The sequence below is a fragment of the Pinus tabuliformis genome, chromosome Q (genome assembly GCF_031772625.1).
Source record: "Pinus tabuliformis cultivar Carrire ecotype Pingquan chromosome Q, CPIR1, whole genome shotgun sequence".
Lineage (NCBI taxonomy): Eukaryota > Viridiplantae > Streptophyta > Pinopsida > Pinales > Pinaceae > Pinus > Pinus tabuliformis.
In genome coordinates this window covers 436,907,841-437,196,198 of record NC_142296.1, presented here as the reverse complement: position 1 = coordinate 437,196,198, position 288,358 = coordinate 436,907,841, and the positions used below count along the sequence as shown (strand labels likewise).

Sequence of the window (288,358 nt, the reverse complement as noted above, 5' to 3'; positions counted from 1 at the left end):
TTCAATTACTTTTAGGAAACTTAAACATAAGTTACAAGAGATACTAAAAGGTATGAAATCTATGTAAAGTAATTAATAAAGCACTTAGTAAATCTTAATTATGAAATATGAAGTATATGTAGGAATAGATGATTATCTTGGGCTAGCACAGGAATGAGAGGGTTAAATAGAGATAAAACAGAGGTTAAGGCTTATGGGAATATAGTAAAAATAGAGAAATTTGGGACACCAACACCTGTCTCTTGGAGGTATATTGAGCTCAGGGGGAGCTATTGATGGTATGATGTTTGCCTAGATTATTTGGCATATTATTTATTGTTTTCACTTAGTTATTTTCAACAGACTTATGTGTGTTTTCATGAGTGAAAAGGAGCACATTTTTCAGCCACATATATTTTTTTGCTTTCCACTAACAGTTGGTTGAAAAGATGGTACAACAATGCATAGAAGGAGTTCATTGGTACAGGATGTATTGAGGTGACTTGAGACATGGACCAACCATGTATGAGCTGTCTTATGATGATTATTACAACCATGTAATTGTTATTGTATCATCATTTATGTTGGTTGAGATTCTAGTCAATATCTAATTGAGTCATCATGTTGATAGGCTTGTTTTGGAGTCTTATAGAGTCATTTTGTAGCCATATATATGGGCTAATGATGATGTAATAATAATGATGTATCATGTATTTGAGTCATTGGTCCATAGAACATGATCATAACATCTATGTATTTATTGACATATTCATGTAAAATTCTCATGAATCCATGTACTTATATTGTACTCTTTTGGGTCTTATAGTCATGAGTCATGAGGTCATGTTATGGTCATATGAGAGAATGTATGAGGTCTTATGACGCTACTAAAACCATGTATTTATCATTGTATACGTCACATGGTCATGGTCATATGGGGTCTTGGTCCATATGATGCTTCTATTTGTCAAAGGAATCATTGTTCACAGTTGAAGCGGTCACTACAGCTTGGAGAAGGCCTGTGTTCAGGGGGAGCATTTATTTTCTCTTGTTTACTTCAACCATCATTGTTGGAATTATGATCTGCTCGAAGGTGTTCATGGTATGTCTCATACTATTCTATGATAGTCGGGGTTCTTGGCTTCATGTTGTGATCAGATATATTTGATGGTTGTTGCTATGGAGATTTTGGATGATGTCTTCATATGGATATTGTTGTATAATGTTGTTCATTATGATGTTGCTCATTGATTCTTGTATGGTTTCATTATGTTGGCATGTTGTTGCTTGTTGCTTAAGTCGCTTGATGGTTGGTATCTTTATCTGGATGTTGATGGATATATATATATTGCTTGCTTCTTGTATGGAGGCATGGATGATCATTAATATGTATTATGTTTCATTCATGTAAAGATCAGATGCTCCAGTGTTTGTGTTTCAATTCTTGCTGCCTATTCAGATGGAGTGCCATTTATGTCAAAGGGGGAGTGAAGGAGGAGATTGGTCTAGAGTTTGTGTATGGTTGCAATATTGTTGGCATTCTAGTGTTCATGGATCCATCTAGTTTATGTTGGCATTGGTTCATGATGGCAGCTACCTCATGTTGGCATTGATGTCAACCGTTGTAGCCTCACTACTGTTTCGATGCCATTCATTATAGCACGGTTGCAGCTCGTTTTGTTGAAATTGGGAGGATTGTGTTGGCATTGATGTCACACTCATGATGGTCAGATGATGGTGGTTTGGTTGATGATGTTGCTACAGGTGGATGATGCAGATCCACATGTGATGGAGATGTGGTTCATGTTGTTAACTTGGTATGATTCTTGTGACTTGTTGTAGTAGTGTTCTATTTAATGGTGATGTTTCATAGGTCCTACAAAGTGTGTTCAGTTGTGTTGTATCTTTTGCAGGTGACAAGGAGAGTGGAGGACTTGTTGGCACTCTTGCCAACCTTGTTTCTTGGCCATTTTTAGGTCAACTTGGAAGTGACACTTGGGAGACCTGTTTGATCCACTTGTATATGTGTTACTAGACTTGAAAAATGTTTGGAGGCATGTACAGGAGCTTAATAAGAGCATCCAATAGGTAGAATAGGTTTTAAGATGAAGGCTTGGTGTTTTTATTCATCCTTAGCCCCAGTGGCATGGATCCAAGCCTGTGGGAGAGACTGAAAGGATCCATTCACTAGAAAACAGACCTATGGGAGTGACTAAAGGTTTCAGTCGAGTTCAGACAGTGTTATGCATATGACTGAGGATTTTCACGAGCTTTTCTCTGCCCTCATAAAAATCGGAAGAAAATTAGAAAGGAAAATCCCAAAGGCTTCCTGAAAAAATTGTAAAGGTCAAAAATGGTTTGAAAAGGTTCTCCAGTGATGTGAACACATTTAGATCACAAGTAGTGGCCTTTGTGGATTTATTTGGTCGAATTTATGCACCCTTTATCCTAGCCCCAAGCTCAATTTCACCCTACATGTTTTATATTCATCACTTGGGAGATATGTGATGGGTGGATGGTGAGTGATAGTGAGTAAGAGAAGGCTGCAAAGAGTGATTATGCTTCAGACCTATTGGAAAGCATATATGCTTCAGTGAGTGATTGTTAATGGCATAGAATGGAACAAAATTGAAGCATGTTGTAGAATAGATCATATTTGACGCTGCTGGAATAGAGATTGTTTGGAGAGATTTTGTATGATGTTGGACAGTGTTTTTGATTGGTGAATCTCACATTTATTTTTACGGGAGTTGCTGATGCATTTGGCACATAACCATAGTGTCTTATGATGTTAATTGTATTATGCAACATTATATTAATGTGAGGGTTTGATAATATTCAGATTTGATGTGGCCACTATTTTACTAGAGTTGAGAGCACATATTGGTGGAATTATTTTGATTGAGATGATGATGTCTTGTTGCTATAGGTCATATTGCAGAGCTTAAATGGAGTTGAGCATAGTTTCTTGGAATCCAGTTTGAAAATATATGAAAGGAGGTCCGCATAGAGTAAAGGAGAAACGACTTCATGGATGTGGAGCAGTGATTGCGAAGGTTCATCGAAAGGAACAATTTCTCAATCCAATGGTAGTTCGTTAGTCTAATTGGAGTTGGGAAAGGAATGATTGATCATGGTGGATTTCAATGGATGGTAGTCCGTAGATCCATGGAGAACATAGTCTTCTGAGCTTATCAGTAGAATCGAGTCTCCAGGTTGATCAGAGTTATATGATTGTGTATGAATTTGAGTCTCCATGATGATGGGACTCAATAAATCTATGTAAAATACATATTTTTCTTAATAGAATATTCAGAGCAGCGCAGTAGCAACAAGGGTGGTTTTTTGCTCGATGAAGGGTTTTCCACTAGATATCTTATGTTTCTTGTGTGATGGTTTTTGTGGTTATGTTTGGTAGTTTTGTTGATGTCATGGTTGTTTGATTGAGCTGCTTACATTATTATATTCATGTGATGATATAATATGTTGTTAGTTATATGCATGATTCACTAAGTGAAGTAATAATTGTTAAAATTGTTAAATAAGTCACACTACTGATTCACCCCCCCCCCCTCCTCAGTAGTGCTCAAAGGTTTCCAATAGAGACTCCCAAAGGCATAGCCACCAATGGGACATATCTAGCTCCAAGAGCATAACTCTCAAGAGAAAACTTCCTTCTGATGTAGGAACACTTCCATAGTAAATGGTATTGATAGGGACATTCCCCCCCAAATGTATGGGGAATTATAAAGGCATTAAAGCCTCCATAAAATGGTGTTCCTCCTAATGACTAATTTCCCCATGGATTATTAAATCCTTCGAAAAAATTATTACCCCCAACATTGATAGGAACATGCATAGACCCACCCTATATATGTTTTTCCAGCACTTGATAAAGGTACATTAGTTATTGGTATAATAGAGCTAGGTTTGAACCAATGAAATCTAGGTTGTGAGGTTTGGTTATGATCCACACTAATGAAAAATATCATAGGTGGTAGGGACACGAAAATACTAAGGAGACTAATAAAGGTTATTGGTGCAAATAGTGGTATGCCCCACTAAGAGAATGTGAAAGATGTAGATGTGGATGAAGTTGGTCCTATCACACTGATTGGCTATAATGAATATATTACAAAGGAAATCCTTGAAGCATTTAGTGAGGATGATCCCAACTCTGCTATCTTAGAGACTCCAATCTCACCAAAAATTTGATGAGAATGATTTAAAAGTGAAAAAAGTACATGAAAGATGAATCAACTTCCCTAACGAGTATAGGGTCAAAAGGCTTCATAAAATCAATATGGGAATTAACTAATGGAATTTCATCTACCACTTCAAGAAGAACTTATTCCTCCCTCTTTGAACCAAAAATAATCCTCCTTGTCCCTTATATGGCTAAGTCCTCTAATGAAGTATTTATCCTTCATCTTTATAATGGCGAACTCTTTTATTTTAGAGGAAGGTTTCAAATTTTACAATATCGATGGATATTTTGTTCATTCATGGTGAATAAATATGTTTAACAATGAAATAAAACACCTTGTGGAAAACTAGATTTGGACCAAAGAACACACCCCTAGTAAAACTAAGTTACGCACAATAGGAAAACCAATGGATATTGGGGCCTTTTGGAGATAATCCTATAATGAATAGGTACTAGGTCCAACCAATGAAGGTAATAGAAACAATTGTGCTAGCATCCCTATAGTAGCCTTAACCGACACAAGTGACCCTGCAAGTAGCATAAAGACTCACCCCTGAGGAGTGCTAATATGGTGATCTATCATTTTTCTCATGTAGTATAGGCTCTTCCCACCCAGAATCACCTAGGTAGATAATCCTAAAGAGTGGATACTAGTACCACCTTACAATTGAATGACCATGGGGGACAATTATGGGTCAAGACCACATGCATGGGTAGGGAAACTAAGCCCAATACCTCTAAGAGGGATTGCTCATAGAGAATTGTGTCCCAAGGAGATACCCATATGTTTGTTAGTCCATCAAACACCAGAAACAAATGGATCATGGATATCACTACATGTGCTTCCAATGCAAGTTCATGCTTAATTACTATGTTAGAAGAGATTCCTGACAAGTGATATATGGGAAAATGGGTTTTAGTCACTATGTAATGATAAATAATTCCAATATTCATGGCCTTGGAGAGCTTATCCTCCAAGCCTAATCTAAGGCCCTACATCCTATCTACTATTGGTTTGCTACAAACGAAAAATTTGTAAATGAATTTTATTAGTGCTTGATTTTATGACTATTGTTACCAAATCTATTTTCTTACCAAATATATATTATAGTTATGTCCTAGATCTATTTAAGAATATCCGAGATAATCTAGATCCAATTAGATGCACTAAATCAATGAAAAAATTTGGATGGAAATTATGAAACCCACATTCATGAAGAACAAATAAACTTACAAATTTTACCTTGGATGTAAGAGATCCCTTTTGATGCCTTAGCCTCAACTCTTGCTTGGACGATAGTCACTAGAAAGGCTACCTATTGAATGCAAGAAGTGTCCTTAAGAATTTCTCCATCATTTCGTTACAATATTTTTGTCTCTATTTGCTTTCCCTTAGGAATTACCTCCTTATATATATATATATATATATATATATATATATATATATATATATATATATATATATATATATATATATATATATATATATATATATATAGATATAGTAAAGAGGAGAGGATGAATGTACAGACCTAGGTCCTAAAGAGTTTAGACAAGAATAAAAACTTCTAGGCCATATGAGAAGGCATCCCATTCACTCCAATTTTTCTTCTAAAAATAGAAAATCTAAAAGCTTTGGCACCTGCATTGCTTTTTTCCAGTGTTCCTATCGTGACTCTTTATTAGAAACTCTAAATATTTTTCAAAAGTAAGACTTATCATTCAAGAGTAAGAGTTCAAATGTTTCATGGAGGCTCAAACATTTTTAAATAAATGAATAAAAGGTTTGTGACAAGGGAGAAAAGTTTAAACCTAGGGCATGATTGAAAATGAGAGACCCTTTCTCACAATTTTTTTATGGGAATTTTCCTAATTTAGAGATCAATCCCAATTGCCAAACTGGGCCAATATTTTAGGAGCTTTGGTGACAAGGTGACTCAAATTAAATAAGCTCAATTCAAGAATTGACCCTCAAAAGTCTTGGATTTAAATTCAAAGAGTATGTAGAATAAAAAAAAAAATCATTGAAACAAAAAACCAAAAGTGTAACTCTCCCTCTCACCCCTTGTGCTATCTTGATCCATGGGAGGTGTTACACTTGAACTAACCAAACCTCCAAGGTCTACTATGAATACATGGTTACAAAAATCCCCCTTTTCCAATTTCACCAAAACTGAAAACTAATACCACCATCATGTTCAACGTCTCATTAGGAGCTTTCCAACAATATAAATTTTTATCTCAACATGACTCCCAGATAAAAATTTATACCAATTTGAATCTTGACTAATTAAACTTCACCATGTCAGCAATGGACCACCATGTGACATCAACCAGTCACCCATGTGGCCTTGTATTTTTTCCTCGAGCATACCCTCATTACTCGTGGTCACATCATGGCACACACATTCCCTTCATAACACTTGTAACCTCACACCAATCTAGCGGGTCCCACTAGGTCACCCTTGTCATGTTATGCAACCAATTCTAGTTATATCTGGCCCTAATGGAAATCTAGGGTGCACCCCTTATCCCCTACTAGCACAAACCTTGGATCCTTCGACCATTAGATCACACACACACCTTTATAGAAGAGTCGGTCTTGGTCCCATTCGGGACTTTGCAAAGGTGCCTAACTCAAACTCTACATTATATACCAAATACTAGATACAATCTCTACTTGATGGGAAGTTCAACCTGACACTTATATTCCTCCAATAAGGTCCCACCCTTGATAAATTACACTCCCTACTAAATCTAGTTCAATGGTGATCCTATTTCATGTAGGTTCTTTTTCCCAAGAGGGGTCCACACTGGATATTGCTCGTATGTTGATTTACCATGGAAAATCCAAACCATCTCATATTCGACCCTTTTTTTATTGTGCACAAGGGATGGTTAACCAGATGCCCAAATTACCGGATACATATGTCAGTCTTATAGACATCTGACCCTTGCATATATCTGATTGAAACTAGTGCTAGGAGATGATAAATATATCCAACCTAGATACATAGCCCATCCAAGGATAATCCAACCACGGATACAAGTGCAAGTTTCTACAAAAAATTCAAACAAAGGAAAGTTCAGATATTTATTTCATAATCTCCTTATGATAGGGCATTTCCCAGAACACCAATTTCCCAGGAATGAAAACCGAGATCTAAACATTGACCTTCCAAGGCATACACCATGACCACAGTAGGATTAATGACTCTAACATATCTACCTTATATCACATTTTGAGCATAGGAAAGGTTTGTCTTCAACAACCAAAGTTCACAGAGAGATCACACACCATCCTTCCTCCATGAAGATTAAAACAATGCAGCATTATACATGTGTACATAACCACAAAATGCTTTCATTAAAGTGCCTATAAGATTTGAATGACTTCTCATGCATCACACAACATCTTAATTTCTTTCTTATCATGTGAAAGTAGCCTATAACCTTAAACAAAGTATTGAAGCATGAGATTCATGAACATATCAATAAATGAACTCATATGCTATAATAGGTTAGTTGAGGATCTTCAAGAAACCATGCATTTTCATATAAATAACTTTGTAGTTCATGAGGATAACAACAAATACATAGCTCTGTAAGTTCAACATAACCATGATGGAATATAAAGAAAATCATTCACCACCAACATATAGTGGTATCAACAACCTTCCATGTGTAATTTTAATCCATGGACTTACATATAACATACCAGACATTCTCATCATCCCATAGTAAAAATGGAAATAAGTGAATATACTTATGTGTTTAACTTGAATAACTACCAGTTAAAGGAGGGACTTCAACTTTCCTCCCATCTATAGGCCAATTACACTGTAATATTTCTTGTAATTGACCACCCTTGAGCCAAATTCAAGGTCTGAGGAGTGATCTTCTCAAGGAATTTCACATCAAGATTTAGTTAAATAAATAATCAAGAGGAGGAGTCCACTATCCAAGTGGTTTATCAACTGCTCTCTAGCCGTAAGCACCATAGTGACTCTTTGCCTCGCTAAAATCAATCACAAGGACTCACCCAAGGCCTAGTTGAAGTATTACACAGTTCCAGGAGAATGAATTCACTATATAGGTGGTTTATCAGTTCAATTTTTAAGGCAAGCACCAGTGACAAGAGTCTAGATCCAACTGTACAAGTAGTTTAGCAACTTACTTTGAAACCACTAAGTGGTTTAATAGCTTCCTCAGCAAGAACTTAGCGATTTAGAATCCCTTTTCAACAATCACCATAATGACCTAACTAGCCTGCCTAGTGGTTTATCAACTTTCCAACAAGCACCAAAGTGGTTTATCAAACCATTCAACAAGCTCTAAGTGGTTTATTAACTTTCCAACAAGTACTTAGAGTCTTATGAACTTACTCAGCAAGCACTAAGTGATTCAAATCCCCATCAAGCCTTCACTAGCCATGTAAACACAAACACACAAAATTGGCCTTAACACAATCACACAGAAAAATTCCCCCCCAATCACAAGGCACTAGCCTAAGGCTTCTTTTTTTGGTGTTTTTATTCCAATGCTTACTCTCTTCTGCATTCTCTTTTCGCTCCCCTCACACTCTGCCACTTTTTTTCTTCACTTTCATGGGTTTTCTCCCCTCCCCCCACAATATTCTCTATATTTTCCATGCTTTGCATGTTGGATTCTCTCCATTAACCCCCGCGAGAAAGGGGACAACATGGACATCATCCTTGACTCATAATTCCCATACAAAAACTTCATTTCCTATTTATGTAGGCCATTAATTCGTCAGGGTGATAAGTATAATGGAATTAAATGAGGTGACATAATTTTTATCACTTCACAGCAAACCTCTCCTCCTAAGATCTCTAAATTTGTGCCATCTCCTTCATCTCAACCATCAATTGCATTTTTTACATATTTTTCATAAACATATGTACATGGTGATATTTACATGGGATGCAACAAAAAGGGTTGCTACAAAATATTCAAATTATTCAAATGTTGACAGGAAGACCCATTTTGGAGATTAAGCCCAATCTCCAAATTGCAAGAAGGCTCGGTAAAGGAAGGTAAGGTAAGGGCTCGATTTTGAAGTTGGACCCAATTGAAAAATCGAGGGTACGCAAGTTTAAAGGTAAGAAGTATGGGGCCCAGTTTGAAGATTGGGACTCGTTGGGAAATCTAGAAGAAGTTTGATAATTGAAACCCCAATTTGGAAATCAGGCGTAGCATGGAAATCAAAAGGGGAAAAGTTGGAACAACAGAAGGAAGAAAGAAAAAAACTTTCAAAGAGTTTACTAAAAAACATTTAGGTTCAAAGTGTTGAAAATAGCAACAAGAAATGACAAAAATAGAATCCAAAATATTCCAATTTTAATTTGTCCTTGAATTGAAATTGTGAATTAAATTCAAATTTAGTCTCACCAACTACTTGAAAATAATTAATTAATTCATTATGGATTAATTAGTTGGAGAAATTAAAGTTAGAAGTCTTTCTGAAGTCATGCAAGAGTTATCCCTTAAATTAAGGAGATTATCCCTTAATTAAGGAGATAAGATTGAGTTGTAATTAGTTAACTCAATTTACTGAGTTAAGTCCAGTTAAATTAGTTCCAAACTATTTGAGGAACTAATTGTGAGTTATCAGTCAGTTGATGCATGCATGCACTCAACCAGTGTACTCCAGATAACTGAAGATTCCCTTATCAGAAACTCGTGCATGTTTATTCTAAGAAAGACCCAGTTGAGCTAAATGTCAAGGACAGTGTACTATCAGTTGCATGTGTTTTCCTATAAAGGAAACTCATGCATGCAGTCAAGGCAAGGTTCCTTGAGGATTGTGCAGTTCTGACAGTGTGTTAGAGCAGTGTGTGAGAGCAGTGTTACACTAGGTGAAGGAGATCATCCCAGAGGTAACTGTGCAAGGAAATAGGAGCTTGGAGGGCAGAGGAGAAGGCTTGTGAGAAGCTTTGATTGCCTATGAGCATCCAGGAGGATTGTACTGAGAGCTGGCTAGCTGTGAGAGCTAAGGCTTTGTATAATTCTGATGTATTTCCACCTTGTATGATAATACAGATAGTGGGGTTTTAGCTGAGGCTTTCCCCTGAGTATTTTATGTGTTTCATGTGCATTGGTTCTTCTTCTTCTTGTTATATGTGTTCAACTCTGATTCAGCTCGATCTTTAAGCTTCCGCAAGTTTGATAGTAGAAGTAGATTATAGTATTTTGCTTTGGTGTATTGCATTATCGAGTTAATCTACAGTTAGATTCTACATGATCTTCGTGTGAGATTTGTAGAGAATTTGTAGGAAATTCTACACAAAGGAAAATAAACTTCAAATGAAAATAAAGGAATATTGAACTAAGGAAAATGAAAAGGAAACTCAAAACCAAAGGAAAATAAAAGTTAAAGAAAGGGGCCCAATTTCGGACATCGAACCAAAAATAAAAACTAAACAAATTGAAAACCTATAAAAGTAAAAAATGAGTTTATTTCAAACATAATGAAAATGAGTTATAATGAGGAGAGGGAAACATGGAGGCTCACCTAACTTATTCATTTCAAAATAATTGAAAAAAAGGTAGGTTTCAAGGGAATAAGGAGATAAGATCAATATAAATTCAAAGAGAAGAAGAAAGAGGAGATCCAAATTTTTACTCAAAACATAGGAATATTATTGAGGGCACAACAAATATTGAAAAATAATTGGACAAATTAGACCTTTTATGGATAAGATATGTGAAATTCATCCACTTATGAATACAAGGTGATATGATAAGTATGTACTCCAAGTTATTATCAAAGGACTACTCCCTATGTTATCTTGCCGTGCTAATAAGATTTTAATTAGAGTGGCATAACAAGTGAATGATGACTTAATTGGGAATTTTAACATAGTGGTCCCTTCTTTGAGAATTTTGTAGCCATGATTATGCATAATAACTTATTTATAGATCTCAAAAACTAATAAGTATATTCTCCCTAAGCTAATACTTATATGCAGTGATAGGCCACAATTGAAATAATACAAAGTACCTCATGTCTCATCTCAAAATGGAGTATTTTATAGATAAAGGATTGATATGGACTTATACAAGAATGCAACAGAATACAAATACAAACATAAACATAAACATCGAGATGAAAAAAAAATAAAACTTCATTTCATTAATATCAAAGAACTAAAATATGCTTACATACATAATGGAAATAAACTAGATGTGGCAATGGTAGCTTATATTTGAGAAGAGATGTGGTCGATACATGCCTCTAAATTGTGTTACAATGAGGCTCAGTGGCCTTTTTATCATTGAGAAACAATGAGAAACCCTAAGCAAACCTAACCCTAGGAGATGAAGCACCAAAATCTTGTGGACCTCATTGGGATAAGTTGGAACGTCAACTTCTCGGGGTCATAAATTTGGCATACGATCTCCATTTGACTACTTCGTTTCAAATATCTCAAAGAAGAGGCCGAAAAAAAATCAATAAACTTGGTTTGGAACTTTTTTGGTCTCTTCATTTTCCTTGAAAACATCCCTTATTCCCTCAAAACAACTCCAGAAGTTTAGGACCCAAAAAACTACCAAAAATAGTAAGATGTGCTACAATTAAGGAAATTGAAAAGAAAAAATGGCGGTGGTCCAAGTGGAATAGGTGGGTGGCCACCAATATCCACCTGGATCAATCCTCCCCCCTTAAGAAGCAATGGTCCCCATTGCGTTGAGTGCTTCCATGAGATGGAGAAACTTCTGTTGAACTTGGTCCCTAGTGAGCCACTTGCATTGGTGCAGGAGTTGGCCAACTTTGACAACTCGATACAATTGGATCTTCTGTTGGTCAGTGTTATTGATTTGCGTGTCCATGATCTGATCAGTTGTGGCTTGTTCCATATAGTCTAGGTTTAGCTTTGTTGGTGTGAGTTGTTATGTGATCTCTAATGTGTCCAGTAATGGTGGAAAATATGGTTGAAGGCGGTCCACATTGAACAATGGGTGCAGACCAAGGAATGGGGGAATGATGAGCTCAAAATCATTATCTCCCATAACCTTAGTGATGGTGTAAGGCCCATATCAAAGCAGGTGAAGCTTGCGGTGGGCCCGAGTGAGGTGCTCCTTCTGCAAATGTAACCAAACTTTGCCGCCCACCTAGAACCTGTGTACCCGATGCTAATCATGACACTATTTGTACTTAGCATTGGATCATTCCAATATGTCATGGACCTACTGGTGGATGTGTTGAATGTGCTTAATAGATTTTTTAGCCCTGTCAACTTCGGCCTAGATGATGAGCCCCAAAAATGGATAATTATATGGGCTCATTCAACCTCCTAATTTTAGGTAATCCACCATTCTCATTAGTTTATTGCATGTTTTTGATTATATTTATGCTAATAGAGTGAATTGGGTTAGTCATTATGCCAACAAGTCTAATGTGTGCTTTGTGTAGTCTTTTTGGTCAATTTGGAGACAAAATCAAAGGTATTAATGAGCACTTGGCAGCCAAATTCGTGGGAGAACAAGGGAGAGGATTTTTAGGAAGGTGTCCCCTTCATTTATGGGCCCTTACCTCGAATTCTCCACCATCAGCTCGGAGTTCAAGGGCCATCAAATCGATTATCACAAGGGCAACCAAGCAAGTCAAGTAGGACTGCTGTTAACTACAAGTTTTGGGCAGCCGAGTCCCTAAAGTTTAGGAGGACTGTTGGAGTCCTCAATTTGTATAAATAAGAAGGCTTAGGGACTCATTTTTGGGTTAGCCAGTAGTTAGTCATTTTGTAGTTCGATTTTTAGGCAGTAGATTAGCTTTGCTTTCAGCACATTTTCAAGTTCTCCTTGTGGACAGTTTTTGGAATGTAACATTTCTTTTGATCAATAAAGATGAATCCAGCTTTGCACCAGCTCTAAATCTCTCTTATGAGGCTGTATCTCTTGGGGTTGGGCCCATCTCAAGTGCCCAGTACCTCCTTTGTTTACTTTCATGTGTCTTTGCTGCATTCTTAGAATAAAATATGTTATTTACATTTAAATATTGTGTTGTTGTTTAGGTTGCTTTTGATGATTAAAAAGGTTTTTCATGTTCATATTTGCTTGATAGGTTAATCATAGGGAAGATCTTCAGAAAAAGGCTACCAAACACCTTGGATCTCACCTCCCCCTCAGTGGAATCATGAGCTGGGACCAATGTGACTTTGTTGCCCACAAAAACATTGATTTTGCTTTGCCATGCAATCACTAGTGTTTGATCTTCATGTGTAGAAGTTGGTTACAAGTTCAGACTTTCGTTTGCTTAGTTGCATGAGTTAAAATACATGGTTTCATTGCAGGTCACACTTCTATTCATCCTCTTTACTGACAGCTAGCAAATTAGGTCAACGTAACTAGGTCTTTGAGTTTACAAGTCTTTGTTGGTTCAGATTGGAAAAACGACTTCTAGAGCACTTGTACCACTCCTTCATCTGCTTATTCTCCATCTGCACCATCCAATCCAGCCTCTACTTAGAATCCTTACCTCACGTTTGCCACATTTGCTCACATAAACCTAGTTTTTGTACATCATTGTTTCAGCCTTCTTTGAGCCAACTTAGCTATCTACACCTTCTCACCACTCCATCCACCAGTCCCTGGGCCACTTTAGACCCCTATCCTACCTCCATATCCATTCATGCATCTTCCCTCACTCACCCATCCTCCAAAATCCAATTTTTAAACATCTTGTAGAAATTTCTGAACATCTTGTAGAAATTCCTGAAACATCCTGTAGAACCCCTGCAGACTTCCTGTAGAAGCTCACGAATGAGGTTTCTCAATAGCCAAACTCTGTGAAACTCTCTAGAAGGGTGTTAGGGACCCCTTAGGCCCTCTCTGAACCTTCCCAACCTCCTCCAAGCATTTCCTCTCACCAATCCACCTCTGCACAGTCAAAAACAGTTAAAAGCACATGCATGATAATTCTAACAACTTATTCAAAAATACAAAAAGATGTTTTCTTCAGATAGTGATAATTTAGACACATGCATTTTACCTTCCTAGAAGTCAATGGCAATCCTTTCAGTAGCTTGCATCCTCTTCCTTGCATCAGTAGGACTAGCTGGTAGAATTAGGGTTTGTTAGGGTGTGTGTTTCTTTTTGGCTTTCAGTTTCTTTCCGCAAGTAGATTAGCTTCCTTTGAGTTAGCGTTCATCCATCGGTTAAAAATCTTCTTATAAGAGCTCATAGAAGTTGGCTTAAGCCCCTAGCAGACTTGTGCCAGCTGACCAAGTGACAGCTGCGGCAAGAGCTAGTACTTGTGCATACAGCACCGTCGCTTCCAAGTTTGTTACGAACTACCGGGTTGATAAAATTAAAGAAGGGAGTTCCAGGAGTTGCAGAATTATCGCTGCAATACTGGGGCCCACCACTAGACATGAGCCAAATCTACCTAAGTAGTTGTAAATGGTATGGCCACATCAATGGGACATAGTGGCTAGAATCCCAATCTCACCTAAAAGGGTTGTGTCCAGTTGAGCTATGTAGAGCTCTGTTGTAACTATGTTGGACATAGGGGAGGATTTCATCCCATGTGCATGGATGCTTCGAGTTGTACATGTGCAGAAAATGCATGATCATCCTGTTGACATTGACGACCTCTGTTTGACCATCAGTTTGGGGGTGGAAGGTCGTGGACTTAGTGAGCTTGGTATCCAACATTGACTAGAGGCTTGACCAAAATGTACTCAAGAACATGTTGTCTTTATTTGAGATAATGGACTGTGGGATCCCAACGTTTACCCACACTCATTCAAAGAAGAACTTAGTAGTGAATTTTACTGTGATACTTTTCTTGCAGGCTGCCATAATGGCCATCTTAAAGAATTTGTCAACAACCATGAAAACGCAGTCGTTTTCATGCTTAGTAGAAGGAAGGCCCGACATGTAATCCATGGATATGGATTCCCAAGGCCAACTAGAAGTAGGCAAAGGAGTATATAGGCCTTACTTCTTGATGGTCGGTTTGGCAATGACACAGACAATGCAAGATCTAATGTACTTATAAAAATCTTGTCGAAGGTTCGCCCAATAAAAATACTTCTGCAACGCTACCACTGTTTTCTCTACTCCGAAATGTTCACGACCTGACTGTGGTGTGCCTCCCACATCATCTTGGCACGCTCGCTTGAAGGAACATAAAGGTGTCCCAAGTGGCATAATAGTGCTCCCTAGAGGTGAAAATTAGGAACTTTCTTTCCTTCCAGGAGTATATGGAATGTGTTGCTGAATTTTGGATCGCTCTAGTAAAGATGCGACCAACCCGAAGTCTCATGTCCATAAGAGTCGAGCACAGTGGTCAGCGCCATGACCAGTGGTCGGCTGAGGCAGTCTGCAACCTTATTGGTGCTGCCCTTCTTGTACTTAATGTTCAAATGGAACTATTGCAGGTATGTGTAGTATTTCTAATGGCGATCGTTCTGTAACTTTCCTTGTGTCTGTATGAACTATAGGAGCTGGTGATATGTGTGGATGATTGTTTCCTTACTCATAATGTAATGCTTCCATTGTTGGCAGGCCTGCACAATGGAATACATTGCTTTGTCATAGGTTGGATAATTCCAGACTGTGCATGAAAGTGTCTCATTTTGATATGCCACTAGGTGCCCCTGCTGAGTAAGAAATGCACCAATAGCATAGTCGGAGGCATCTGTCTCAATCTCAAATGATTGCAGCAGGTTGGGTAATGTGAGCATTGGTGCAGAGCAGAGATGATGCTTCAACTTGATAAATGTCTCCTATTGGGATTCAGAGCAAAAGAATTTTTCTTTCACTCCACCCTTGGTGACTTGACTCAAAGGCTAAGTGATATGAGAGAACCCCAACACAAACCTACAGTACAAATTTGCAAGACCCAGAAAGATGCAGAGCTCCATTAGAGAGGTTGGGCTAGACAATCTCGAATAACTTGTATCTTGGATTAGTCCACATGCACAACTTGCTCATCAATGATGTACCCTAAATATTGAACCTAAGTCGTACCAAAAGTGCATTTCTCTATATTGGCAGGGTTTGGAGGACCTGTCGAATATGGTGGAGGTGCTCTTCTAAACTCTGGATGAAGATCAGGATGTCGTCCATCAACCTCATGAAGGTTACAGGGGAATTCGTCAACCTAAAAGGCATGACCAGCTATTCAAAAAGGCCCTCCTTGGATTTGAAGGCAGTCTTCCACACATAATAGGGTTCGATTAGTACCTGGTGATCACCGGAATTTAAGTCAATCTTACTTAAATATTTGGACCCCTTAAGCTGGTCCAGAAGGTCATCAATATGTGGGATTGGATACATATTCCAAATAGTGATCTTATTTCTGCACCCGATAGTTAATACAGAGTCTCTAGGTCTCGTCCTTCTTCTGTACCAACATGATTGGTCTCCCATAGGGAGATGAACTAATCCTGATGTGCCCTTTCTACAAAAGCTCCTAAATCTGCCTTTTGGTTTCATCATTCTCTAGAACAGATCATCGATAGATTAGCCCATTGGGTAGCAGCACGCTTAGGGTCATATCGATGGAGTGTAGGGGTACCCCTGTGGGTGAGGTGAAGATATCCCTATACTCCTCCACGACCTTATCCATCTGCCATTGCCATGTAGAGGAGCCCTATTTGGAGGTCACGGATGTGGCCACAATCTTCTTCTTGCCCCAAGGTAAAATCATAGGGAAGACAAATTTCCCTGTGTGGGAAATGATCTTACTACATTACTTCACAAAGATCAAAAAGGTGGCAGTAGGCGGTGCTACCTCCAGTATCATGTATAGCTTATTGCCCAAAGAAATAATAACAATGTGAGGCCTAGACTCATACATACCATGATTCTTCCACAAGTATGGTTGGCCTAATCATACATCACAAACTTCAAGAGGAGAAACATCACACAATACCTCATTTTTGAAGGGCTTGACGTTGTAGGGAAGGTGGCACTACTGGCTGATGTAGAGCTCTCGTCCTTGGTGAAGCCACCAGATGATGTACGACTGTAGGTGTGGTGTGTTTAGTGGGCCTAACTGCTTCACGACCTTTATTGGAATGAGGTTATTTTGGCTTCCTCTATCAACAATGAACTGTAGTAGAGAACGCTTCACCCACATCTATGAGTGAAAGAGTCGCTCCCCTCCTCTAGATCTTTGGGCTCAATCTTCTGGAGCTTGGTGGTGGCAAGGGTGGCACTAGGCTCTGCATCAATAATCTTCTTCCCTTTTTCGTTCCCCTTTCTTGGGTTCTAAATCAAAGTCCGAATATGCATCTGATTCAGAATCTTTTAGTTCGGCCACCAGTGACTACTTAGCTCGACACTCCCTTGTGTTGTGAGTGAGGCTCTTATGGAACTCACACCATTTCCCTGTGTCCTTCTTTGTTTCATGGTGTTGTTCTTTGCTTGCAGCTTTGATGGGTTGTCTTGAGTCGCCCCACCTTGGCTTTTTCCTTTGTTCTATGGTTTGGGGGTGCATTTCCCTTGATTCAGAATCGCAGTTCCAAAGTCTCGCTTCTTCTGTTTAAATTTTTTCTCAATCTTGACAGCGTATCGATAGGTGGTGCCAAGCAAGGATATGTCCAGGAACTCCTTGGGAATGTCAAAGTTGAATTGTATCTTAAAGGGAGTGGTGCTTCCAGAGTCGCTGCTTGATGAAGATGCATTCACTATGTGTAGCTGCTGAAGGATCTGGGTAAAGTTATCCATCATCGCCTTCCTCTATTGCTTGAGTGCTTCATCGAGCAATATTTTGAAAGGATCTCCTACTCCCTCATGGGAGGTTGTCAGGGTTTGTGAGGCTGGTCTTGCAAAAGTTCAACCAGTTCGAGCACTAACTCCTTATACCCTGACCTCGTTGGGGACATGCAAAGAAAAATATAGAAAGAGTAGACCGGTCCGATACCACTGATCCAGACTTATACAGGAACGCAACATAATACAAATACAAACATAAACACTGAGATGCAACATAAATAAAACTTAATTTCATTAATATCAAAGAACTGAAATATGCTTACATACATAATGGAAATAAACTAGCTCGGGTGATGGTAGCTTATCATTGAGAAGAGATGTGGTGGCTACATGCCTCTGAACTATGTTATATTGAGGCTCGGTTGCCTTTTATCATTTAGAAACAATGAGAAACCCTAAACATCCAAAAACCTAACCCTAGGAGATGAAGCACCAAATTCTTGTGGGCCCCGTTGGGGTAAGTTGGAACGTCAACTTCTCAGGGTTGTAACTTTGGCATATGATCTCTTTTTGGCTATCATAATACCTTGTTTCAAAGAACTCAAAGAGGAGGCCAAAAAAAATTACCAAACTATTTTGGCACTTTTTTAGTCTCTTTGTTTTCCCTAAAAACGTCTTTTAGTCCCTCAAAACAGCTCCAGAAGTTTAGGCGCTGAAAAATTGCCAAAAATAGTAAGTTATGCTACAATTAAGGAAACTAAAAAGAAACAACGGTGGGGGTCCAAGTGAATAGGTGGGTGGCCACCAATACCCACCTGGATCAAGGATAGTGAGAAATTAAATGTGCATGGTTTTGAGATCTCACTTTTTCCTAAGTGATTTTCTTAACCAGGGTGCTTTTTTGTGAGTGAAAAAATGAATGGGTTAGAAGGGTGGCACTTGTATCACCACTTGTAATTTGTTTACTCCCTTTTTAATTCATGTACCCTCTCTTTCTCACCTGTTTCTTGTGATGTGACTAAATATATACACAATATTTTTATTTACAACATTTTTTCAACATGTGTATATGTGATTTCCTATTAACTTAGAAATTGTTTACATCAAATTTTTAACATGTGCATACCTAAGTTTATACTCTTGTCAACATAGGAAATTCCAAGCATTCTTCCTCTTTTTTTTCCCAATAAAAACTTGGAAGGAAAACCCAAGGAATTCTTCTCCACACTCATGGATAACATCCCTGATAAACATATTGTCATAGACTAGTGTGTTTCCTCCAAGAGGACTTGCACCAGATATTTGCCAATGAAACTAGCCGAGAGTCCAAAAACTTTAACAACAAATAATTGAGCTAATCCCTTGGGATGTCAAATATTCTTATATGGACTCTCAATGACTTAATAAAGCCTTGCCTTTGAACTTTCATTTAAAAATTATATTACAAGTACCTCCTAATCTAATATTTACAGTTATTTACATCAAGCCATGATCCCTTGATAATTTCCTTAAAATTTCAATGCTACATCATTTACAAAGTGATCCGTACAATATCATGGATATTTCACTAGACAATTCATTACACCATATCTAATAAATTATACTTTAAAATCTAAAATCTACTCCATGGGGGTTTATTTCTCTTAGAATTTTTGATATGTAAATTCTTCTTATTTTGTATGCATGCAAATTATAAATATGTAGAAAATAGAGAAAAATGAAATAAAAACTCATAAACCACGATTTGACACAAGATATAACCTAGGAAACCCTATAGGAAACCCTTTCAGGAGAAACCTAGTTGGAAGGTGAGGCCACTTTGCTCTCTTTCTCTAAATATAAAATGGTTGTGAGTATAAATAATTAAGGCCTACAATTAACAAATCCTCTTTATGTTCTCTCTCCTTATCCCTCTCGGTTACTCAATTAGTCTATAGAACAAAATGTACTAGAAAAGAATGGAACCCATTTTCCTCCTAGTGGCTTGGTTATAACACATCCCTACAGCCTACTAGTGGTTATGTTTGACTCTTTAAATTCTTAACTAGAGTTATAACATTGAATATTTTAGATTCCTCTTCATTATGATCATGTAGCTAGCCCATTTTCCATGAGTAACCGGGTTAACATGGCATCCTCTTGAATTATGGTGGACAAAACATGAAGGTTAACTTCCGAGTGGCATAAATTTTGCATATGAACTCAAATTGAGGTGATTATTGCATCGTTGGAAACATATTTGTGTGTGTAATAGGAAAAGAAGGTGCTATGTTAAAGTGGAAAAGTTTTGTCCCAAATAAATTCCATCTTCTGTCTCAAAATTCTCGTGGAAGGTTTCCAACCCCAATTTGTCAAATTGAGTCCCGATGATAAAAATGGTCCTTTGAGCTATTTCTTCCACTTTTTCCACTCTAAAAGAATCAAGATGGATGAAAAAAATATAATGATCAAATCCATATCTTAAAGATATCAACCATGGCTTCACAATATACACAAGAATTTACAAACTATCTCTCTAGCCTTCCATAGTTGCACAATATAATCATGTCATGATGCCAATGTTATTGTGGTTTGGTGTTACTATGGAAGAGTCTTCCAAAGGATTATTTTTCTCAAAAAATCATCCTCAAATTAAATCTAACATAGTTTACTGATTCAAGATCCAAGATTAATATTGTAATTACATTAGGTAATTTTGAGACAAATCAAGACTTTAACAATTGGTTTTGTTTCCTATTTTATTCTTGATTCTTACATTTGTACTAGTTATTATATATTGATTGATTGATGGTATGCATTGTAACAACCCATCAAGGTGTTACCTTAACATTATTTTGTAATATAAACAATAACTAATACTAATAACCAATAGGAATCACATTACCATAATCATAGGCTAAAATACATCAAGTATACAAAGATCTAAAATTAATAAAGAATATGCAATCGACCAAAGGGAACAATTAAACATACTCAAATAAATAGTAATCCAAATAACTAACAAGACATAATTAAATACTCAAATTCAAGATATTTGTATCTTGTAGGTTGCAGGAGTCCAAGGCTAAATCAATGGCACTCCAACTCCAATAAAAATAATATAAAAAAAAGATCCCACCAACGAGTCTTTAACATATTCCATAAAGCATCATATAAAAAAGATCCAATGAGTCAAACTTCAACAAATCCCATGAACTAGCCTTTAATAAATAGGGGGAATCACACCAATGGATCGATTTTCCATCCAACTAATGCAACCATCTCGATAGGTGGTTCCCCTAGGTAAGGATCAAGCTCAATGGGTTAATCAAATCATAATTCATAGAAAAATTGATGAGCCCAACCAAAAGGTGATCTAGAGCAAACAAACCAAGCTTATAATAGTTCAATGAAGGTGTGTTGGAAAAGGCTCATAGACTTGCAACCCCATCAAATATTACAAGATTATGGTGTGAAGGAGTCTTACTACAACCTTCAATTGGTGATTACAACCACAACAACAATGGTTCCCCCTTTAAAAAAGATCTTACTACTAATGAGTACAATCACAACAATAGTGGTGTCTCTACAAGGATCTTACTACCACCTTCACTGGGTTATCATAGTCACATAGTAATGACATCCTACAACTTGGGCCCATAAGAAAATAGTACAAGCCATGCATATAGATATTTAGTACCTCTTCATGTTTTAGGCACACTACCAACTCCTTAATCCACACAAACATAATTGGCACATACACAATTTCGTCCAACTAACCATTATCATAACACAAGTGCATCAATAGTCACTAAGTTCAACATAGTATTTCCTCATGAGCCAACCATCCCTAGCAATGGGTAGACCACTTCTTTTGTAATTCTCCTTAATGTAATATTTTTTCAAGATTTCTCTCTTATCTTCCTCTTTACCATGAAAGGGTGAATTTGGGCTTGAGGGTGAATTTACAAGAGTAAAAAAAGAGGTAAAAATGAAATACAATGTTGTCTCCTTCTACCCACTTACCCAACTTAACTCTGGAGATCATTTTCACATTTTTTTCTCCATTTCCCAAGCTTCCTATACACTAGGATCAAATGGCCATCCTCGTCGAGACAAAATCCCTTCCCTTGTGTGCATGTCCCCCTTCCTCCACCCCGATCTTAAAACATAACAAGTTAGCCCATCCAAGATACCAATGCATGTGCAACATCATCATCTTTATCAATCAAAGAAGTGTCATATTAGCAATGCACAAATCATGCATCATATTACAAACCACATTAAATGGAAATGTATCCAACATAGATATAGATCATAACGAGGTGTCCAACATATACATACATAAATTATAATATAAATCATATCAAAATAACAATATCCAATACATATATACATTGTAATGAGAGACAAAATATATGCATATATCATAATATGAACCATATTTAAAAAATGCATCAACTACAAACTTACATCATAATAAAGCATGCATATATCATAATTCATAACATTAACCACAACAAATAAAAAGATAACCAACATGTGTATACATCATCAATCATCTCATAACAAAAATAAATGAGTAATTCATCATCAAAGATTTTCATTACTTCATAACCATTATCATAACTAGCAATTGCACCAGATGTTGCAAAGGAAACATCATAAAGCAATAGCATATAACACTAATTAATGCTTCTTTGACAACTATTGAAAGAAAAAAAAATATCAACAAAAGGCAAGGACCATGCTACAATGAAATCTTACTGCAATAATGCTTCCATGAGCTTTACAAATCATGAGGCCTATGTTGAAGTTAAAGATGCATGAAGATTTTTTCTCTTGAGAATATGTTGTTTTATGTTATCTTTTCTTTAGGTACTCTTCTTGCCAACCTGAAGAATCTTAAGATTGTACTATAATGAACCTAGCTTTTGTACAAATCCTACTTCCATATTGATAAGGGTTTTATATGGATGTCATTAACAATTTTATGTTGATTTGATTTCATACTCACTGAGTATGTTTTTTTCTTTGTGGGTTCTTGACCTATTAAAGATTGTTTAATCTACTAAGTTTTCATTGTATTTCTGAGTGTCTTAAAAGGAAGTGATTTATATTTCAATAGTTGATATGAAGTTGGTCGCTTTTGTTCTTTGTGTAGATAGTAAAAAATATATGGAGAGGTGGCTTTTATCACTTCAAGAGCAGTAAAAACAAGGTTATTGAGAAAATAACTCCAACACCGAGAGAGATTTGGTAGCAGCTGTGGAATTGGCGAACATGTCTTGCTCTGTGGTGTTGGCTATTGGGCATAACTTTCTTGATATTGTATAGAATAAAGTAAATTTTCATTTAGCTTAGATTACATCAACCATGAAATTGACAACATTCAAGGCACAATTGCCATCAGATTTGTAGAGAAAATTATAACATAGTATCACACTTTTATTATCAAATCTAAATGCTCCTATATGAAACAATGGTGGCTTTCATCACTTTAAGAGTAGTAAAAACAAGTCTATTGAGAAAACAACTCCAACACTGAGAGAGATTTGGTAGCAACTATGGAAATGGAAAACATGTCTTTCTATGTGGTGTTGGATATTGGGCATATCTTTCTTGATCTTGTATAGAAGACTGTAAATTTGCATTTAGCTTATACTACATTAACTTTGAAATTTCCAACATTTAGGGCATACTTCCCATCACATTTGTAGAGAAAATTAGAATAGAGTATGACACTTTTCTTATCAGATATAAATGCTCCTATATGCAACAACTACCTTTTGCCTCATAGTTTAAATTTGTGCAAGGAGGAGGAGTGTCAAGGTGCAAGATAGAATAAGAAGAGGGGAAGTCAGGATTGAGCAGTGTATGAAGAATCTTGTTTGGGACTTGAGATTCATGTCGGAACACCCTTATTTATGCATCACACATGCTTTGATAATAAGTTGCTTGATTCTCTAAGGTGATTTAGAATAGAAAAAGTGAAGCGAGCTATAAGCTCCCTATTTGAGATAATAATATTAATTGGAGAGACATGATCTAGAAAAGTACTATGTTGGTGCAGTTTCTTGATAGCTAAAATTATCTTTATGAATGAAGCCCCTGAGCATAGCTTAAGCACAAACCTATTGTTAGCATTGCTTAATAGATGCTTGTTAAAGAGACCATAGTTGAGGCTTATCATAATATTTGTAATAGATGCACATACATTATCAAATTATCTTTGGGTTAGCAATATTTATTATGTGATCATGGAAAATTTTAGGGGCTAATATTCACAAATGGGCTAATATTCCATGCTTTTTCCAAACAAAAAAAATCGCCAATTTCTATTTTTCTAAAACTGAATTCGCTCAAATTTTATAGTATAAAATTATTTTACCTTAAAAATCGCCAATATTATATATTGTCTAATATAAAATAATTAAACATCTAAACATTTTTTCAAAATTATCATCAAACATTTTAAAATTTGGATATTAGGGACTAGTAAGATTCGCCAAGGTTGCTAAACTTTAAGATAAACTTCTATCCTTAAAATTTTCCCTGTATGTGATGGATATATTTTTCAACATCTACACTAAAATCAATGCATCTAGTGTAAGGTATTAAATAGGATTAGAAATCGACATATACATTGAAATTAAAGCATCTAGTGCAAGCGATCAATAGGATTAGAAATCAATAACTAAATTGAAATTAATACATCTAATTTAGTGAAAAACAAAATATTCATGACTTTCTAGATCTAACTTCTATGTCTGTATTTGTCTTTGTGTGTCCCTTTCTTTTTCCCTTTCTCCCCACCTTCCATTATGTGTCTATTTCCATCCCTCTCTTCTTCTCTCTCTCCCCCTCCCTCTCTCCCTTCTCTCTATCTCTCTCTCTCCGCCTCTCCCTCCCTTTCTCTATCTTTCTCTTCTTCCCTCTCTCCCCCTGCCATATATATCTATACCTCCCTCCATATCTCCTTATTTGTCTCTCTATCTCAACCCCCTAAACACGTGCCACGCTCTCTCTCTATATATATCTGAATATCTATCTATCTTCCTCCCTCCCTCTTTTTTGTTTCTATCTTCTTCCCTCTTGCCCCCTCCACCTATATCTCTATCTCCCTTTGTCTCTCCTTCTTTATCTCTCTATATCAGCCCACAAACATACACTCTCTCTCCACATCTCTCTCTCTCTCTCTCTCTCTCTCTCTCTCTCTTGCCTCTCTGTCGCATTTATCTACATCTCTATCTCCTATTGTATCTATATCTCAGCCCCAAAACATACACATTCTCTCTCCATATCTATCTATCTATCTATCTATTTCTCTCTCCATCCCTCTTCCTCTCCCTCTTTGTCTTCCTCTTCTCTCTCTCTCTCTCTCTCTCTCTCTCTCTCTCTCTCTCTCTTGCCTCTCTGTCGCATCTATCTATATCTCTATCTCCTATTGTATCTATATCTCAGCCCCAAAACATACACATTCTCTCTCCATATCTATCTATCTATCTATCTATTTCTCTCTCCATCCCTCTTCCTCTCTCTCTCTCTCCATATCTATATTTCTTCCTCCATCCTTCTCTTTTCCTATCTCTTTTTCACTCTCTCCCCCTCCATATATATCTCTATCTCCCCTTGTCTCTCCTTCTCACCCCCAAAACATACACACTCTTTCTCCATATCTATCTTTCTCTCTCCCTCCCTCTTCCTCTTCCTCTCTCTCTTCCCCTCTCTCTCTCTTGCTCTCCTCTTTCCCTCACCGTCTCTCCATCTCTCCCTTGTCACTCCCTCTCCCTCTCCACCTTTCTCTCTCTATGTCTTTCTTCCACTTCTAACTTCATCTCTTTCCCCCCCTCTCATTAGGGGAATTTTGAGGTATAAAATGGGCCTCCTAAGGAAATTATAAAATAATAGTGGAAATAAAAAAATAAGATTAAATTGCATCATCAAATTTTAGAGGAAAAAAAGAAAAACTATTTTTTCAACTAGTATTTTCAACTTATCTCTGTATGGGTTTACTCAAATTTCAAGTGGAAATAGTCGTTGAATGAAAAATTTGATTCCTCATTCAAAGAGTACCCATGTGTCATACTTTCGATGGACCCTACTACACGAAAAATGAGAAATACATGAAAAATGTTATTGCAATCACGTTTTTCATATATTTCTCATTTTTTGTATAACAGGTCCATCAAAAGTATGCAACATGGATACTCCTTGGATGAGGAATTAAATTTTGCATTCAACGAGTTCTCCCTCTTGAAATTTGAGTAAAACCTTAGGGAGATAAGTTGAAAATACAAGTTGAAAAAGTAGTTTTATTATTTTATTATTTTTTATTTTTTTTACGTTTTTACTCCAAAAATGGTGAATCATCCCCCATGGTTGACATCATCATCTTGAATCCTATTGGTTCTTATAAAGTTTATTTTTGTTGTACATTTCTCTTAGGAGGCCCATTTTAGACCTCAAAATTCCCCTAATTCTCCTCTCTCTCAAGTCCTCTCTCTCTTCCTACCTCTCTCTCCCTTTCTCTCACACCTCCCTTTACCTCTCCCCCATCACACACACACACACACTCTCTCTCGCTCTCCACCCTCCAACTCTATCACTATCTCCCTCCCTCTCCCATTCTCGCTCTCCACTTCCCTCCCCCCTCCATATCTATGTCTTTGTGCCTATCTCTTCCCCTTCTTTCCCTATCTCTATCCTCTCCTTTTCTCTCTCTCCCCTCTCCTCCTCTCTCCCTCATTCCATCTTCATCTCTCCTTTGTCACTCCCTCTCTCTCCACCTCTATCTCTCAATGTCTTTGGTGTTCCCAAGTATTCTCATTTTTACTTTATTAAATTAAAATACTGATTTAATCTCCATGGTAATTTTTTTACTATTCTTGATGGACGATTTAGATATACCTCAAAAGTAATTATAACCTTTTTTCTTTTACATTTAATTAAGAAATATTATAAAATTAAATTAAAATAAAGTATTTGCAAAATATTTTGATGTTGAAATAAGTTATGGTTTTTGGGCATGTGGTATTTATAAGCCATGATATTGGCCCATAGTATTGTAACATAATAATTAAATGCCTAGATCCATAACATAATAATCAAAAGCCTAGATGGCCCATGGTATTGATAACCATGGTATTAGTCCATGGAATTATGATTTTCTTCCTTCCTCTCCCCCTCCCTCTCTCTATCTTTTTCTTTTGGGTATTGGCCCATGGTAATGTAAAAAAGTCTATTTAGAAGTTAATAATATTCATGGTAGATATTCATGACTAAAAATCTTGTTATATTGTAAATATTAATTTTTTATGCGCTTATTACTTGAATTTAAAGATTGTTATGGAATCATTATTTTAATTTATATGGTGAAATGGATGTTAATTTATAAGTTTATATATTTTAACGTGATATGTATATTATATTTATTTATTTTTTATTGTCTAAAAACTTGTTCGTTATTTTATTAATAAAAAACAAATTTACAATGCAAAAACTAGCTATATAAAGCCAAGTATTAGGGTTTTGATATCATCTATTACTCGTTGGTCAATGGGAAAGGTTTGGAATTACATATTTACTTTAGAGCCCATGACCTTATGCTAAAATGATGATTTGTGGACAAGACTTCTTAGATTGTTGTGAAGACAATTATCAACCAATAGGTTACCCTACCTAGGTCTACAAACTGCTTAGAAGTTAGAAGTGGGACAAGAAATTACATTAATCTTTGGTTGTTGTTGATTATTCAATATGTTTACTTCTTTATGACCATTGATATTGTCCTACAAATGTTGATGTAAGCTGATCCTTTCCATAATTATAAACATAGAAGGTGTTATGAAGTCATATGGGTCTTGGCATTGGATCTATTGAGTCTTTCCTTTCAAATTAAGTGAGAGTTCATGTGGGGTACTCTAAAGTATTTGAATTTTTAATATGTATTTTTAATTAAGAGAAGAAAACCACCAAATTGTAAATAATCAATACAATTTACTCTACCAAATCTAGATTATATATTTATTTTTATTTATCTAACCTATATATATATATATATATATATATATTCTATCTTATCCCCATTTATTAGGTTAGAAAAAGAAAAAGAAACATGTAAGTTCATTTGTAACATGACGAAGTATTGAACCGAGCCGAATTGTTTCTTTTTCTTTCACCATATGAAATACGCACACAATAAAAACTCCTTTTGGTGTGCCAAAATTATTTATTGTAAACAAATAGCTATATCTGGAAAATTTATTGTAAATTTTTTTGTAGAAAGAGAGATAGTAGAAATGCCAAAATTATTAAAATCAATTTAAAAATAGAATATTTCTAATGTAATTGGTAGTGTAATCCTTTTAACGAGAAAACGCCCATTAAAAGAGGTTATAGGGTGATTATATTTTTAATCTTTTTCGAGGAAATAATTTAACCCACCTATAATGAAAAAAAAAAGACAAATTGGGGAAAAATGTCTGGCCAAACCTAATTCAACTACTTGACCAATTACCATGTCATAAAAGAAACCTTGATAATATCATAAATGCATATTGATTACATCTTTGGAAAATAAACCTCTTCACATCAAAAATGTCTGGAACTCTTTTTTCCATTTTATATTGACAAGTGTACATTAATATTTTCTAGATATTGGAAATTGTACATTAATATTTCCTGACATTATTTCACATATGCTTGAGCAACATTTAAAAAAGAAAAACCATAGGAATACCATGCAAATAAGGGAACTGTCAATAAATTATTTGCAATATGTTCCTAGGTTATAATATAGATCAACAAAGTGAACAATGGCATAAATCAAGATTTAGAATTTAATAATATAAAAACTTTACAGTTAACAACAATACAAAGTCACAGTTGAGAAGATTATTCCCAAAAAAACCACATTACGACGTGAATATTAAATACTATCATTAAAAAATATCAATACATCCTCTGAACAAGTACATGGAAACTTAATTCCACCATATTCGATTTATATTCACTAGGTCACACACGAGGAAAAAATATGTTAAAACAAAATCGAACCAACAATATAAACACTCAAAATTTAATCAAACAATATCTCTTAAATACTTATTTAAAAATCATTTTTAATAAAAAATTTAGATCAAAAGGTTCATGTTTATAAATAAAAATATTAAATTACACCGTATGTCATTCAAATAATCTTCGCAATGCTATGCGTTGGTCATTGATATTTCATATTTTTACGAACAAATTTATTATTATTAATACAAATTTAAAATTTCAGCTTGTATTTGTAGATAATATTGTGGATAACAACGTTTTGATAGGGTGTTATTAAGAGTAATTGTAATGATAGGGGCATGATTAACATGTTGAAAATGGGAATGGAGTATGGGTTGGCAATTTTTGAAAATGGTGCCACACTCTACATCTGTCACTTTTTCAAATCCACATGGTATAACATCATTCCTAGGTTTGGGATCACCTACCTTGGTCTTGTCATTTTAAATGCTCGCAGGTGGTAGCATTTGTGATGGAGTATAACATTCTTTTTGGCATTCAAAATCATCACTTAGCAATTGATATGGTTAGGATTTTGCAGGACGAATTGGCCATGGTCTTACAAGATCTTGACATACATTGCACAAAGCTTAGCCATGAACATATGATTTATGGGAGGCTTGTGGTTTTTAAAGATTGTGCTAGGTCTCACACATTTCCTTCCCTAGACCTCACACACTATGCTAATTACCTTCAAATGTTGGTTTCTCTCATGTCGATACCCCTTTTCACAGGGTGTCAACATTGTTATGTTACCTGGGGTAGTGAAGAGGGTTTCTCATGGTCATGCTACTCTTGGTTTCTATCTCTGGTATCCTTAGGATCTATGGGAGGTTCGTTTCCTCACTGTTATCATCCCTTTCATAGTTTTTGTTCACTGTTTAAGAAGTCAGTCTTCTGGTATTGTTCCTATTTCTTCGGGAGTTTAGGAAAGGGTTGATGTTTTTCATCCTGTTTCTTCATAATACAGGGATTGGTCAATCCTTTGAACTGGTGGTAGTTCTAGCCACCTCGTTGCTTCAAGGTTCTAATTCTGCAAGCATTTCCTTCAATTGCCTAGTTTTGGTTTATGGTGTCTAGTTTCCAAGTACTTTTTCCAATTGATTTTAATGGTGATAATTGTCCTTCTAGTACCATAGCATGTTCAAGGTCTTCGACCTTCCATTTCTTTTGTCTCTCTCAAGTTGGGATATATTCAATGTTAAGGTTTGTGGGTGTGTTGAAATTATGGGGAATTCCCTTACTTTCGACTCCTCGAACAACCTCACTTTCCCTTCTCTATTCCTTTGTTGATGATGCCCTTTTGGTTGAGTCGATTATCTCCTATTTGAAAGTCTATCTCCTTCCTTGTTCGCCTCCGTTTTATGCTCATTTGTTGGATCAATCCTTTCCCTTTGTTATAATGGCTCCTCGACAAAGAATGCCTAGTCGCCGAGGTAGTGCAACTAACTCATCTTCTTCTAGTCGACGATTGTTTGGATGCAAGCTTGTGATGAACTACTTTGACTCAGTTCCTCCTGAAGTTAGGAAGGAAATTCTCCTCCTAAAGTCAAAGGAGTTTGGTGATCAGACTTATTTCTCTGATTCTGAGGTTAGAGGAGGTAGCCTCAAATGGATACCTGACCTAGGGAGGTTCAGAAAGCGTAGGCTCCATTTCCTTCATTCACTCACAGTGCACCAACAAATGGAAACCTTGCTCCACATGGTTCTTCGAGACAAGCAGGTAGACAACTATAAATTGTTTGCAGGATAGGAGGACATCAAGCAGATTCTCCAGAACATTCGCTTTAGCTTGGATGACATTGTGGCCAAATTAGCAAGGGTGGAGAAATTTGTGGTCTCGAACTCAGATATTGAGTCAAAGGAGTTGAATGGCACCCTGATAGTCATTAACGCTCCCCCAATCAGTGCTTCTTCTCTCATTGTCAGCTCTCCGTATGCAAACTCCTCTCCCCTCTCTCCGGTCATTATCTTTGACTAATGAGATTCGATGGTTTCTGCACTCGTCTCTATAGGTGGTTGTCGGCATGAAACTTTAGGATGTAGTTGGATTTTGTTGATAAATCTAGGGCATTCAGAGTTAAGAGATTTCTCTACTTGATAATTGCTTGCGATATACTTTTACTTCTTAACTTATAGTCTTCTCTTTGTTAGCTTATTAATGTGTTCTTCTCATCAAGACAATTACCAATATGGACAATAGAAGACAAGTGACATAGTATGCAGGCTTCTTAGCCAAGGCCAAAACTTCTCACTTCTTGAGAGGAAAACCTGATAAAAATTCTTCTTCAAAATCTTCAACTGATAAGTACCAAGACCATGACACAGACACTTGACTCTAGTATCCTCCCAATAACCTTTTCACTAACCTTGATGCTCTGTCTCTTCCCTTCTTCTACTTTCTTCTTGATCTAGAACTACTCTCCTCATCTCCTTCTAGAGAAACTCGGTCTCTATCCTCCACACTGCTCCTTCTCGACTTCCTATAGAGAATCTCTGTCTCTAGGTCTTCACTGGTCCTCTCTAGAGAAACTCACTCTCTAGATTTCTATCTCGACCTTCTAGAAGAATCCTTCTCCTTCGTTTTCCCATAATAAACTTCGTTGCTCCAGAAGAAATCTACCTTCGCACTGCCCAAAAGAAACCTATCTTCGCACTACCCAAAAGAAACCCTTCTCTTGTCACTTCTTTGCACTTTCTTTCGACCTCTTCTTCACATTTTTGTCTCACCTGCTTTTCACACTTCTGCTTGACCCCCTTTCTTTGCACTTCTTCTTCAATGAATGCTTGTCGAGTTGCTTGCTTCAAGTGGAGGCAGAGTGTGCTTATATATACACCTCATTCCATGTCCTTTAGGCCGACATGATTGTTGGAAGTTAGGTCGACTTCTTCTAGCATGTTCCTTTATCGTTGTAGGCCGACTTGAAGAGGATAGGTGACAAGGTTTTGGAGGATACTTTAGATGGACAAGATTGACTTTTTACAAAGTGTAACATGACTTCATTACATGACAATGAATCTAACATCTTATGACTAGATGACAAATACATTAATGGGAGTCTTGACTCAAAAACAAAATCCCTTGCTCATGAAACCCATGAAGCAAGTCAATATAATAATTTTATTTTTCTTATTTACATCTCATTATATAAAATCATAATTATATGTCATTATGAAGACCGAACCTAGTTACACTTTTCAACTCTCCTTAACTAGGGAGGTGTTCATAATGGTACTTGGACTTTCTCAATCTGAAGAACCTCTCATAAGAAGAATTCGTATTTGTAACTCATTTGTATAGCATCATATCAACCAACATTGTTACATAGCAAGGCCTTGACTAACATCTCAATCTCTCCACAAGATCTAAGCTCAATGCTGGTGGGACCAATGATTTATAGACACACTCATCATTGTCTCTCTCAAAACATACCCACCTGGGTTCTCTCAGTATATGTTCCATGAGGACTATTCTTATATTGGACTCCCCAGTCCCACAAAGAATATCGATCCTCCATGACTACTCTTACTGTTGGATGCCCTATCTCATCCTCAAAGAGCATCAGATGCTAAATGATTACACAACCCTCCATTTTGTCTTCTCAAGTGAAGACCATAACAACATGTCTATCTCTCCTTTTCAAACCAAAAGGACATATTCCATTAAAGGAATGTACCTAAGTTCCCTGCTTAGGAATTTTCCAAGTTTCTTCCAAGTAAGAAACTTTTTTTTAGGCTCCCTCTTAACTAGAGACCTACTGCAGCTCCTCATGTGGAGATCCTGGAACAATTAGCTGCTTGAAGAGCTCCTTCCTTCGATGTCATGAATTTATTCTTCGTCAAGGAGCCTTCATCTTTTGGGAACTTCTACATAGGGCACAGATCATCCATCACTTTTATCCATGAGTTAGTCATTTCCTCAACTCATCAGAAAGTGATCCATTAGATTTTCCTTTTGGCTTTGCTTCATGTCATTTTGCTTTCATGCCATATTTTTCGGAAAGACATTACATCCTTCTATATGGTTTGCTTGGAATTCATCCACATATTTCCCTTTGGTAGTCCTACATAAGCCCATCCAGATATTAGTTCAATATAAATGAACACTTTAAATCAAAATTACCTTTGTGATGATCTTTCACCATGACATCTTCCTGTAGGTATCAACATCCTGCATGTAGATTGACATATCTCCCATTGATATCCATTGTCAAGGGTCTCTATCTTTTTCCGACTTCCATCAGAGTCTTCACATCCTTTCGAGAGATATTCTAGTCAAATATTCTTGGACTTCGGATGTTGAATGCATTCTACCTCTGTTTTGTATTATCGTGATCTCTTCCTGTCTTTTCATTCCGAGGAAATTTCAATCAAAGTTCCTTGATTGTAGTCATCTCCTTCATGATTCATATGAGAACATATTATGTTGATTTCATCTAGTGCGACTTATGCTTTTCTGCAATCTTTCGGAGGAGGAGATCCCTTCTTCTCTTGATCATATTTTCCAAGATGAAAATAGTGATCCAAATTATCTACAACGATATGACATGACTTTCATAATATCCTATGTAATCATACATACCTCATCTTTCCTTTCGGTCATCCAAACTTCCTGTAGCAGCTTCATTTGAACGAAGGAACTTCATCCTTTAGCCTTGCTTTCTTGTTATGTCATCATACCATCATTTCTTGAATCCCATGAGTTGGAATTCCTTACGAAACATTTGATTCCTTTCTAGATCAATGAATCCTTCGATAAGGATTCCATCAGAGAGGCTTGAGGATCTTTCATATCCTCACCCAGCAAATGTTTCCTTATTGACCATGATGATTCCAGTCGATGATGAACTCTGCTTCCTTTTTATAAGTATCAATGAGGTTTCCTAAGAGCTTCCTATTCTTTGTAATCAGTAGAATTTGTACTAGACATACTTTCTGCTTCCCATGCAACGAGCTCTTACTTCTAATGCTTCTATCATGGTGCTATTTCTAATCTGATGCATTCTATTTTATTTACACTACATTCTATCTATAACTTACAAGTGAAAAGTACCTTGTAGTGAAGAAGATCATCTCAGTCATAGTAGAGATATTTTCACTTCTTCCTTCTTAAGCTTCTTTGTCTCAGGTTCTTTTAGTTCATAGAATAGTCTTCTTCCCTGTCCCTCTTATGTTTAGGACAATCTTTTCTATAGTGCCCAAGATTTTGACAACCATAACACCTTTCCTTCGCCATGTTCTTCTTTTTCTTTGGAGTACCAAACTTTCCAAATTTTCCTTTTCGTCTTGTCACTAATTGTTCCCTTCTATCTGATCTTTTGTCACTTTCTTTCTTCATCCTGTCTTCTTCTGCCTTGTAGAGAGACCATAATTTGATGAATGGGATAGCTTCCTCTTCATCAGTAGATATGAGGTTACCTTGTTCATCAATTAGTGCATTTAGAATAATGAAGATCATTTCTTTCTCATATACCATCTCTCCCAGATCCTACAATTGGCCTTTTATTTAAGATGCTTTTGAAATACATGATGATATCCCTTCATTCTGACACCTTCAATTTGTATAGATCATATCTAAGTGATATGGTCTTTCCTATCGTTCTTTTAGAGAAAAGTTCTACCAGCTTATCATAAATTTCTTTAGATGTCTCCAGCTCGGCTACATAGGAAAGGAGAGGACCTTTGATGGATTCCTTGAGAATATTTTGAGCCTTTAGATCCCTTTCCATGTATTCAAATAATGCTTGTTCTTCGATGGCTTGGAGACTTTTCCATGAACATGATCAATGACTTCATTTACTTCAAGGACTATGTCTATTCTTATTTTCCATTCAAGGAAGTTTGATATCCCAACCAACTTATGGTTCTCCTTGAAACATGAAGTCATTTTTACTAGATTAGATTATAATAAAAAGGTACTTACTTGTGAAGATTGAATCTTCAACTTGATGAAAAACTTGTTTCTTCTTACTTTGAATCTTTAAGAAGATTCTTACTTCGGTGAGGGAAGACTGCCTTCTGTGAGATCTTTGCTTCAATAAAGAGAAGATTTCCTTTCGATCTAATCTTCCTTAGGTTTGAAGAGCTTCTACTCCTTTTGATGATGTATAAGTGATGATCTTTGAAGTGCTTCTAGGGTTTTGGTCTTTCTTCCTGCTTCCTTCTTGAAGATAATTTCAAGACTCTTGTTTGGATTATTCTTTGATCTATGGTTTCGGTTTGATGAAGATCTAGATCTCTTGCTTGGTGTTCTTTGACTTGCTTTGATCCTTCTTCGAAGTTTGATTCTCATGTGTGTACTTTCTTTGACTACCCCTTCTTATCTTCAACACCTAAGCTCTAATACCATGTTGAGAAATCTAGGGCATTTAGAGTTAAGAGATTTCTCTTCTTGATAATTGCTTGTGATACACTTTTACTTCTTAACTTATAGTCTTCTCTTTGTTAGCTTATTATTGTGTTCTTCTCATCAAGACAATTACCAATATGCACAATAAAAGACAAGTACCACAGTATGTAGGCTTCTCAACCAGGGCCAAAACCTCTCACTTCTTGAGAGGAAAACCCGATAAAAATTCTTCTTCTAGATATTCAATTGATAAGTATCAAGACCATGACACAGACCCTTGACTCTAGTATCCTTCTAATAACCTTGTCACTAACCTTGATGCTCTGTCGCTTCCCTTCTTATACTTTCTTCTTGATCCAAAATTGCTCTCCTCAACTCCTTCTAGAGAAACTCGGTCTTTATCCTTCACACTGCTCCTTCTCGACTTCCTATAGAGAAACTCGATCTCTAGGTCTTCACTAGTCTCCTCTAGAGAAAATCAGTCTCTAGATTTCTATCTCAACCTTCCAGAAGAATCCTTCTCCTTCGCTTGCCCAGAATAAACTTCGTTGCGCCAGAAGAAACCTATGTTCGCACTACCCAGAAGAAACCTATCTTCACACTTCTGTCTCACTTCCTTTTCGTACTTCTACTTGACCCCTTTCTTTGTACTTCTTCTTCAATGAATGCTTGTTGAGTTGCTTGCTTCAAGTGGAGGCCGAGTGTGCTTATATATACACCTCATTCCATGTCCTTTAGGCCAATAGGATTATTGGAGGTTAGGCCGACTTCTTCTAGCATGTTCCTTTATCGTTGTAGGCCAACTTGAAGAGGATAGGTGACAAGGTTTTGGAGGATACTTTACATGAACAAGATTTACTTTTTACAAAGTGTAACATGACTTCATTACATGACAATGACTCTAACATTCTATGACTAGATGAAAAATAAATCCTAAAGACTCTCAATGGGAGTCTTGACTTAAATACAAAATCTCTTTCTCATGAAACCCATGAAGCAAGTCAATATAATAATTTTATTTTTCTTATTTACATCTCATTATATAAAATCATAATTATATGTCATTGTGAAGACTGAACCTAGTTACACTTTTCAACAGATTTTCCCTCCGGACTCATACTGATCAACATATTACTGTTTTATTGTTGTGTAAACCTTATTTTTTATTTTAGTAGGATGGCAAAGGCTGCACTTGCAAGTTTGGTTCAGTGTCGTTGTTTTATTGTCATCCTGCACTCAATGCAAGTTTGGTTCAGTATGGTTGTTTTATTGTCATCCTCCTTAGTTTTTTTGTAAAATTTAAGGGCAACAGTGGACACATCTAGTAGACATAGTTGGGTGTCTCTGGTTCTGTGACATTGACAATTTTTGTATCTTAATTTTGAACTGGTAAAAATGGTGTTAATTTGAGTACATTGGGTTGAAGCAATGGCCTCCGGAGCATAGAATATGTAATTCTTCTCAATTATGTAATAACTTATCTTATTAATGGAAACTAGTTACTACATTGAGAAGACTTCAGAAGGGGAATCAGAGCTTTGGTTATTCTCTTTGTACCAAAGTAAATTGTGCCCAGGCATTCTTTTGCGATCTAGCCATCCTCTGTAATCCCCTTTGCCCACAAGCCATCTACCCCCAAATCCAATTGTACTGTTAAGAGAAATCAATTCTTAGTTGTTCTAGGAACATTTAGAGTGTAATTACACATTTTAATTGGATCCAGAAGAAAATCAAATTCTAATAAGGTTGCAATAAGATAAGATAAGATAATATAATTATATTTATGTCCAAGTAATGACCACAAAGTAGGTCAAAGGGATTGTTTAGTACACTGATGTATATACAAAGCAGGAGAACCAAACAGTCTCCTATAAAAGATACAATGCATGAAGTAAATCAACATGTGGCCCTAGCGGAGAGGATCTAGGAGCTAATAGGTTTGAGGATCAGACCCATTTCTCCTAACATCTGAGGCTGAATGAATAACACTAAAGAAACTCAACAAAGTTTGTTGGCCCGATGAAGAGCCGATGGCAAGTGCAGACTGTCCACTAAATCGTATCCTGGGGGCTTCACACACTGCTGAATGCTAGAGGACCTAGTCTGTCTCCCAGGAATGGAACTGAGATGAAATTGCTGCTGAGATCTCGTGTGGCAGGGTGAGGTACCACAGATCCTCACTGATCTGGAGTCTGGATACATAGTGTTATCAATCGATCTCTTGGTGCCCCTATCTGAAGGTAGTACCCTAAAAAATGTCGTGATCCTCTGTGTAGGATCTGGTCTGATGGGAGGCTGAAGAATATGCGCTTGGAACCTAAGAGCCTCCTGCATATATAGGGTCAAACATCTCTAATCAGGGTACCTAAAAAAGTCGGCGAGGGTCCGAGAATCTCTGAACAAGCAATGAAACCTTCCTCTAATCTCGTAGTAGACAAGGCATCTAAGGATGAAGTGCACCTCAGTGTCCAATTCCTGTAAATGACATACCTGGCAGAGTTTGTCTAGTCTATCCACCTGGTGGTCTGTCTCTACTCGAAGTCTATGAGAATCTACTCTGAGCTAGCCTAGAGGAATGCGAAGAGCATGCTTCCAGTGGTGATACGTATATGGGGTCGAACAATGAGCCCATCTCTCAACTCCAAGAAGTGCTCAGTGCAAAAGGCCATCTTTGGGCGCAACCCTCCTGGAGGATTGACCTAGGTGACCTAGACGAACTGCATGTAGATGTCCTCCCTCATGATCTTGTTTAGCTCTTGTCTAGTAGGTAAAAGGTGACCAGGAGCATCTAAGGAATATCGGAAAGGAGGGAGACGATCCAATTGAATTCCCATTGACTCTAAGAGGTTTGAAACTCCTGTAAACCAACATCTGGTTTAGCCTGAGGGAGTAAAACGGGCAATAGTCTCAAAAGAGCAATATGCCAAGGAAGGATAACGGTCCCTACTCTTTATCGAGTCTGCCAAGCCCTAGACATGATGCAAGAATGAAACCAATCTGAAGACCATCTCAAGCCGAAAGGGCTGAGCTCCAAACTTTGCAAGGATGATGTGCTACGACACTATCAGTTTGCACCTAATGATGCGACAGAAGAAGAATTGGACTCTCTTAGTTGAAGCCCAGTTTGACTCAAGTAAAGACAGTCCCCAAATCCCTGAGCCATATAGAACAGTGGGATGAATCAAGGTGTCCATGAGGCTCATCTTGGACAAGATGTCCTGGAAGTGATGTCGAAAGCACTGTCTCTCGAGAAGGGCTAAGGATCCATATCCTTTGTTGATCCAACTCTGAAGCGCTGGTTGCAAACTGAAGCGGGGACCTGAGAATTGAACCCCCAAGTAAGTATACATGCTGGTGATCTCAATCTCCTCCCCTCTGAATAGAAAGTGAAGGTCTGAGGTTTTCTTCACCCCATTGAAGATCATAACCTTGGTTTTACCCAGGTTGACCGTCAACTGTCGATGGTCACAAAACAGAGCTAAGGCATCCAACTGCCTCTATAATCCTTCTGGGGATGAGGAGAGGAGGATCACATCGTCAGCAAAGAGTAGAATATATATCAGAGCTTAATGAAGAAGGAAGCCATCAGTGTCCTAGATATGCTCGTGCAGAAATGCTTCCAACTCATCAATATAGATCCCAAACAAGGTAGGGGACAGTGGAAAACCCTGTTTAACCCTAATAGTGCTTCGAATGAAATCAGACAGCCCATGGGTTCTGTGAAGATGACAAAGAATAGACTCATATAGGCGCATAATAGCGGTCAATAGGGTTGCATAGATGCCAATATCTCTAAGTCTCTAGAGCAAGGCCTCCCTCAAAACATAGTCAAAATCTTTCCGAAAATCTACGAAACAACAGTGGACTTTCGAAGAGTAGTGTCATGCCTCCTCAATCACGGCGCGAAGGGTGAAGATGTGCTCAATGGTTTGATGACCTGGTCAAAAACCTGCCTGTCCCCTAGCTCTGAGTTGTCTCTGCTCAAGTTCACTGGAGAGCTTCCTATGTAGAATAGTAGCATACAACTTCGAGAATGTGTGACCCACCATGATCATTCTGTAGTTATTTGGATTTAAGTTGGAGCTTGATTTGTGGATCGGATGGATGATGTGCTGTGCCCATATTGGTGGAAAACCTTCACGGACTACATGGTTGAAGAGATAAGCCAAGTAGCTAACCAAAGCACGGAAACTGTGATTAAAGAACTCTGCTTGGTAGCCTTCCTCATCAGCTGCTTTGCTAGTGTTCATCACCCAAATGGCCTCTCTAATATCTCTGTTTGAGAATAGATAACAGGAAGAAGGTGGGGGGGTAACATGAATTTGGGCTTGCCTAGAAATATCATAAAGGTTGGAAGTGTGAGAGAACATGGATGTAGGGTCGAGGTCAGGTGGAAGAGGGGAGCATCGGGGAAGGATGGTACGCCAGAATTGTTTAGGGGAGTGGGCAAGGAGAGTAGAAAGTTCTTGTCTTCTATGGGAGACAAAGAGTCATTTCTTGTGATAAAGGAGACGATGATAAGAAGCTTTGAAGTCGGAGTAGAAGGATTGAGAGTGGGTGAAAGCATATCGAAGTTCTCGATGTAGAGTCTTGCGTTCATCATTGTACCATTTGTTCATGGGGCAAGATCCAACTTTAGGGGAGATGGAAGTGGAATGAGTGGAGTGGGGGAAGGATTTGAGTGTTGCTTCCCAAATGGCATCTAAAAGACAGGTGTATTTAGTGGAAGCAGAATGAAGCAAGGAGAACTGGGTTTTTGATGGGAGCATCTTGCGTAGGGTAGAGGAGAAAATGTCAGGGTCTCCTTCGTCAAATCAGAAGGTAGTTTGGGGTGGGCCCCAAGGGGAGAGATGGGGTGGAACGGGAGGGTCAAACCGGAGAGAGAAGGAAAGAAGTGCATGATTAGCAAGGGGGATGGGGGAGACTGAGAAATGACGAATAAAAGGGAGCAAGTTATGGCTAGCAAGTACCTAATCAACTACACTTGCAACCCCGCCATATGGCCGGCATGTGAAAAAACAAGAGTCTAGAAATAGGGGAGACCATTTAGAATCAACAACTCCCGAGATTCCCCCAACTGCAATAGATGTTTACCATAAACTGTAATGGGCCATAAAGCATCATTTGACATCCGGTGAAGCCCTACTGAATTTGGATCTATCCACTAGGTACAAAATACATCCTCTGATACAATTTTCTTTCTAAAATCCATATAGTGCTTCTCCAACAGATCCCAGCCGAAGTTCGTTCCTGTTGTTGCTGCATTATTGATCTGTAATTTAGAAAAGAGATCTCTGTTAATTCCATTGACACCCACTAGAGAATTGAATGGTGACCCAGTAATCCATAAATAATGGTCAGAGATCAAAAAGACAGAAAGTACCATGATCTCTCTCCCCTTAGCTATATCTATATCTGGCTATACATATTTAAATATAGAGTTTGTTGAGGTTTTTTGTTAGACAAAAATGTGACAATTATTCTAACACGCAACTTGGGTAATTGAATTTGGGCCAAGGCCCCAGGATGTGAAAACAGCCCCAAGATGTCATGTTAAAGTTTTCAGTAACACCAAAACCCAGTCATAATAAATTTCTAAACTTTTACCATTATTTTGAATGGGTAATTAATGCCATATTCTCAAGGTAGATACAAATGTGACAATTAGTCTCGTTATCAATTCCCAATGAGATGAGTATAACAATTACTCCAACAAAATTGTAATGGATAAAGAATTTTTCTTTAAATAGCACTCAAAGACCTCGTTGAAAAGAGGACACTGGCACAGGATAAACTTTAACAAACTTAATGTCTTCAGAGTTTGTGTTTATTTTCATGGATATAAGACTCACTATTAGCTTCTTGTTCGAAATATATACTTAATAAGAGGAGTTAGTCAGTTAGAAGGTGGTCCAGTAGCGCATGTAGTTCTATTCTCAGCACATTTACATATCAGATTTACTTGAAAATCCCCAACGACATGATTCAGAATTTGGACTCAGCTGCAGCCAAAAATTGGCATCCAACATATAGTATGCAACTACTGCATTTGCTCAATGTTGTCCTACATTTGACTGGCATAAACGATCATTCCAGTCTGTATGTAGGAATATATTGACTGATTTTTTTGGATCTTTCATTCATAATTCATTGGTTGATAAAATGTTTAATAACAATATTGCTTAGGTCATTATTTCTGTCTTTGTAAAATTAGTGATATTTTGAATGCCGCATACAGAGGGGCTGAAAATAACTGTAAAACTGCAGAAGTATGTAGTTGAAGATTCTAAAAACATAATTTGACATTTTAAGTGTTCGAACTTATTTTATAGGATAGTGAAATCAACAGCGAAAACATAGGAGATAACTAAATGTAAAGGAAAACTGTTTTCAAAATGGCAGTATATAAAATTGGTTAAAACACAAATGTATATATTGTTCTTCTAAATTAAAATCATTTAATTTCCAGAGCTCGCTTTAAAAACTCAAAACAAGGATTACAAAGGAAAACATCAGAACTTCAACAAAAAAGTGTTAAGAGGTAGTAAAATTGCCTAAAAATTAAGCCATGTTTAGCAAAGGAAACGCAAGTAATTAAATTGCTGTAGGAATTTTATATTATAACATACAATGATTAAATTTGCAAACAACAATCACCTTCACAGGTAGGTAATGGGAGGTGAAAACATAATCTTTCAATCAAATGAAAAACAAATTGCTAAATTCTTTTGGCATAGGAAGCTGGAAATCTTGGCTTAGCTCTCAATGAGAATGCTGGTATCATCTCATAGTTGTTGTTTTATCATTTTTCCGAATCTAACAGAGGAGTAATTTCTCCTGACCTTCACATTCCCCATGGTTACTCTCACAGAGCAGCGATTATGTCTCATGGTTACCCTCACAGAGCAGCGATTATGCTCATGGTTATCCTCTATCCTGCATTTTAACCGAGTATATTGGGTTCTCCTCAAATCAAGTCCTCCAGTTACGAAAGATGCTTCTGATTAAAAAAAACACCTTGAAATGCTACTGTGTAATAAACCCTCCATATGAAATATCTAGTTTTCATCTCATTTGCTACTAGATCAAAAGCTGTCTAAAAGCAAAAACTAGCCTAAAAGCATTAGGTTCCTGGTTCTTGAAGTCGGCATCAAAAGGATGGACACAAATTACTCAATAGTACAATACAGAAAGAATGAAAAGGGTAAGTTGAATTACTGTTATCCTACCACCCAGGTTCATTCAAATTCAGCTAATAACATGTTGAGTTTTGACATCTTGAATAATATTATTGTAATGACTTTAAGTCTAAGCATTTTGTTAGTATAATTGTGGTAATGACTTCAGGTCTAACTATTCCGTGAGCATAATTGTGGGCTGGCCTGATATGAGCATTGTTGCAATGGCTTCAAGTCTAACCTATAGTTTTAAACCTCCGACTAGGATTCAAAACAGGCCGAGGGTGGACTCCCACTCCAACTTGTATTGACTCAGCCTAGTTGACTTGAATGACTCGGTTGTAAAAAATACATTAAATATTTTATTTTTTTTATGAAAAAACATATTTTTAAAGATTTTCATTCATGTTTCCAAACTCAAAGCATTAGAATATAGAGAGAAGACAACATATGATCAAAGTATGCTCATGAAAATATCTATTATATCAAAATGGCACCCAGTGCACTGTCCAATACATGTAATATATAGAGATCAAAACAAAAACAGATAACCAAGGAGGCTCTCAATGGCCTCTACTACAAAATATCACTAGTCATACTACTAAATAATGCAAGATTATCTGGCTCAGACTCTGAATCATAGTCAAACGGACAAACCCATCACTCATCCTCACTATTGCTCCAAAAACCAACTCCAACTTTCCACAAATGTTCACACAAATGCAATAAGATAGTTGTGAGTAAATGTGACGGGGTTGGGTCACTTTTATAGGCTTGGGAGAGGTGTAGAGGTATTAAGAAAAAAAAAACAAAAACAAAAACAAAAAATTGAGTTTGAAGTCTGAGTTGCCGCCTTTTTTCAGGCAGACTAGCTCGGCCGGTTTAAGAAGGGCTCGACTGAACCGGCCAAATCGGTGTTTGACTCGACCGGTTCGGTAATGGACCAGCTGTCGAACTGGTTTTTCAACCTAGCCGACCCAGGCAGGGGTCCTGCTCAGTCTACCAGGGTGAATCCGATTCAGACCGGCCCAGTTTTAGAACACTGATCTAACCATTTTGTGAGTATAATTGTGGGCTGGCCTAATACGAGCATTGTTGTAATGGCTTCAAGTCTAAGCATTCTGTGAGTATAACTGTGAGCTAGCTTGATAGGAGGGAAAAAGAAAAAAAGAAACCAATTTCTTGTGGGAAAAAGAAAAAAAAAAGAAACAGAAGAAAAAAAAACATATATACATATATATACAATATAAAATTTCAATCATATATACAATATAGAATTTCAATCGGCTAAATATTCAGTAAATGGCTTTGGCTGGAAAGCTAAACCAAACCATAAATGATTTAGAGTGAACCAGAAAAATAAGGAAATAGAGATCCACATACTAAAATAAGAAAGTAGAAGATCAAAACCACATCAACCTACTCAATTGGTCAAATTGCAAACAGCATTTTACAGACAGCACAGTCATAGAAATTATCCAGTAGAGAAATGACAGTAAACTCTACTAAACTCTGCAACATAATTACTGAGTTTATCCATTCCAAAATGCCCCTGCCATTGTGAAAGAGCATACATTCCATTGGTATATGGGGGACGAAGTAGATCAATTATAGTCAAAGCGAAGAAAAGAAAGAATACCAGAATATCAAGGCCACCGAATTCATTCTTCAACCATTGGGGAAATTCGGTAACACTGTCATCTCTCTGTATATCGAGTGTATGAAACACCACATTTTTTCTTCCTTCTTTCACGAGAGCACGAGATTGTGGAGACAAGTCTTGCTGCTGCCTGCAACGAGCAGTGAGAACAACAGTGATACCTTTGTCTGCAAGTAAACGAGCGATCTCCAACCCTATTCCTCTGTTGGCCTCTGTTACCACACCCACTGCCTCTTTCGTCCGCCATTCCTCTGTTGCATCACATGAGGATTTATCCTATCATCACAAGTTAACAGTTTGTTCTATATCTAATCGACATGATAAGCTACCAACCAACTCTCTGTCGAAAGCATGAACTCACCATTTTTGTTCCGCGAAGATCTTCTAAATGCTTAGAGATAGAAAGAAATTAGGAGACTGGAGCAGTATAAAATGAAAGATAGCTACTATGCCCTTTGAAAAAATGATGGTTGCCATTGAATTAATAGTGCGTATAGCTCTCATAATTTTTGATTGAAGGAGCTCCAAAATATTTGTGCGCTCTAAGTTTCAGTTATGTCGCCGGATGGGTTGTTTCAACCATTTATTCGAAGAACCAGTTTTAGTTGACACTTAAATGTGTCTAAATTAATGAAAGAAGCCATCCACAGATAGGCAAAACAACCTGGTTTCATTAGCTGAACTTAATCTTAATTTTGGGAATATTTGAGAATCCATTTAAAAAAATCAATATATTTTCTCATTTTTATTTAAATCTAAAATTCTAAAATATTCCCAAAAATAAAAAAATAAAAAAAATCACCTTCTAAAATATTCCCAAAATTTATAATCTAATAAGAATAAAATTTTCAATCAAACAATTAAAATTCTTTCATGTTTGTTAGGTTTGTGAAATGTGTTTATTATTTATTAAATATAAATAAAAATGGTAAACTCTGTAGCACAAGATTAGATGTGTCATTGAGTTTTTTTTTCAACTAAAGAAATTTAATCCTCCCAGAACTGAACCACAATGTCTATGGGGAGGTGTGCCATTGAATTATTTTGTTAAAAGTCAATCTCATTGAACCATTCTCTTAAAAGCTAGGAAAAGCCTACAACCAATCTTGGTTTTCTCAAGCAAGAACAATGGAACCCACTTCCATCCCAAAAAGTGTCCATGCTCCTCCCTTCATCTGAGGAATTGTCATCATGTACCAATTGGAAAACATATGTACCACTGATACCTCAAATTGGCCAAAAACCTATTGTACTGCAAGGCTTACCATCAATTTGACCATGAAGACTGATTGATTTACCATCATATGGACCTACTTCCATCTACCAAGATACATGGGTACCATCCGTCGTATTTGTCAGTTCTCTAGGGAAGTATTATATATACAAGATATATTCATCTCAATCTTACATTTTCTATGCACATGCCAATCGAAGACTTAAGTGCATTACTCAACAAATAGTACATGGGGTAAACCATGTAGCTAAAACTCCCTTCCAACTACAACACTTCTTACTATGCAGATTAGGGAATGACATTTACATCAGAAAATATTGCAGCATTACTACATAGTAACATACATCATCAAGAGTTAATAACACATGACATATATGATTGGAATGTCATCTTCCTCCATAATTATTCATATACTAGGCTTCTTCATTTAGAAAATTTGCATCTTTGTTCAATTTTCATCTTGGATACCAATACTTTGCTTGTCATTTGTTAGAGTAGCTAGTTCTAACAAATAACTATACCTATATTGAGTAGCTCTGGCCTCTAAGGGATAGCTCTGTTGGTCAAGTTCCTGTTGCTAAGTACCTTGCCAATTGGAAGGTCATGGGGTCAAATCTCGTCAACGCCCTTGGGGTTAGGCCTGGCATATTTGCTGGCGGGTAGATCCCTTTAGGTGGATCTTCCTGGATTATTGCCCGTGAACTACCCCTTCAAGTGGATCTTCCCAGATTATTGCCCGTGAATGTAGTGGTCTGGCGGGTAGATCCCTTCAGGTGGATCTTCCTGGATTATTGCCCGTGAACTACCCCTTCAAGTGGATCTTCCTGGATTATTGCCCGTGAATGTAGTGGTCACTTAGTGATCGTGAACCACAATTGAAAAAACTATACCTATATTGAAATACGTAGACTCAGTATACTACTTGTGTCAATCCACTTTAGCTTTGGTCCTTTCATCAACAACTTTGTTAGCAATTGTAACTTTGTTAGCAATTGTTGGCAATGATTGTGTACACCTTCACATATATAGCTCTTCTTTCAATAAGAAAAAAAATAGCTTCTCACACTAACTGCAAGAAAAGCCTTTCATGGCAATGATGATTCCTTCAACTACAAGCACCATTTGGCTATTTACCCCTAAAAAATATGGTTGATCATCATCTCCTTTATGTAGATATAATGTGGACAATATGACAACTCTCTCGTCCATGTCATTGAGCCGAGAGACTCATTCTACAGTGCAGTGTGATGTGTAAAGTTGTCCCTCTGTCATCAAAGTTGAAATTTTGCTCATATCCACCAAAAAAATTAAAAATTAAAAAATTAAAATCTAAAAATTAAAAAAAATAAATAGCTATATAAAACATTTAAATAATATCGACTAATAAAAAAATTATAGGTGAAGAAATTAAATCTCTCTAAGCTCATGTTAGCTCCATATTTAAAATGAATCTATGCTAATTATGTTTCAATCAGGTGAAGCAATTAAATCTCTCTAAGCTCATGTTAGATCCATATTTAAAATGAATCTATACTAGTTATGTTTCAATCCCTTCAAATAACAGTTATACCACTTCCCTGCACCATGCAAAGCTCAATACCAAATTGACATAAGGTTTGAAACTCCTCAAACCTCCTTTGTTGTTGTCTACGAAATGGCCTTCTCCTCAACATCACCACTTTTCACACGGTAACAGTCTTTACTTTTCACACAGGAACGGTCTTTTAACACTTCGTAAACCTCACCAATGGTTTGGGAAATACTGGTCAAGATCTCATCATCCTGAAGCAATGCTAAGGTGGGGTTCTTTACTTTTCACACAGGAACCGTCTTTAGCACTTCGTAAACCTCACCAATGGTTTGGGAAACACTGGTCAAGATCACATCATCCTGAAGAAATGCTAAGGTGGGGTTCCTTGCTTCTAGCATAGCTCTGCCTTCCTATCTAATGGCCATGCCTCTTGAAAAAAATGTAATCAAGATAACTGAAACACATACAAAGATTCACCTTAACCCACGATAAGAGGCTAGTGTAATTTTGTAGGCTCACTTATCCTTGTGTGTAAGATTATGCAAGTCCAGATATCATATTCGATTACCCAAAAGTAGACTCCATTTTGAATTTCTCAATACTCAGGTCGCTATCCCCTCCAAGTTGTATTTTATTTGGAGCTTCAGACCTAAAAGTTTAGCACAGTCTTGGTGGAGGTATCAGACTCCAATACATCCACAGGGACGACTCGAGTCCTCGAACCTGTTACCCTGAGTGGTTGCACATAGGACACAGGCAACACAGTATATGGAATAGAAGATCATAACTTGGTCAATGAAAGACTCCTAGTCATCAGTTCGAACCCCAAGGCCACACTCGAAAGCCTTTGAGATAATGGTAATGCGAATATTACCATGGAGGTTTCTACAAAATGCTTTTTTTCTCTGATACCTAGCACACATCAGCACATATCCCCTAGCCGTGAATATATTTGGCAATTCTTAAGAAATGATGCATTGATCACATTATAGTTATTAGTCCCTGCCTTTGGCACTACAGGGACTCTAGCAATCACCAGGGCATTGACCGGCCATTAATCCGTTTTTTAACCAAAATTTCCCCGCTCTATCAAAATTTAACCAAATTCTCCAAGTGCAATTTCCTTCACCCAAATTTTATCTAAAGTTTTGGTTTGAGATTCTTATTGGAACCCGGATCGTTGGCTAACAAACTTTTACCCAAATTTTCCAATAACTAATGCACCGACCGCCATACATGCACCTTCTGTAACATTTTATCCAAAGTTCAAATTTCAAACATCTCCGCAAAGTTTGAAACTAAATATATATCCAAACGTTTAGACCGCTTATGCAACGTGATGCCCCATATCAAGCTCACACTTTTCTAGAAGCAATCTCTCCTCCACATGTCCTGCTATTGCAGCTTTCCTTTAGTCAGTCTTATTCACATAGATTCATCAATAGATATCAAAATGTGACGTACATATTACATAATTCTCTCTTCCATAAACATTAAGATTAGAATTGTGATCAGGACGTTACCTGTATTTCCTTTCTGAAGCTCCACTGTGTTTCCTTTCTGACGCTGCACTTAGTGTCATGTCTCAAAGGAGAATTTGCTCTTCCATAGACATTAGAATGGAAATTGAGAATTTTCTCTTGCGTAGACATTAAAATATTACCTGTATTTTCTTTTCCTTATGAATTTGGAGTTGCTTTGGAGCTGCACTTACTATCATGTCTCAGGGATACATTACCCGACATTAGAATGGAGAATTTTCTCTTGCATAGATATTAAAATGGTACATTACCTGTATTTTCTTTTCGAAATGAATTTGGAGTTGCTTTGGAGCTACGCTTATTATCATGTTTTGAATTTGGAGTTGCGCTGCTATCATGTTCTGGATTTTGAAGTTGCTTTGGAGCTTCCCCCGAAGGATAATTTCTTGGCTCCCCAGGTATGGCAGGGAAATCGTGGACAACTACCGAGGTAATGAATTCTCGGTATTGTAAAGATTCCCATTGGGAAGAAGATGGACGTATTGATAATAGTTTTCCTTTTGTACATCATTGGTGGCTCTAAAAAATGGCATTGAGCAGCTTCCTTCTCTCATTTTTGGCACGAATTCATCTGTGAAAACCGCTCTGCCTCCCACAACGATTACTCTGTCGTCCGACAGGACTTGATAGGTCGCATACCACTGCGGTTCGACTAACGTCGTGTTGGGATCCTCGACCCAAACGCAGGCTCCGGCTGCCGGACACGGTGCGATTCTCCTTAACTTCTGGCGGCCGTCCAGGTTCCTGCCAGTCTGGAGCAGCGTTCCGTCGGGCAAAAACTGTCCCAACCAGCACCAGGTATCGGTCTGAATGAACAACGGACGTATCGTATTTTTGGCGAGGTTAAGCATAATGTTGTGCACGGTGCAATCGTGCTGGAGAACTTGGTCCAGTGGATTAATTCTGCATCTTTTGTTGGACAATTTTATTTGAGATGGGCTTTGAAGGGTAAGAAATCTACATAACTATGTTACCAGAAACGAGAAACGATAACGACACGAGAAACGCAATTTTGAGGTTTCGTATTCAAGAAACGAGGAGAGAAACGCAATTTTGAGGTTTCGCATTCAAGAAACGAGGAGAAAGAAACATTAAAATTTCTTTAAAAACTCATTTACTAAAATACCAAGTATTCCAAACCCATCTTTCTTCCTAGCAATTATATTATGTTAACAAAAATTCAACAATAAACTATTGGCTTTAGCATGCAACAAAACTAAACAAAACACCAACAACAAATTAACAATTTAATGAAAGTAACTAAATACCTAGAAATGTCATCTTCCCTTTTAAGTATATATTGAGTGGGGATTGCTCTCTGTTGGGAACCATAGATTTGTGTATATAGGTGGAGAGATGGGGAAAGATCTGTGATCAGCTTGTACAGAGGATTGCTGGTTATTGCTGGTTATAATAATAAAAAGTAAAAATTCTGGTTATAGAATGACCACCTGATTCATTCCAGAAAATTGTTCAGCTTGTACAGAGGATTGCTGGTTATAATAATAATAAGTAAAAATTCTGGTTATAGAATGACCACCTGATTCATTCCAGAAAATTGTTGGGATTTAATTCTTCGTCTTCTTCAACGATTTTATTCAATAATTATCTAACATAATAATTATCTAACATAATAATTATCTAACATAATTAATAGCGCCCAACTAAGATTTTGTCATTAGATAGACATTACAGATTTGCAGTGTCACAGATTTGCAGGTTTCACAGTTTCGATTCCTGATCTATACAGAGCGAAACTAAAGATATTAAACTTTTGACATTAAAAATAAAAACCAAATCATTACTTCAATCACTGAAAAATTATTCATCCTAATGGAAAATGAAACTAGTTGTCTTTCTGCATGCCGTGCATTTTGCTCAATGCTTTTTTGGGACGAGAGTTAACCGGAGTTTCTAAGATGTAACAGAGGACAAACCGGTGATGATTAAACCTGGTGGCATAACACTGTTGTAAGAAAAATTGATCCATTTCAGAACGACGTTGGGAACGGCGTTTTCCGTACCGTCTCGTTTCTAATGCGTTTTTCTGCAGAAACGGTGGTCGTCGTCCCCAATAGAACACATAACATAATAGATATATGCACATCTATAGATACATGCACATCAAGTGGCATTACTGCCTCAACTTCTATGTCCAATCCCACATCTATTTTATTAAGATGTCATAGAATGGCTTACTAGAGCATACAATCGATGAATATTGGGTTTAGAAGATGCAATCTTGTGAAGGTAGCCGTCTTTTGCAGGGCAGCGACAGGTCGCTTTGTTATTCTCAGGCAGAATCGAGGCCCAAACTCCATGGTATTCTTTTAATATAATTCGCTGAGATCTCTTTCCAGCCTGATCATTCGCTAGGTTGGATAGAGAGATCAGCTCCGTTTAGGTAAGGGATCTTCTATCTTTGTTTTTCAGGCGCTTCGTTCTTTCCCACCTTCCTTATGTTGGGGATTTTTCTTGTGTCAAAATCCCAAAAACACAATATAAAAATGCACACAGAGAACAATGCTCTGTTTCTCTCCAGGATTTTCACACAGCGGAAAGCTAAAAATTATTTATCAGAACAAAGTATTACACCCATATACTAGTATCTGTATTCATTAAAAATGAAAAACCTTATACAAAATTCTTCCTCGTTTGCTCAGAGGGATTCACTAGAAGAAAACACAGTGCTACTCTATTCATTCAGTTCCGATTACATTCTACGCTACTGCGTATTGTAAAACATACATCACTTGCGCTGCTGCGCTTCTACACCCTTACACACACACTCACACTCTATCCACTAAACAGACAACTACAATTACATACAAAATCTGAATGGTATTGATGAATAATGATGGAGTCCCATACTGTGAACTGCTCGAGGCTGTCCTTCACGTCCTTGACTGAGTTGAGCTTTTACTCTGGTAGTTGAAAATTCAATGTGCAGGAGCTTGAACGCAACCTGCCTCCTTCTCGCCCATGCTGAAAATTGAAAGCTTCTGCCTGCTATGCTGTACTGTTCCATGCTCACTTTAACTGCCTCCGCGCCAATTCTCTGTTTCTCCATATATTTGAAAACATACATAAACGCTGCAAAACACAAAAATTGCCTTTGGGTGGATTTCAAACATTATACAATTTGGTTTTGGGAAGCCATCGGGTCCGTGCTTCATCGCATAGCGCTCATATATAAAAGGTTGTGAACCCATGGTTTCCCCGATTTCGATATGCCGCTCGCACTATGGGCCGATCCTTTGCTTTTCCCTATATTTCGAAAATACATAAAATACATTGAAAATGCCCTGAGCGCGGACTTGAAAATTTATTAAAAACTATTTATAATGTTGTCGGGTCCGCTCCATCGCGTCGCAACTTTACTCATGTTAAAGACCCCGACCCTATGACATTGCCGATAGCGATGTGCCGATAGCGATATCGGCGATCGCTCATCGCAAACATAAAAGCTTCTTCATAAGTCCTTCACTTCGACTTCGCCGATGCGATATCGGCGATCGCTCGTCGGCGATATTTCATATCGCTGCCGCTGCTTGCCTCCGATGCTCCAACCCGCCGATATGCCGACTTGCCGATACGTCGACGCGTTCTGGACCGCTGATCGGCCAGATTCAACGGCTGAGATTTAAAGTGGATCCTTAAGCCTGCAATTTTAAATTTTGAGTGTTTCTGCCTCCTGATCCTTGGTGAAGTGCGCGGCTATAGTCTTCATGCTGCTGCATGGCTCAACTGTTGCGCAGTTGAAATTATATTTTCAACACTCCCCTTTAATTTCAACTGTTGGGCCTTCAATCATACCCAAACACTTCCTCAAAAATTCGAAGCTTTTCTGATCCAAAGGCTTTGTTAAAATATCTGCAACCTGTTCCTGAGTGCTGCAATGTTGTAAACTGATTTCTCCATTAACCACCAATTCTTTGATGTAATGGAACTTTGTGTCAATGTGCTTGGTTCGTTTGTGAAACACAGAATTCTTGGACAGTGCAATAGCAGAGCTATTGTCACAATAAATTACTGTTGCTTTTGCCTGCTCTTGGCCTAGGATTCTCAACATCCTTCTCATCCACACTGCTTGACATGCTGCTGCTGTAGCTGCCACATACTCTGCCTCTGCTGTAGACAACGCCACAATTGGCTGTTTCTTGGAAGCCCATGAGATGGCTCCTGAACCCATGTGAAAAACATAACCGGAAGTGCTTTTCCGATCATCTACACTTCCAGCCCAATCACTATCAGTGTATCCAACCAAATCTGAATTTTCTGAGACACTATATAATATGCCAAACATTTTGGTACCTTTGACATACCTTAAAATTCTTTTTGCTGCCTGCCAATGTGCCTCCTTTGGCCTCTCCATAAATCTGGAAATTAAACTAACAGCATACATTAAATCAGGCCTAGTTGTTGTTAAATACATAAGGCTGCCCACAATGCTTTTATACAATCTAGGATCAGAATCTTTGCTGCTGTCCTCTCTGCTGAGCTTTAATCCCATTACTGTGGGAGTGATGGCTGCCTTGCATTCTTGCATGTTAAATCTGCCCAAAACTTGATTTACATATCTTGCTTGAGATATAAAAATTCCTTTTTCATTTTGATCTACTTCTATGCCTAAGAAGTATCTCAACAAACCCATGTCAGTCATTTCAAATTCATCCTTCATGACTGATTTGAAATTCTCAATAAGATAAACATCATTGCCTGTGAAAATAACATCATCAACATATAAGACGACAATCAAAATTTTACCATCCTTTTCTTTGATGTAGACTGTGGGTTCTCCTTCGCATTTGTCAAATTCATTATCCAATAGATATGAATCTATCTTATTGTACCATGCTCTTGGCGCTTGCTTCAGCCCATTAAGAGCTTTCTTCAATTTGCACACTTTGTGCTCTTCACCTTTCTTCTCATAGCTGAGAGGCTGTTCAATATACACCTCTTCTTTTAACACTCCATTTAGGAATGCTGACTTCACGTCCATTTGGTAGACTTTCCATTTGTTTTGTGCTGCTATGGACAGCACTGTTCTCACGGTTTCCATTCTTGCAACTGGTGCGAAAGTCTCCTCATAATCTCTCCCATACTGCTGCTTGTATCCCTTGACAACCAGCCTTGCCTTGTGTCTTTCTATCTTGCCTTCAACATTGCACTTGGTCTTGTAGACCCATTTCACACCAATGACTTCTTTGCCTTTTGGTAGCTCAACCAAATCCCATGTTTTGTTTCTCTCTATGGCATTCATTTCCTCATCCATAGCTTCTATCCATTTCTTATCTTTAATTGCATCTTCGAAATGAATAGGATCATCAACATGACAATACAAGGCAAATAAGGAATTCATTCCTTCATTATAAATGTCACTTAAGTTTCTGAACTTCTTACCTCTTTCACTTGGTGTGCAAGTGCTTGAAGATGCACTTGAATCTCCTCCTTGTGGTGTGCTTGGAGAAGCACTCTCATTTATCCTCAATGGTGTTCCTTGATGTTCTTGTGTTGGCGCTGCTGTTTGGGGATGTATTTCAGCCACCTCCTCATCATCTTCATCATGAGACAAACAGTTTTTAACATTCACTGTTTTCTCTTTGCTTCCATCCCAAGCTTCCTCTTCAATGAATTGAACATCTCTGTTGACGAAAAACTTCTTGGTAGATGGGATATACAACCTGTAGGCTTTGGATTCCTCACTGTATCCAATGAAAATACATTTCTCCCCTTTGCTGTCCAACTTCTTCCTTAGCTGATCTGGAATGTGTGCATAGGCCACACATCCAAAAACTTTCATGTGGGTGACTCCTTGCTTTCTCCCACTCCATGCTTCTTCTGGCACTGTGTTCATGACTGCTTTTGTAGGACACCTGTTCAAAATATACACTGCACAGTGTACAACTTCAGCCCAATAATCATTTGGCAAATGCTTTGCCTTCAACATGCTCCTTGCCATATCCATAATGGTCCTGTTTTTCCTTTCAGCAACTCCATTTTGCTGCGGGGTATACCTTGCTGTAAACTGCTTGTGAATTCCATTTTCTCTGCAAAACCGCAGGAATTCTTTGGAGATATACTCACCTCCTCTGTCTGTTCTCAAAACTTTGATGCGCAGCCCACTCTGATTTTCCACAAGTGCTTTGAAATTTCGGAATTTTTCAAACACTTCACTTTTGTTTTTAAGGAAATATACCCAAGTTTTTCTTGTAAAATCATCAATGAATGTTAGGAAATATTGGCTGCCTGCTAATGAAGGAGCTTGCATCGGTCCACATAAATCTGAGTGGATGATCTCTAAAGGTGCCTTTGCTCTTATGCTTCTACCTGATGAAAAACTTTCTCTATGTTGTTTCCCCAAAATGCAACCTTCACATAGGCTGTCCGGTTTCTCTATCAATGGTAATCCTCTTACCATTCCTTTCCTACTCAACAAATTTAGACCTCCAAAATTGAGATGTCCAAATCGCAAGTGCCACAACCAATTTTCATCCTTTGGCACGCTTTGGAAAGCCTCTTGGGTAACTGCTGCAATTTCACCTTTGTTTTTCAAATCTGCCCTTATTCTAAGAGGGAACATTCTGTTCCTCGTCATCTTCACTTCAGCAATGCATCTTTTGTTGGGTGCTATATCCATGATGGTGCATACATCATTTTTAAAGAAAACATTGTACCCCTTATGGACAAGCTGTCTAATACTCAAGTGGTTACATCTCATTCCAGGGACATAGTAGACATCTGCTATGGTTTTCTTTTCTCCTTGCTTTGTAAATATTTTTACCTCTCCTTTTCCCATAACAGAGATTTTGTTATCAGTTCCTAGTGTGACTTCTGATTTCACATTTTTATCTAGAGCAGAAAAGAAAGCTATGTTTCCTGTCATATGGTTGCTGCAACCTGAGTCTAAAAACCATATGTCTTCACTGTTTGTTTCAGCCATGTTACAAGCTAACAACACATTACCTTGGCTGACATTTTCTCTAGTAATATTTGCATTAGATCTATTATTCACATCATGCTGCTTCTTTCTACATTCACTGGCATAATGCCCATATTTTTTACAGTAATAACATTGGACATTGGATTTTTCATACCTTTGTCCTTCAGCATGATGTTGTCCTCCTTGTTGGCTGCTGCCTTGGCCTTGGTTCTGATTTGGATTGTTGCCTCTTCCTTGAGTATTCGCTGGACTGTTCCTTCCTCCTCTGTTTTGGCTTCTGCCTCTTCCTCTCTTGTTTCCTCTGCCTTGACCTCTTCCTCTTCCAAAGGACATCTGGGTCTTGAAGGCTTGCTCTAGAGATGAGTTTTCATTTCTACTCAACCTCTGCTCATGTGTGATCAGTGATGCATGAAGCTCATCAACTGAAAAGTTTGAGAGATCCTTTGTCTCTTCAATGGTGGTGACAATCGCATCAAACTTTGAGGGTAAGACCCTCAATATTTTCTCCACAATCCTCCTTTCTTCGAGTATCTCTCCATGAGATCTTATTTGTGTGACCAGGCCAATTACTTGAGTAAAGAATGAGTCAATATTGTCTGACGCCTTCATGTTCAGATTCTCAAAATCTTTCCTCAGCAATTGTAGCTTTGCTGTCTTCACTTTCTCCATGCCTTGATAGGCTGTTTTAAGAGTTTGCCATGCTTCTTTGGATGTCTTAGCTACTGCTAACCTTGGAAACACACTTCCATGCACTGCTTGATACAGAAAGAAAAGGGCTTTTGAATCCTTCTTCTTGCAGCTCTTTAACAAATCCTTCTCTCCCTGAGTTAATGCATTAAACTCATTTTCATCCGCTGGTTCTTTAAAACCATCTTCAACTATTTCCCATAAGTCTTGGGAAGCAAACAAGGCTTTCATTGTAATTGTCCAATAGTCATAATTTTTGCCATCAAATAGTGGGAGTTGCATACCCATGTTATTGCTGGTGCTAGTGCCAGCCATTCTTACACTTTCAACTTGGATTCTTTTGCTGAGTCTTCACGCTGCTGGAGAAGCTGCTGCAGCAAAAGTCTTTTCTTTAGCTTCTTTGACACCTTCAAAGAGCCTGAACCTGGCTCTGATACCACTGTTGGTGATTTTTCTTGTGTCAAAATCCCAAAAACACAATATAAAAATGCACACAGAGAACAATGCTCTGTTTCTCTCCAGGATTTTCACACAGCGGAAAGCTAAAAATTATTTATCAGAACAGAGTATTACACCCATATACTAGTATCTGTATTCATTAAAAATGAAAAACCTTATACAACATTCTTCCTCGTTTGCTCAGAGGGATTCACTAGAAGAAAACACAGTGCTACTCTATTCATTCAGTTCCAATTACATTCTACTCTGCTGCGTATTGTAAAAAAAAAGCATACATCACTTGCGCTGTTGCGCTTCTACACCCTTACACACACACTCACACGCTATCCACTAAACAGACAACTACAATTACAGACAAAATCTGAATGGTATTGATGAATAATGATGGAGTCCCATACTGTGAACTGCTCGAGGCTGTCCTTCACGTCCTTGACTGAGTTGAGCTTTTACTCTGGTAGTTGAAAATTCAATGTGCAGGAGCTTGAACGCAACCTGCCTCCTTCTCGCCCATGCTGAAAATTGAAAGCTTCTGCCTGCTATTCTGTACTGTTCCATGCTCACTTTAACTGCCTCCGCGTCAATTTTCTGTTTCTCCATATATTTGAAAACATACATAAACGCTGCAAAACACAAAGATGGCCTTTGGGTGGATTTCAAACATTATACAATTTGGTTTTGGGAAGCCATCGGGTCCATGCTTCATCGCATAGCGCTCATATATAAAAGGTTGTGAACCCATGGTTTCCCCGATTTCGATATGCCGCTTGCACTATGGGCCGATACTTTGCTTTTCCCTATATTTCGAAAATACATAAAATACATTGAAAATGCCCTGAGCGCGACTTGAAAAATTTATTAAAAACTATTTGTAATGTTGTCGGGTCCGCTCCATCGCGTCGCAACTTTACTCATGTTAAAGACCCCGACCCTATGACATTGCCGATAGCGATGTGCCGATAGCTATATCGGCGATCGCTCATCGCAAACATAAAAGCTTCTTCATAAGTCCTTCACTTCGACTTCGCCGATGCGATATCGGCGATCGCTCGTCGGCGATATTTCATATCGCTGCCGCTGCTTGCCTCCGATGCTCCAACCCGCCGATATGCCGACTTGCCGATACGCCGACGCGTTCTGGACCGCTGATCGGCCAGATTCAACGGCTGAGATTTAAAGTGGATCCTTAAGCCTGCAATTTTAAATATTGAGTGTTTCTGCCTCCCGATCCTTGGTGAAGTGCGCGGCTATAGTCTTCATGCTGCTGCATGGCTCAACTGTTGCGCAGTTGAAATTATATTTTCAACACCTTATGCATCTATAGTTTCAATTTTACATTAGTTCATCTATCCTGTCGGCTATAGTGAGCCTGGCCAGTCTGCTTGTTGGCGTCCCTACCTTCCTGGTATGCATAGATAGAAGGTCTACCTACTCATCTATGTGAAGGTAGCCTACTCATCTCTATGAAGGTCGCTTGGTACGCATAGATAGAAGGTATTTTTACTGGCCTGTGTGAAGGTCGCTTGGCATGCATAGATAAAAGGTCTTCCTACTCATCTGTGTGAAGGTCACCTAGTAGTGACCCAATCACTCCCATACCCATGACTCTGCTACGCATATGTTGTTCACAACATTTTGTTCTAATTATGCATTTTTTCTCTCAGACAGGGGAAGTTGGATGTTAACGCATGTGGGTGAACATGCATGGTATGTATGATGAAGGCACGGACAAATGGTCGATAAAAGGGCCCAGGGTGGTGTTGTGCTTTTCCACGTGTGAGGTTGTTTATAGTGTCTTGGCACCTAATTTTTTAAAAGTGATCGTTATTTTACTTTTTAATCTCCATACTTACTTTTCGGTTGGATTTTTTCTGAAACAACAGTTTGAAATACCTCTTATGGTGCTCGATAAAGGTTGTAGCGCACATTGATGAAACCAATCTTTTCTGAAACAACACCTTGAAATGCCTTTTATGGTGCTCGATTGTAGCGCGCATTGATGAAACCAATATTTTCTGAAACAACAGCTTGAAATGCCTTTTATGGTGCTTGATAAAGGTTGTAGTGCACATTGCTGAAACCAATCTTTTCGGAACAGTAGCTTGATATACCTCTTATGGTGCTCGATAAAGGTTGTAGCACACATTGATGAAACCACAAGCCCGTGGGTTTCGTCCTTTGGGGTTCAAGTGAACTGCAAATTGTTGATAGACTTCATCTACTATTTACTTTCTGACTTTCTTCTAACGATCAAGTAGGTGCAGTTACAAACTCAGGTTCTGCATCATTCCAAAACTACCAAAATGCTAGATCATCTCTATAATTAGATATATAATTTTACTATCGACAAAGCAAGTAGGAAAGCAAGCATAAGCCTGAGCATTTTCCTTCTTTCCTTTGGGGTCATTATCGCAGCATCACCAACCGTTACTGACATGGATGGACTTAACTGAATAACAAGTAGATGCACAGGAAACAAACAACAACTAGGATAAATGCAAATACTTTTGGGTTGATAGCATTGGGTAAAAGGATACTTTTCTCACAGGCATATAAAGTTTATAGCAATGTTAAAAGTTCTTGCCCAAGCCGGTCGATTCTCTCTCTACCCCCTCGACCTTGCGACCTTCCAATCTGCCCGGTAAGTGCCTCGACATTGTGTGAGAATCATTAGTCAAGCCAGAACAGGTGGCCCATCGCGAAGTCACCCTCTGACTTCTCAGGTTGCGCAGGCCATCCCTAAATGCCTAGGCAGATTATAAAAGATAAGTTACAGGTCCAGAAGTCATTGAGCATCTCCAAACACACTGAATGAGCCTCATTTGAGAGTATATATGCATATCAACCACTATAAACATGAACACAACACTTTCTATTTTTCATGTTTATTCCTGGATTTCTCTTTGTTCTCGCAAGCGATATAGATCTTTATAGTGTTTAATGCCTTCGTAAACATTTTATAATTAAAAACATGATACGGGAATGGAACTAAAGGAGGTGGCCAAAGCAAAATCTCTCCTCGTCAAAAAAGATATTGGGCCTCGTCACAATCTCTGCTCGTCAAAAAAGATATTGGGCCTCGTCACAATCTCTGCTCGTCAAAATCTCTCCTCGTCAAAAAAGATATTGGACCTCATCAAAATCTCTGCTCGTCAAAAAAGATATTGGACTTCTCGAAGTTGGATTTAAAGAAAAAATTCTGCTCGTCAAAAAAGATATTGAATTTCTGGAAGTTGGATTTAAAGTTATTTATGGTAAAAGGCCGGATGCAATACATACACAACAATTTTTCATTTTAATTTTTATAGAAATCAATTTTAATATGATCTGGTAGCAGTGTTGATCTGGGTAGCAATGCATTAAAAGCTTCATCGCACTTTCGAACACCATGCACTGTCTACGAAGTCTCTATTGTGAGAATAATGCAGAAATGGTTAGTTATGAGTGGTTGAACTGAATTAGTTTTAGGTGGTTAAACAGAATTAGTTATGAGTGGTTAGGAATTAGTTTGTGTTTTAACCTATATAAGTGTGATGTAATTGAGCAAAGTTATTAATGAAATTGTGCAAGTTTTCTGTTTTAAGTTGGTATCGGAGCTCAGGGTTTGAGCTGGGGTGAGAGCGCAGGTGAGAAAGGCCAAGTGGTGTTTGCGTGAGGCCGGATCTACTGTTGAAGAGTGAACTTGTTTGTGCCACCTGCGAAGCTGTGGAACCGAGTGTTTTGTCTGTTGCTTCTGTGCTGCCAAGACCCCTGTCAAGAACTCGGGTAGCAGTGTTTTAAGTTGCTGCCAAGACCCCTGTCAAGAACTCGGGTAGCAGTGTTTTAAGTTAGTATAATCCATTTGCTGGTGTGCTGTCACCATAGAACTGGCCCGTTGCAGCCATCAAGAAGCTGTTGCTGCGTGGACTGAAGAGCCGTCCGTCCAGAACTCGTCCAGAACTTTGCTGGTGCTGTAAGGCTGCGTGGAGCCAGTTTTTATGGCTGTGCAGTCATTTTAACAAAGTCCGCTGATTGCATGAGATAGTTCAAAGGAGGCAGCAGTCATTTTAACAAAGTTGTCAGTCGAAAAAAGGAGCCACCGCCAGAGAGAAAGGAGCTATGCCCGCACTCGAGCTGCTGCAATTGTAAAATGCAGTGCAAATCAGAGAGGCGTCCGGTGTGGAGTTTTTTGTCTGAGTTATTTTCGTCGTTTCAGTGAGGAGTGCTGTGAAGAGGAAGAGACCTCAAGACGGTTGCGTCGAGACAGTGAGGAGTGCTGTAAAGAGATCTCAAGACGGTTGCGTGGAGTCGTTTCAGTGAGGCGTGCTGTGAAGAGGAAGAGACCTCAAGACGGTTGCGTCGAGACAGTGGGGAGTGCTGTGAAGAGATTTCAAGACGGTTGCGTGGAGTCATTTTTTTAACCTGTTGATGCGGTGAGCGTGCTGATACGTGGTGTGTCCAGAAGAAGGCGGATCGAATCGGTTCGGTTGGTTTTGCTAAACTGATTGCTTCGGTAGGTTTGTTCTTTTGAACAGACTTGTGGTTTGGTTTTTTTTTTTTTTTTGAAAGGTCTCGTTCCACGTTGTTTGTCATAAATCGCTTTGGTTGGCTAAAAAGGGAACTGTTGTAAAAGAACTGTTGTAAAAGTTTTGTGTTTTGACTGAATTTATAAGTATAACAGTCACGGCAAAAGCCGAACCTTACAGCCACAAAGAACTGGTGTAATTAATCATTTAAATTAATTACAAGTGTTATAGTCTCTAGTGATTACAAACAAGAACTCAGATCGAGGGAATAAGTAACCTGGTCATTATTGACCCGAGGGCACATTATTACCACAGAATCAGTATCGGTTGAAGGAAGCAAGACGATCTTTGAAGCCGTCAGTTGATGTTGAAAGGGAGGCTGTCCGCTGCCGCCATTGTGAGGAGAGAACCGTCCCTGTCCAGCTGTCGAGAACCGAGGCAGTGAGGCAAGCAAGGGTGTTACCGTGGTCATATTCTTTTTCAGTCGGCCCGGTTTTCTTTGTTTTGTTGCAAAAATCGTGTAAGTGGGTCTTGTTCAAGAGAGTGCTGTTAGTGAGTATCGTTTGTGACAGGTGATAAAGCTAACTGATATGTCTATTATTTTAGACAATGATCTTTTTAATGATCATTTTCTCATGAACCCATTTGGGATTAGCAGTGTTTTTGAGTCCATTGACAAAGAGTTTCATGTTGTTGAAGATCGTGTCCCTGAAGAAATCACTCATGTTGTTGAGGATCACGCTGTTGAAGAAATCACTGAGATTAAAACTTGCCCGGTTGTTAGAAGTTTTATTGGATCTACTTTCAAGATGACTGCTACTTTGGAGGATACTACCGTGGATGTTCTTCGAAGGCCGCTCATGTTCAAAGATGACTGCATTTTGGTGACTCCTTCGTTGGTTCCTCATGGAAAGTGGGGAGAACATGAATTAAATTACCTCGTTCGAGATCTTGCATTGCCTCTCAATCCAAAAGAGGTTGTTGACGTTAAGTATGTAAGCAAGGAGCAAAGGAATTTCATCAGGAAATTCAAAAAGGTGAAGATGAAACTGCACCAGCAATGGAAAAGGAACAAGCATGGACCTTTTAATAAGAAGGCAAAAATGAAATGTTTTGTTGTAAGCCTAGCTGAGACTTAGACCAGCAGGCAAGTTACAGTTTAAGTCGTCCTGATTAAGAATATAGTTTCTTGTATATCGTGCTATAGTATATATTTGTTATATAGTTGGAATTAAGGGGGAGTGGTAGAAAGGTATTAATTCCAACTACCCTCTGTTAATGCAGAAGTTAGATCAATCTAGAGAATACAGCAGATGTTCAAAGTACAAGTTCTAGAAGTCAGTTAGGTATGGTAGAAAGTCCATTTCTCCATTAAGGGAGGATGTGAGAATAATGCAGAAATGGTTAGTTATGAGTGGTTGAACTGAATTAGTTTTAGGTGGTAAACAGAATTAGTTATGAGTGGTTAGGAATTAGTTTGTGTTTTAACCTATATAAGTGTGATGTAATTGAGCAAAGTTATTAATGAAATTGTGCAAGTTTTCTGTTTTAAGTTCTATTCACATTAATTAGCATATTATCTCCCTCTTTAACATATTATCTCCCTCTTTCGACTAGCACAATGCAAGGTTCATAGACCTTTGTTTGAATCTATGAGTGTCTCTTTCCCTTGAATTTCAGATTTCAGACCATATCAAGTTTAATTTCAAACCATATAAAATTTAGTTTTGACCCAGCAAGGACTACCGCTGCTTGCAGGCCTTGTTATAGTCAAAATTCAATGTCCATTCTTTGTCAACACAGTTTTTGCCACTTTCATCTGGTCTTCTCGTTGGATTCACAATTATATTGAGGGGTGAATTGGTAGAATGAATTTTTTTAATTATTTAAATATTAGAATATAATAAAATATATAGATTTTATAAATTAAACAAATAATATAAGATATATTTGAAAATTTTTACGAGAGAAAACTCAAAACTTTTTTATATGAAAGATTTTGTAAGCACCAACTTACAAGAGACACCAATCACCACAGCTACATCATTTGTAGCAGACACCAATTTCCACTACTGCAAATATTTGTAGGAACCAACCTACTTCACTGAATTTTCTTGCTTCTTTACAATGTCTATTAGTTGCTTCTTCTTTCACTAAATCTACTTACTACTTCCTTAACCAAGTCTGCTAGTTTTTTCTACCTTCACTAGCTCTATCTTTTACTTCTTCCTTTATCAAGTCTATATTTATTTTGGTTTCTACTCAAACATAAATTTACACAATAAATATCCAATTTTACAAATCTGATGCAGAAATATCTACCATAAATGCCTAAATATTTCCTCTTTTATGCCTCCAAATTTCATATTCTGAAACATCTCATCAAGAAAAATTATAACAAAAATACCCAATCGACTTGTGCCAAGCATGGCATGCATGACTTTATAATAATAAATAGAGAGTGACATTTAACAGAGTTATTTTTGTTCAATATAATATGCTATCTGTAAATCTATTCAAACAATTATTTTAATATGTTTATAATTTTGGAATACGCATAAAGACCAAGATCTCATTATTTCAGGACAAATATGAGCTTCAGTTCAATCTAGCATAGGAAAACTTTTCTGATAAATTCTCTTACACTCAATCTAACAGAGCATAAAAGAATTTAGAAGTGAGCAATTTGTGTTTCCAGAAAGTTTTGGCCAGTAGGTCCACCGGGTGGGAGCAAGGCCACTCTCACCACATTTTCTGCTCCTTGAACAGGTGAAATATCGCCGGTATTGAATGTCATGGAAGTCCTGACGTAACCAGGGTGCACGCTGTTAACACATGCCTTTCCTTTCAGCTCCCGAGCCAGAAGACGAGTGTATGCATTCAATATCACTTTGGATAGAGAATATGTTGGAACCCTAACCGGCCACACGCTGTCCCTCAGGTCTGCACCTCTCTCAATATCCTCCATGTACTGCTTCACAATGCAATCTATAAACTCTTCACTAATGTTTTCAATGTCTGAAAGTTGCTTCTGCAATGTTTCACCTCTCAAAAACTGTTAAGGAAAACAAAACAAATCATTAATTTGTTAAAAATTTACATAATACTTTACTCCACAGCAATCATCAAAATCACTAATTGAACAAATGACTTTTTACTTCAAAAAAAAACCATTAATTAATTAGTTATACCCTAAGTAGGCCCAAGACAGAAGACACATTGACTATACGTGGTCCAGCAGCAGAAGGCTTCAGAAGTGGAATCAGGGCTTTGGTTATTCTCCTTGTACCAAAGTAATTTGTATCCAGGCCTTCTTTGGCAGTCTGGCCATCCTCTGTAATCCCCTCTGCCCACAAGCCATCTACCTGTGAACCAATTGCATGGTTGGGGAAATTAATTCTTAGTTGTTCTAGTAACATTTAGAGAGTAATTACAGATTTTAATAGGGTTCAGAAGAAAATCAAACTCCAATAAGGTTGCAATACAATTATCTTTCTAAAATCCATCTGGCTCTTCTCCAGCAGATCCCAGTCGAAGTTCGTGCCCCCTACTGCCGCATTGTTGATCTGTAATTTAGCAAAGAGATCTCTGTTAATTCCATTGACACCAACTAGAGAATTGAATGGTGACCCATTAATCTCTAAATCATGGGCAGAAAGAAAGAAAAAATTCATGATCTCTCTCCCCTGAGCTATATCCTGCTATGGAAGTTTGAATATAGAGATGCCTTGAATGATTTTTTTAATTTTTTTTATAAACAGTTCACAGGAATAAGAGCTAGAGACTAAATCTGAAAGGATTTGGATGGCTCTAAAAGATCTGGTCGAAAAGAGGACAGTGACCGAGGATCAACTTTAAGAAACTTATGTGTCTTCAGAGTTGTGTTTATTTTTCATAGATATAAGGCTCTTACTATTAGCATGTCGTTCAAAATATATACTTAATAATAGGAGTCTCAGTTAGGCGGTGATCCAGTATTGCATGTAGTTCGATTCTCAGTACATTTATATATCAGATTTACTTGAAAATGTTGCACAAATGAAGGAAAGAAACAGAAACAGAGGATCAAGACAAGAAACCGAAACTGAATTCTTGGATCGGACTGATTTTATTTAACAATGGGTTTCACCGCTTTTCATTTCATGGGCAAATGCCTGTTTTATAGTTACATAACTAATTAACCGTTACAGATTTATTCGTTACAAGGAACTGTCTATACCTAAATTTCCTAAATCGACTAAATCGTTGTCAAAACTAACAAACTCCACCTTGACAACAATTTTCCCATTCATCATCTTTCCTGCAAGCCAAGAGAAGCTAAACACCATCGCAGCTTCTCTACTATAACTGGCTTTGTGAATATGTCTGCACAATTTTCTCGTGTATGGACCTTTTTAAGAGCTACTTTTCCGCCATCGATCACATGTCTCAGAAAATGATACCTTACATCAATGTGCTTGGTTCTGCTATGATAGGCAGGGTTTGTAGCCAAGTGAATAGCGCTTTGACTGTCACAAAGTACATTCACTTTCTCTTGCGTCCTTCCAATCTCATCGAGCAAACCCTTTAACCAGATTGCTTCTTTACTGGCATCTGAAGCAGCTATATATTCAGCTTCGGTAGTGGACAACGCAACTGTTTCTTGAAGCTTTGACATCCAACTAATTGCTCCACCTGCAAGAGTAAAGACATAACCTGTAGTAGATCTTCTTTTGTCCAAATCACCTGCATAGTCAGCATCTACATATCCACAAACTGATCCTTCACTACCATTAAAGACGATGCAATGGTCACTTGTGCCTCTTAGATATCGAAGCACCCATTTCACTGCTTGCCAATGTTCTTTACCTGGATTTGCCATGAACCTGCTGACAACTCCAACTGCATGTGAAATGTCAGGTCTTGTAGATACCATCGCATACATTAAGTTGCCTACAGCGTTTGCATATGGTACATGAGACATATACTGTTTTAATTCATCAGCTCTAGGACTCAAAACCGAAGAAAGCTTAAAATGGGAAGCTAAAGGAACATTAACAGGTTTCACATTATTCATAGAGAACTTTTCAAGTACCTTCTCCACATACTTCTGCTGTGACAACCAAAGCTTACCATTTTTCCTGTCTCTGTGTATCTCCATGCCCAAGATATGTTTTGCTGCTCCAAGATCCTTCATATCAAACGTCCTAGAGAGTTGAGCCTTTAACCTGTTGATCTCTTCCATGCTTTTGCTTGCAATAAGCATATCGTCAACATACAAAGCTAAGATAATGAACATGTCATTGAAACTTCTGAAGTACACACAATGATCATACTCACTTCTTATAAAGTTTGGCTCACCATGAAGGAATCAAACTTCTTGTACCATTGTCTGGGAGACTGCCTCAGACCATACAATGATTTCCTGAGCTTGCAAACTAATCTTCTGCTGCGACCTCGTACAAAACCTTCTGGTTGTTCCATATATATCTCTTCGTTCATATCACCATGTAGAAAATTTGTTTTAACATCTAACTGTTCTAACTCAAGATTAAGCAACGCAGTTAGTGCCAACACAGTACGTATAGAAACAAGTTTTACAACTGGAGAAAAAAATCTCATGAAAGTCTATACCTTCAACCTGAGAATACCCTTTCGCTACCAGTCACGCCTTATACCTTTCAATACTACCATCAACTTTCTGTTTTAGCTTGAAGACCCATTTACATCCAACAACACTTCTCCCTTCAGGAAGCTCTACAAGATCCCAGGTATTGTTCTTGGCTAAGGAGTCCATTTCTTCTTCCATAGCCATTTTCCATTTCTCGCTATCTATATCATCTCCTGCTTCCTGATAACAAGAAGGTTCCTCATCTTCAGTAACCAAAGCAACAGATGAAGCAGAATCTTCATACCTTTTGGGAGTTTTCCTTTCCCTTGTAGACCTTCTCAGAGCGACTGGTTGCTGAACTGGTTCAGAAACTTGCACTGGTTCAGAAGCTTCAACGGCTTCCTTTGTGTCTTCAACACCTTTGTCTCCAGAAGTCTCTCCTTCCTTTCAACTGTCACCGAAAGATCTAGCCTCCAACTGAACTCGTTGACTCGGCGATACCTGTTCTTGTTCAATTCTTTCAACATTTGATTTTAACAAAGAGGATTCATCAAATGTTACATCTCTACTAATGACTATCTTCCGCAATGTAGGATCCCACAACCTATATCCTTTCACTGCATAGTCATACCCAACAAAGACATAACATTTTGACTTTGGATCTAATTTTGAACGCTGATTTTTCAGAATAAGAGAATAAGCATCACAGCCAAATATCCTCAAATGAGAATAGTCACAAGACTGACCTGTCCAAACTTCTTCAGGAATTTTACAATCAATTGCTACTGAAGGTGATCTGTTAACTAAATAACAAGCAGTAGATACTGCTTCTGCCCACAACTCCTTTTGCAAGTTAGCATTGCTGATCATGCTTCTGGCTCTTTCCATAAGAGTCTGATTCATACGCTCAGCAACACCATTTTGCTGAGGAGTATAGACAGCAGTTTTGTGTCTAACAATGCCCTCATCCTTACAGTATTGTTCAAATTCAACAGAAGTGAACTCATCACCATTGTCAGTTCTTAGACATTTAATAGATTTGCCTGTTCTTTTCTCTACCATTACTTTAAATTGTTTAAAGACATTGAATACATCAACTTTCCTTTTTAGCATATAGACTCAAACTCTACGAGAGTAATCATCAATGAACGTTAAAAAATACAATGCACCTCCATATGACATAACAGGGGAAGGCCCCCACAGATCAGAATGAATGTAGTCTAAAACATCTTTACTATTATGATTGCCAACTTTAAATCTCTGTTTACACTGTTTTCCATACACACAATGTTTACAGAAATCTAAATTCAAGGATTTCAGACAGGGAAGAGATTTACGTTTCATCAGTATGTGAAGACCTTTCTCGCTCATATGGCCCAAACGCTGATGCCACAGACGAGTACCTGCTTCTTCCTTTTCTGACGCAACCGCTGCTTCACCGACCTGAGTACTTCCTTTTAACCTGTAAAGATTTCCGACCTTTTCTGCCTTCATAACCACAAGGGCACCTTTGAAGACTTTCAAGACGCCATCCTGACCTGTAAACTTATAACCATCTGAATCCAACACTCCCAAAGAGATTAAATTTTTCTTCAAATCAGGTACATGTCTAACACTAGTTAATGTTCTAACTGTGTTATCATACATCTTAATCCTGATATCTCCCATCCCAACAGTGTGACATGACATATTGTTACCCATAAACACAGAACTACCGTTTACATTTTCATACGAAGTAAACCAATTTCTATGTGGGCACATATGATGCGAAGCACCAGAGTCTAACAGCCAGCTATCAAAACTCTGAGAGACATTACATTCAGGTGAAGTTTCATCTATCGCACACAATTCTTCAGTAGATAAAACTTCGTCTACCATACCTGAATCAGCCTGATTCGCTTCGTTCTTCAGGTTTTCGGATTCCTTCCGTTTCCAACAGTCCTTCTTCAAGTGTCCAACTTTACCGCAGTTCCAACATTTTGACTTACACTTCTTGCCCTTCGATTTCGATCTGGAAGACCCCCTTGGTTTGTCTCCTCTTTCCTTTGAGCATCCTCTAGCGACCATGGCTTCTGATGCAGTTGTATCAGTGCTGGATTTCCTTCGTACTTCTTCAGACAGAAGAGCTCCCACGACTGATTCAAACTTCAAAGAATCAGCAGAGCTGAAGCTGATTGAGGTTACGAAGTGATCCCATGATTCAGGTAGAGAACACAGCAAGGTTATGGCTTTATCTTCTTCCTGTATTTTGACTTCCATATCTGTTAATTGACAAATTAGTGTATTAAAAACATTCAAATGTTCTGCAACGCTTGAACCTTCTTTCATTCGAAGACTGTATAACTGTCGTTTCAGATAAATTCTGTTGGTTAATGATTTTGTCATATAAAGGTTTTCAAGTTTTTCCCACAAACCTGACGCCGTAGTCTCTTCAACGATGTTGAAGAGAACTTCATCCGCTAGACATAACCGGATGGTACTGAGAGCTCGGGCATCCAAGTCCTCCCAGTCTGAAGTAGTCATGGTTGTAGGTTTCTTAGTAACCCCATCCAATGCCTTGTGCAACCCTTGTTGCACAAGCAGATCCTTAACCTTCAGTTTCCAAAGAGCAAAATTGCTCTTTCCGGTGAATTTCTCCACCTCGAATCTTGCATTCGACATCTTGGCCATTTTTCCTCCTTCCTAGGGTTTCAGTCTTTAAAAAAAAACTTACCCAAATCAAACAAAAAAAAAAACAATTTCAAATCCTTTGTTTCCTTTCACCCTTTAAATTTCTGTGAATTTCTGGGAAAAATAATTCTTGCTTTCCTCCAAATTAAAAAATTTCTGAGTTTTTTTTTTTTTTGGAAAAAAAAAATAATTCTTGTTTTCCTCCAAAGTTAAAATTTCTGAGTTTCTGGGAAAAATAATTCTTGCTTTCCGCCAAATTAAAATTTCTGAGATTCTGGGAAAAATACTTCTTGCTTTCCGCCAAATTAAAATTTCTGAGATTCTGGGAAAAATACTTCTTGCTTTCCGCCAAATTAAAATTTCTGAGAAAAAATTCTCAATAAAGGAAAAATTTACCCGATTCCACACGCCAACAAGCAGGCTCCTCCTCTCCTTCACGCAGGATACACGCCAGGCTGCGGGCAGCATTCCTCTGCGTCCCAGTTACACAACAAATACAATCGCTCGACTTCTGCGTCCAGACTTCATGCAGGCAGAGAGGATACACGACAGGCTGCGGGCAGCATTCCTCTGCGTCCCAGTTACACAGCGAATACAATCCGCACAATTGCTCGACTTCTGCGTCCAGACTTCATGCAGGCAGAGTCTCTGCGTCCCAGTTACACAGCCACGTTCTTCAACAGGCAGACTTCCCAGTTACACAGCCACGTTCTTCAACAAGCAGACTTCCCAGCTACACCTCGGCTCTGATACCAATTGTTGCACAAATGAAGGAAAGAAACAAAAACAGAGGATCAAGACAAGAAACCGAAACAAGACAAGAAACCGAAACTAAATTCTTGGATCGGACTGATTTTATTTAACAATGGGTTTCACCACTTTTCATTTCATGGGCAAATGCCTGTTTTATAGTTACATAACTAATTAACCGTTATAGATTTATTCGTTACAAGGAACTGTCTATACCTAAATTTCCTAAATCGACTAAATCGTTGTCAAAACTAACAGAAAACCCTCGAATGACATCTTTCAGAATTTGGATTCAGCTGCACCCAAAAATTGGCATCCAACATATAGTATGCACTACAGGCTACAGCATTTGCTCAGTGTTGTACTACATTTGAATTGCATAAAAGATAATGCCAGTCTGTATGTAAGAATATATTTAATATTATTAATGGTATTATTTATTATAGTTAATATTTTATATTATTAAATGAGGTAGCAAGTGTTGAAGGAGTTTTCTATAATTTTAGGGGATAATTGTATACAAATCTATATTGAGCCTCGATATAGCCTCAAATAATGTAATTGAAGTTAATGGGTTTGCTTCAATGTCTAATGTCAACCAATTTCATTAAGGTTTGAGATTGACCACACGGGGATTCATTGATAATTATCAACCTCATTCTCCAAAGTAAAACTCCTCGATATCTTTAACTAGCATCCATAGTTACTTGAATTAGAATGCAATAAGATAAATTGGAAATTTTGTATTGCTTCCAAATTCCAGGAGGCCAAAACCAAACAGTAGATAAATATGTAACAAATAAGGAAAATGCAAGAGTTCACCCCATTAACCCTAAAAAATATGATCAACCTATACCTTAGATCTCCCTTGTTCTTTAATTAAGATATTGTCATGTCTCATTGGATCTTCCATAAGAAGATGCCTCATAAAAGCCAAGTGGAGAGTTAGTTGACAAGACCCTTGCTCCTTCTCCACATGCTCTTAAACTCGACCTCTTTTAGTTATGATTCCTCTTGTAGGTACATGGAGCATTTGGATTATAATCATGGTGAATATTCATTACAGTTGGCAATTTCATTTTTCCAATTCAAAGTATATATGTCTTATTTTAGTATATTTTCCTTGCATTGTGTTTGGTTTGCTTTTATTAAGATCCTTGGTTGAGTGTTTCACTTTATTCCCATTTTTGGCCAACTCTACTAGTTGACACATCCTTGGTCAACATCCCTTGCAATTCTTATGGACCCTATCTCTTTAGGGTTTCTAATCCAAGTCTCCCAAATCTAGTTTATCCCTGCTTTACTCTCTCAAGTCTCTACCTATCCCTGTTCACTTGATTTTGTCCTTAATTGGACTATGCATCCCCCTCTCAACATCAAAATGGAATATTTAAAGCTTCAAAGAATAAGGAAATTGAAGGAAATACATAAGTGAATTCAAGACCTAAAGCAACAAATGAGAAAGACCTTTCATTCTAATAATAGAGTAAATATACTCATCTAAATGGAGAAACAAGAAGGGAGAAAATTTGATGCCGAAGAAACTGCTAATGAAGGATATTTGATGCGGAAGAAACAACTAATAAAGGATTGGAAGAAGGAATATGGCATAAATCTATTTTAATTTCAAATTTATTAAATATTTAAAGAGTGTCATTTTAATTTTAAATTTATTAAATATTTAAAGAGATTAATAAAATGTTTTTTGGATTAATCACATTATTAGGATTTGGTCTATTTTCAAATTTATTAAACATCTAAAGAGATTAATAATGTCTTTCGGATTAATCACATAAGTAGGATTTAGTTTACCTTTGGAACCAACTTTATCCTAAGGATGAACCACATTAATTGGTTCCAAATCCTAATGTAATTAATCCGAAAAATATTATTATTTACAATATAAATCACAAAAAATATATAATCTAACATTTAAAGAGATTAACAAAAATAAAATTTAATACAATATTCATTAGAAAAAAAATATAACATAAATTCATGCTAATTTCAAATTTACTAAACATCTAGAAAAATAAAATTTGATATAATTTTCATTGGAAAAAGGAATATGACATAAATCCATCATAACCTCAAATTTATTAAACATCTTAAAAAACTAAAACTGAGTACAAATTATTTGGACTTAATAATAAAATCGGGTTATATTGGCTTAACTTGTACTGAAATTAGATAGTAGTACAAAATTCCAAAAATTTTCCTTATAATACAAATATAGTAAGGTTATCTTACTTTTAAATATCTTTGATAATACCCATTATATTTTCAATACTTTAAAACTCATTAAAAAAACCAAACCCCCCGATACATCATCATTGCCAAATTTTCACTACCTACACGCCCATTAAAAAAAACCAAACCCCTCCCATTCATCCTCATTGCCAAAATTTCGAGCAATGAAATATTTTCTAAATTTATTGAGCATTGTTGAGTTAAAATTCTTCTTAAATTCGAAACAAAATAGTTAAAAGAATGCTATTTTGAATCTTTGTTTACCATATTCAATTGTATTGTATTATTATTTTAAAATTAAAAAATTATTAACTAGAAAAGCAAATTACATCAAAATGCCGAGAAAAAAAAAAAAATCATATTAACTATAAAAAACATCAAGATGCCAAAAGCTTCCTAGCATATCCCAGGAAGATTTCCAATTATTGTCACTAAGGCTTCAATTATTCTGAGTAGTAGTTTTTATTATTCGAACAGAGCATGTGGTTAACAAATAAGCTGCCCAAACAACTCGCTGTCGGCCTAATATAGTTTCCTGGTTTCCACTCTTCATGTTCTGTCACACTGCCTAGATGTCACACTGCATTGCTTCTTATCAATAAGTATTATAGTCAATTAGGGATAAAATGTTTAATAACAATATTTCTTAGGTCATTATCTCTAAGACTTCGCAAAACTAGTGATACTTTGAAGGCCGGATATAAAGGGACTGAAAATAATTGTAAAAGTGCAGAATTATAGATTTGAAGACTCTAAAAACATAACTTTACATTTTATATGATAAGGAAATCAAAAACCAAAACAGAGAAGATAACTAAATAAAAAGGAAAGCTGTTTTCTAAATGACAGTATATCAATATTTATTTAAACATTGATACATAAAAGGAAAACTGTTTTCTAAATGACAGTATATCAATATATATTTAAACATTAATACATATATTGTTTTTCTAAAAACAAAATCATTTAGTTTCCCGAGTGGATTCAAAGATCAGAAAGAAAGATTACAAAGGAAAACATAAATATAACTTTTAGTATGGATATTTCCACAGTCAATAAATTGTTGTTGATGAAGATTTTTGGAGAACTATGTATTGTAATCTATTAAACTTCAAGTTTTTGAAAATGGATAAAGGGTTAACCCAAAACATTGGACAAACCTGTGATCACTAACACACTCTACTCCCAATATCTTCATCCACAACAATAAATAAAACTTACCAAAAACACCTTCAAAAGTAATTTAAGTCATGTTAAGCAAGGGCAGGCAGGAATTTTATAATAGTATACAAAGATTAAATTTGCAACCAACAATGTCATTCACAGGTTATTGAAGGTGAAAACATAATCTTGCAATTAAATGAAAAGCACATTGCTAAATTCATCTGGCATAGGAAGCTGGAAATCTTGGCTTAGTTCTCAATGAGAGTGCTGATCTTATCTCATAATTGTTTCTGTATCATTTTTGCGATTCCAACAGGGTAGTAATTTCTTCTGACATTCACATTCCCCATGGTGGTTACCGTCACAGATAAACGACTGTCTCACACATCCTCCATGGTGGTTACCGTCACAGATTAACGACTATGTCTCATGGTTATCCTGTATCATGCATTTTAACTAAATATATAAGAGGGTTCTCCTCAAATCATGTCCTCCACGTACGAAGATGCTTCTGATTTTAAAAAATCAACCTGAAATGCTACTATATAACAAACCCTCCATATGAAAAATCTAGCGTGACATCTCATTTGATAGCTGCTGGATCAAAAGCTGTCTAAAAGCAAAAGTAGCCTAAAAGCATTAGGTTCCTGATTCTGGAAGTCCGGATCAAAAGGATGGACACAAATTACTCAATAGTACAATACAGAAAGACAGAAACAAGTTAATTGGAGTTATAGGGACTGGTTAAGTGGAATGATTGTTATTTTATTTACTTAGATTCAAATTTTGGCTAATAACAAATTGAACTTGCTTAATAATATGTTAAACTTTGATACCTTGAAAAATATTGTTTTGAGATTTCAAAATCTAAACTCTCACTCTGAAGCCAATTTCAATTTCTGCTGTAAAGATATAGGAAATAGAGATCCACATACTAAAACCAGAACTGGCCAACCATGCAATAAAGATGGTTTTGCTGATATTTCAGAAATAATCAAATGGCTTCAACCGCTCAGGTAAACTCCGAAACCGGACTATAGTATCGCAAATCCATTGTAAGGACGCTCAGGTAAACTCCAAAACCTGACTGTAGTGTCGCCAATCCATTGTAAGGACGTTGCATTGCATTGTAGAGCTTAGGATAATGTCACCCAAATAATCTTTGAAGCTATTGTTTTAAGAATAAACGATTAGATTGCTTATCTCTATAATGCCGGTGAGTTAAATGCAATTCTAACATTTTCTTATGATGTATGTCTGCATTGTGAATGTATGGATGCAGCCTCCATAATCAAACAAAAGGTAGGCACATTTCAGAAATAAGGGAAGCACACCTACCTTTATACTTACCGGAACAAGGGCAGAGCAGGAGGCAGAGCCTCAAAACCAAAGAGCAGGGCATGCAGCGAAGCCGTCAGAACCTTAGATGAATGTGAAGGTACACAAAAATCCTTCTTGCGCCTTAATGAGCTCTAGTTTTGGTCCATTATCATTCTCGCATAGCTGCTTTCCCATATACGTTTCTTTGTCTTGCACGTTTCCCTGCCTTGCATAGGTGGAAGCTAGGAGGGTAAAAAATCCCGCCCAAACATAGGCGTATCACTATTCATGCACCGCACAAGCAAAGACTTGAAATATCCAAAGAAAATTAGTTGTGTTATTCCCCAACAACAATAAATGCCAACAAAAGAAGTAAACTCTTCAATTTCTCTAAATTTCTCGCCCATCTTCCGCTGTCGGTTTCTGCGATCTCCCACAACAAAAGCCAGCCAGCCAACAAAAGAAGTATAAAAGCCAGCAAAAGAAGTAACCCTTTCAATTTCTCTCAATTTCTCGCCCATCTTCCATTGCCGGTCTCTGCGAATATCCCACATCATATCCAGTCTCTGCGAATTTCCCACAACAAAAGCCAGCAACAAAAAAAGCCAGCCAGCCAACAAAAAAAGTAAGAGGTGCCAATGAAGGACAATGACCAAACACGAGGGCAATACATGCAGTAACCATGTGGTATCTGGTCTGGTTGCATGCAGTGTGCGTGTCCCTAACATATATATCACTAATATATCTAAATAACCCAAACATTTAATTGAAATGAGTTAGATGAGTTAATGCCAGCATTAGTTTCACAATTGAAAATGCCAAGATCACATATCAAAAAACATGAAAATAACATATGGTTCTGGCTTCCCTACCTCGGAAAGAGGCCAAATAAAATGGCGAAAAAAATTTCGCTATGAAAAATATGTCGGGATTCTTAAAACTTTGGTTATTGAAAATCTTAAACAGGTCAATTAATGTTAGTGAGCATCCTATCGATTACTATAGTCCCTGCCTAGCCTGCGGCAGGGACTAATAAGAGGAATTAGTCAATTAGGCGGTAGTCCAGTAGTGCAGGTAGTTCTATTCTCAGCACATTTATATATCAGATTTACTTGAAAATCCCCAACGACATGATTCAGAATTTGGACTCAGCTCCAGCCAAAAATTGGCATCCAACATATAGTATGCAACTACTGCATTTGCTCGGTGTTGTTCTACATTTGACTGGCATAAAAGATCATTCCAGTCTGTATGTAGGAATATATTGACTGATTTTTTTATATAAATTGTTAGGTTTGGATCTTTCATTCATAATTCATTGGTTGATAAAATGTTTAATAACAATATTGCTTAGGTCATTATTTCTGTCTTTGTAAAATTAGTGATATTTTGAATGCCGGATACAGAGGGGCTGAAAATAACTGTAAAACTGCAGAAGTATGGAGTTGAAGATTCTAAAAACATAATTTGACATTTTAAGTGTTAGAACTTATTTTATATGATAGTGAAATCAACAGCGAAAACATAGGAGATAACTAAATGTAAAGGAAAACTGTTTTCAAAATGGCAGTATATCAAAATTGATTTAAACACTAATGTATATATTGTTCTTCTAAAAACAAAATCATTTAACTTCCAGAGCTAACTTCAAAAACTCAAAACAAGGATTACAAAGGAAAACATTAGAACTTCAACCAAAAAGTGTTAAGAGTTAGTAAAATTGCAAGTTAAGCCACGTTTAGCAAAGTCAACCCAAGTAGTTGAATTGCCGTAGGAATTTTATATTATAACATACAATGATTAAATTTGCAAACAACAATCACCTTCACAGGTAGGTTATGGAAGGTGAAAACATAATCTTTCAATCAAATGAAAAACAAATTGCTAAATTCATTTGGCATAGGAAGCTGGAAATCTTGGCTTAGCTCTCAACGAGAATGCTTGTATCATCTCATAATTGTTGTTTTATCATTTTTCCGAATCTAACAAAGTAGTAATTTCTCCTGACCTTCACATTCCCCATGTTTACTCTCACAGAGCAGAGATTATGTCTCATGGTTACCCTCACAGAGCAGCGATTATGCTCATGGTTATCCTTTATCCTGCATTTTAACCGAGTATATTAGGGGGTTCTCCTCAAATCAAGTCCTCCAGTTACGAAAGATGCTTCTTATTCAAAAAAAACACCTTGAAATGCTACTGTATAATAAACCCTCCATATGAAATATCTAGTTTTCATATCATTTGCTGCTAGATCAAAAGCTGTCTAAAAGCAAAAACTAGCCTAAAAGCATTGGGTTCCTGGTTCTTGAAGTCGGCATCAAAAGGATGGACACAAATTACTCAATAGTACAATACAGAAAGAATGAAAAGGCTAAGTTGAATTGCTGTTATCCTACCACCCAGGTTCAAATTCAGCTAATAACATGTTGAATTTTGACATCTTGAATAATATTATTGTAATGGCTTTAAGTCTAAGCATTTTGTTAGTATAATTGTGGTAATGACTTCAGTCTATCTATTCTATGAGTATAATTGTGGTCTGGCCTGATAAGAGCATTGTTGTAATGGCTTCAACTTTAACCTATAGTTTTAAACCTCCGATTCAGATTCAGAACCGGCCGAGGGTCGACTCTGACTCCAACTCGGTATCGACTCAGCGTAATTGATTTCAATGACTTGGTCATTGTAAAAAATACAATAAATATTTTATTTTTTCTAATGAAAAAAACATATTTTTAAAGATTTTCATTTCATGTTTCCAAACTCAAAGCATTAGAATATAGAAAGAAGACAACATATGATCAAGTATGCTCATGAAAATATCTATTATATCAAAATGACACCCAGTGCACTGTCTAATACATGTAATATACAGAGATCAAAACAAAAACAGATAACCAAGGAGGCTCTAAATGGCCTCTACAACAAAATATCACTAGTCATACTACTAAACAATGCAAGATTATCTGGCTCAAACTCTGAATCAGAGTCAAACGGACAAACCCATCACTCATCCTCACTATTGCTTCAGAAACCAACTCGAACTCTTCACAAACTCCCCACAAATGTTCACACAAATGCAATGAGATAGTTGTGAGTAAATGTGAAGGGGTTGGGTCACTTTTATAGACTTGGGAGAGGGGTAGAGGCATTAAGGAAAAAAAAAAGACAACAACCAAAAAATTGAGTTTGAAGTCTGAGTTGCCGCCTTTTTTCCGGCAGACTAGCTCAGCCGGTTTAAGAAGGGCTCGACTGAACCGGCCGAATCGGTGTCCGACTTGACCGGTTCGGTGATGGACCAGCTGCTGAACTGGTTTTTCAACCTAGCCGACCCGGGCAGGGGTTTGACTCGGTCTACTAGGGTGAATCTGATTCAGACCAGCCCAGTTTTAAAACACTGATCTAACCATTTTGTGAGTATAATTGTGGGCTGGCCTGATACGAACATGTTGTAATGGCTTCGAGTCTAAGCATTCCGGCAGTATAATTGTGAGCTAGCCTGATATGAGGGAAAAATAAAAGAAGAAAAAAAGAGACCAATTTCCTCTAGGGAAAAGAAAATAAATAAAGAAAGAAAAAAACATATATATATACAATATAGAATTTCAATCATATATACCATATAGAATTTCAATCGGCTAAGTATTCAGTAAATGACTCTGGCTGGAAAGGTAAACCAAATATGATTTAGAGTGAACCAGAAAAATAGGAAATAGAGATCCACATACTAAAATCAGAAAGTAGAAGATCAAAACCACACAACCTACTCAATTGGTCAAATTGCAAACAGCATATTACAGACAGCAGAGTCATAGAAATTATACAACAGAGAAATGACAGTAAACTCCACTAAACTCTGCAACATAATTACTTAGTTTATCCATTCCAAAATGCCCCTGCCATTGTGAAAGAGCATACATTCCATTGGTATATGGGGGACGAAGTAGATCAATTATAGTCAAAACGATGAAAAGAAAGAATACCAGAATATCAAGGCCACCGAATTCATTCTTCAACCATTGGGCAAATTCGGTAACACTGTCATCCCTCTGTATATCGAGTGTATGAAACACCACATTTTTTCTTCCTTCTTCCATGAGAGCACGGGATTGTGGAGACAAGTCTTGCTGCTGCCTGCAACGAGCAGTGAGAACAACAGTGATACCTTTGTCTGCAAGTAAACGAGCGATCTCCAACCCTATTCCTCTGTTGGCCCCTGTTACCACACCCACTGTCTCTTTCGTCCAGCATTCATCTGTTGCGTCACACGAGGATTTATCCTATCATCACAAATTAACAGTTTGTTATATATTTAATCGACATGATAAGCTACCAACTAACTCTCTGTCGAGAGCATGAACTCACCATTTTTGTTCCGCGAAGATCTTCTAAATGCTTAGAGATAGAAAGAAATTAGGAGACTGGAGCAGTATAAAATGAAAGATAGCTACTATGCCCTTTGAAAAAATGATGGTTGGCATTGGAATTAATAGTGCGTATAGCTCTCAATCATATGATCCTCCCAAAATTGGACCACAGTATCTATGGGGAGGTGTGTCATTGAGTTATTCTGCTAAAAGTCAATCTCAGGGAATGAGGTGGGAGGGTCGCAAACAGAGGAAAAGTAAAAGAGAAACACTATATTCGTTGTACTAGAACATTATTATTATTATTATATTTGTGGTGACTCAAGATGGCGGCGGAGTAAGTTGACCTTCTAGACTGCAGACTATTATATTTGGGAGTTGTCTATAATGCGATATTTTGAAGATTCCGGTGACGGAATCCGGCTGAAGAATTGAGGTCAAATCTTGATTTCTTGCAGTTAAAATGGTTTTTTAACTGCATATTTGGATTCAGCACCCTGAAAAACCCCTGGGAGGCTTTCATTGTGCAAAAACTAGCTATCAAACTTGCGATTCCAATAATTCCTGCCAGATTTCGACCGGAAAAATCCGCTGGAAAGGCTTTCAAAAAGTCGCGTTATAGACTACTGCTTATATTTGTGGTGACTCAAGATGGCGGCGGAGTAAGTTGACCTTCTAGACTGCAGACTTTCCGTTTGTCCTGGTTCATAAGTTTTAGCTGTGTTTTTTGAAGATAGGAAGAGATTTCCGTTCATCCCTGCTTTTCTTTTTTCCTTTTTTGAATTATAAATGACCTTTGGTGTGAGGAGATTTATAAATGTCATTGGATGGTTATATCTGGAACATTTCAGATTCAACAATTTTTATATATGGATATTTAATATTTTTTATAAAAATATTTATATATTATTTATTAAATTAATTAATTAATCTTTATTAGTTTAATTATTTAAATTGAAATATCAGGAAAAGTAGTTTTAAGTATGAATTTTCGGAGTTTTTTTGGATTTTTTTGTCAGAATCTAGTGAAAAAAGTGTGGCTAAATCTTGAATTGTGTTATTTAAATTATTTTTTGATCGGATATATAGATTCAGCCCTTTCGAAAACCCTTTTGTCACTTCTATTGTGAAGAGTTCCTCTCTCGTGATTTCAATGAACCCCCACCAGATTTTAGACAAATTAGGTCTGAAAATAAACCGGAAAACTTTCCAAAAAATAACACTTAAAAAGTATTTGAAGTTGCCATGTTTTAAATTAATTATATTAAAATATGATATCGTGTTTAAAAATTGAGAAATATTATTTGGGTGAAAAATAAAATAAATGTTTATTTGTATATTGAAAATTTTAAATAATTGGTAATGATGATGGTGGTTGTGGTTAATGCCTATTAAAATTAAAATTGGTTTATCAGAACTTTAAAAATGTAAAAAATTACTTGGACGGTTTTAAATTTTATTTATATACTTTAAAAACATTAAGAGAAGCCTTTCAAAATTACCATAATTTTGATGAGTTAAAATGTTAAAAAGGTTAGTGTTGTGATAAATCTTTTGAAATTGAAATTTAATTTCGGTATAATCAAGGCATTGTAAGAGAAGGAGTTTTTCATATTCAACATTTTTTAGTGTCACAAAAATAACAAATTCATTTATCCCACCTCTTAGTATCACAAAGATGACAAATTCTTAAGGAATTATCCAACAACTAATGTTGCTATGAAACTTATGAGAATGGGTTCTTATTTTAGTAATGTTGACTTTCTTTTTTATACTAGTCAAAATATAAAGATAATCACCATTGTAAATCCATCTGAAATTTCTATGCATCAACTCCATATTAAACGATGAAGTACACAATCACACTCATTGAAAAATAAAATAAATATTTATTTGTATATTGAAAATTTTAAATAATTGGTAATGATGGTGGTGCTTGTGGTTAATGTCTATTAAAATTAAAATTGGTTTATCATAACTTTAAAAATGTAAAAAATTACTTGGACGGTTTTAAATTTTATTTGTGTACTTTAAAAGCATTAAGAAAAGCCTTTCAAAATTACCATAATTTTGATGAGTTAAAATGTTAAAAAGGTTAGTGTTGTGATAAATCTTTTGAAATTGAGATTTAATTTTCGTATAATCAAGGCATTGTAAGAGAAAGTGTTTTTCATATTCAACATTTTTTAGTGTCACAAAATAACAGATTCATTTATCCCACCTCTTAGTATCACAAAGATGACAAATTCTTAAGGAATTATCCAACAACTAATGTTGCTATGAAACTTATGAGAATGGGTTCTTATTTTAGTAATGTTGACTTTCTTTTTTATACTAGTCAAAATATAAAGATAATCACCATTGTAAATCCATCTTAAATTTCTATGCATCAACTCCATATTAAACGATGAAGTACACAATCACACTCATTGTAGCCCCTTACAGTGTCCTGTGTATCATGTCCAACAACGAAGGTTAGATTCTCTGTCATTGCCTTTGTTCTCCTTTCCTGAGTACCCATTCCCCTGAATTGGCCTTCCTCGCTCCAATTTCTCCCTATGGTCGGGCTGCTCTCAGTGTTTCCTCCCCTTATCCTAGATAACTGGGTACCCTTTATAGTCTTCCCCATTTCCCAGATTGTTTCTTTATCCTCCTCGGGCTGTCCCTGATCATCTTCCTTGCAGCAACCTGGTGGGGCTTTGCCTTGGTTTCTGCGGCTTCTTCCCATTCTGTGCCCTTCCCCTGAATTTTCCTTCGACCCTCCTTCCTCTTCCTTGCTGCCATCTTTAAAGGATTTTTCCCCCTCTGATATACTTCTCCCTCTCCCTGCTACTCCTAGCTCTCCCCCTTCTTCCATCAGACTACCTGCGGTTAAGAAAATTACAGGGTTCGGCTTTACGAAAACATACCCGGACCTGTGCATCACCTCAGGTGAAACCAGCTTGTCCTGCGCTCCCACTGTCTTCCTCCTTCGCTTCTTAATGACCACTCTCACTACCCTCACCTCTCTTATTTGCCTTCTACCATCTGTCTCACGTCTCATCATTCTGTTACCATCGATTTCTGTTGTTTCTTCCCCCATTCCCCTGTCAGCTTTGTTCCTCGGGGCGTTGTCCCATCTGCATGTCGTCCCCGCGTCTTGTTTTATTATGGAAGTGTTTGGAGGCCGGCACTGCCCTCCATTCCCCTCCACGATCTGTTCCCACATCATCTTCCCATCTCTCATCCCGATCGGGGGCCACTTGTGACTATTACCTTGAGATCTGGTCGTATTATTGTCATGGTTGATAATTGCTTTGAGGGACTCCCACCTTTGATCTTCCGTATGCATCGGCCATATACTATCCACTTCCCCTTTTGTTCATTGCATCCCCAATTAGCAAGGAATTCCGCTGCCTTATTGCCATCTCTTCTAGTATGATTGATAATCTTGTAGCTTATTTTTTTCATGAGTGTTTCCATGTTTTGAATAAGGCCTGTTGTCCTCCATCTCTGCGCTACTTTTTCCCAGTCCTTTCCATTATTCAACTTTCTAAGCATCTCTATCACTATCTTTGAGTCCCCCTCTATTTCCAGATTATTGTATCCATTTGTGATCGCTATTCTTAGTCCTTGGTGAATTGTTGTTAAATCCGCTTCGTTGTTGCTCATAATGCCTCCATGATCTACGTACACCCATCTTGTCCTCCCTTGATGGTCTCTGAAGATGCCTCCAAATCCTGTTGGCCCTGGATTTCCTTTAGAGGCACCATCAAAGTTAAGTTTGATGAAGCCGTCCTAAGGGCGTTTGAAGTTGGTAGGGCTACTAACAATCGTTACCAGATCCTTATGTTTTTGGGGATGAACCATTCCTTGTTCTAGATTGAGGTATGTCAGAATCTTACCTTCCTCTAGAGTTGTTTCCTAGTCTTCTTGATTCCAGTTTTTCGTTAAGATTGTTTCCCTTATGTGGGTTTCGGTTCTTTTCTAGATCAATTCAGGAGCCATTTCTTTATCTTGAAATATCCTTCGGTTTCTCTCTTTCCATATCATCCATATATTTAAGCCCATCATTAAACTCCAGGCTCTTCTTACCACCGGGATCAAGAATTGGCCACGTCCCCACTAATTAATAGTTTCTTTTATGCTTTGAGGATCTCTATTTGTCTTCTCGAATAGCTTGTTGATTTCATCCCATTGCTGCTGGGCAAAAGGGCATGAGTTTAGAAGATGTTCCTGAGTTTCCTGGGCTTGCTTGCATAAGCAGCATCTAGGGGGTCCATGGATTCCACGCTTCTGAATCTGGTCCCATGTCAGGATACGACTCTTCCCAACCAACCATAAGAACATGGTTACCTTTGGCCACCAGCGACTCTGCCATATTTGTTTCCATATGGAAGCATTTTCATCTTGCCCTTGCTGCATGGTTAGATGGTAGGCTTCTTTAATTGTGAAGGTTCCTGTCGTAGATTTACCCCATCTTAATATATATGGACCTGTTCGAATGATTATTCTCCTAGACTTCATTTCTGTTGTGTATAGCTCTCTTTGTTCGGTATCTATGTTTCTATCCCACACCTCTAGGTCCTTCCAAATTCTCGAGGTTTCCTCCTGTCTTCCTTCATGCCAGTAATCTTTTACATGATTCAGTCCTTCCTCCTTAGCTCTCTGACATGTATTCCTGAGGCCCTCCATTTCCTTCAGTTTTGCTCTCTGCTGCCAAGCTTCATCCCAGAATTTAGTTGATTGCCCGTTCCGGATTTCCCAGAATGCATGTTTGGAGATCATATCTCTGTTTTGACTGGCTAAGTTCCAAATTGTAGAGCCTCTTGGAGATTCTTCCAGTCTTAAGAGGTCTTCAATTTTAGTGGGCATGTTGTATTTTTGCATCCAGATTCTTTTCCATAGGTCTCCTCCTCCCTTCATCCATCTCCACCACAGCTTCGCTCCCATTACTTGATTCAAGATGTATGGATCTCTTAGCCCTAATCCCCCTTCCGCCTTATTTTTTGTCAGGCCTTTCCACGATATCAGGGCCCATTTCCTCTGTTGTTGTGGTCCTCCGCAGATGAATTTTTTGAATATCTCTACCATTTTTGTACATGCCCCCTTTGGAACCGCCGTTGCCGACAGGGGGTAAATGGGAATTGCTTGTAGGACTGATCTCAGAAGCACTTCTCATCCTGCTATGTTCAAGGTTCGGGAGGACCAATTTTACAATCTATTCCAGAGTTTTTCTATGGTATGATGCCAGTTTGCCATCCTGAGTGGGTTTAGGGCTAATTGTGTCACCCAATTTCAAATTGAACTTCCTCTATATTCCAAAGAATTGCCAAGCCTCCTACACTACCTATAGCATCATGTCCCATTACTTCATAATGAGGTTGATATCTCTACATTATTTCTTTCAATTTCTGTTCACTTATTTTGGTTTCCTGAATAATCATTATACTAGGTTTGTCTCTTTTCAACCTGTCCTTTAGATATCTCTGTTTCCCTTTATTGTTTAACCCTCTAATATTCCACGTTGTAATTATCATTTATTTAAGTGGTTGTTGGAATACCTCTGATAGAGGTATGACCCGCCCTGAGTTGACTAACATTTCTCCAACTATTTGGATGGTTTCACTCATAGGTCTTATTCCTCTTTTCCTCCCTGCTTTTCCAGTGTTTCCCGCTTCCATGCTTTGTCCTCCTTGTGTTCCTAGTTGTTTTGGTTGATTTGCTACGGCTGCTCCTCCTTTCACCTTATATTTTTGGAACATTTTCTTGTATAATTGTTTTTGTTCTTCCGGGATGAATCTTTCATCCAGATGACGCCATTCTTGCAGAAGTCTCTTCATTACTTGTTCTTCTTCACTTCCTTTTTCCTTTTGTGGGTCTATTTCCATTTCAGATGAGTCTTGGGGAGTTCCCAGGTTTCCTCCTGCTTTCTCTTGTTCTACTATTGTTTGCATCGTGTCTTTTTCTACAGCCCTTTTTGTAGGTTCCCCTGGTTCCTCTTCACTGGCTTCCTTCTCCAAATCCATTTCCTCCTCCTGTAGTACTCCAAACTTGTTTTGGTTTTCTCTGATTACTGTTTTGACAGATGATTTTAGATGGACTGATCCTTTTTGAGATTTCCTTCTAGTAAGCACTTCTGTGAACCCTTCGTCATCCTCCCTATTTGGGTCTGTCTCTTTCTGTTCCTCCTTCCCCTGTTCTGTTACCTCTCCAGATGCATTCATGGGACATTGTTTAATAAGATGACCGTATTTGTGGCATCTTCGACATCTAAATGGGATGTGCTCGTAATCCACTGGTTGCTGCCAGATCTCATCACGGTACTCTACTTCGATATACTCTGGTAACGATTCTGTGATATTCATGTATACACAGACCCTGGCATAGGACGTGTATTTTCCCCTTTTGGTGGTCTCCACCACTTTAACAAATGTCCCAATCGTGTTTCCTATCCCTTCCAGAATCTCTGGATCCCAGAACTCGATTGGGAGTCCAAACAAACTTACCCAAATAGGCGCCGCCAGCATTTTCTCCTTATTTGGGTTATAGAATTCCTCCCAGTGCCTCATGAATAGTCCGGCGTTATTTAGGAAATATGGTCCCCCCTCAAAGATCCTCTCCTTATCTTCCAGGCTAGCCAAAATGACCGTAAAAAAACCCTTTGCCCCTAGTTTTAAGTCTATATGTCCCTTGGGCTTCCATCGCTGCTGTATCTATTTGGCCAAATATTTCTCAGGCAACCAAGTCCCCACAAACTTACAGATCAGGGCATGATCCTTCATGTATTCTCTATATTCTTCAGTTTATTGTTTGGAATTACGTACCTGGGTTTTTTTGTTGCTCTGGGCAGGCATCTACTTCCCAACCTTGTCTGCCAGCAAGCTCCCATGACCGGAATATCCTTATTACTCCTACCGGCACCTCTGTATCCCTCGTCTCTACTAGTCTCACCCGCTGCTACATTTTTGTATGAGGGGATCTCTCCTCTCCCGTCCCCATCTGTCATTTCTCTGTCAGTCCTGCCTTTCTACGACTCCCCTCACTGCTTCTTGCCTCTGCTCTTCTCGCCTCTCTAATCAGATTCAAGTAGCTTCAAGCTTCCTCTGTTCTCTATCCCAGGAACAGGATTGCCAGAAGCGGTCTGTGCGGGAACCCTAACCCTAGTTGGAAGCCCTCATCGCTTTCTCCGCTACTCTCCCAAACTCGTCACCAATACTATCTTTATCGTCATTACCACAATTATACTAACAAAATGCTTAGACTTAAAGCCATTACAATAATATTATTCAAGATGTCAAAATTCAACATGTTATTAGCTGAATTTGAACCTGGGTGGTAGGATAACAGTAATTCAACTTAGCCTTTTCATTCTTACTGTATTGTACTATTGAGTAATTTGTGTCCATCCTTTTGATGCCGACTTCAAGAACCAGGAACCCAATCCTTTTAGGCTAGTTTTTACTTTTAGACAGCGTTTGATCTAGCAGCAAATGAGATGAAAACTAGATATTTCATATGGAGGGTTTATTATACAGTAGCATTTCAAGGTGTTTTTTTTTTAAATAAGAAGCATCTTTTGTAACTGGAGGACTTGATTTGAGGAGAACCCCCTAATATACTCGGTTAAAAAGCAAGATAGAGGATAACCATGAGCATAATCGCTGCTCTGTGAGGGTAACCATGAGACATAATCGCTGCTCTGTGCAAGTAACCATGAGGAATGTGAAGGTCAAGAGAAATTACTACTCTGTTAGATTTGAAAAAATGATAAAACAACAATTATGAGATGATACAAGCATTCTCGTTGAGAGCTAAGCCAAGATTTCCAGCGTCCTATGCCAAATGAATATAGCAATTTGTTTTTCATTTGATTGAAAGATTATGTTTTCACCTTCCATAACCTACCTGTGAAGGTGATTGTTGTTTGCAAATTTAATCATTGTATGTTATAATATAAAATTCCTATGACAATTCAACTACTTGTGTTGCCTTTGCTAAACATGGCTTAATTTTTAGGCAATTTTACTAACTCTTAACACTTTTTTGTTGAAGTTCGAATGTTTTCCTTTGTAATCCTTGTTTTGAGTTTTTGAAGTTAGCTCTGGAAGTTAAATGATTTTGTTTTTAGAAGAATAATATATACATTAGTGTTTAAATCAATTTTGATACATTGCCATTTTGAAAACAGTTTTCCTTTACATTTAGTTATCTCCTATGTTTTCGCTGTTGATTTTAAGTCTCTGCTTGTGCGGTGCATGAATAGTGATACGCCTATGTTTGGGCAGGATTTTTTACCCTCCTAGCTTCCACCTATGCGAGGCAGGGAAACATGCAAGACAGGGAAACGTATAAGGGAAAGCAACGATGCGAGAATGATAATGGACCAAAACCAGAGCTCATTAAGGCGCAAGAAGGATTTTCCGTGTACCTTCACATTCATCTAAGGTTCTGAGGGCTTCGCCGCATGCCCTGCTCTTTGGTTCCAAGGCTCTGCCTCTTGCTCTGCCCTTGTTCTAGTAAGTATGAAGGTAGGTGTGCTTCCCTTATTTCTGGAATGTGCCTACCTTTTGTTTGATTACGAAGGTTTCATCCATACATTCACAATGCAGACATACATCATAAGAAAATGTTAGAATTGCATTTAACTCACCGGCATTATAAAATAGTGCCAGAGACTGCATAAATATAAGCAATCTAATCGTTTATTCTTAGAACAATAGCTTCAAAGATTATTTTGGTGACATTATCCTAAGCTTTACAATGCAATGCAACATCCTTACAATGGATTGGCGACACTACAGTCAGGTTTTGGAGTTTACATGAGCGTCCTTACAATGGATTTGCGATACTACAGTGCGGTTTTGGAGTTTACCCGAGTGGTTGAAGCCCTTACAACGGAATTGTGACGCACAGTCAGGTTTTGGAGTTTACCCATTTTCTCAATAGCCAACACACAAAGGTTTTGCACTTCGTTGCCAGAGGAAAGCCTACTGACAATGCCGCAAGCCATCATTGAAGATACCCCATTTATAGGTCCCACCTCTTCTTCAAGTTTTCACCTCGTCTTCAAGTTTTCTTGCTGCCCTGAGCACAATGTCAGTAAAGACAGGTCCGAGAGACTTATGCCCAAGCCTCATTACCCTTCTCTTAAAAGCACCGGCTAGGACCTTTCTTTCACCCTTTACTTACTGCCTCTTTACCCAACGGAATTTAGCATAACGTAGGCACTATCCCCGTGAACCTTTCACCCCTGCCTTCCATTTCTAAAAGCAAGCAAGCAATGGCTCAGCCTAAAAGCCATTGATCACATAACGCTGTAGCAGCCAGCCCAGACCATCAATCTGAGCAATTGTAGCTTTTTTATCCTCCCTAGTTGCCTATGCGAAACGTCTTCAAAATGGGAAAATGTTGGGGCCATGAGAAGGGTAATGATGAATCGGTTGGAATTCTGAAAGCCAGTGGAGATAGAGTGGCGAAAGCCAGTTCATGGGGAAATAGATTGTATAGCCAGCACTATCAGCAGAAGGTCGTAGTGGTACCTAGCAGTATCCTCAAGCAAGTGTGATTATGAGGTTTGTGAAAGTTGTCAGGCGATCCAACTGCACCATCAGTCAAGGTGAAAGTTGTAGCTTCTGTGAAGCCAGGTGGGTTGTACGGATAACAATTAAGGCGAATAAGCAGGGCATAGCGGCACGTGAGCCTTAGTGGCCAGGTTCGAGATATCTATTACGCTCCACGACAACAGTAGCACCATCTCTCGTATCCCACGTCTCGATTCAAGGTTGAGACAAGTCCTAGAGTGTGGAGAGGCGACACGTGGGCTACATGCAAGCCTTACATTCCCACGTCCAAGTTTCCTTTCTAATATTTAATTTAATTTAATTTATATCTACTTTTTAAAATAATTTTTCTATATCAATGGCTCTGCAAATTTAATACCATGCTAGCTAGTTGAGTGGCAGAATCACCCACTTTATTGCTTATGTGTTTTATACTATGAGACCACCCACAACTAGGCATACTAACGAATCACCTTCATGAAAGTATTAGGATTTTCTATGCTACGTTTGAGAATAGCTATTCTGAGTGCTTTTCTTTTCTTTTTAGCTTGCTAGGGTATCTATTAAATCGCGTAGAGGATCCAAACCATTATATTAGATCTACTATATTACCAAACAATATCAACGCTTGTAGAACACCAACGCTCTTTTACTATTGCTTTTTGTGCAGAGATGATCTGGAAAAGTCCTTAGACGAAAAGAAAACTGCGTGCGGATCTGCAACTATACAAGCTGGTCTTTCTTTTATCTGTCACTTGCTGTTCCTCCCGCTCCTCCCCCTTAAGGCAGGGACTAGCTGCTGTGCAACCCTCCTTGTTAAGTATATATTTTGAACGACAAGCTAATAGTGAGAGTCTTATATCCATGAAAATAAACACAAACTCTGAAGACATTAAGTTTGTTAAAGTTGATCCTGGGTCAGTGTCCCGTTTTCAATGAGGTCTTTTAGTGCTATTCAAAGAAAATTTCTTTATTCATTACAATTTTGTTGGAGTAATTGTTATACTCATCTCATTGGGAATTGATAACGAGACCAATTGTGACATTTGTATCCACCTTGAGAATATGGCATTAATTACCCATTCAAAATAATGGTAATTGTTTATAAATTTATTATGACTGGGTTTTGGTGTTACTGAAAACTTCAACATGACATCCTGGGGCCTTGGCCCAAATTCAATTACCCAAGTTGTGTGTTAGAATAATTGTCACATTTTTGTCTAACAAAAAACCTCAACAAACTCTATATTTAAATGTGTATAGCCGAATATAGATATAGCTAAGGGGAGAGAGATCATGATACTTTCTATCTTTTTGATCTCTGACCATTATTTATGGATTACTCAGTCACCATTCAATTCCCTAGTGGGCGTCAATGGAATTAACAAAGATCTCTTTTCTAAATTACAAATCAATAATGCAGCAATAAGAGGAACGAACTTCGACTGGGATCTGCTGGAGAAGCACTAGATGGATTTTAGAAAGATAATTGTATCAGAGGATGTATTTTGTACCTAGTCGATAGATCCAGATTCAGTGGGGCTTCACCGGATGTCAAATGATGCTTTACGGCCCATTACAGTTTATGGTAAACATCTATTGCAGTTGGGGGAATTTCAGGAGTTGTTGATTCTAAATGGTCTCCCCTGTTTCCTAGACTCTTGCTTTTTCACATGTCGGCCATATGGCGGGGGTGCGAGTGTAGTTGATTATGTACTCGCTAGCCACAACTTGCTCCCTTTTATTCGTCATTTCTCAGTCTTCCCCATCCCCCTTGCTGATCATGCATTTCTTTCCTTCTCTCTTTGGTTTGACCCTCCCCTTCCACCCCATCCCTCCGCTGCCACCCCATCCCTCCCCTCGAGGCCCACCCCAAACTACGTTCTGATTTGAGGAAGGAGACCGTGACATTTTCTCCTCTACCCTACGCAAGATGCTCCCATCGAAAACCCAGTTCTCCTTGCTTCATTCTGCTAACACTAAATAAACCTGTCTTTCAGCTGCCATTTGGGAAGCAACACTCAAATCCTTCCCCCACTCCACTCATTCCACTTCCATCTCCCCTAAAGTTGGATCTTGCCCCATGAACAAATGGTACGATGATGAATGCAAGACTCTACATCGAGAACTTCGATATGCTTTCACCCACTCTCAACCCTTCTACTCCGACCTCAAAGCTTCTTATCGTCGTCTCCTTCGTCAAAAGAAACGACTCTTTGTCTCCCATAGAAGATGAGAACTTTCTGCTCTCCTTTCCCACTCCCCTAAACAATTATGGCGTACCATCCTTCCCTCACACTACCCTCTTCCACCTGACCTCGACCCTACATCCATGTTCTCTCACACTTCCAACCTTTATGATATTTCCAGGCAGGCCCAAGTTCATGTTACCTCCCCACCTTCTTGTTGTTATCTATTCTCAGACAGAGATATTAGAGAGGCCATTTGGGTGATGAACATCAGCAAAGCAGCCGATGAGGAAGGCTACCATTTGATTATTTCTGAAATATCAGCAAAACCATCTTTATTGCATGGTTGGCCAGTTCTGGTTTTAGTATGTGGATCTCTATTTCCTACATCTTTACAGCAGAAATTGAAATTGGCTTCAGAGTGAGAGTTTAGATTTTGAAATCTCAAGAACAATATTTTTCAAGGTATCAAAGTTTAACATATTATTAAGCAAGTTCAATATGTTATTAGCCAAAAATTGAATCTAGGTAAATAAAATAACAACCATCCCACTTTTCCATTCCCTATAACTCCAATTAACTTGTTTCTCTCTTTCTGTATTGTACTATTGAGTAATTTGTGTCCATCCTTTTGATCCGGACTTCCAGAATCAGGAACCTAATGCTTTTAGGCTACTTTTGCTTTTAGACAGCTTTTGATCCAGCAGCTATCAAATGAGATGTTACACTAGATTTTTCATATGGGGGGTTTATTATAGTAGTATTTCAGGGTGATTTTTTGAAATCAGAAGCATCTTCGTACCTGGAGGACATGATTTGAGGAGAACCCTCTAATATATTTAGTTAAAATCAATGTTGCAGGAAGCGCCCCCCCCCCCCCGGATCCTAGGCCGGAATCGCGTCCCGTACGGAAGCGTTCCGGAAGCGCCAAAGGAAGCGCGATTCCATTTTTCCCGAAGCGCGATTCCGCATTTTTTGAGCGATTCCGGGTTTTTGTCACATCGTTATTTTCTCTCTGCAACACATAGTAACCCTGTAGTATCTTTGTGATCGTATAAAGACTATTGTGGCTCATTCTGTTCACTGCAATGTTTTTCCTTTTGCTGGTTGGTGACATATGTTTGGTTGTCACATGCAAAATTTCTCTGCAACAAATAGTAACCTGCAATTACCTTTTTCCATCTATCTTGTTCAGCGATTGTCACATTCGACCTCTTGCACGACTCTACGATTACGATTTAACTTTTCAAAATTTCACAACAACAAAGATCTAGCTCGCTTTTACTTTCTGGCATCTTCTCTGACGCTATCTTGGTTGAACCACGTACCACTTTTTCACCTTAAGAAAATAAAATATCTCATCACGTTAAGAAAATAAAATATCTCGTAGTTGTGATATCCATTTTTGCACAGTACGAATAACCAACTAGATGTTGTCTCGAACAGAGTGAAGTCCTCTGGGATCACTTTGCGATGAGGAGACCTTTGAGTATGTCCATCGAGATTGCGTTTGAGATTGGTTTCAGAATCATCACGTTTTTTTGTTTCGGTTATTTTTTCTAAATTTTAAGCTTTTTAAAATGTTGAAAAAAATTAAAGTTATAAAATATATTTGTTAATAATTTATGAGAAAAAAGAATGTGTATAAATTATGAATAAAATGCTATTAAACAAATAAAATATATAACAAATTATGAACCATTTTATTTTAAGCTTTTTAAAATGCTGAAAAAAATTAAAGTTATAGAATATATTTGTTATAATAATTTATGAAAAAAAAGAATGTGTATATATTAGGAATATATTTGTATATGTTGACAGTTGCTCACTTGCTAGATAAATCATAATATGCTCTATGTTTTATGTTTTATAATATGCTTAAATGTTTTATGTTTTATAATATGCTTAAAAATTTGATGTATGTTTGTAATAGCTAGAATATAGATGATTGTTGTACATACTAGTAACTACAATGGAATCATGGATGCCATATCTATCTTGATTTATGCAACAATATGCATGTTTTCATGTCTTCTACAATTAATTTGGTATTTGGGATGTTTGTTTTGAGTATAAATGCAAAAAAATATAAAAATATATATATATATATAGCAGACGCTTCCGCGGACGCTTCGCTTCCTAGATTTTTGGAAAATGACGCTTCCGCGCTCCGCGCTTCCGCTTCGCTCCCGTTTCGTGCAACATTGGTTAAAATGCATGATACAGGATAACCACCATGGAGGATATGGAGGATCTGTGACGGTAACCACCATAGAGGATATGTGAGACAGTCGTTTATCTGTGACGGTAACCACCTTGGGGAATGTGAATGTCAGAAGAATAAATTAATGGTTTTTTTTTAAGTAAAAAGTCAATTGTTCAATTAGTGATTTTGATGGTTGCTGTGGTGTAAAGTATTATGTAAATTTTTAACAAATTAATGATTTGTTTTGTTTTCCTTAACAGTTTTGGAGAAGAGAAACATTGCAGAAGCAACTTTCAAACATTGAAAACATTAGTGAAGAGTTTATAGATTACATTGTGAAGCAGTACATGGAGGATCTTGAGAGAGGGGCAGACCTGAGGGACAGCGTGTGGCCGGTTAGGGTTCCAACATATTCTCTATCCAAAGTGGTATTGAATGCATACACTCGTCTTCTGGCTCGGGAGCTGAAAGGAAAGGCATGTGTTACCAGCGTGCACCCTGGTTACGTCAGGACTTCCATGACATTCAACACCGGCGATATTTCATCTGTTCAAGGAGCAGAAAATGTGTTGAGAGTGGCCTTGCTCCCACCCGGTGGACCTACTGGCCAAAACTTTCTGGAAACAAAAATTGCTCACTTCTAAATTCTTTTATGCTCTGTTAGGTTGAGTGTAAGAGAATTTATCAGAAAAGTTTTCCTATGCTAGATTGAACTGAAGCTTATATTTGTCCTGAAATAATGAGATCTTGGTCTTTATGCGTATTCCAAAATTATAAACATATTAAAATAATTGATTGAATAGATTTACAGATAGCATATTATATTGAAAGAAAATAACTCTGTTAAATGTCACTCTATATTTATTATTATGAAGTCATGCATGACATGCTTGGGACAAGTCGATTGGGTATTTTTGTTATAAGTTTTATTGATGGATGTTTCAGAATATGAAATTTGGAGGGCATAAAAGAGGAAAGATTTACGCATGTATGGTGGATATTTCTGCACCAGATTTGTAAAATTGGATATTTATTGTGTAAATTTATGTTTGAGCAGAAACCAAAATAAATAAATTTTGGGAGAAATAGACTCGATGAAAGAAGAAGTAAAAGGTAGACCTAGTGAAAGCAGAAAAAACTAGCAGACCAGGTTAAGGAAGTAGTAAATAAATTTAGTGAAAGAAGAAGCAACTAATAGACATTGTAAAGAGGCAAGATAATTCAGTGAAGTAGGTTGGTTCCTACAAATATTTGCAGTAGTGGAGATTGGTGTCTGCTACAAATGGTGTAGCTGTGGTGATTGGTGCCTCTTGTTGCTACAAATGGTGTAGCTGTGGTGATTGGTGTCTCTTGTAAGTTGGTGCCTGTTAGACCAGAGCATACATAACACACAACGGATTTATACTCAGCGACTTAGACGGCAATAACAGAGGATAATTCACAGAGACAGACAAATGGAGAAACAACAAGATTACTTAGTCAGAAACAACGGAATAGATAAAACAATCACTGGAGAACAGAAATCACTTTGCATTACATAACAGGCTTGGGCCTTGGCTTGCTTTCCTTGGCCAGAGAAATTACAAATTTATAGAGGCAAAAAAAGGATCTAGAATCTTGTGTGTGATTCAAATGGAGATCTGGAATGATCTAGAAACCACTGGTGGTGTAGGAGGATCTAGAATCCTGGAGATCTAGAAAAATCTAATCTAGAAGGATCTAGAATACTGTGTGAATTTGGCTTCACACTTAACATTCTCCCACTTGAAGCCCAATAAGAGTGATCAAGTCACACCGAGTCCTACCATGCCTCTACATAACTCATGTTTATTTCGTGGTAGAATCTTAGTGAGCATACCAGCAGGGTTCCTATCTGTATGGATCTTTTCCAAGGATAACTGTTCTTCCTCCAACACATGCCGGATCCAATGGTACCTTAAGTCAATGTGCTTTGTTTTTGAATGAAACGCTGGGTTTTTCGCCAAGTGAATGGCACTCTGACTATCACAATATAACACATACTTGCCCTGCTTTATTCCTATCTCTCCTAGGAATCGCTGCATCCACAAAATCTCTTTACAAGCTTCTGTTGCAGCTATGTACTCTGCTTCTGTTGTAGAGAGGGCTACTATTCTTTGTAGCCTTGACACCCAAGATACTGCTGCACCTACAAATGTATACAAATAACCTGTAGTGGACTTTCTAGTATCCATACTCCAGCCATATCCTCATCTGTAAATCCTTCAAGCACAGTCTCATCATGACCAAAACATAAACAATAATGACTAGTACCCTTGAGATACCTTAAAATCCATTTTACTGCTTGCCAATGTTGTTTGCCTGGATTGGTAAGGAACCTGCTCACTACTCCCACTGAATATGCAATGTCTGGTCGTGTGCATACCATGGCATACATCAAACTGCCAACTGCTGAAGCATAAGGAATTCTACTCATCTCTTCTTTCTCGTTGTCATCACTAGGACATAATTTAGTACTCAGCTTGAAGTGGGCTGCAAAGGGTGTACCAACTGGCTTGGCATCCTTCATATTAAACATGTCAAGCACATTCTTGATATATTTTTTCTGTGACAACCACAACCTTTTGTTTTTCCTGTCACGCATAATCTGCATGCCCAATATCTGTTGTGCTAGTCCCAAATCCTTCATTGCAAATTTGCTACCTAAATCTTTCTTCAATCTATTGATCTTATACCTCTCCTTCTTTTCGTCACCTGCATGCTTAATCCTATACACCCATTTGTTATGTAGAGCCTTTCTACCTTTTGGGAGGTTTACCAACTCCCAAGTTTTATTTTCCTGCAAAGAGTTCATTTCTTTTTCCATTGCTTTCTTCCATTTTTCACTGTGCTCGACTTTACAAGGTTCTTGAAAACAATTAGGTTCACCTTCATCAGTCAACAAAATATAGTTTGAAGGAGGATACCTTTGTGAAGGTTTATGAGGCCTAGAAGATCTGTGAACCAACTGTGGTGGTGCATTATCAGGTTGAATCTCCTGTAAAGGTTCCTGCAAGCTTCCTTCTGCTTGTTGTTCATTATTTTCCACTTGTTGTTCTTCATGCTCCTGAATTCGTTGTTCATTTTCTTGTATTGGTGGTATGTTTTCCTGTTGCTCTTCAAACCTGTCAATAATCTTCTTGACCTCCAACTCACTTACAGTCCTCTTGAACATTTTTGACTCATTAAATCTAACATCCTTGCTTCTCATAATTTTATGTTTGACTGGATCCCATAGACGATAACCAAGATCTTCATCCGCATATCCCAAAAAAAATGCATTTCATAGATTTATCATCTAGCTTAGTTCTATTTTCTTTGAGAATATGTACGAATGCTTCACATCCAAAGATTTTCAAGTGAGAATAATTCAAATTCTTACCAGTCCAAACTTCTTCAGGGATACCGCCATCCAAGGCTGTAGTTGGAGATCTATTTATGAGGTAGCAAGCGGTCCTCACTACTTCAGCCCAAAAAAATTTCTCCAAACCGTAATTGGACAACATACTTCGCACCTTTTCCATAATGGTGCGATTCATCCTTTCTGCGACACCATTTTGTTGAGGAGTACCAGGCACAGTCTTCTCATGCTTTATGCCAAACCTGTTACAATATTCCTTAAATGCATTTGAGCAATATTTTCCACCATTATCTGTTCTTAAATACTTCAGCAATTTGTTAGTCTCTCTTTCAACAGCAACATGGAATTTTTGAAATATTCCAAACACTTCACTTTTATTTTTCATAGGATATGCCCAAACTTTTCTGGATGCATCATCTATAAATGTTACAAAATATGATGCTCCTCCTAATGATTTGATGTTGACAGGCCCAAACACATCCGAGTGTACCAATTCTAACACATTTTTCTTTCTGTCATGGCCACCTCTAAGGAATGAAACCCTTCTTTGTCTACCATATATACAATGCTCACAAAGATCAAGATTGTAGGATTTCAAACCTGGCAATAAATTTTTACCAACAAGGATTTTTTAGCCCTTCTCACTCATGTGACCCAAACGCTAATGCCACAGATCTACTGAATTTCCTTCTTTTATGACAGCAACCAAATCTGATTTTCCTATCAGTGTCTTCAATGTGTATAATGTTCCTGTCTTGGGTCCTTTGGCCACGACCAATGCACCTTTGCTAATTTTCCAGCCTCCTTTTCCAAAGCTTGTCAAATAGCCTTCATCATCCAGTCGTCCCATAGAGATTAAACTCATGTGCATTTCTGGTACATGCCTGACCTGTTTCAACAATGTACCTTGTCCATCTTTCATCTTGATCTAGACATCTCCCACTCCAACAATACTGCAAAAATGATTAATCCCCCAATGCACTCTACCATAATCACCAGTATTATATGAAACAAAACTATCTTTGCATGGGGTTACATGGTGAGATGCCCCAGAGTCAAGGATCCAATCATAGCTACTGCTAGATGTATATACACATGCATCCTCTACTGAAACAGTAAACAACACATCACCATCTGTGGCTACAGCAGTAGTCTCACCTTCATTTGTGTTGGATGACTTGTGATTTGTACTAGACAATCTCTGATCCTTTTGTCATTTCTTCCAGAATCGACATTCTTTCTTCATGTGCCCGGGTTTGCCACAATGAAAGCAGATGATCCTTCCTCTCCTTGATTTTGATCGACCTTGCCGGCGTCGATCCATTCTCCTACCACGATCAGCTAGAGCTAGAGCCTCTCCTCCCTGGTTTTCCGCAATTGACTTGCATCGCAGCTCCTCATTCATTAAGCTGCTACTGACATCATCAAACTTCAGGGCCCTGTAGTTGTTGAAGTGCTCATAGCTACAATTAAATTTTCCCAGCTGTCTGGCATAGAACACATTGGAAAAATAGCTCTAGTTTCATCATCTAAAATGATTTTAATAGAGGCAAGTTGATTAGTAATAATATTAAATGCATTCAAGTGCTCAGCAACTGAAGCACCCTTCTTCATTTTGAGATTATAAAGCTTCTTCATCAAGAACACTTTGTTTAATGCTATGTTCTTCTCATATAGATCATGGAGCTTCTTACATAATCCTTCAGCCGTCTTTTCTTCGGACACATTGAAATAAACAGTCTTTGCTAAATATTGGTGGATTGTTGCAATCGCCTTTCTATCTAACTTATTCCACTCTTCATTTGTCATCGATGAGGGTTTCTTTGTTGTGCTCTCAATCGGTAAATACTGATCCTTTAAAATCAGTATATCCTCCATATGTGATTTCCATAGGGAAAAATTAGCCCCGCTCAACTTCTCCATATCTGTAAATGTTGTCTCCATTTTCAATCAAATTCACGCCCCAAAACACAAAAAACTCCACTTAAAAATAAAACTTTAATTATTACTCTTTAAAATTTAGTAATAATGACCTGCCTCCTTTTAGAAAACCCTTTTCAAAATCCCTGCTCCTTTTTAAAATATACTTTTCAAAATTCCAACATATAATTATATATGCTTCATAACAAATATAAAAACATATATAATGTTTTAACCTTTTCACATTTCACACATACATATGTTGGTTTGAGAAAAAAACTTGACGTATACGTGCAAGCTTGATGTAAAAAAAAACTTACGAACACCACGTTTCAACTCCAATCTCCACAGATCTCCACTTTTCAAACTCCAGAAACATGTTTAAACATAGGTCCACAACCTTGTTTTTACTTACAGCAACTGTCTTTTAGTTCCATCGTTCCTCAGCAATTTCCTAGACAGATCCTTCAACAGCTCCAGGAGTAACAACCAACGTTTTAACGAATGCTGCTAGAGCAAGGCGATGGCACTAAGCGGCTTGCACCGTGGATATTTGAACCTAGCTCTGATACCAGTTGTTAGACCAGAGCAATACTCAGAGACTTAGATGGAAATAGCAGAGAATAAGTCACAGAGTGTCAGAGACAGACAAATGGAGAAACAACAAGATTACTTAGTCAGAAACAACGGAATAGATAAAACAATCACTGGAGAACAGAAATCACTTTGTATTACATAACAGGCTTGGGCCTTGGCTTACTTTCCTTCGCCAAAAAAATTACAAATTTATAGAGGCAGAAGAAGGATCTAGAATCCTGTGTGTGATTCAGATGGAGATCTAGAATGATCTAGAAACCACTTGCGGTGTCCGTGTAGGAGGATCTAGAATCCTGGAGATCTAGAAAAATCTAATCTAGAAGGATCTAGAATACTGCGTGAATTTGACTTCACACTTAACAGTGCCTACAAAACCTTTCATATAAAAAAACTTTGCGTTTTCTCTCATGAAAATTTCCAAATATATCTTATATTATTTGTTTAATTTATAAAATCTATATATTTTATTATATTCTAATATTTAAATAATTAAAAATGTTCATTCTACCGATTCACCCCATCTCAATATAATTGTGAATCCAACTAGAAGAAAAGAAAGTGGCAAAAACCGTGTTGAAGAAATCAAACAATAACTATTATGCCCAATGTGACAAAGCATGGACATTGAACTTTGATTATAATAACTATAATGTGATCAATGCATCATTTCTTAAGAATTGCCAAATATATTCATGGCTAGGGGATGCTCCGTAATGTGCTGATGTGTGCTAGGTATCAGAAAATAACAAAAAGAAAAAACAACAACAACATTCTGTAGAAACGTCCATGGTAATATTCGCATTACCGTCATCTCAAAAGCTTTCGAGTGTAGCCTTGGGCTTCGAATTGATGACCAGGAGTCTTTCATTGACCAAGTTATGATCTTCTATTCCATATACTGTGTTGCCTGTGTCCTATGTGCAACCACTCAGGGTAACGGGTTCGAGGACTCGAGTCATCCCTGTGGATGTATTGGATACCTCCACCAAGACTGTGCTAAACTTTTAGGTATGAAGCTCCAAATAAAATACAACATGGAGGGGATAGCGACCTGAGTATTGAGAAATTCACAATGGAGTCTTCTTTTGGGTAATCGAATATGATATCTGGACTTGCATAATCTTACACACAAGGATAAGTGAGTCTACAAAATTACACTAGCCTCTTATCGTGGGTTAAGGTGAATCTTTGTATGTGTTTCAGTGATCTTCATTACATTTTTTTCAAGAGGTATGGTCATTAGATAGGAAGGCACAGCTATGCTAGAAGCAAGAAACCCCACCTTAGCATTGCTTCAGGATGATGAGATCTTGACCAGTGTTTCCCAAACCATTGGTGAGGTTTACGAAGAGCTAAAGACAGTTCCTATGTGAAAAGTAAAGAACCCCACCTTAGCATTGCTTCAGGATGATGAGATCTTGACCAGTATTTCCCAAACCATTGGTGAGGTTTACGAAGTCTTAAAAGGCAGTTCCTGTGTGAAAAGTAAAGACTCTCACCGTGTGAAAAGTGGTGATGTTGAGGAGAAGGTCGTTTCGTAGACAACAACAAAGGAGTTTCAAACCTTATGCCAATTTGGTATTAAGCTTTGTATGGTGCAGGGCAGTGGTATTATTGTTAATGGAAGGGATTGAAACATAACTAGCGTAGATTCATTTTAAATATGGATATGAGATGAGCTTAGGGGGATTTAATTTCTTCACCTGTAAATATTTTTATTAGTCGATATTATTTAAATGTTTTATATAGTTATTTAATTTTTTTTTACTTTCAGATTTAAAAAAAAAAAAAAAAAAAAAAAAAAAAAAAAATTCATTTTGGTGGATATGAGCAAAATTTCAACTTTGATGACAGACGGACAGCTTTACACATCACACTGGGTTGTAGAATGAGTCTCTCGGCTCAATGACATGGAAGAGAGAGTTGTCATATTGTGCACATTATATCTACATGAAGGAGATGATGATCAACCATATTTTTGAGGGGTAAATTGCCAAATCGTGCTTGTAGTTGAAGGAATCATCATTGCCATGAAAGGTTTTTCTTGCAGTTAGTGTGAGAACCTATTTTTTTTTCTTATTGAAAGAAGAGCTATATATGTGAAGGTGTACACAATCATTGCCAACAATTGCTAACAAAGTTCTTGATGAAACGACCAAAGCTAAAGTGGATTGACACAAGTAGTATTTTTACTATTGAGAAAGTGCTTAATGTGTGTAGGTATTTTACTATCGAGAAAGTGTTTAATGTGTGCAAGATGGTGAAAACTTATTATTTTTGTCTTTAAAATTTTAGATGAGTATATTGAGTCTAGGTATTTCAATATGGGTATAGCTTTTTCAATTGTGGTTCACGGTCACTGAGTGACCACTACATTCACAGGCAATAATTTGGGAAGATCCACTTGAAAGGGTAGTTCACGGGCAATAATCCGGGAAGATCCACCTAAAGGGATCTACCCGCCAGCCAATATCCCAGGCCTAACCCCAAGGGTGTCAACGAGATTTGACCCCGTGACCTCTCAATTGGCAAGGTACTTAGCAACATGAACTTGACCAACGGAGCTATCCCTTAGAGGCTAGAGCTACTCAATATAGGTATAGTTATTTGTTAGAATTAGCTACTCTAACAAATGACAGGCAAAGTATTGGTATCCAAGATAAAAATTGAACAAAGATGCAAATTTTCTAAATGAAGAGGCCTAGTATATGAATAATTATGGAGGAAGATGACATTCCAATCATATATGTCGTGTTATTAACTCTTGATGATGTATGTTACTATGTATTAATGCTGCAATATTTTCTGATGTAAATGTCATTTCCTAGTCTGCATAGTAAGAAGTGTTGTAGTTGGAAGGGATTTCTAGCTACATGGTTTACCCCATGTACTATTTGTTGAGTAGTGCACTCAAGTCTTCGATTGGCATGTGCATAGAAAATGTAAGGTTGAGATGAATTTATCTTGTATATATAATACTTCCCTAGAGAACTGACGAATACAACGGATGGTACCCATGTATCTTGGTAGATGGAAGTAGGTCCATATGATGGTAAATCAAATAGTCTTCATGGTCAAATTGATGGTAGGCCTTGCAGTGCAATAGGTTTTTGGCCAATTTGAGGTATCAGTGGTACATATGTTTTCCAATTAGTACGTGATGAAAATTCTTCAGATGAAGGGAGGGGCATGGACACTTTTTGGGATGGAAGTGGGTTCCATTGTTCTCACTTGAGAAAACCAAGATTGGTTGTAGGCTGGATTTTTGGAGATAAATGAAAAATTTGCAGCAGGGAGGACAAAAAGGTCCTCGCTACAAAAAAAAATACGTTGGATCTTTGTCCAAGTAAATTAATGGGCAATACTTATTGCATAGACATCAAAGACCATGCATTTAGAACCACTATGGAGACAAAGAATAATGGTCGTGGTAGTAGCAGAGATTAAACATTGGTGGACAAGATTGTGTGGTGTCTTGAATAATAACAAACCCATGTTCATATTTTAATGTGAATCACACATTGTAGCAAGTCTATAGTTTCATGTTTCGCTTGACATAGTGGTCCTAGTATCTCCATGAATGGAGCTTTCCATTGAATGTACCTAAGTCAATTGTGATGTAAACCTAATGAAGCATGTGTAACCCGTTAGTTAATGGTAATTTGAAAACCACTTTGTAAGTGTATGTTTGTGGTAAGCTGAAACCACTTGATGTGTTGTTTATGGTAAGTAGAAACCACACGAGGATGTAGTTCCTTGGGAGTGTGATGCAAGAGCATTGAGAGCATGGTTGAGGATAAGCCGATAAAACCTAGGGTATGGATGAGGGTAAGTCGACAAAGAAAGAGCATGGTTACGACTAAGCCAAGAAAACCCAAGATGATGATGATGGAGATGTAGAGGGAGTTAAATGTACATCTACATGTATGAAGGTACAATGGTTAAATGAAACATCTACATGAAGGACATCCTAGTACACTGATGGTTGCAACAACTAGTTACCTTTACATTCCATTGGATGGTTGTTCCTTTATATGCATGTCAACATTTTGATAATGTTTGAAAATGCTAGGTTGGACCATTGCTAGACTTTACTAATCAAAATTAAGACAAGTAGTCATTAAGAGGGAGTGTTGGAGAATATAACCCCTACTCTTACGTGTGATGAATGGTTTGAGAAGGAGTTTGTTCCTAGTCTTTAGGAGGTCATTAAATCTTACCACAGTCCTCGAACCCGTTACCCTGAGTGGTTGCACATAGGACACAGGCAACACGGTGTATGGAATAGAAGATCATAACTTGGTCAATGAAAGACTCCTGGTCATCAATTCGAAGCCCAAGGCTACACTCGAAAGCCTTTGAGATGACGGTAATGCGAATATTACCATGGACGTTTCTACAGAATGTTGTTGTTGTTGTTGCATGTACCCCGAGACATGACTACACTGAGAGGCTTCTTGGGCATTTGCACTTACTATAGGAAGTTTGTCAAGGGGTTCTCATAGCTGGTAGCACCCTTGACTGACTTGACCAAGAAAGAGGCCTTCGCATGGATTGAGGGAGCACAGGCTGCTTTCGATCGCCTCAAGGAGGTGATGAGAAGTTGCCCTGTTTTGGCACTCCCGGGTTTTTCCCAGCCATTCATGGTGGAGTGTGATGCATCAAGGGTAGGAGTTGGAGTTGTATTATCATGAGATGGGCACCCCATATCTTTTGAGAGTCGGAAGCTCCTACCGCATGAGCTGTCATATTCTATATATGACAAGGAGATGCTGGCCATCATGCATGCATTGGCCAAGTTCTGCCAGTACTTGGTGGGCAACCGATTCCGAGTGAAGACTGGTCACAACAGTCTTCGACATTTCATGTGGCAGCAAGGCCTCAATGACAGGTAGTAGAAATGGGTTAGCAAGGTGCAGACCTACGACTTTGATATTGAGTATGTGTGGGGCAAGCACAATGTGGTGGCCAGTGCTCTATCTAGGAGACCGACAAGGACGACTCGAGTCCTCGAACCCGTTACCCTGAGTGGTTGCACATAGGACACAGGCAACACGGTATATGGAATAGAAGATCATAACTTGGTCAATGAAAGACTCCTGGTCATCAGTTCGAACTTCGAACCCCAAGGCCACACTCGAAAGCCTTTGAGATGACGGTAATGCGAATATTACCATCGATGTTTCTACAGAATGCCTTTTTTTTTCTGATACCTAGCACACATCAGCCCATTACGGAGCATCCCCTAGCCGTGAATATATTTTGGCAATTCTTAAGAAATGATGCATTGATCACATTATAGTTATTATAATCAAAATTCAATGTCCATTCTTTGTCACATTAGGCATAATAGTTATTGTTTGATTTCTTCAACACGGTTTTTGCCACTTTCTCTTCTCATCGGATTCCCAATTATATTGGGATGGGGTGAATCGGTAGAATGAACATTTTTAATTATTTAAATATTAGAATATAATAAAATATATAGATTTTATAAATTAAACAAATAATATAAGATATATTTGGAAACTTTTATGAGAGAAAATGCAAATTTTTTTTATATGAAAGATTTTGTAGGCACCAACTTACAAGAAACACCAATCACCACAGCTACACCATTTGTAGCAGACACCAATCTCCACTACTGCAAATATGTAGGAACCAACCTACTTCACTGAATTTTCTTGCTTCTTTACAATGTCTATTAGTTGCTTCGTCTTTCACTAAATCTATTTACTACTTCCTTAAGCAGGTCTGCTAGTTTTTTTTGCCTTCACTAGGTCAACCTTTTACTTCTTCCTTCATCGAGTCTATTTCTCCCAAGATTTATTTATTTTGGTTTCTGCTCAAACATAATTTTGCACAATAAATATCCAATTTTACAAATCTGGTGCAGAAATATCCACCATAAATACCTAAATATTTCCTCTTTCATGCCCTCCAAATTTCATATTCTGAAACATCTCATCAAGAAATATTATAACAAAAATACCCAATCGACTTGTCCCAAGCATGTCATGCATGACTTCATAATAATAAATACAGAGTGACATTTAACAGAGTTATTTTCTTTCAATATAATATGCTATCTGTAAATCTATTCAATCAATTATTTTAATATGTTTATAATTTTGGAACACGCATAAAGATCAAGATCTCATTATTTCAGGACAAATATGAGCTTCAGTTCAATCTAGGATAGGAAAACTTTTCTGATAAATTCTCTTACACTCAATCTAACAGAGCATAAAAGAATTTAGAAGTGAGCAATTTGTGTTTCCAGAAAGTTTTCGCCAGTAGGTCCACCGGGTGGGAGCAAAGCCACTCTTACCACATTTTCTGCTCCTTGAACAGATGAAATATCGCCGGTGTTGAATGTCATGGAAGTCCTGACGTAACCAGGGTGCACGCTGTTAACACATGCCTTTCGTTTCAGCTCCCGAGCCAGAAGACGAGTGTATGCATTCAATATCACTTTGGATAGAGAATATGTTGGAACCCTAACCGGCCACACGCTGTCCCTCAGGTCTGCACCTCTCTCAATATCCTCCATGTACTGCTTCACAATGTAATCTATAAACTCTTCACTAATGTTTTCAATGTCTGAAAGTTGCTTCTGCATTGTTTCACTTCTCAAAAACTGTGAAGGAAAACAAAACAAATCATTAATTTGTTAAAAATTTACATAATACTTTACACCACAGCAATCATCAAAATCACTAATTGAACAAATGACTTTTTACTTCAAAAAAACCATTAATTAGTTAGTTATACCCTAAGTAGGCCCAAGATAGAAGACACATTGACTATACGTGGTCCAGCAGTAGAAGGCTTCAGAAGTGGAATCAGAGCTTTGGTTATTCTCTTTGTACCAAAGTAATTCGTACCCAGGCCTTCTTTGGCAGCCTGGCCGTCCTCTGTAATCCCCTCTGCCCACAAGCCATCAACCTGTGAACCAATTGTATGGTTGGGGAAATTAATTCTTAGTTGTTCTAGTAACATTTAGAGAGTAATTACAGATTTTAATAGGGTTCAGAAGAAAATCAAACTCCAGTAAGGTTGCAATACAATTATCTTTCTATAATCCATCTGGCTCATCTGGCTCTTCTCCAGCAGATCCCAGTCGAAGTTCGTCCCCCCTACTGCCGCATTGTTGATCTGTAATTTAGCAAAGAGATCTCTGTTAATTCCATTGACACCAACTAGAGAATTGAATGGTGACACATTAATCTCTAATTAATGGGCAGAAAGAAAGAGAAAATTCATGATCTCTCTGCCCTGAGCTATATCCTGCTATGGAAGTTTGAATATAGAGATGCCTTGAATGATTTTTTTAATTTTTTTTTATTAACAGTTGACAGGAATAAGAGCTTGAGACTAAATCTGAAAGGATTTGGATGGCTCTAAAAGATCTGGTCGAAAAGAGGACAGTGACCGAGGATCAACTTTAAGAAACTTATGTGTCTTCAGAGTTGTGTTTATTTTTCATAGATATAAGGCTCTTACTATTAGCATGTCGTTCAAAATATATACTTAATAATAGGAGTCTCAGTTAGGCGGTGATCCAGTATTGCATGTAGTTCGATTCTCAGTACATTTATAGATTCTCAGTAAAAGTGCAGAATTATAGATTGAAGACTCTAAAAACATAACTTTACATTTTAGATTTAGGTATCCAGACTCAAAACTTGTTTTATATGATAAGAAAATCAAAAACCAAAACAGAGAAGATAACTAAATAAAAAGGAAAGCTGTTTTCTAAATGACAGTATATCAATATTTATTTAAACATTAATACATAAAAGGAAAACTGTTTTCTAAATGACAGTATATCAATATTTATTTAAACATTAATACATAAAAGGAAAACAGTTTTCTAAATGACAGTATATCAATATTTATTTAAACATTAATACATATATTGTTTTTCTAAAAACAAAATCATTTAGTTTCCCAAGCAGATTCAAAGACTCAAAACAAAGATTACAAAAGAAAACATAAATATAACTTTTAGTATGGATATTTCCACAGTCAATGAATTGTTGTTAATGAAAATTTTTGGAAAACTGTGTTGTAATCCGTTAAACTTCAAGTTTTTGAAAATGGGTAAAGGGTTAACCCAAAACATTGGACAAACCTGTGATCTCTAACACACTTCTCTCCCAATATCTTCATCCACAACAATAAATAAAACTTACCAAAAAAAACCTTCAAAAGTAATAAAATTACTTAAAATTTAAGTCATGTTAAGCAAGGGCAGGAATTTTATAATAGTATAAATGATTAAATTTGCAACCAACGATGTCATTCACAGGTTATTGAAGTTGAAAACATAATCTTGCAATTAAATGAAAAGCACATTGCTAAATTCATCTGGCATAGGAAGCTGGAAATCTTGGCTTAGTTCTCAATGAGAGTGCTGGTCTTATCTCATAATTGTTTTTGTATCATTTTTGCGATTCCAACAGGGTAGTAATTTCTTCTGACATTCGCATTCCCCATGGTGGTTGCCGTCACAGATAAACGACTGTGTCTCACACATCCTCCATGGTGGTTACCGTCACAGATCAACGACTATGTCTCATGGTTATCCTGTATCATGCATTTTAACTAAATATATTAGAGGGTTCTCCTCAAATCATGTCCTCCAGGTACGAAGATGCTTCTGATTTTAAAAAATCACCCTGAAATGCTACTATATAATAAACCCTCCATATGAAAAATCTAGTGGGACATCTCATTTGATAGCTGCTGGATCAAAAGCTGTCTAAAAGCAAAAGTAGACTAAAAGCATTAGGTTCCTGATTCTGGAAATCCGGATCAAAAGGATGGACACAAATTACTCAATAGTACAGTACAGAAAGTACAAATACAGAAAGAGAGAAACAAGTTAATTGGAGATATACGAAGTGGTTAAGTGGAATGATTGTTATTTTATTTACCTAGATTCAAATTTTGGCTAATAACATATTGAACTTGCTTAATAATATGTTAAGCTTTGAAACCTTGAAAAATATTGTTCTTAAGATTTCAAAATCTAAACTCTCACTCTGAAGCCAATTTCAATTTCTGCTGTAAATATATAGGAAATAGAGATCCACATACTAAAACCAGAACTGGCCAACCATGCAATAAAGATGGTTTTGCTGATATTTCAGAAATAATCAAATGGTAGCCTTCCTCATCGGCTGCTTTGCTGCTGTTCATCACCCAAATGGCCTCTCTAATATCTGTCTGAGAATAGATAACAAGAAGAAGGTGGGGAGGTAACATGAACTTGGGCCTGCCGGGAAATATCATAATGGTTGGAAGTGTGAGAGAACATGGATGTAGGGTCGAGGTCAGGTGGAAGACGGGAGTGTCAGGGAAGGATGGTACGCCAGAATTGCTTAGAGGAGTGAGCAAGGAGAGCAGAAAGTTCTCGTCTTCTATGGGAGACAGAGTCGTTTCTTGTGACGAAGGAGACGACGATAAGAAGCTTTGAGGTCGGAGTAGAAGGGTTGAGAGTGGGTGAAAGCATATCAAAGTTCTCGATGTAGAGTCTTGCATTCATCATCGTACCATTTGTTCATGGGGCAAGATCCAACTTAGGGGAGATGGAAGTGGAACGAGTGTAGTGGGGGAAGGATTTGAGTGTTGCTTCCCAAATGGCAGCGGAAAGACAAGTATATTTAGTGGAAGCAGAATGAAGCAAGGTTTTTGATGGGAGCATCTTGCGTAGGGTAAAGGAGAAAAAGTTAGGGTCTCCTTCGTCAAATCGGAAGGTAGTTTGGGGTGGGCCTCAAGGGGAGGGATGGGGTGCAAGGGGAGGGTCAAACCAAAGAGAGAAGGAAAGAAGTGCATGATCAGCAAGGGGGATGGGGGAGACTGAGAAATGACGAATAAAAGGGAGCAAGTTATGACAAATAAAAGGGAGCAAGTTATGATGAATAAAAGGGAGCAAGTTATGGCTAGCGAGTACATAATCAACTACACTCGCACGCCCGCCATATGGCCGGCATGTGAAAAAGCGAGAGTCTGGGAAACAAGGGAGACCATTTAGAATCAACAACTCCTGAGATTCCCCCAACTACAATAGATGTTTACCATAAACTGTAATGGGCCGTAAAGCATCATTTGACATCCGGTGAAGACCTATTGAATCTGGATCTATCCACTAGGTACAAAATACATCCTCTGATACAATTATCTTTCTAAAATCCATCTAGTGCTTCTCCAGCAGATCCCAGTCGAAGTTCGTTCCTCTTGTTGCTGCATTATTGATTTGTAATTTAGAAAAGAGATCTCAGTTAATTCCATTGACGCCCACCAGAGAATTGAATGGTGACCCAGTAATCCATAAATAATGGCTAGAGATCAAAAAGACAAAAAGTACCATGATCTCTCTCCCCTTAGCTCTATCTATATTCGGCTATACACATTTAAATATAGAGTTTGTTGAGGTTTTTTGTTAGAAAAAAATGTGACAATTATTCTAACACGCAACTTGAGTAATTGAATTTGGGCCAAGGCCCTAGGATGTCATGAAGTTTTCAGTAACACCAAAACCCAGTCATAATAAATTTATAAACTTTTACCATTATTTTGAATGGGTAATTAATGCCATATTCTCAAGGTGGATACAAATGTCACAATTGGTCTCGTTATCAATTCCCAATGAGATGAGTATAACAATTACTCCAACAAAATTGTAATGAATAAAGAATTTTTCTTTGAATAGCACTAAAAGACGTTATTGAAAAGAGGACACTGACCCAAGATCAACTTTAACAAACTTAATGTCTTCAGAGTTTGTGTTTATTTTCATGGATATAAGACTCTCACTATTAGCTTGTCGTTCAAAATATATACTTAACAAGGAGGGCTACACAGCAACTAGTCCCTGCCTTAAGGGGGAGGAGTGGGAGGAACAGCAAGCGGCAGATAAAAGAAAGACCAGCTTGTATAGTTGCAGAGCCGCACGCAGTTTTCTTTTCGTCTAAGGACTTTTCCAGATCATCTCTGCACAAAAAGCAACAACAAAAGGGCGTTGCTGTTCTACAAGCGTTGATACTGTTTGGTAATATAGTAGATCTAATATAATGGTTTGGATCCTCTATGCGATTCAGTAGATACCCCAACCAGCTAAAAAGAAAAGAAAAGCGCTCAAAATAGCTATTCTCATTCGTAGTATAGAAAATCCTAATACTTTCATGAAGGTGATTTGTTAGTATGCCTAGTTGTGGGTGGTCTCATAGTATAAAACACATAAGCAATAAAGTGGGTGATTCTGCCACTCAACTAGCTAGCATGGTATTAAATTTGCAGAGCCATTGATATAGAAAAATTATTAAAAAAATAGATATAAATTAAATTAAATTAAATACTGAAAAGGAAACTTGGACGTGGGAATGCAAGGCTTGCATGTAGCCCACGTATCGCCTCTCCACACTCTAGGACTTGTCTCAACCTCGAATCGAGACGTGGGATACGAGAGATGGTGCTACTCTTGTCGTGGAGCGTAATAGCTATCTCGAACCTGGCCACTAAGGCTCACGTGCCGCTACACCCTGCTTATTCGCCTTAATTTTTATCCATACAACCCACCTGCCTTCACAAAAGCTACAGCTTTTACCTTGATTGATGGTGCAGTTGGATCGCCTAACAACTTTCACAAGCCTGGTAAGCACACTTTCTTGAGGATACTGTTGGGTACCACTACGACCTTTTGCTGATAGTGTTGGCCATACAATCTATTTCCCCATGAACTGGCTTTCACCCCTCTATCCCCACTGGCTTTCAGAATTCCAACTGATTCATCATTACCCTTCTCACAGCCCCAACATTTTGCCATTTTGAAGACGTTTCACACAGGCAACTAGGGAGGATAAAAAAGATACGATTACTCAAATTGATGGTCTGGGCTGGCTGCTACAGCTTGATGGGATCAATGGCTTTTAGGCTGAGCGACTGCTTGCTCGCTTTTAGAAATGGAAGGCAGGGGTGAAGGTTCACGGCGATAGTGCCTACATTATGCTAGACTTCGTTGGGTGAAGAGGCAGTAAGTAAAGGGTGAAAGCAAGGTCCCAACCGGTGCTTTTAAGAGAAGGGTAATGAGGCTTGGGCATAAGTCTTTGGGACCTATCTTTACTGACATTGTGCTCAGGGCAGCAAGAAAACTTGAAGACAAGGTGGGACCTATAAATGGGGTATCTTCAATGATGGCTTGTGGCATTTTCAGTAGGCTTTCCTTTGGTAACGAAGTGCAAAACCTTTGTGCGCTGGCTATTGAGAAAATGGGTAAACTCCAAAACCCGACTGTGCGTCACAATTCCATTGTAAGGGCTTCAACCGCTCAGGTAAACTCCAAAACCGGACTGTAGTATCGCAAATCCATTGTAAGGACGCTCAGGTAAACTCCAAAACATGACTGTAGTGTCGCCAATCCATTGTAACGACGTTGCATTGCATTGTAGAGCTTAGGATAATGTCACCAAAATAATCTTTGAAGCTATTGTTCTAAGAATAAAAGATTAGATTGCTTACATTCATGTAGTCTCAGGCACTATTTTATAATGCCGGTGAGTTAAATGCAATTCTAACATTTTCTTATGGTGTATGTCTGCATTGTGAATGTATGGATGCAGCCTCCGTAATCAAACAAAAGGTAGGCACATTCCAAAAATAAGGGAAGCACACCTACCTTTATACTTACCGGAACAAGGGCAGAGCCTCGGAACCAAAGAGCAGGGCATGCGGCGAAACCCTCAGAACCTTAGATGAATGTGAAGGTACATGGAAAATCGTTCTTGCGCCTTAATGAGCTGTGGTTTTGGTCCATTATCATTCTCGCATAGCTGCTTTCCCATATATGTTTCCCTGTCTTGCACGTTTCCCTGCCTCGCATAGGTGGAAGCTAGGAGGGTAAAAATTCCCGCCCAAACATAGGCGTATCACTATTCATGCACCGCACAAGCAGAGACTTGAAATATCCAAAGGAAATTAGTTGTGTTATTCCCCAGCAACAATAAAAGCCAGCAAAAGAAGTAAACCTTTCAATTTCTCTCAATTTCTCGCCCATCTTCCGCTACCGGTCTCTGCGAATATCCCACAGCAAAAGCCAGCCAGCCAACAAAAGAAGTATAAAAGCCAGCAAAAGAAGTAAACCTTTCAATTTCTCTCAATTTCTCGCCCATCTTCCATTGCCAGTCTCTGCTTATATCCCACATCATAGCCAGTCTCTACGAATTTCCCACAACAAAAGCCAGCAACAGCAAAAGCCAGCCAGCCAACAAAAGAAGTATGAGATGCCAATGAAGGACAATGACCAGACATGAGGGCAGTACATGCAGTTTCCATGTGGTATATGGTCTGGTTGCATGCAATGTGCGTGTCCCTAACATATATATCACTAACATATCTAAATAACCCAAACATTTAATTGAAATGAGTTAGATGAGTTAATGCCAACATTAGTTTCACAATTGAAAATGCCAAGGAAACATATCAAAGAAACATGAAAATAACATATGGTTTTGGCCTCCCTGCCTCGGGAAGAAGCCAAATAAGATGGCGAAAAAAAAATTCGCTATGAAAAATATGTCGGGAGTCTTAAAACTTTGGTTATTGAAAATCTTAAACAGGTCAAGTAATGTTAGTAAGCATCATATTGATTACTATAGTCCCTGCCTAGCCTGCAGCAGGGACTAATAAGAGTTAGTCAGTTAGGCGGTAGTCCAGTAGTGCATGTAGTTCTATTCTCAGCACATTTATATATCAGATTTACTTGAAAATCCCCAACGACATGATTCAGAATTTGGGCTCAGCTGCAGCCAAAAATTGGCATCCAACATATAGTATGCAACTACTGCATTTGCTCAGTGTTGTCCTACATTTGACTGGCATAAAAGATCATTTCAGTCTGTATGTAGGAATATATTGACTGATTTTTTTATATAAATTGTTAGGTTTGGATCTTTCATTCATAATTCATTGGTTGATAAAATGTTTAACAACAATATTGCTTAGGTCATTATTTCTGTCTTTGTAAAATTAGTGATATTCTGAATGCCGGATACAGAGGGGCTGAAAATAACTGTAAAACTGCAGAAGTATGGAGTTGAAGATTCTAAAAACATAATTCGACATTTTAAGTGTTAGAACTTATTTTATATGATAGTGAAATCAACAGCGAAAACATAGGAGATAACTAAATGTAAAGGAAAACTGTTTTCAAAATGGCAGTATATCAAAATTGATTTAAACACTAATGTATATATTGTTCTTCTAAAAACAAAATCATTTAACTTCCAGAGCTAACTTCAAAAACTCAAAACAAGGATTACAAAGGAAAACATTAGAACTTCAACAAAAAAAGTGTTAAGAGTTAGTAAAATTGCCTTAAAAATTAAGCCATGTTTAGCAAAGGCAACACAAGTAGTTGAATTGCCGTAGGAATTTTATATTATAACATACAATGATTAAATTTGCAAACAACAATCACCTTCACACGTAGGTTATGGAAGGTGAAAACATAATCTTTCAATCAAATGAAAAACAAATTGCTAAATTCATTTGGCATAGGAAGCTGGAAATCTTGGCTTAGCTCTCAACGAGAATGCTTGTATCATCTCATAATTGTTGTTTTATCATTTTTCCGAATCTAACAAAGTAGTAATTTCTCGTGACCTTCACATTCCCCATGGTTACTCTCACAGAGCAGAGATTGTCTCATGGTTACCCCCACAGAGCAGCGATTATGCTCATGGTTATCCTCTATCCTGCATTTTAACCGAGTATATTAGGGGGTTCTCCTCAAATCAAGTCCTCCAGTTACGAAAGATGCTTCTTATTTAAAAAAAAACACCTTGAAATGCTACTGTATAATAAACCCTCCATATGAAATATCTAGTTTCCATCTCATTTGCTGCTAGATCAAAATCTGTCTAATAGCAGAAACTAGCCTAAAAGCATTGGGTTCCTGGTTCTTGAAGTCGCCATCAAAAGGATGGACACAAATTACTCAATAGTACAAGACAGAAAGAATGAAAAGTCTAAGTTGAATTACTGTTATCCTACCACCCAGGTTCAAATTCAGCTAATTATATGTTGAATTTTGACATCTTGAATAATATTATTGTAATGGCTTTAAGTCTAAGCATTTTGATAGTATAATTGTGGTAATGACTTCAAGTCTAACTATTCTATGAGTATAATTGTGGTCTGGCCTGATATGAGCATTGTTGTAATGGCTTCAACTCTAACCTATAGCTTTAAACCTCCGATTTAGATTCAGAACCGGCCGAGGGTCGACTCTGACTCCAACTAGGTATCGACTCAGCCTAGTTGATTTCAATGACTCGGTCCTTGTAAAAAATACATTAAATATTTTATTTTTTTAATGAAAAAAACATATTTTTAAAGATTTTCATTCATGTTTCCAAACTCAAAGCATTAGAATATAGAGAGAAGACAACATATGATCAAAGTATGCTCATGAAACTATCTATTATATCAAAATGACACCCAGTGCACTGTGCAATACATGTAATATATAGAGATCAAAACAAAAACAGATAACCAAGGAGGCTCTAAATGGCCTCTACAACAAAATATCACTAGTCATACTACTAAACAATGCAAGATTATCTGGCTCAGACTCTGAATCAGAGTCAAACGGAAAAACCCATCGCTCATCCTCACTATTGCTCCAAAATCCAACTCCAACTCTTCACAAACTCCCCACAAATGTTCACACAAATGCAATGAGATAGTTGTGAGTAAATGTGAAGGGTTTGGGTCACTTTTATAGGCTTGGGAGAGGGGTAGAGGCATTAAGAAAAAAAAAACAACAACAAAAAAAATTGAGTTTGAAGTCCGAGTTGCCACATTTTTTCCGGCGTACTAGCTCGGCCGGTTTAAGAAGGGCTCGACTAAACCGGCCGAATCGGTGTCCGACTCGGCCAGTTCGGTAATGGACCAGCTGCCGAACTGGTTTTTAACCTAGCTGACCCGGGCAGGGGTCTGGCTAGGTCTACCAGGGTGAATCCGATTCAGAGTCCAGACCAGCCCAGTTTTAAAACACTGATCTAACCATTTTGTGAGTATAATTGTGGGCTAGCCCGATATGAGCATTGTTGTAATGGCTTCAAGTCTAAGCATTCTGTGAGTATAATTGTGAGCTAGCCTGATATGAGGGAAAAAAAAAAGGACCAATTTCATGTAGGAAAAAGAAAACAGCATATTTACAGACAACAGAGTCATAGAAATTATACAGCAGAGAAATGACAGTAAACTCTACTAAACTCTGCAACATAATTACTTAGTTTATCCATTCCAAAATGCCCCTGCCATTGTGAAAGAGCATACATTCCATTGGTATATGGGGGACGAAGTAGATCAATTATAGTCAAAACGAAGAAAAGAAAGAATACCAGAATATCAAGGCCACCGAATTCATTCTTCAACCATTGGGCAAATTCGGTAACACTGTCATCCCTCTGTATATCGAGTGTATGAAACACCACATTTTTTCTTCCTTCTTCCATGAGAGCACGAGATTGTGGAGACAAGTCTTGCTGCTGCCTGCAACGAGCAGTGAGAACAACAGTGATACCTTTGTCTGCAAGTAAACGAGCGATCTCCAACCCTATTCCTCTGTTGGCCCCTGTTACCACACCCACTGTCTCTTTCGTCCACCATTCATCTGTTGCGTCACATGAGGATTTATCCTATCATCACAAATTAACAGTTTGTTATATATCTAATCGACATGATAAGCTACCAACTAACTCTCTGTCGAAAGCATGAACTCACCATTTTTGTTCCGCGAAGATTTCTAAATGCTTTGAGATAGAAAGAAGTTAGGAGACTCGAGCAGTATAAAATGAAAGATAGCTACTATGCCCTTGGAAAAAATGATGGTTGGCATTGGAATTATTAGTGCGTATAGCTCTCATAACTTTTGATTGAAGGAGTTCCAAAGTATTTGTGTGCCCTCAGTTTCAGTTATGTCGCCGGATGGGTTGTTTTGTCTATCTGTGGATGGATGAAAGAAGCCATCCACAGACGGGCAAAACAAAGGAGTTCCAAAATATTTGTGTGCCCTCAATTTCAGTTATGTCGCCGGATGGGTTGTTTTGCCTATCTGTGGATGGATGAAAGAGGCCATCCACAGATAGGCAAAACAAAGGAGTTCCAAAATATCTGTGTGCCTATCATTAAATTTATTCCCTGTTACAAGAACCTCGCATCCATGTAAAATACGATTGATTCAGGAGGTGAGTTAACACGTGGACGCTATTCGTGATCGCGGCCTTTCACGGATGGTTCGATTTGAGGAGGAGATGGGTGTGAGGAGATTTATCAATGTCATTGGATGGTTAGATTTGGAACATTTTAGATTTAACCATTTTTATATAGGGATATTTAATATTTTTTTATAATAATATTTATATATTATTTATTAAATTAATTAATCAATTTTTATTAATTTAATTATTTAAATTGAAATATTTGAAAAAGTAGTTTTAAGTGTGATTTTTTTGGAGTTTTTTATGGATTTTTTTATCAGAATCTAGTGAAAAGAGTGCGGCTAAATCTTGAATTGTGTTTTTAAATTGTTTTTGGATTGGATATATAAATTCAGCACCCTCAAAAACCTTGTGTCACTTCTATTGCGAAGAGTACCCCTGTCAAAGTTGTGATTTCAATGAACCCCTACCAAATTTTAGACAAATTAGGTCTAAAAATCAACCGGAAAACTTTCCAAAAAATAACACTTAAAAAGTATTTGAAGTTGCCATGTTTTAAATTAATTATATTAAAATATGATATCATGTTTAAAAATTGAGAAATATTATTTGCATGAAAAATAAAATAAATATTTATTTGTATATTGAAAATTTTAAATAATTGGTAATGATGATGGTGGTGGTGGTTAATGCTTATTAAAATTAAAATTGGTTTATCAGAACTTTAAAAATGTAAAAAATTACTTGGACGGTTTTAAATTTTATTTATATACTTTAAAAGCATTAAGAGAAGTCTTTCAAAATTACCATAATTTTGACGATTTAAAATGTTAAAATGGTTAGTGTTGTGATAAATCTTTTGAAATTCAGAGTTAATTTCCATATAATCAAGGCATTGTAAGAGAAAGTGTTTTTCATATTCAACAATTTTTAGTGTCACAACGTCATTTATCCCACCTCTTAGTATCACAAAGATGACAAATTCTTAAGGAATTATCCAACAACTAATGTTGCTATGAAACTTATGAGAATGGGTTCTTATTTCAGTAATGTTTGACTTTCTTTTTTATACTAGTCAAAATATAAAGATAATCACCATTGTAAATCCATCTTAATTTCTATGCATCAACTCCATATTAAACGATGAAGTACACAATCACACTCATTGTATATTGTTTTTACTTTTAATTAATTTTGCTACATTTTTTCTTAAATTTAAATATTTTTATTTTTCATTTTTCATTTCTTATTGTTGTTACGAATATATGTATATTTTAAAAGATGCACATACATATAGTTGATGTTGAAATGCATTTTTCCTAAATTTTTCTTTTACATAATTTTTTTTTTTTTTTTTCATTTTTCATTTCTTATTGTTGTTACTATAATATAATATATATATATATATATATATATATATTAAATGACACACATCAACTGCATCTTCGAAAGTGAAAGGTATTACATATCTCTTTCATTAATATCTTTTTCAAAAGCTACTTGTTTACTCTATGTTTAGCACTGAAGAACTACACATCTACCTCATAACAAATACTAAGCACCATGTCGAAAGGTGGCTTACTACTTTTTTGCTTATCAATTGAATTAGAATAATGTAATATTTAATGGACAAGATGAAAACACAATAAACCAATCATTGGTTCATTGCATGGTGCTTAAATTAAAATTTCATAAAAGCACTCGTATTAATCAAACAATGTTACAATATAAATACATGAATGTTTTCTCAACACAGAGAAATTATCTTGATCCCACAAACAACTTAGTACAACAACCCCAAGGGTTAGCTCAACTGGTCAAATAAGTGCCTCGTCGTTTGGGAGGTCACATGGTCAATTTTCCCTTAAGCCCTTGGGGTTAGGCTTAGCTATTGACCACAAGGCTTGATGCCCTTGATCAAGCTCAAATATTTCCATGGACGTAGCGGCCACCCAGTGACCGCGGGTATCCGTGAACCACACGTGAAAAAAAAAAAAAAAAAAACTTGGTTGAACAAATCTCTCAACTACACACCAATATAAATGCTACTTAGTTGAAGAATATCTTTCAGCTTAACTAGATCTAATGACCTCCTAAAGAATAGGAACAAGCTCCTTCTCAAACCATTCATCACACGTAAGAGTAGGGGTTATATTCTCTAACACTCCCTCTTAATGACTACTTGTCTTAATTTTGATTAGTAAAGTCTAGCAATGGTCCAACCTAGCATTTTCAAACATTATCAAAATGTTGGCATGCATATAAAGGAACAACTATCCAACGGAATGTACAGGTAGCTAGATGTTGTAACCATCAGTGTACTAGGATGTCCTTCATGTAGATGTTTCATTTAACCATCGTACCTTCATACATGTACATGTACATTTAACTCCCTCTACATCTCCATCATCATCATTTTGGGTTTTCTTGACTCAGTCGTAACCATGCTCTGCTTTTATCGACTTACCCTCATCCATACCCCAGGTTTTATCGGCTTATCCTCAACCATGCTCTCAATGCTCTTGCATCACACTCCCCGGGAATTACATCCTCTTGTGGTTTCTACTTACCATAAACAACACATCAAGTGGTTTCAGCGTACCACAAACATACACTTACAAAGTGGTTTTCAAATTACCATTAACTAACAGGTTACACATGCTTCATTAGGTTTACATCACAAGTGACTTAGGTACATTCAATGGAAAACTCCATTCATGAAGATACTAGGTACATACATCTCAAGGAACACTACGTCAAGCCAAACATGAAACTATAGACTTGCTACAATGTGTGACTCACATTAAAATATGAACATGGGTTTGTTATTGTTCAAGACACCACACAATCTTGTCCACCAATGTTTAATCTTTGCTACTACCACGACCATTATCCTTTGTTTCCATAGTGGTTCTAAATGCATGGTCTTCGACGTCTCTGCTATAAGTATTGCCACTTAATTTACTTGGACAAAGATCCAATGAATTTTTTTTTGTAGCGAGGACCTTTTTGTCCTCCCTGCTGCAAATTTTTCATTTATCTCCAAAAATCCAGCCTACAACCAATCTTGGTTTTCTCAAGCGAGAACAATGGAACCCACTTCCATCCCAAAAAGTGTCCATGCTCCTCCCTTCCTCTGAAGAATTGTCATCACGTACCAATTGGAAAACATATGTACCACTGATACCTCAAATTGGCCAAAAACCTATTGTACTGCAAGGCCTACCATCAATTTGACCATGAAGACTAATTGATTTACCATCATATGGACCTACTTCCATCTACCAAGATACATGGGTACCATCCGTTGTATTCGTCAGTTCTCTAGTGAAGTATTATATATACACGATATAATCATCTCAATCTTACATTTTCTATGCACATGCCAATCGAAGACTTAAGTGCACTACTCAACAAATAGTACATGGTTACCACATGTAGCTAAAACTCCCTTCCAACTACAACACTTCTTACTATGCAGACTAGGGAATGACATTTACATCAGAGAATATTGCAGCATTACTACATAGTAACATACAACATCAAGAGTTAATAACACATGACATATATGATTGGAATTTCATCTTCCTCCATAATTATTCATATACTAGGCCTCTTCATTTAGAAAATTTGCATCTTTGTTCAATTTTCCTCTTGGATACCAATACTTTGCATGTCATTTGTTGAGTAGCTAATTCTAACAAATAACTATACCTATATTGAGTAGCTCTAGCCTCTAAGAGATAGCTCCGTTGGTCAAGTTCCTGTTGCTAAGTACCTTGCCAATTGGGAGGTCACGGGATCAAATCTTGTCGACGCCCTTGGGGTTAGGCCTAGCATATTGGCTGGCGAGTAGATCCCTTCAGGTGGATCTTCTCAGATTATTGCCCGTGAACTACCCCTTCAGATGGATCTTCCCAGATTATTGCTCGTGAATGTAGTGGTCACTCAGTGACTGTGAACCACAGTTGAAAAAACTATACCTATATTGAAATACCTAGACTCAATATACTCATCTAAAATTTTAAAGACAAAAATAATAATTTTTCACCATCTTGCACACATTAAACACTTTCTCAATAGTAAAAATACCTGCACACATTAAGCACTTTCTCAATAGTAAAAATACTACTTGTGTCAATCCACTTTAGCTTTGGTCCTTTCATCAACAACTTTGTTAGCAATTGTTGGCAATGATTGTGTACACCTTCACATATATAGCTCTTCTTTCAATAAGAAAAAAAAATTGCTTCTCACACTCAATGCAAGAAAAGCCTTTCATGGCAATGATGATTCCTTCAACTACAAGCACCATTTGGCAATTTACCCCTCAAAAATATGGTCGATCATAATCTCCTTCATGTAGATATAATGTGGACAATATGACAACTCTCTCTTCCATGTCATTGAGCCGAGAGACTCATTCTACAACGCAGTGTGATGTGTAAAGCTGTCCCTTTGTCATCAAAGTTGAAATTTTTCTCATATCCACCAAAAAAAAAAAAAAACAAAACAAAACAAAACAACAAAAAAAAACACTAAATAACTATATAAAACATTTAAATAATATCGACTAATAATTTTTTTTATAGGTGAATAAATTAAATCCCTCTAAGCTCATGTTAGATCCATATTTAAAATGAATCTATGTTAGTTATGTTTCAATCAGGTGAAGAAATTAAGCCCTCTAAGCTCATGTTAGATCCATATTTAAAATGAATCTATGCTAGTTATGTTTCAATCCCTTCAAATAACAGTAATACCACTTCCCTGCACCATGCAAAGCTTAATACCAAATTGGCATAAGGTTTGAAACTCCTTTGTGTTTTCTACGAAATGAACTTCTCCTCAACATCACCACTTTTCACATGGTAACAATCTTTACGTTTCACACAAGAACCGTTTTTTAACACTTCGTAAACCTCACCAATGGTTTGGGAAATACTGGTTAAGATCTCATCATCCTGAAGCAATGCTAAGGTGGGGTTCTTTACTTTTCACACATGAACCGTCTTTAGCACTTCGTAAACCTCACCAATGGTTTGGGAAATACTGGTCAAGATCTCATCATCCTAAAGCAATGCTAAGGTGGGGTTTCTTGCTTCTAGCATAGCTCTGCCTTCCTATCTAATGACCATGCCTCTTGAAAAAAATGTAATGAAGATAACTGAAACACATACAAAGATTCACCTTAACCCACAATAAGAGCCTAGTGTAATTTTGTAGGCTCACTTATCCTTGTGTGTAAGATTATGCAAGTCCAGATATCATATTCGATTACCCAAAATAAGACTCCATTGTGAATTTCTCAATACTCAGGTTGCTATCCCCTCCAAGTTGTATTTTATTTAGAGCTTCAGACCTAAAAGTTTAGCACAGTCTTGGTGGAGGTATCAGACTCCAATACATCCACAGGAACGAATCAAGTCCTTGAACCCGTTACCTTGAGTGGTTGCACATAGGACACATGCAACACGGTATATGGAATAGAAGATCATAACTTGGTCAATGAAAGACTCCTGGTCATCAGTTCGAACCCCAAGGCCACACTCGAAAGCCTTTGAGATAATGGTAATGCGAATATTACTATGGAGGTTTCTACAAAATGCTTTTTTTCTCTGATACCTAGCACACATTAGCACATATCCCCTAGCCATGAATATATCTGGCAATTCTTAAGAAATTGCATTAATCACATTATAGTTATTAGTCCCTGCCTTTGGCACTGCATGGACTCTAGCGATCGCTAGGGCATTGACTGGCCATTAATCCGTTTTTTTGACCAAAATTTCTCCGCTCTATCAAAATTTAACCAAACTCTCTGATTGCAATTTCCTTCACCCAAATTTTATCCAAAGTTTTGGTTTGAGACTCTTATTGGAACCTTCACGTGTCTCGAGTAAGGTTTAGATGGCTAACAAACTTTTACCCAAAGTTTCCAAAAACTAATGCACCGACAACCATACATGCACCTTCTGTAACATTTTACCTAAGGTTCAAATTTCAATCATCTCCGCAAAGTTTGAAACTAAATATATATCCAAACGTTTAGACTGCTTATGCAACGTGATGCCCCATGTCAAGCTCACACTTTTCTAGAAGCAATCTCTCCTCCACATATCCTGCCATTGCAACTTTCCTTTAGTCACTCTTATTCACATAGATTCATCAATAGATATCAAAATGTGATGTACATATTACATAATTTTCTCTTCCATAAACATTAAGATTAGAATTGTGATCAGGACATTACCTGTATTTCCTTTCTAAAGCTGCACTTAGTGTCATGTCTCAAAGGAGAATTTGCTCTTCCATAGACATTAGAATGGAAATTGAGAATTTCCCTGCCTTCGGCACTACAGGGACTCTAGCCATCACTAGGGCGTTGACTGGCTATTAATCCGTTTTTTGACCAAAAATTTCTCTGCTCTATCAAAATTTAACAAAACTCTCTGGTTGCAATTTCCTTCACCCAAATTTTATCCAAAGTTTTGGTTTGAGACTCTTATTGGAACCTTCACGTGTCTCGAGTAAGGTTTAGATGGCTAACAAACTTTTACCCAAAGTTTCCAAAAACTAATGCACTGACCGCCATACATGCAACTTTTGTAACATTTTATCCAAGGTTCAAATTTCAAACATCCCTGCAAAGTTTGAAACTAAATATATATCGAAACGTTTAGACCGCTTATGCAACGTGATGCCCTATGTCAAGTGTGATGCCCCATGTCAAGCTCACACTTTTCTAGAAGCAATCTCTCCTCCACATGTCCTGCCATTGCAACTTTCCTTTAGTCACTCTTATTCACATAGATTCATCAATAGATATCAAAATGTGATGTACATATTACATAATTCTCTCTTCCATAAACATTAAGATTAGAATTGTGATCAGGACATTACCTATATTTCCTTTCTGAAGCTCCACTGTGTTTCCTTTCTAACGCTGCACTTAGTGTCATGTCTCAAAGGAGAATTTGCAGAGAATTTTCTCTTCCATAGACATTAGAATGGAAATTGAGAATTTCCCTGCCTTCGGCACTAAAAGGGACTCTAGCGATCGCTAGGGCGTTGATTGGCCATTAATCCGTTTTTTGACCAAAAATTTCTTCGCTCTATCAAAATTTAACCAAACTCTCTGGTTGCAATTTCCTTCACCCAAATTTTATCCAAAGTTTTGGTTTGAGACTCTTATTGGAACCTTCATGTGTCTAGAGTAAGGTTTAGATGGCTAACAAACTTTTACCCAAAGTTTCCAAAAACTAATGCACTGACCGCCATACATGCACCTTCTGTAACATTTTATCCAAGGTTCAAATTTCAAACATCCCCACAAAGTTTGAAACTAAATATATATCCAAACGTTTAAACTGCTTATGCAACGTGATGCCCCATGTCAAGCTCACACTTTTCTAGAAGCAAACTCTCCTCCATATGTCCTGCCATTGCAACTTTCCTTTAGTCACTCTTATTCACATAGATTCATCAATAGATATCAAAATGTGATGTACATATTACATAATTCTCTCTTCCATAAACATTAAGATTAGAACCATATGTCCTGCCATTGCAACTTTCCTTTAGTCACTCTTATTCACATAGATTCATCAATAGATATCAAAATGTGATGTACATATTACATAATTCTCTCTTCCATAAACATTAAGATTAGAACCATATGTCCTGCCATTGCAACTTTCCTTTAGTCACTCTTATTCACATAGATTCATCAATAGATATCAAAATGTGATGTACATATTACATAATTCTCTCTTCCATAAACATTAAGATTAGAATTGTGATCAGGACATTACTTGTATTTCATTTCTGAAGCTACATTGTGTTTCCTTTCTGAAGCTGCACTTAGTGTCATGTCTCAAAGGAGAATTTGCGAAGAATTTGCTCTTCCGTAGACATTAGAACAGAAATTGAGAATTTTCTCTTGCGTAGACATTAAAATATTAACTGTATTTTCTTTTCCTTATGAATTTGGAGTTGCTTTCGAAGTTGCACTTACTATCATGTCTCAGGGATACATTACCCGACATTAGAATGGAGAATTTTTTCTTGCATAGATATTAAAATGGTACATTACCTGTAATTTCTTTTCCTTATGAATTTGGAGTGGAGTTGCGCTTACTATCATGTTCTGGATTTTGAAGTTGCTTTGGAGCTTCCCCCAAAGGATAATTTCTTGACTCCCCAGGTATGGTAGGGAAATTGTGGACAACTACCCGGGTATTGTAATTGAATTCAATAGAATATCTGTTTGCAAATATATAAAGATTCCCATTGGAAAGAAGATGGACATATTGATAATAGTTTTCCTTCTGTACATCATTGGTGGCTCTAAAAAATGGCATTGAGCAACTTCCTTCTCTCATATTCGGCGCGAATTCGTCCGTGAAAACCGCTCTACCTCCCACAACGATTACTCTGTCGTCCGACAAGAGTTGATAGGTCGCATGCCACCGCGGTTCGACTAACGCCATGTTGGGATCCTCGACCCAGACGCAGGCTCCGACTGCCGGACACGGTGCGATTCTCCTTAACTTCCGGCGGCCGTCCAGGTTCCCGCCGGTTCGTTCCGGCCTGAATGAATAACGGACGTATCGTATTTTTGGCGAGGTTAAGCATAATTTTGTGCACGGTGCAATCGTGCTAGAGAACTTGGTCCAATGGATTAATTTTGCATCTTCTGTTGGACAATTTTCTTTGAGATGGGCTTTTAAGGGTAGGAAATCTACATAACATATATATGGATGTGTAACATACTGTAATGTATTTACAACCTAATAGAACACATAACATAACATATATATGCACATCAAGTGGCATTACTGCTTCAACTTCTATGTCCAATCCCACATCTATGCTATTGAGAATGTCATAGAATGGCTTACCAAAGCATACAATGGATGAATATTGGGTTTAGAAGATGCAATCTTGTGAAGGTAGCCATCTTTTGCAGGGCAGCGACAAGTCGCATTGTTATTCTCAGGCAGGATCGAGGCCCAAACTCCATGGTATTCTTTTAATATAATTCGCTAAGATCTCTTTCTAGCATCATTCGCTAGGTTGGATAGAGAGATCAGCTCCGTTTAGGTAAGGGATCTTCTATCTTTGTTTTTCAGGCGCTTCGTTCTTTCCCACCTTCCTTATGCATCTATAGTTTCAATTTTACATTAGTTCATCCATCCTGTCGACTATAGTGCGCCTGGCCAGTCTGCATGTTGGCGTCCCTACCTTCCTGGTATGCATAGATAGAAGGTCTACCTGCTCATCTCTATGAAGGTCGCTTGGTACGCATAGATAGAAGGTATTTTTACTGGTCTGTGTGAAGGTCGCCTGGTATGCATAAATAGAAGGTTAACCTACCCATCTGTGTGAAGGTCGCTTGGCATGCATAGATAAAAGGTCTTCCTACTCATCTGTGTGAAGGTCACCTGGTACTGACCCAATCACTCCCATACCCATGACTCTGCTACTCATATGTTGTTCACAACATTTTGTTCTAATTATGCATTTTTTCTCTCAGACGGGAAGCTGGATGTTAACGCATGTGGGTGAACATGCATGGTATGTATGATGAAGGCACGGACAAATGGTCGATAAAAGGGCCCAAGGTGGTGTTGTGCTTTTCCACGTGTGAGGTTGTTTATAGTGTCTTGGCACCTAATTTTTTAAAAGTGATCGTTATTTTACTTTTTAATCTCCATGCTTACTTTTCGGTTGGATTTTTTTCTGAAACAACAGTTTGAAATACCTCTTATGGTGCTGGATAAAGGTTGTAGCGCACATTGATGAAACCAATCTTTTCTGAAACAACACCTTGAAATGCCTTTTATGGTGCTCGATTGTAGCGCGCATTGATGAAACCAATATTTTCTGAAACAACAGCTTGAAATGCCTTTTATGGTGCTTGATAAAGGTTGTACTGCACATTGCTGAAACCAATCTTTTCGGAACAGTAGCTTGATATACCTCTTATGGTGCTCGATAAAGGTTGTATGATTGTATCACACATTGATGAAACCACAAGCCCGTGGGTTTCGTCCTTTGGGGTTCAAGTGAACTGCAAATTGTTGATAGACTTCATCTACTATTTACTTTCTGACTTTCTTTTAACGATCAAGTAGGTGCAGTTACAAACTCAGGTTCTGCATCATTCCAAAACTACCAAAATGCTAGATCATCTCTATAATTAGATATATAATTTTACTATCGACAAAGCAAGTAGGAAAGCAAGCATAAGCCTGAGCATTTTCCTTCTTTCCTTTGGGATCAATAATGACCCTCGGGGGAGGAGTGGCAAGGATGAATTATCGCAGCATCACCAACCGTCACTGGCAAGGATGAGTTATCGCAGCATCACCAACCGTCACTGACATGGATGGACTTAACTGAATAACAAGTAGATGCACAAGAAACAAACAACAACTAGGATAAATGCAAATACTAGAGCTACACTTTTTAGGCCCCACTTCCCAGGTATAAGTTTTCAACGGTGATAAATTTTTTGGGTTGATAGCATTGGGTAAAAGGATACTTTTCTAACAGGCATATAAAGTTTATAGCAATGTTAAAAGTTCTGGCCCAAGCCGATCGATTCTCTCTCTACCTCCTCGACCTTGCGACCTTCCAATCTGCCCGGTAAGTGCCTCGACATTGTGTGAGAATCGTTAGTCAAGCCAGAACAGGTGGCCCATCGCGAAGTCACCCTCTGACTTCTCAGGTTGCGCAGGCCCTCCCTAAATGCCTAGGCAGATTATAAAAGATAAGTTACAGGTCCAGAAGTCATTGAGCATCTCCAAACACACTGAACATCTCCAAACACACTGAATGAGCCTCATTTGAGAGTATATATGCATATCAACCACTATAAACATGAACACAACACTTTCTATTTTTCATGTTTATTCCTGGATTTCTCTTTGTTCTCGCAAGCGATATAGATCTTTATAGTGTTTAATGCCTTCGTAAACATTTTATAATTAAAAACATGATACGGGAATGGAACTAAAGGCGGTGGCCAAAGCAAAATCTCTCCTCGTCAAAAAAGATATTGGGCCTCGTCACAATCTCTGCTCGTCAAAATCTCTCCTCGTCAAAAAAGATACTGGACCTCATCAAAATCTCTGCTCGTCAAAAAAGATATTGGACTTCTCGAAGTTGGATTTAAAGAAAAATTTCTGCTCGTCAAAAAAGATATTGAATTTCTGGCCGGATGCAATACATACACAACAATTTTCATTTAAATTTTTATAGAAATCAATTTTAATATAATGTCTTATTCTTTACCCGGAATTTTAATATGATCTGGTAGCAGTGTTGATCTGGGTAGCAGTGCATTAAAAGCTTCATCGCACTTTCTAACACCATGCACTGTCTACGAAGTCTCTATTCACATTAATTAGCATATTATCTCCCTCTTTAACATATTATCTCCCTCTTTCGACGAGCACAATGCAAGGTTCATAGACCTTTGGACCTTTGTTTGAATCTACGAGTATCTCTTTCCCTTGAATTTCAGATTTCAGACCATATCAAGTTTAATTTCAAACCATATAAAGTTTAGTTTTGACCCAGCAGGGACTACCGCTGCTTGCAGGCCTTGTTATAATCAAAATTCAATGTCCATTCTTTGTCAACACAGTTTTTGCCACTTTCATCTGGTCTTCTCGTTGGATTCACAATTATATTGAGGGGTGAATTGGTAGAATGAATTTTTTTAATTATTTAAATATTATAATATAATAAAATATATAGATTTTATAAATTAAACAAATAATATAAGATATATTTGAAAATTTTTATGAGAGAAAACTCAAAATTTTTTTATATGAAAGATTTTGTAAGCACCAACTTACAAGAGACACCAATCACCACAGCTACACCATTTGTAGCAGACACCAATCTCCACTACTGCAAATATTTGTAGGAACCAACCTACTTCACTGAATTTTCTTGCTTCTTTACAATGTCTATTAGTTGCTTCTTCTTTCACTAAATCTACTTACTACTTCCTTAACCAAGTCTGCTAGTTTTTTCTACCTTCACTAGCTCTATCTTTTACTTCTTCCTTTATCAAGTCTATATTTATTTTGGTTTCTACTCAAACATAAATTTACACAATAAATATCCAATTTTACAAATCTGATGCAGAAATATCTACCATAAATGCCTAAATATTTCCTCTTTTATGCCTCCAAATTTCATATTCTGAAACATCTCATCAAGAAAAATTATAACAAAAATACCCAATCGACTTGTGCCAAGCATGGCATGCATGACTTTATAATAATAAATAGAGAGTGACATTTAACAGAGTTATTTTTGTTCAATATAATATGCTATCTGTAAATCTATTCAAACAATTATTTTAATATGTTTATAATTTTGGAATACGCATAAAGACCAAGATCTCATTATTTCAGGACAAATATGAGCTTCAGTTCAATCTAGCATAGGAAAACTTTTCTGATAAATTCTCTTACACTCAATCTAACAGAGCATAAAAGAATTTAGAAGTGAGCAATTTGTGTTTCCAGAAAGTTTTGGCCAGTAGGTCCACCGGGTGGGAGCAAGGCCACTCTCACCACATTTTCTGCTCCTTGAACAGGTGAAATATCGCCGGTATTGAATGTCATGGAAGTCCTGACGTAACCAGGGTGCACGCTGTTAACACATGCCTTTCCTTTCAGCTCCCGAGCCAGAAGACGAGTGTATGCATTCAATATCACTTTGGATAGAGAATATGTTGGAAACCTAACCGGCCACACGCTGTCCCTCAGGTCTGCACCTCTCTCAATATCCTCCATGTACTGCTTCACAATGCAATCTATAAACTCTTCACTAATGTTTTCAATGTCTGAAAGTTGCTTCTGCAATGTTTCACCTCTCAAAAACTGTTAAGGAAAACAAAACAAATCATTAATTTGTTAAAAATTTACATATTACTTTACTCCACAGCAATCATCAAAATCACTAATTGAACAAATGACTTTTTACTTCAAAAAAAAACCATTAATTAATTAGTTATACCCTAAGTAGGCCCAAGACAGAAGACACATTGACTATACGTGGTCCAGCAGTAGAAGGCTTCAGAAGTGGAATCAGAGCTTTGGTTATTCTCTTTGTACCAAAGTAATTTGTACCCAGGCATTCTTTGGCAGTCTGGCCGTCCTCTGTAATCCCCTCTGCCCACAAGCCATCTACCTGTGAACCAATTGTATGGTTGGGGAAATTAATTCTTAGTTGTTCTAGTAACATTTAGAGAGTAATTACAGATTTTAATAGGGTTCAGAAGAAAATCAAACTCCAATAAGGTTGCAATACAATTATCTTTCTAAAATCCATCTGGCTCTTCTCCAGCAGATCCCAGTCGAAGTTCGTGCCCCCTACTGCCGCATTGTTGATCTGTAATTTAGCAAAGAGATCTCTGTTAATTCCATTGACACCAACTAGAGAATTGAATGGTGACCCATTAATCTCTAAATAATGGGCAGAAAGAAAGAAAAAATTCATGATCTCTCTCCCCTGAGCTATATCCTGCTATGGAAGTTTGAATATAGAGATGCCTTGAATGATTTTTTTATTTTTATTTTTTATAAACAGTTGACAGGAATAAGAGCTAGAGACTAATCTGAAAGGATTTGGATGGCTCTAAAAGATCTGGTCGAAAAGAGGACAGTGACCGAGGATCAACTTTAAGAAACTTATGTGTCTTCAGAGTTGTGTTTATTTTTCATAGATATAAGGCTCTTACTATTAGCATGTCGTTCAAAATATATACTTAATAATAGGAGTCTCAGTTAGGCGGTGATCCAGTATTGCATGTAGTTCGATTCTCAGTACATTTATATATCAGATTTACTTGAAAACCCCCAAATGACATCTTTCAGAATTTGGATTCAGCTGCACCCAAAAATTGGCATCCAACATATAGTATGCACTACAGGCTACAGCATTTGCTCAGTGCTGTACTACATTTGAATTGCATAAAAGATAATGCCAGTCTGTATGTAAGAATATATTTAATATTATTAATGGTATTATTTATTATAGTTAATATTTTATATTATTAAATGAGGTAGCAAGTGTTGAAGGAGATTTTTATAATTTTAGGGGATAATTGTATACAAATCTATATTGAGCCTTGATATAGCCTCAAACAATGTAATTGAAGTTAATGGATTTGCTTCAATGTCTAATGTTAACCAATTTCATTAAGGTTTGAGATTGACCACGCGGGGGTTCATTGATAATTATCAACCGCATTCTCCAAAGTAAAACTCTTGGATATCTTTAACTAGCATCCATAGTTACTTGAATTAGAATGAAATAAGATAAATTGGAAATTTTGTATTTCTTCCAAATTCCAGGAGGCCAAAACCAAAAAGTAGATAAATATGTAACAAATAAGGAAAATGCCAGAGTTCACCCCATTAACCCTAAAAAATATGATCAACCTATACCTTAGATCTCCCTTGTTCTTTAATTAAGATATTGTCATGTCTCATTGGATCTTCCATAAGATGATGCCTCATAAAAGCCAAGTGGAGAGTTAGTTGACAAGACCCTTGCTCCTTCTCCACATGCTCTTAAACTTGACCTCTTTTAGTTATCATTCCTCTTGTAGGTACATGGAGCATTTGGATTATAATCATGGTGAATATTCATTGCAGTTGGCAATTTCATTTTTCCAATTCAAAGTATATATGTCTTATTTTAGTATATTTTCCTTGCATTGTGTTTGGTTTGCTTTTATTAACATCCTTGGTTGAGTGTTTCACTTTATTCCCAACTTTGGCCAACTCTACTAGTTGACACATCCTCGGTGAACATCCCTTGCAATTTCTTATGGACTCTATCTCTTTAGGGTTTCTAATCCAAGTCTCCAAAATCTAGTTTATCCGTGCTTTACTCTCTCAAGTCTCTACCTATCCCTGTTCACCTGCTTTTGTCCTTAATTGGACTATGCATCCCCCTCTCAACATCAAAATGGAATATTTAAAGCTTCAAAGAATAAGGAAATTGAAGGAAATACATAAGTGAATTCAAGACCTAGAGCAACAAATGAGAAAGCCTTTTCATTCTAATTATAGAGTAAATATACTTTCATCTAAATGGAGAAACAAGAAGGGAGAAAATTTGATGCCGAAGAAACTGCTAATGAAGGATATTTGATGCGGAAGAAACAGCTAATAAAAGATTGGAAGAAGGAATATGGCATAAATCTATTTTAATTTCAAATTTATTAAATATTTAAAGAGTGTCATTTTAATTTTAAATTTATTAAATATTTAAAGAGATTAATAATGTTTTTTCGGATTAATTACATTATTAGGATTTGGTCTATTTTCAAATTTATTAAACATCTAAAAAGATTAATAATGTCTTTCGGATTAATCACATAAGTAGGATTTAGTTTACCTTTGGAACCAACTTTATCCTAAAGATGAACCACATTAATTGGTTCCAAATCCTAATAATGTAATTAATCCGAAAAATATTATTATTTACAATATAAATCACAAAAATTATATAATCTAACATTTAAAGAGATTAACAAAAATAATATTTAATACAATATTCATTAGAAAAAAAATATAACATAAATTCATACTAATTTCAAATTTACTAAACATCTAGAAAAATAAAACTTGATATAATCTTCATTAGAAAAAGGAATATGACATAAATCCATCATAACCTCAAATGTATTAAACATCTTAAAAAACTAAAACTGAATACAAATCATTTAGACTTAATAATAAGATCGGGTTACATTGGCTTAACTTGTACTGAAATTAGATAGTAGTACAAAATTCCAAAATTTTTCCTTATAATACAAATATGGTAAAGTTATCTTTCTTTTTTTTTTCTTTTCTTTTCTTTTTTTTTTTTTTTTTTTTTTTTTCAAAAGGTGGAAAAACCTATCAAACTCAGTTTGTCAAAGCAACAGTGAGGACAGCCATCTCTGGCTGCTATCCGCGAATGTCAGTTGACACATCACTGTTATCAAGGAAAACCACGCCACCTGAAATAACCCGCTGGTGGTCCGTAAGGGAGCAGGCTTTCACTCCTGCCAGATGCCTCTGGGTCTTGGGCCGTTAACCTGTTTCCTTACGTCCGAGGAAGACGAGCTCTTAGCCAAGCAGAAGCAGTTTTAGGGCATACTCCAGGCCCAATGGTAAAGTTATCTTACTTTTAAATATCTTTGATAATACCCATTATATTTTCAATACTTAAAAATTCATTAAAAAAACCAAACCCCTCCGATACATCATCATTGCGAAATTTTCAATACCTACACACCCATAATAAAAAAAAACAAAATACAAACAAACAAACAAATAAACAAAAACCAATCCCCTCCCATACATCCGCATTGCCAAAATTTGGAGTAATGAAATATTGTCTAAATTTATTTAGCATTGTTGAGTTAAAATTCTTCTTAAATTCGAAACAAAAGAATTAAAAAAATACTATTTTAAATATTTGTGTACCATATTCAATTCTATTTTATTATTATTTAAAAATTGAAAATTTATTAACTTAATTACATCAAAATGCCAAAATAATAATAACAATAATTCTTCATATTAACTTAAAAAAACATCAAGATGCCAAAAGCTTCCTAGCATATCCCAGGAAGATTTCCAATTATTGTCACCAAGGCTTCAATTATTCTAGGGAGTAGTTTTTATTATTCGAACAGAGCATGTGGTGAACAAATAAGCTGCCCAAACAACTAGCTGTCGGCCTAATATAGTTTCCTGGTTTCCACTCTTCTTTGATGTTCTGTCACACTGTCTAGATGTCATACTGCATTCTGCATTGCTTCTCATCAATAAGTATTTTAGTCAATTAGGGATAAAATGTTTAATAACAATATTTCTTAGGTCATTATCTCTAAGACTTCGCAAAACTAGTGATACTTTGAAGGCGGGATATAAAGGGGCTGACAATAATCGTAAAAGTGCAGAATTATAGATTTGAAGACTCTAAACACATAACTTCAGAATTTTAGATTTTAAACACATAACTTGTTTTATATGATAAGGAAATCAAAAACCAAAACAGAGAAGATAACTAAATAAAAAGGAAAGCTGTTTTCTAAATGATAGTATATCAATATTTATTTAAACATTGATACATAAAAAGGAAAACTGTTTTCTAAATGACAGTATATCAATATTTATTTAAACATTAATATATATATTGTTTTTCTAAAAACAAAATCATTTAGTTTACAGAGCAGATTCAAAGACTTAAAACAAAGGTTACACAGTAAAACATAAATATAATTTTTAGTATGGAAAACAAAGGTTACACAGTAAAACATAAATATAATTTTTAGTATGGATATTTTCACAGTCAATAAATTGTTGTTGATGAAAATTTTTGGAGAACTATGTGTTGTAATCCGTTAAACTTCGAGTTTTTAAAAATAAATAAAAAATTAACCCAAAACATTGGACAAACTTGTCATCACAACACACTTTTCTCCAAATATCTTCATCCACAACCATAAATAAAACTTGCCCAAAAAAAACCTTCAAAAGTAATAAAATTACTTAAAATTTAAGTCATGTCAACTGTAAGGGCAGGAATTTTCTAATAGTATATAATGATTAAATTTGCAACCAACGATGTCATTCACAGGTTATTGAAGGTGAAAACATAATCTTGCAATTAAATGAAAAGCACATTGCTAAATTCATCTGGCATAGGAAGCTGGAAATCTTGGCTTAGCTCTCAATGAGAGTGCTGGTCTTATCTCATAATTGTTTTTTACCATTTTTGCGATTCCAACAGGATAGTAATTTCTTCTGACATTCACATTCCCCATGGTGGTTACCGTCACAGATCAACGACTATGTCTCACACATCCTCCATGGTGGTTACCGTCACAGATCAACGACTATGTCTCATGGTTATCCTGTATCATGCATTTTAACTAAATATATTAGAGGGTTCTCCTCAAATCATGTCCTCCAGGTACGAAGATGCTTCTGATTTTAAAAAATCACCCTGAAATGCTACTATATAATAAACTCTCCATATGAAAAATCTAGTGTGACATCTCATTTGATAGCTGCTAGATCAAAAGCTGTCTAAAAGCAAAAATAGCCTAAAAGCATTGGGTTCCTGATTCTGGAAGTCCGGATCAAAAGGATGGACACAAATTACTCATTAGTACAATACAGAAAGTACAACTACAGACAGAGAGAAAACAAATGATTGTTATTTTATTTACTTAGATTTAAATCTTGGCTAATAATATATTGAACTTGCTTAATAATATATTAAACTTTGATACCTTGAAAAATATTGTTATTAAGATTTCGAAATCTATACTTTCACTCTGAAGCCAATTTCAGTTTCTGCTGTAAAGATATAGCACATACTAAAATCAGAACTGGCCAACCATGCAATAAAGATGGTTTAGCTGATATTTCAGAAATAATCAAATGGTATGCCTTGTGTCTTTCTATTTTGTTGTTTTACCGTTCTTTGTTTATTTTTAGTATCCTTAGGTATTAGCCAGAATCAGGATATACTTCAAAATTTGTGATTTCATTACATATCCTTCTGTAATTGTATCTTTTGATTTATATAAATAACAAAGATATAATTTTCAGTTGGGAAAAAGATCAGCACCACATCAAGTTACTCAATTGGCCAAATTGCAAACAGCACATTCCAGGCAGCGGAGTCTTAGGAATTATAAAGCAGAGAAATGACAGTAAACTCTACAAATCTTCGTCACATAATTAGTTTATCTATTCCAAAATGCCCCTGCCATTGGGAAAGAGCATACATTCCATTGTTATATGGGGGATGCAGTGGATCAATTATAGTCAAAACGAAGAAAAGAAAGAATACCAGGATGTCAAGGCCACCGAATTCATTCTTCAACCATTGGGCAAATGCAGTAACACTGTCATCTCTCTGTATATCGAGTGTGTGAAACACCACGTTTTTTCTTCCTTCTTCCATGAGAGCACGAGATTGTGGAGACAAGTCTTGCTGCTGCCTGCAACGAGCAGTGAGAACAACAGTGATACCTTTGTCTGCAAGTAAACGAGCGATCTCCAACCCTATTCCTCTGTTGGCCCCTGTTACCACACCCACTGTCTCTTTCGTCCACCATTCATCTGTTGCGTCACATGAGGATTTATCCTATCATCACAAATTAACAGTTTGTTATATATCTAATCAGCATGATAAGCCATGAACTAACTGTTCGTTGAAAGCATGAACTCACCATTTCTGCTCCACCTTGATATCCTAAGTGCTGAGAGATAGAAAGAAAATTGATGAAAGAAATTAGGAGACTAGAGCAATATGAAATGAAAGGTAGCTATTATGCTCTTAAAAAAATTGGTAGTTGGCGTTGGATTTAGTAGTGTGTACTGCTCTCATAACTTTCGATGGAAGTAGTTTCAAAATATTTGTGTGCTCAGTTACAATTATGTCGCCGAATGGGCTGTTTCAACCATTTATTGAAAGACTGAACCAGTTTCAGTTGACACTTATTGTGCTTAAATCAATGAAAGAAGTCATTTTCATAGTTTATTGATTGAAGTTATTTTGACAATTAGGTTTTGGGATAATTTATTTATTTAATAAAAAGTTTTGGGAGTATTTATTGTGAGGTTTTTTAACTTTTATTATGAAACTTTACAGAATAAGAGCCTAAGAACTTAATACATAAACTCAGTGAAAAAGCAATTTGTTTTATAAACTATCTTTAATCTCTTAAATATTATTTTAAGTAGTTGATTTTGGAAATATCCATTAATTTTGTGAAACAGAATTTAAATACAAAGGACGGGCAGTTCCCTCAAGCTAGGGGGTCCATTGAAATTCTAAATATGTTTGTTGAGTGTTTGGAGTGTGTTTATTGTACATTAAAGGTAAATAAAAACCGTAGACTCTGTAACATAAGATTAGGTTTATCATTGAGTTATTCTGTTAAAAGTCAATATCACTGTACCATTCTTTTAATCTGCGTGCATATTTTCGGGCATTAAATACTCTATGTATGGTTGGTTAGGCGTTGCCGTATGAAAACTTAGCTATCCATGTAAAAAATTAATGATACGACTGTCTTATAAGTTGAAAAACAGTGATTTATATCTCCCGTATGAGAATCTGCATCCAGAGATGGAATTTGATGATCAATTGTTATTCACTATAGGTCGAAAAATGATTTGCAGCCAAATACAGTCAAAAAAAATTCCCCGATGTTATTTTTTGAAATGTTTGTTTTTTATTGTTATTTTTTGAAATGTTTGTTTTTTATTGTTATTTTTAAAAATAATCAAAACAAAATAGAAACTGTAAAAATTGTTATAACAGTTTTTTTTCCCTATTATCATTTTTTAAAATAATCAAATTCAAAATTAAATTTGATAAGTGTTTTAGATTTAAAATTCCTACTTAAAATTTGTCATAATAGTTTTGTTCCTTACTGTCATTTTTTTAATAATCAAAACGAATTAAAAATTACAAAAATAATCAAAATTAAATCTAATAAGTCGTTCAGATTTTTCCCATATGCAAAATATGTACAATCTAGAACTATATTTTTCAGTGGTAATATAACACTATACAACTTTTTCTTCTGAAAAAAAAAGTGTTTCAGATTTAAAATTCCTACCTAGTGCAAAATATTATTGATACAGGAGACAAGTTAACAGGTCGACGTGTTCGTGGCATTTTATGGATGGTCCGATTTGAATAGATTGGGCACCAAATGGATTTGTCTAAGTGCCATGTGGCAAACTCATAAATGCCATTTTATGTGAGTAGACTTGTAAATGCATATAGTTATTAGTTCATTAATGGCTTGTCTAATAATGTATTTAGTGAAATGGGACTGGTGATATACATTGCTTTACTCATTAGGGAGCGGAGTCGTATGTGGAGGCGGAAGAGTTGCTCGGACAGTCAAAAGTGGCCAGAATCTAGGCAAAAAATTTCAAAAAATCTTGGATGCACTGTTTGAATCATGTTTTTGATGGTGGAAATGGATTCAGCACCATCAAAAACGTTTAAAAGGCTAAGAATTTTGACAACTTTTACTTGGATTTACAAAAATCCTCGTTGGATGTTTTCAAAATATAACCAGAATTTCCGTAACTTTCAAGCAAAAAAGCATAACTTTTAGACTGCGGTAGTATATATATATATATATATATATATTATTATTAGATTTCAAATTAATAGAGTTTAGGCTTCTGTGATCCATATCAAGTTAGAGAAAGATTGTTAAGATAGTCTTCGGCAAAATCACATAACCAATCTTTTGTCGACGCGTTTCGAACCAACCAGTGTGGTTCATCGTCAGGACAAGATGAAGAACCAATCTGGCTTACCTAGATTAAATAGCGCGTGCAGAGACTGGTTAGAGAAAGATTTCGGCAAAAATCACATTGCGCGTTTCGAACCAACCAGTGTGGTTCATCGTCAGGACAAGTTGAAGAAACAGATCCAGCTTAGCATGTTATATAGACCAACCAGAGCCTCCAACGGCTAGTTTGACCAACCGTTAATATTGACTAATGGACCAGGATCAAAATATTTATTAATAAATATTTAAAAATTTTAGGTCAATTATTTTTAAATATTAAAAATTAAAGGTCAATTATTTTTTAAAGACAATTAGTTACAACGGACCGCTTCTATGAATAAATTAAGAGTTAAAAGTGAATAAAAATAACTAAGAAAATAAAAATAAAATAATAATAACACATTAAATAAAAAAATAAATACAAAAACACGAAATAAATAAAAATAATAAAAATAAAATAAATAAAAATAAATACATAAATAAAAATAAAAATAAAATAATAATAATTGTTGGGTATTTTTCAATGGGGAAAAATACCAAAACCAACAAAATAACCACCACAGAGACAATGCTCTGTTTCCTCTGTTCCAGGATCATTTGCAGAGAACCTCTTTTAAAAAATAACTCAGACCACAGCATTACACAGTCACAAAAACACTTCTATTGATTTAAAACAAAAATTGTTACACACATCATCCTCTGCGCAGAGAGGGATTTACCAAAATTACCTTCAGCCAAAACTCTGTTTTCACCTGAGAAATTACTGTGCTGGGTTTACTGCTGTAAAACCCATTTTTACATTACTGCTGTAAAACTATTTTTACACATACTGCTGTAAAAATATTTTACACATATGCAGTAAATTACATTCACAATTTCAAGAATGCTTGAGCACTCTTTTCTTTTGCATTTCCATGCAAATCCAATACATAAAAAGATCTATGCACTGCTGTGCAATATCTTCCCCTGCTTCACATGCTGGTCTTCATTCTGAGCTCTCCCTGCTCTTTCGCTGCTGCACCTTTCATCTTTGCGGATAGCACTGCTGTGCATTCATCTCCTCTTTGCTTTACTACGCACTGCTGTGCACTATGCTGCCTCCATCATTTTTACAATGGCCAACACTTAAAACAATCCACGCTCATCTCTTTCACGATGGCCAACATATATGTATAAAACATATAAACCACGCTCACCTCTGGTTTTAATGGGCATTACATATATAAAAAACGTACTCACATTGTGCACAGCCACCATGCCCAAATTAACTTGCTCGCAGTGACCACTCAATAAAAACTACAGCATACACTTCAGCTCTCGCGCGCTCTCATTCTTTTTTACAAAATGGTCAACATTTTTTTTTTTTTAAACATAACACATATATAAAAACATATATGTATATAAATTAAAACGTGCCCCATGCCCATATTAAAAGGGCCTTCACCAAACACTACGTAAAACATTAAAGGCCATAACTTCATCACTTACGGCGGTCAACACTCCACGCAACGCATTGAATTGACGCAGGCCCGTGCACCTTCAAGGATCGACGGCTGACAACACGCAACCAGATCGGACGGCGGAGGTGAATATCGGAAGCCATACAACTGCTGAGGTTTACCTCCCGAGAACGTGACGTTGCGTTACGTCAGGTCAGAAACACGTGGCGGCTCCAAATTTTCTCGGGTTGAAGAGTACGGAGATTCCCTTCCCCGGAAACTGGCCCGAGAAGTTTCAGGTGGGTATGCTGAACGGTTTCTGGCTGCCGTCGTTCGTGCTTGCTGAATCGGCTGCCCACGTCCGCCTGCACCCTGCAACCTGCGGTTGGAATTAACATTCCAACACTCCCCTTTAATTTCAACTGCTGGGCATTCAATCTTACCCAAACACTTCCTCACATGGAGGGATTCACCAACTGCTTCTGATGCAGCTCCACAAACAACAAAGTTGTCTTCCTCTTAATAGAGGGATTAACCTGAAACTGTGCTTAAGAGCACCTTCCTCATGACAGAGGGATTCACCATTACAATGTGCTGAAGAGCACCTTCCTCTTTAATAGAGGGTTTCACCAAATGACTGCTTCAAATGCAGTTCCAAAACAAACAATCATTGCACTGTTGTGTGTGCAAACTCATTACAATGTTCTCCTATGCTGATGCATATTCTCTGCTGCACTGTTGTGCCATCTTCTTTGCTGCGTCTACCCCACACTGCTGTGTCTACACTTGCACTGCTTGTGCACTTTTCAAAGACAAAATACTCTGTCTTTTCTGGAACAATTACACTGTCCCAATTTACAAATTTACACTGTTGTGTGTAAACATTTCTTACACTCACTGCTGTTGCATATATTGCATTTCAACTCAATGAACAACAAATTCATTACATTTACCTTTACTGCTGTAAGGAAAATTTCTTTTGCATGTGCTGCTGTTCAAAACTTCTTGCTGCTGCATTTTTCACATTCACTGCTGTCCATACCCATAACCATAGACTGTCATCACTGGGTTTTTATTTGCTGCTGCGTTGCCTCTGCAATTTGCACTATGGCTGCCTTTTTGTTTCATCATACTGCTGTGTGCCCACACACTAACTCTTTACTCTCCATTACTTGCACATAGAGAGAGATCATCCTCACGCTGTTTTGCGCTGCATTCTCCACACAACAAAAAAAAATTAACACGGGCTGCTGCCTTTTCTTTTTACACCCTTGCTTCACACAATCTTCAGCTTCATTCATTTTATTCTCACAATGCACTGCTATGCAATTCCTTTCGATTTTCTGCTGCCACACACATTCTCATCCACCCATGTGCATTAAAAATCAGCTGTCCCTGTTTTTCTTTATGCATTTCTTTGCATGCTGCATTGCATACAAAAAAAATATTACATTTTTCACTGCTGTGTGAAAAATTTCATTGCATTCTCAGCCACTGGACATTTACGTTCTGTTGCGTTTTCCCTTCTTCTCATTTTCTTCTCACTGCGTTGCATTTTCATTCCCAATAGAAAACATTTCAATCTGCTGTGTATTATACTCACTCTGCTGTGAGTATATTTTCTCACTTTACATAGAAGGAAACTACCTTCCATAGCTATGCATTTCAATGCATGTGCACCACAAAAAAAAATTTAAACTGCTGTTCATTCTAATCCATGTGCTCCAAAAAAAATTTCCAAACTGCTGTTTTATGCTCTATCTTCCCGCTGCTGTGAGGGTCTCCATGCTTTGCATTTTTCTCTTATCTTGCTGCTGCTCTTTACATTTCAGCGCTGCCATCTTTTCTTCTTTATGCATTTCTGTGCATATTGCATAAACACAAAGCAAAAACATTGCTGATTTCATCACTGCTGCATATTACCTTTTAGAGGGATTAACAAAGATTTCATTTGCAACTGCTGCGCTGCAATACATCCTCCATCAACAAATGACTGTTAATACAGTTCAGCAACAAAAATTTACAAGCTCCCCTTTAATGTATGCTTGTCTTCTTTTGGCAAGTTTTCTCAAAACAAATTTAGATCCACTGGAGAGTTCAAGGGGTTTTCAGATTGCATTTCCTTCCTTCTCCATACTTGTGTAACTTTCTTCTTTTGTGTGGGTCTAGCTTGCATAGCAGCCCATCTTAAGTTACAGTCACGTGCCATATGCCCAATGTTATGACACTTAAAACATTCTACATTTTTCATGAATGAAATTTCATGATTTCTTCTAAAATTGTCTCTTGGAGGTTTTCGGAGACTACAACATTTATCTTTATGAAATGCTCTACAGTCTTTTGCCATATGACCAAAGTTTGAGCAAGCATAACAATAACCATAAAATGAACTTTGGTACCTGGGAGATGGAGGTTTCCTTGATGTACTTCTGAAGCCTTGCTGCCTTGAGAATCTTTGTTGATAACCATTGCATCTTGCCTTTTTGACATCAGCTACATTTCTTCTTGGAGCTGGTTTTCTACTTGGAGCAGGATCTCTTCTATTGCTGCCTTCATTTTTCTCCTTGCCTTTGCTGGAACTAGGAGCATCACCATCTCTCTCTGGCTTCTTCACATCTCCTTTGCTTAAAGCATCCTCATCCTTGTTTGAGGATTCACCTACATACCCAAGTCCTGATTTATCAGATGGAGATCTGTGATAGCTGAGCATATCATCCAAAGCTTGAGAGCTCTTCATGATCTTGTTCATCCCTTCAACCTTCTTCTTGAGGAGGACAATCTCTTCTTCTAACTTTTCACATTCATTATTTTTCTTTGCAAGCTGTCTCTCAGTTTCTTCCTTGCTACGAGTAGCTTCAGCTGCTATTACTTTGAAGGAGATAATATATGTCTTCATTTTGGAAATTTCTGCTTGACTGCTCTCCATTTTCTTCTCAGCTTCTTGTGCTTGCTTCCTGGCTTCTTGTAGTTCGGACTTAAGGGAGGAGACCTCTACCTTGTACTGTCCAATCTCTTCTACAAGCTTGTTCACTTTCTTGTGTCTTTGTTCAAGTTGACTTGTCAAGGCATCTGCCTGCTTCTTTGCTTCATTCAGCTGATTTGTCATGGATATGACTTCTTCATGATGCTTCCTCTTGCATTGATCAAGCTCCTTCTTAAGCTTGGCAAGCTCTTCATCCCTTTCTTTTACTTGAAGCTTGATGAGGTCGAGCTTTTCATTCTCAGCTTCTATGATGGGTTCTTCTTGACTCATTGTCATGGTCAGTGCTCCCTTTGCATGAAGGTCATGCAGTCTGTCCCAAATATTCTTTGCTGATGAATATTTTCCTAGATTCTTCTTCACAGAATCAGGCAGTCCATCCAAGATTAGTTTCGCTGCTTGTGCATCATACTCCATGGATTCTTTATCCATCTTGCTGTCATCAATCACTGACTCCCAGACTTCAATCCCCTCAGACATTAGGAAAGTCCTCATCATTATTTCCCATACATCAAAGTTTCCATCAAACTTTGGAACCTCAAATACAATGTATTCAAATGGATTGTCTTCTATTTTAGTAGAGGAGGGAGTCACATTTTTAGCAGGCTTGGAGGCTTTCTTCTTTGACCTTGCCATTCTTATCTAGGCTTCAAATACTTGACTGTGTTTTCTTTTAAATCACTGACTGTTCCTTCAACAATAACACAAAGGAAAGCTTGAGGAATACCTTAATCCTTTTGGCTGTGGCTTCACACTGCTGGAGAAGTTTGATTGCTGCAACCACACCTTCCTTCAGCTTCTTTGAGTCTTCAAAGAGCCTGGACTAGCTTTGATACCACTGTTGGGTATTTTTCAATGGGGAAAAATACCAAAACCAACAAAATAACCACCACAGAGACAATGCTCTGTTTCCTTTGTTCCAGGATCATTTGCAGAGAACCTCTTTTAAAAAATAACTCAGACCACAGCATTACACAGTCACAAAAACACTTCTATTGATTTAAAACAAAAATTGTTACACACATCATCCTCTGCGCAGAGAGGGATTTACCAAAATTACCTTCAGCCAAAACTCTGTTTTCACCTGAGAAATTATTGTGCTGGGTTTACTGCTGTAAAACCCATTTTTACATTACTGCTGTAAAACTATTTTTACACATACTGCTGTAAAAATATTTTACACATATGCAGTAAATTACATTCACAATTTCAAGAATGCTTGAGCACTCTTTTCTTTTGCATTTCCATGCAAATCCAATACATAAAAAGATCTATGCACTGCTGTGCAATATCTTCCCCTGCTTCACATGCTGGTCTTCATTCTGAGCTCTCCCTGCTCTTTCGCTGCTGCACCTTTCATCTTTGCGGATAGCACTGCTGTGCATTCATCTCCTCTTTGCTTTACTACGCACTGCTGTGCACTATGCTGCCTCCATCATTTTTACAATGGCCAACACTTAAAACAATCCACGCTCATCTCTTTCACGATGGCCAACATATATGTATAAAACATATAAACCACGCTCACCTCTGGTTTTAATGGGCATTACATATATAAAAAACGCACTCACATTGTGCACAGCCACCATGCCCAAAATAACTTGCTCGCAGGCACCACTCAATAAAAACTACAGCATACACTTCAGCTCTCGCGCGCTCTCATTCTTTTTACAAAATGGTCAACATTTTTTTTTTTTTAAACATAACACATATATAAAAACATATATGTATATAAATTAAAACGTGCCCCATGCCCATATTAAAAGGGCCTTCACCAAACACTACGTAAAACATTAAAGGCCATAACTTCATCACTTACGGCGGTCAACACTCCACGCAACGCATTGAATTGACGCAGGCCCGTGCACCTTCAAGGATCGACGGCTGACAACACGCAACCAGATCGGACGGCGGAGGTGAATATCGGAAGCCATACAACTGCTGAGGTTTACCTCCCGAGAACGTGACGTTGCGTTACGTCAGGTCAGAAACACGTGGCGGCTCCAAATTTTCTCGGGTTGAAGAGTACGGAGATTCCCTTCCCCGGAAACTGGCCCGAGAAGTTTCAGGCGGGTATGCTGAACGGTTTCTGGCTGCCGTCGTTCGTGCTTGCTGAATCGGCTGCCCACGTCCGCCTGCACCCTGCAACCTGCGGTTGGAATTAACATTCCAACAATAATTAAAATAATAAATAATTAAAAATCAAATAACTAAATGGGAATAAGAGTAAAATATGAATAAACATAACTAAATAAATAAACATAAAAATAAAATAACAATAAAATTGCGGATTGAACCGGCTGGGGTTCCATCTCCGTCCTTCCTGCAGCTTGGCTCGTTGGTTGATGAAACCGTTAGTGATTCTGGTCCGGTTGGCATCGAATTGGGTAAGTCTGAAGTCGTGGTTCCGCGCGAAGGCTCTGGTGGAGTGTTAGGCGCTGAATGGTCTGGCCCTAGGCTGGAGTCGTTGTTTCCCTCTACATCCTTCCAACAGAGCGTCCCTTCGGTCGATAAATCGGTATGTGGTTCTGTTCGTAAAGAGGACCCTAATTCTGTCTTCGGTTGTAGCGGTAATGACAATATAGATAACGAGCGGATTGAAGTTTTTAATAACGGTATCAATTCGAATTATGATAATGAAGCTATATCACATAAGAATAACAAAGATAAAATTAATAATGCTAATATTCCTAAGTATGATTTTAATATAGTATATAATAATAATATGAGGGGTCGTGGTAATATAGTTGGGATGAACCGTAGCAATAATATGGATAGAGTTAACGTTAAACATGTTAATGACTTTAACAATTGGAATGATAGGAATGGAGCTTTATCTCATGAAAATAACAAGGATATAATCAATATGCATAATTATGATCGTAATAAAGTATATAATAATAATATTAATAGTCATGGTAATAAAGTATATAATAATAATATTAATAGTCATGGTAATAAAGTTGGGTTGAATAGCCGTTATGGTAAGTCTGAGATTAAGGGTATGTCAGTGTGTAAATCGGGTTCCCTTCCTCAGGGCAATAAGGTGGTAAATTTGTCGAGCTCTTCCTTCCCGCCTGCAGTTTTTAGTCTCTTAGGGAAAGGTCTGAATTTTGCCTTAGCCCCGAGAAAGATCCCGATTGAAGACATCATTTGCGATGTGGAGTATGGCATTAAGAACCTTCCTGATAAGATTAAAGACACGATTAGGCAGGATTGTGCCGTTACCCTGAGGAGGGCTAAGCCTCCCCGCAGCAATATCAGCAAGGCCGAGTTCGAGGCTTTAAAAAGCCTGAACAATAATCGTGACGTCGTGGTCTTAAAAGCTGATAAGGGTGGGGCTGCTGTGATCTTGGATAGAAAGGATTACAGGAATAAGTTGTTGGACCATCTTAGTAATAGCGGGAGTTATAAGAAGCTTTCGAAGAATCCCCTCAAAAAGGTTTCCAGAGCAGTCGCTCTTGCGATCAAGTCGTGCAATTCCACGATTCCTCTAGCTCAGAAACTTATTGAGGGTAACCCCATCACTCCCAGGATTTATGGTCTTCCTAAAATCCATAAGGAGGGGGTCCCCCTGAGACCCATTGTCAATACCATAGGTGGTCCGACTTACCTCCTGGCCAAGTTCCTCGCGGCAAAATTGAGACCCTTGGTCGGGCAGACTGAGTCCTTTGTCAAAGACTCGGCTGCTTTTATTGAGGATCTCAAGAATATTAATATTGATCCAGAGGACATCTTGGTTAGTTTTGACGTGGTCTCTCTCTATACCTGCATTCCTATCAGTGAGGCCATGATGGTTATTAATAAGCTAACTGACCCTGACACGGCCAAGTTAGTTGAGCTGTGCCTTACCTCTACCTTTTTCAGCTTCGAGGGAGAATTCTATGAGCAAACTTGCGGAGTTGCCATGGGCTCCCCCTTGTCCCCTGTTGTCGCGAATCTCTTCATGGAGGATTTTGAGTCGAAGGCTTTGGCCTCCTCTCGTCTCTTACCAAAGCTTTGGAGGAGATTCGTTGATGACACTGGTGTTGTCTGGTCTCATGGTCCGGATGAACTCGATCGCTTCTTCTGTCACCTTAATAACCAATCCGCCGCCATAAAATTCACGATGGAAAAAGAAGAGAATGGTTGTCTTCCGTTCTTGGATGTTCTCATCTCTAAAAAGGTGGATGGTTCCTTTTCTCATCAGGTGTATAGGAAGAAGACGCATACTGAGCAATACTTGCATGCTTCTTCCCACCATTTCCCTGCGCAAAAGTTAGGTGTTCTTAGCACGCTTGCCACCCGTGCTGTTAGAATTTCGGATGAGGAGAGCCTAGAAAAGGAGAAGGCTCACCTCCTGGATGTCTTTGAGAAGAATGGTTATGATAGACGCCTCGGTCAAAAAGCCTTCCTCAAGGCTAAGAAGGAGCCGTCCACTCGTAAAGTTTCCAAGGATCATATCATGGGTGTGAACCTTCCGTACATCCAAGGAACCACGGACAGGATTGCAAGGATTCTGAGGAAGTACGATGTGGCCGCGACCTTTAGACCTCTCAACACTATCCGTGGTTCCCTCAGGTCGGTGAAAGACCCGATTGACCCTAAGGACATGAAGGGCGTCTATGTCATTCCCTGTTCCTGTGGGACCCCTTATATTGGTGAGACTGGTCGCTCTATTAATCAACGGATTAGCGAGCATTCGGCTGACTTAAGACATGGAAGGACCAAGTCCTCGGCCCTGGCTGAGCATGCGGGAAAGACTATGCATCATGTGTGTATAGAGGAGGCTCAAGTCATTGCCAAAATTGCGCACTTTCACCATCGCAAATTTAGGGAGGCCCTGGAGATCGAAAAAAGGCCGGTCAACCTTAATAGGGATGATGGCTGGAAGATTAGCAGTTGCTGGGTCCCAGCCTTGTCTTCTTAGCCTTCTCTTTTCCTTTTGTTAGGTCTTAGGGTTTTTGTCTTCCACCTCCTTTAATTTCTTTTGTCGGTTTTGTCCTACGATCTTGGAACGGTTGAGTTTGTTTCGAGCTATTATTGTATATATGGGGCTTATTAGTATTATATTATTTAAGTATCCCTAGGTTAACCTTAAAAATTAAGTTTCCCTTAAACGAATTCTTATTAAAAAAAAAAAAAAAAAAAAAAATTAAACCTTATAAATATCAATTATTATCAGTATTGATATGATTATCCTTAATAAAAATTTGGAATAAATATTCTTTTTAATAAATAGTGGTTTAACCTGTAGATTTAAAGATACCAGAATAGTAGTTTAGTAATAAACTCATCAATTTGGATTATGATTCTAGGAATTATAGTTGAACAAACTGTTTAGATCTATCAAGATGATTTAGATTATGTAATAAACTTTTAATCTATTGACCAATCTATTTAAATAATAAATATGATATAGACCTAACGTATATTAGATAATAATGACACTATTAACCTTAATAAATTTGGAATAAAAATATTTTTAATGTTTTAGGTACCAATAACATTAGTTTTAATAATAAACTATCGACCTTAAATTATTAGTAATAATAGTTCACCTTGGAATAACTATTATTAGGTAATTATGATTTTCCATAATATTAGTTATATTTTTCACCTAATATAGCTAATTCTCTAATAATAATAATAGAAGATTTAGATTATTATTTAGTTATTTAGCTGATTGACTTAATGACCAATCTAATTAAAATATTAAATTTGGTATAGATCTAACTTACCAGAGACCTTGAATTAATTATCACACAACTATCTAGTAGAAAAATAGGGTTTGGTACCTTTACTTGGAATAATATTTAAATATGATATATTAAGGGATATAATAACCATCTTAATTAAAATAGGTACATAATAAGAATAATACACCTAATTATTTTAAATTTACCAGTAGATTTACCTAATTATTTTAAAATTTACCAAATATTTTCCTATATTTAGCTTTTTAGAGAAATATTAATTGAATAATAAATTTTTAGTAGTTTGACCAGGGTCTCTTGGTCAAATTAGCCGTTAGAAATGTAGCCGTTGGGATCTCTGCACACTCTATTTATTCACGCTAAGCTAGATTGGTTCTTCAACTTGTCCTGACGATGAACCACACTAGTTGGTTCGAAACGCGTCAACAAAAGATTCGCTATGTGATTTTGCCGAAGATTATCTTACAACAATAAAATAAATAAATAAATGGATAAAATAAATAAAAATGAAATAAAAAATAAGAAAAAAACATAATATAAATAAATTAAAAATCAGAATAAAAATAATAAATAAATAAATAAAAATAAAATAAAATAATAATAACTAAATCAATAAAGATTTTAAATTTTTAGGATTTTTATAAATGCTATTTATAAAAATATAACCAGAATTTCCGTAACTTTCAAGCAAAAAAGCATAACTTTTAGACTGCGGTAGTGTGTATATATATATATATATATATATATATATATATATATAGACATATTATTATTAGATTTCAAATTTTTAGGATTTTTATAAATGCCATTTGACCTTAGCTAAATTCATGAATGTCATTTGGTTATTGGATTTAGAGCATTTCAAATATAACAAGCTTTATGTATTTTGCAGCAACATTTAATATTTTTCATCAAATATTTACTAATACAACCACATTAAAAATATTAATATGGTTGATATAATCTAAGACCTCATTTGTATCTACCTTTAATAAATATGTAACAACAAAAATAATAATACAAAAAACTATTACAATAAAAATATTATTATTATCCTTATAATTAATAATAATAATTTCTTTATAATAATTATTATTTAATATTAAATGTTATTTATTATTATTTAATTTTAAATTATGTAATATAAATATGAATCCTTAGATTAATAAATCCAAGGAACAAATATTGTAAACTCAAGGGGTTAATATTTAAACCCCAAGGGATTATAAATCCAAGGGAATAATATTAATCCAAGGGATTAACCCTAAAAACTCTAGGGTTTATATTCCCTTAGGTTTTTAGCGTTAATCCCTTGGGTTTATAACATCAATCCCTTGGAATTATAATATTAGCCCCTTAGGTTTATAAACCCTATGAATAATATTATACCCAAGGGAATAAGAAACCCAAGGGATTAATACTAAAAACCCAAAAGAATATAAACTCTAGGGTTTTTAGTATTAATCCCTTAGATTAATATTATTCCCTTGGGTTTATAATCTCTTGAGGTTTTAGTATTAACCCATTGGATATATTAAATTCCCTTGGGTTTATAATATCAATCCCTTGGGTTTATTAATCTAAGTGTTCATATTCCCAGGGTATAATATTATTCATAGGGTTTGTAATTAATATTAATTCCTATGGTTTAATATTATTCCCTATGGTTTAATTCCTTGGGTTTTTAGTATTAAACCTAAGGGATTATAAACCGAAAAGAATAAAATTAAACCCAAGGAATTAATATTATAAACCCAAGATATATAAACCCTAAGATAAATATGAAATACCCTCGTATAAAGATGGTTGACCATGGTCAACCATGGTCCAACATCGCATTGTGACAACGACTGTCTCAAAATGAAAATCAACCATTGTCAACCATGGTCAACCATGCTTATTTTAGGGTTTATAATATTTATCTTAGGGTTTATATACCTTGGGTTTATAATAATAATCCATAGGATTTAATATTATTCCCTTGGGTTTATAATCCCTTAGGGTTTTAGTATTATACCCTAGGAATATGAACCCTTAGATTAATAGACCTAATTGATTGATATTATAAACCCAAGTGAATAATAAACCCAACACGTTAATACTAAAACCCCAAGGTATTATAAACCGAAAGGACTAATATTATTAAACCCAAGGGGCTAATATTATAAATCCAAGGGGCTAATATTATAAATCCAAGGTATATAAACCCTTGGTTGACCATGATTTATATTTAAACTGAGGGATTAATATTGTAAACCTATGAATAATATTATACCCTAGGAATATGAACCCTTAGATTAATATACCGAAGGGATTGATAATATAAACCCAATGGATTAATACTAAAAACCAAGGGAATATAAACCCTTAGATTCATAAACCCAAGGGATTGATATCATATATATTATGGTTGACCATGGTTGATATTGAGACATTTGTTGTCCAAATGCGATGTTGGAAGACGGTTGACCACGATTGACCATGGTTGACTTTCATAGTGAGATAATCTTTGTCACAATGCGATGTTGGCCCATGGTTGACCATGATTGATTTTCATATTGAGAGAATCTTTGTCATAATGTGACGTTGGACCATTGTTTGTTGGCATTATGATTCAGGTTTGGCGCTATGGCAGAGGTGTTGTACTTGATGGCAACTCACTCAAGTGGCAAATCTCTGTTCAGGCTCTCAAAATGATAGAAAATAAGGGGTTCGCAGGTACTCCGTTCAAAAGGTGCGGACCCGCAGGCACGCCATTCACAAAGTGTGGTCATGTCCGCAGGTTATCTGAACAGAAGGTGTGGACCCCAATACACGCACTTTCATGCAGAGAAAACCGCACGCTCGTGGGAAATCCTATGGTGGTCCATGGTATTTAGTCCGACGTATATGATCATATGGTTTTGGTCTGTGGTATAGCATCTAATTTATTGAACCCCGGTTTTGGGTCCCTTGTATTGGTTTTCTATGGTTTTGATCCATGGTTTGAGTAAGGGCTTGCCTATAAAAAGGAAAGGAGATCATTTGGCTAGTCACTTGAGAAATTTGAATATCTTAAGATCTGAAATTTTGGGCGACCGGTTTGAAAAGCTAGATCTAAATCAAGGTGAAATCTATAAATCTATTGATAGGTTGTGATCTCTTTGGCGCATGATCAGATCTGTGGATCTGACTGTCTGTGGCACATTGAAGGACTGTTAATTTGGCTCTATTCGGAGGTCCGTAGGTGATCCACAGCGCAGGTGCAGGGGTCCGCAGCGTAGCAGAAGGCGCAGGTACGGGGGTCCGCAGCGCAGCTGAAGGCGCAGGTGTGGGGGTCCACAGCGCAGCAGAAGGCGCAGGTGCGGAGGTACGCAGAGCAGTAGAAGGCACAGGTGCGGAGGTATGCTGTCGGGTAGACAGAGCAGGTGCGGAGCTACACAGTCCAGACACAGAAGAACTGCGGATATTCGCAGGTTTCTATTGGTGAAGTTGCGAACTTTTCTTAAAATATTTGTTGGCTGCCTTTTATCTATTGCTACAGAGTTTTGGGTTTAGACTACTGGTATTGCTTTTCTGGTTACTGCATTCTGAGAAGTTATTGGTTGATTCATTGGGTGATTATAAAAGGAGATTGGTTGATTCACATGTACTTGATGATTATTTGATGTTCATGGATCCAGTTTGAAAATTTATGAAAAGTGGTCCTTGGAAGAAAAGAAGTAGGTCAGCACCTACGTACTAGTAGTTCAGCTAGTACAAGAGCTAAGGGGGTTGTAGCTCCCTTCCAGGAGGGACTGGAAAACAAGAGAGGGTTATAGCTCTCAGCAGGTTGCAGCCTGCGTACTGGTAAAGGACTGCACCAGTACAAAATCATTGTAAAAGAAGTTTCTAATTGAAAAAAGATAGAGACATATTGCAGCAGGTGGTTTTCACCCACATTGGGTTTCCACCTTATATCTGGTGTTCTTTGGTGTGACTATCTGTTTTTCTTGTTCTTGCTCATTATTATATGGTACTGACATACAAATTAATGATCAATATCTAAAGAATAAATTAAAGTATAAATCTGGAAGATATATTGAAAAGAATTTGATAATACTGATTCACCCCCCCTCTCAGTATTATTTCCAACAATTGGAATCAGAGCCAGGTTCTTCTGAAGAAGCTTGATCGCTTGAAGGAAGATCCATCATCATGAGCAACTACGAGAGAGAAGCATCTATCAGGGCACCAATTTTTGACGGGACAAACTTCGTTTATTGGAAGGTAAGAGTTACTGCCTATCTTCAATCTCTTGGTACAGAAGTCTGGGACATCATAGATATATGGTACACTTTTCCATCAGCTACTCCTACAGATCCGGCTGAGAAGAAGAAATATGAAACAAATGCAAAGGCTGTCAATACGCTATTAGGATGTCTATCTCAATCAGAATTCGTGAAGGTTATGCAGTATAAATCCGCAAAAGAAATATGGGACAAGATTGTTCTGAGCTATGAAGGAGATGAACAGGTAAAACGAGCAAAAATTCAAACCCTCAGAATTCAGTATGAAAATCTCAGAATGCACAATGACGAAATTGTGGCTAACTATTTCCTTCGTGTAGATGAGATTGTTAATTGTATGAAAATTTTGGGTGAAGAAATAAAAAAGGTTGTTGTGGTTGAAAAGGTTCTAAGATCTTTGTCCCCTAGGTTTGAATCTAAAGTTTCTGCAATAGAAGAAAAAGAGAATCTATGAAACCTTACCATGTCACAGCTGCACGGAATTCTGACTGCCTATGAAATGAGGAAAGGAGGACCATCAGACAGGAGAGAAGTTGCCTTCAAGGCTTCAGGCAAAGGAGATTACTATGAGTCAGGATACATGTCAAAAGAAGAAGAAGAATCAAATTTTGTCAAAAACCTTCAACGGGGTGCTGGACAATTCCGAGGTAAGTTACCTTTCAAATGCTTTGCTTGTGGAAGAGTCGGTCACTATGCTGCCAAATGTCCTCATAAGGATAAGATTGACAAGGGGAAGGAACCTGTTATATGGAACAAGAAACAAAATGCAAATAAGAAAAGCTATTACACTCATGAAGATAGTGATGGACTTTCAAATAGTGACGAAGATGAACGAGGTAATTATAAACTTTTAATGGCTTTTGAAGATGATGATTACATGGATGCTATAGATGAAGAAGGTCTTTATGAAGAGATTTATAAACTCAAAATTTGTTTAGAAGAGAAAAATGTGATTATTGATTCTCTGCAATGTCAACTGGCTGAAAGGGAAAAACATCATGAAAAATTGGAATGTGAAATTGTTGGTCTTAGAAAAGAGATTGAGAAAACAAAAGCTCTTAATCTTAAATTTGTTAAAGGATCTGAAACTCTGGATGAGATTATCAATGTGCAGCGTTCTCCACTAATCAAGACAGGTCTGGGATATAATGGAGAAGCATCTCAAGAATCCACCTCCAAATGCTATCTTGATGCAGCAAGAAGGAGTGAGCAAAGGCCTAATAGAAATCATCAGGGACAGTTTACCTCAAGAATGAACAAAGACTATCAAGAAAATCGGGGGCAATCTACCTTAAGGACAAACAGAAGCCACAACCAGCCACAGGTAAAAGCTTCCCAATTTGCCTCAAGAATGGATGTCAGTAGAAACTACAATCGGTTGGTTGATAGATTTGAAAATCACAGGAGTTTCTTCAATGGCCAATGTTTCTCTTGCCATAACTTTGGTCACAAAGCAGCTCAATGTGTTGCCTATAAGACAATCATGACTAGAGAAGCTCAAAAACAAAGAAGTATGAATGGAATCACAAAAAGGACCTATAACAACTTTTACGCCCTTGAAAGTGAAATTGAACATTCTATTTGTAATAACTTTGGTCATGAAGATTCTGAATGCAGGAGCAGGTTTCAGAAGACAACTCAGAAGGAACAAACCTCAAATGCCAGAACATGGAGAATGAAGGAACCACAACCAGAAAGATGTGGGATAGCTTTATATGCAGAAGGACAGGAAAATCAATGGTACATCGACAGTGGATGTTCGAAGCATATGACAGGTGATAAAGAAAAACTTCAATCATATAGTGCTTTAGAAAAGGGAAAGAAAGTTTCTTTTGGAAATGATACCCCTGCAGTCATAAAAGGAAAAGGCACTGTTCAGTTGAAAGAAAAAGTCAAAGCTGGAAATGTTTTGTATGTTGATGGCTTGAAGCATAATCTACTGAGTGTCAGTCAGATGTGCGATCAAGGAACTGAGGTAATATTTCGATCAAATGGATGTAGTGTTCGTGATCTTGATACAGGAAAAACAGTGATCAAAGGCATAAGAACTCCAAATAATTTATACATATTTGAAGAAGGAAAACAACAATGCTATTTGAGCAAAAATGATGAACACTGGTTATGGCACCGGAGGTTGGGGCATCTAAGCTTTTCACAGATAAGGAAATCATGCAAGTACCAGGCAGTTCGTGGTCTTCCAGACATCAGAATTCCAGACAACACAATATGCAAATCATGTCAGTTTGGTAAGCAAACCAGAACTAACTTCCCTAAGAAGGAAGGATCAGCTAGAAGGCCACTTGAACTTGTCCATACTGATGTATGTGGCCCATCTAGGAAAAGGTCACCTCGAGGAGAAGAATATTTCATATTATTCATTGATGACTTTTCCAAGATGTGTTGGATAGGAATTATGAAGCACAAAGATGAAGCCTTTGAAAAGTTCAAATCATTCATAGCCTTGGTGGAGAACGAATCAGATCACAAAATCAAATGCCTTAGGTCTGATAGAGGTGGGGAGTTTACCTCGAATAAATTTTTCGACTTCTGTGAAGAACATGGAATAAGAAGGGAATTCTCTATAGCTAGGACTCCTCAGCAAAATGGAGTAGTGGAAAGGATGAACAGAACGATTCAACAAATGGCTCGTGCTATGCTTGATGAGTCTGGAACTCCCGCAACCTTCTGGGGTGAAGCTGCATTTGCTGTGGTTGTTATTCTCAACAAAACAAATGTCCAGGTGAACAACACTCAAACTCCTCATGAGCTCTGGTATGGTGAGACTCCTTCGGTAAAACATTTCAAAAATTTTGGAAGCAAATGCTATATTAAGAATAATAATGAACATCTTGGCAAATTTGAACCTAGAGCAGATGAAGGCATTCTCCTTGGTTATTCTGCCCACAACAATGCATACAAGTGTTACAATAAAAGACTTGGAAGAATTGTTGACAGCATTGATGTAGTGGTTGATGAAGAAGGAAACATTCCTAGGCAAGTAAATTATGAAAATATCGAAGAGGATGAAGTCCATCCTTCAAATCAGATTGATGATGAAAAAGAAACTCAAGAGGCACCAGAGGAACAGATAAGGATAGAAGAGAAGACTCCATCCAGGTACGTTCAGAAGAATCATCCAGAATCTCAAATTTTGGGGCAGAAAGAGGCAGGTATACAAACAAGAAGAACAATTGCAGAAGCCTCAAGCTATTTGGCATTGCTCTCCTCCACTGAACCACAAAATGTAAAAGAGGCATGCAAAGATGAATGTTGGGTCAAGGCAATGGATGAAGAACTTGAGCAGATAAAAAAGAATAACACTTGGGAGTTGGTTCCTAGAACAAAAGATAAGAATGTTATAGGGACAAAATGGATCTTTAAAAACAAGTTGAATGAAAATGGGGAAGTGATTAGAAACAAGGCCAGACTTGTTTGTAAAGGGTATGCTCAACAAGAAGGAATAGACTTTGAAGAAACTTTTGCTCCCGTTGCTAGACTTGAGGCCATCCAAATGTTCCTTGCTCTCTCAAGCTTTCAGAAGTTCAAAGTATTTCAAATGGACGTGAAATCAGCCTTTCAGAATGGAGACTTAGAAGAAGAAGTGTACATTGAGCAACCAAATGGTTTCATTCTTGGGAATGATCCAAATCTTGTATGCAGACTAAAAAATTCTCTCTATGGTCTTAAACAGGCTCCAAGGGCTTGGTACTACCGTTTGGACAAATATCTTCATCAACAAGGTTTTTCAAAAGGATCAGCAGATAGAAATCTTTATATAAAAATTGAAAATGACAAATTGCTAATACTTGTTGTGTATGTAGATGATATTATCTTTGGCAGCAATGAAGAAGCTATGAGTCAAAGCTTTGCCTTGGTGATGCAAAAAGAATTTGAAATGTCTTTTCTTGGAGAACTGACATATTTTCTTGGATTGCAAATCCAACAAAATGAAGGCGGTATCTTTTTGTCTCAAACCAAGTACCTCAAGCAGATTTTGAAGAAGTATGGCATGGAAGATTCAAAACCAGTATGTACACCTATGGTTACAGGATGCAACCTCAGTGCAAATGATGAATCTGCAGCAGTGCATCAACCAACCTATAGATCCATGATTCGAAGTCTGCTTTATTTGACAGGTACCCAACCAGATATCATGCACGCAGTGGGAATAGTTGGAAGATTTCAAGCAAATCCAAAGGAAACTCATCTTCAGGCAGTTAAGAGAATCTTCAAGTACCTTCAAGGAATTCAAAACTATGGCTTATGGTATCCTAGAGATACACATCTCACACTTCATGCTTATACAGATGCAGATTGGGCCAGAAACGTGGATGATAGGAAAAGCACTAGTGGGGGTGCATTCTTCATGGGTTCCAGATTAGTATCTTGGTTTAGCAAGAAACAGAGTTCAATTGCTTTATCTACAGTTGAAGCAGAGTATGTGGCTGCTGCATCTTGTTGCACACAACTTCTTTGGATGATGCAAACCTTGCAGGACTTTCAAATCACTTGTACTCCACCTATCTCCATCGTATGTGATAATACAAGTGCTATCAACATTTCAAAGAACCCAGTCATGCATTCAAAGACCAAGCATATACCTATCAAATATCATTTTCTTCGGGAACAAGTGCTTGAACAAAAAGTCAAGTTGGAGTATGATCCTTCTAAGGAACAAGTTGCTGATATACTCACCAAACCACTGCCCAGGGAGACCTTTGAATACCTCAGGCAAAAGCTGGGGGTAGTTGATGCATCATCTTGTTGTTGAATCTTATCTGTTTCAGAGATGTTGGTTGTACGCGAGTTTCATATGGGGTATACGCGTACATTCGTTGGTTTATGGATTGGTCAAAGACCATTTGGCACAGGTTCAGGGGGAGCATTTATTCTTCTAAAAATACATTGTTGGCATCTTCAGAAGGATGCTGATCTGAATATTGCTGCTAATGTTTTGTCTCTATGTCTTATATCTCTTTTGTCAAGGTCATTTATGGTGTATGGTGGATTATGGTTCTTCTTGAAGAAATTTTCTTTTGCAGATCTGGCCTATAGTCAGGGGGAGCATGATCAACTCAGCAGAGTAGAGTTTTCAGCATGTTCTCAAGGGGAGCATAACCCTTTGCCCTTGATGACAAAGGGGGAGAATGACTTTGAGGATCTTGGGGTTGCCATGAAGTCCAAAGGGGGAGATTGTTGGCATTATGATTCAGGTTTGGCGCTATGGCACAGGTGTTGTACTTGATGGCAACTCACTCAAGTGGCAAATCTCTGTTCAGGCTCTCAAAATGATAGAAAATAAGGGGTTCACAGGTACTCCATTCAAAAGGTGCGGACCCGCAGGCACACCATTCACAAAGTGCGATCATGTCCACAGGTTATCTGAACAGAAGGTGCGGACCCCAGTACACGCACTTTCATGCAAATAAAACCGCACGCTCGTGGGAAATCCTATGGTGGTCCATGGTATTTAGTCCAACGTATGATCATATGGTTTTGGTTCGTGGTATAGCATATAAATTATTGAACCCCGGTTTTGGGTCCCTTGTATTGGTTTTCTATTGTTTTGATCCATGGTTTGAGTAAGGGCTTGCCTATAAAAAGGAAAGGAGATCATTTGGCTAGTCACTTGAGAAATTTGAATATCTTAAGATCTGAAATTTTGGGCGATCGGTTTGAAAAGCTAGATCTAAATCAAGGTGAAATCTATAAATCTATTGATAGGTTGTGATCTCTCTGGCGCATGATCAGATCTGTGGATCTGACTGTCTATGGCACATTGAAGGACTATTAATTTGGCTCTATTCGGAGGTCCGCAGGCGATCCATAGCGTAGGTGCGGGGGTACGCAGCGCAGCAGAAGGCGCAGGTGTGGGGGTCTGCAGCGCAGCAGAAGGCGCAGGTGCAGGGGTCCGCAGCGCAGCTGAAGGCGCAGGTGCAGGGGTCCGCAGCGCAGCAGAAGGCGCAGGTGCAGAGGTACGCAGAGCAACAGAAGGCGCAGGTGCGGAGGTATGTTGTCGGGTAGACAGTGCAGGTGCGGAGCTACGCAGTCAAGACACAGAAGAACTGCAGATATTCGTAGGTTTCTATTGGTGAAGTTGCGGACTTTTCTTAAAATATTTGTTGGCTGCCTTTTATCTATTGCTACATAGTTCTGGGTTTAGACTACTGGTATTGCTTTTCTGGTTACTGCATTCTGAGAAGTTATTGGTTGATTCATTGGGTGATTGTAAAAGGAGATTGGTTGATTCACATGTACTTGATGATTATTTGATGTTCATGGATCCAGTTTGAAAATTTATGAAAAGTGGTCCTTGGAAGAAAAGAAGTAGGTCAGCACCTACGTACTAGTAGTTCAACTAGTACAAGAGCTAAGGGGGTTGTAGCTCCCTTCCAGGAGAAACTAGAAAATGAGAGAGGGTTGTAGCTCTCAGCAGGTTGCAGCCTACGTACTGGTAAAGGACTACACCAGTACAAAATCATTGTAAAAGAAGTTTTTAATTGAAAGAAGATAGAGACATATTGCAGCAGGTGGTTTTCACCCACATTTGGTTTCCACCTTATATCTGGTGTTCTTTGGTGTGACTATTTGTTTTTCTTGTTCTTGCTCATTATTATATGGTACTAACATACAAATTAATGATCAATATCTGAAGAATAAATTAAAGTATAAATCTGGAAGATATATTGAAAAGAATTTGATAATACTGATTCACCCCCCCCCAGTGTTATTTCCAACATTGTTTACCATGGTTGATTTTCGTATTGAGAATATTTGTCACAATGAGACGTTAGACTGCGGTTGACACAATGTGATGTTGAACAATCAAATAGTGTTTGTCATAATGTGACCATGGTTATAACCATCATTGACCATGATTGATAGTGGTTGATCATGTTTGATTTTCAAATTGAGACAATGTCACAATGCGACATTGGGCCATAGTTGACCATGGTTGGCAATGATTAACCACGCTTGACCATGGTTGATGATGTTTGACCATGGTTTATTTTCATATTGACCATGATTGACCATGATTGGTCTTCAATTAGGCCATGTGTGCATTTATAAATGCCATTTAGCCTTAGCTAAACTCATAAATGTCGTTTGGTTACTGGATTTGGAGGATTTCAAATTCAACAACTTTTATGCATTTTGTATCGACATTTAAAATTCTTTCATCAAATATTTATAAGTTACTTATTAAATAAATTATTAAACTACCGTCATTTTTATGAGTTTAACTAGTTAAAGTGGAATATCTAAAATATTTTAAATTCCCCTGTTTTGAATTGATTATTTTAACATATGATACTGTTTAAAAATGGAGAAATACTTTTTGCTTGAAAGTTAGAATAAACATTTATTTATATATTATTGAATATCTTAAATAATTCGTAATGATGTTGATGATAATAATGGTTAATGTTTATTAAAATTAAAATTGGTTTATCAGGATTTAAAAAATGTAAAAAATATTTAGATGTTTTTCAACATAGAAACACAACATAGAGCAAGGCTCGATCTCATGGCTAATTTGAAAGTTATGATAAGTTGGAAAACACCCAACTTCATGTCTTATGGGCGACGAGGGATCTGATCCGAGGAAGAGGGTTCTGATTGAGCGTGAGATTTTGTTTGGTTATTTCATAAGACACCAACCTATTTAAAGTTGTTGTGATTGATTAATGATAGTGCGGTTTTTTCCTGTACTAGAACAAACGACATTCGGAGGGCCGAAACAAAATCCCAAAATTTAATTTCATGGTTTCTCTCTATGCGGTTGACGAGTTTGATGCGAGATTATGTGGCATGGGATATAGCGACATGGAGAGGCAAGGGGGAAAATGGAGCTTGTTAGGTCCCTATGATACTAGTGTATTCCCCCATTATTATTATCATTGTAGCCCTTATTGTTATTGTTGTGTGCTTACATTATTATTGTTATGTCGACTCTAATTATATTGTGACCCCTTAGACTCCTATATATAGAAAGGAGGTTTTGTCATTTGAATCATCCAAGAAATGCTCATTTATGTAATGTAAACGAGGTTGCCCCCTCGAAGAGGGTACTTTTGAATTTTTTGATCTATCTCTTTCTTCTGTTTTGTGAGCTGGTTGCATAACAATTGGTATCAGAGCTTTGGATTCTAGGGTTTCGCTCCTTCAAATAGGCCATTGTGGAATTTTCGCTATAATTTTTTTCTACGAAGCTTCAGAAGCTAAAATTAAATCCCATTTGATCCAAAATCGTGATGAACCTAGTAATCGAATTTCATATCTTGTCTCGCTATATTTTTGGATATATGAACTGAGGAAGTTAGGGTTTTTGTGTGCTCCTAAATTCGATCTCAAACAGGTCACCTTGGGAAAATCGTCATAACTTTCTCTCTGAACATCAGATTCAAATTTCGTAAGAAGTGACAGAAAGAGGATGGACTGTAGTTTGTTGGTTATCGGTTTTAGAGCCAAATATTGAAACAGTGACACGTGGCATGTCGGACAAGTTTTTTCTACTAAACTAGTCTATAATTATGCCATCGCAGGGGATTAGGCATAACGCTTTCTTGGAGAATCCAATCGCAATCAGACTTGTGGGGTTGGAAAGTGGACTAAGAGGGCTATCACAAGTTGAAATTTCAGAACTTGGAGATCCTCAATTATAGAGCTACAGTCATTTCAAGATCGAGTTCATACAAAAAACAAAAGAAGGTGTGTAGTGTTTTTAAAATTTGCATAAGTTTTCTTTGAGAAAGTAGTTTGAAGTGATTCAAAAGGCATTTTGAAGCATAATTATCATTCATTGATGACCCAAAGAAAGAAAATGGAAACACCTAGTAAGCAACCTAAAATATCTACTATGACACATGAAGAACAGGAAGAAATGCAACTCGATTTATCAAAATTACGAGACCAAATGCAACAAATTTCACTCTCACAAAAAGTAATTGAAGCTAAGATGGATGGTTTAAAGAATGGAATGGAAGCTAAGATGGATGGCATGGAAGCTAAGATGGATGGTATAGAAGCAAAACTTAAAGGCAACATGGAAGATTTGAAGATAGATTTGACAAAGTTGCTACAAGAAATGCTTATTAATGTCGAAAGGGTAGTAAAGGAAACACATGATGAAAACAAAAGAAATGTTAGACATGATTTCATAGACTCTAACGTTGGATTGAAGGCCGCCATGTTCCAAAGATCGATATGAGGAAGTTTGATGGCAAGGATCCCATAACATGGATACTACCGATGGAGCAATATTTCGATCTCCATAATGTGCAAAACAAACAAAAGGTACACATTGCAACTTTATATTTGGAACCCAATAAGTTTGTATGGTATCAATGGCTTTACTCTCAGTAAAAAATTGTCACTTGGAAAATTTTTATGGAAGAAATGATATCACATTATGAGGATACAAAAAGAAACACCTTTTTTAGCCAATTGATAAATGTCAAACAAAAGGGTTCATTGGTGGAGCACATTGAGGACTTCCAAAAATTGAATATAAGGGTAAAAGATATTCTAGAGGAGCATAGGATTGATGTGTTCAAAGAGACTTTAAAGGATAACATCCAACATGAGGTTCGCCTTTGGGAACCTAATTCATTGGAGAAGGCATTCAAGTTGGCAAGAAAAATTGAAAGCAAAATTATGGAAACAAGGAATCCTACCAATCACAACTATAAAGATGGAAGTGTTGTTGCCCCTAGCTTTCCACAAAATACAAGGTTGACACCACCACAATTGGAAGAAAAAAAAGAAAAATGGCTTTGTTACAGTTGTGATAGAAAATACACTAAAGGTCATAAGTGTATCGAGAAGAAATTATTTTACATAGATTGTGAAGAGGAGGAAGAAAAGGAACAAGAAACATTAAAAGAAGAGGATACATACAAGGAACAAACCCTAAAGAAAGAAGAAATGAATCTGACCATATCTTGTAATGAATTGTCCGGAATTACCACTCCTCAAACTATCAAGATAGAAGGACATATCAAGAAGAAAAAGGTAATAGTGTTGATTGATTCAATGAGTGCCCATAATTTTATTCATTGTAAGATAGCCAAGGATTTGAATTGCTTCTTATATCTAGCACCAGAGTGTCAAGTGATGGTTGCAAATGGAGGAACCATAAATTTCTCTGGAAAGTGCCATAATATCAAGCCATCCATGGGAGGATATGTGTTAAATAGTCCAATGTTTTCCATTCCAATGGGTGGTGCTAATGTTGTATTAGGAGTACAATGGCTACGATATTTGGGTACGATAGCTTTTAATTTTCAAGAACTTTTCTTGAATTTTTTTCGGAAGGAAAAGAAGTTGAATTAAGGGGTATCGCAGGAAAACCAGGAAAGGTAACCAGCTCTCATTAGGAGATTTTTGAGGTCTAAAATGGGCCTCCTAAGAAAAATGTACAACTAAAATAAACTTTATAAGAACTAATAGGATTCAAGATGATGATGTCAACCATGGGGGATGATTCACCATTTTTGGAGTTAAAAAGTACAAATTTTAAAAAATAATAAAACTACTTTTTCAACTCGTATTTTCAACTTATTTCCTTAATTTTTTACTCAAATTTAGATCAAGAGTACTCATTGGATGCAAAATTTAATTCCTCATCCTAGGAGTACCCATGTTGCATACTTTCGATGGACCCTACTACACGAAAAACTAGAAATACATGAAAAAACGTGATTGCAATCACGTTTTTCATGTATTTCTCATTTTTTCTGTAGCAGGGTCCATTGATTTGGATGAGGAATCAAATTCTGCATCCAATGAATGTTTCCACTCGAAATTTGAATAAACCTATACGGAGATAAGTTGAAAATATGAGTTGAAAAAATAGTTTTGTCTTTCTTCCCTCTAAAATTTGATGATGTAATCTAATCTTATTTTATTATTTCCACTATTATTTTATAATTTCCTTAGGAGGCCTATTTTAGACCTCAAAAATCCCCTAATGAATGACATGACAAAGATTCTAAAGAAATAATAACGAGGCGTAATTGCACAATTATGTTCGCTAGAGGTTCCCACATCAAAATCATCTATTTCTCCAGATCTCCAAAAAGTCGTGGACAATCATTCCAAGGTATTTGAGACTCCCAAAGGCATCCCACATATTTGTGATCATGATCATGCTATTCATTTGATTCCAAGAAGTGTTCCTCCAAACATCAAGCCTTACAGATATCCCTATGCCCAAAAGAGTGAAATTGAACGTATGGTTGCAGAAATGTTAGAGGTAGATATAATTCAACCTAGTGAAAGTTATTTCTTTGCTCTAGTAGTATTGGTGCACAAGAAGAATGGATTTGGATGGATCATGGCGCATGTGGCCGGATTATAGGGAGCTCAACAAGATCACTATAAAGATAAATTTCCCATTCCTATCAATGATGAATTATTGTATGAATTGCATGGAGCAATTTACTTCACCAAGTTGGACCTTCTCTCAGGATATCATCAAATTAGAATGAAGCCTGAAGACATTCTGAAAACAACATTTAGAACTCATGAGGGTCATTATGAATTTTTGGTCATGCCATTTGGCCTTACCAATGCACCTTCTACATTTCAAGGTTTGATGAATTCCATTTTCAAACCCTTCCTTAGAAACTTTTTGTTAGTATTTTTTGATGATATACTAATCTATAGCAAGTCTTGGAAGGATCATGTTCAACATGTTAACAGAGTGCTCAAATTATTGGAGGAGAAACAATTGTATGCAAAAACCTCCAAATGTTTCTTTGGAGTACAAGAGGTTGAATATTTGGGTCATATTGTATCTCATGAAAGTGTTGTAGAAATTCCCACTGTAGATTAAACTGATTATGCAACGTACTAAAGAAAAATACTTAATCTACTTCTACAATCAAACTTGCGGAAGCTTAACAGATTTGAGCAAGATCAAGTAGAACACATATAACAGAGAAGAAGAATCAATGCACATGAAACACAGAAAATACTCAGGGGAAAGCCTCAGCTAAAAAACCCCGCTATCTGTATTATCATACAAGTGGAAATATCTCAGGATTACACAAAGCTTTAGCTCACAAGCTATCCAGCTCTTAGTACAATCCTTCACTGCTACTCATAGATATAATAGACAACACATATGGCTTCCTTCTGTCCTCCAAGCCTCCTATTTCCTTGCGCAGTTTCTCCTGGGTCCTCTAGCTACAACCAGTGTGATTCTCACCTCACACACAACACTGACCTCTAAAATAACTGCACAATCCTGAAGGAGATAATTCCTTCTGCATAGATGAGTTTCCTATATAGGAAAATTCCTCCAACTGATAGTACATTGTCCCTTCCTCTGATCTCAACTGGGTCTCTCACTGAACTGACATGCATGAGTTGTTTATGAGAGAATATTCAGTTATTTGAAGTACGCTAGTTACATGCATTAACTAAATAAGCTCACAATCAGTTCCACAAACTGTTGGAACTAATCGAACCAGACTTAACTCAGTTAATTGAGCTAACTAATTACAACTCAAAGTACAACTCATCCTGATCTCCTTAATTAAGAGATAACTTCCTCAATCAAAGGGAAAACTATTGCATGTCTTCACATAGACTTCATGTTTGATTTTCTCCAACTAATTAACTCAAGATGAATTAATTAATTATTTTTCAAACAGCTGCTAAGATCAAATTCAAATTTTAATTCTCAATTTTAGTTCAGGGACTAACTAAAATTGAATGTATCTCGAAATGCTATTTTTTAGCATTTCTATTTTATCATTCCTTGTTGCTATTTCCAACACTGTTACCTGAAATGCTATTTATAGCATTTCTATTTTTAGCATTTCTTGTTGCTATTTTCAACAAGTGTTAAGGTAGACCCTAGCAAAATTAAAGCCATTAAGGAATGGAAAATCCCCACATCTATAAAGCATCTGTGAGGATTTCTTGGGTTGACAGGGTATTATCACAAGTTTGTTAAGAACTATGGGAGAATAACAACACCTCTAACAACATTACTGAAGAAAGATGCATTTTCTTGGACTCCAAAATAAACGAAGGCCTTTGAACATCTTAAAAAGGCAATGTGCCAAGCACCGATCTTAGCTACGCCAGACTTCACAAACACCTTTATTGTGGAATGTGATTCCTCAGGAAATGGAATTGGTGTTGTTTTAACGCAAGAAGAAAGACTCATTGTTTTTGAAAGTCATCCAATCAAAGGAAAGTATTTACACAAAGCTATTTATGAGAAGGAAATATTGGAAATACTATATGCACTTAAGAAATGATGACCTTACCTAATGGGAAGACACTTCAAGGTAAAAACGGATCATGATAGTCTTAAATACTTCTTAGAACAAAGATTATCTTCAGAAGAGCAACAAAAATGGGTCACAAATATGTTGGGTTATGACTTTGAAATCATCTACAAAAAAGGGAAGCCAAATGTTGTTGCAGATGCACTCTCAAGAAAGGATGAGGATGTGGAAGCATTGCTTTGTTTCATTTGTATTATCCAAACAGATTGGATAAATGAAGCAAGGGATGAATGGAAGAATGACAAAGAAGTGTGGGTACTCATTCAAAAATTGCAGCAAGATCCCAGTACATATGATACATTTAGTTGGAAAAATGATTCGTTATGGTACACAGATTGCTTATACCTTTGTAAGAATTCCCAACTCAAACAAAATATTCTTTTGGAATTGCACACCTCTCCCTTAGGAGGATATTCAGGATTTTTAGAAACTTACCACAGGGTTAAGAAGGATTTTTTTGGGATGGCATTAAATTTGATATTCAAAATTTTTGTGGCGGAATGTTTGGTTTTCCAACAAAATAAAGTTGAGACAATTAATACCCCAGGTCTATTACAACGTTTGTCCATTCCAAGTCAACATTGGGAGGAGGTTTCAATGGATTTTATCACAGGTTCACCCAAGTCCAAAGGAAAAAGTGTCATCATGGTGTTAGTTGATAGACTTACCAAGTATGCACACTTTTGTGCATGATCTCATCCATTTAAAGCCAATACTATTGCTACTCCATTTATGGAAGCATTTCAAAAGCAACATGGAAACCCAAATATTATTGTAAGCGACAAATATCCTATTTTCACTGGAAATTTTTGGACAAAATTATTTTCTTGTCTGGGTACCCAGTTAGCTCATAAATCATATTATCATCCTCAATCGGATGGGCAAACTGAGATAGTGAACAAATGTTTGGAAGGATATATTCATTGCTTTGTATCTGATAAACAAACACAATGGGTCAAATGGTTGCCTCTGACTGAATGGTGGTATAACACTTCCTTCCATACTACAACAAAAATTACCCCATTTATGGCACTTTATGGATATCATCCACCGTCCATCACATCATATTTAAGAGAAAATTATAAGGTTAAAGCAGTGGAAGATCACATCGAGCATCAACAAAAAGTTCTCCAAATCTTAAAGGATAACCTCACTTTGGCGCATAATAGAATGAAACAACAAGCAGATCAACTTCACAACAAAAGAAGTTTTGATGTAGGTGACTGGGTATTTCTACGACTACAACCATACAAACAAATTTCCCTCAAGCAAGATAAGAAGGATAATAAATTATCACCAAAATATTATGGTTCATACAAGGCGTTTCAAAACATTGGTACTATGGCATACAAATTGGAACTTCTTGCATCTTCCTGAGTGCACCCAGTTTTCCATGTTTCATGATTAAAGAAGGTTATAGGTGAAAAGCTTTCGGTTCAAACAATATTGCCAGAACTTCATGAGGAAGGAAATATCATATTGGAACCTGAATCAGTCATAGAAACAAGAACTCGACGGCTACGAAATCAATCAATTTCATAGTATCTCATCAAGTGGAAGAACTTACCTGCTAAAGATTCCACATGGGAGGATGAGAATTTTATACAGAAGCATCCAAAACTACTCAAGAGTTGAGGACAACACTTTTTTGAAGGAGAGGGGCATGTCAGGTCCCTATAATACTAGTGTATTCCCCCGTTATTATTGTCATTGTAGCCCTTATTATTATTGTTGTGCCCATGTTGTCCCCATATTGTTATTATTGTGCCCCATAGAAGCTCACTATTGTTATTGTTGTGCCCTTGCATTATTATTGTTATGTCAGCTCTGATTATATTGTAACCCCTTAAACTCCTATATATAGAAAGGAGGTTTTGTCATTTGAATCATCCAAGGATTGTTCATTTATGTAATGTAAAGGAGGTTGACCCCTTTAAGAGGCTACTTTTGAAGTTGTTGATCTATCTCTTTCTTCTATTTTGTGAGCTGGTTGCATAACAGAGCCATGGGGATTGCATGGATGGCTAGCATTAAATCCTAAGGATTTTTTAGAAATGGCGTTCGATTCAACCAAGGATTAGATTCATTGTTAGTTGTCTTTTGCAAAGGGTAAAGAGTTTGATACTACGAAGGGCCCAAATTCTACTCCAATTCAATCGATTCCACGGTCCCCGATCCCTTGATCCACTTAGCAAGGTATTTATATAGTTTCTTGCATTATAAATGCATTCAAACATGACAACGAGACAAGAAATTTTAGAACCTGTGGAAACAAATGATCTAGGACAAGTGAAATTTTCCTAATCTGCCAAAACTAGGAAGTGGGTTTGGGTCAATGCCAAACAATATCGGGGCATTTTAAAATGTAGATTAGCCCATCAAAAATGGGAGAAAACAAGGAAAAAACTGTCTCAAAGGGAAAGTACTCGAGCCCTTCGCAATAAGAAATATTCATACAAGTACCCTCTACAATCATGTGGCAACAACAAGCCCAATGAAAAAGTCATTGATGATTCTGCCTTCTATAATCCCTCATCCACACCTCTGACCTGGTCATTTGATCATTATGTGAAAGAATTGTTAAATGCAAAACAAAGGTTGGAAGTTTCAGAAGCTAAAGAGCAGGAAAGAGATCATAAAATTCATATAATAACAACTGAAAACAAAGCTTTAACATAAAGAAATAAAGTTTTGAAAGAGAAAGTGGCATTGCTACAAGAAGCTCTCTTGATAGGGAAGTCATAATGACAATGCATGAAGGCGGATGTGAAAAACATAAAGAAATCTATAGTGGAAAGTACAAAGGTGGTGAATGCAAAACCATCCCAGGATAAAGGGAAAACAGTTGCCCAAATAGACAACCATGAAGAGAAAGTAAAAGAAGAAAGGAAAGGAGATTCCACAAAAGTTTCCAAAACTTGGGCTCAATTTATTAGCAATTCTGCTAATAGGGAAGGAGAAATAAGCATTCAGGTTGGAAACATGTAAGATAGAGAAAGAAAGGAAAGGAAAGATAAAGCATCAAACATAATTATTAAAAGGGTGAAAGACTATGGGAAAAATGAATATACTCTTGACATTGCAAGGGACTTCCTGAAAGATAAGTTGTTATGGCAAGGATAAATATGCCAAGCATGGAGAGTGGGTAAGTTTAATGGTGAGGGAGCTAGGCCCATAAAATTCATCATGCCTAGCTTGCATGATAAATATATCATTCTAAGAAAGAAGCATTTCTTGAGGGGTTCTCACTTTTTTCTAGAAGAAGATTTAACTATAAGAAAATAAGAGGAAAGGTGGGAGGAAATGTCAAATCTTAGGGAAACAAGAGAGCATGGATTTATAAAGGTAAGGTTGTGATAGTGTGATTCGTAACTCCTTCCAAAACAGAGCAACACGATGGTAATAAAGAAGAGGCAACAAACTCTTCAACAGAAAATCAGGAAGCAAGGTTAGTATGGGAAAGAAGGGACAAAGACTCAAATGTGAGTCTTGCATGTCAAAATAAATAGCAAGCAAGTCATACCCAAGTTTCCTTAAGATTATTTTGTTGGAACTACAAAGGCTACCCATGGATACGAGGACCTACATTAGGGCCTATTGCGGAAGATAGAAACATAATTTGCCTCACAAAAACACATGAGCATGAAGGGTGCAAGACACATTTGTTTGAAGGATACTGGAAGATGGTAGTGTGGAACGAGGCAGCAGCGAATGGAAAAGGACACAGGGGCATCATGGTATAAGTGAGGGAAAAAGAAGGTCTTCTGTTGGGTGCAGGATCCCCCAAGGAAATTTTTGGGGCTTAAAGCCTAGATTTTGGCTAAAAAGTGTAAATCTGATGTAAAGACTTCGCATTTTGTGGGCGCAGAGCACAAAGTTGTAAATGAGTCACAGGGTCGTCCGCCCTCAATTTTGTAATGAAATGTTGGCTTTAGAGATTTATCCATGGTCTGCGGACCATGGGATTGTATAAATAGAGCGAGGCTCTAAGTAGTTGAAAGATAATAGAATCCAATTTAAGGAATGATGATGGAATAAAAGGATAGCGGAAGATCTAAGTGTAGAGTCGAGTCTTTGGGTCATAGAGTAGGAGAAGGCTCTGCAGCTGAGTGTGCAGAGGCCTAGTAGTCTGCAGCTGAGTGCACGGACGCCTGCAGCTGAGTGCGCAGGGTGAGTCGAGTCTGTAACTGTTACTGTTGAAGCATTAATAAAGAGAAGTTATACATTAATTCTGTGTATTTATTTCTTGTTTTCTATATCGAATATATTGGGTATAAAGTGAATTTCTGTTGTTTATATGGTGCGCGAACATATCTGATTGTGTTGATTAAGTAAATGTGAGATAAGGTATTTATTTACGCGAAGTTAACTAACAATTGTAAGAAGATAAGTAAGATACATGGTGTAACTTGGGGAAATAGCACAGATCACTGCCCTAGTAGCGCGAAAGCATATTAGCCCCTGGTTAGGGCTGCGTGAAAGGCGATCCTAACAGATCACGAAGGTATCGCAGGTCAGGACAGTGCGCGAAGCAACCTGTGTGAAGGTAGGCATAGTTGGATTAAATCGACCCCTCAGACATCACCAGGGTGTGGAAACTTGGTTCCAGCATCCCCCCATACTGCTTCAGGTGAGACTTCAGTCCACGCACTGCAGGCTGATGCCGAAAGGGCCAGTAGTGTAGGGATTTGTTTGGCTAATTAACTCCGAACCTGGGTCAGGCCCCATCAAGCCAACAAATGGTTCCATTGTTGGGTGAGAATTACTCGGCTCACTTGCAAAGGGGAGGATCCAGCGAACATATCCAAGGGTAAAAGTGATGATTTGACCATCGCGGAGGGACGAGATGCCTTTGAATCCGCAAATGATGTTGCAGCCCTTTGAAAAGTGGGCGATCGACTTTGTAGGACCTATCAAACCTCAAGGAAAGATAGGCGCGAAATATATTATCATTGCAACAGAGTACTTGACTCGTTGGGCAGAAGCACAACCAGTAAAAGATTACACGGTCGCGATGACTGCGAAGTTTCTGTTTTAACACGTCTTGACGCAATTCAGATGTCCAAAGATCTTGATGAGAGATCACGGTACACATTTCCTAAACGAGACAATCAACACACTAACATAAGAGTTTCAGGTGTATCATCAAACAAGCACATTGTATTTTAACAAAGTACTGGAGACTGCGCTGACCAAGGGACAAACACCTTTCCAAATGGTCTATTTAGTGGAAGCTGTAATGCCTATGGAATACATTATGCCTAGTCTGCGCATAGCGACTCTCACAGGTATGACAGATCACAGCGCCTTGGAGGAGAGGCTCACGCAGTTGGAGGAGCTCGAAGAAGAACGGTTTTTGGCTGGATTCCACCAGCAAGTACAAAAGCAGCGCGAAAAGGCCTGGCACGATTGACATATTAAGTTGCACACCTTCAAGGTGAACGATTTGGTGTTACTGTATGATAGTAAGTTTGATATATTCCCGAGAAAGCTCAAAATGCATTGGCTAGGATGGTATGTTATTAAGGAGGTCATAGATGGAGGTGCGGTGCAGTTGGTAAAGTTAAATGGAGAACCTTTCCCAAGAAAAGTGAATGGCAGTCGGTTGAAGCCATACACTGGTGGCCCGGCTATCTAACTAGCTGACAGAAGCACAGTCTTAGCGCTCTAGGCAGCTGAAAGGAGGCGTGGGACTATAAATAGGTGCAGGGCAGTAGTTCAGCTACAACAGTCTCTAAACAAAGCGTCCAGGAAGTGCAGTAGGTAGCTGCTCAGTGCGCTGCCGATCTTGCAGCGGTTCCAACAGAGTTGGGCAGTCTCTGCGTGAAGATCTCTGCACCGACAGAGTGACTAGAGGGTGAGTCACGATGTTTGTGTTGGGGGTCTGTTGGGCATGGGATCCCCCAAGGAAATTTTTGGGGCTTAAAGCCCAGATTTTGGCTAAAAGGTGTAAATATGATGTAAAGACTCCGCATTTTGTGGGCACAAAGCGCGAAGTTGTAAATGAGACATAGGGTTGTCCACCCTCAATTTTGTAATGAAATGTCGGCATTAGAGATCTACCCATGGTTCGTGGACCATGGGATTGTATAAATAGAGCGAGGCTCTAAGTAGTTGAAAGATAATAGAATCCAATTTAAGGAATGATGATGGAATAGAAGGATAGCGGAAGATCTAAGTGTAGAGTCGAGTCTTTGGGTTGTAGAGTGGGAGAAGGCTCTGCAACTGAGTGCGCAGAGACCTAGTAGTCCGCAACTGAGTGCGTGGACCCTTGCAGCTGAGTGTGCAGGGAGAGTCGAGTCTGTAACTATTGAAGCATTAATAAAGAGAAGTTTTACATCAATTCTATGTATTTATTTCCTATTTTCTGTATCGAATATATTGGGTATAAAGTGCATTTATGTTGTCTATATGGTGCGCGAACATATCTGATTGTGTTGATTAAGTAAATGTGAGATAAGGTATTTGTTTAAGCGAAATTAATAACAATCGTAAGAACATAAGTAAGATACACGGTGTAACTTGGGGAAATAGCGCAGATCACTACCCTAGTAGCATGAAAGCATCTCAGCCCTTGGTTAGGGCTGTGCAAAAGGCAATCCTAACAGATCGCGAAGGTATCTCCGGTTAGGACAGTTTGCAAAGCGACCCATGCAAAGGTAGGCACAGTTGAATTAAATTGACCCCTCAGACATCTCCAGGGTGCGGAAACTTGGTTCCAGCATCCCCCCATAGTGCTTTGGGTGAGACTTCAGTCCGCGCATCACGGGCTGATGCCAAAAGGGACAGTAGTGTAGGGATTTGTTTGGCTAATTAACTCCAAACTTGGGTCAGGCCCCATCAAGCCAACATCATCTCATTCAGTTAGAAAAAGAAGACTCAAATAAACAATTCATTTGGTTTAAAATATCATAAAATGGAAATCACATCAGAATTGCAACATGCTATTTTGCACTACAAGTTTCTGTTAAACACACATGGACAGCAAGAGAGATATGAAAGATAATCAGGAGAGTACAATTTTTATTAACAAATGATTTACATTTATAGTACAATATCTGACCGTTGGGTTCCACATCCCAAGGTCTCTTGGACTCCTTTTGTCCATTCGGCTTCCACACTAACCCATAGAGGATTAGGTGTCCAACATTCCCCCCCTTAATCCGAAGGGTTATGTATGAGTCCAAGAAGAGAGCTGTAATACAAAATGTGCAAATATGCATGGCAGCACTAGGCTGAATGTGCTCTATGAAATGTTGGTATAAAGAGCGGTGGTTTAAGGATGACCACCAACACTGGAACGCTTAGTGCAGTTCCTGGAACTCTTCCAAAACTGGCAAGAAGCTGAAGTCATCTGCTAGAGGAAGTGCTCCTATTGTTTTGAAGAGGGAAACCTTCAACCAATAAAGGGAGGTCTCACCCCGCATAAAAGGGAAAACTTCAACCTGAAAAGGGAAGTCTCAACCTGTGATGGTTTAAGGATGACCAACAACTCTGGAATGCTTAATGCAATTCCTGGAACTCTTCCAAAACTGGCAAGAAGCTGGAGTCTTCTGCTAGAGGAAGTGTCCCCAATTTTGTTCCTGGAATTCTTCCAAAGCTTGCAAGAAGCTGAAGTCTTCTGCTAGAGGAAGTGATTGCCAACTGAAGGCATGTTCAGGGGCATCTTTGTCTCTTGCTACAACTCTGAAATTGGTGTGGCAGGTTGTGGCTCAGGCTCGCTTGATGTGGCTTTGAAGCTTGTAGATGACCATCATTTCCCCCCTGTCAGATACAAGGTGAGATGATGGAGAAAACTCAACTGCAAGACTGTTCAATATTCTGGAACAAGTTCTAACATGTGTTTGGAATATCTTCTTGGCTGTTGATGCCCATTGCCAAGAAGCGATCCATCCAAGATGAATCTTTTTTCTTGCAGGACGTTTGTTTCTGAAGCATCTGTGTGAAGAATGGCTGGTTTTATGAGAGTGCTTACATGGATGAAGATCAAAACAGTGATCTTTCAAATGGCCAACTTGGTCACAGTGTTGGCATTTCACAATGTGTTTTTGTTGTTGCTGTGGAAGAAGGGCAGAGTCTGGAACAGCTGAACTGTCATGAATGAATCCAACACTATGAAACTGAATGGGCTTGGAGTAGTCTGGAATATGAAAGGACAAGTCCTTCTCATATCCAAGACTAGTTTTGTGCTTGTTGTGGACAAGTTGTTCCCAAGGTCTAACGATGGGCTTGGGAAGTGCAGACTGAGTTTCTGCATCTGCAAGTACAACTGCTGCTTTATTGGGAACTAAATCTGAACCAACTGTAACATTATTGACTTGCTTCTGATGGGTTGCAGTCTCAATGTTCTGAACAGAAACATGTTCAGAATGATGACTCTTCTGTTTTAATTCTTCTTGCTGAAGCTGAGACTCCAGCTGCAAAAATTCAATGTTTTCTTGTACATTTTTCAAACAGATTTGAATGTTTGAGACAATGGCTTTATCAATCATAATTGTATTGTCCATGGTAGAATGTATTAGAGTATTCAGTAATTCTAATACAACACCCATTCTATCCATTTCACAATAATATCACTGCAAAAAAAATTGATTGGTGTACTACTTTGTCTTCAAAAAATCTTCAAGTATGTAGCTTCTCAATATACTTCCATATACCATGCAATTTCATACCATATGATATATATATATATATATATATATATATATATATATGTATATATGTATATATTTTCATGAACATATTCTGCGCAAAATTACACAGAAAAACATCTTAGTCAACAAATTGTAATAAAGAAGTAGCTGGGAAGTAGAGAACCTGGTTACACAATGAGATCTCTTCAAAAATCTAAATCAATATATGACAACCCAAACATTTGCAGAAGTCATAACACTTGTCTTATAACTTGAATATCTATGTATTTCAGCCGCCAGACTTGAATTTCAAAACCCCTTCAAATAGGAAGACCAGTGTGAAATTCTAACATTGCTTTGAGTCTGCTCAAAGCTTGAAGTCAAGAACATAAAGAATTTCATTCCATTTCAGTCACCATAGACTTGATATTACACCTTCAATCTTCATCATCATTGTATACATAATTGCAAACCGCTGACAAAGCACCCGTGACCGGTGAGGATCGAACGAGGGAAATCTGAGATAACGCAAAGTGGAGATAACAAAAATTACACAATGATAAGAGAATCTGATAACCTCCTAGAAATTCACAAGTCAGCAACTCCACAGTATACCAATATACTAGTCTCAGTGGCACACAGGCAGAGAGAGCGCATTAGCTTGAACCCAATTTACTTGAATCCCATCTCTGCATCTGTAATTATATGGGCAATCACCCACGCGAATTAAACTGAACGAGATATGATTGAATGCATCGCAAGTTTGTTAAATTCTAGAGGTTATCATGTCCTGTCTCGGCTGTTGCAGAAACTACACTTCAATTCCTCACATCAACAGACCTCCTCCAGTGAGCCTCCCTCAGAAATCGCCATCTGAGTCCAAAAATATCGTGACATCCAACGGGGGTAATTCATCCCCTGAGGTGATGAAAATCGATAGAAATCCGATATTTGGAATAGAGTCACTGGTCAAGAAGCACAGAACCAGGCGTGGTCTCCCGCTGGATTTATACACGAAAGCAGTCACAGATTTCTATAATTTGTACCCTAGAATCTTCTCAGACCAGGACAATGGGTTGAGAACTGTTCGAAGAATCTCTGTATTTTTCAAAAACAAGAGCAGGAGCAGCGTTTTTTACCAGCGTGGAGTGCTTGCCGCGTCAAATGAATGGACGCATTCGTGGCACCCTCTCAGTCCCAGATCAGTGGTGCCCTCTTTTCTTCATTATTCCCACAGACGGAGTGCTTGCCGCGTCAAAACCAAGATACAGAAAATCCTTTTTATGGTGTGCATCACCCACAACTCTTCTCCAATTCCCAGCAATGGCAGTCATACAATATATCAATCTGTAGTTAATAGTCTTTCAATCTATCAAACCAACCTTAAAAAAGGACATGCTACGACCATCAAAATGCAGAGAGATACGCTATACGCACAAGGTTATTTGCATATACATTGAGACAAGGTTATTTGCAACTACAATCGGCAGTCATACGCCCCAGGAGGCGCAAACGAGCTCGGAAGTAAACAATCGAAAACACTGTTTTCTTGCTCGGATCCCCACGCTTCAACAGTGAATCGTTTCATATACAACTCAACAGTCCTCCAACTTCATTTGCTCTATTTTTAAACTAGAATGGAGAAATGTAATGGACCAGGCTGAACAGGGATGGATCCTTCCCTTTATGCCCACGATGGCCTTATGTATACTGACAAGAACCAACGACCTCATTTACGTGCATTTCTTAGGAGCAGTAACAATGATTTCAGAATCTAAATGGAAGATCTAAACTATGTTAGCGATTTAAACAATTGATTTACCATTCGACAATTCTGTTAACTGTCCATCGTTCGCATTACAAACCATAAACCCTTGCCATTCGTACCTTTTTCAAACCACAACTGTAAACACCTGATTGATTGAGTAGAGGAATGAGAGTTTACAGCACCAGCGTAGCTCGAATTGATACAGACGCCCACACAATAATGGAGAACGGGGAAGGCACAACCTCTTCCCCCGGGCCAGCTAATAACTCCTCTCAAGCATTTTGGATGCAAGAAGACACCGCAGACGTATCCGGGGCTGCTACGGATGTCGAGCTTCTAAAACGGGCCTGGAGAAATGAGAAAGCTGCTCCAGAAATTCTTACCTTCCAGAATGACCTGGTTCAGCGCTCTAGAGAGCAAATACAATTGCTGGAAGAGGCTATCGAAGCCTTTGCCGAGAGTGGAACTGACGACCTTATGCTATCGCTGTACCGCATGGATTTGGACCGCACACTATTTTTGCTGAGGTCCTACCATGTCATTTTTTGATCTATATTGTTACGGTTGGATCAGTGCTTCACACCTAAATCCACAAGATTTCACTGTTGCCTTTGCTCCATCCTTAGAACGATGTGGTTGCTTCTATACACAGAACATATTCCTCAACGCAGGATAATCAATGATCCAGCGGAATGCAAACTCCGTGGCGCAGAGGATGCCTAATCGACAGGGACCCTGACTGCCAAACCGCGCTGCGAGACCCGGTTTCTGCAGCTCGAACCGCAACGACACTCTCAACGCATCCAGATGAACAGAACGTAAGGTGAATGTCAGGCGACGGTTTAATGGAATATGGCAGAAGAGCAAACGTTCATCAGGCAGACAAAGAAGGCAGGTAAGGAATATGGCAGACAGGCACAGGCAGTGTCAGACAAAGGTTATGCAGAGATGAGCAGCGCAAAGGACAATACAGGAATATTAATGAACAACTGATTATATGAAACAACGTCAGGGGCAGCGTAGCGTTACATGCAGGTGATTATAAAAAACGGTCAGAGCAAAGCAGGAGCAGTGCATAAAATGGCGCTGGAGAAATGACAGGTCACAGCTAAAATTTAGCTGATAAAATATTCATGAGAAAATATTTATGAGATGCAGAATTGATGGCAGAAATGATCTGCGCATAAAGGCCATAAAACAAGTGGCTCAAAATAATTATGCAGGGCAGGAATACGCCTGCTCTGATACCATGTTAAACACACATGGACAACAAGAGAGATATGAAAGATAATCAGGAGAGTACAATTTTTATTAACAAATGATTTACATTTATAGTACAATATCTGACCGTTGGGTTCCACATCCCAAGGTCTCTTGGACTCCTTTTGTCCATTCGGCTTCCACACTAACCCATTGAGGATTAGGTGTCCAACAGTTTCAAAAATCTACAACCTCACATTACAAAAAATTTCAACAGCATCATACAACATGGGTTCCCCACAAATTCGACAACTAGTTTGGCAATACCTCTTTTCAAGAGTGGTGATGTCAATAATCCCTCAAATTATAGGACCATAAAGATAAACCCCTTGTTTGCAAAGTTATTTGGAAGCATGCTAGAAAATAAAATCAACAAGTGGGCAGAAGAAAGAGATAAACATGCTAAAGGGCAAGCAGGTTTTAGACCTAAACATTCCATTGTTGATCATTGTATAACTTTAAGGCACATCATTGAAAAATCTTGGGAGAAAAAGGAAGAAGACTTTTGTTGCTTTATTGATTTCATAAAAGCGTTTGACATGGTTCCAAGGGATAAGCTTTGACACAGAATGGAGGAACTTGGGGTTCCTAGACATTTGAGAGAAACTGTGCATAGGTTGAATGGAAGAGGTGAAAGCCAAAATTAGAACTTCAGTAGGCATTTCCGAAAGTTTTAGAAGCGATATTGGGGTAAAGCAAGGTTTCCTATTGTCTCCTACCCTTTTTGGTTTATATATCGACAATCTTGAGGAGTGGTTAAATTCACAAGGGGGAGATGGTATCCATTTGGGCAAGTTTGTTATAAGGCTTCTTTTGTATGCAAATGACCTTATTCTGATTGTTAAATATGCTCTTGGTTTGAAAGAGCACTTACTATCCCTTGATCATTTTTGTAGAAGGGTGGGGATGCAAGTCAATATTAGAAAAATGAAAGTAGTGGTTTTCTCTAAAAGAAGAAAGCATAACCAACATACGTTCTACTTTGAAGGCAACACTTTGGAAGAAGTTGTGGATTTCAAATACCTCAGAATTGGCTTCAACAAAAATCTAAGATGGGATGTTTGTAGAAAGAAAAGAACTTTGGGGGGTTGGAAATCATTTTATGTTTTTCAAAATAGGTGTAGAGAGGCAGAGTTATGGGATTGGATGATCAGGTGCTCAAGTTTATGCTCAAAAATCAAAGTGTCAGAATTTTGTCAAACTCAGCTTCAGATCAAAGAGCTCATCATTCTGAATCCAACGGTGTGAATGACACTCAAATCCAAGCTCGTATGAGCAAGTCAAAGTTCAAGTTTGACTTATCCACATGGCAGGATTGGATGATGTGGCAAAGGTCCCAGCGAATGAGGAGGCGCCAAGTGGCAGGCTACCATTGGCCCTCGCATATCACATATCGCAATCACAGGCAAAAAGGTGTTAAGAATCGGCCCCGACACAGATAGGTGGCGATGCGATCTAATCGCAATCACATATCGCAAATCGACAAGTAATACGGAAATCGACCCTCGACAGGTTGGGTTGCGATGCAATATTGCAATCGCATATCGTAGGAAACATAAGTTCAACTTAAGACTGTCATTGGCTCTTCGTTGATTGCGAAATGAGATAGTTCCCGGACGTGATACGTTTATGAGCCATAGTTTAAGTTCTCGTCGCGTCCGCTGATATCGCATCGCACAATCGCACATTTCCATTGTGTTCACAAACTTTAAGCCATCAGTCCTTGCCGATTGCGATTTGTGATATGGATAATATATTATGGCCCGCGGTGCGGCCAAATTCTCGCTCAGTTAGCGGATTTTGGAGCGAATTTGTTGGATTATGTCAGTTTTGGAGCAATTTGTGGAACAAATAGTGGGAGAACTAGGAGAAGTCATAACTTCTTCATTTCTTATCCAAATTGGATGTAAAAAGAGGTTGGATAGCCATTTTTGAGCATTCTGAACTCATTGAGATAGGTTTCTGAGGCATTTGAGCATTGTAAACAAACTTTTGTTGTAATTTTGAGCATAATAGAGAGGCCCAAGCATTGGAAGCTGGACCAAGGAGATGTAGCCCAGGAGGGGTGAACTCCTCATCAAATCTCTATGTTGTGTGTTGTATTTTGATGTATTTGTTGTTATTCCATTTTTGTTCAACATATGTTTTATGTTAAATTGTTTGTAACAATTACATAAGAAACTCTCATGGGAATCAGTTAATTAAGCAGGCGTGGTGAATTCTTAAGCACTTTATAAGCGAATGGATAAGCATCTTGGGTTTTATTCTGAATGGGGAATTAGCACAAAATTACTAATCTACTCCATTTTTGTTGGGTCCCTATAATACTAGTGATTACCCCATTACTATTGTAGTTGTATCCATTATTAATATTGTTGTGCCCCTATTGTCCCCGTATTTTTATTACTGTGCCCCATAGAATCCCTCTATTGTTATTTTTGTGCCTTTATATTATTATTGTTAGGTCGGCTGGGTTATATTGTGACTCCTTAGATTACTATATATAGAAAGGAGGTTTTTTCATTTGAATCATCAAAGAATCATTCATTTGTGTATTGTAAAGGAGGTTTCCCCCTCGAAGAGGCTGAATTCTAAGGCGTTGAACTATCTTTTTTATCTTTTTGTGAGCTGGTTTCATAACATTTGGTATTAGAGCTTTGGATTCTAGGGTTTCGCTGCTCTAAATAGGTCATCGTGGCATTTTCGCTATAACTTCTTTTCTGCGACGTTTCAGAAGCGAAAAAAACCCATTTGAGACGAAATCGCACTGAACCTTGGATCCAAATTTCAGAGATTTTAGTGCTATATTTGTGGCGATATGATCTGAGGAAGTTGGTCTTTTTGCAGACTCCTGAATTACATTCCAAACAAGTGACCTGGGGAAAATCGTCATAACTTTCTCTCTGAGCATCAGATTGAAGTTTCGTAAGAAGGTACAGAAAGAGGACGGACTGTAGTTTCTTTTATATATTTTTCAAAGCCAAAGGTCAAAACAGGGACACGTGGCATGTCGTACAAGTTCGCTCTACTGAACTAGTCTATAATCAGGTCAGTGTGGGAGATTTGGCATAACTCTTCCATGGAGAATCCATTTTGGATCAGACTGGTGGCATTGGAAAGAGGAGGGGTGAATCACATTTTTGGAAGCTTCATCCTGAATTACGACCAAAGAAATTTAACAATAAAGGGAAACATAAGACAAACGCTGTTGTACAACAAGACTTGGGTTCTGACTCAGGTGATGAATCAAATATTGCAGCCACAGTCCCTGAGGGAAAAGTTGCAGCAAAAGAAAGCAAAGAGGAAGCCGTGGCAAGCACCAGTGCAGCAAATAACTCCAATAATGCTTCAAATGAGGAAAACAAAATTGAGTTGTTCCATATCCGAGTTATTTCCAAACGCACCAAGATTGATACGTTGTTTGACAGTGGATCTCAAGAAAATTTAATTTGTACAGACTTGGTCAAGAAATTGAATTTGGAAATCGTGCCTCATCATAAACCGTATCTGTTGGGTTGGATAACCAAGGATGCAAATCTTCAGGTCATAAGGAAACACGTTTTCAAGTTTTCTATTACTTCCAATTTCATTGATGAAGTCGAATTAGATGTGGTGCCGTTGGATATTTAAGTAATTGTGTTGGGAAGCCCGTATCTATATGACATGAAAGCTGTTTTCCATAGATTTGAGAACAAATATCATTTGTTCAAAGACAAAGTGGAGTATATTGTGAGAGCCCATCGTAGGAATCTTAATCTGTCTTTGGCAAGCGCAGGGTAAATGAAATGACTGGTCAATTCCAGCATGAGTCTCATGCTCCTTATGATCAAGTAGAAGAATGACACGGAGCATGAATCCTTTGCAGGCTGTGACGAGAAGCTGAAATCTGAATTGGTTGATGTCGTCAATCAATATGGAGATGTGTTTCAAGAACCAAAGGGATTGCCACCAAAAAGGGGAATTCAACATGAAATTCAGCTACAACAAGACTTTCCACTCCCAAACATTGGTATGTATTGAATGTCAATTCTGGAAAGTTTAGAAATTAACAAAGAAGTCCACGAATTGTTAGATAAAGGAGTAATTCATCCCTCTACTTCACCATGTGGTTCACCAATTGTTTTGGTACCCAAGAAAGATGGAACCTGGTGGATGTGTGTAGATTATTGAGCTTTGAATAAAATTACTATAAAGAATTGATACCCACTGCCCAACATGGTAAATTTTAGGGGCGAATTATAGCCCAAAGGCGAAATTTGAGGGTTTTTACATTTTAAGAGGGCGAATTTTTTATTAAAAACCCTTTTCATATAGTTAGCCCCAATTTTATTTAAAAAATAATTAATTCTTTGATTTTAGCCCAAAATAAAAAATGGGTGGATAAAATAACCGAACCTTCATTTGGCCCGATTCGCTGGTTTTGGGAAATCGTATTCCCTTAAAATCGCCGAATTTTGATATTTGCCCCTGGTTTGGGAGATTAAAATTGCCACATTTCTGATTTACGGTTTGGTTTTTTCTGGTTTGGGAGTGGTTTGTGAGGGTCGATTTGGTCTTGGGAGGTTAGATTTGTTTTGAAATGGAGGGCGGAGGTTAATTTGTTTTCAAATAGAAGGTGGCTCCCTATTTTCACGGATTCAGCCCCCTGTTTTCACGAATTCCGGATTCATCGTGTATATGGCTCCCTGTTTTCATGGATTCATGGTGTATATGGCTCCCTGTTTTCATGAATTCATCCTGTATAAAATTGTTTTGAAATAGGGTTTTTGATCATAGTTCACAAATCCTAATTTTCTAGTTTCAGTGTGAGCAACAATAGTTTCTATATTGGTAGTGCTATTTTCGGTGCGAGCGGCAGCAGTTTCTATATTGGTAGTGCTATTTTCGGTGCGAGCAGCAGCAGTTTCTATTTTGACTGTAATATTATTGCATTTTCAATCCACTGATTCTTCTCTTGTTTTGGTATCCATGGTTTCTTGGATTTGAACGTCTCATGCCACTGCAGTAGCAGCAACAACAGCCAGTACTTGACAAAATTGTTGGTTGAGCGCCAGAAATTAGGCCCCTTTATGCAGGTCCTACCTATCTGTAGTCGGCTTTTGAATCAGGGTAAGTTGGCTTCATATTCCTTGTTTTTCTTCAAATTTGTTGCCACTCTTCCCTGTATATGTATTGATTTTCCAAGGCACGCGTATGAGTTCGTATAGATTCTGTTTTTGGATTATTTCTTTCAAAATTTGCCGGAAAAATTCATTTTCTTATTTTGATGGTACAATGGAATTTATAATAAAAAATATACATTAACATGTTCAGAAATGGATAACTGAATCAATAAAAATTTGTTTTTATCTCGTGGTTCCGAGACTAGCAACACTCTTAATTTGGGTCAGTCCATTAGACTAGAGACTCGAGAGAACTTCTTGTACTAATGTGTTAACACATGTATGATGGTTCAAAATTTGCTCCTATTTATGGCATAAAACCTTATTGAATACATTTGCAATCAATGAAGTTTAAATTGGTTCACTTTCATAGCATGAGATTTGATCTTGTATGACAGCTTTAATTCTATTCATGCATAGATGAACTTGTTAGATCTTTTCCTTGCCACTCAAGCACTGTCATATGGTTTTAACAAGTGAATGCTTAGATTGATTTTGAGTAAACTTTCTTCACAATTCATGCTCTCTTATTGAACTTCACTCGAATTTGGAGGCACATTACACCTGTGGCTTTCTTTCTTTAAGGTTGTAATTATGGGCATCTATGCTGAATGACTTTCCATCCTAATGTTCCAATAAACTGTTCATATTGTTACAACAGAAAGATGAATTGGATCTCGCATATGGTTTTATCTTCATGAATAGATGTTCAAATAACTCAGAAAGCATATGAAATAATTTTATCCTCTTGCTGCTATAACGAAGTCACATGCATTTCAACAGTGCTCTAATGGTTAGCATTTTACATGAGGATGATATCATTTCCTTGCTTCTGTAACAATTTTCAAATTATCTCTTGAATCAGTCTAATCCGTTTTAAACTTGAGTAAGGGTTTTAAGTCTTTGATCATCAAATTGCATCCAAGTCACCATTTCGGTTTGGACCCACCCTTGGAGATTGTTCTCATTGTCAAAGACTTTAGGACTGGCATCTGTAGGTTGAGTTAAGTTGTTGAGTAAACTAATCCTTTTCCAACTTCTCCCCTATACCAACGGTAGACTTGGGATTAGTTCAGGGAATCCCCTTGGCTGGGATTTTCTAAAGCCTAAAGAGTGGAGTGAATCACTAAGTGACAGATAGTGACCCACTTGATAGTTTCCTTAACCATTTCCATTGAAATGAAGTTAGGACTTTTCCTTAGGAAGTGTGTAAGTGATAACAATATCTCTATCACAAATTTGGTTCCTATAATTCTATAAAGCATCCTTGCAAGATGCATATGGTGTTAGGAAAATATTCTGGATAATCTTGCTCTTTGGAAACCATGATACATGGTAAATACGTTGTGTTTAATTTTTATGCTTAGGGTTTTTTGGCTAAGGTACAAGCTTTCTTTAGATATTTCTATTATAGATCTGCATCATCACCATTTTCTGGGATTGGATTCTTGGTTCTAATTGCCTGGATCATCTAGGTTCAATGTGGATGATTATTGTTTTCATTTGTGCCATAGTATGAGGTTATCAATAGTTCTGGATGTATTCTGCTTATAATTTCTAAGGCTCTAAGCATTGCCTTGTCTTTGACTATGGTGTACATAGTTGTGTATGTTGTAAGTTTTTCATCTTGAGTGCAATGCTATTTTGGATATTCATTGATGAGACCAAGCTATCTCCATTTTCTTAATGCTGGATAAGATTTGATAAATATTTGGGTTGTATAACCTATTCCAAGGTCTCAGAATATACTGGTCCTCTTTTGCTAACACACCATGTGAGCAACATTAATTTTATTAGATTGTGTTTGATTCTTTGGAAATAAGCTGGTGGGCTTTAGGTAGATATTCAATTATGCATTGCTAAAATTCTTCCTTCGTAGCTTCATTTTTTATGGTATAAATGCTAGCTATCCCTAGAGTATTGCGATGTAGGCTTAACAAAATTCATCGTGGTCACTGTGTGGGATCATCATCCCAAATTATAACAAAAAAATGAAATTTGGGTGAAGGAAGGATGGCAATACCAACTTTACCCACCTCCAGGAAAGTACAGAAAGGATTTGCATTTGGTCAAATAAATAAAATAACAATCTGTGAACCTGTTACTTTTATTTCTTGTAAACAAATAATATCACCAAAGGGAGATAGACTACTAATTCTTCTAACTATACAGTTTTTTTCAAGCGTCTGTCCACCCTCTAAGTTCTAGGATCAAAATTTCTTGAGCATGAAATGGAGAAGATTTCCACATTCATATTCTCTCTCTTCAAGTCCTTTAGAACCCCAAATGGATTGGTGGATGTTAGGTTATTGGGTTTAATTAAGAAATCTGGAAACCATGCAGAATAACCTCTTTACATTTTGGGTTGTTGGGGCTCCTGTCAAGAGGGATTCCTTTGGGAATTTAGTAAGTTGGCGACAATGGTTCAGAGCCCAGACACTACAGCAACTTCTAATATCTCGGTAAAGGTTCAAATTAATGAGTGAATCATTTATGCAAAGCCGTTGGTCCTGTAATATACTACCTCTGTATAACAAATTTTGTTTGTTCATAGTTTATCTAGTTTTTTATGTGATGCATTGTTTCATAATCATCACACTGTCTGCTTTATTTACCCAGAATATAAGTGATGTCCCAACAGGGGGCTTTATGAAAATTTGAAAGCAGCGGGTACTTACTAGCCTCTTAGTTCCAGTACCATCCTTGAAACCGCAGGGCAAGATTGTTTCGAGTATGCCTTTCCTGGAGCTTTGATTGAACCAGAGGTAGGGAGCCTGTGACTTGGCCACGGCTGAGCCGAGACAGATTTGCCTGCCTAGAGAAACCCACCCAGAAATGACCCTGCATATGCCTTTAACAAAAACTGCTGCCGGAACAAGAGCAACCCAGGCCCGCACTCCCCTGTGGGAAGTAGAGGCAACAACCCCAAGATGCCCATTCTACAGAAAAACATCGTGGACCAAGAACAAGAACCCTAACTCTACACCATTAATGATCCAGGAATTTGTCCAGGGAGAAGAAACAAGTGTTTCTGCAACAGGACCAAAACCCCCGTCACCGAGGAGCTCCCTAGTCTTCCATTGAGGTAAAGATAGAGCAAAATCCTCTTGAAATGGCACAATATTGCCCCATCCGTTAGTCGGTCCACTCCGAAAGGATTTTTGCCTTGGCCACCGTCCCTGCATGTCGCGGCAAGGAACCCCAGCCTCATAGCAGCGCCATTCGAGCAGAAGCTAGGGAGAAAAAACCTATTTCATTCTCCGTCCTGAGACATTTTTCGTTCCAATCGCACAAGTGATGTTGTTTCAATGTTATACAAGTGAATTATTATATTTTATGTCTTCAAATTTAATAGTTTCCCATTATCATTTTTAAATAATTTTTGTGAAATTCCATTTTTCCTCAAAATTAAATTTTTGATATATGTTCTTTCAATGTTGACTCAACAATTCTTTTGCAAAGTACAATTCTATTTTCTATGAATAAGTGAATTTATATGAAGCATATCTCAATGCTTGGAAACTGTTGATGCAGGTTTGCAGATCGATTTGAAATTTTACTTGTGGAATATTCAGTGAGATGTCAAAAGATAATCATGGGAAGAAACCATCAAGACAAACAAATGTACTATCATACTTTCAAAAGGCTCCATCCAAAAATACACATTCTCTTCATGATTCAAGCTCCTTTGAACAATCTGTTACGGAGAGAGAGGTTAACTCTTGTGGAAATGCATTTGATATCCATACGATGGATGAAATGATAGGTTCCTCAAGTGGTCAGGGTGAGATAAATGCAGTTTCAACATAAATTGGTGATGAAAATGCTAAATAATTTTCCTTGGAAAGTGACACAATCCATTCGCAGAAAAGGAAAAGAGGCCAGTGGACCATAGGGAGACAATTCCAAGAAAATTGGGTCTCAAGTTTTCCATTTATTGAAGAAATACCTCCTACAAATGAGAACGAGGTTTTCCGACAAGTTAGATGTATTGCATGTAGTTGGAAAACTCAAAAGGTAGTGAAATTTCAGATGAAGCTAGATACAATACAAAAGCATGCAAGAAAGGTGTATGAAAATAAAATTGTAAATGGTAAAGAGAAATCTATTGTTAGATGGAAATCTTTTGAGGAATGTCGACATGTTGAACATGCATAAGAATATAAAAAATATTTAATAAGTAAGAGGAAACTTGAGGCAGGCAGAGGAACCATCATATCTCTATTTGAAAAGACGATGGAAAGAAGTTTGTTATCCAAGACGATACAATTGAGCATTGTATTTCACATCTTATCTAAAGGTCGTCCTATGACAGATTATACAGATCACATGAAATTTCTATCTTTTCTTCAAGTGCTAAAATTTCCATCTTCTCATTGGTCTATAACCAGTGGTTGGGGATGGGAAGGATATCTAGCTCAAGTAGAAAAGGATGATTTGAAAGAGAAGATTGCAAATGCTAGGTTTTTGGCATTGTTTTTAGATGAGGTTACGGCTATAGATAATACTTCATGGATTTTCATGAGCATTTATATGGTTAATGACCATATTAGGCATTCCTATCTACTTGGGATTAATAAGATGAGAGAGACTTATACAGCTGAAAATATTTATGAACTTGTTCTTAATGGATTGAAGGAAAGTGGTATGGATCAATTAATGATTGTAAAAAAGTTGGTATGTGTTGGAGCAGATGGAGCAGCAGTAATGCAAGGACAAAGGAATGGCCTTTGTATTAGGCTACAACTATCAACTTCACCATATATGCTTAATATTCCTTGTATGACTCATAGGATGAATCTTGCATTTAAAATAGTAAGCAAGTTTCCATCAGTTTCAAAAGTTGAAGATCTTGTACGTAAGACTCATGCATACTTTTCTCGTAGTCCCAAACGATATTTAGAGTTTCAACAATTTGCAGATGGTATTACGGATGGAAAAAAACTACTGAAAGATGTTGATACAAGATGGATCTCATTAAATGGACCAGCTCAAAGACTATTTAGTGAATTCAAATCTTTGGTAGGGTTGATGTATGAAAATCGATATAATGTAGACAAAGCTCAAGATCTTCTTTCTCAACTAACTGATATAGAGACATTATTGACATTGGCTGGAATTCTTCCTATGCTACATAAAATGAATGTCCTCATGAAAATATCTCAAAATCGCACAATGTATATTGCGGAATACACAAATGCAAGAAAGTTAGCATGTCTTGCATTGGATAATTTGTATATGATGCCAGACTCTTTTACTGGTCCAGAGTTTAAAAGTTGGACTGAGATCATCAATATAGAAAATACTGAAATCTTTTTTATGTTTGATGAAAAAGGGATACTATGTATCACAATGTGTGGGTATATGGTTCCCTTTCATTATATTTGTAAGACCAAAGATTGCCCAGTGTCAAGAGACCAATTTGATAATATTGTGATTTCAGTGAGACAAAATTTGATAGAAATTGCAAGATCACTATCATTAGAGATAAGAGAACGATTTCCTCGAGATGAATTGTTGGAGGCCATGTGTGTGGTATACCCTCAATATTGGAACAATTGTCAATGTCCAAGAACTTTAAAAGCTGATTTTCAAAAAAGATTAAAATGTTTAGTAGACCATTTTTGCAAGAAAGTCTCGATACATGGAGAACAAATTGAAGGTATTTTAGATTCATCAAAATTGTATCAACAAGGTGGACGCTTTGCTGAAAAAATGTGGAAGCAATATCATTTTTTAGAGAATCCTAATGAAAATGGTGCTATAACAAGATTATGGACTACTTGAAGTGCTAGCCAATACCTGCAAGAAAACATATCAGAATATTTCAAATTAGCAGATTTTTGTCAAACCATGATTTTGGGATCAGTGGAGGATGAGAGAATGTTTAGTGCATTATCATTCTTGAAGTCAAAGGTGAGGAACAAGCTTGATAAACACGTGGATACATGTTTAAGATTATATGTAACAAAGTATGACATTGACAATATTCCATATGAAAGAGCGCTAACTCTGTGGCGATCAAATTGTGATAAAAGGGGAGAAAACAATATAACAAATCTCTCTAATGAACTTGATATAGAACATAATGTTTTGGAGGCTCATAATGATAGTTCATTTAGAGAAGATCATGTTCATAATTTAGAAAATGAGGACTAAGATGAGAACTGAGAAATTGAAATACCCTAGGACTATTATTTTGGGTATACATGTTCCATTGATCATGCAAGATTCCTATATGTCAACTTCAGGTAAAAATAGGTTCTATATTTGTATTTTTCATTATAACATTACAACGACATTACTTTGATGTGTGTTATTTTAAGATTGATGTTTCATATTTAATCATTACATTGTTTGTTTCGTATCTGTGACAGGAAATAAAGCTGGATTTGGTGAGGTTGGGACCTATTTCTTTTCACATAGATAGTGTCTAACTATTATTAAATGATAAATAACAAATTTAACAAGACTTTCAAGTCATTTGTTAGCCATTTCTTGTCAGTAATTTGTCAGCCATGTTTTCAAGTCTTTCAGGTACTAAGTTGTTCGGGTCCCCACATGTCCTTAGGACCATTAAGGGATGAGATAACATGAGTCAGTCCAACTCATGCCCCGAATTTACTTTTTACCTATTGATGTAAGTGTTTTGTTACCACTTATCACCAACAAAATTCTACCATAACATAAACCAACTTGAAGACAACACTTCTCATCTTCCTTTTACATAAATTCTCTATGGATCTCCCTACTATACTTTCCCGAGACCAACGTCCCTTCTTGGTAGGCCTCTCCACCATACCACTAATCGCACAATAGACACACAGTAGTAACTACCGCATTCTATAAATCTCTCTAGTCTCAGTTATTGGTGTCCCTGTCACACTCGACCAATACAATCTTGTAGGTCTATTTTTTTATCATATCTTTATTTTTTGTTATTTTGTGTATTTAACTTTAGCACCATCCAAGAGTAACGAGTTAGTGTCCTTTGGATTTGATCTTTGATTGGAAATGAAGTCATATTTGATGAAGCTGGGACCTATTTCTTTTCACATAGACAGTGTCCTAGTATTAAATGATAAATAACTAATTTAAGAAGTCTAACGCTAAGCAACAATGGGCTTATTAAAGTACATGAAATTGCGTTGATGTCTAGCTCTGATATCTTAGAAAATTTTAGCAGTTTGTTTGCTGCTTGTTTAGAGGATTTTGTCAAGTTTGAAATTTTTGGTTTGTTTTGGTTAGATTTTTTTAGTCGCTTGACTCATTTCATGCATAGATCGACAGATCTAGTTTTATTTTTATAATTATTATTGTTTTCTTTATATATTTGGTGGTTTGAGGAAAGATATTTGATTTCCTTTCACTTTGTGGCATGATTTCAGCATCTTCACCTTTTAGAATATAGTAAAATATTATTCTTATTTTATGTTTTCTTGGAAAAGAATTATTGATATTTGGAAAGGGAAATAAGCCCTAGGTAGCTAAGCGAAGAGAAAAATGGTCTATGTACTAGGTTCCTGCGTATTCATCATAGGAGACCTATTGGCATGAGACCGACATTCCTTTTATGCAATTACACTTTGTCAAGGTGGAGCTGAGTTCGCTGACTTGGGAAGAACACTAACAGCTAATCGTAATGCTAAGGAGATTATAATGTTGGTTTCAAAAGCCTGATTGTGAAAATTGTTTGCACTAGTTCTTCTTTTGGTCATATTTACTACCAAATTTGTGTCTTGCTGATTTTTTACATTTGTAATGACCTTGTGCAGAGTTGGTTTGAAGAGCCCGATGTTAGAGTGAGAATACTCTCTACAAACCACAAGGACTACATTGTCTTGGAGGGCACTCGATGTTCTTGGTGTTGCTGAGTCTCTTCGCTCGAAGCGTAAATGGATACAATGGTATGGCCATAACATCACTTAATTTGATCCTCTTTACTAATTTCCTAATATCATTTAAATACATCAAATTTTTTTGTTTTCATGGAATTCAGAGATACATCAGTAATGTTATTTTGTCTTGGAAATACTAAATTATTTTGTTTTGATATCACCTAGTTTGAGTTGTTCTTTGCAGCTACCACTTGATCCTTTAACAAGCATTTGAAATTCAAAGCGTAATAAAGGTCTTTTAGTTTTTTTCCAGAAGAAGATTGCTACAAGCCAATGAATATTATTGTGATTAAACTAGATGTTGCACTTGGTACCATAGGCCTTGTAAAAGGGTTGTACTCCATTTCAGTCTATGGTAGTAGACTGATTTCTAACTGCTCCATGTACCCACATATGATATAATATTTTTCATTTTTGGCTCGCTGAATATACAAAGAGAAAATTGCTTAACAATATTGCTTAATTTGACAACAATTTTACTTTTATCTGATATAAGAGTGGAGGTAGTCTTAGATTTTACCTATTTCTCAGTAGTTGTTCTCCTTCGGCAACAACATCATCCTTCAACAAATACATTCCAGCTTGTACATAGGAAAGTTGATGTTTAGTAGAGGGCCCATAAGAGACCCTCTAATGGAGGTGCAATAGTTTAGTAGGATCACTGGATGAGGCACATGTATGAATGCATTGTCTTCAATTAGGAAGGCACAGTTACCCATCTAGGGGAGGGCATGCATGAATGTCTATTTTGTGAATGGTGCAGTTTTCTAAGTGTGTTGGGTGCATGAGTTCATGCGTTCAGTCTACCCTACTGGGTCTTGTATTTGAAGCAGTGTTATCCAAATGTGATGGTGAAATGTTGTATATAAATGATGTTTGTTCTGAGCAAGAAATCTTGCTAAAATTTGCAATATGATATATACTAGTGACTCTGTTTTTGAAGCACGTTTTTTTATTATGAGGCATAGTTTTTTTCCAGTTATATTTCGAAATTTAAACCTGCTTGTTCTTGATCGTTTTACAAAGGCTTTTAGTGACATTGTATCCTTGTTGAATTAATGCTAGGGGTGCCTTGTTGAGAATAAGGGTATATTCTATGATATTGATGTCTTTTCTTCAATGGATTTCATGCACCATATGTTTGCATTGATGATGAAGTAACTCTGTGATTATCTTGATCTACATGGATAGCTCATTGTTGGTGTTGTTTGCTCATGGGTAGCACTACATTTTTGATCTCTTTGGATTGATGATGGAGATGATCCCTACTCGTTGCTTCATGTGATCCTGTGCTTCTTCAGAAGAGGTTGGCTAAGTAGTTGATCATTGTTTTTCCACCATAGATGTAGCATTCTCTTGTTTGTGTAAGAAATTATGCCTGAATTTAGGTTCTTACATTGTTTCATTGGTGATTGACATGTCTTCTTGCTAAATTTTTTTTGGTTATGATCAAGTTTTGTGAAGTTTTAACATCGTTGACCCTCTTAGTTTCTTTGTGGTTAGGTGCATGTTCCAGGTCTTGAGCCAACAGGAATTGATCTTCTCTCGGTGAGGACAAACATTATCTTTTTTCTTTGGAATATGATCAAAGGATGTCTGGTAACAATTTTTCTTAATGCTGATAACTTTGTTGTTTGTTTCTTTGTTTTTATGCCATCGTGTTCCCTCCCATAAAATGTTGTGCCTGGAGCCCAGTAGACACATCACTGCTCGTAGTGCTCAGGAGCACGAGTATTTCAAAGATCTAGGTTTTGTACCCTGACCCGTATATTGGTTGTGGGGATAAAAAGATTATTGTCCTGTTGTAGCATAGCCTGCATCATCTCACTAGTGAGTTTCTCTTTGGAGACTAGTAAAATAGATGGAAACCTGTATAAGTAACATGATCAAGTTTACCATGTTTAAAAAAAATTATTTTGCCACTTTTGCTAAGGATTTGCACCATTGGTGTAGCTGGATTGTGGTGGTTCTAGTTCTTCAAGACTATTGAACAAAACTTTATTTGGAAATTAAGTTGTTTACGGTTGTCAAATATGACTGATCATTTGAAATTATTTGCCATCTATTGTTAGTAAACATCAATGTAACAAAGAATAGATCCAAGCAAAAACAAGAGAGCACTTACTTTTGAAATCATTCCATTTGCCCACATCACTTCAATATCCCCATTTTTGAGACCTATAATATTCCCAATCGAGGATAAATCTGATTCTTCGGTATCCATACCTACTTTAGCCTTACACCTTCTTGAAGACCCTTGCTGGAAAATTTGCTTTGTAATTTTGGTCTCATTTACACATTTTGGCTTAAGTTCAATTTCTTTATCATTACCAGACTGATCCTCAAAGGCCAGACCAGCCTTAGATTTTTGTCTTTTTCTCAAAGATCTTTGTTCTAATACAATACTCAGGTTTTGGCTCCATTTCACAATCTTTCTCAATGTTTGAATCATTTTCTGTTTTCATACAATTCTCAAGTGATGAGATGTTTTGACACACCTAAAGCTAAAATTGTAAGGAAAAAGGCCTATATAGTTAAAAAATGCCATGCAAGGTCTCCAAAACTAAAGTTCCATAAAGCCCAAATCATAAAGAAACAAACATATAAACAACCAGGTCATTGTGCAAGAGTCAGTGGATATACCATGATGTTGCAAGAATTAAACCCATTCGAGGAGGAGAGTATTCATCCTTGGAAGGAAGCCCCAAACCTTCAGTTGTGGGCTTAGGATCAGCTATCCATCATTGTCATGAGTTGGTTAATCATGATGGCCAGAGGAATAGTTAGAAATTTGTCAAAGTGACAGACCACTTTGGGGATCTTGTTGGGGGTCAATGCCTTTGCTTCTCTTGATATTCTCTTGCAACTCGACTTACTTTATGTTGATGTCGTTGCTTGAAGGTTGAGAGTGTGTAGAGTGGGCAAGATAATATCCTTGAGGTGACACTTTATTCATTATGCATTGTCTAGTAGCCCATTAACTCATGTGGGTGGATTATTTCCTTCCCCCCCTGCCCTGCCCCGCCCTGCCCCACATTTGCACTTAGATATGCATATTCAAATGTACACAAATGAGAGACCCCTCTTGCAAAGTACACTAGAACCATGCTAAGAACTAGTTGAAACTTGATACACATAAGGAGAATATTATTTTATTGTAGAAGAGCATTGAGAGAAAACCTCTGTAAGAGTTTTCTCTGTCCATTTGTTATTGGGAATTTTGTTGAATGAAATATTAGATTTTCTCTGTAAAACGTTAGATTTTCTGTTACAATTATGAACTTATTTTATACAGAGTTGTTTTGTGAGTTTTCATCAGTTCTGCTAATTCTTGGATGCACAAATACTGACATTGAAAATATGTTCCTGCATTATAGTTAGTTTTAACTTTGTTGGTCATACATGTTTATCCTAGAAAAAGTGCAACCGGTATAGGTATATTTTGGTTATTTCCAGCTTCACATATTAGACCTGATCAAATGCAAATGTAATATGAAAATTTAAGTTTTTTCTAGAAATCCATATTAGCAATATTGGTTCTAGAGAGCTTTAATAATAAAGTGGTTGCTTCATCTATAGGAACTGATTATATCTATGTATAATGTGAAAGCCTCATTCTAGGGGATAGGTAAGCCATTCAAAGGCTTTTGCATAACTGGACTTTCTATTCTAGAAGCCAACCATATCTCTATGGAAAGTTTGTATTCTCTCATTTACAAGTGGCATTAATTCTGAGTCTTATCAAGAAAGGTTCGCAATATCAAAATCTTAGTTCGTCATTCCTGTCAAAATAACAGAAGAATTGAAGAAAGGATTCCTTCCTTGTTTCAAAGGAATATGAAATCTAAGCATCTGACCTAGTTGAATTAGGTTTTAGGGATATATAGATCTAATATAAATTCTAGAATAGAGGAAGATAGAAAGGATGGAAGACTGGAGAACATAAAAGCAGTGAAAAATTGGAAATATGGAAAATGGTCCAGGTAGAAAGAAATGTTGGTGCAAAGTAACCAGACTCATCTCTCAGAATGATTTAGGTAGGTCCAAGCATAAGATTTGACTTGGACTTGGGAAAAACTCAAGAGATGACTTCAGAACTAAAACAATTAATGATACACTAAATTTCAGAGAAAATGATATTTTCATTAATATGAAAGATCTAAATTTGCACATAATGCAAAATTTTAATAATAACTTGTTTCAAAGTTCAAAGGTGACATTGCATACAACAAACACCATGGGCTCTGGATAGCTGACAAGTCTGTTGGTTGCCTGTTATAAACTTGGGCCAGGAAAACAAACAAACAAGTATTCCTTTTTGTTTTCTGTATCTGTTATAGAAATACAATTGACTTAGACTCATTAAGTCAATCTGACTTGTTTGATTTGGGATTTTGAATCATATTCAGGGATCAAAATTGTGAGTATAGACTCAGACGTGCTAAGGTGATTCCATTTCCTCAAAGAGAGTCAAAGTCAGGAGTCAAATTGGACTCGGGAGAGTATGATAAAACTGGTTTGGGGATAATCTCATCTAAGGGGTTCATTGAAAAAATTTCAGGGTCTCAAGGGATTGAAGATATCTGAGATATATTCAAAGTCAGGAGTCAACTTGGACTTGGGAGAGTCTGACAAAACTGGTTTGGGGATAATCTCATCTAAGGTTTCTTTGAAAAAATTTCAGGGTCTCAAGGGATTGAAGATATCTAAGATGTATTCTTGCCCTAGAGTTCAACACAAAAGTGATCTGGCAGAAGAATGATTAAACTTTATCCCTCTTTGTCATAAACCCTGCTAACATTGGCTAAAAGTTTAGAACCTGTTTTATACTTGCTGTGTATAGAATAAGCATGTCCTTTGTAGCTGGAATTCTGTAATGGTCCAAGTTACCCAAAAAAACAAGAAAAATATTATATGTACTAAATATAGATGTTATGGGCCGAGTCTCTGTTAAACAGGTTCTCAATTTCCATAATTTTAATTGAGCAAGATTTTCCTTTACCCCATCCATATGATTTTTCCCCTTTCATATGTTTTTCCTCTACTCCTTGTTATAGAGTTATGTTGGCTTCTAAGTCTGGTGCAATAGGGTTATAGTTGTATGCCAATTTCCTAAAATATGATTTGTTCTAGTAAACATAAATCTGGAAACTTGACTGAAACCTTCCTTGTACCACCTGTTTAGTTCAATTCAGATGGATCTTCAAAGTTGTCGAACTCCACATTTTTTTGATGTATGGGTCAACACAAGAAAGAAACACCTTTCCAAGTATGAGAATTTAGTACAATGAAACGCTTATGTTTAACATGGTTAGTCAGCCATTCTCTAAAAAAGGGTAGTGACTGGGGGTTATCCATTTCTCCAAATTCACCCAGGACTTGCACCTAAGATCAACTGCAAAAAACAACCCTCAAACACAAGCACACCAACCCACGTGGGGTGAGCATGTCTCTGGGAGGATTTGAACCTTGGTGGGAGGCATTACAATGCCCTCACTTTATCAACCACAACCCAACACAGGCAAGCAACACTTTTCCCATTATGAGAATTCAGTACAATGAAACACTTATGTCTCACATGCTTAGTCAGGTATTCTTTGACAAAGAGCAGCTAGGGATTATCTGTTTCTCCAAAGTCACCCGGAAGTTGCACCTGGGATCAACTGCAACAAACAGCCCTCAAACACATGCATGCCAGCTCATGAGAGATGAGCATGTCTCTTGGGGGATTTGAACCGTGGTGGGAGGGATTTTAACACCCCCAATTTACCAATCAACCAAACTCACATTGACAAACTCAACACATTTTTGCAGCAACTCTGAATTGTTTTTTCAAACTGTCAATACAAACTGCAGATTATTCTGTATATATTGTCACTCTTTATAGAGCTTCAATATCCTTTTAATTACACTTCTTATGGTATTGTTGTTCAAAAAATTCAGTAAATTTGTCTTTTCAGTGAATTTTCCTATGAGGAATAGAGGCTTGTAGATCTATTTATCGATATTGCTTCTATCTCACTTCATAGTTCATGGTAAAGTTATCGATAGATATCACAATAGCTAACTCTCTAGACCAATCCCTCATTAGAGTTTGACTTATATAAGGATTGAATAGGATAGTTTGGAAATATGGTTATTATTTCTATTTCGGTGCAGCAGTTTAGAGGCCCAACCTGTTGCTAAAGCCATGAATCTGATCGGTAGGGTAGATGACATATATTAACCTTTTACCTTACCCCTTATGCTACATGTTAGACCAGCCAGACATTACCTTTATTTACTTAGCCTTCACCAAAAAACCTTATTTATGGATGGAATACTGGCCCTTACTGATCACTTGCTTCACCCAGGAGAAAGTAGCTTCTATTTTATCACTGTTCAGAAGTGCAATTGTGCATTTTCGCAACTATTCCAATTTACAGATTTTGATTTTTTCCTTTTTCATTTTTTTCTCAAATTTGGTATGAGATTGATTTCAAGATTTGGGTCCCTTGGTTACCCCACCATTGCTATGAGGTTCAGATGTTGTGATAAAATAATCTTGGAACACTATATGAGGTTCAGATGCTGTCAGCAAATAATCTTGGAATGTTACAATTTTCCTATAAGCATGCTTTGAAACACTAGTGTTTCTTTTCCATGTTGTTAATGCAAACAAACACTCCAACTGGTGCCATTATTTAGATTATGTATTGACATCCAAGTGATCTTGTAATGATGTAGTCATTTCTTGCCAGGTACTATGACAATCTAAATGTTTCTTCCTTATGTGTAGTTATGTGTTCTATATTGTTTCTTTTTCATTCACTATGTCTAGCATATAAAGTGTGTCTAAGGTAGTAGGTAGATGGGCAAGTTTGGTGATCCTTCAACTACGTGACCAAGAGGAAACCTAAGGGAGCAGGGTGGGTGCATCCCCACAAAGAGGTCACATATACCAAAGCTGGTCCGGGCTAGTGCCTTGAGCTAGAAAATTTCCTTTACCTTTGTATTAACAGTGCATCTGGAGAGGAAGCTGGTCTTGGCTAGTGCCTCGAGCTACAAAATTTCCTTTACCAAGGAGCAAAAGAACCCATAAAAAATATATGTGTACAATAAAGAAATATAGTGACAGCTTAAAACAATGAAAGGAAAAATTTTCATGAACATTCAAAAGCTCAACAAGAAATCATGCATAGCTTTAAGAGATTTGACAATAAGGCATCAATGTCAGTAGAAAAACTAGTTGATCTAGAATTTATAGACTCGAAGAGGAGACAAAGCTACTAGAGACTATATAGGTGGACTAGCATATTGATTAAATGTTGCTTGTAGTCACAATTGTCTTTTCTTGCACTCGTAGTTTTAGTTCTACTTTACATCATGAAGGAACTTAACCATTCATTATATGTAATTATTTTATAGTTTCATAATTGATAGGCTACGTGATACTATTCATACTATTTTCTTGGCCTAAAGTTTTCCCAGAGACTATATAGGTGGACTAGCATATTGATTAAATGTTGTTTGTAGTCACAATTGTCTTTTCTTGCACTCGTAGTTTTAGTTCTACTTTACATCATGAAGGAACTTAACCATTCATTATTTGTAATTATTTTATAGTTTCATAATTGATAGGCTATGTGATACTATTCATACTATTTTCCTGGCCTAAAGGTTTTTTTCTATGTTATTGCTTCATATATATATATATCCCTTGTATTAACACTGCATCTGGAGAGGATTCTATATCTTTTTAGAATCTCTGGCAGGGACTTGTTGCTCCGCAACATTTCTTGTTCTTTAAAAAACTGAATATGATTTTTTTTTTTTAAGATGCCTAAACATAAAGTTAATTTTAATCTTCTAAAATGGATCTTATGAAGTTCTTGTAGTACACTAACTTTGTTCGATTCTCAAACTATCAATTACACTACAACTTCGCATTAATTTTAATTATTATAGTACTTTTGGTAGTCTCAATAGTTTAAAGAGACCTCCCATGGCTATCATTTAATGACTAAGCCAAGAATCAATGCCCCTACATCACCCTCTCTTATGTCTTGTTGATTTTCATTGCTATTTGAAACAATGCTAGGAATCCTTTGTGTTTATGTTGATTATTTTGTGCTTGTAATTAATTAGCTAAACATAGCCTTATTATTAATAGATGAAAGCCCATACTCTAAGAGAATATTTGGGTATGGAATATTGTTTTATAATTTAAGATTTTATTAATTATAAAAAACTTCTAGATTTGATTGATTTTATCTAAATTCGTTTAAAATCATGACAACTTCCAACGTTATAATGATATAAGATCAATGGATGAAAGGCCAACCTCTAAAAGAATATTTGGATATGGAATATTGTTTTATATTTAAGATTTTATTAATTATAAAAAAACGTCTAGATTTGATTGATTTTCTCCAAATTTCTTTGAAAATGTGACAACTTCTAACGTTATAATGATATAATATAAATATCATAACAAGCATATTAAAGAGGATATTATTTTTTCCAAAAACCATAGATTTATTTTCCCACAATTGTTCTCAAGGCCAAATTATAGATTTCAATCTCCATTAATCATTCTTTCCATATTATAGCTCAAATTGAGCTTGTCATATAGGTGAACTTCAATATATTTGTACAAAATAATTTCCTCCTTGATTTTATTGCTATACAAAAAATTAGGGTAGAGGATGTGCATAGATTTGTTGATCATCTTGTCAATTCACTAACATTACAAAACTAGCTTAAAAAATATTTAAGAATTCTTAGTTGTTTTTCAAAATTGGAGGGGATCCTTTCTAAATGAATAATCACATATGCATAAAAAACAATGATGATTATTCTATTGAAGGTAGCTCCAACACAACTTGATTTCTCTAAATACACTTCTAACTCGTCAATATTGAGGCCAAATAGAGTAAGGCATAAATGACATCCTTGATTAACCTCTAGATTACAATAGGTTTCTATTAATAAAAATCCACTATTCTTAAAATTAGAATACAACCTTACTACAAACAATCCTAATCCAAAAAGAAACTTTAGATCTTCCATTATCTTTCATATGTTAGGCACAATGTCAAAAGTTTTCATAATGTCAACAAAACAAAACAAAACAAAAAATCATTGTATTTTTTCCACATGCTCCTATGAAAATCGTAAGAGTAATCAAGTAGTTTAAAGTTAGATGATAACTTTAAACACTTACTTGACCTTCATCCTCTTTGTGGCTTTCCAACCAAAGTAGTATCATCAACACTAATTTCATACACATTGACTAAAAGAGAGATAGTCATGTGATCTGATAATTAGATGGAGTTTTATAGTGACTTTTTAATTAAAAAATAACCCCATCTATTCTATACCATGATCCATGCATGTCCTTTACATAACAGGCATAATGCCCAAAAAAGGAGGCATTTAACATCTCGAAGTGCACAACAACAACATAAAGCTTGTATATATGTAAACCATTTCCCTTTCCACACACCTAAGGTGACAGATCCAGTGTTTCAAGGAATGTTACCCTCTTGTTTAACTTGCCAAACCTCCCAGTCTGAATATTCATAAAATGTTCTTGTAAGAACTAAAGAGTAAAGTCCATAAAAAGGTCACAGACTATATGAACCAGGATAACATTAGGAAAATGTGAAAACATGGATTAAGTTATGGTGGAAAATAGAACCTGGAATCGTTTAAGTGCAATTGTAAGAATATTAGGAGCCCGATGGACAATAAGTTTCTTCAATGCCTTTACGTAAGAATCACATTTGCAATCATAGTAAGTTAATAATCATTACCATTTTTCAATGAATAAAAGGATTTGCGTACATTTCTTAGTTTCATAATCACAGTTGTAGGGGAAAATATCATACTATATCAATTTATAAAGGGTTGTTCATAGAAAAAAGCCTCAATGATAGAATAAGGTGAAGTTTTACAAAATGGCCTAATTTGTAAAACTAAGACTTGTTAACTAAGCCATGTATCATGTGTGTCTAGTGACAAAATAAATTGCACATATTTCACTACATCTCAAACCTCTTGCAGTGAGATATTAAGCATCCATGAAAACATGCAACATCCAAGTGCTCCACTTTAAGCCCTACGATAGGGAAAGGACCATTGATGGTTTATGGAAATAAACTATGTTATTGACTGGTTAAACTTAACATTCTAAATAAAGTCCCACAATTTCCCTTTCTTATGTTCCCTAGAACTGAGATTTTTTTTGTTTGTGGCCTTTCATTGTCATAGGCCATTTCCTAGTAGCTCCAAATTCAAAGCCAATTTTTCTATGGCTAACATGACATAGTGTATTTTCCCAATTTATCTCTCCATTTCCCTTGGAAGTGAACATAATTTCCCTCATTATCTTGTTGCTTGGCCTTGCTTATCCAATCTGTTAGCTACTTCATTGATGATAGCAAACATATCGAGATCCTCTTCGTCCATTTGCCTCGATCCTTTAGGAAAATCAATAGTCTCGGTACTAAGCTCATAAACTATTAATGAAAAAAAGTGCGGGGCCATTAAGAGTTCACAATGTTAAGATTCACCAGGACTTTACAAAGTTTTATTATTCAGTGAAAGATTCGCCTAATCTTACAAGATTTTATAATTCAGTAAAAGATTCGCCATGATTTTACAAGATAATATAATCTGGTGAGAGATTCGCCAAAAAAATTATATATACATATTATATTATTGATAAAATCGCCTTCCATTTTTCCTATATACCATGGGGATTCGCCCATTTATTATACATATAAATTTAGGGGGGGTTCTTAAAATTTTCCCTGCTGCCCAGAATAGATGATTTGCTATATCAATTGAAGAATGAAAAATATTTCACTAAATTAGACTTGAGAAGTGGATATCATCAAGTTAGAATAACTGAGGAGGATATTTGGAAGACTGCTTTTAAAACCAAACGGGGATTGTTTGAGTGGTTGGTTATGCCTTTCGGTCTTTGCAACACTCCAGCTACATTCATGAGAGTTATGAATGATGTTTTAAGATCCTTTCTTGATGAGTTTGTAATTGTCTATTTAGATGATATTTTGATATTAAGCAAATCACGAGAAGAGCATGTCAAGCATGTGAGGAAAGTGTTGGATGTCTTGAGAAAAGAACAATTATTTCTGAAGATGTCTAAATTTGAATTCGGGAAAACTTCCTTAGTGTAGTTGGGCCACATAGTTGGAGGAGGTGAGCTGAATATTGACCCCTCTAAATTTTCAGTCATTTTGAATTGGCCAATACCCAAATCAATCACAGAAGTAAGGAGTTTTCTAGGAGTAGCGCAGTATTGGAGGAAGTTCATTGTCAATTTCTCTTCCATAGCAACTCCACTACATGCTTTGACCAGCGTGAAGTTTGTCTTCCAGTGGGGAGGCAAACAACAAAAATCATTTGATGCTTTAAAACAAAGATCAGTTCAGCCCCAGTTTTAGCATTGCCGGATTTGAAACAACCATTTGAAATACAAACAGATGCAAGTAACTACACCATGGGTGCAGTTCTTTTACATCATGGTAAGCCCATTTCAGTTCATTATGAGATTTTTAATGGTGTTGTTATTAACTATCCTACATATGATAAAGAGATTTATGCATTGGTACAAAGTGTGAATCAATGGAAGCATTAATTGATGGGTAAAGAAACCATTATTCACACGGATCATCAAACTTTGCAATATCTGCAATCTCAAACAAAATTGCAGCAATCAAGGCATTTTCGTTGGATGGGATTCTTACAACAATTCCACTTGGTAATCAGGTACAAGAAATGTATTTATAACAAAGTTTCTAATATGCTTTCTAGACCGGTTATTATGTAGCCATTTTACTCAAGAATAATTATGTTTTGCCTGAAAGTCATGTTGAACAATACACACATGATATTGACTTTCAAGAGGTATATTCAAATTTGAGTCAAGGCCACCAAGTTGAGTAATTAGACTACCATGTACATGATAATTTGTTGTATCATTTGGGAAAACTTTGTGTTCCACAGGGAGAGAGAGTAAATGTCACAAGGGAAGCGCACACTTCTCTTATTGCTAGACATTTCGGTGTAAGTAAAACAATGGCAAATCTTCAAAGGTATTTTTACGGGCCTCATATGATTGAAAGTGTGTCACATTTTATTAGAGGTTGTTCATTGTGTGCAGTCAGTACGCTTAGTAATAAGAAACTAGGATTGTATACACCACTTCCAGTGCCTTCACATCCATGGGAGAGTGTTTCTATGGATTTTGTAGGATGTCTTCCTTTATCAAGAAAAGGTCATGATTTTCTGTATGTAGTTTTGGATAGGTTTAGCAAGTTGTGCATACTAATGCCTTGTAAAAAACAAATTACAACTGAACAAACAACTCAACTTTTCTTTCAAAACGTATGGGTTCAATTTGGATTACCTACTTCTATTGTATGTGATCGTGATTCCCAATTTGTTGGGAATTTTTTGTCAAGTTTATGGAACTTGATGGACACCAAGTTGAAGAAAAGTACAGCCTTCCATCCGCAAACAGATTGTCAAACTGAAGTGGTTAACAAGATAGTTATTCATTTGCTAAGAGGATATTGTATGACGTAGCGCGGAAGTGGGACACACAAAAACCCCAAATCACCTTGCCAATCACCATCTTTAACTAAACCTGACTGTTTTCCTTTTAAACTAAAATAAACTAAAAAACAACGCAAAACATTGATTTTTTTTTAATCGACGCACTTATCGTACGCGAAAGTCAAAGCACCGAGCACTAATGGCCGTCAATCTAGAACTGCGAGATCTGACGGTTGTCAAAGATTTCAGGTGGTTCAATATATCGGGGTTTAACCGCCCGATATATGGTTTCTTTCTATTCCACCTTGCTATGTGGCACTTCCTCAATGGAATCGGGGCTGGACCACTTAAAACCGCTTATTGTTTTCAACGCGCCCGATAACCATCCACTGTAGCAAGAACCGCTTGGCGATCCAACGACTGCAATAGATCGCGATCCAACGGTTGTGATTAAATCGCACAATCACGATCGCAATGTTCAATCGGCCGGACTCCTTATGCTTTAATATGCCAATGCGATGACCCTTTGCGGACCTGATAGATTATCAACTCTGCTCTATAACTTTTCGAATCCGATATTGTCGCGATATCAGAAATCGGCGATTCCACAAGCTGTTCCTCTCCACTTAATCAATATGATTGGGTTACACAGACCCGATAACCTTCAAAACCTCTGTCTATAAAATTTGAAGTCCGGATTCTAAATCCGAAGGCATTTTGCGATGATTTCTAGTGTATTTTGTGTTTTCTACTTGCGGAACCAAAACAATACATTTATCTCACTGATTACTCTTTTAAATCAGTGTCTATCTATTGTAAAGCATGGAAAGCAGAGCAAGCATCAATATCAACCAAATACAGAGAAAACTATCATTCGAGGATCTCCATGGGCTGCATATATATAATTATGTGCACAACATCAATCCATTCATAATAAAATTACAGAGTCTCAGCCTTGGGCCTGATTACACAAATGAAGACCTCTGTCTCAAAACACAATCCACACATGATCTTGCTCTCGCTCTACTAAATCCACTCCTCAATCCTCTCTCTATTTCATTACATTTTTCCTTCCTTTTATCAATCGAATATCTCTCTAACTGTGCCTAACAAATCAACCCTATTTTTAATAAATCTAACAACAAATCTTCTAATTCCTAGCTCTATCTCACACCTATGCTAATAACTCATCTTTTAGCCTAAAATAAGACAATTTCTAACTTATTACAATAATGAAATACAACTCATTTCTTGAGGGATCAAACCCTCTCAGTAAAGCTGCCTTTTCACCCATTAGGTCAATGAATTTCAACTTGTTTAGCCACAACATGTGAACAATCTTTCACATTGCTGGCTAAGTCTGGATGCTCCTGCATTAGACTCCCGGGGAAGAAAAAAATCATCCTTCAAACTTTCAGGACTTACTCCATACTTCTGTATTTTGCTGTTGTCAACCAGCTAGCATCCTCCACTGGCTGTCCTTTCATTTGACTAGATATTGGAAATAAGTCCGTCCTCTGGTTCTCTTGGATACTCTTTTCTCCAAAACAGCGTCCACTTTCTTCTTAGCTGTCTTTGGAATCTGTTCTTCCCAGTTCACAATTTGAAATTCATCTCCTGTAATTTCCCCTTGTAGCTTTGTCTTTGCCTCTTTGTATGGATACAAATCTACAACATTAAAGATGGGGGATATTCCAATCCCTTTTGGCAACTCAATTTCATATGCATTGGCTAAAAATTTTCTTACAATTTTACAAGGCCTTATCTTTTTCATTTTCAGTTTATTGTAAGTTGTAGTAGGAAATCTTTCTTTTCTTAAATGCACCATCACTAAATCTCCCACCTGGAACTCCTTCTCTCTTCTTTTCAGATCTACCCTCTGTTTGTACTTGTTGCTACTTTCCTGCAATTTGCCTTTGACTTCTTCCTGTAGTTTCTGCATCTGTTCTGCAAACTCTTCAACTTTTTCACTTCTGGTCTCCTGCTTTCCCAAATCTTTGAGCTCATACACACCTCTTGGGTTCATTCCAAAAACAATCTAAAATGGACTCATTCTAGTACTTTGGTTTGTAGTATCATTATAAGCAAACTCAGCTTGAGCTAGTGCTAAATCCCATTGCTTAGGATTTTGATACACTAAACTCCTCAATATATTCACCAAGCTCCTGTTTACTACTTCGGTCTGTCCATCTGTTTGAGGATGGTACGCTGAACTAAAACTGAGGTTAGCTCCCAGTTTCTTCCAAATAGTTCTCCAAAAATTCCATACAAACTTTATATCTATGTCAAACACAATACTTATAGGTAAACCATGTAATCTTACAATTTCTAAAAAGAATAAATTACCTATGTGTGTTGCATCACTAGTTTTCCTATATGCAATGAAATGTGCCATTTTGGAAAATCTATCTACTACAACATAAATAGAATCATTCCCTCTCTAGATTTTTGGTAATCCCAGAACAAAATCCATGCTAACTGCATCCCATGGTCGGTCTAGTACTAGCAATGGCTGATACAATCCTGTATTCTGACTCCTTCCTTTTGCATGCTGACATATCCTGCATTTATCAACAAACTTCTTAACATCAGTCTGCATTTTTGGCCAATAATAAAAAGCATTCACCTGAGCAAAGGTTTTATCCTATCCAAAGTGACCAGATAATCCTCCACTATGTTTCTCCTTTATTATGTTTTCCCTCATGGAACATTTGGGAATACACAATTTGTTGCTTTTAAACAATAGGCCTCCTTGAATGAGATAGTCCAACCATTTACTTCTGTTATGACTCATTGGATTTTGAACTATTGTGTAGATATCTTTAAAATCTGCATCATCCTTGTACATTTCAATCATTTCCTCAAATCCTACAACACCAACTTTGAATTCTTGCATAATAAAACTTACCCTGCTCAATGCATTTGCTACTTTATTTGACTTACCACTCTTGTGCTTTATTACAAAAGTAAAGCTTTGTATAAATTCTACCCACTTGGCATGTTTCTGATTCAGCTTCGGCTGGTTATTGATGAACTGTAAGGCATGATTGTCTGAATACAATATGAATTCTTTTGGCAGAAAATAATGTCTCCATTTCTTTAAGGCCTGCACAATAGCATAAAACTATTTATCATAAGAAGAGTATTTCTTCTTTGCATCATTCAATTTCTCACTGAAGTATGCTATCGGTCTTTGCTCCTGACTCAGAACTGCTCCAACTGCAACTCCACTAGCATCTGTTTCTACTTGAAAGACTTTCTCAAAATCAGGTAAAGCCAAAATTGGTTCCTCTGTGATCTTCTTCTTTAGCCAATTGAAATTCCTGTCTACTGCTTCTGTCCACTTGAATGGCTGATTGATCTCCTTGATTGTTTCAAGAATAGGTGCACAAATCTAACTAAAGCCTTTGATAAACTTTCTGTAAAAACTTGCAAGTCCATGGAAGCTTCTTACCTCAGATATATTTCTAGGAGTAGGCCAGTTCCAAATTTCTTGGACTTTCTCTGGATCTATCTTCAAGCCTTCTTTAGAAACTACAAATCCCAAGTAAACTAGTTCTTCCTTCATGAAACTACACTTCTTCAGATTTATTAGTAGTTTCTCTTTCTGCAAAGTTCTTAGAACCAACTTAAGATGCTCTAAATGTTCTTCTTTACTTTTACTAAAAACTAGAATATCATCAAGATAAAAAATAACAAACTTGCCTGCATACTCCTTCAAGACTCCATTCATTAATCTCATGAATGTGCTAGGTGCATTAGTGAGACCAAAAGGCATCACGAACCACTCATACAACCCACTGTTTGTTTTAAATGCAGTCTTCCACTCATCACCTTCTTAGATTCTTATTTGATGATATCCACTCTTTAAATCTATTTTAGTAAAGTATTTTGATCCACTCAAACAATCCATTAAATCATCCATGCGTGGCAAAGGAAATCTGTACCTGATTGTGATCTTGTTGATGGATTTTGAATTTGTGCACATGCGCCATTCTCCTCCTCTCTTTGGACTGAGTACTGTTGGAACAGCACATGGGCTAAGACTTTCTCTGATCAACCCCTTATCCATTAGCTCCTGCACTTGTCTTCCAACTTCTGCGTTCTCTTGAGGAGTTAATCTGTATGCTGCTTTATTTGGAAAACTTGCTCCTGGTATTAGGTCAATATGATGATGAATACTCCTAATCGACGGCAATGTATTCGGCAACTCATCCACAATAATATCAGCAAAATCATCTAACAACATTTTAACTTCTTCAGGCAAATCATCTAAGTTTGTGGAAGTCAAAATTACCTTTGGTCTTCCCACAATAGAAAAATGCAACTCCTCATTCTTCACTACTTCCTACAGCAGCTCTTTTCCACTTATCAGCATAATACTACTTCCAGGTGTTCCTTTGTTAGCATCGTCCTTCAATGGCAGCAATGTGTGTTTGGTTCCATCCTTCTCCAGAGTATAAGTGTTTCTCCTCCGATCAAATTGTCATGGTCTTCCCAATAATACATGGCATACATCCATGGGCATTACATCACATAATATCACATCTTTATACGTACCAATTTGTATCTCCACCTTGCATTGTTCAGTCACAATAATCTGATGTCCCTTCTGTAACCATGATACCTTGTAAGGAGTAGGGTGCATGGTCTTAGGTAGTCTGAGCTTGTCCACCATCTTTGTAGAAACAAGATTGTTAGTGCTTCCACTGTCAATTATCACTTTGCAACACTTACCTTTTGACTTACAAGTAGTTCTGAACAAATTCTTCCTCTATGCTGGTTCTCCAATCTCCGGCTTTTCCCTAAGCAAAGTCCTTCTCAATAACAGTGATTCACCTTCTTCAAGGGGTTCTTCATTTTCCACTAGTCGAGGTGGTTCTGGCTTTGCCTTAGCCACATTCGCATTCCTCTGACTTGCTGGTTTATTATGAGGATAGTCCCATGACATATGTCCCCATTCTCCACATGTATAACACCGAACATTTCTTCCTCACCCTCTTCCTTTGGGCACAAATCTTCGTCTGTTAGAGCCTCCCCTCTGTGGTGGTTTGCTACTTGAGCTTCCTGCTTCAGGCTGATGCTGTTGTCCCCTTGGTCTTGTAGTTCCTCTACCTCTTACTGAGCTTTTTCCTCTATTCCTTTGACTTTGTTTCCTCAATATCTTCTCCTCTGCCTTCAAACTTTCTTGATAGGGTTCCTCAACAGTTTTCAGACTTAACAAACTAATTTCATCTTGTATGTCATACCTTAAACCATTGATATATCTAGCTACCTTTCCACATCATCCTCTACATGCCCTGCTCTGATATTCAATCTATAAAATTCTTCTGTATATTCTTTAATAGACATTCCTTTTTGCCTTAAATTTTGCAATTGCTTAAAAAGATTCAAATGATAGTCTTTAGGAAAAAACTTGGCTTTCATTTTACTTACCATTTTGTCCCATAGCTTGATCTTGGACTTCCCTTTCCTCGTTCCACCAGATAGTTGCATGACCCTTCAATCTAGTAACTGCAAACTTCACTCTCTTCCCCTCATCAACCTCTTCATAATCAAAGTACTGGTCTAAGGATCTGATCCAATCCGTTAGCTCTTCTGCGTTTAGACTCCCTTCATACATAGGGATTTCCACCTTAGGTTTTCCCCCTACTTTCGCCAACATCTTGAGGACTTTGGCAGTTTCATTGTCTTCTTCTACTACCTCCTCAGGAGATTCATCTCAAGAACTCTCATCACCTCCATCAAGTGCTCTTCTCTGGGCAGTCTCAATTGACTCCATTCGCGTACGCAGACTCTATACCTCTTCCAGTAGAATTGCATTTGGGTCAGGTCTTCCTCGACCAATGCCTCTCCTTGGCGGCATTTTCGCTGCAAACAACCATTCCTTTTGCTCTGATACCACAAATGATGTAGCGCGGAAGTGGGACTCACAAAAACCCCAAATCACTCCCCGGATCACCCTCTTTAACTAAACCCGACTGTTTTCCTTTTAAACTGAAATACACTGAAAAACAACACAAAACATTGATTTTTTTTTTTGAATTGACGTGTTTATCGTACGTGAAAGTCAAAGCATCGAGCGCTAATAGCCGTCGATTTGGAACCGCGACATCTGACAGTTGTCAAAGATTTCGGGTGGTTCAATATATCGGGGTTTAATCGCCTGAAATATGGTTTCGTTCTATTCTGCCTTGCTACGTGGCACTTCCTTAATGGAATTGGCGCTGGACCACTTAAAACCGCATACAGTTTTCAATGTGCCTGATAACCATCCATTGTAGCAAGAACCGCTTGGCGATCCAATGACTGCAATAGATCGCGATCCAATGGTTGTGATTAAATCGCACAATCGAGATCGCAATGTTCAATCGGTTGGACTCCTTATGCTTCAATATGTCGATGCGATGACCCTTTGTGGACCCGATAGATTATCAACTCTGCTCTATAACTTTTCGGATTCGGTATTGTTGCGATATCGGAAATCAGCGATTCCACAAGCCATTCCTCTCCACTTAAGCGATGCGATTAGGTTCCACGGACTCGATAACCTTCAAAACTTCCATCTATAAAATTTGAAGTCTGGATTCTAAATCCAAAGGTGTTTTGCGACGATTTCTAGTGTATTTTGGCTTTTCTGCTTGCGGAACCAAAACGATACATTTAACTCATTGATTACTCTTTTAAATCAGTGTCTATCTATTGTAAAGCATGGAAAGCAGAGCAAGCATCAATATCAACAAAATACAGAGAAAACTATCATTCGAGGATCTCCACGGGCTGCATAAATATAAATATGCGCACAACATCAATCCATTCATAATAAAATTACAGAGTCTCGGCCTTGGGCCTGATTACACAAATGAAGACCTCTGTCTCAAAACACAATCCACACACGATCTTGCCCTCACTCTACTAAATCCACTCCTCAATCCTCTCTCTGTTTCATTACATTTTTCCTTCATTTTATCAATCGAATATCTCTCTCACTGTGCCTAACAAATCAACCCTATTTTTAATAAATCTAACAACAAATCTTCTAATTCCTAGCTCTATCTCACACCTATGCTAACAACTCATCTTTTAGCCTAAAATAAGACAATTTCTAACTTATTACAATAATGAAATACAACTCATTTCTTGAGGGATCAAACCCTCTTAGTAAAACTGCCTTTTGACCCACCAGGTCAATGAATTTCAACTTGTTTAGCCACAACATGTGAACAATCTTTCACATTGCTGGCTAAGTCCAGATGCTCCTACATCATCATAGCAAACATCCTAAGTTGTGGGATGAACAGTTGCATTATATTCAACATGCTTACAACTGAGCAAAATGCTTTTTTACTCTAACTTCGCCTTTTGAGGCATGTCTTGGTTATTTGCCTAAATCACCTTTGGATTTCATCTTTGAGAAAGGTGTAGCTGTAGATGGACATAGAGACATAAACAGAGCAAAGAAATTCATTGAGAAAATTCAGTTGATTCACCAAACAGTTTAAGAACAACTAGAAAAGAGTCAAGGAAAGTAAGTATAAGGCAAGGAATGATAAGCATCTTGTGGATCGTCAGTTTCAAGTAGGTGATGAAGTTTGGCTATACACTAGCAAGGAAAGGGTTCAAGGTGAAGGTAAAAAGATGAAACCAATCCGTTATGGACCATTTAAAATTATGGAAAAGATTGGTAATAATGCTTTCAAGCATGATTTGCCTTCATATATGCAAATTTATTCCGTTGTTAATGTTGAAAATTTGAGATTGTATGAGCCTACTTTGATTGAAGATCAAGGAGAAAGTTTATAGATTCCATCAATTGAAGTTTTTTCTCCATAATTTCTTGATGAGCTTCAGCAAGACACTATACTTGATAGAAGAACGGGGTCATCAAAGTGGGGAAATTTTGATTATCTTTGAGTGGGTCTCAAAGATACAAATCCATCAAAGGAAAAATGGATCGAAGAGGGGAAGGTGAGGGAACAATACCCTCATCTGTTCAATAACTGAATATAATCTTTTGGGGTCCTAAAGGCTTCCAGTGGAGAGGAGTGATTAGGTGCTCAAGTTTATGCTCAAAAATCAAAGTGTCAAAATTTTGTCAAACTTAGCTTCAGGTCAAAGAGCTCATCATTCTGAATTCAACGATGTGAATGACACTCAAAGTCAAGCTCGTATGCAAAAGTTGGAGCAAGTCAAAGTTTAAGTTTGACTTGTCTACATGGAAGTATTGGATGACGTGGCAAAGGTTCCAGCGAATGAGGAGGTTCCAAGTGATAGGTTGTCATTGGCCCTCGCATATCGCATATCGCAGTTGTAGGCAAAAGGTGTTAAGAACCGGCCCTGGTGCAGACAAGTTGTGATGCAATCTAATTGCAATCGCATATCGCAGATGGATGAGTATTACAGAAATCGGCCCTTGGCAGGTTGGGTTGTGATGCGATATTGCAATCGCATATCGCAGGAAACACAAGTTCCGCTTAAGACTGCAGCTAGTTCTTCACCGATTGTGAAATGCGATAGTTCCCGGACGCGATACGTTTATGAGCCACAATCTAAGTTATCATTGGGTCCACCGATATCACATCGCATAATCACACATTTGCGTCGTGTTCACAGACTTTAAGCCGTTGGTCCTTGTCGATTGCGATTTGCGATATGGCCATTAGGTTATGGCCCGCGACATAGCCAAATTATCGTTCAGTTAGTGAATTTTTGAGCAAATTTGTGAGATTATGTCGCTTTTGGAGCAATTTGTGGAACAAATAGTGGGAGAACTAGGAGAAGTCATAAATTCTTCAGTTCTTCTCCAAATTGGATGCAAAAAGAGATTGGATAGCCATTTTTGAGCATTCTAAACTCATTGAGACAGGTTTCATAGGCATTTGAGAATTGTAAACACATTTTTTATTGTAATTTTGAGCATAATAGAGTGGCCCAAGCATTGGAAGCTGGACCAAGGAGACATAGTCCAGGAGGGGTGAACTCCTCATCAAATCTTTGTGTTGTGTGTTGTATTTTGATGTTCTTTGTTGTTATTTTTCTAATGTTCAACATATGTTTTATGTTAAATTGTTTATAACATTTACATAAGAAACTCTCATGGGAATCAGTTAATTAAGAAAACATGGTGAATTCTCAAGCACTTTATAAGCAAATGGATAAGCATCTTGGGTTTTATTCTGAATGGGGAATTAGGACAACATTACTAATTTGCTCCATTTCAGATCACTGGAAAACCACTCAAACTCTTTTTGGGCTTCTAGTGATTCTGGTGGTTCTCTATGGTTGTGAACCATGAGCCAGCAGTACATCCGACATGCAATGGAAACAAATTGAGAAAATTCAGAAGCATTTGATTACAAACAAATTAAAAATTAAAAATATAGTTCCTTATGTTATCTTGTTAAGTGAAATAGGGGCCGCTCCTATTGAAGCAATTTCTATGGTGCGAGTCATAAGGTATTTAAAAAAATTTGAGTAAATGAAAGAGGACATATGACCTAAGGTTGTCTTTAATGACATATTGTGCAAAAGAAAGAAGAATTGGATGCATCATAACAACAAATGGTTTAGTAAATGTGGTAATTGCTTGAATATGTGTCCCATAAATAGTAAAGAGATAAAAGCTTTTGTTATGGATAAGTTCCAAAAGTGTACTAGGGATAAGGAGTCAATGAGAAAGAAAAAGTACTATATTGAAGTGTTTAATCCCACTCATAATTATCAACAAAAAACATACATAGAGGCCAATATTTCTCGGAGAACCAAAATTCTTATTACTCAGTTAAGGATTAATTCTCATAAACTCTGTTGTGAAACAGGGCGCTAGAAAATGCCAAAAGAAGTGTGGGAGGAAAGAGTATGTATTTTTTATTCTTCCAGAAAAGTAGAAACAAAAAAACGTTTCATTTTACAATGCGAGACCTTAAAAGACAATGGGGAAAGTTATGCAGATATTCTGGTAACTAGCTCTTGGGATAATCTATTCAACGAGGGGTTTGTTGAGAAGTTCGGAGCGTTTATTGTGAGGCTTCACAGGAAAATTGTTGAATGCATCAACTAGATGAAAAAAAAATATGTCCCATAGGCTATATTTAGCCTTGTGGATGCTAAAATAATTTATTTATTTCTTCTTTCTTTGTGTACTTGAAAAGCGTTAAGAGAAGCATTTCAAAATTACCATAATTTTGGTGAGTTAAAAAATTAAAAAGGTTAGTGTTGTGATAAATCTTTTGAAATTGAGATTTAATTTTGGCATTAGCAAGGTATTATAAGAGAAAGTGCTTTTCATTTTCAACTCTTTTAGTGTCACAAAAATTACAGATCACTTATTCCACCCCTTAGTGCCACAAAAATAACAAATTATCTAGGAATTGTCCAACACCCAATGTCATATAAAGTTTAATTTCAAACCATATAAAGTTTAGTTTCAAACCATATAAAGTTTAGTTTTGACCCAGCAGGGAATACCGCTGCTTGCAGGCCTTGTTATAATCAAAATTCAATGTCCATTCTTTGTCACATTAGGCATAATAGTTATTGTTTGATTTCTTCAACACGGTTTTTGCCACTTTCTTCTGGTCTTCTCGTTGGATTCACAATTATATTGAGGGGCGAATCGGTAGAATGAATTTTTTTAATTATTTAAATATTAAAATATAATAAAATATACAGATTTTATAAATTAATCAAATAATATAAGATATATTATAATTATTAGCATATAATAAAATATATAAATTTTATAAATTAAACAAATAATATAAGATATATTTGGAAATTTTTATGAGAGAAAACTCAAAACTTTTTTATATGAAAGATTTTGTAAGCACCAACTTACAAGAGACACCAATCACCACAGCTACACCATTTGTAGCAGACACCAATCTCCACTACTGCAAATATTTGAAGGAACCAACCTACTTCACTAAATTTTCTTGCTTCTTTACAATGTCTATTAGTTGCTTCTTCTTTTATTAAATCTATTTATTACTTAACCAAATCTGCTAATTTTTTCTGCCTTCACTAGGTATATCTTTTACTTCTTCCTTCATCGAGTCTATTTCTCTCAAAATTTATTTATTTTGGTTTCTACTGAAACATAAATTTACACAATAAATATCCAATTTTACAAATCTGGTGCAGAAATATCTACCAAATACCTGAATATTTCCTCTTTTATGCCCTCCAAATTTCATATTCTGAAACATCTCATCAAGAAAAATTATAACAAAAATACCCAATCGACTTGTCATAATAATAAATACAGAGTGACATTTAACAGAGTTATTTTCTTTCAATATAATATGCTATCTGTAAATCTATTCAAACAATTATTTTAATATGTTTATAATTTTGGAGTACGCATAACGACCAAGATCTCATTATTTCAGGACAAATATGAGATTCAGTTCAATCTAGCATAGGAAAACTTTTCTGATAAATTCTCTTACACTCAATCTAACAGAGCATAAAAGAATTTAGAAGTGAGCAATTTGTGTTTGCAGAAAGTTTTGGCCAGTAGGTCCACCGGGTGGGAGCAAGGCCACTCTCACCACATTTTCTGCTCCTTGAACAGATGAAATATCGCCGGTGTTGAATGTCATGGAAGTCCTGACGTAACCAGGGTGCACGGTGTTAACACATGCCTTTCCTTTCAGCTCCCGAGCCAGAAGACGAGTGTATGCATTCAATACCACTTTGGATAGAGAATATGTTGGAACCCTAACCGGCCACACGCTGTCCCTCAGGTCTGCAACTCTCTCAATATCCTCCATGTACTGCTTCACAATGTAATCTATAAACTCTTCACTAATGTTTTCAATGTCTGAAAGTTGCTTCTGCAATGTTTCACTTCTCAAAAACTGTTAAGGAAAACAAAACAAATCATTAATTTGTTAAAAATTTATATAATACTTTACACCACAGCAATCATCAAAATCACTAATTGAACCCTAATTACTTCAAAAAAAAACCATTAATTAATTAGTTATACCCTAAGTAGGCCCGCGACAGAAGACACATTGACTATACGTGGTCCAGCAGTAGAAGGCTTCAGAAGTGGAATCAGAGCTTTGCTTATTCTCTTTGTACCAAAGTAATTTGTACCCAGTCCTTCTTTGGCAGTCTGGCCGTCCTCTGTAATCCCCTCTGCCCACAAGCCATCTACCTGTGAACCAATTGTATGGTTGGGGAAATTAATTCTTACTTGTTCTAGTACCATTTAGAGAGTAATTACAGATTTTAATAGGGTTCAGAAGAAAAATCAAACTCCAATAAGGTTGCAATACAATTATCTTTCTAAAATCCATCTGGCTCTTCTCCAGCAGATCCCAGTCAAAGTTCGTCCCCACTACTGCCGCATTGTTGATCTGTAATTTAGCAAAGAGATCTCTGTTAATTCCATTGACACCAACTAGAGAATTGAATGGTGACCCATTAATCTCTAAATAATGGGCAGAAAGAAAGAAAAAATTCATGATCTCTCTCCCCTGAGCTATATCCTGCTATGGAAGTTTGAATATAGAGATGCCTTGAATGAAATTTCTTTTTTTTTATAAACAGTTGACAGGAATAAGAGCTAGAGACTAAATCTGAACGGATTTGGATGGCTCTAAAAGATCTGGTGGAAAAGAGGACAGTGACGGAGGATCAACTTTAAGAAACTTAGTGTGTCTTCAGAGTTGTGTTTATTTTTCATAGATACAAGGCTCTTACTATTAGCATGTCGTTCAAAATATATACTTAATAATAGGAGTCTCAGTTAGGCGGTTAGCATGTCGTTCAAAATATATACTTAATAATAGGAGTCTCAGTTAGGCGGTGATCCAGTATTGCATGTAGTTGGATTCTCTGTACATTTATATATCAGATTTACTTGAAAACCCCCAAATGACATCTTTCATAATTTGGATTCAGCTGCACCCAAAAACGGGCATCCAACATATAGTATGCACTACAGGCCACAGGATTTGCTCAGTGCTGTACTACATTTGAATTGCATAAAAGATAATGCCAGTCTGTATGTAAGAATATATTTCATATTATTAATGGTATTATTTATTATAGTTAATATTTTATATTATTAAATGAGTTCGCAAGTGTTGAAGGAGTTTTCTATAATTTTAGGGGATAATTGTATTCAAATCTATATTGAGTCTCGACATAGCTTCAAACAATGTAATTGAAGTTAATGATTTGCTTCAATGTATGTCAACCAATTTCATTAAGGTTTGAGATTGACCACTTGGGGATTCATTGATAATTATCAACCTCATTCTCCAAAGTAAAACTCCTAGATATCTTTAACTAGCATCCATAGTTACTTGAATTAGAATGGAAAAAAGATAAATTGGAAATTTTGTATTGCTTCCAAATTCCATGAGGCCAAAACCAAAGAGTAGATAAATATGTAACAACTAAGGAAAATGCAAGAGTTCACCCCATTAACTCTAAAAAATATGATCAACCTATACTTAGAACTCCCTTGTTCTTTAATTAAGATATTGTCATGTCTCATTGGATCTTCCATAAGATGACGCCTCATAAAAGCCAAGTGGAGAGTTAGTTGACAAGACCCTTGCTCCTTCTCCACATGCTCTTAAACTTGATCTCTTTTAGTTATCATTCCTCTTGTAGCATTTGGATTATAATCGTGGTGAATATTCATTGCAGTTGGCAATTTCATTTTTCCAATTCAAAGTATATATGTCTTATTTTAGTATATTTTCCTTGCAATGTGTTTGGTTTGCTTTTATTAAGATCCTTGGTTGAGTGTTTCACTTTATTCCCATTTTTGGCCAACTCTACTAGTTGACACATCCTTGGTCAACATCCCTTGCAATTTCTTATGGACTCTATCTCTTTAGGGTTTCTAATCCAAGTCTCCCAAATCTAGTTTATCCCTGCTTTACTCTCTCAAGTCTCTACCTATCCCTGTTCACTTGATTTTGTCCTTAATTGGACTATGCATCTCCCTCTCAACATCAAAATGGAATATTTAAAGCTTCAAAGAATAAGGAAATTGAAGGAAATACATAAGTGGATTCAAGACCTAGAGCAACAAATGAGAAAGACCTTTCATTCTAATTATAGAGTAAATATACTTTCATCTAAATGGAGAAACAAGAAGGGAGAAAATTTGATGCCGAAGAAACTGCTAATGAAGGATATTTGATGCGGAAGAAACAGCTGATAAAAGATTGGAAGAAGGAATATGACATAAATCTATTTTAATTTCAAATTTATTAAATATTTAAAGAGTGTCATTTTAATTTTAAATTTATTAAATATTTAAAGAGATTAATAAAATGTTTTTTTGGATTAATCACATTATTAAGATTTGGTCTATTTTCAAATTTATTAAATATCTAAAGAGATTAATAATGTCTTTCGGATTAATCACATCAGTAAGATTTAGTTTACCTTTGGAACCAACTTTCCCTAAGGATGAACCATATTAATTGGTTCCAAATCCTAATAATGTAATTAATCAGAAAAATATTATTATTTACAATATAAATCACAAAAAATATATAATCTAACATTTAAAGAGATTAACAAAAATAAAATTTAATACAATATTCATTAGAAAAAAAATATAACATAAATTCCTGCTAATTTCAAATTTACTAAACATCCAAAAAAAAAAATGATATAATTTTCATTGGAAAAAGGAATATGACATAAATCCCTCATAACCTCAAATTTATTAAACATCTTAAAAAACTAAACTGAGTACAAATCATTTAGACTTAATAATAAGATTGGTTTATATTGGCTTAACTTGTACTGAAATTAGATAGTAATACAAAATTCCAAAAATTTTCCTTATAATACAAATATAGTAAGGTTATCTTGCTTTTGAATATCTTTGATAATACCCATTATATTTTCAATACTTAAAAACTCATTAAAAAATCAAACCCCTCCAATACATCATCATTGCCAAATTTTCAATACCTATTGGCCCATTAAAAAAAACCAAACCCCTCCCATACATCCTCATTGCCAAAATTTCGAGCAATGAAATATTTTCTAAATTTAATGAGCATTGTTGAGTTAAAATTCTTCTTAAATTCGAAACAAAATAGTTAAAAGAATGCTATTTTGAATATTTGTTTACCATATTCACTTGTATTGTATTATTATTTAAAAATTAAAAAGTTATTAACTTAAAAAAGCAAATTACATCACAATGCCAAAAAAAAAAAAAAAAAAATAATAATTCATATTAACTCAAAAAAACATCAAGATGCCAAAATTACTGTCACTAAGGCTTCGATGGAGTAGTTTTTATTATTCGAACAGAGCATGTGGTTAACAAATAAGAAGCAGTTTTTATTATTCGAACAGAGCATGTGGTTAACAAATAAGCTGCCCAAACAACTAGCTGTCGGCCTAATATTTAATAACAATATTTCTTAGGTCATTATCTCTAAGACTTCGCAAAACTAGTGATACTTTCAAGGCGGGATATAAAGGGGCTGAAAATATAGATTTGAAGACTCTAAAAACATAACTTTACATTTTAGATTTAGGTGTCAAGACTCAAAACTTGTTTTATATGATAAGGAAATAAAAACCAAAACAGAGAAGATAACTAAATAAAAAGGAAGATAACTAAATAAAAAGGAAAGCTGTTTTCTGAATGACAGTATATCAATATTTATTTAAACATAAGTACATATAAGGAAAACTGTTTTCTAAATGACTGTATATCAATATATATTTAAACATAAATACATATATGGTTTTTCTAAAAACAAAATCATTTAGTTTCCCGAGCAGATTCAAAGACTCAAAACAAAGATTACAAAGGAAAACATAAATATAACTTTTAATATGGATATTTCCACAGTTAATGAATTGTTGTTGATGAAGATTTTTAGAGGATTATGTGTTGTAATCCGTTAAACTTCAAGTTTTTGAAAATGGGTAAAGGGTTAACCCAAAACATTGGACAAACCTGTGATCACTAACACACTTTTATCCCAATATCTTCATCCACAACAATAAATAAAACTTACCCCAAAAAAAACCTTCAAAAGTAATAAAATTACTTAAAATTTAATTCATGTTAAGCAATGGCAGGAATTTTATAATAGTATAAAATGATTAAATTTGCAACCAACGATGTCATTCACAGGTTATTGAAGGTGAAAACATAATCTTGCAATTAAATGAAAAGCACATTGCTAAATTCATCTGGCATAGGAAGCTGGAAATCTTGGCTTCGTTCTCAATGAGAGTGCTGGTCTTATCTCATAATTGTTTTTGTATCATTTTTGCGATTCCAACAGGGTAGTAATTTCTTCTGACATTCACATTCCTCATGGTGGTTACCGTCACAGATAAACGACTGTGTCTCACACATCCTCCATGGTGGTTACCGTCACAGATCAACGACTATGTCTCATGGTTATCCTGTATCATGCATTTTAACTAAATAAATTAGAGGGTTCTCCTCAAATCATGTCCTCCAGGTACGAAGATGCTTCTGGTTTTAAAAAATCACCCTGAAATGCTACTATATAATAAACCCTCCATATGAAAAATATAGTGTGACATCTCATTTGATAGTTGCTGGATCAAAAGCTATCTAAAAGCAAAAGTAGCCTAAAAGCATTAGGTTCCTGATTCTGGAAGTCCGGATCAAAAGGATGGACACAAATTACTCAATAGTACAATACAAAAAGTACAAATATAGAAAGAGAGAAACAAGTTAATTGGAGTTATAGAGAGTGGTTAGGTGGAATGTTTGTTATTTTATTTACCTAGATTCAAATTTTGGCTAATAACATATTGAACTTGCTTAATAATATGTTAAACTTTGATACCTTGAAAAATATTGTTCTTAAGATTTCAAAATCTAAACTCTCACTCTGAAGCCAATTTCAATTTCTGCTATAAAGATATAGGAAATAGAGATCCACATACTAAAACCAAAACTGGCCAACCATGCAATAAAGATGGTTTTGCTGATATTTCAGAAATAATCAAATGGTAGCCTTCCTCATCGGCTGCTTTGCTGCTGTTCATCACCCAAATGGCCTCTCTAATATCTTTGTCTGAGAATAGATAACAAGAAGAAGGTGGGGAGGTAACATGAACTTGGGCCTGCCCGGAAATACCATAAAGGTTGGAAGTGTGAGAGAACATGGATGTAGGGTCGAGGTCAGGTGGAAGAGGGGAGTGTCAGGGAAGGATGGTACGCCAAAATTGTTTAGGGGAGTGGGCAAGGAGAGCAGAAAGTTCTCGTCTTCTATGGGAGACAAAGAGTCGTTTCTTGTGACGAAGGAGACGACGATAAGAAGCTTTGAGGTCGGAGTAGAAGGGTTGAGAGTGGGTGAAAGCATATCGAAGTTCTCGATGTAGAGTCTTGCATGAGTGTTGCTTCCAAAATGGCAGCTGAAAGACAAGTGTATTTAGTGGAAGCAGAATGAAGCAAGGAGAATTGGGTTTTCGATGGGAGCATCTTGCATAGGGTAGAGGAGAAAATGTCAAGGTCTCCTTCATCAAATCGGAAGGTAGTTTGGGGTGGGCCTTGAGGGGAGGGATGGGGTGGGAGGGGAGGGTCAAACCAAAGAGAGAAGGAAAGAAGTGCATGATCAGCAAGGGGGATGGAGGAAACTGAGAAATGACGAATAAAAGGGAGCAAGTTATGGCTAGCGAGTACATAATCAACTACACTTGCACCCCCACCATATGGCCGGCATGTGAAAAAGCGAGAGTCTGGGAAAACAGGGGAGACCATTTAGAATCAACAACTCCTGAGATTCCCCCAACTGCGATAGATGTTTACCATAAACTGTAATAGGCCGTAAAGCATCATTTGACATCCGGTGAAGCCCTACTGAATCTAGATCTATCCACTAGGTACAAAATACATCCTCTGATACAATTATCTTTCTAAAATCCATCTAGTGCTTCTCCAACAGATCCCAGTCGAAGTTTGTTCCTCTTGTTGCTGCATTATTGATTTGTAATTTAGAAAAGAGATCTATGTTAATTCCATTGACACCCATTAGAGAATTGAATGGTGACCCAGTAATCCATAAATAATGGCTAGAGATCAAAAAGACAAAAGGTACCATGATCTCTCTCCCCTTAGCTATCTATATTCGGCTATACACATTTAAATATAGAGTTTGTTGAGGTTTTTTGTTAGACAAAAAGGTGACAATTATTCTAAAATGCAACTTGGGTAATTGAATTTAGGCCAAGGCCCCAGGATGTCATGTTGAAAACAACCCCAGGATGTCATGTTGAAGTTTTCAGTAACACCAAAACCCAGTCATAATAAATTTATAAACTTTTACCATTATTTTGAATGGGTAATTAATGCCATATTCTCAAGGTGGATACAAATGTCACAATTGGTCTCGTTATCAATTCCCAATGAGATGAGTATAACAATTACTCCAACAAAATTGTAATGAATAAATAATTTTTCTTTGAATAGCACTAAAAGACGTCATTGAAAAGAGGACACTGACCCAGGATCAATTTTAACAAAATTAATGTCTTCAGAGTTTGTGTTTATTTTCATGGATATAAAACTCTCACTATTAGCTTGTTGTTCGAAATATATACTTAACAAGGAGGGTTGCACGGCAGCTAGTCCCTGCCTTAAGGGGGAGGAGTGGGAGGAACAATGAGCGGCAGATAAAAGAAAGACCAGCTTGTATAGTTGCAGAGCTGCACGCAGTTTTCTTTTCGTCTAAGGACTTTTCCAGATCATCTCTGGACAAAAATCAACAGCAAAAGGGTGTTGCTGTTCTACAAGCGTTGATACTGTTTGGTAATATAGTAGATCTAATATAATAGTATGCATCCTCTACGCAATTCAGCAGATACCCCAGCCAGCTAAAAGGAAAAGAAAAGCGCTCAGAATAGCTATTCTCATTCATAGTATAGAAAATCCTAATACTTTCATGAAGGTGATTTGTTAGTATGCCTTGTTGTGGGTGGTCTCATAGTATAAAACACATATGCAATAAAGTGGGTGATTCTGCCACTCAACTAGCTAGCATGGTATTAAATTTGCAGAGCCATTGATATAGAAAAATTATTAAAAAAAATAGATACAAATTAAATTAAATTAAATATCGGAAAGGAAACTTGGATGTGGGAATGCAAGGCTTGCATGTAGCCCACGTATCGCCTCTCCACACTCTAGGACTTGTCTCAACCTCGAATCAAGACGTGGGATACCAGAGACGGTGCTACTGTTGTCGTGGAGCGTAATAGCTATCTCAAACCTGGCCACTAAGGCTCACGTGCCACTACGCTCTGCTTATTCGCCTTAATTGTTATCCGTATAACCCACCTACTTCACAGAAGCTACAGCTTTCACCTTGACTAATGGTGCAGTTGGATCGCCAGACAACTTTCACAAGCCTGGTAATCACACTTGCTTGAGGATACTGCTAGGTACCACTACGACCTTCTGCTGATAGTGCTAGCCATACAATCTATCTCCCCATGAACTGGCTTTCGCCCCTCTACCCCCACTGGCTTTCAAAATTCCAAATAATTCATCATTACCCTTCTCACGGCCCCAACATTTTCCCATTTTGAAGACGTTTCACACAGGCAACTAGGGAGGATAAAAAAGCTACAATTGCTCGAATTGATGGTCTGGGTTGGCTGCTACAGCTTGATGGGATCAATGGCTTTTAGGCTGAGTGACTGCTTGCTCGCTTTTAGAAATGGAAGGTAGGGGTGAAAGGTTCACGGCGATAGTGCCTATGTTATGCTAGACTCCTTTGGGTGAAGAGGTAGTAAGTAAAGGGTGAAAGCAAGGTCCCACCGGTGCTTTTAAGAGAAGGGTAATGAGGCTTGGGCATAAGTCTCGGGGACCTGTCTTTATTGACATTGTGCTCAGGGCAGCAAGAAAATTTGAAGACAAGGTGGGACCTATAAATGGGGTATCTTCAATGATGGCTTGCGGCATTGTCAGTAGGCTTTCCTCTGGCAATGAAGTGCAAAACCTTTGTGCGCTGGCTATTGAGAAAATGGGTAAACTCCAAAACCTGACTGTGCATCACAATTCCATTGTAAGGGCTTCAACTGCTGAGGTAAACTCCAAAACCGGATTGTAGCATTGCAAATCCATTGTAAGGACGCTCAGGTAAACTCCAAAACCTGACTGTAGAGTTGCCAATCCATTGTAAGGACGTTGCATTGCATTGTAGAGCTTAGGATAATGTCACCAAAATAATCTTTGAAGCTATTGTTCTAAGAATAAACGATTAGATTGCTTACATTTATGTAGTCTGGCATCATTTTATAATGCCGGTGAGTTAAATGCAATTCTAACATTTTCTTATGATGTATGTCTGCATTGTGAATGTATGGATGCAGCCTCCATAATCAAACAAAAGGTAGGCACATTCCAAAAATAAGGGAAGCACACCTACCTTTATACCTACCATAACAAGGGCAGAGCAAGAGGCAGAGCCTCGGAACCAAAGAGCAGGGCATGTGGCAAAGCCCTCAGAACCTTAGATGAATGTGAAGGTACATGGAAAATCCTTCTTGTGCCTTAATGAGCTCTGGTTTTGGTCCATATCATTCTCGCATAGCTACTTTCCCATATATGTTTCCCTGTCTTGCACGTTTCCCTGCCTCGCATAGGTGGAAGCTAAGAGGGTAAAAAATCCCGCCCAAACATAGGCGTATCACTATTCATGGAATGCACAATCAGAGACTTGAAATATCCAAAGGAAATTAGTTGTGTTATTCCCCAGCAACAATAAAAGCCAACAAAAGAAGTAAACCTTTCAATTTCTCTCAATTTCTCGCCCATCTTCCGCTGCCAGTCTCTGCGAATATCCCACAGCAAAAGCCAGCCAGCCAACAAAAGAAGTATAAAAGCCAGCAAAAGAAGTAAACCTTTCAATTTCTCGCCCATCTTTCGTTGCCGGTCCCTGCGAATATCCCACATCATAGCCAGTCTCTGCGAATTTCCAACAACAAAAGCCAGCAACAGCAAAAGCCATCCAGCCAACAAAAGAAGTAGGAGGTGCCAATGAAGGACAATGACCAAACACGAGGGCAGTACATGCAGTAGCCATATGGTATCTGGTCTGGTTGCATGTAGTGTGCGTGTCCCTAAAATATATATCACTAACATATCTAAATAACCCAAACATTTAATTGAAATGAGTTAGATGAGTTAATGCTAGCAGTAGTTTCACAATTGAAAATTCCAAGGAAACATATCAAAGAAACATGAAAATAACATATGGTTCTGGCCTCCCTGCCTTGAGAAGAGGCCAAATAATATGGCGAAAAAAATTTTGCTATGAAAATTATGTCAAAAGTCTTAAAACTTTGGTTATTGAAAATCTTAAACAGGTCAATTAATGTTAGTGAGCATCATATCGATTACTATAGTCCCTGCCTAGTCTACATCAGGGACTAATAAGAGGAGTTAGTCAGTTAGGCGGTAGTCCAGTAGTGCATGTAGTTCTATTCTCAGCGCATTTATATATCAGATTTGCTTGAAAATCCCCAACGACATGATTCAGAATTTGGAATCAGTTGCAGCCAAAAATTGGCATCCAACATATAGTATGCAACTACTGCATTTGCTCAGTGTTGTCCTACATCTGACTGGCATAAAAGATCATTCCAGTCTATATGTAGGAATATATTGACTGATTTTTTTATATAAATTGTTAGGTTTGGATCTTTCATTCATAATTCATTGGTTGATAAAATGTTTAATAACAACATTGCTTAGGTCATTATTTGTGTCTTTTTAAAATTAGTGATATTTTGAATGCCGGATACTGCAGAAGTATGGAGTTGACGATTCTAAAAACATAATTTGACATTTTAAGTGTTAGAACTTATTTTATATGATAGTGAAATCAACAGCGAAAACATAGGAAATAACTAAATGTAAAGGAAATATGTTTTCAAAATGGCAGTATATCAAAATTGATTTAAACACTAATGTATATATTGTTCTTCTAAAAACAAAATCATTTCACTTCCAGAGCCAACTTCAAAAACTCAAAACAAGGATTACAAAGGAAAACATTAGTACTTCAACAAAAAAGTGTTAAGAGTTAGTAAAATTGCCTAAAAATTAAGCCATGTTCAGCAAAGGCAACACAAGTAGTTGAATTGCCGTAGGAATTTATGTTATAACATACAATGATTAAATTTGCAAACAACAATCACCTTCACAGGTAGGTTATGGAAGGTGAAAACATATCTTTCAATCAAATGAAAAACAAATTGCTAAATTCATTTGGCATAGGAAGCTGGAAATCTTGGCTTAGCTCTCAACGAGAATGCTTGTATCATCTCATAATTGTTGTTTTATCATTTTAACGAATCTAACAAAGTAGTAATTTCTCCTGACCTTCACATTCCCCATGGTTACTCTCACGGAGCAGAGATTATGTCTCATGGTTACCCTCACAGAGCAGTGATTATGCTCATGGTTATCCTCTATCCTGCATTTTAACTGAGTATATTAGGGGGTTCTCCACAAATCAAGTCCTCCAGTTACGAAAGATGCTTCTTATTTAAAAAAAAAAAACACCTTGAAATGCTACTGTATAATAAACCCTCCTTATGAAATATCTAGTTTTCATCTCATTTGCTGCTAGATCAAAAGCTGTATAAAAGCAAAAACTAGCCTAAAAGCATTGGGTTCCTGGTTCTTGAAGTCGGCATCAAAAGGATGGACACAAATTACTCAATATTACAATACAGAAAGAATGAAAAGGCTAATTTGAAGTACTGTTATCCTACCACCCAGGTTCAAATTCAGCTAATAATATGTTGAATTTTGCAATCTTGAATAATATTATTGTAATGGCTTTAAGTCTAAGCATTTTGTTAGTATAATTGTGGTAATGACTTCAAGTCTAACTATTCTATGAGTATAATTGTGGTCTGGCCTAATATGAGCATTGTTGTAATGGCTTCAACTCTAACCTATAGTTTTAAACCTTTGATTTAGATTCAGAACCGGCCGAGGGTCGACTCTGACTCCAACTCGGTATCAACTCAGCCTAGTTGATTTCAATGACTCAGTCGTTGTAAAAAATACATTAGATATTTTATTTTTCTAATGAAAAAAACATATTTTTAAAGATTTTCATTCATGTTTCCAAACTCAAAGCATTAGAATATAGAGAGAAGACAACATATGATCAAAGTATGCTCATGAAAATATCTATTATATCAAAATGACACCCAGTGCACTATCCAATACATGTAATATATAAACATCAAAACAAAAACAGATAACCAAGGAGGCTCTAAATGGCCTCTACAACAAAATATCACTAGTCATACTACTAAACAATGCAAGATTATCTAGCTCAGACTCTGAATCAGAGTCAAACAGACAAACCCATCGCTCATCTTCACTATTGCTCCAAAAACCAACTCCAACTCTTCACAAACTCCGCACAAATGTTCACACAAATGCAATGAGATAGTTGTGAGTAAATGTGAAGGGGTTGGGTCACTTTTATAGGCTTGGGAGAGGGGTAGAGGCATTAAGAAAAAAAACAACAACAACAACAACAAAAATTGAGTTTGAAGTTTGAGTTGCTGCCCTTTTTCCGGCAGACTAGCTCGGCCAGTTTAAGAAGGGCTCGATTGAACTGGCCGAATCGGTGTCCAACTCGACCGGTTTGGTAATGGACCAGCGGCTGAACTGGTTTTTCAACCTAGCCGACCTGGGCAGGGCTCTGGCTCGGTCTACCAGGGTGAATCCGATTCAGACCAGCCCAGTTTTAAAACACTGATCTAACCATTTTGTGAGTATAATTGTGGGCTGGCCTGATGCGAGCATTGTTGTAATGGCTTCAAGTCTAAGCATTCTATGAGTATAATTGTGAGCTAGCCTGATATGAGGGAAAAAGAAAAACAGAAAAAAGAGACCAATTTCCTATAGGAAAAAGAAAAGAAATAAATAAAGAAAAAAACATATATATACAATATAGAATTTCAATCGGCTAAGTATTCAGTGAATGACTCTGGCTGGAAAGGTAAACCAAACCGTAAATGATTTAGAGTGAACCAGAAAAATAGGAAATAGAGATCCACATACTAAAATTAGAAAGTAGAAGATCAAAACCACATCAACCTACTCAATTGGTCAAATTGCAAACAGTATATTACAGACAGCAGAGTCATAGAAATTATACAACAGAGAAATGACAGTAAACTCTACTAAACTCTGCAACATAATTACTTAGTTTATCCATTCCAAAATGCCCCTGCCATTTTGAAAGAGCATACATTCCATTGGTATATGGGGGACGAAGTAGACCAATTATAGTCAAAATGAAGAAAAGAAAGAATACCAGAGTATCAAGGCCACCGAATTCATTCTTCAACCATTGGGCAAATTCGGTAACACTGTCATCCCTCTGTATATCGAGTGTATGAAACACCACACTTTTTCTTCCTTCTTCCATGAGAGCACAAGATTGTGGAGACAAGTCTTGCTGCTGCCTGCAACGAGCAGTGAGAACAACAGTGATACCTTTGTCTGCAAGTAAACGTGCGATCTCCAACCATATTCCTCTGTTGGCCCCTGTTACCACACCCACTGTCTCTTTCGTCCACCATTCGTCTGTTGCGTCACATGAGGATTTATCCTATCATCACAAATTAGCAGTTTGTTATATATCTAATCGACATGATAAGCTACCAACTAACTCTCTGTCGAAAGCATGAACTCACCATTTTTGTTCCGCGAAGATCTTCTAAATGCTTAGAGATAGAAAGAAATTAGGAGACTCGAGCAGTATAAAATGAAAGATAGCTACTATGCCCTTTGAAAAAATGATGGTTGTTATTGGAATTAAGAGTGCGTATAGCTCTCATAACTTTTGATTGAAGGAGTTCCAAAATATTTGTGTGCTCCCAGTTTCAGTTATGTCGCCGGATGGGTTGTTTCAACCATTTATTCGAAGAACCAGTTTTAGTTGACACTTAAATGTGTCTAAATTAATGAAAGAAGCCATCCACAGATAGGCAAAACAACCTGGTTTCATTAGCTAAATCTTATTCTTAATTTTGGGAATATTTGAGAATCCATTAAAAAAGTCAATATCTTTTAGAACTCATTTCTATTTGAATCTGAAATCCTAAAATATTCTTAAAAAAAACCATTTTTTCTTATTATTTCACCTTTTAAAATATTCCCAAAATTTGTAATCCAATAAAAATAAAATTTTCAATCAAACAACTAAAATCCTTCTATGTTTGTTAGGTTTGTGGAATTTGTCTATTGTTTATTAAATGTAAATAAAAATAGTAGACTCTGTAGCACAAGATTTAAGTATATCATTAAGTGTTATTTTCGACTTAAAAAATTGTACATGAGCTCTCAATCATATATAGTCCTCCCAGAATTGGACCACAATATCTATGAGGAGGTGTGTAAGGCCTTCGTGCAGCGGGCGACGGCGGGCGATCGTGCACGGGCGCGGGCAAGAGCGCGGGCAGGCGCGCGGGCGCGTTCAACCACGATGTGCGACGGGTGCGACGGAGTGCGGAGGAAATGCGACAAACTTACGACACTATGCGACATAAAAATGCGACATTATGGGGGAACACTAAAACGACTAAGTGTTGAACTACCATATATATATGCGATGTTGAACGATGCTTACAAGCCGACTTGTGTGTGTTACTTGTGGGCGTGCGTTGGCTAATTTGGGGGTCGGCCTGGGGCTGCACACCCCTTGAAACCTGCGCAAGGTTTCATATAAGTAAGTGAGGTTTGAAGCTCATTTACTCACCAACGAATTGGCTCATCACTTCTACGCACTAGTAAAGGGGTAAAACTGCGCAAGGGGTAAAAGGCGCTGCGCATAGCTCATGCGCTCTACCTGAGTGCGGTTTTGGTGAATTCTTGTGCCGGGTGAGGTGAAGGCAAGCGTGCCGGAGTACAGTTTGGATGCGGATTCGTGCAGGACTTGGTAGAGAGGTATAAGTGGCTCGGGTGAGCACTTCTCTTTGTGCAAGGGTGCACATGATTGTAAAAGGTTGTTCTATGCCTCGATTGTAGAATATTCTAAGTATAGACTTGGAGTTTTGCCAAGTATACTTGATGATTGTATTATTGAAAAACTGATATAATATATTGTCGGGCAGACTTGTTCGGGAGTTGCCCCTCCCCTTTATACTTGTTGCAATTGTTGTTCTCAGTTTAATTGCATGATGATAATGAATGAGTATGGGCTTAATTAAGTATAAAAGATAATTGCTTTTACTTAGTTGTGAAACACAAGCTAAGTATGTTAATGCGAAAGTAGGCGTAGTCCACGAATGTTAGTATTGGTGAAAAGAATGCGTTCTGTGGTGTCGCACCTCGCTATAAGCGGTTGGAAGACTACCGCAGGTGTAGGGGCGTGACAGTTTGTATCAGAGCAAGGGTAGCTCGTGAAGATTGAAGTTTGTGAACAGGTTCAGGTGTTGAAGCATTGAAGCTGGTGTACACTTGATAGGTGAGAACAAGACTTCGGTTTGAAGCTGTTGAGCAAGGTTTGCTCGTGACAGGTACTTGCAGGTGAAGGAAACCGTTTCACACGAAGTGGAACAAGGGTTGGTTCAGGTTGCAGGTGACTTGGTAAAGATGTCTATCTGGCAGAGATTGGGTTTTTCTACCTTCGAAGAGTTTGAAGGAAGTCTACTTGAAGAGTCAGAGGAAATAAGACAAGGATTTGCGGAATATGGCAAAAGGTTGTTTGAAACAAGGAGTGCTCTTCATGCCTTGGCTAAAGAAGGGGTTTATGACCAGAATGAGGAGGAAGCCTCTCAACTTGCAAAGGAAATGGACTTTCTTGAAGCAGAATTCAAGGAACTAGAGATAAGACATGAATTGAATCAGAAGAAGTGGGATTGCCTAGCTCCTGAGGTAAGGCATCTCAAAGCCTTGAAGAAGAAGGCTGAGTCTGATGGAAAGAATGATGATGCTTCTGTGGGGATGATGCAGATACTTGGTGCTTCTGCTACTACGGAAGTGACCTCTAGAAGGGATCCTGAAAGGAGCAAGTTGGAGTATGTTCGAATGAAGGTTGGAGGTGTTGATGTGCTCACTATGGTGGATAGTGGGGCTTCTCACAACTTCATGAGCAAAGATACTGTAAGAAGAATTGGGCTGAAGTTTGTACCGGCAAAGGCACAAATGAAGACAGTGAATTCTCCTCCTATTGAGATTCTTGGTATAGCTGAGAGGGTGGACACTACACTTGGTGAATGGACCGGGAAGGTGGACTTCACTATAGTGCGGATTGATGACTATGAAGCTGTATTGGGGATGGAATTCATGAAACAGTTTGATGCTATGATCATTCCACATTTGAAGAAGCTCTACATTTATGATGGAAGGGAAGATGTACCCATTGGTGTGCCAACCATTGGTGTGACTAGACCTGATTGTAAGTTGGGAGTGATGCAAATGGAGGATAAGGAGAAGATGAACAAGCGATTGTCTAGTGTTGAGACAAAGCTTGTGGAGCAGTCATTAGTCATCAAGACACTTTCAGATAGAATCTTGGATTTGACAAGGAGGCTAGAGTTGGTGGAGGATGATGATGATGATGAGGAGGTATATGTGAGGCCGGAGGTCCAGAAGGAAGATCGGGTTGCTTATCTACAAAGGATGGAGACCAAAGATCCTGATAGGTGGATCGAATTGATTAGTGAGGGAGAGCCTTCAGGCTCTACTCCCTCTACATCTTCTTAGATGGATGAAGAAGATGGGGTTCATTGTTAGCTGCTCATGGCAGTGAGTCCTTAAACATGTTTGAGCAGGTATGACTGATGGTGCAGGGATGGCTTGGCATCAAGCATCATGACATGTTGTAGATGGGATGGATGGAGTTTCCATGGACCTGAGCATGGATTATGGAGATAGATTCTTGAGGAGTCAAGGATGTGGCAGATGTTTGAGGAACAGCTGATGATGGCATGAGGATGTTCACTCTCATGGAATGAGCGTGATGGTTGGATTAGCTACCCAACTAGTTCAGACATGAGGTCCGGAAGTGTACAGAGATGTGTTGGCATTATGCTGGAGTATCATGACGAGGTTCACATGGTGACATTTGGATCAAGATGACATCTTATGGAGAGCATACCGTAGAGGTGCATGCCTTGGTATGGTGAGCTTGGTGGCAGTGGTCATTGAGTCGGGACATAGTGGAGAAGAGTCTCTACATATGTTGCAAGGATGTTTACCTTGCGAAGAGGATTTCACATCACGGATGAGTGATGATCTTGGTGGATGGCTACCGGGATGATATGTTGTCGAGGACAACAATGATTTCAGGTGGAGGAGGATGTAAGGCCTTCGTGCAGCGAGCGACGGTGGGTGATCGTGCACGGGCACGAGCAAGAGTGCGGGCGCGTTCAACCACGATGTGCGACGGGTGCGACAGAGTGCGGAGGAAATGCGACAAACTTACGACACTATGCGACATAAAAATGCGACGTTATGGGGGAACACTAAAACAACTAAGTGTTGAACTACCATATATATATGCAATGTTGAATGATGCTTACAAGCCGACTTGTGTGTGTTACTTGTGGGCGTGCGTTGGCAAATTTGGGGGTCGGCCTAGGGGCTGCACACCCCTTGAAACCTGCGCAAGGTTTCATATAAGTAAGTGAGATTTGAAGCTCATTTACTCACCAATGAATTGGCTCATCACTTCTACGCACTAGTAAAGGGGTAAAACTGCGCAAGGGGTAAAAGGAGCTGCGCATAGCTCATGCGCTCTACCTGAGTGCGGTTTTGGTGAATTCTTGTGCCGGGTGAGGTGAAGGCAAACGTGCCAGAGTACAGTTTGGATGCGGATTCGTGCAGGACTTGGTAGAGAGGTATAAGTGGCTCGCGCGAGCACTTCTCTTTGTGCAAGGGTGCACATGATTGTAAAAGGCTGTTCTATGCCTCGATTGTAAAATATTCTAAGTATAGACTTGGAGTTTTGCCAAGTATACTTGATGATTGTATTATTGAAAAACTGATATAATATATTGTCGGGAAGACTTGTTTGGGATTTGCCCCTCCCGTTTATACTTGTTGCAATTGTTGTTCTCGGTTTAATTGCATGATGATAATGAATGAGTATGGGCTTCATTAAGTATAAAGAATAATTGCTTTTACTTAGTTGCGAAACACAAGCTAAGTATGTTAATGCGAAAGTAGGCGTAGTCCACGAATGTTAGTATTGGTGAAAAGAACGCGTTCGGTGGTGCCGCACCTCGCTATAAGCGGTTGGAAGACTACCGTAGGTGTAGGGGCGTGACAAGGTGTGTCATTGAGTTAACAGTATCTATGAGGAGGTGTGTCATTGAGTTATTCTGTTAAAAGACAATGTCATTGAACCATTCTCTTAAAAGCTAGGAAAAGACTAATCCATTCCACCAATGTGAAAACCTGGCCATTTATGTGAAAAATTGATGATACATTGATTACGATTTTTCTAGAAGATAAAAAATAACAACAAATAAGTGGCTTGTTAATAGGAAGTAAATGCACAAGACTTTATATACTTAGATTAGATTAGTTAACTGACTATTGAATCTAACAAAATTCTATATACTTAAATTACATCACTCATTAAAATTTAACAGTAAACATATACAACTCCACTCATATACAATCTTATTCATTAAATTTATCCCCTGTGGTACAAGAACCTCACATTCATGTAAAATATGATTGATTCAGGAGGCGAGTTAACATGCGGATGCTATTCGTGATCGCGGCCTTTCACGGATGGTTCGATTTGAGGAGGAGATGGGGCACACCAAATGGGTCGTTTGCCTTGTGGCAGACTTATAAACGACCTTTGGTGTGAGGAGATTTATAAATGTCATTGGATGGTTGGATCTGGAACATTTCAGATTCAATCATTTTTATATATGGATATTTAAAATTTTTATAAAAAGATTTATATATTATTTATTACATTAATTAATTAATTTTTATTATTTAATTATTGAAATATTTGAAAAGGTAGTATTAAGTATGATTTTTTGGAGTTTTTTTGGATTTTTTTGTCAAAATCTAGTGAAAAAAGTGTGGCTAAATCTTGAATTGTGTTATTTAAATTGTTTTTTGATTGGATATATAGATTCAGTGCTTTAAAAAACCCTTGTGTCACTTCTATTGTGAAGAGTTCCTCTCTCAAACTTGTGATTTCAATGAACCCCCACCAGATTTTAGACAAATTAGGTCTGAAAATAAACCGGAAAACTTTCCAAAAAATAACACTTAAAAAGTATTTGAAGTTGCCATGTTTTAAATTAATTATATTAAAATATGATATCGTGTTTAAAAATTGAGAAATATTATTTGGGTGAAAAATAAAATAAATGTTTATTTGTATATTGAAAATTTTAAATAATTGGTAATGATGATGGTGGTTGTGGTTAATGCCTATTAAAATTAAAATTGGTTTATCAAAACTTAAAAAATGTAAAAAATTACTTGGACGGTTTTAAATTTTATTTATATACTTTAAAAGGATTAAGAGAAGCCTTTCAAAATTACCATAATTTTGATGAGTTAAAATGTTAAAAAGGTTAGTGTTGTGATAAATCTTTTGAAATTGAAATTTAATTTCCGTATAATCAAGGCATTGTAAGAGAAAGAGTTTTTCATATTCAACATATTTTAGTGTCACAAAAATAACAAATTCATTTATCCCACCTCTTAGTATCACAAAGATGACAAATTCTTAAGGAATTATCCAACAACTAATGTTGCTATGAAACTTATGAGAATGGGTTCTTATTTTAGTAATGTTGACTTTCTTTTTTATACTAGTCAAAATATAAAGATAATCACCATTGTAAATCCATCTGAAATTTCTATGCATCAACTCCATATTAAACGATGAAGTACACAATCACACTCATTGAAAAATAAAATAAATATTTATTTGTATATTGAAAATTTTAAATAATTGGTAATGATGGTGGTGGTTGTGGTTAATGTCTATTAAAATTAAAATTGGTTTATCATAACTTTAAAAATGTAAAAAATTACTTGGACGGTTTTAAATTTTATTTGTGTACTTTAAAAGCATTAAGAAAAGCCTTTCAAAATTACCATAATTTTGATGAGTTAAAATGTTAAAAAGGTTAGTGTTGTGATAAATCTTTTGAAATTGAGATTTAATTTTCATATAATCAAGGCATTGTAAGAGAAAGTGTTTTTCATATTCAACATCTTTTAGTGTCACAAAATAACAGATTCATTTATCCCACCTCTTAGTATCACAAAGATGACAAATTCTTAAGGAATTATCCAGCAACTAATGTTGCTATGAAACTTATGAGAATGGGTTCTTATTTTAGTAATGTTGACTTTCTTTTTTATACTAGTCAAAATATAAAGATAATCACCATTGTAAATCCATCTTAAATTTCTATGCATCAACTCCATATTAAACGATGAAGTACACAATCACACTCATTGTAGCCCCTTACAGTGTCCTGTGTATCATGTCCAACAATGAAGGTTAGATTCTCTGTCATTGCCTTTGTTCTCCTTTCCTGAGTACCCATTCCCCTGAATTGGCCTTCCTCGCTCCAATTTCTCCCTATGGTCGGGCTGCTCTCAGTCTTTCCTCCCCTTATCCCAGATAATTGGGTAACCTTTATAGTCTTCCCCATTTCCTAGATTGTTTCTTTATCCTCCTCAAGCTATCCCTGATCATCTCCTTTGCAGAAACCTAGTGGGGCTTTGCCTTGGTTTCCTCGGCTTCCTCCCATTCTGTGTCCTTCCCATGAATTTTCCTTCGACCCTCCTTCCTCCTCCTTACTGCCATCTTTAAAGGATTTTACCCCCTCTAATATACTTCTCCCTCTCTCTGCTACTCCTAGCTCTCCCCCTTCTTCCATCAGACTATCTACAGTTAAGAAAATTACATGATTCGGCTTTATGAAAACATACCTGGACCTGTGCGTCACCTCAGGTGAAACCAGCTTGTCCTTCGCTCCCGCTGTCTTCCTCCTTCGCTTCTTAATGACCACCCTCATTACCCTCTCCTCTCTTATTTTCCTTCTATCATCTGTCCCACGTCTCATCATTCCGTCCCCGCCGATTTCTGCTGTTTCTTCCCCCATTCCCCTGTCAGCTCTATTCCTCGGGGCACTGTCCCATCTGCATGCCATCCCCGCATCCTGTTTTATTATGGGAATGTTTGGAGGCCGGCACTGCCATCCATTCCCCTCCACGATCCATTCCCACATCATCTTCCCATCTCTCATCCCAATCGGGGGCCACTTATGACTATTACCTTGAGATCGTGTCCGTATTATTGTCATGGTTGATAATTGCTTTGAGGGACTCCCACCTTTGATCTTCCGTATGCATCGGCCATATACTATCCACTTTCCCCCTTTGTTCATTACATCCCCAGTTAGCAAGGAAGTCTGCTGCCTTATTGCCATCTCTTCTAGTATGATTGATAATCTTGTAGCTTATTCTTTTCATGAGTGTTTCCATGTCTTGAATAAGGCCTGTCGTCCTCCAGCTCTGCACTACTTTTTCCCAGTCCTTTCCATTATTCAGCTTTCTAAGCATCTCTATCACTATCTTTGAGTCCCCCTCTATTTCCAGATTATTGTATCCATTTCTGATCGCTATTCTTAGTCCTTGGTGAATTGTTGTTAATTCCGCTTCGTTGTTGCTCATAATGCCTCCATGATCTACGTACACCCATCTTGTCCTCCCTTGATGGTCTCTGAAGATGCCTCCAAATCCTGTTGGCCCTGGATTTCCTTTAGAGGCTCCATCAAAGTTAAGTTTGATGAAGCCGTCTTGAGGGCGTCTGAAGTTGGTAGGGCTACTAACAATCGTTACCAAATCCTTATGTTTTTGGGGATGAACCATTCCTTGTTCTAGATTGAGGTATGTCATAATCTTACCTTCCTCTAGAGTTGTTTCCTAGTCTTCTTGATTCTAGTTTTTCGTTAAGATTGTTTCCCTTATGTGGGTTTGGGTTCTTTTCCAGATCAATTTAGGAGCCATTTCTTTATCTTGAAATATCCTTCGGTTTCTCTCTTTCCATATCATCCATATATTTAAGCCCATCGTTAAACTCCAGGCTCTTCTTACCACCGGGATCAAGAATTGGCCACGTCCCCACTAATTAATATTTTCTTTTATGCTTTGAGGATCTCTATTTGTCTTCCCGAATAGCTTGTTGATTTCATCCCATTGCTGCTAGGCAAAAGGGCACGAGTTTAGAAGATGTTCCTGAGTTTCCTGGGCTTGCTTGCATAAGCAGCATCTAGGGGGTCCATGGATTCCATGCTTTTGAATCTGGTCCCATGTCATTATACGACTCTTCCCAACCAACCATAAGAACATGGTTACCTTTGGCCACCAGCGACTCTGCCATATTTGTTTCCATATGGAAGCATTTTCATCTTGCCCTTGCTGCATGGTTAGATGGTAGGCTTCTTTAATTGTGAAGGCTCCTGTCGTAGATTTACCCCATCTTAATATATATGGACCTGTTCGAATGATTATTCTCTTAGACTTCATTTTTGTTGTGTATAGTTCTCTTTGTTCGGTATCTATGTTTCTATCCCACACCTCTAGGTCCTTCCAAATTCTCTAGGTTTCCTCATGTCTTCCTTCATGCCAGTAATCTTTTACATGATTCAGTCCTTCCTCCTTAGCTCTCTGACATGTATTTCTGAGGCCCTCCATTTCCTCAGTTTTTCTCTCTGCTGCCAAGCTTCATCCCAGAATTTAGCTGATTGCCAGTTTCAGATTTCCCAAAATGCATGTTTGGAGATCATATCTCTGTTTTGACTGGCTAAGTTCCAGATTGTAGAGCTTCTTGGAGATTCCTCCAGTCTTAAGAGGTCTTCAATTTTAGTGGGCATGTTGTATTTTTGCATCCAGATTCTTTTCCATAGGTCTCCTCCTCCCTTCATCCATCTCCACCACAGCTTCGCTCCCATTACTTGATTCAAGATGTAGGGATCTCTTAGCCCTAATCCCCCTTCCGCCTTATTTTTTGTCAAGCCTTTCCACGATATCAGGGCCCATTTCCTCTGTTGTTGTGGTCCTCCTCAGATGAATTTTTTGAATATCTCTACCATTTTTGTACATGCCCCCTTTGGAACCGTCGTTGCCAACAGGGGGTAAATGGGAATTGCTTGTAGGACTGATCTCAGAAGCACTGCTCATCCTGCTATGTTCAAGGTTCGAAAGGACCAATTTGCCAATCTATTCCAGAGTTTTTCTATGGTATGATGCCAATTTGCCATCCTGAGTGGATTTAGGGCTAATTGTGTCCCTAAATACTTTGTGGGTAAATCTCCAGAGCGGAAGCCCAATATTCTTGTCAAAAAGGATTTAACATTGCCCAGTGTGTTGAAGAAGAATGTGCAAGATTTATCCTTGTTAATTTGAGTACCTAAAGCTTCCATGAAAAGATCAAGAATATTTTTCATTCTCTTTACTTCTCTTAGAGAGACTGCACAGAAAAGCATGATATCATCTACAAATTGCTAGTGCGTGATCGGCAGGTTGTTACCCCAAAGTCTTAACCCTTTAATTTTCCTTTCTCTTAGATCTTTCTTGATATATCTGCCAAGTCCTTCTGCTGCTATGATAAACAAGAAAGGGGACAGAGGATCCCCTTGCCTCAGCCCTCTTGTGGCGTTGAACGTCAAGGTTGGCGTTCCGTTCAGGAGGATGGAGAAATTTGGTGTAGCGATCATATCTTGCACCCATTGAATCCATCTATTGTTGAAACCGAATGCTACTAGAACCGATTTAAGATAATCCCAGTTCAGATGGTCATAAGCTTTTGAGAGATCCAACTTAATCATCATTCCCGCTTCCTTTTTGGTTTTCAATGAATGCACTACTTCTTGAGAAACTACTAGGCCGTCCAGTACTTGTCTTCCTTCCACAAACCCAGTTTGTTCCGGAGAGATAATACTTGACAGAATTGGCTTCAGTCTCTTGGCTATCAATGTGGCAATAATCTTATAAATTACGTTACATAAAGCTATGGGTCTAAAGCCCTGGGCAGTATCCGAATTAGCATTTTTGGGAATGAGAGACAAGAGGGTTGAGTTAAGACCAGGACATACCTTCTGATTTCAGTGTGATTCTTCCACTACCTCCAAAATGTCTTGTCCCAAGAATTTCCAGCCTTCTTGGTAGAATTCCACAGTGAATCCGTCTGGTCCTGGAGCTTTATTCTTCTTCATCCCTTTCACAATCTCTTCCACTTCTTCTAGGGTTGCAGCTCTCATGAGGGCTAGGTTCTGGTCCCTAGTGATCAGTTCAGGGATTTCATTGCAAATCCTTTCTATAGCTGCTCTTCTGTTGACCTGGGGTTCCATAAGGAGGTCTTTGAAATGATCTACTAGATTCTGCTCCATTTCCTCATGCTGGGTTAAGCGTCTTCCTTCTTCATTGGTGATGGAAAAAATTCTATTTCTCTGTCTGTGCTGGATCATGGCTTGATGGAAAAATTTCGTGTTTCTTTCTCCTTCTCTAAGCCAGTTCACTCTTGATTTTTGTTTCCATAGAATCTCCTCCTGTTTTCTTCTTTCTTTTATTTGGCTTATTAATATCCCTTCCTCCTAAATTCTTTCCTCACTTCGTCCTTCTGAGATTATTTCTTGTTGAAGGGTTGCCATTTTCTAGTCTAATAGTTGCTGCTCTTTAAATATATTCCCAAATTCTTCCCTGTTCCATTTTTTTATTTTCCCCTTAAGCTCTTTTAATTTTAATTGGAAGGTCTGCATTCTGCTTCTGCCTTTTTGCTAGCTCTGGTTCCACCACTCCTCCACTTTTGTCATGAAATTTTGATCCCTAAGCCAAAAAGCTTCGAACCTGAAGGGGTGTTTTTTTGGGCATGCCTTAATGTCAATCTCTAGTCAGATCGGCCAATGATCTAAACCCATTCCTGGTAAGATCCTTGCTTCAAAAAATATGTCCCTGCTTAGAACTTGTTCGGATAGTAGGAATTTGTCCAGTCTTGAAGTGATTTGGTTTGTAACTCCTCTTATGTTATTCCATGTGTATATCCCATTTGTAGTAGATATATCCATCAATCTTTGTTCCGATATCATATCGCCAAAGGCTTCCATGTCCGGATCTGTTCTTCTCAAACCCCCCTGTTTTTCCTCTAGGGAAGTAATCATGTTAAAGTCACCCCCTACTATCCAAGGTAAATCTGGGAATAAACTTCGTAATGTTCCTACCTTCTGGAGGAAGCTTCTACGTTCTCCTGTTAAATGGGGGCCGTACACTCCAGTGAGAAGGACCCATTCTCGAGGACCTATATTCTTGAATTTGCCTGAGAGGATTCGAGGCAAGCTCACCCAATTTTCAAATTGAACTTCCTCTATATTCCAAAGAATTGCCAAGCCTCCTGCACTACCTATAGCATCATGTCCCATTACTTCATAATGAGGTTGATATCTCTACATTATTTCTTTCAATTTCTGTTCACTTATTTTGGTTTCCTGAATAATCATTATACTAGGTTTGTCTCTTTTCAACCTGTCCTTTAGATATCTCTGTTTCCCCTTATTGTTTAACCCTCTAATATTCCACGTTGTAGTTATCATTTATTTAAGTGGTTGTTGGAATACCTCTGATAGAGGTATGACCCGCCCTAAGTTGACTAACATTTCTCCAACTATTTGGATGGTTTCACTCATAGGTCTTATTCCTCTTTTCCTCCCTGCTTTTCCAGTGTTTCCCGCTTCCTGTAGGAATTTACAGGGTAAGTTCCTCAGACAGAACACCAAAGGACACCGCTCACAACCAGATCGCAGATCAATACACCAGTATTTTTGACGTGGTTAAAACCCTCAAAGAGGGAAACAGTCCATGGCCTGAGCCAACGCAGCCACTTCAGGCAATTTACTAATAAAAGAATGAAAATTTACATATGCTTCTCTCATGCACGGATTACCCTACAAATGACCCTCCATGCGCTTTAAATAGAAATCATGGACCAATCGGGTGTCAAGCCACGGATCAAGTGTCGGTAATATCGAGGAGAGAATGAACCGTCGGATCACTACATATCGTGACCGTCGGATTGTAAGTTACAAAATGTACAACGGTAAAGAAACACACTTTACCTAACTCTATACTAGACCAAGTTGTACTTAACTATTTCCTATGTGTCGGAATATCCTAACATCCCCCCTTAAGAACAACTTGGGATAGGATTGAAGGATTTACAAATATGACACAATAGGAGAAGGAAGGAGGCACTAGAGCCTACCCCCCCTTAGTGACAACTTCCTGAACTCCAACCAGAAATCGAAGTTTAGTGAACTTCGCCTCTGTGAGAGCCTTTGTAAAGATGTCTGCAACTTGATCATCTGTTGAAAAATATTGCACTTCAAGAACATGGTCATGAATGAGCTTTCTGATGAAGTGCATGTGCAGTTCATTGTGTTTGCTGCGCTGATGTTGGACTGGATCTTTGCATAGCTGAATGGCACTTTGATTATCACACCAAAGTGTAGTCGGATGCTGTTGCTGAAAGTCAAACTCTGACAGGATCTAACAAAGCCACAAGGCTTCCTTACTAGCTTCTACGGCACCACGATACTCTCTTCTGCTGATGAAAGAGAAATGGCAGCTTGTTTCTTACAAGCCCATGTAATAGGTCCTGAACCAAGAGTGAACACATAACCGGCAGTAGACTTCCGATCATCAGGGTCACCAGCCCAATCAGAATCAGTGAAACCAACCAATAGAGGAGTTGCTTCGGCACTGTAATGAATCCCAAACTGAACTGTACCTCGAACATAACGAAGTATTCTTTTAGCTGCTTTCCAATGACTTTCACGTGGGTTTTGCATAAACCGAGCAACAAGGCAAACAACAAAGGAAAGGTCAGGACGAGTATGGGTTAGATACAAAAGTTTTCCTACAAGTTGACGGTATAAGGTAGCATCAACTTCAGGAGAAGTACAAGTGACTGAAAGTTTGACTCCAGACTGAAAGGGAGAAGGGGCTGGCTTACAGTCTTCCATGTGAAAGTGGCGTAGAATATCACAGGCATACTTGGACTGAGAAAGGGAAATACCTTCCTTGGATTGCAAGACTTGAAGACCGAGAAAATAATGTAAGTGTCCTAAGTCTGTCATTTCAAACTTCCTTTTAAGGCTAGACTTCACATGGTTTATAAGGTTGGGATCACTACCGGTAAGGATAAGATCATCAACATAAAGAACAAGAATGATAAGAGACTTGCCCACTTGCTTGGTGTAGATAGTATTGTCAGAATGACACCTAGAAAAGCCAGATTCTAAAAGAAAGCTATCCATTTTGGCATACCAAGCTCGAGGAGCTTGCTTGAGACCATAAAGGGATTTCTTAAGCCAACATACAAGGCTGGAGTCTGTTTTTATGAAGCCAATGGGTTGTTCCATGTAGATTTCTTCATGCAAGTCCCCATGCAAGAAGGCAGATTTAACATCCATCTGATGGACTTCCCATTTGAACGAGGCAGTAAGGGAAAGAACAAGACGGATAGAGTTCATTTTGGCAACAGGGGAGAAGGTTTCAGTGTAGTCAATGCCTTCAACCTGTGAAAAACCTTTAGCAACAAGACGAGATTTATGTTTATCAACTTTCCCATCTGTTCCATACTTGGTTCTGTAAACCCATTTGCATCTAACAAGTTTTCGTCCCTTTGGTAGAGGAACAAGATCCCATGTATCATTTGCCAATAATGAATGATATTCTTCATTCATAGCTGCTTCCCAATCTAGATGGCCTGAAGCTTCTGCAAAGGTGTCAGGATCATAATTTACTGGAGCTTGAGCCAGTAAAGAAGAGGCTCTGTCAAACTGAGAACGTGTGCGTCGCTGATCTGTAGGATCACCGGCAAGATCACCTGCTGCATCTCGAGTAGCACGAACCCATTTTGGAAGCTGAGGAGCTGAAGGAGGATCCTGAGATGGTGGGGGGGGATTGTCATCCTCACTTTCATCATCTGAAGAAGAAATGTTTTCAAAAGTAGAAGAGATAGGAAGAGGTGGCACATCCGTCGGACTAGGCTCGCAGGCCGATATATTTTCATCAAATTTTACATCTCTTCTACTGATAACATTTTTGGACTTAAATGGAATAAGTCTATAGCCTTTGACATCTTCAGAATATCCAACAAAAGTACATTTTTTACTCTTAGGTTCAAAAGCTTTATGTTTTTCATCTGGAATATGGGCCCATGCTTCACTTCCAAAAACACGAAAGTGACTTACATATGGTTTGATTGAGCTCCATGCTTCTTCTGGAGTGATATTCTTTAAAGCCTTAGTAGTAGTGCGATTTATTATGTAATTTGCACAGTTAATTGCTTTTGCCCAAAAACTAAGACCAAGTCCTTTAGATTGTAGCATACAATTAGCCATTTCCTTTAAGGTGCGATTCTTCCTTTCAGCTACACCATTTTGTTGTGGAGTATATGGAACAGTATGTTGCATTTGAATTCCATTCTCAGTGAAATAGTTGATGAATGTGTTTTTAACATATTCTCCACCATTATCAGATCTTAGCTTAAGAATTTGATGTCCAGATTGTTTTTCAACAAAGGCCTTGAAGGCCAAAAATGTGTTAAATACTTCACTCTTGAGTTTTAAGAAGTATACCCAAGTGCGTCTGGAGAAATCATCAATGAAAGTTAAGAAATACTTGCAGCCAAAGAATGACACAACTGGAAGTGGACCACATAAATCACTATGCACAAGCTGTAAAGGGGCTGAGGTGTGCCAAGAGGCACGTTTTTCAAAACTGTCCCGATGATGTTTTCCGAGTACACATCTGGAACAAACACCATCTCTGCAAGATACCATAGGAATACCTGTCACCATATTTTCTTTACATAGATGCTGAAGGGAGCAACAGTTTAAGTGACCAAATCGCTCATGCCAAAGTTTGCTCACTTCATCGTTATGAGCAACAAATACTGAGGGAATATTTGATGACCCAAAGTTGTGAAACTTATACAACCTTGTAGAATCATCAGCAATGCCAGTAGCTAAAATCTTTTTAGGATCTCTTAGGTCCTTGATTACAACATCATGAGGTGAAAATTCAACGATTTTACCTTCACCTGAATGAGTTATTTGATATACAGATAGAAGGTTACAGGATAAGGTTGGAACACATAATACATCATTAAACTGACCATTGTCTAGATGAACAGTTCCAGTCCCTACAACACTAAGAGATCTATCATCACCAACATATATATTTTTGGTGTTACAATCATTTAAAGAAGAAAACATGGCTTTGTTTTTGGCCATGTGATAAGAAGCTCCAGAATCAATGAGCCACTCATGAGAATGAGAAGAAGAAGATACATTTAATGCATAACCAGACTGAGATGATTGACAACCACATGCAGAAAGTGCCATTCCTGAAGATGAAGTTGAAGTTGAAGAATGCTCCACATGGATGTTATGTTTCTTCATCGCTGCTTCCAAGGCTTCCACCTTCTTAAAGCATTTGGATTCTAAGTGGCCATCTCGATTACAAAAGTTGCAATGTCTATCAGTCTTCTTCCATTTGTTTTTATTTGTCTTATCATTTTGTTGAAATGATTTTTCATTTTGAGGCTAAGATTGCTTAGGACCCTTGTTTGGTTTAGGACCATTCTTTTTAGGATATGACTTCTTTGGATTCTTTGAATTTGGTTGCTGCTGGGCGGCTAACGCTTTCTTGGAAGAGTTTCCAAGATTAAGAAGACCAAGGTGTAAGAGTTTTTCTTGTTCTCTTATTAAAGAATCACAAAAAGAGTCAAAGGAAGGGGACTTGTAGTCTATTCCTTGAGAAATGAATGCTTCTCTTGTAGAATGGAAGGTGGAAACAAACACAGAGTAGGCTGGTCCTAACTTTGTAAGAATGGAATAGATAAGGTTACTATCTTCTTTCTTAACTTTAACACCTTCCAAGAGATATCTAAGGGTCTTGAACTTAGACAAGAAATCTTCAATGCAAGAAAAATTATTAGGGTCCAATATAAGCAACTCATTTTCAAGTTGATGGGCTCTAAGTTCATTTTTAATCCCAAAAACTTTATTGATTTGTTTCATTGCTTCATCAGGAGTATCAAGTTCTGCAATATGGAATTTAAGATCTGGAGAAATAGACATCCCTATCAATCCACGTGCTTGATCTTGCCTATTTTCCCATTTAGCAGCTTTATCTTCATCCTTCGGTTTCTTTTCTTGGCCTGAGGCTTAGAGACCTTTACTTCTAAGTAAATCCTCAATGTAGGACAACCATTGGAAGTAGTTGGTGCTGTCAAGGGTAACTTGGTATTGACTTTCCATTTCAACGGAAACTGAAGCTAAAGATGCTGAAAATAAGTGTTCTAATGGATAAATCTCGAGAAATTAGGCTGGTTTCAAAAAAACGGCTTTGAAAACAGCTTCCGGATGAAGAAGTTATGGCTTTTTGAAGAAAAGTTGATGAAGTTGTCGACGAAGTGCGGGAATGTGCAGAAATGAAAAAGTTCACCCCCACAAAATGGAGACTTGAACCCAAGACCTCTACTCTCTTAAAATAGCTTTGAACCAATTGAGCTATACACAAAATTTGAGAGAGAGAGAGGGGGGGGGGTGCTTTGGGTTGCGTGCTTGCTTGAGAAAGCTCTTTTTCCCTACAAAACAAAAAACACAAAACCCAACACGGACATGCAAAGAAAACGAACCTTACGGCTCGAAGTTAGTTTTAGCCGAAAAACTAAATATTTTTAAAAAATGAACCTTGCGGCTCAAAGTTAGCTTTAGCTGGAAACTAAATATTTTTCTCAATGTTTCTGATTTTCCGAGATCACACTAAGGTGCAGGGAAAAGAGCATACGCGTGAGAAAAATCCTTCCCTTCTGTTTCTGATTTGCCCAGATCGCACAGAGACGCAGGGCAAAGAGCATACGCAGAAATGAAAGGTATAGATCCGGTAATAAAAAAGGCTAAATAAACCGAAACCGAAATAAATAGAGAGAAAATAACTGTAAACTGCAAATAAACACTGTATACCTCCAGATCTTAAAAATGACGCAGCTAGGGCTATCAGAAACCTTTTCGAGTGAAACAAAAGGGGTTCCTCACTGGAACAGATGCTCCCAACACAACAGAGCAATCCTCTCAGCCCAAAAGCAGTCAGAAACAGTAGATCTAGGAAACGACAGTCGGATGCAGTTCTACCGGCTTCAGATTTGGATCACCAACGGACGCGGCCCTCAAATAGCTCTGATACCATGTAGGAATTTACAGGGTAAGTTCCTCAGACAGAACACCAAAGGACACCGCTCACAACCAGATCGCAGATCAATACACCAATATTTTTGACGTGGTTAAAACCCTCAAAGAGGGAAACAGTCCACAGCGTGAGCCAATGCGGCCACTTCAGGCAATTTATTAATAAAAGAATGAAAATTTACATATGCTTCTCTCATGCACGGATTACCCTACAAATGACCCTCCATGCACTTTAAATAGAAATCATAGACCAATCGGGTTCCAAGCCACGGATCAAGTGTCAGTAATACCGAGGAGAGAATGAACCGTCGGATTACTACATATCGTGACCGTCGGATTGTAAGTTACAAAATGTACAACGGTAAAGAAACACACTTTACCTAACTCTATACTAGACCAAGTTGTACTTAACTATTTCCTATTTGTCAGAATATCCTAACACTTCCATGCTTTTTCCTCCTTGTGTTCCTAGTTGTTTTGGTTGATTTTCTACGGCTGCTCCTCCTTTCGCCTTATATTTTTGGAACATTTTCTTGTATAATTGTTTTTGTTCTTCCGGGATGAATCTTTCATCCAGATGACACCATTCTTGCAGAAGTCTCTTCATTACTTGTTCTTCTTCACTTCCTTTTTCCTTTTGTGGGTCTATCTCCATTTCAGATAAGTCTTGGGGAGTTCCCAGGTTTCCTCCTGCTTTCTCTTGTTCTACGATTGTTTGCATCGTGTCTTTTTCTACGGCCATTTTTATAGGTTCCCCTGGTTCCTCTTCACTGGCTTCCTTCTCCAAATCCATTTCCTCCTCCTGTAGTACTCCAAACTTGTTTTGGTTTTTCTGATTACTGTTTTGACAAATGATTTTAGATGGACTGATCCTTTTTGAGATTTCCTTCTAGTAAGCACTTCTGTGAACCCTTCGTCATCCTCCGTATTTGGGTCTGTCTCTTTCTGTTCCTCCTTCCCCTGCTCTGCTACCTCTCCAGATGCATTCATGGGACATTGTCTAATAAGATGACCGTATTTGTGGCATCTTCGACATCTAAATGGGATGTGTTCGTAATCCACTGGTTGCTGCCAGATCTCATCACGGTACTCTACTTCGATATACTCTGGTAGCGGTTCTGTGATATTCATGTATACACATACCCTGGCATAGGACGTGTATTTTCCCCTTTTGGTGGTCTCTGCCACTTTAACAAATGTCCCAATCGTGTTTCCTATCCCTTCCAGAATCTCTGGATCCCATAACTCGATTGGGAGTCCAAACAATCTTACCCAGATAGGCGCCACCAACATTTTCTCCTTATTTGGGTTATAGAATTCCTCCCAGTGCCTCATGAATAGTCCGGCGTTATTTAGGAAATATGGTCCCCCCTCAAAGATCCTCTCCTTATCTTCCAGGCTAGCCAAAATGACCGTAAAAAAACCCTTTGCCCCTAGTTTTAAGTCTATATGTCCCTTGGGCTTCCATCGTTGTTGTATCCATTTGGCCGAATCTTTCTCAGGCAGCCAGGTCCCCACAAACTTACAGATCAAGGCATGATCTTTCATGTATTCTCTATATTCTTCCAATTTATTGTTTGGAATTATGTACCTGGGTTTTTTTGTTGCTCTGGGCAGGCATCTACTTCACAACCTTGTCTTCCAGCGAGCTCCCATGACAGAAATATCCTTATTACTCCTACCGGCACCTTTGTATCCCTCGTCTCTACTAGTCTCACTCGCTGCTACATTTTTGTAGGAGGGGATCTCTCCTCTCCCGTCCCCATTTGTCATTTCTCTGTCAGTCCTGCCTTTTTACGACTCCCCTCACTGCTTCTTGCCTCTGCTCTTCTCGCCTCTCTAATCAGATTCAAGTGGCTTCAAGCTTCCTCTGTTCTCTATCCCAGGAACAGGATTGCCAGAAGCGGTCTGTACGGGAACCCTAACCCTAGTTGGAAGCCCTCATCGCTTTCTCCGCTGCTCTCCCAAACTCGTCACCAATACTATCTTTATCGTCATTACCACAATTATACTAACAAAATGCTTAGACTTAAAGCCATTACAATAATATTATTCAAGATTGCAAAATTCAACATGTTATTAGCTGAATTTGAACCTAGGTGGTAGGATAACAGTAATTCAACTTAGCCTTTTCATTCTTACTGTATTGTACTATTGAGTAATTTGTGTCCATCCTTTTGATGCCGACTTCAAGAACCAGGAACCCAATCCTTTTAGGCTAGTTTTTACTTTTAGACAGCTTTTGATCTAGCAGCAAATGAGATGAAAACTAGATATTTCATATGGAGGGTTTATTATATAGTAGCATTTCAAGGTGTTTTTTTTTAAATGAGAATCATCTTTTGTAACTGGAGGACTTGATTTGAGGAGAACCCCCTAATATACTCGATTAAAATGCAAGATAGAGGATAACCATGAGCATAATCACTGCTCTGTGAGGGTAACCATGAGACATAATCACTGCTCTGTGCAAGTAACCATGGGGAATGTGAAGGTCAGGAGAAATTACTACTCTGTTAGATTTGAATGATAAAACAACAATTATGAGATGATACAAGCATTCTTGTTGAGAGCTAAGCCAAGATTTCCAGCATCCTATGCCAAATGAATATAGCAATTTGTTTTTCATTTGATTGAAAGATTATGTTTTCACCTTCCATAACCTACCTGTGAAGGTGATTGTTGTTTGCAAATTTAATCATTGTATGTTATAATATAAAATTCCTATGACAATTCAACTACTTGTGTTGCCTTTGCTAAACATGGCTTAATTTTTAGGCAATTTTACTAACTCTTAACACTTTTTTGTTGAAGATCGAATGTTTTCCTTTGTAATCCTTGTTTTGAGTTTTTGAAGTTAGCTCTGGAAGTTAAATGATTTTGTTTTTAGAAGAACAATATATACATTAGTGTTTAAATCAATTTTGATATACTGCCATTTTGAAAACAATTGTCCTTTACATTTAGTTATCTCCTATGTTTTTCGCTATTGATTTTAAGTCTCTGCTTGTGTGGTGCATGAATAGTGATACGCCTATGTTTGGGCAGGATTTTTTACCCTCCTAGCTTCCACCTATGCGAGGCGGGTATACGTATGCGAGAAAGCAGCTATGCGAGAATGATAATGGACCAAAACCAGAGCTCATTAAGGCGCAAGAAGGATTTTTTGTGTACCTTCACATTCATCTAAGGTTCTGAGGGCTTCGCTGCATGCCCTGCTCTTTGGTTCCAAGGCTTTGCCTCTTGCTCTGCCCTTGTTCCAGTCAGTATGAAGGTAGGTGTGCTTCCCTTATTTCTGGAATGTGCCTACCTTTTGTTTGATTACGGAGGTTGCATCCATACATTCACAATGCAGACATACATCATAAGAAAATGTTAGAATTGCATTTAACTCACCGGCATTATAAAATAGTGCCAGAGACTGCATAAATATAAGCAATCTAATCATTTATTCTTAGAACAATAGCTTCAAAGATTATTTTGGTGACATTATCCTAAGCTTTACAATGCAATGCAACATCCTTACAATGGATTGGCGACACTACAGTCAAGTTTTGGAGTTTACATGAGCGTCCTTACAATGGATTTGCGATACTACAGTCCGGTTTTGGAGTTCACCCGAGTGGTTGAAGCCCTTACAACGGAATTGTGATGCACAGTCAGGTTTTGGAGTTTACCCATTTTCTCAATAGCCAACACACAAAGGTTTTGCACTTCGTTGCTAGAGGAAAGCCTACTGACAATGCCGCAAGCCATCATTGAAGATACCCCATTTATAGGTCCCACCTCTTCTTCAAGTTTTCTTGTTGCCCTGAGCACAATGTCTACCCTGAGCACAATGTCTACCCTGAGCACAATGTCAGTAAAGACAGGTCCGAGAGACTTATGCCCAAGCCTCATTACCCTTCTCTTAAAAGCACCGGCCGGGACCTTTCTTTCACCCTTTACTTACTGCCTCTTTACCCAATGGAGTTTAGCATAATGTAGGCACTATCGCCGTGAACCTTTCACCCCTGCCTTCCATTTCTAAAAGCAAGCAAGCAGTCGCTCAGCCTAAAAGCCATTGATCACATAAAGCTGTAGCAGCCAGCCCAGACCATCAATCTGAGCAATTGTAGCTTTTTTGTCCTCCCTAGTTGCCTATGCGAAACGTCTTCAAAATGGGAAAATGTTGGGGCCATGAGAAGGGTAATGATGAATCGGTTGGAATTCTGAAAGCCAGTGGGGATAGAGTGGCGAAAGCCAGTTCATGGGGAAATAGATTGTATAGCCAGCACTATCAGCAGAAGGTCGTAGTGGTACCTAGTAGTATCCTCAAGCAAGTGTGATTACGAGGTTTGTGAAAGTTGTCTGGCGATCCAACTGCACCATCAGTCAAGGTGAAAGTTGTAGCTTCTGTGAAGGCAGGTGGGTTGTACGGATAACAATTAAGGCGAATAAGCAGGGCATAGCGGCACGTGAGCCTTAGTGGCCAGGTTCGAGATATCTATTATGCTCCACGACAATAGTAGCATCGTGTCTCATATCCCACGTCTCGATTCAAGGTTGAGACAAGTCCTAGAGTGTGGAGAGGCGACACGTGGGCTACATGCAAGCCTTACATTCCCATGTCCAAGTTTCCTTTCTGATATTTAATTTAATTTAATTTATATCTACTTTTTAAAACAATTTTTCTATATCAATGGCTCTACAAATTTAATACCATGCTAGCTAGTTGAGTGGCAGAATCACCCACTTTATTGCTTATGTGTTTTATACTATGAGACCACCCACAACTAGGCATACTAACGAATCACCTTCATGAAAGTATTAGGATTTTCTATGCTACGAATGAAAATAGCTATTTTGAGTGCTTTTCTTTTCTTTTTAGCTTGCTAGGGTATCTGTTGAATCGCGTAGAGGATACAAACCATTATATTAGATCTACTATATTACCAAACAATATCAACGCTTGTAGAACACCAACACCCTTTTACTATTGCCTTTTGTGCAGAGATGATCTGGAAAAGTCCTTAGACGAAAAGAAAACTGCGTGCGGCTCTGCAACTATACAAGCTGGTCTTTCTTTTATCTGCCGCTTGTTGTTCCTCCCGCTCCTCCCCCTTAAGGCAGGGACTAGCTGCTGTGCAACCCTCCTTGTTAAGTATATATTTCGAACGACAAGCTAATAGTGAGAGTCTTATATCCATCAAAATAAACACAAACTCTGAAGACATTAAGTTTTTTAAAGTTGATCCTGGGTCAGTGTCCTGTTTTCAATGAGGTCTTTTAGTGCTATTCAAAGAAAAATTCTTTATTCATTACAATTTTGTTGGAGTAATTGTTATACTCATCTCATTGGGAATTGATAACGAGACCAATTGTGACATTTGTATCCACCTTGAGAATATGGCATTAATTACCCATTCAAAATAATGGTAAATGTTTATAAATTTATTATGACTGGGTTTTGGTGTTACTGAAAACTTCAACATGACATCGTGGGGCCTTGGCCCAAATTCAATTACCCAAGTTGTGTGTTAGAATAATTGTCACATTTTTATCTAACAAAAAACCTCAACAAACTCTATATTTAAATGTGTATAGCCGACTATAGATATAGCTAAGGGGAGAGAGATCATGATACTTTCTATCTTTTTGATCTCTGGCCATTATTTATGGATTACTCAGTCACCATTCAATTCCCTAGTGGGCGTCAACGGAATTAACAAAGATCTCTTTTCTAAATTACAAATCAATAATGCAGCAACAAGAGGAACGAACTTCGACTGGGATCTGCTGGAGAAGCACTAGATGGATTTTAGAAAGATAATTGTATCAGAGGATGTATTTTGTACCTAGTCGATAGATCCAGATTCAGTGGGGCTTCACCGGATGTCAAATGATGCTTTACGGCCCATTACAGTTTATGGTAAACATCTATTGCAGTTGGGGGAATTTCAGGAGTTGTTGATTCTAAATGGTCTCCCCTGTTTCCTAGACTCTTTCTTTTTCACATGTCGGCCATATGGCGGGGGTGCGAGTGTAGTTGATTATGTACTCGCTAGCCACAACTTGCTCCTTTTATTCGTCATTTCTCAGTCTTCCCCATCTCCCTTGTTGATCATGCATTTCTTTCCTTCTCTCTTTGGTGTGACCCTCCCCTTCCACCCCATCACTCCCCTGCCACCCCATCCCTCCCCTCGAGGCCCACCCCAAACTACGTTCTGATTTGAGGAAGGAGACCGTGACATTTTCTCCTCTACCCTACGCAAGATGCTCCCATCGAAAACCCAGTTCTCCTTGCTTCATTCTGCTAACACTAAATAAACCTGTCTTTCAGCTGCCATTTGGGAAGCAACACTCAAATCCTTCCCCCACTCCACTCATTCCACTTCCATCTTCCCTAAAGTTGGATCTTGCCCCATGAACAAATGGTACGATGATGAATGCAAGACTCTGCATCGAGAAATTCGATATGCTTTCACCCACTCTCAACCCTTCTACTCCGACCTCAAAGCTTCTTATCGTCGTCTCCTTCGTCAAAAGAGACGACTCTTTGTCTCCCATAGAAGACGAGAACTTTCTGCTCTCCTTGCCCACTCCCCTAAACAATTATGGCGTACCATCCTTCCCTGACACTACCCTCTTCCACCTGACCTCGACCCTACATCCATGTTCTCTCACACTTCCAACCTTTATGATATTTCCAGGCAGGCCCAAGTTCATGTTACCTCCCCACCTTCTTCTTGTTATCTATTCTCAGACAGAGATATTAGAGAGGCCATTTGGGTGATGAACAGCAGCAAAGCAGCCGATGATGAAGGCTACCATTTGATTATTTCTGAAATATCAGAAAAACCATCTTTATTGCATGGTTGGCCAGTTCTAGTTTTAGTATGTGGATCTCTATTTCCTATATCTTTACAGCAGAAATTGAAATTGGCTTTAGAGTGAGAGTTTAGATTTTGAAATCTTAAGAACAATATTTTTCAAGGTATCAAAGTTTAACATATTATTAAGCAAGTTCAATATGTTATTAGCCAAAATTCGAATCTAGGTAAATAAAATAACAACCATCCCACTTGACCATTCCCTATAACTCCAATTAACTTGTTTCTCTCTTTCTGTATTGTACTATTGAGTAATTTGTGTCCATCCTTTTGATCCGGACTTCCAGAATCAGGAACCTAATGCTTTTAGGCTACTTTTGCTTTTAGACAGCTTTTGATCCAGCGACTATCAAATGAGATGTTACACTAGATTTTTCATATGGAGGGTTTATTATAGTAGCATTTCAGGGTGATTTTTTGAAATCAGAAGCATCTTCGTACCTGGAGGACATGATTTGAGGAGAACCCTCTAATATATTTAGTTAAAATGCATGATACAGAATAACCACCATGGAGGATCTATGACAGTAACCACCATAGAGGATATGTGAGACAGTCGTTTATCTGTGACGGTAACCACCATGGGGAATGTGAATGTCAGAAGAATAAATTAATGGTTTTTTTGAAGTAAAAAGTCAATTGTTCAATTAGTGATTTTGATGGTTGCTGTGGTGTTAAGTATTATGTAAATTTTTAACAAATTAATGATTTGTTTTGTTTTTCTTAACAGTTTTGGAGAAGTGAAACATTGCAGAAGCAACTTTCAGACATTGAAAACATTAGTGAAGAGTTTATAGATTACATTGTGAAGCAGTACATGGAGGATATTGAGAGAGCGGCAGACCTGAGGGACAGCGTGTGGCCTGTTAGGGTTCCAACATATTCTCTATCCAAAGTGGTATTGAATGCATACACTCGTCTTCTGGCTCGGGAGCTGAAAGGAAAGGCATGTGTTAACAGCATGCACCCTGGTTACATCAGGACTTCCATGACATTCAACACCGGCGATATTTCATCTGTTCAAGGAGCAGAAAATGTGTTGAGAGTGGCCTTGCTCCCACCCGATGGACCTACTGGCCAAAACTTTCTGGAAACACAAATTGCTCACTTCTAAATTCTTTTATGCTCTGTTAGATTGAGTGTAAGAGAATTTATCAGAAAATTTTTCCTATGCTAGATTGAACTGAAGCTTATATTTGTCCTGAAATAATGAGATCTTGGTCTTTATGCGTATTCCAAAATTATAAACATATTAAGATAATTGATTGAATAAATTTACAGATAGCATATTATATTGAAAGAAAATAACTCTGTTAAATGTCACTCTGTATTTATTATTATGAAGTCATGCATGACATGCTTGGGACAAGTCGATTGGGTATTTTTGTTATAAGTTTTATTGATGGATGTTTCAGAATATGAAATTTGGAGGGCATAAAAGAGGAAAGATTTACGCATGTATGGTGGATATTTCTGCACCAGATTTGTAAAATTGGATATTTATTGTGTAAATTTATGTTTGAGAAGAAACCAAAATAAATAAATTTTGGGAGAAATAGACTTGATGAAGGAAGAAGTGAAAGGTAGACCTAGTGAAGGCAGAAAAAACTAGCAGACCAGGTTAAGGAAGTAGTAAATAAATTTAATGAAAGAAGAAGCAACTAATAGACATTGTAAAGAGGCAAGAAAATTCAGTGAAGTAGGTTGGTTCCTACAAATATTTGCAGTAGTGGAGATTGGTGTCTGCTACAAATGGTGTAGCTGTGGTGATTGGTGCCTCTTGTTGCTACAAATGGTGTAGCTGTGGTGATTGCTGTCTCTTGTAAGTTGGTGCCTGTTAGACCAGAGCATACATAACACACAACGGATTTATACTCAGCGACTTAGATGGCAATAGCAGAGGATAATTCACAGAGACAGACAAATGGAGAAACAACAAGATTACTTAGTTAGAAACAACGGAATAGATAAAACAATCACTAGAAAACAAAAATAACTTTGCATTACATAACAGGCTTGGTCCTTGGCTTGCTTTCCTTGGCCAGAGAAATTACAAATTTATAGAGGCAAAAAAAGGATCTAGAATCTTGTGTGTGATTCAAATGGAGATCTGGAATGATCTAGAAACCACTGGTGGTGTAGGAGGATCTAGAATCCTGGAGATCTAGAAAAATCTAATCTAGAAGGATCTAGAATACTGCGTGAATTTGGCTTCACACTTAACATTCTCCCACTTGAAGCCCAATAAGAGTGATCAAGTCACATCGAGTCCTACCATGCCTCTACATAACTCATGTTTATTTCGTGGTAGAATCTTAGTGAGCATATCAGCAGGGTTCCTATCTGTATGGATCTTTTCCAAGGATAACTGTTCTTCCTCCAACACATGCCGGATCCAATGGTACCTTAAGTCAATGTGCTTGGTTTTTGAATGAAATGCTGGGTTTTTCGCCAAGTGAATGGCACTCTGACTATCACAATATAACACATACTTGTCCTGCTTTATTCCTATCTCTCCTAGGAATCGTTGCATCCACAACATCTCTTTACAAGCTTCTGTTGCAGCTATGTACTCTACTTCTGTTGTAGAGAGGGCTACTATTCTTTGTAGCCTTGACACCCAAGATACTGTTGCACCTACAAATGTATACAAATAACTTGTAGTGGACTTTCTGGTATCCATATCTCCAGCCATATCCTCATCTGTAAATCCTTCAAGCATGGTCTCATCATGACCAAAACATAAACAATAATGACTAGTACCCTTGAGATACCTTAAAATCCATTTTACTGCTTGCCAATGTTGTTTGCCTGGATTGGTAAGGAACCTGCTCACTACTCCCACTGAATATGCAATGTCTGGTCATGTGCATACCATGGCATACATCAAACTGCCAGCTGCTGAAGCATAAGGAATTCTACTCATCTCTTCTTTCTCTGTCATTACTAGGACATAATTTAGTACTCAGCTTGAAGTGGGCTGCAAAGGGTATACTAACTGGCTTGGCATCCTTCATATTAAACATGTCAAGCACCTTCTTGATATATTTTTTCTCTGACAACCACAACCTTTTGTTTTTCCTGTCACGCATAATCCGCATGCCCAATATCTGTTGTGCTAGTCCTAAATCCTTCATTGCAAATTTGATACCTAAATATTTCTTCAATCTATTGATCTTATACCTCTCCTTCTTTTCGTCGTCTGCATGCTTAATCCTATACACCCATTTGTTATGTAGAGCCTTTCTACCTTTTGGGAGGTTTACCAACTCCCAAGTTTTATTTTCCTGCAAAGAGTTCATTTCTTTTTCCATTGCTTTCTTCCATTTTTCACTGTGCTCGACTTTACAAGGTTCTTGAAAACAATTAGGTTCACCTTCATCAGTCAACAAAATATAGTTTGAAGGAGGATACCTTTGTGAAGGTTTATGAGGTCTAGAAGATCTGCGAACCAACTGTGGTGGTGCATTATCAGGTTGAATCTCTTGTAAAGGTTCCTGCAAGCTTCCTTCTGCTTGTTGTTCATTATTTTCCACTTGTTGTTCTTCATGCTCCTGAATTTGCTGTTCATTTTCTTGTATTGGTGGTATGTTTTCCTGTTGCTCTTCAAACCTGTCAATAATCTTCTTGACCTCCAACTCACTTACAATCCTCTTGAACATTTTTGACTCATTAAATCTAACATCCTTGCTTCTCATAATTTTATGTTTCACTGGATCCCATAGACGATAACCAAGATCTTCATCCACATATCCCAAAAAAATGCATTTCATAGATTTATCATCTAGCTTAGTTCTATTTTCTTTGAGAATATGTACGAATGCTTCACATCCAAAGATTTTCAAGTGAGAATAATTCAAATTCTTACCAGTCCAAACTTCTTCAGGGATACCGCCATCCAAGGCTGTAGTTGGAGATCTATTTATGAGGTAGCAAGCGGTCCTCACTACTTCAGCCCAAAAATTCTTCTCCAAACCGTAATTGGACAACATACTTCGCACCTTTTCCATAATGGTGTGATTCATCCTTTCTGCGACACCATTTTGTTGAGGAGTACCAGGCACAGTCTTCTCATGCTTTATGCCAAACCTGTTACAATATTCCTTAAATGCATTTGAGCAATATTCTCCACCATTATCTGTTCTTAAATACTTCAGCAATTTGTTAGTCTCTCTTTCAACAGCAACATGGAATTTTTGAAATATTCCAAACACTTCACTTTTATTTTTCATAGGATATGCCCAAACTTTCCTGGATGCATCATCTATAAATGTTACAAAATATGATGCTCCTCCTAATGATTTGATGTTAACAGGCCCAAACACATCCGAGTGTACCAATTCTAACACATTTTTCTTTCTGTCATGGCCACCTCTAAGGAATGAAACCCTTCTTTGTCTACCATATATACAATGCTCACAAAGATCAATATTGTAGGATTTCAAACCTGGAAATAAATTTTTACCAACAAGGGATTTTTAGCCCTTCTCACTCATGTGACCCAAACGCTAATGCCACAGATCTACTGAATTTCCTTCTTTTGTGACAGCAACCAAATCTGATTTTCCTATCAGTGTCTTCAATGTGTATAATGTTCCTGTCTTGGGTCCTTTGGCCACGACCAATTTGCTAATTTTCCAGCCTCCTTTTCCAAAGCTTGTCAAATAGCCTTCATCATCCAGTCATCCCATAGAGATTAAACTCATGTGCATTTTTGGTACATGCCTGACCTGTTTCAACAATATACCTTGTCCATCTTTCATCTTGATCTGGACATCTCCCACTCCAACAATACTGCAAAAATGATTAATCCCCCAATGCACTCTACCATAATCACCAGGATTATATGAAACAAAACTATCTTTGCATGGGGTTACATGGTGAGATGCCCCAGAGTCAAGGATCCAATCAAAGCTACTGCTAGATGTATATACACATGCATCCTCTACTGAAACAGTAAACAACACATCACCATCTGTGGCTACAGCAGTAGTCTCACCTTCATTTGTGTTGGATGACTTGTGATTTGTACTAGATGATCTCTGATCCTTTTGTCATTTCTTCCAGAATCGACATTCTTTCTTCATGTGCCTGGGTTTGCCACAATGAAAGCAGATGATCCTTCCTCTCCTTGATTTTGATCGACCTTGCAGGCGTCGATCCATTCTCCTACCACGATCAGCTAGAGCTAGAGCCTCTCCTCCCTGGTTTTCCGCAATTGACTTGCATCGCAGCTCCTCATTCATTAAGCTGCTACTGACATCATCAAACTTCAGGGTCCTGTAGTTGTTGAAGTGCTCATAGCTACAATTAAATTTTCCCAGCTGTCTGGCATAGAACACATTAGAAAAATAGCTCTAATTTCATCATCTAAAATGATTTTAATAGAGGCAAGTTGATTAGTAATAATATTAAATGCATTCAAGTGCTCAGCAACTGAAGCACCCTTCTTCATTTTGAGATTATAAAGCTTCTTCATCAAGAACACTTTGTTTAATGCTATGTTCTTCTCATATAGATTATGGAGCTTCTTCCATAATCCTTCAGCCGTCTTTTCTTCGGACACATTGAAATAAACAGTCTTTGCTAAATATTGGTGGATTGTTGCAATCACTTTTCTATCTAACTTATTCCACTCTTCATTTGTCATCGATGAGGGTTTCTTTGTTGTGCTCTCAATCGGTAAATACTGATCCTTTAAAATCAGTATATCCTCCATATGTGATTTCCATAGGGTAAAATTAGCCCTGCTCAACTTCTCCATATCTGTAACTATTGTCTCCATTTTCAATCAAATTCACGCCCCAAAACACAAAAAACTCCACTTAAAAATAAAACTTTAATTATTACTCTTTAAAATTTAGTAATAATGACCTGCCTCCTTTTAAAAAACCCTTTTCAAAATCCCTACTCCTTTTTAAAATATACTTTTCAAAATTCCAACATATAATTATATATGCTTCATAACAAATATAAAAACATATATAATGTTTTAACCTTTTCACATTTCACACATACATATGTTGGTTTGAGAAAAAAACTTGACGTATACGTGCAAGCTTGATGTAAAAAAAAACTTACGAACACCATGTTTCAACTCCAATCTCCACTTTTCAAACTCCAGAAACATGTTTAAACATAGGTCCACAACCTTGTTTTTACTTACAGCAACTGTCTTTTAGTTCCATCGTTCCTCAGCAATTTCCTAGACAGATCCTTCAACAGCTCCAGGAATAACAACCAACGTTTTAACGAACGCTGCTAGAGCAAGGCGATGGCACTAAGTGGCTTGCACCGTGGATATTTGAACCTAGCTCTGATACCAGTTGTTAGACCAGAGCAATACTCAGAGACTTAGATGGAAATAGCAGAGAATAATTCACAGAGACAGACAAATGGAGAAACAACAAGATTACTTAGTCAGAAACAATGGAATAGATAAAACAATCACTGGAGAACATAAATGACTTTGTATTACATAACAGGGTTGGGCCTTGGCTTACTTTCCTTCGCCAAAAAAATTACAAATTTATAGAGGCAGAAGAAGGATCTAGAATCATGTGTGTGATTCAGATGGAGATCTAGAATGATCTAGAAACCACTGGCGGTGTAGGAGAAGGTTGTTTCGTAGACAACAACAAAGGAGTTTCAAACCTTATGCCAATTTGGTATTAAGCTTTGTATGGTGCAGGGCAGTGGTATTATTGTTATTGGAAGGGATTGAAACATAACTAGCATAGATTCATTTTAAATATGGATATAAGATGAGCTTAGAGGGATTTAATTTCTTCACCTGTAAAACTTTTTATTAGTCGATATTATTTAAATGTTTTATATAGTTATTTAATTTTTTTTTTACTTTCAGATTTTTTAATTTTTTTTTTTTTATTTTGGTGGATATGAGCAAAATTTCAACTTTAATGACAAACGGACAGCTTTACACATCACACTTGGTTGTAGAATGAGTCTCTCGGCTCAATGACATGGAAGAGAGAGTTGTCATATTGTGCACATTATATCTACATGAAGGAGATGATGATCAACCATATTTTTGAGGGGTAAATTGCCAAATCGTGCTTGTAGTTGAAGGAATCATCATTGCCATGAAAGGTTTTTCTTGTAGTTAGTGTGAGAAGCTATTTTTTTTTTTTTTATTGAAAGAAGAGCTATATATGTGAAGGTGTACACAATCATTGCCAACAATTGCTAACAAAGTTCCTGATGAAATGACCAAAGCTAAAGTGGATTGACACAAGCAGTATTTTTACTATTGAGAAAGTGCTTAATGTGTGTAGGTATTTTTACTATCGAGAAAGTGTTTAATGTGTGCAAGATGGTGAAAACTTATTAGTTTTGTCTTTAAAATTTTAGATGAGTATATTGAGTCTAGGTATTTCAATATAGGTATAGTTTTTTCAATTGTGGTTCACGGTCACTGAGTGACCACTACATTCACGGGCAATAATCTGGGAAGATCCACTTGAAAGGGTAGTTCATGGGCAATAATTCGGGAAGATCCACCTAAAGGGATCTACCCGCCAGCCAATATCCCAGGCCTAACCCCAAGGGTGTCGACAAGATTTGACCCCGTGACCTCCCAATTGGAAAGGTACTTAGCAACATGAACTTGACCAACGGAGCTATCCCTTAGAGGCTAGAGCTACTCAATATAGGTATAGTTATTTGTTAGAATTAGCTACTCTAACAAATGACATGCAAAGTATTGGTATCCAAGATGAAAATTGAACAAAGATGCAAATTTTCTAAATGAAGAGGCCTAGTATATGAATAATTATGGAGGAAGATGACATTCCAATCATATATGTCGTGTTATTAACTCTTGATGATGTATGTTACTATGTATTAACGCTGCAATATTTTCTGATGTAAATGTCATTTCCTAGTCTGCATAGTAAGAAGTGTTGTAGTTGGAAGGGAGTTCTAGCTACATGGTTTACCCCATGTACTATTTGTTGAGTAGTGCACTCAAGTCTTCGATTGGCATGTGCATAGAAAATATAAGGTTGAGATGAATTTATCTTGTATATATAATACTTCCCTGGAGAACTAACGAATACAACAGATGGTACCCATGTATCTTGGTAGATGGAAGTAGGTCCATATGATGGTAAATCAAATAGTCTTCATGGTCAAATTAATGGTAGGCCTTGCAGTGCAATAGGTTTTTGGCCAATTTGAGGTATCAGTGGTACATATGTTTTCCAATTAGTACGTGATGACAATTCTTCAGATGAAGGGAGGAGCATGGACACTTTTTGGGATGGAAGTTGGTTCCATTGTTCTCACTTGAGAAAACCAAGATTGGTTGTAGGCTGGATTTTTGGAGATAAATGAAAAATTTGCAGCAAGGAGGACAAAAAGGTCCTCGCTACAAAAAAAGATACGTTGGATCTTTGTCCAAGTAAATTAATGGGCAATACTTATCGCATAGACATCAAAGACCATGCATTTAGAACCACTATGGAAGCAAAGAATAATGGTCGTGGTAGTAGCAGAGATTAAACATTGGTGGACAAGATTGTGTGGTGTCTTGAATAATAACAAACCCATGTTCATATTTTAATGTGAATCACACATTGTAGAAAGTCTATAGTTTCATGTTTGGCTTGACGTAGTGGTCCTAGTATCTCCATGAATGGAGCTTTCCATTGAATGTACCTAAGTCAATTGTGATGTAAACCTAATGAAGCATGTGTAACCCATTAGTTAATGGTAATTTGAAAACCACTTTGTAAGTGTATGTTTGTGGTAAGCTGAAACCACTTGATGTGTTGTTTATGGTAAGTAGAAACCACACGAGGATGTAGTTCCTTGGGAGTGTGATGCAAGAGCATTGAGAGCATGGTTGAGGATAAGCCAATAAAACCTAGGGTATGGATGAGGGTAAGTCGACAAAAGAAAGAGGATGGTTACGACTGAGCCAAGAAAACCCAAGATGATGATGATGGAGATGTAGAGGGAGTTAAATGTACATCTACATGTATGAAGGTACGATGGTTAAATGAAACATCTACATGAAGGACATCCTAGTACACTGATGGTTGCAACAAATATTTACCTTTACATTCCATTGGATGGTTGTTCCTTTATATGCATGTCAACATTTTGATAATGTTTGAAAATGCTAGGTTGGATCATTGCTAGACTTTACTAATCAAAATTAAGACAAGTAGTCATTAAGAGGGAGTGTTGGAGAATATAACCCCTACTCTTACGTGTGATGAATGGTTTGAGAAGGAGTTTGTTCCTAGTCTTTAGGAGGTCATTAAATCTTACCACAGTCCTCGAACCCGTTACCCTGAGTGGTTGCACATAGGACACAGGCAACACGGTATATGGAATAGAAGATCATAACTTGGTCAATGAAAGACTCCTGGTCATCAATTCGAAGCCCAAGGCTACACTCGAAAGCCTTTGAGATGACGGTAATGCGAATATTACCATGGACGTTTCTACAGAATGTTGTTGTTGTTGTTGCATGTACCCCGAGACATGACTACGCTGAGAGGCTTCTTGGGCATTTGCACTTACTATAGGAAGTTTTTCAAGGGGTTCTCATAGCTGGTAGCACCCTTGACTGACTTGACCAAGAAAGAGGCCTTCGCATGGATTGAGGGAGCACAGGCCGCTTTTGATCGCCTCAAGGAGGTGATGAGAAGTTGCCCTGTTTTGGCACTCCCGGGTTTTTCCCAGCCATTCACGGTGGAGTGTGATGCATCAAGGGTAGGAGTTGGAGCCGTATTATCATGAGATGGGCACCCCATATCTTTTGAGAGTCGGAAGCTCCTACTGCATGAGCTGTCATATTCTATATATGACAAGGAGATGCTGGCCATCATGCATGCATTGGCCAAGTTCTGCCAGTACTTGGTGGGCAACCGATTCCGAGTGAAGACTGGTCACAATAGTCTTCAACATTTCATGTGGCAGCAGGGCCTCAATGACAGGTAGTAGAAATGGGTTAGCAAGGTGCAGACCTACGACTTTGATATTAAGTATGTGCGGGGCAAGCACAATGTGGTGGCCAGTGCTCTATCTAGGAGACCGACAGGGACGACTCGAGTCCTCGAACCCGTTACCCTGAGTGGTTGCACATAGGACACAGGCAACACGGTATATGGAATAGAAGATCATAACTTGGTCAATGAAAGACTCCTGGTCATCAGTTCGAACCCCAAGGCCACACTCGAAAGCCTTTGAGATGACGGTAATGCGAATATTACCATCGATGTTTCTACAGAATGCCTTTTTTTTTTCTGATACCTAACACACATCAGCCCATTACGGAGCATCCCCTAGCCGTGAATATATTTTGGAAATTCTTAAGAAATGATGCATTGATCACATTATAGTTATTATAATCAAAATTCAATGTCCATTCTTTGTCACATTAGGCATAATAGTTATTGTTTGATTTCTTCAACACGGTTTTTGCCACTTTCTCTTCTCGTCGGATTCCCAATTATATTGAGATGGGGTGAATCGGTAGAATGAACATTTTTAATTATTTAAATATTAGAATATAATAAAATATATAGATTTTATAAATTAAACAAATAATATAAGATATATTTGGAAATTTTTATGAGAGAAAATGCAATTTTTTTTTTATATGAAAGATTTTGTAGGCACCAACTTACAAGAAACACCAATCACCACAGCTACACCATTTGTAGCAGACACCAATCTCCACTACTGCAAATATGTAGGAACCAACCTACTTCACTAAATTTTCTTGCTTCTTTACAATGTCTATTAGTTACTTTGTCTTTCACTAAATCTATTTACTACTTCCTTAAGCAGGTCTGCTAGTTTTTTCTGCCTTCACTAGGTCAACCTTTTACTTCTTCCTTCATCGAGTCTATTTCTCCCAAGATTTATTTATTTTGGTTTCTGCTCAAACATAATTTTGCACAATAAATATCCAATTTTACAAATCTGGTGCAGAAATATCCACCATAAATACCTAAATATTTCCTCTTTCATGCCCTCCAAATTTCATATTCTGAAACATCTCATCAAGAAAAATTATAACAAAAATACCCAATCGACTTGTCCCAAGCATGTCATGCATGACTTCATAACAATAAATACAGAGTGACATTTAACAGAGTTATTTTCTTTCAATATAATATGCTATCTGTAAATCTATTCAATCAATTATTTTAATAATTTTGGAATACGCGTAATAGTATAAAATGATTAAATTTGCAACCAACGATGTCATTCACAGGTTATTGAAGTTGAAAACATAATCTTGCAATTAAATGAAAAGCACATTGCTAAATTCATCTGGCATAGGAAGCTGGAAATCTTGGCTTAGTTCTCAATGAGAGTGCTGGTCTTATCTCATAATTGTTTTTGTATCATTTTTGCGATTCCAACAGGGTAGTAATTTCTTCTGACATTCGCATTCCCCATGGTGGTTGTCGTCACAGATAAATGAGTATGTCTCACACATCCTCCATGGTGGTTACCGTCACAGATCAACGACTATGTCTCATGGTTATCCTGTATCATGCATTTTAACTAAATATATTAGAGGGTTCTCCTCAAATCATGTCCTCCAGGTACGAAGATGCTTCTGATTTTAAAAAATCACCCTGAAATGCTACTATATAATAAACCCTCCATATGAAAATTCTAGTGGGACATCTCATTTGATAGCTGCTGGATCAAAAGCTGTCTAAAAGCAAAAGTAGACTAAAAGCATTAGGTTCCTGATTCTGGAAATCCGGATCAAAAGGATGGACACAAATTACTCAATAGTACAGTACAGAAAGTACAAATACAGAAAGAGAGAAACAGGTTAATTGGAGTTATAGGGAGTGGTTAAGTGGAATGATTGTTATTTTATTTACCTAGATTCAAATTTTGGCTAATAACATATTGAACTTGCTTAATAATATGTTAAGCTTTGATACCTTGAAAAATATTGTTCTTAAGATTTCAAAATCTAAACTCTCACTCTGAAGCCAATTTCAATTTCTGCTGTAAATATATAGGAAATAGAGATCCACATACTAAAACCAGAACTGGCCAACCATGCAATAAAGATGGTTTTGCTGATATTTCAGAAATAATCAAATGGTAGCCTTCCTCATCGGCTGCTTTGCTGCTGTTCATCACCCAAATGGCCTCTCTAATATCTGTCTGAGAATAGATAACAAGAAGAAGGTGGGGAGGTAACATGAACTTGGGCCTGCCGGGAAATATCATAATGGTTGGAAGTGTGAGAGAACATGGATGTAGGGTCGAGGTCAGGTGGAAGAGGGGAGTGTCAAGGAAGGATGGTACGCCAGAATTGCTTAGAGGAGTGAGCAAGGAGAGCAGAAAGTTCTCGTCTTCTATGGGAGACAGAGTCGTTTCTTGTGACGAAGGAGACGACGATAAGAAGCTTTGAGGTCAGAGTTGAAGGGTTGAGAGTGGGTGAAATCATATCAAAGTTCTCGATGTAGAGTCTTGCATTCATCATCGTACCATTTGTTCATGGGGCAAGATCCAACTTTAGGGGAGATGGAAGTGGAACGAGTGTAGTGGGGGAAGGATTTGAGTGTTGCTTCCCAAATGGCAGCGGAAAGACAAGTATATTTAGTGGAAGTAGAATGAAGCAAGGTTTTTTATGGGAGCATCTTGCGTAGGGTAGAGGAGAAAAAGTTAGGGTCTCCTTCGTCAAATCGGAAGGTAGTTTGGGGTGGGCCTCAAGGGGAGGGATGGGGTGCAAGGGGAGGGTCAAACCAAAGAGAGAAGGAAAGAAGTGCATGATCAGCAAGGGGGATGGGGGAGACTGAGAAATGACGAATAAAAGGGAGCAAGTTATGACAAATAAAAGGGAGCAAGTTATGATGAATAAAAGGGAGCAAGTTATGGTTAGTGAGTACATAATCAACTACACTCGCACGCCCGCCATATGGTTGGCATGTGAAAAAGCGAGAGTCTGGGAAACAAGGGAGACCATTTAGAATCAACAACTCCTGAGATTCCCCCAACTGCAATAGATGTTTACCATAAATTGTAATGGGCCGTAAAGCATCATTTGACATCTGGTGAATTCCTACTGAATCTGGATCTATGCACTAGGTACAAAATAGATCCTCTGATACAATTATCTTTCTAAAATCCATCTAGTGCTTCTCCAGCAGATCCCAGTCGAAGTTCGTTCCTCTTGTTGTTGCATTATTGATTTGTAATTTAGAAAAGAGATCTCAGTTAATTCCATTGACGCCCACCAGAGAATTGAATGGTGACCCAGTAATCCATAAATAATGGCTAGAGATCAAAAAGACAAAAAGTCCCATGATCTCTCTCCCCTTAGCTCTATCTATATTCGGCTATACACATTTAAATATAGAGTTTGTTGAGGTTTTTTGTTAGAAAAAAATGTGACAATTATTCTAACACGCAACTTGGGTAATCGAATTTGGGCCAAGGCCCTAGGCTGTCATGTTGAAGTTTTCAATAACACCAAAACCCCGTCATAATAAATTTATAAACTTTTACCATTATTTTGAATGGGTAATTAATGCCATATTCTCAAGGTGGATACAAATGTCACAATTGGTCTCGTTATCAATTCCCAATGAGATGAGTATAACAATTACTCCAACAAAATTGTAATGAATAAAGAATTTTTCTTTGAATAGCACTAAAAGACGTTATTGAAAAGAGGACACTGACCCAAGATCAACTTTAACAAACTTAATGTCTTCAGAGTTTATGTTTATTTTCATGGATATAAGACTCTCACTATTAGCTTGTCGTTCAAAATATATACTTAACAAGGAGGGTTGCACAGCAACTAGTCCCTGCCTTAAGGGGGAGGAGTGGGAGGAACAGCAAGCGGCAGATAAAAGAAAGACCAGCTTGTATAGTTGTAGAGCCGCACGCAATTTTCTTTTCGTCTAAGGACTTTTCCAGATCATCTTTGCACAAAAAGCAACAACAAAAGGGCGTTGTTGTTCTACAAGCGTTGATACTGTTTGGTAATATAGTAGATCTAATATAATGGTTTGGATCCTCTATGCGATTCAGTAGATACCCCGGCCAGCTAAAAAGAAAAGAAAAGCGCTCAGAATAGCTATTCTCATTCGTAGTATAGAAAATCCTAATACTTTCATGAAGGTGATTTGTTAGTATGCCTAGTTGTGGGTGGTCTCATAGTATAAAACACATAAGCAATAAAGTGAGTGATTCTGCCACTCAACTAGCTAGCATGGTATTAAATTTGCAGAGCCATTGATATAGAAAAATTATTAAAAAAAATAGATATAAATTAAATTAAATTAAATATCGAAAAGGAAACTTGGACGTGGGAATGCAAGGCTTGCATGTAGCCCACGTATCGCCTCTCCACACTCTAGGACTTGTCTCAACCTCGAATCGAGACGTGGGATACGAGAGAAGGTGCTACTGTTGTCGTGGAGCGTAATAGCTATCTCGAACCTAGCCACTAAGGCTCACGTGCCGCTACACCCTGCTTATTCGCCTTAATTGTTATTTGTACAACCCACCTGCCTTCACAAAAGCTACAACTTTTACCTTGATTGATGGTGCAGTTGGATCGCCTAACAACTTTCACAAGCCTGGTAATCACACTTGCTTGAGGATACTGCTGGGTACCACTATGACCTTTTGCTGATAGTGCTGGCCATACAATCTATTTCCCCATGAACTGGCTTTCACCCCTCTATCCCCACTGGCTTTCAGAATTCCAACTGATTCTTCATTACCCTTCTCACAGCCCCAACATTTTCCCATTTTGAAGATGTTTCACACAGGCAAATAGGGAGGATAAAAAAGCTACGATTACTCAAATTGATGGTCTGGGCTTGCTGCTACAGCTTGATGGGATCAATGGCTTTTAGGCTGAGCAACTGCTTGCTCGCTTTTAGAAATGGAAGGCAGGGGTGAAGGTTCACGGCAATAGTGCCTACATTATGCTAGACTTCGTTGGGTGAAGAGGCAGTAAGTAAAGGGTGAAAGCAAGGTCCCAACCGATGCTTTTAAGAGAAGGGTAATGAGGCTTGGGCATAAGTCTTTGGGACCTATCTTTACTGACATTGTGCTCAGGGCAGCAAGAAAACTTGAAGACAAGGTGGGACCTATAAATGGGGTATCTTCAATGATGGCTTATGGCATTGTCAGTAGGCTTTCCTCTGGCAACGAAGTGCAAAACCTTTGTGCGCTGGCTATTGAGAAAATGGGTAAACTCCAAAACCCGACTGTGCGTCACAATTCCATTGTAAGGGCTTCAACCGCTCAGGTAAACTCCAAAACCGGACTGTAGTATCGCAAATCCATTGTAAGGACGCTCAGGTAAACTCCAAAACCTAACTGTAGTGTCGCCAATCCATTGTAACGACGTTGCATTGCATTGTAGAGCTTAGGATAATGTCACCAAAATAATCTTTGGAGCTATTGTTCTAAGAATAAAAGATTAGATTGCTTACATTCATGTAGTCTCAGGCACTATTTTATAATGCCAGTGAGTTAAATGCAATTCTAACATTTTCTTATGGTGTATGTCTGCATTGAGAATGTATGGATGCAGCCTCCGTAATCAAACAAAAGGTAGGCACATTCCAAAAATAAGGGAAGCACACCTACCTTTATACTTACCGAAACAAGGGCAGAGCCTCGGAACCAAAGAGCAGGGCATGCGGCGAAGCCCTCAGAACCTTAGATGAATGTGAAGGTAAACGGAAAATCCTTCTTGTGCCTTAATTGGTTTTGGTCCATTATCATTCTCGCATAGCCGCTTTCCCATATATGTTTCCCTGTCTTGCACGTTTCCCTGCCTCGCATAGGTGGAAGCTAGGAGGGTAAAAATTCCCACCCAAACATAGGCGTATCACTATTCATGCACCGCACAAGCAGAGACTTGAAATATCCAAAGGAAAATAGTTGTGTTATTCCCCAGCAACAATAAAAGCCAGCAAAAGAAGTAAACCTTTCAATTTCTCTCAATTTCTCGCCCATCTTCCGCTACCGGTCTCTGCGAATATTCCACAGCAAAAGCCAGCTAGCCAACAAAAGAAGTATAAAAGCCAGCAAAAGAAGTAAACCTTTCAATTTCTCTCAATTTCTCGCCCATCTTCCATTGCCGGTCTCTGCTTATATCCCACATCATAGCCAGTCTCTACGAATTTCCCACAACAAAAGCCAGCAACAGCAAAAGCCAGCCAGCCAACAAAAGAAGTATGAGGTGCCAATGAAGGACAATGACCAGACATGAGGGCAGTACATGCAGTTTCCATGTGGTATATGGTCTGGTTGCATGCAGTGTGCGTGTCCCTAACATATATATCACTAACATATCTAAATAACCCAAACATTTAATTGAAATGAGTTAGATGAGTTAATGCCAGCATTAGTTTCACAATTGAAAATGCCAAGGAAACATATCAAAGAAACATGAAAATAACATATGGTTTTGGCCTCCCTGCCTCGGGAAGAAGCCAAATAAGATGGCGAAAAAAAAAATCGCTATGAAAAATATGTCGGGAGTCTTAAAACTTTGGTTATTGAAAATCTTAAACAGGTCAATTAATGTTAGTAAGCATCATATTGATTACTATAGTCCCTGCCTAGCCTGCAGCAGGGACTAATAAGAGTTAGTCAGTTAGGTGGTAGTCCAGTAGTGCATGTAGTTCTATTCTCAGCACATTTATATATCAGATTTACTTGAAAATCCCCAACGACATGATTCATAATTTGGACTCAGCTGCAGCTAAAAATTGGCATCCAACATATAGTATGCAACTATTGCATTTGCTCAGTGTTGTCCTACATTTGACTGGCATAAAAGATCATTTCAGTCTGTATGTAGGAATATATTGACTGATTTTTTTATATAAATTGTTAGGTTTGGATCTTTCGTTCATAATTCATTGGTTGATAAAAATGTTTAACAACAATATTGCTTAGGTCATTATTTCTGTCTTTGTAAAATTAGTGATATTTTGCATGCCGGATACAGAGGGGCTGAAAATAACTGTAAAACTGCAGAAGTATGGAGTTGAAGATTCAAAAAACATAATTCGACATTTTAAGTCTTAGAACTTATTTTATATGATAGTGAAATCAACAGCGAAAACATAGGAGATAACTAAATGTAAAGGAAAACTGTTTTCAAAATGGCAGTATATCAAAATTGATTTAAACACTAATGTATATATTGTTCTTCTAAAAACAAAATCATTTAACTTCCAGAGCTAACTTCAAAAACTCAAAACAAGGATTACAAAGGAAAACATTACAACTTCAACAAAAAAACTGTTAAGAGTTAGTAAAATTGCCTAAAAATTAAGCCATGTTTAGCAAAGGCAACACAAGTAGTTGAATTGCCGTAGGAATTTTATATTATAACATACAATGATTAAATTTGCAAACAACAATCACCTTCACACGTAGGTTATGGAAGGTGAAAACATAATCTTTCAATCAAATGAAAAACAAATTGCTAAATTCATTTGGCATAGGAAGCTGGAAATCTTGGCTTAGCTCTCAACGAGAATGCTTGTATCATCTCATAATTGTTGTTTTATCATTTTTCCGAATCTAACAAAGTAGTAATTTCTCCTGACCTTCACATTCCCCATGGTTACTCTCACAGAGCAGAGATTGTCTCATGGTTACCCCCACAGAGCAGCGATTATGCTCATGGTTATCCTCTATCCTGCATTTTAACCGAGTATATTAGGGGGTTCTCCTCAAATCAAGTCCTCCAGTTACGAAAGATGCTTCTTATTTAAAAAAAACAGCGTGAAATGCTACTGTATAATAAACCCTCCATATGAAATATCTAGTTTCCATCTCATTTGCTGCTAGATCAAAATCTGTCTAATAGCAGAAACTAGCCTAAAAGCATTGGGTTCCTGGTTCTTGAAGTCGCCATCAAAAGGATGGACACAAATTACTCAATAGTACAAGACAGAAAGAATGAAAAGTCTAAGTTGAATTACTGTTATCCTACCACCCAGGTTCAAATTCAGCTAATTATATGTTGAATTTTGACATCTTGAATAATATTATTGTAATGGCTTTAAGTCTAAGCATTTTGTTAGTATAATTATGGTAATGACTTCAAGTCTAACTATTCTATAAGTATAATTGTGGTCTGGCCTGATATGAGCATTGTTGTAATGGCTTCAACTCTAACCTATAGCTTTAAACCTCCGATTTAGATTCAGAACCGGTCGAGGGTCGACTCTGACTCCAACTCGGTATCGACTCAGCCTAGTTGATTTCAATGACTCGGTCCTTGTAAAAAATATATTAAATAATTTATTTTTTTAATGAAAAAAACATATTTTTAAAGATTTTCATTCATGTTTCCAAACTCAAAGCATTAGAATATAGAGAGAAGACAACATATGATCAAAGTATGCTCATGAAAATATCTATTATATCAAAATGACACCCAGTGCACTGTGCAATACATGTAATATATAGAGATCAAAACAAAAACAGATAACCAAGGAGGCTCTAAATGGCCTCTACAACAAAATATCACTAGTCATACTACTAAACAATGCAAGATTATCTGGCTCAGACTCTGAATCAGAGTCAAACGGAAAAACCCATCGCTCATCCTCACTATTGCTCCAAAATCCAACTCCAACTCTCCACAAACTCCCCACAAATGTTCACACAAATGCAATGAGATAGTTGTGAGTAAATGTGAAGGATTTGGGTCACTTTTATAGGCTTGGGAGAGGGGTAGAGGCATTAAGAAAAGAAAAAACAACAACAAAAAAAATTGAGTTTGAAGTCCAAGTTGCCGCATTTTTTCCGGCATACTAGCTCGGCCGGTTTAAGAAGGGCTCGACTAAACCGGCCGAATCGGTGTCCGACTTGGCCAGTTCGGTAATGGACCAGCTGCCGAACTGGTTTTTAACCTAGCTGACGCGGGCAAGGGTCTGGCTGGGTCTACCAGGGTGAATCTGATTCAGACCAGCCTAGTTTTAAAACACTGATCTAACCATTTTGTGAGTATAATTATGGGCTGGCCCGATACGAGCATTGTTGTAATGGCTTCAAGTCTAAGCATTCTGTGAGTATAATTGTGAGCTAGCCTGATATGAGGGAAAAAAAGAAGAAAAAAAGACCAATTTCATGTAGGAAAAAGAAAAGAAATAAAGAAAGAAAAAACATTTATATACAATATAGAATTTCAATCATATATACAACATAGAATTTCAATCGGCTAAGTACTCAGTAAATGACTCTCGCTGGAAAGGTAAACCAAACCGTAAATGATTTGGAGTGAACCAGAAAAATAGGAAATAGAGATCCACATACTAAAATCAGAAAGTAGAAGATCAAAACCACATCAACCTACTCAATTGGTCAAATTGCAAACAGCATATTACAGACAACAGAGTCATAGAAATTATACAGCAGAGAAATGACAGTAAACTCTACTAAACTCTGCAACATAATTACTTAGTTTATCCAATCCAAAATGCCCCTGCCATTGTGAAAGAGCATACATTCCATTGGTATATGGGGGACGAAGTAGATCAATTATAGTCAAAACGAAGAAAAGAAAGAATACCAGAATATCAAGGCCACCGAATTCATTCTTCAACCATTGGGCAAATTCGGTAACACTGTCATCCCTCTGTATATCGAGTGTATGAAACACCACATTTTTTCTTCCTTCTTCCATGAGAGCACGAGATTGTGGAGACAAGTGAGAACAACAGTGATACCTTTGTCTGCAAGTAAACGAGCGATCTCCAACCCTATTCCTCTGTTGGCCCCTGTTACCACACCCACTGTCTCTTTCGTCCAGCATTCATCTGTTGCGTCACACGAGGATTTATCCTATCATCACAAATTAACAGTTTGTTATATATCTAATCGACATGATAAGCTACCAACTAACTCTCTGTCGAGAGCATGAACTCACCATTTTTGTTCCGCGAAGATCTTCTAAATGCTTAGAGATAGAAAGAAATTAGGAGACTCGAGCAGTATAAAATGAAAGATAGCTACTATGCCCTTTGAAAAAATGATGGTTGGCATTGGAATTAATAGTGCGTATAGCTCTCATAACTTTTGATTGAAGGAGTTCCAAAATATCATCGGATGGTACATGAGCTCTATGGGGAGGTGTGTCATTGAGTTATTCTGCTAAAAGTCAATCTCAGGGAAAGAGGAAAAGTAAAAGAGAAACACTATATTCGTTGTACTAGAACATTATTATTATATTTGTGGTGAATCAAGATGGCGGCGGAGTAAGTTGACCTTCTAGACCGCAGACTATTATATTTGTGGTGACTCAAGATGGCGGCGGAGTAAGTTGACCTTCTAGACCGCAGACTATTATATTTGTGGTGACTCAAGATGGCGGCGGAGTAAGTTGACCTTCTAGACTGCAGACTATTATATTTGTGGTGACTCAAGATGGCGGCGGAGTAAGTTGACCTTCTAGACTGCAGACTTTCCGTTTGTCCTGGTTCATAAGTTTTAGCTGTGTTTTTTGAATATAGGAAGAGATTTCCGTTCATCCCTGCTTTTCTTTTTCCTTTTTTGAATTATAAATGACCTTTGGTGTGAGGAGATTTATAAATGTCATTGGATGGTTAGATCTGGAACATTTCAGATTCAACAATTTTTATATATGGATATTTAATATTTTTTATAAAAATATTTATATATTATTTATTAAATTAATTAATCAATCTTTATTAGTTTAATTATTTAAATTGAAATATCAGAAAAAGTAGTTTTAAGTGTGATTTTTTGGAGTTTTCATGGACTTTTTATCAGAATCTAGTGGAAAAAGTGTGGCTCAATCTTGAATTGTGTTGTTTAAATTGTTTTTTGATTGGATATATAGATTCAGCACCCTCAAAAACCTTTGTGTCACTTCTATTGTGAAGAGTTCCCCTGTCAAACTTGTGATTTCAATGAACCCCTACCAAATTTTAGACAAATTAGGTTTGAAAATAAACTGCAAAAACTTTCCAAAAAAATGCGTAATATTTGAAGTTGCCATGTTTTAAATTAATTATTTTGAAATATGATATCATGTTTGAAAATTGATAAATATTATTTGGGTGAAAAATACAATAAATATTTATTTGTATATTGAAAATTTTAAATAATTGGTAATGATGATGGTGGTTGTGGTTAATGCCTATTAAAATTAAAATTGGTTTATCAGAACTTTGAAAAAGTAAAAAATTACTTGGACGGTTTTAAATTTTATTTATATACTTTAAAAGCATTAAGAGAAGCCTTTCAAAATTACCATAATTTTGACGAGTTAAAATGTTAAAAAGGTTAGTGTTGTGATAAATCTTTTGAAATTGAGATTTAATTTCCATATAATCAAGGCATTGTAAGAGAAAGTGTTTTTCATATTCCACATTTTTTAGTGTCACAAAAATAACAGATTCATTTATCCCACCTCTTAGTATCACAAAGATGACAAATTCTTAAGGTTATCGAACAACTAATGTTGATATGAAACTTATGAGAATGGGTTCTTATTTTAGTAATGTTGACTTTCTTTTTTATACTAGTCAAAATATAAAGATAATCACCATTGTAAATCCATCATAAATTTCTATGCATCAACTCCATATTAAACGATGAAGTACACAATCACACTCATTGTATATTGTTTTTACTTTTAATTAATTTTGCTGCATTTTTTCCTAAATTTTTCTTTTACACAGAAATATTTTTATTTTTCATTTTTCACTTCTTATTGTTGTTACGAATATATGTATATTTTAAATGACACACATCAACTGCATCTTCAAAAATGAAAGGTATTACATGTCTCTTTCATTAATATCTTTTTCAAAAGATACTTGTTAACTCTATGTTTAGCACTGAAGAATTACACATCTACCTCCTAACAAATATTAAGCACCATGTAGAAAGGTGGCTTACTACATTTTTGTCTTATCAATTGAATTAGAATAATGTAATATTTAATGGACAAGATGAAAACACAATAAACCAATCATTGGTTCATTGCATGGTGCTTAAATTAAAATTTCATAAACACACTTGTATTAATCAAATAATGTTACAATATAAATACATGAATGTTTTCTCAACATAGAGAAATTATCTTGATCCCACAAACAACTTGGTTGAACAACCCCAAGGGTTAGCTCAACTGGTCAAATAAGTGCCTCGTCATTTGGGAGGTCACATGGTCAATTCTCCCCAAAGCCCTTGGGGTTAGGCTTAGCTATTGGCCACGGGGCTTGATACCCTTGATCAAGCTCAGATATTTCCGTGGATGTAGCGGCCACCTAGTGACCGCAGGTATCCGTGAACCACACGTGAAAAAAAAAACTTGGTTGAACAAATCTCTCAACTACACACCAATATAAATGCTACTTAGTTGGACAATATCTTTCAACTTAACTAGATCTAATGACCTCCTAAAGCCTAGGAACAAACTCCTTCTCAAACCATTCATCACACGTAAGAGTAGGGGTTATATTCTCTAACACTCCCTCTTAACGACTAGTCTTAATTTTGATTAGTAAAGTCTAGCAATGGTCCAACCTAGCATTTTCAAACATTATCAAAATGTCGGCATGCATATAAAGGAACAACTATCCAACGGAATGTACAGGTAACTAGTTGTTGCAACCATCAGTGTACTAGGATGTCCTTCATGTAGATGTTTCATTTAACCATCGCACCTTCATACATGTACATGTACATTTAACTCCCTCTACATCTCCATCATCATCATCTTGGGTTTTCTTGGCTCAGTCGTAACCATGCTCTTGCTTTTATCGACTTACCCTCATCCATACCCCAAGTTTTATCGGCTTATCCTCAACCATGCTCTCAATGCTCTTGCATCACACTCCCAAGGAACTACATCCTCGTGTGGTTTCTACTTACCATAAACAACACATCAAGTGGTTTCAGCTTACCACAAACATACACTTACAAAGTGGTTTTCAAATTACCATTAACTAACGGGTTACACATGCTTCATTAGGTTTACATCACAAGTGACTTAGGTACATTCAATGGAAAACTCCATTCATGGAGATACTAGGTACATACATCTCAAGGAACACTACGTCAAGCCAAACATGAAACTATAGACTTGCTACAATGTGTGACTCACATTAAAATATGAACATGGGTTTGTTATTGTTCAAGACACCACACAATCTTGTCCACCAATGTTTAATCTTTGCTACTACCACGACCATTATCCTTTGTTTCCATAGTGGTTCTAAATGCATGGTCTTTGATGTCTCTGCTATAAGTATTGCCACTTAATTTACCTGGACAAAGATCCAACAAATTTTTTTTTGTAGCAAGGACCTTTTTGTCCTCCCTGCTGCAAATTTTTCATTTATCTCCAAAAATCCAGCCTACAACCAATCTTGGTTTTCTCAAGCGAGAACAATGGAACCCACTTCCATCCCAAAAAGTGTCCATGCTCCTCCCTTCGTCTGAAGAATTGTCATCACGTACCAATTGGAAAACATATGTACCATTGATACCTCAAATTGGCCAAAAACCTATTGTACTGCAAGGCCTACCATCAATTTGACCATGAAGACTGATTGATTTACCATCATATGGACCTACTTCCGTCTACCAAGATACATGGGTACCATCCGTTGTATTCTTCAGTTCTCTAGGGAAGTATCATATATACAAGATATATTCATCTCAATCTTACATTTTCTATGCACATGCCGATCGAAGACTTAAGTGCATTACTCAACAAATAGTACATGGGGTAAACCATGTAGCTAAAACTCCCTTCCAACTACAACACTTCTTACTATGCAGACTAGGGAATGACATTTACATCAAAAAATATTGCAGCATTACTACATAGTAACATACAACATCAAGAGTTAATAACACATGACATATATGATTGGAATGTCATCTTCCTCCATAATTATTCATATACTAGGTCTCTTCATTTAGAAAATTTGCATCTTTGTTCAATTTTCATCTTGGATACCAATACTTTGCTTGTCATTTGTTAGAGTAGCTAATTCTAACAAATAACTATACCTATATTGAGTAGCTCTAGCCTCTAAGGGATAGCTCCGTTGGTCAAGTTCCTGTTGCTAAGTACCTTGCCAATTGGGAGGTCACGGGGTCAAATCTCGTCGACGCCCTTGGGGTTAGGCTTGGCATATTGGTTGGCTGGTAGATCCCTTCAGGTGGATCTTCTCGGATTATTGCTCATGAACTACCCCTTCAGGTGGATCTTCCCAGATTATTGCCCGTGAATGTAGTGGTCACTCAGCGACTGTGAACCACATTTGAAAAAACTATACCTATATTGAAATACCTAGACTCAATATACTCATCTAAAATTTTAAAGACAAAAATAATAAGTTTTCACCATCTTGCACACATTAAACACTTTCTCGATAGTAAAAATACCTGCACACATTAAGCACTTTCTCAATAGTAAAAATACTACTTGTGTCAATCCACTTTAGCTTTGGTCCTTTCATCAACAACTTTGTTAGCAATTGTTGGCAATGATTGTGTACACCTTCACATATATAGCTCTTCTTTCAATAAGAAAAAAAATAGCTTCTCACACTAACTGCAAGAAAAGCCTTTCATGGCAATGATGATTCCTTCAACTACAAGCACTATTTGGCAATTTACCCCTCAGAAATATGGTTGACCATCATCTCCTTCATGTAGATATAATGTGGACAATATGACAACTCTCTCTTCCATGTCATTGAGCCGAGAGACTCATTCTACAGTGCAGCGTGATGTGTAAAGTTGTCCCTCTGTCATCAAAGTTGAAATTTTGCTCATATCCACCAAAATAAAAAAATTTAAAAAAATCTAAAAAAATAAAATAACTATATAAAACATTTAAATAATATCGACTAATAAAAAAATTTGTAGGTGAAGAAATTAAATCCTTCTAAGCTCATGTTAGATCCATATTTAAAATGAATCTATGTTAGTTATGTTTCAATCAGGTGAAGAAATTAAATCCCTCTAAGCTCATGTTAGATCCATATTTAAAATGAATCTATGCTAGTTATGTTTCAATCCCTTCAAATAACAGTGATACCACATCCTTGCACCATGCAAAGCTTAATACCAAATTGGCATAAGGTTTGAAACTCCTTTGTTGTTGTCTACGAAACGACCTTCTCCTCAACATCACCACTTTTCACACAGGAACCGTCTTTTAACACTTCGTAAACCTCACTAATGGTTTGGGAAATACTGGTCAAGATCTCATCATCCTGAAGCAATGCTAAGGTGGGGTTCTTTCCTTTTCACACAGGAATCGTCTTTAGCACTTCGTAAACCTCACCAATGGTTTGGGAAATACTGGTCAAGATCTCATCATCTTGAAGCAATGCTAAGGTGGGGTTTCTTGCTTCTAGCATAGCTCTGCCTTCCTATCTAATGACCATGCCTCTTGAAAAAGATGTAATGAAGATAACTGAAACACATACAAAGATTCACCTTAACCCACGATAAGAGCCTAGTGTAATTTTGTAGGCTTACTTATCCTTGTGTGTAAGATTATGCAAGTCCAGATATCATATTCCATTACCCAAAAGAAGACTCCATTGTGAATTTCTCAATACTCATGTCGCTATCCCCTCCAAGTTGTATTTTATTTAGAGCTTCAGACCTAAAAGTTTAGCACAGTCTTGGTGGAGGTATCAAACTCCAATACATCCACAGGGACGACTCGAGTCCTTGCACCCGTTACCTTGAGTGGTTGCACATAGGACACAGGCAACACGGTATATGGAATAGAAGAGCATAACTTGGTCAATGAAAGACTCCTGGTCATCAGTTCGAACCCCAAGGCCACACTTGAAAGCCTTTGAGATAATGGTAATGCGAATATTACCATGGAGGTTTCTACAAAATGCTTTTTTTTCTCTGATACCTAGCACACATCAGCACATATCCCCTAACCGTGAATATATCTGGCAATTCTTAAGAAATGATGCATTGATCACATTATAGTTATTAGTCCCTGCCTTCGGCACTGCAGGGACTCTAGCGATTGCTAGGGCATTGACTGGCCATTAATCCGTTTTTTTGACCAAAATTTCTCCGCTCTATCAAAATTTAACCAAACTCTCTGATTGCAATTTCCTTCACCCAAATTTTATCCAAAGTTTTGGTTTGAGACTCTTATTGGAACCTTCACGTGTCTCGAGTAAGGTTTAGATGGCTAACAAACTTTTACCCAAAGTTTCCAAAAACTAATGCACCGACAACCATACATGCACCTTCTGTAACATTTTACCCAAGGTTCAAATTTCAAACATCTCCGCAAAGTTTGAAACTAAATATATATCCAAATGTTTAGACTGCTTATGCAACGTGATGCCCCATGTCAAGCTCACACTTTTCTAGAAGCAATCTCTCCTCCACATATCCGGTCATTTCAACTTTCCTTTAGTCACTCTTATTCACATAGATTCATCAATAGATATCAAAATGTGATGTACATATTACATAATTCTCTCTTCCATAAACATTAAGATTAGAATTGTGATTAGGACATTACCTGTATTTCCTTTCTGAAGCTCCATTGTGTTTCCTTTCTGAAGCTGCACTTAGTGTCATGTCTCAAAGGAGAATTTGCGGAGAATTTGCTCTTCCATAGACATTAGAATGGAAATTGAGAATTTCCCTGCCTTCGGCACTACAGGGACTCTAGCCATCGCTAAGGCGTTGACTGGCTATTAATCTGTTTTTTGACCAAAAATTTCTCCGCTCTATCAAAATTTAACAAAACTCTCTGGTTGCAATTTCCTTCACCCAAATTTTATCCAAAGTTTTGGTTTGAGACTCTTATTGGAACCTTCACGTGTCTCGAGTAAGGTTTAGATGGCTAACAAACTTTTACCCAAAGTTTCCAAAAACTAATGCACTCACTGCCATACATGCACCTTTTGTAACATTTTATCCAAGGTTCAAATTTCAAACATCTCCGCAAAGTTTGAAACTAAATATATATCCAAACGTTTAGACCGCTTATGCAATGTGATGCCCCATGTCAAGCTCACACTTTTCTAGAAGCAATCTCTCCTCCACATGTCCTGCCATTGCAACTTTACTTTATTCACTCTTATTCACATAGATTCATCAATAGATATCAAAATGTGATGTACATGTTACACAATTCTCTCTTCCATAAACATTAATATTAGAATTGTGATCAGGACATTACCTATATTTCCTTTCTGAAGCTCCACTGTGTTTCCTTTCTGACGTTGCACTTAGTGTCATGTCTCAAAGGAGAATTTGCGGAGAATTTGCTCTTCCATAGACATTATAATGGAAATTGAGAATTTCCCTGCCTTTGGCACTGCAGGGACTCTAGTGATCGCTAGGGTGTTGACTGGCCATTAATCCGTTTTTTGACCAAAAATTTCTCCACTCTATCAAAATTTAACCAAACTCTCTGGTTGCAATTTCCTTCACCCAAATTTTATCCAAATTTTTGGTTTGAGACTCTTATTGGAACCTTCACGTGTCTCGAGTAAGGTTTAGATGGCTAACAAACTTTTACCCAAAGTTTCCAAAAACTAATGCACCGACCCCCATACATGCACCTTTTGTAACATTTTATCCAAGGTTCAAATTTCAAACATCTCCGCAAAGTTTGAAACTAAATATATATCCAAACGTTTAGACCGCTTATGCAACGTGATGCCCCATGTCAAGTGTGATGTCCCATGTCAAGCTCACACTTTTCTAGAAGCAATCTCTCCTCCACATGTCTTGCCATTGCAACTTTCCTTTAGTCACTCTTATTCACATAGATTCATCAATAGATATCAAAATGTGATGTACATATTACATAATTCTCTCTTCCATAAACATTAAGATTAGAATTGTGATCAGGACATTACCTGTGTTTCCTTTCTCAAGCTCCACTATGTTTCCTTTCTTAAGCTGCACTTAGTGTCATGTGTCAAAGCAGAATTTGCGGAGAATTTGCTCTTCCATAGACATTAGAATGGAAATTGAGAATTTTCTCTTGCGTAGACATTAAAATATTACCTATATTTTCTTTTGCGTAGACATTAAAATATTACCTATATTTTTTTTCCCTTATGAATTTGGAATTGCTTTGGAGCTACACTTACTATCATGTCTCAGGGATACATTACTCGACATTAAAATGGAGAATTTTCTCTTGCATAGATATTAAAATGGTACATTACCTGTATTTTCTTTTCCTTATGAATTTGGAGTTGCTTTGGAGCTGCGCTTATTATCATGTTTTGAATTTGGAGTTGCGCTTACTATCATGTTTTGGATTTTGAAGTTGCTTTGGAGCTTCCCCCGAAGGATAATTTCTTGGCTCCCCAGGTATGGTAGGGAAATTGTGGACAACTACCGGGGTATTGTAATTGAATTCAATAGAATATCTATTTGCGAATATATAAAGATTCGCATTGCGAAGAAGATGGACGTATTGATAATAGTTTTCCTTCTGTACATCATTGGTGGCTCTAAAAAATGGCATTGAGCAACTTCCTTCTCTCATATTCGGTCGCATACCACTGCGGTTCGACTAACGCCGTGTTGGGATCCTCGACCCAGACGCAGGCTCCGGCTGCCAGACACGGTGCGGTTCTCCTTAACTTCCGGCGGCCGTCCAGGTTCCTGCCAGTCTGGAGCAGCGTTCCGTCGGGCAGAAACTGTCCCAACCAGGTATCGGTCTGAATGAACAACGGACGTATCGTATTTTTGGCGAGGTTAAGCATAATGTTGTGCACGGTGCAATCGTGCTGGAGAACTTGGTCCAATGGATTAATTCTACATCTTCTGTTGGAAAACTTTATTTGAGATGGGATTTTAAGGGTAAGAAATCTACATAACATATATATGGATGTGTAACATACTGTAATGTATTTACAGCCTAATAGAACACATAACATAACAGATATATGCACATCTACAGATACATGCACATCAAGTGGCATTACTGCCTCAACTTCTATGTCCAATCCCACATCTATTTTATTAAGAATGTCATAGAATGGCTTACTAGAGCATACAATGGATGAATATTGGGTTTAGAAGATGCAATCTTGTGAAGGTAGTCGTCTTTTGCAGGGCAGCGACATGTCACTTTGTTATTATCAGGCAGGATCGAGGCCCAAACTCCATGGTATTCTTTTAATATAATTCACTGAGATCTCTTTCCAGCCTGATCATTCGTTAGGTTGGATAGAGAGATCAGCTCCATTCAAGTAAGGGATCTTCTATCTTTGTTTTTCAGATGCTTCGTTCTTTCCCACCTTCCTTATGCATCTATAGTTTCAATTTTACATTAGTGCATCTATCCTGTCAGCTATAGTGCACTTGGCCAATCTGCATGTTGGCGTCCCTACCTTCCTGGTATGCATAAATAGAAGTTCTACCTACTCATCTCTGTGAAGGTAGCCTACTCATCTCTGTGAAGGTCGCCCGGTACGCATAGATAAAAGTTATTCTTACTGGTCTGTGTGAAGGTCGCCTGGTATGCATAAATAGAAGGTTAACCTACCCATTTGTGTGAAGGTTGCTTGGCATGCATAGATAAAAGGTCTTCCTACGCATCTGTGTGAAGGTCACCTGGTAGTGACCCAATCGCTCCCATACCCATGACTCTGCTACGCATATGTTGTTCACAAAATTTTGTTCTAATTATGCATTTTTTCTCTCAGACAGGGGACGCTGGATGTTAACGCATGTGGGTGAACATGCATGGTATGTATGATGAAGGCACGGACAAATGGTTGATAAAAGGGCCCAGGGTGGTGTTGTGCTTTTAGGTAGTGTCTTGGCACCTAATTAATCTCCATACTTACTTTTCGGTTGGATTTTTTCTGAAACAACAGTTTGAAATACCTCTTATGGTGCTCGATAAAGGTTGTAGCGCACATTGATGAAACCAATCTTTTCTGAAACAACACCTTGAAATGCCTTTTATGGTGCTCGATTGTAGCGCGCATTGATGAAACCGATATTTTCTGAAACAGCAGCTTGAAATGCCTTTTATGGTGCTTGATAAAGGTTGTAGTGCACATTGTTGAAACCAATCTTTTCGGAACAGTAGCTTGATATGCCTCTTATGGTGTTCGATAAAGGTTGTAGCACACATTGATGAAACCACAAGCCCTTTGGGGTTCCGTCCTTTGGGGTTCAAGTGAACTGCAAATTGTTGATAGACTTCATCTACTATTTACTTTCTGACTTTCTTCTAACGATCAAGTAGGTGCAGTTACAAACTCAGGTTCTGCATCATTCCAAAACTACCAAAACTATGTTACCAGAAACGAGAAACGGGAAACGAAACGAGAAACGAGGAGAGAGAAAAAAGCAAGAAAAATGTGAAAAACATAAAACAAAGTATACGTCATCGGCATTCTCCAATAATGTGGTTCATACATAGTTTCTCATAGTGTTTTGTTGCTCACATAGAGCATTCTCAAATATTCATAGTGAGAAACAAAGCTTGTATTGCTTACATAGGTCATTCTCAAATAGCCATGTTTGATCCTCTAACAGTGAAGAAACCTTTGGCATTGAACTCAAGCTTGATTTGACCTTTCCATTTCCACTTGATTTGGACCAAGTGAGAGTGGGATTTTTTTGAAGGCCATATCCCTAGAAATTTCTAGATGAGTACATGATCTCTCATATCATGTGTATATTCTCCCATATTATTTGAGCAAACTCAAATTTGGGCTATATTGTACTATTTGGTAAGCAACTATTAGGATGTAGTTTCCCTAGTTGGGTAATAGGATGGTGAAGATTGAATTGAGCTCCATTGGAATTGGGGATTGAGCCAAAAGTAGAGGGTTGTTTAGAATTACTACTACCTTCAACTATCTTGCTATAGGAAGAAGTGTTGCTCCCTCCACTGACATTTTGCATAGAAAAAACGAAATTGAAAACCATAAACGCTACAACTAGACAAAACCTAAAAAAATTTACCATCAAACTTTCAAAACTTCATTGTTAGTCCATTATAATAATAATTAATCTTTATATAATAAATAATATATAATATAACCGTGTGCATTTAAATTTATAGTTTTGTATAAAAAAATAATTTTTAAATATTAAATACACTAAAACTATATAAAAACTCTACACTAAATACACTTTTAAATAAACAAATAATTAAAACATTAAAAAACATAACAATAACCAGCACATCCAATAATATAATTTTAACTAACAAAATCCCTAAATAAACATTGTTAAAAAAAATTTAAGCTAACTACTACTACTCCTGGATTTCTCTTTGTTCTCGCAAGTGTTTAATGCCTTCGTAAACATTTTATAATTAAAAACATGATACGGGAATGGAACTAAAGGCGGTGGCCAAAGCAAAATCTCTCCTCGTCAAAAAAGATATTGGGCCTCGTCACAATCTCTGCTCGTCAAAAAAGATATTGGACTTCTCGAAGTTGGATTTAAAGAAAAAATTGTGCTCGTCAAAAAAGATATTGAATTTCTGCTCGTCAAATCAATTTTAATATAATGTCTTATTCTTTACCCGGAATTTTAATATGATCTGGTAGCAGTGTTGATCTGGGTAGCAATGCATTAAAAGCTTCATCGCACTTTCTAACACCATGCACTGTCTACGAAGTCTCTATTCACATTAATTAGCATATTATCTCCCTCTTTCGACTAGCACAATGCAAGGTTCATAGACCTTTGTTTGAATCTACGAGTATCTCTTTCCCTTGAATTTCAGATTTCAGACCATATCAAGTTTATTTTCAAACCATATAAAATTTAGTTTTGACCCAGCAAGGACTACCGCTGCTTGCAGGCCTTGTTATAGTCAAAATTCAATGTCCATTCTTTGTCAACACAGTTTTTGCCACTTTCATCTGGTCTTCTCGTTGGATTCACAATTATATTGAGTGAATTGGTAGAATGAATTTTTTTAATTATTTAAATATTAGAATATAATAAAATATATAGATTTTATAAATTAAACAAATAATATAAGATATATTTGAAAATTTTTATGAGAGAAAACTCAAAATTTTTTTATATGAAAGATTTTGTAAGCACCAACTTACAAGAGACACCAATCACCACAGCAACACCATTTGTAGCAGACACCAATCTCTACTACTGCAAATATTTGAAGGAACCAACCTACTTCACTAAATTTTCTTACTTCTTTACAATGTCTATTAGTTGCTTCTTCTTTCACTAAATCTATTTACTACTTCCTTAACCAAATCTACTAATTTTTTCTGCTAGTTCTATCTTTTACTTCTTCCTTTATCAAGTCTATATTTATTTTGGTTTCTACTCAAACATAAATTTACACAATAAATATCCAATTTTACAAATCTGGTGCAGAAATATCTACCAAATACCTGAATATTTCCTCTTTTATGCCCTCCAAATTTCATATTCTGAAACATCTCATCAAGAAAAATTATAACAAAAATACCCAATCGACTTGTCCCAAGCATGTCATGCATGACTTCATAATAATAAATACAGAGTGACATTTAACAGAGTTATTTTTTTTCAATATAATATGCTATCTGTAAATCTATTCAATCAATTATTTTAATATGTTAATAATTTTGGAATACGCATAACGACCAAGATCTCATTATTTCAGGACAAATATGAGATTCAGTTCAATCTAGCATAGGAAAACTTTTCTGATAAATTCTCTTACACTCAATCTAACAGAGCATAAAAGAATTTAGAAGTGAGCAATTTGTGTTTGCAGAAAGTTTTGGCCAGTAGGTCCACCGGGTGGGAGCAAGGCCACTCTCACCACATTTTCTGCTCCTTGAACAGATGAAATATCGCCGGTGTTGAATGTCATGGAAGTCCTGACGTAACCAGGGTGCACGCTGTTAACACATGCCTTTCCTTTCAGCTCCCGAGCCAGAAGACGAGTGTATGCATTCAATATCACTTTGGATAGAGAATATGTTGGAACCCTAACCGGCCACACGCTGTCCCTCAGGTCTGCACCTCCCTCAATATCCTCCATGTACTGCTTCACAATGGATTCTATAAACTCTTCACTAATGTTTTCAATGTCTGAAAGTTGCTTCTGCAATGTTTCACTTCTCAAAAACTGTTAAGGAAAACAAAACAAATCATTAATTTGTTAAAAATTTACATAATACTTTACACCACAGCAATCATCAAAATCACTAATTGAACAAAATGACTTTTTACTTCAAAAAAAACCATTAATTAATTAGTTATACCCTAAGTAGGCCCGCGACAGAAGACACATTGACTATACGTGGTCCAGCAGTAGAAGGCTTCAGAAGTGGAATCAGAGCTTTGGTTATTCTCTTTGTACCAAAGTAATTTGTACCCAGGCATTCTTTGGCAGTCTGGCCGTCCTCTGTCATCCCCTCTGCCCACAAGCCATCTACCTGTGAACCAATTGTATGGTTGCGGAAATTAATTCTTAGTTGTTCTAGTAACATTTAGAGAGTAATTACAGATTTTAGTAGGGTTCAGAAGAAAAATCAAACTCCAATAAGGTTGCCATACAATTATCTTTCTAAAATCCATCTGGCTCTTCTCCAGCAGATCCCAGTCAAAGTTCGTCCCCACTACTGCCGCATTGTTGATCTGTAATTTAGAAAAGGGATCTCTGTTAATTCCATTGACACCAACTAGAGAATTGAATGGTGACCCATTAATCTCTAAATAATGGGCAGAAAGAAAGAAAAAATTCATGATCTCTCTCCCCTGAGCTATATCCTGCTATGGAAGTTTGAATATAGAGATGCCTTGAATGAAATTTCTTTTTTTTTATAAACAGTTGGCAGGAATAAGAGCTAGAGACTAAATCTGAAAGGATTTGGATGCCTCTAAAAGATCTGGTCCAAAAGAGGACAGTGACCGAGGATCAACTTTAAGAAACTTAGTGTGTCTTCAGAGTTGTGTTTATTTTTCATAGATACAAGGCTCTTACTATTAGCATGTCGTTCAAAATATATACTTAGGAGTCTCAGTTAGGCGGTTAGCATGTCGTTCAAAATATATACTTAATAATAGGAGTCTCAGTTAGGCGGTGATCCAGTATTGCATGTAGTTGGATTCTCTGTACATTATATATCAGATTTACTTGAAAACCCCCAAATGACATCTTTCAGAATTTGGATTCAGCTGCACCCCAAAACGGGCATCCAACATATAGTATGCACTACAGGCTACAGCATTTGCTCAGTGCTGTACTACATTTGAATTGCATAAAAGATAATGCCAGTCTGTATGTAAGAATATATTTAATATTACTAATGGTATTATTTATTATAGTTAATATTTTATATTATTAAATGAGGTAGCAAGTGTTGAAGGAGTTTTCTATAATTTTAGGGGATAATTGTATTCAAATCTATATTGAGCCTCGATATAGCCTCAAACAATGTAATTAAAGTTAATGATTTGCTTCAATGTCTAATGTCAACCAATTTCATTAAGGTTTGAGATTGACCACTTGGGGATTCATTGATAATTATCAACCTCATTCTCCAAAGTAAAACTTCTGGATATCTTTAACTAGCATTCATAGTTACTTGAATTACAATGAAAAAAAGATAAATTGGAAATTTTGTATTGCTTCCAAATTCCATGAGGCCAAAACCAAAGAGTAGATAAATATGTAACAACTAAGGAAAATGCAAGAGTTCACCCCATTAACTCTAAAAAATATGATCAACCTATACTTAGAACTCCCTTGTTCTTTAATTAAGATATTGTCATGTCTCATTGGATCTTCCATAAGATGATGCCTCATAAAAGCCAAGTTGAGAGTTAGTTGACAAGACCCTTGCTCCTTCTCCACATGCTCTTAAACTTGACCTCTTTTAGTTATCATTCCTCTTGTAGGTAAATGGAGCATTTGGATTATAATCATGGTGAATATTCATTGCAGTTGGCAATTTCATTTTTCCAATTCAAAGTATATATGTCTTGTTTTAGTATATTTTCCTTGCAATGTGTTTGGTTTGCTTTTGTTAAGATCCTTGGTTGAGTGTTTCACTTTATTCCCATTTTTGGCTAACTCTACTAGTTGACACATCCTTGGTCAACATCCCTTGCAATTTCTTATGGACTCTATCTCTTTAGGGTTTCTAATCCAAGTCTCCCAAATCTAGTTTATCCCTGCTTTACTCTCTCATGTCTCTACCTATCCTTGTTCACTTGAGTTTGTCCTTAATTGGACTATGCATCTCCCTCTCAACATCAAAATGGAATATTTAAAGCTTCAAAGAATAAGGAAATTGAAGGAAATACATAAGTGAATTCAAGACCTAGAGCAACAAATGAGAAAGACCTTTCATTCTAATTACAGAGTAAATATACTCATCTAAATGGAGAAACCAGAAGGGAGAAAATTTGATGCCGAAGAAACTGCTAATGAAGGATATTTGATGCGGAAGAAACAGCTAATAAAAGATTGGAAGAAGGAATATGGCATAAATCTATTTTAATTTCAAATTTATTAAATATTTAAAGAGATTAATAAAATGTTTTTTTTGGATTAATCACATTATTAAGATTTGGTCTATTTTCAAATTTATTAAATATCTAAAGAGATTAATAATGTCTTTCGGATTAATCACATCAGTAAGATTTAGTTTACCTTTGGAACCAACTTTCCCTAATGATGAACTATATTAATTGGTTCCAAATCCTAATAATGTAATTAATCCGAAAAATATTATTATTTACAATATAAATCACAAAAAATATATGATCTAACATTTAAAGAGATTAACAAAAATAAAATTTAATACAATATTCATTAGAAAAAAAAATATAACATAAATTCATGCTAATTTCAAATTTATTAAACATCCCAAAAAAAAATTTCATTGGAAAAAGGAATATGACATAAATCCCTCATAACCTCAAATTTATTAAACATCTTAAAAAACTAAACTGAGTACAAATCATTTAGACTTAATAATAAGATTAGGTTATATTGGCTTAACTTGTACTGAAATTAGATAATAATACAAAATTCCAAAAATTTTCCTTATAATACAAATATAGTAAGGTTATCTTACTTTTGAATATCTTTGATAATACCCATTATATTTTCAATACTTAAAAACTCATTAAAAAACCAAACCCCTCCGATACATCATCATTGCCAAATTTTGAATACCTACACGCCCATTAAAAACCAAACCCCTCCCATACATCCTCATTGCCAAAATTTCGAGCAATGAAATATTTTCTAAATTTATTGAGCATTGTTGAGTTAAAATTCTTCTTAAATTCGAAACAAAATAGTTAAAAGAATGCTATTTTGAATATTTGTTTACCATATTCAATTGTATTGTATTATTATTTAAAAATTAAAAAATATTAACTTAAAAAAGCAAATTACATCAAAATACCAAAAAAAATAATAATTCATATTAACCCAAAAAAACATCAAGATGCCAAAAGCTTCCTAGCGCAAATTACATCAAAATGCCAACAAAAAATAATAATTCATGTTAACTCAAAAAAAATTCATATTAACTCAAAAAAAACATCAAGATGCCAAAAGCTTCCTAGCATATCCCAGGAAGATTTCCAATTATTGTCACTAAGGCTTCAATTATTCTGAGTAGTAGTTTTTATTATTCGAACAGAGCATGTGGTTAACAAA

The 288,358-nt window shown here is 37.3% G+C and overlaps 7 protein-coding genes and 1 pseudogene across 9 annotated transcripts in view; 2 read left to right on the top strand and 6 right to left on the bottom strand.

Moving 5' to 3' along the window:
- Positions 1–43,848: 43,848 nt before the first annotated feature.
- LOC149220099 (short-chain dehydrogenase/reductase 1-like) lies at positions 43,849–44,659 on the bottom strand. The gene is made up of 2 exons (XM_089382720.1): positions 44,464–44,659; positions 43,849–44,378 (listed from the first exon to the last, which is right to left on the bottom strand). Exons 1-2 carry the CDS (start codon positions 44,464–44,466, stop codon positions 43,917–43,919), a joined length of 465 nt encoding a protein of 154 aa, XP_089238846.1. The 5' UTR covers positions 44,467–44,659; the 3' UTR covers positions 43,849–43,916.
- An 18,752-nt stretch (positions 44,660–63,411) lies between these two features.
- Positions 63,412–79,271, bottom strand: LOC149220098 (short-chain dehydrogenase/reductase 2-like). Its single transcript, XM_089384654.1, has 5 exons — positions 79,112–79,271; positions 78,730–79,026; positions 64,485–64,565; positions 64,191–64,364; positions 63,412–64,054 (listed from the first exon to the last, which is right to left on the bottom strand). The coding sequence occupies exons 1-5, from the start codon at positions 79,112–79,114 to the stop codon at positions 63,671–63,673; spliced, it is 939 nt and encodes a 312-aa protein (XP_089240780.1). The 5' UTR covers positions 79,115–79,271; the 3' UTR covers positions 63,412–63,670.
- Positions 79,272–88,492: 9,221 nt separating this feature from the next.
- Positions 88,493–93,694, top strand: LOC149220097 (short-chain dehydrogenase/reductase 1-like). Its single transcript, XM_089386994.1, has 2 exons — positions 88,493–88,630; positions 93,311–93,694. Exons 1-2 carry the CDS (start codon positions 88,493–88,495, stop codon positions 93,692–93,694), a joined length of 522 nt encoding a protein of 173 aa, XP_089243120.1.
- An 11,278-nt stretch (positions 93,695–104,972) lies between these two features.
- On the bottom strand, positions 104,973–116,193 carry LOC149220096 (short-chain dehydrogenase/reductase 2-like). The gene is made up of 5 exons (XM_089384651.1): positions 115,741–116,193; positions 115,359–115,655; positions 106,015–106,104; positions 105,721–105,894; positions 104,973–105,586 (listed from the first exon to the last, which is right to left on the bottom strand). Exons 1-5 carry the CDS (start codon positions 115,741–115,743, stop codon positions 105,203–105,205), a joined length of 948 nt encoding a protein of 315 aa, XP_089240777.1. The 5' UTR covers positions 115,744–116,193; the 3' UTR covers positions 104,973–105,202.
- Positions 116,194–128,446: 12,253 nt separating this feature from the next.
- LOC149220094 (short-chain dehydrogenase/reductase 2-like) lies at positions 128,447–227,480 on the bottom strand. 2 transcript variants are annotated; one of them, XM_089384652.1, is made up of 5 exons: positions 227,246–227,480; positions 135,072–135,368; positions 129,516–129,596; positions 129,222–129,395; positions 128,447–129,085 (listed from the first exon to the last, which is right to left on the bottom strand). In XM_089384652.1, the coding sequence occupies exons 1-5, from the start codon at positions 227,246–227,248 to the stop codon at positions 128,702–128,704; spliced, it is 939 nt and encodes a 312-aa protein (XP_089240778.1). In that variant the 5' UTR covers positions 227,249–227,480; the 3' UTR covers positions 128,447–128,701. The 2 variants fall into 2 exon arrangements, with proteins under 2 accessions (XP_089240778.1, XP_089240779.1); XM_089384653.1 differs by lacking the exon at positions 227,246–227,480 and adding an exon at positions 135,454–135,615.
- On the top strand, positions 175,801–176,184 carry LOC149220095 (DNA replication complex GINS protein SLD5 pseudogene; annotated as a pseudogene).
- Positions 213,844–271,829, bottom strand: LOC149220093 (short-chain dehydrogenase/reductase 2b-like). Its single transcript, XM_089384650.1, has 6 exons — positions 271,610–271,829; positions 271,253–271,524; positions 226,864–227,160; positions 214,810–214,890; positions 214,515–214,688; positions 213,844–214,383 (listed from the first exon to the last, which is right to left on the bottom strand). The coding sequence occupies exons 2-6, from the start codon at positions 271,493–271,495 to the stop codon at positions 214,000–214,002; spliced, it is 1,179 nt and encodes a 392-aa protein (XP_089240776.1). The 5' UTR covers positions 271,496–271,524; positions 271,610–271,829; the 3' UTR covers positions 213,844–213,999.
- Positions 271,830–284,184: 12,355 nt separating this feature from the next.
- Positions 284,185–288,358, bottom strand: part of LOC149220092 (short-chain dehydrogenase/reductase 2-like) — an 8,055-nt gene continuing 3,881 nt past the window's right edge. The window contains exons 3-5 of one of the 2 annotated variants that reach the window (XM_089384649.1): positions 285,238–285,318; positions 284,943–285,116; positions 284,185–284,806 (exon numbers count right to left, since the gene is read on the bottom strand). In XM_089384649.1, coding sequence (XP_089240775.1) covers positions 284,423–284,806; positions 284,943–285,116; positions 285,238–285,318 — 639 coding nt within the window. In that variant the 3' untranslated portion in view covers positions 284,185–284,422. The remainder of the gene's footprint in view (positions 284,807–284,942; positions 285,117–285,237; positions 285,319–288,358) is intronic. The other variant, XM_089384648.1, reaches the window with a different exon arrangement.

Bases quoted from the DNA above. Each gene is read 5' to 3' on its own strand.
- LOC149220096 (XM_089384651.1), bottom strand. The intron at 106,105-115,358 runs GTATTCTTTCTT...GCTAAATTACAG, and splicing joins TCGGTGGCCTTGATATTCTG to ATCAACAATGCGGCAGTAGG. The intron at 105,895-106,014 runs GTATTGCAACCT...ATTGGTTCACAG, and splicing joins TGGATTATAGAAAGATAATT to GTTGATGGCTTGTGGGCAGA.
- LOC149220094 (XM_089384652.1), bottom strand. The intron at 129,597-135,071 runs GTATTCTTTCTT...GCTAAATTACAG, and splicing joins TCGGTGGCCTTGACATCCTG to ATCAACAATGCGGCAGTAGG. The intron at 129,086-129,221 runs GTATAACTAATT...TTTCCTTAACAG, and splicing joins CTGTCTTGGGCCTACTTAGG to TTTTTGAGAGGTGAAACATT.
- LOC149220098 (XM_089384654.1), bottom strand. The intron at 64,566-78,729 runs GTATTCTTTCTT...GCTAAATTACAG, and splicing joins TCGGTGGCCTTGATATTCTG to ATCAACAATGCGGCAGTAGG. The intron at 64,365-64,484 runs GTATTGCAACCT...ATTGGTTCACAG, and splicing joins TGGATTTTAGAAAGATAATT to GTAGATGGCTTGTGGGCAGA.
- LOC149220097 (XM_089386994.1), top strand. From the start codon at position 88,493: ATGGGAAAATGTTGGGGCCATGAGAAGGGTAATGATGAATCGGTTGGA. The intron at 88,631-93,310 runs GTACCTAGCAGT...TTTCCTTAACAG, and splicing joins ATCAGCAGAAGGTCGTAGTG to TTTTGGAGAAGAGAAACATT.
- LOC149220093 (XM_089384650.1), bottom strand. From the start codon at position 271,495: ATGCTGGACGAAAGAGACAGTGGGTGTGGTAACAGGGGCCAACAGAGG. The intron at 214,891-226,863 runs GTATTCTTTCTT...GCTAAATTACAG, and splicing joins TCGGTGGCCTTGATACTCTG to ATCAACAATGCGGCAGTAGT. The intron at 214,384-214,514 runs GTATAACTAATT...TTTCCTTAACAG, and splicing joins CTGTCGCGGGCCTACTTAGG to TTTTTGAGAAGTGAAACATT.